Source organism: Myotis daubentonii, chromosome 3 (genome assembly GCF_963259705.1).
Source record: "Myotis daubentonii chromosome 3, mMyoDau2.1, whole genome shotgun sequence".
NCBI classification, from domain to species: Eukaryota; Metazoa; Chordata; class Mammalia; order Chiroptera; family Vespertilionidae; genus Myotis; species Myotis daubentonii.
Genome location: NC_081842.1, coordinates 2541885 through 2825001, shown reverse-complemented (window position 1 = coordinate 2825001; position 283117 = coordinate 2541885). Strand labels below are relative to the sequence as shown.

The window sequence follows — 283117 nt, the reverse complement described above, 5'->3', positions numbered from 1 at the left end:
CTGACATTCTTACTGGAGTTCTCATCGCCCACCCTCGGCCCTGCCTTTGCCTCATCTGGAGCTTCTTGGTTTTCCAGAGGGTTCTCCTCCTCGTCCCCTCGCTGACTCATCGTCCTTGGCTCCACTCTCGCACGCTCGTGCTCCCCGGGGCCCTCCCCCGAGCTCTTCAGTCTCCAGTCTAGACACTGGGAGGGAAGCGCTCCTTCCCGGAGCCATGGCCTCACGTCCATGCGATGACTCACGGGCTCTTTCCCAGCCTCTGCTGCCTGGGGCTCCAGACCTTTGCTTCCGCCTCTCACTTGACCTTCCCCCATGAAGGAGCGTCTCACCTGAGTAAGACATTTGAGAGGGGCCTTGGATTCTTTCCTTTCTCTCTTTTCCAAATTCAAAGGACTCACAGATCTTTATCTTCCTTCCGTGTGTCATTTCCTGAATCATGCTTCCAATGCCTGCCTCTGATCTTGCTATTCCCGGCTTAACGTTGTTAATGGGTTTCCATGACCGGTTGGGAAATCCAAGTTCGGTCTCCACGGCATGCTACCTTTCCAGCAATACCTTTCCCCACTCCCCACCCAGAGAGCTCATGTTCCAGCCCCACAGACACCACCTCTGGTTCCCAAAACACATGCTTCTCTCTTCTGATTGTAATGACTCCATCATCAATCTCTTTCCCTCTGTCCCTTCTCTACCTGGCAAAGCTATACTCATCCCTACAAACTAGGTTTCAATGTACCTTCATCCACAGAGCCATCTTCTCCTGGGCCAGAGTCTAGTCCATGATCTGTGGCCCCAGGGCCTTTCACCTGTTGGTCTCTCTTACTCAGGTAAACGCCTATCCTATGGTAACCATATGGGATCATCCTTAGAGCCCGAACTAACCTTGCATTCTTCTTGGCACATCATATGGCTCTGACAACCCTTTGTTGAGTGAAAGAACAATAAACAAACATCTCCTGTGATTATTCCTGATGGAAAGCTCATCTTTTGCTAACATCCCTAACGGTTCGAGAGTGTGGCAAGAAGGCTCAGGAGGGGAGCACAGCAGCGGAGGGTAAAATTTTTTCAATAGGAACCAGATTCAATAGTTGCCCGCTGACTCTGAAACTTTGGAGCTGGTGCTGGAGCAGAAATAAGAAGGCACACATTTTCATAGAACTCTTGTGCCTTAGATCTAAGATAGTTTGGGAGAGAGTTGCGTGAGAGAAAAAAATCGGTGTATCAGTGTCGTGGAGGGTTATTTCAGATTGCATAGCCAGGAAGGAAATGCGGAAGACGCCCCCCCAAGACCAAAATAAGTATGAGGGTGATCAGGACATAAGACACCCAGGACTTTACCAAGACATCGCTCTGGGAAATACAATGATATTGAAATATAGTTATCAAAATAGTTTAAAGTCTAATTGTAAGTAGTAGCAGTTATGCGTCTTTATTAACTCATTAAATAGTGATGCCTACCACTGAAATGAATGACTACCACTTCAGGGTCGTGATGGGCACGCACAACATTTTGCTACATTTGCAACAATACCTATGATTGATTCTGGTGAGAAAGTCAAGAACTTCCAATACTACTGTCATTGGATGTCCATATTTATGATTAAAGAAGATACTTCATTTGAGTTAAAAGTTAGTAAAACTAAAGATGTACTTTGTCCTAACCCAGTTCACAAAAATCCTAACGACGGAAGAACCCCTGAGATGCATGAAGACGAGTATGCCTCTACTCCTTACGGATAAGCAATCCTTAGAGAAGCCACCTTTGAGGGACATCAGGACATGTCTGTTGGGCTCTTGAATTCTCAAACCAACCAGCACTGATTCCCGGAGGCAAGCAGGTCCACCGCCGAGGATGAGAAAGCTGCAGGGTCTGACCCTCACACCATCCCCGTTCACTTTGCCCACCTGGTTTGTGTAGAGGAAGGCGGAGGTTGGAGCACCACAGTGGGTCATCCTAAGCATAACCAGGTGGTGACTCCCAGGTCAGCTGCTACACCCAATGCGGTTTCACTGCTCGAGCAAATTAACGCCTGTCCTGGGACCTGGGTGCAGCTGTCCATGTGGCCAACGCTTGACCTTGAAATTCGCTGGTAAAGACCTCAGTGGCATGGCAGCTGCCTGGCCCTGTGTCAGCAGATGGGTTGTAGGGATCCTGGTCACTTTCCCTTCTACGTGGTATCATCCTGGTCCATACGTTGGCGACATTATGCGGATAGGACCTAGTGAGCAAATCCTTCAGACTTAGTGGTTGGATTCTGGTGTCGGTGGCGGGAAATCAATCCAACAACCTTCTCGGTGGCGTGTCTAGGACAGGGGCGCAGAGCGTGTGGAGGTGCCGTCCATGGGGAAGGATGAGGTGTTGCCTCTGGTCCCTCTGCGACCACAGAGAAGCACAGTGTCAAGAACCAATTCACTGATTCTCTCTTAATCTTTAATATGCTCCGGTCATCCCCCTGTTTCTAATTTCAGTCACCGCACGTTTCAGTTCTAACACGTCCCCTTGTTTATCCTGACAGTCCCCAGCTGTGCATCAGACTTGTCCACCTTGACCGTGAAGCGTCGTTGTTTCAGATTCTGCTGGCGGTGACTCTGATATCTACAGCCCCACGGGGTCTGCTTCTGTTGTTTTGCTGTTGTCTGACGGCCCGGCCCGCCTGTGTGAGGCACATTGTGACATTCCCTTAGGGTTGCGTCTAGAGGTGATTTCCTGCTGTCCGCGGCCAGGAGTGCCTGCATTCTAGGCTCAACTCAAGAACTGAGAGGATCCTAAGACAGGCTGTTCTACTTCCCTGCCTCTCCCCTCGCCTGGAGTTAGAGGACTTATCCGTCTCAACCCTAAACTGGGGAGGTTTACCAGGACCTGTCTCTTGGGAGTCCTGAACTCCTGTGTTTTCCCCGCTCACCACGTCAGGTTGGCAAAAGCTCTGAATGCCTTTCCAAGTTCTTACCTCCCTCTCCCAGAATCCCATTCACCTGTAGGGTAAAAAGGACCTCCATTGCTGGGATGACCTCTCTGTGTTTCTATGCTCTCCTACCTCTGGGTCCTACATCCCTACACAGACTTCACTTGCTTCAACTGGATGGGCAGACGGCTGTGTGTGTGTGTGTGTGTGTTACATAACTTCCTACTTGTCTTTAGCAGAGAGTTGGTCCAAATGATTTGGATTGCTTTCTCCTCTATTTTGGGAAGTAAAAGTCTGGAATCTATTTTTCAAAAGCATGGTGTGTTGTTGCTTTTTTAATTATTATTATGAAAAGACATCCAGGGATATAATATTTTTAATTTCAGTATTCTCAAACTTATTTTACTACCGATTTCTTTGTTTTCACCAAGCAGCCCATGGAACAAATGTTCTTCAGGCATCTCAGCTTACAAAAGCTTAGATTTCAAAAAGCTGTCCTTAAGAACCTTGCCTGTAAGTTCAAAGGCATGTTAAACAAGGAGCCATTGTACTCGCATTTATGCAAAGCTAAGTTGCCAGAGAAGAACTGTTGGATGATTTTGTTGTGACTCATCCCACCCCATGTAACAACTGTCATTTCTTCACCACTTTCTTTTTTAAAAAATTATTTCCACTTTCATTGTCCTTATAATCATACACAGGGAGCATGGATTGGTCAAGGGGCCACGTTGGGACAGGTATGTAATGACATTTGCAAATATGTTTTTTTTAAATAGGTATACATTCATAGGAAGTTATAAAAATGACACCTACATTCCATGGGTGTCCTTTGCCCAGCTCTCCCCAGTGGTGACATCTTATGCAACCAAAGTACAATATCAAGACCCGGAAGTTCCTGTTGGCATGACACTACTTCATAGCCTACAAACCTGTTTCCCTGCGCCCATGCGTGTGCACGCGTGTGTAATTCTATGCAACTTTATCTACGATTAGATTCATGTAACTGCCAACACAACCAAGATACAGAGCTGCCTATCACCATGAAGGAGCTTGCTCACACTCCTCTCATATCTTCACCACCACCACCACCACCACCCCTTGGCCCCCCAGCAACCGCCAGTCTGTCCTCAATCTCTGTAATGTTGTCCTTTCGAATGTTATGTAAACAGAATCAACCAGAGTGTAACTTCTAGAGGCTCCTTTCTTTACTGAGCTCAATGGCCTTGAGGGGCCCATCCAGTTCCGGCTTGCTTACTTGACCCAACTCCTTGGAAGATGCCATTTTCCTGCTTCCTTTTTTTTTTTTTAACACAATGGGAAACTAAGACACAGCGAAGACAGGAAACTCTCTAAAATCATGAATAAAAGTAATGACAGCTTTCTTGACCTTCTTTTTCAATGACTTACCGCAGACTCTGTTTCCCCTAAAACCACTCCTGCTTTCTTTCTGACTAGTTTGGAACAATAGGTCAGCCGAAGGTCATGGCTCATAAACACAACCCACATATTGAATCAGAAATTTGTTCTATGAACATCAAATGCTCCACTTTGCCTGCGGCAACTATTACATTATTCCGCTTAGTAAGAGCTACCGAGCGGGCAACTTGGAAATCATACACACACTTACTGTTCAAAGAATGTCTAGCTCTGAATGGAATTTCTAAACGCTTGGCCCAAGAGTTATCACTTCAGAAGCAAGAGATGAACGCACTGACTGTGTCTACGAGTGACATTTCCTAGTTCTTTTCTTTATCTTCTCTCACCTTCGGGGGTTTGTCTAGAGGTCACCAGGTTTCCAGTAAACCAAATGCGTATGCAGTGGTTTTCCACAGCGGCGGGCAATGTTCCTGGGGGGGGCAGGAATATTTCATGAAGCCCCAGGGCAGACATTATAACCATCTGAGACTTGTATGATCCCATAATCACTCTTGAAGAATCTTTGGAAAGAAAGGACTGAGGAGAGAGAGGCCTGGCATATCTCTGGAATCATGTTTTCTTGAGTGACCTCCCAGAGCCACCCAGTGTCGATCAAGGAAGCCTAACCCTCCACTCTTTACCCTCTGTGGACTGTCCTTCCGAGAGGTCCAGGAGAGACCCGGGGACCAGGAGGCCCCTGTAGGCTCCACTCGAGTGCTGGTTCGTCTGGACCAAGTGCAGAGACAGGTGGGATGGGTAGAATTCAGGAACAAGAAGGGACAGGCATCATTGTGCACTGTCTTACATGTCTGGCTCCCTTAACCAAGCATCCCACTGGCATCAGGTTGTTTGAGAGCGTATGGAACTCTCTTCTTGGCATAACCAATGCACCAAAGGAATTTTAACCCAGGGAACCACACTCAGGCTCTTCAAAACATTACTCTCTCGGGCGCATTCTCTCCCAAACCACCTTAACATCCGCCTTCAGAGATGTGTTGGGTTCTGAGGCTGGGGCCCTGGTTCACTTAGCGATCTCCTCAGTAGATACCAGGGCTGGCCTTGTATTTGGGGAATTAGGCCACATCATTTATTTGCTGCTTCTGCAATAATAGGTTGACTCTCCATCTGGAGCTCATTCCTTCTGACGTTTCTTCATCATAACTGGATTTTTAACACTTTGGCTCAAGGAGATGTACCTTGTAAGGTCTTCTGTGGTATTTAGACACGATAAACAATATAGCGACTGAGAACGTGTCTGGAGGTTGAAAAGTGCTGATCTAAACAGAGGCCGACGCTGAAGACCTCACAGCAGTGCTTAGTGGTGGGTCTTCCCTTCGGATGAGGGAGACTGCCTTCTAATTTCTGGAGCAAAGAGAGTCATCAGCTACCGGGAAAGGGAGGTCTTGCCCAACCCTACCCTCTGCAGTGTGGAGAACTGAGACCATCACAGATGTGGAAAATTTGAGTTGCAAAAACTAGCCTGGAAATGCTGGATATTGAAGACAATGTGCCCTTGGCGAAAGGCAACACCCTTTTTCTAGGAAAAGCGCTTAAACGAGCCTCATAAAAAAAAAAATACACAATCATGCTGCGTGCATTGGGCATCACATACCTCTTAACAAATAACACTTGGCTGCGTTAACTGTAAAGGCCTCAGTTGTGCAAATGTTCTCTTTTTGTGCCAGCAATGCTGTAAGAAGGAAAAGTAAAGGGTTTGTCCTGCTTAAAAATAGATAGTTATTGGATATTTCTTGCTACATTAAAAATAAAGTATGGTTTCAAACTGTAAGAAAAAAAAAATTTCCGCCAAATAAGAAACTCATGGGTCTAAAAAAAAAAAAATAAGGGGAAGATTAACAGCTTTTTCCTCACACTCTAGTGTAGGGGCCACCCACCCAGTTTGGGGGTCCTGCACCCTTCACATTCAAGGTAGATCAAAGAGCGTGAAAACCAAAAGCTGACAATCAAGGGGTATTTTTATAAAGCAAGAGGGGGAAAATCACTTTACAGTTTCCAGCACACACGCAGGGGAAAGCTATGATTTTCAAAGAAACCGTATTACGTGCATATATTACTTCTCACTTTGTACGTGGCTTAAAGGCCAGAGAGCTCTGTGGCCATGTGTGGGAGGGAATTTGCATGGGAAACGCACATCTTCAAGAATCTATTGGTGAAGTTTGTAACGTGTAGACCTTCACTGAGTTCTCCACGGCGGCAACGTCCCTGCAGGTGAATCCCTGCTGTTGTTCTTTACACTCTCTGGCCATCGTGGACGTCAGAAAGACCACCAGCCTACATGCAAGGTGCTGCCTTAAAAGACCATCAACAATGAGTCTCTTTTGCAAAAACCCCACCCATCTAACAATGCAATCATTTTTATCAACTTTTCCCTTGGAATATGCCTTCCAAAGATGAGACTGTCCTGACTTGCAGAAACAATCAACAATCTTGAGAGATTAAGACAAATGGCTGCAGGCTTCTTTTAATTTTCTGCACACCCTCTGTGAGAATAAAGGAATCACTATCCTTAAATAACTGTGGGATTACATCACTGATCAACTATGTCCCTGGTGGATTAGAACGCACGGCGAGACACGGTGTGTGAAAGGAATTGCTTTTCGGTAAAACCCCTCGGCAATTAAAGGTTCCAGACAAAGAGCCTTCTTCTCATCCCCTGCCCATCCCAGCCCACTCTCCGCCCGCCCTCCCCGCCTTGGGAAAGACCAGCGGGTTTGGGGGAGGGAGCAGGGCCTCCATAGCCCTGGTTACAGTTTCTCTCTCTCTCGGGCTTATCATGAAAATACTATGAGTTGTGGGCTGGACGTGGTTTTGGAGAAAGTGTTTTCAGGTATCACACATGTTGACTGTTTTGAGAAAAACTTACCACATTGACTTGAAACTTCATTCATGCAGCATGTTTTTCTTCTTTGCTGTTTTATGGTGAGTTTGGGTGCACCCTGGAGACACTTCTGGGGGGGGGGGGGCGGGTTCTGTGTTGAGAACACTGCCGGGTCCCCGTTAATCAGCAGAGAGGCCAGGTGGTTAAAGGTGTGTCCTGCCCAGGGGACAGGCTTCCCCGGGGTCAGAGTTGAAGGTTGGGAGTCCAGGCAGCTCTTCTCTGGATAGTGAAACCTGTGCACCAACCAACCAATAGGGTTCTTTAAGACTTCCTTTGAACAGAAGATTTTCTTTAAAATTGTGCTTCTGAGCTAATTTATGACATGTGCGCTTTGGGAGACTTGGTGAGTATTTGCACACCCACATGCGTTCACCCTCCTATTGACTGGCCTGGGGATGATCATAACAAGGATGATGAGACTGTGGTCATAGAGTGGAAACTGTCCTTCCCTCTGGTCCCGAATCTCTAGGGTTCGGCTCACGTTCTGGGACTGACGTTCTACAGAAACACTTTGTTTACAATCGTTGACTCCCGATAGATGGTTTTCCACCTTGGCTGCCGTTGTAAGCACCTGGGGAGATGTCGAAACTCTGGACACTCAGGACACGTGCCCAACCATGGAAACCAGAATACCTAGGGGGGACCCGGGCACCCCCATTTTTCATTTCCCTGGTGATTGCCATGTGCAGCCAAGCCCAGGCCATTGATCTGCATGGCTGCTATGCTTTCAGATGTGCCCGCCGGTATCTCTCATCACTTGCCAGGATGCGGCCTGGGCATCTGGATCTTGTACGACTGGGTTGGGTCCTGAGAATCTTTGCGATTTAGCGAGCATTTCAACAATTCTTACTTTTAGGCATTTTGGGACACCGAGCTACCCAAGGGTTCTTCTAACCTGACATTGAGTGATCCTAATAGTCTCTCTGGATGGGCTTCTCGCAGATATGTCATCCTGAAGCTGAAGTTACAGTGACAGTTTCAGTCATACCCTCCTCACCTTAACACCGCGACTCTTGTCCGGTTTCCTAAACACAACCATGGATTATTAAAACTGTGGGACATTGCGGAATGTCTGTTCCAAACTCCCGGAAAAAAAAAGATGGAAGGGTGGTGCACAGTCACACAGCTAGTGAGTAGCAAAGCCAGAGAGAGGACTCAGGCACCCAGGCCTGTAATCCAACCCCACTCCTACGGCGTGCCTCAGTCTCTCCCTCTGTGAAATGGGTCTCTCTCCGCCTTCCTGTGAGGAGTGTTCTGAAAACAGGTGAGGTAACGTCTGCGAGGCTTATGAGCGACTTCGGTAGAAAGCGCCGTGATGAGGCAATCTTCATATTATCTCTGTCAGATACGCATATGCTGTTAACTATCTAGCATCGTCGCTTTAATGTTAAGTACATATTAAAACCATCCCAATGCTCAACAATTAAGGGCGGTTAGGTGAAGTTCATACAGTTTATCCCGGGTTGTGGGCCTGTGGTTAGCTTTTCTCTTCTTCATACATGTCTACAGTTTGGCGTTTTCTATGGTGAGGGTGTGTGGCTTTCATAGTCAGGAAAGAAGTGTTACTTTGAAGGGCTCTTCTTCACCCAAGAACTTGGTCCTCTGCAAGATCAGAGGGCAATGCGAGGGGCAGCCGGGATAAAACGGATCTTCCTCGTGGGGAAAGTTGCATCTGTGGAAATGCGTGGCAGTTACACACCGGCCCCCTGTGGGGCGGAAGCAGCCAGGCAGCCCCCAGGTCTGTGTCTACATGACATCAGGAGCTGCTTGGGTCGGTTTCTTCCTTTTTATTTTTTTCCCACTCTATTGGCCAATGTTAGAGTAGTGTGAACAGAGATCTGATCATCTAGGCGAGCATAGAACTCCATTTGGGGCATCGCATGGCTGAGAATGTGCTAGAAATATTCTCGGGCCCCGTGTGTGCCTGTAAACCGGGAACAGCACGCCTGGGGACGCCGCCCTCCGCGCCCTGTGCTGGGGCAGACCTGGCGGGCGGGCGGAACCCCGTGTCCCCTCCCCAGGGTGTGTTCCCCGCCCCGACCCAGAGCCCGGTTCAGCAGGGGGGCTGAGTTTTAATATATATGCAAAGCACGATCCTGGGCTGGGCCTGGCCCGGCATCACCCAGCGCGATTTCATCTCGTTTCCAAGCCCCGAGTGCCAGGCCGGGCATTGTCCCGGGACCCGCGTGGCGGGCCGCCCACGCAGGAAATGGCTGGGAACAGGGGGTCGGAGCTGCGGCTCCTGTCTGGCCCTGCCGGGAAGGCTCGTGGGCGACTGAGTCACTGAGGGATGAGGAGCCGGAACAAAAGGCTCTCAGATAAGCCCTGAGTCAGGACAGAGAAAGGCAAGGTGTAGCGGTGGCGTCTGGGCGCAGCTGTGCATCCAGTGACGACCAGCCTCCTTCCGTGGGAACAGTGCCCCTTGGTTGGGGTGCCCCGTAGCTCCCCCAGCACCTGGTGGCAGCGTGAGGGAAAGAGCAGGTGAGGGAGGGCCCGTCACACCTCGGGCTCTGATGACTGTGACTCAGACAACTCCGGGGATCCTTCCCTTTCCACAGACACCCACCCCCACCCCCTGCCCACAGACACCCACCCTCACCCCCTGCCCACACACACCCACCCCCACTCCCTGCCCACAGACACCCACCCCCACCCCCTGCCCACACACACCCACCCTCACTCCCCGCCCACAGACACCCACCCCCACCCCCTGCCCACAGATACCCACCCCACCCCCTGCCCACACACACCCACCCTCACTCCCCGCCCACAGACACCCACCCCCACCCCCTGCCCACAGATACCCACCCCACCCCCTGCCCACACACACCCACCCTCACTCCCTGCCCCCACACACCCAACCCCACCCCCTGCCCACAGACACCCACCCTCACCCCCTGCCCACAGACACCCTCACTCCCTGCCCACACACACCCACCCCCACTCCCTGCCCACAGACACCCACCCCCACCCCCTGCCCACACACACCCACCCTCACTCCCTGCCCACACACACCCAACCCCACCCCCTGCCCACAGACACCCACCCTTACCCCCTGCAAACAGACACCCACCCCCACTCCCCGCCCACAGACACTCACCCTCACTCCCTGCCCACAGACAGCAGCTCCAGGGCTGGGAGGGAGGGACACACAGACAATAGCTCCAGGGCTGAGGGAGGGCAGGGCCCGGTGCAGGTTGGTGTGGCTCAGTGCCCACACCTGCTCCTATGGCTGGTCTGAGGCCGCGAGGCCATGTGACCCTGTCCGGCAGGACATTCCAAAGGCTTAGGGATCCCTTCCTGCTTGCTCCTGGGGTGACTTTAAATTCTTGGCTAGACCGTGGTTAGACACAGACTCTATTCCTCCCAGGGTGGGGTTCAGGGGGACTGCTCTGCCAGCCCAGCTCTGGGAGCAGGTTCCCCCAGGCAGACCCTCAGGACAGGAAGGGAGAGGGCCACTGTCCTCTGCTCTGCTCACAGGAGCTGCTGTGTTCAGGGACCAGGTCAGGCTCAGCCCCAGAGGAGTCCGGAGGCCAGGTCAGCGGGTGGCGTGTGGGCAGGGGGACGCGGGCCTGGGGGAGTGGACAGACCGCGGCCTGCAAGAGCCAGGCCTCAAGAACCCGCCCGCATTCCCAGCCGCTGCCCCCACACCCAGGTGTCCGAGGACAGGGTCCTCCCAGGGCTCACACTGGGGGCGGGGAGGGGAGCTCTTCCTCTTCCTTGTGATTTTGTTTTTATGCCAAAATACAGCACATGTGACCGTCCTCGGAAGCTGCCTTTGGCGACCAGGTCACCCAGGAGTGGCCGGAGCTGCGGACAGCAGGGACCGCCCTCCTCCCCTGGGCCCGCACCGGCCTGCTCCCGCTCTGCGAGCCCACACGGGCCTCGCGTATCTGCCTAGTTTCTGAGATTTCACCACCAGACCGGTGTCCGCGTTTCCGCTGGGCATGCAGACATTCGGTGAGCATTTGGGATATTTTTACAGCGTAGACAGGAATCTCGGCGAGGGAAGACGCTGCCTCTCCCAGCTGTGCCTTAATGTGAGTCTTCGGTCCCCCCTGCACGCCCCCCCCCACACACACATTTTTTATGCAGAATAGGCTTTGGGGGAAGGGATAACTTTAAAAGGCAAAAAAGAAAAGAACAGGAAAGAAACCAGGAAATTTGTGTCATCATTTACACCCAATTGGAACTCCTCCACGGCTCTGCAGGATTCTAAAAGATTCACGTGCATGGTAAGCAATGAGTAGTATTTTTAAAAAACATGTTTTTATTGGTTTTAGAGAGGAAGGGAGAGGGAGAGAGTGAGTCAGAAACATCAATGAGCCCTAACCGGTTTGGCTCAGTGGATAGAGCGTTGGCCTGCGGACTGAAAGGTCCCAGGTTCGATTCCGGTCAAGGGCATGTACCTGGGTTGCGGGCACATCCCCAGTAGAAGGTGTGCAGGAAGGAGCTGATCCATGTTTCTCTCTCATCGATGTTTCTAACTCTCTCTCCTTCTCCCTCCCTCTCTGTAAAAAATCAATAAAATATATATATTTTTTAAAAGAAACATCAACGATGAGAGAGAATCACTGATTGGCTGCCTCCTGCACACCCCCTACTGGGGATGGAGCCCGAAACCCAGGCATGTGCCCTGACTGGGAATTGAACTGTGACCTCCTGGTTCATAGGTTGACGCTCAACCACTGAGCCACACTGGCTGGGCTGAATGGTACTTTTCTTACTGTGAACAACACACCTTCAGGCGGGAATAGAGTTCACATTATCAAAATGATCCCCACAGGTCCGTGCAGCCCACGGGGAGGGAAAATGTGTTTCTGATCTTGAGTTCCGACCCATCATTTGAAATTCATTTTCTCTGACTTTTCCATAAGCCACGCCAAAGAAAATAAAGGGGCCGGCCCTTGCCCAGTCCCACGCCCCACCACCCCCCCGCCCGCCCTCCACCACCTGCCCTCCACCGCCTGCCGGGGCCCACCGGCTTCCCCACATCGCCAGGTGGCAGCTCCAGTCCTGGGGATCCCGGCGAAGGCCCAGCCGTTGCCCAAGGCCTGTTTCTCATCGACATGAGCAGCCATTAGCCGCCCCCCCCCCCCCGCCCCTGCCGCCCCCTCTGTGCTCCACATGCCTGAGGGCCCTTCTCCGACTCTGTTTCGTGTTCTGCTTCATCGCACGTTTTCTCTTCACTTCAAAGGTTGCTCTCTGCTGGGTAACTGCGCCCAGCTTCGGGCGTAAAAATATGAGCCTTTATCCTAACCGGGAACTCACCTCCCAGATCTGCGTGGGAACCAAAAGGCATGAAGCCCTCGATAATGGAGTGAAATAAAATAAAACTTTCATGAGCCCTTGGATGAAAAAAGCGCTCTCTTTAACTTAGAAGAGTCCAGATGTGGCCCCTTCCTTCGATGGTGACTAACTCCTACGCCCTGACCCGAGCCTCGGCCGGCCCTGGCGCGGAGAGCTAGCTGCAGCCTGGCCGCAGGGCGCAGTGGCTGAGCGTCGACCTGGGAACCAGGAGGTCAGGGTTCGATTCCCAGTCAAGGGCACAGGCCTGGGTTGCAGGCTCGACCCCCAGTGGGGGGCCGTGCAGGAGGCAGCCGGTCCATGATTCTCTCTCATCATTGATGTTTCTCTCTCTCTCCCTCTCCCTTCCTCTCTGAAATAAAGAAAGATATATTTAAAAACAAAAACAAAAGAGCTGGCCATGAGCTCTCGCTTCTGTGTCCGACCTGGCTCCGCCCACGGTGTCCCTGTGCGCCCAGGCTCATAAGGGCACAGGAGCGTCATGCGCAGTGTCAGCCTTTGGAGAAGGCTGTGAGGGACGGGCTGAAGGGGGCGTCTCTCCAACAGCCTGTCCCGTAATGGGGTTCAGCCTTCCTCCAGCACACGCCACCAGACGCTTCCACTCTTGTTCTCTCTGTTTTCATCGGGGGGTGCGGCACCTGGGATTCGGCATGAATTTTAAATATCTGAAGGCAGTGCTAGAAGCTCAAGCCAGCAGCCCCAGCGCCTCGGGGCCCTCAGAGGACTGTTGCTTCCGTCGAGGTGGGCTCTGGTACCGGTAGTCACTGGTCTTTTTTAAAAAAATATATTTTTATTGATTTCTGAGAGGAAGGGAGAGGGAGAGAGAGATAGAAGCATCAATGGTGAGAGAGAATCATGGACCGGCCGCCTCCTGCATGCCCCACACTGGGGATCGAGCCCGCAACCCAGGCATGTGCCCTTGACCGGAATCGAACCCGGGACCCTGCAGTCCGCAGGCTGATGCTCTGTCCACTGAGCCAAACCGGCGAGGGCAGTAGCTGGTCTTTCCTGAGTGTTGACCCACGCCAGGCTCTGCGCAGAGGGTCTTGTGTGCCGGGATACTGAGCCCCCAAGGACGCTCTCAGGGCGGATGGAAGACTGTAGCACTGAGACGGGTTGAAGAACCTGCCGGAGTCCCCAGGGCCAGTGCCACAGGCCAGGCACCTGCACCCAAGTCCATGACCTTCATTCCCCCAACCTGGCCCCGTGTGGCCAGGACTAGTGCCTGCTCACCACAGCACACTCAGACACGCAGGCATAGCCGCGCCTTCTCAGTGCCTCCCTCAGGATCATCCTCTCTGTTCTAAGGGCACAGCCTTCTCCCGCTCCCACTTCGCCCTCAGCCCTCGGTGAGGGGCCCCTTGCTTGGGCGAGGGTTCATCCTTGCTTTTCACAGCAGATGTTCTGTGGGTACCTGCCTCCGTTTGGTGCTCTCTGCTGGGGGCCCAGCGTGGGGATTAGACCCGAGTTCCCAGTGGGAGCCCCCACAGCTGCCATCTCTCTCCAGGACTTCAGCTGCTGCCTGTGGGAGCCGGCCGCCCTTTCGCTCAGGGTGATTTTTGTCTTTTAGTTGCAATTCCAGTTTGGTCCTGGGCGTGTGTCTGTGTAGCATCCCCTGACTCCGCCACCATTTTTAATCTTGGCGATGGCTTTTCTCCTGGGGATCATCCTTGTAAAAGGATTTGACCCCCAACGGTTTCTCCCAGAGCCCCATCCACGTGGTGGGGGACGCTCCACGGCGATGCATATGTATAGGCAGGTGTTATCGATAATCCTCATGTTATTACGAGAGCAAAACTGTGCCAGGTGCCTGCCCTCAGGCCACGCTTTACGCTCCCCGCTTCCCCCGCCCCCCGCCCCCCAGGAAACTTCAACCTTCACCCGGATCTCCTGGCCTCGGGCCACGGAGGAGAGGAGGCTTCGGGAAGGTGGGGCGACTGGAGAGAGCCCGTCCCAGCAGGAACTGATGGCGGCACTGTGTCCGTGGAGCACTGCTCCGGCCACCTGCCCCCCCCACACCGCCCCCTCCCCCCGCGTGTGCTGTCGGCCTCCCGGGACGATGCTGGGCTGAAGGGACTTCACACCAGAAGGATTTGGGTTGAACGTTAGGCCAGGGGGCGAGTGACCCCCGAGACCCACTCAGTCCTGGCCTGGGAGCTTGAGACGTCTCCAGGTCGGAAACATCCCAGAGGATGAAGTTTGGTTTCATATCACACACACACACAGACACACACACACACACTCACACATGCATGCACATGCACGCGCACACACATGTGCACGCACATGCACACACGGACGCACATGCACTCACAGGCACATGCACTCACAGGCACATGCACTCACACACACATGCACGCACACGCACATGCATGCACTCACACACATGCACTCACATGCACTCACACACACATGCGTGCACGCACACACTCACGCCCCACCGAGTAGCCATTGATGGAGTCAAGGCTTTCCCACGTGGAGCTGAGCCGTGTCCGCAGCTGCCCGTTGCACGGCGCTCCGAGGATGTATGCCCACGGCTTTAATGAAATCTTTATTCTGTGATCCGAGACTGTGTTCCTGCATTACAGGCCAGCGTGATGAAAAGAGCCAGGCGTTTAATGAAGTGCAAACTTCATCTCACTTAAGGAAAGCCACGCTTCGCCCCCGAGGGAAAACCAGACGGAAAACGAGGCTTTTTCAAGGAAGTTATTTGTTTTTGCTTAACATTCTGGATGGCAGGAGGAGGCTGTGTCGTTTTCACACACAGACGTTGTGTCATTTTCACGGGCACGTGGCGATGATGCGCAGACTCCATGGCCCCGGGCCCGCTTCCCGGCCGGGCAGCTCCTCATTTCATGAGACGTGTCAGAAGCTGCTTAGGAAGCGGGAGGCAGGCGTGAAGAACGGGAGGGCCCCCCCCACCCCCCGGGGCTGGTGTCGGAGATAAAACACCTATTACACGCTCAGACCCACCACAGCTCTAGCTCAAGGTCTTTCATCTTAAGTTTGCTGCTGAGCTGCTGCTAAAATTCCATTTGTTTTCCAAACATTCTGCCTGAAATCATTTATTTCGTTTTCACTGTGGTAAATGCATGACGTAAAATGTACCCTTTGACCCTGTGTACGTGTGCAGTTAAGTGGCATTGAGTCCAGTCACCTTTCTTCAGAGCAAAGGTTCAGCTAAGCATTAAGAAAGGATAGTAAGCCGGCTGGTGTGGCTCAGTGGTTGAGCGTCAACCTATGAAGCAGGAGGTCACTGTTCGATTCCTAGTCAGGGCACCTGCCGGGGTTGTAAGCTCGATCCCCAGTGTGGGGTGTGCAGGAGGCAGCTGACTGATTCTCATCATTGATGTTTCTATCTCTCTCTCTCCCTCTCCCTTCTTCTCTGAAATCAATAAAAATATATTTGCAGAAAGAAAGTAAATTAAGGAAGAAAATAGGCATCGTGTGGATACTCTAGGGAATCTGGTCACATCTTTGCCCGAGGTAACCCATGGGAGGGAGTTCTGATAACATAATTGATTCTTGCTTGGCTTTGGTCATTCAAAATGCTAAGAGAATTAGCAACAGCATCCAGATGAGAAACTCTGAAAAGAGGAGTTGAGGAACGCTGGGGGGCTCAGGGTCTTCTCACCGTAGAATTTTGAACCCTGTATCCCCCGTTTCTGCCCCTGGGGACCTGGCGCAGGTCGCAGCACAGTCATCGGCTGTGTCAGAGGCCGGCTCGCAGGGCCGCGCCCCTGGATGGCCAGCATGGATGTGGGGGTGACAGTGGGGGCACAGAATGTGTTCAAAAACCAACTGTCCATTTAAACTGAAGTCAATCAAAATATAGGATGGACTCTTGCCAGGGCCCGAAGTTCACCATTTCCTGTGAGCTAGCCCCTCATGCCAACCGCCCACCGTTTCTGGAAGTAACTGTGCGCTCTGCTTCCACCGCCCGTTCCACCCGCCGTGGTGTGAACAGCGCCTTTTGCCATCCTCACGCTTCGCAGGAGGCGCCAGGCTGCTCGCCCTTCCCCTCTGCCCGCTGCCTGCAGGCAGGAGCGCCCTGCCCACACTCCTGGTGACATCAGGAGGGAGAGACTGTGGGCCAGTCCTGACCTGCGGGCCTGGGGAGAACCACAGTGCGGGTTCTTGCGCACTGGGGTGAGGAGAGCTGGTGGCGGAGGTAAGCTGTGCGGCCAGGGCCGCGTCGGAGGCTATGAACAGGGCCTGGAAAAGGGGACCTGAGAGTCCCTCTGGGCCTTCCCCAAGAGCAGCTAGGAAGGGAGATCGCCTGGGGGTGTCGGGGTGGAGGTCAGTATTCAGAAGCCTCACCCCAGGCCTGAGCAACAGCAGCTGGGAGGTGAGGGCTGGCTGACACCGGGTGCAGGGTGGCCGTGGCTCCCATATTCGGTGTGTAAGGGACGCTGCGAGGCGTCCTGTGGCCCTGCAGGCAGGAAGGCCCGTGGTCCTGTAGGCAGGAAGGCCAGGAGCAGATGTCTCTGGGGTGGGAACCCTGGCGGGGAAGGCGAGGAGGAGGAAGCAGCAGCGGCGAGATCAAGGCCTGCCGCTGACACTAATTGGTTGTGGAGGGTTGAACAAGGACATAAATCCAGTGGCTCTCAGCTCCCCATAAAACGCGGTGTGGGCGTCGCAGGTCGACTCCCCGGAGAGCGCTGCGACGTAAATCACAGAGAAGCTGGCACAGCGAACGTGTTAGCTGTAACCTCACAGCCTTCCCTCCCAAAGTTCCCTCCCCGAGGCCGCAGGATGAGCCGGCCGGGTCCCCGGGTGACACCCGGGCTGTCCCTCCACCACGCGCTCATGCGCGTTCCGGGCGCTGTGTGGGCCTCCGGGGGGATAAGCGCTTGCTCGCAGCTCTTACTATCCAGGGCGCTCGCTGCCCATTCCCTGACCCAGCTTCATTTTCCAGACGCCAGCTTAACCCACCCAGAGTCAGGGTGCGGTCACACACAACCCGTGGCCGTGCCCACGTCGCCCACCCCACGGGCCTCGCTTCTTTGTAAGAAGCAGAATCAGCAGAGCGAGTGGGGGAGCGTCCCGTCCCGCGTGGAGGAGGAAGTGTTTCTCATCTGCCGGCAGGGCGGCAGTGGGGAACGTGTGAACGCTGCACACCGTGCAACAGAGCCGTCCCCCGTGTGCTCACCGCCCGCAGACCTTGGGAAGCCAAGCCTCCCGCGCCCGCCTCTTTATTTTGTTCCCTGGCTGTAGGGACCGGCTGCGTCATGGGCCCCAGGGGGTGGGGGTGCGCCTGGGAGCACCACGGTGAGGCCCATACTGCTCGCAGCCTCGCAGGGGCTGACGGAGCGCACGCCCTCTGACATGCATCCCTCTCTGACCTGCACTTTGGGAACAACGCGCTTTTTTGTGTGTTTTTTTAAAATATATATACTTGTATTGATTTCAGAGAGGAAGGGAGACGGGGAGAGAGATAGAAACATCAATGATTAGAGAGAATCATCTATCAGCTGCCTCCTGCACACCCCCCACTGGGGATCGAGCCTGCAACCCGGATATGTGCCCTGACTGGGAATCAAACCGTGACCTCCTGGTTCAGAGGTCGATGCTCAACCACTGAGCCACACCAGCCGGGCTGGGGTCATGTGATAGACAGGGTTTTCATATTTTCCGTTTTGGGTGATATACACCGTGACCGGCCTTGCATGTTATTAGAAATAGAGGCACCGCACCAACACTCACCACGGTTGCATGACCATCAGCCCCAGGCCTGGGGCCCGCAGCCGTGGCTCCCCGCTATGGGGTGGTCCCCGAGACCCCACCCTCCTCTCCTCCCTCCTGTCCCGAGGCAGGTCCCTGAGCAGCTGAAACGCTCTTACACGCACATTTCCCACCTTGGCCTGGATGGTTTCAGCCCGATAAACACCTAAGAAGTACAACAACAGGGTAAGAGACAATGGGGGCTTTGAGACAGGCTGCCAGGTCACCTTCCAGAAGGTTCCAGCAGCCGGCGACCGAGCAGCAGCCCACGGGCCCCTCCCCACCGCGGGCAGGGAACGCCTGTCTCTGCATAAAGCCGCTCCCTGGAGCTGTGCATTTCTCAGTTTGGTGCCAATGAGGGGTGCCAATACTCAGGTGTTTTCTGAGAGAGCCGTGCCTGCCTTCGTACTGTGGTTTCTGGCAGCGATGACCGTCTTTTCAGCCAAATTGGGCTAAAGAAGCAGCAGCAAGACACGCCGATAAGGAAAGCACTGCTCTCGTGTTCCCCAACGACGTCTGGTGCCCCGGGCCGGCCGGGCTCTCTGGGTGTAAGGTCCAGGCAGCTCCCTCGCTGTGGCCATCGCATGTGTAACCGGAGGACAGCCAGGGGCCCGCTGCCTGGCACTATGGAGCCCACTCAGCAGAGATGGGGTTGAATCCTGTGAGCGTCGATTCCAATCCTGCGGGCAGCGTGGGAGAGCCGCGGGTCAGCCACGGAAATCTGCACGCCCCCATGAGCCGCTGCTTCTACTGGTCCCAGGACAGAGCCCACCTCTGTGGGAACGGTGACGAGTGACTCTCCACTCCATCGGTGAGCCATCGCGGGGCACCGAGCACAGGTCCCCTTGGCCGCTCGCTGTGCCGGGCCTGTTGGTCGCTGGAGACTCACAGAGACCGTGGGGTGGAGACTCTCCCCAGGACGGAACCACACGGTGGGGTTTGCATTCTGGTGGAAACCAAGAGCCCAGTAGGCGAGCTGGAACCTCCCGGGCAATGTGCGGGTTCTTTCTGGACGGCACCAGGGCCATGGCACGCTGACACTCCACAGGGGCGAGGCGGAGAGTGAGGATGCAGCAGGCTCCATGCCCTCCAGCTTCTTGATCCCCCAGCAGCCCCCTGGCAGCCTAATGCACCTCTGAAAGGTCACTGGGGTTTCTCCAAAATCTTGGCGTGGCGCTTGCCTGGCCAACTGGGCAGGGCTGTGGCATGCAGACGTGGCCTGGAGAGCTGCTGCCCGCAGTCCCACACCTGCCTGTCTCTGAGAGACTCCCCCTGGCAGGGATTCGGGGCTGAGGACACTCCTGGTGAGAACCCACCAGGGGAGCAGCGAAAGCCTGTGAGCGGCACCGACAACAGCGCTTCTCTCAGAAGCCCACCCACCGCGCTCGCTCCCGGCGGCGGGGTCTTATCTTGTGCCCGCCAAGTGCCCCCACTTATCTCCCAGCGTCACCCCGAGGCCCACGGTGAGGTCCAGGTCAGCACAGCGCCAGCAGGTGAAGACCTTGCTCTCCTGTATCCACTCGCAGCAGAACCCACTGGCCACTGGCAGCCGTAGGAGAAGCGCCTACCCGACCCGCCAGCTCCCCCACTTCCATTCCGCCCTCCAGCGTCTCACAGAGCAGAGGGCCCCGCGGCAGGAGACGTGAGGATGTGAAACGAGTTACTCAACACCCTCTAGACATCGGGATCGAGTACGATCTGAATAGTCCCTCTGTCCGTGGTCCAGACGGTTTTCCCAGAACCACGGACACTTTTGATCAAATGGTGTCCCAGTCAACCAGGCAGATCCCATTGATTGACCCTGCAGGGTGAGGCAGGAGTGGAGCTGCAGGATCCAGTCAAAGGGCTGGGGCTGAGCCAAGGGAAATAGCAACTGCACAGACACACACACAGACACACACTCTCAGGTGTGTGTTTCTACACAGGTCACAGGACATGCATGTACGATCTGGGAAGACATGTGTGCAGGAAGCCTCGTTTATCTGGCTAAGAGCGCTGGCTCTGAGGAAGTGTGGGATCTCACACTAAGTTCCCCCTCTGCTCCTGGGTCTCCCCGTCTGCACAAGGAGGTGATAGCAGCACGAGCCTCCGTGCTCTGGAGGAGAGAATGGGCTGCGTGTGCAGAGGACTCAGGGAGAGCCCGGCCCAGCCACTGCAAGTAAGTGCACGTCACATGCAACAGAAGGCCCCTCTATTCCGTGCGACCTCTGTGTGTCTGCCTGGGCAGCCATGGGTCCAGCTCACTCGGGAGTTCTGCAACTGAAGGCCAAGAGAGAGGGGGGATGGATGGCGGCGAGTGACCAGTAGTCTTTGTCATGCCTGTATCACATGGATTATTTTTGTTTTTGGTGTGAATATTTGATTAATATTTCTATCCCTCACTGGACAGCAGGCTCCCTGGGGCCAGGGACAGTCTGAGGTTGCTTCATAATTTTCTCCCCGACATAGAGCATGCTGGTGGCACATAATACGTGCTTAATAAACATGTGTTGAGTGAATGGTACCTGATGCTACTCCTAGTGCGCATACTGCCATTATTGTCAGAGCAGAATTTGGTTTTCTGAATCATAGATGATTACACCAAACGAGGGAGGGGTTCTTGCCTAGAAATGGTATCTCGTGAAGATAAGCCTAAAAAGCTGAAATAAGAAAAATAATAATAAACAACTTTGTTCTGAAAAAATATAGAATGAACTAGAGTTAAGTTAAAATTCAAAAATAATCAAGGCTTTATTCTACAAAAAGTGTAAAGTCCACTAAGTCCTGGGAAAATGTATGTAGAAAACAGAGAAAGCGCTAGCAGGCAGTGCCAAGTGATTCACAGCCGGGAATAGCTCTCAGGGAGCCTGCAGTCTGTGCTCTGCCTGGGAGCAAGTTGGTGGGTATAAAATACAGCGAGCAAACAGTCAATCAATGTCGGTGTCAGTACGGAAGGTCAGCACAGCTGCTCGCCATTGCCATGGTTAAGGAGGGGCTCTTGATTGGTTCAGACACCAAGGTCTAGGAAGGGTCAGGTTCAGGAGCTAAGCTGCTCAAAGCCGTGCACACCTGAGTGACATCGGGGCATGGAGATGGAGGCCTGCAGGAGCGTCTGGGTGCAGATGAAAGGGAAGAGGCAGCGCAGAATGTGCGGGGGACCACCCATCCAGACGGAGGGAGCGGTGATGTCTTCCAGGCACGGATCAAACAGCAGCGCAGATGCCAGGGGCAAGCCGGGCGATGGCAGAGGGAGGGGGCGGCTGGGGGAGGCCCCAGGGACATCTGCTGGAAATTGACTTCAGCCAAAAGAGGAAGCAACAGGACTGCTGCTCCGGATCTATTCTGGCCAACAAGGAAGTGGCCGGGTCCCTGGAAACAAAACGGCCAGTTGCCCCGGGGGCTGGGCAGCCGGGCCGGCGTGGCTGGCTGCTGCCAGCAGGTGCCTGCTTCCCAGAGGCGGCATTCGGGCCGTTGAGAGCAAGGACCAGTGGAACTTGAAGACTCGAGAAGGAAGCAGCAGGTTGACTCAGGAGGAAGAGAGAGTCCTTGTTAGTAGCATAATCCCAACTGGGTAGAAAATGGGGAAGTACCTAAAGAAGTGGCCAAACAGGAAATTCTCTATGAAGTCTGATGGAAAAACACTTACACACACACACACACACACACACACACACACACACACACACACACACACTGAAGGAAGATGAACATAAACGAAAGTAAGAAATGGTATCAGGAAGCCTTGTGCTTGGAAGAGGTTTGAAAAATAGGTTAAGGCCTGCCCAGCCAGCATGGCTCAGTGGCCGACCTATGAACCAGGGAGGTCATGGTTCGATTCCTGGTCAGGGCACATGCCCAGGTTGCAGGCTTGATCCCCAGAGTGGGGCGTGAGGGAGGCAGCCGATCCATGAGTCTCTCTCACCATTGATGTTTCTATCTCTCCCTCGCTCTCCCTTCCTCTCTGAAATCAATTTAAAAAAAGAAAGGAAAGTATGTTAAGGCCTAACATGAAAGTCAGAAAAAAGAAAAGGACAGGATGGACCTCCTGTAAGGGCAGCTGCTGTATAATCTACACGAGCGAAGGGGTGAAAACTCAACTCCGTGCGATCACACGGGGACTTACAGACTGTCTTCTCTGTGAGACACACCCGTGCCTGCTCCCCAGGAACCCAGAGACGAAGAGCAGACACCAGGAGCTGAACTGGCCTCGGGACGGTCATGTCCATAGCGTCTGCGCCCTTACCGACGGGAGCGCCAGGCAGGGCCCACCCCACCGGGAAAGCAGGTGGAGGGAAAAGCAGGTGGAGCAGGTGTTGAAGGCGCTGGCAGGGCCAGGGCTTGGGGAAAGCTAACACTTGGGGACGTGGAGGAGGAGGGACCTTAGAGGACAGTGAGAGGAAGCGGCCAGAAGCGGGGGGACAACCGGGAGTCCATCTGGGAGGAGAGACTTCCAGCAGCAGGACCCCGTGAGGCGGAGGCCATGAGACAGACATGCTGAGGGGAGGCCCTGGGGGCTTGGGGCCGGGAGGCCGAGTGTGGGACAGAAACCAGGCCCGCGGAAGGCCTGTGACGCGAGGGAGGGGCCATTCTTTCCAAAGGCTTGCCTCCCTGTGACGGGCCGAAGGAGAAGGCGTCCGCCCGCGGCGGGAGATGGGAGGCAGAGGGTGAACGTTGTGTTCTGTTCTTCGTTTTCATTGTGTGTGTTTGAGACGAGGGGGGTATTTCAGCAAAGCTACACGCTTGGCGGAAGGAGAGGGTGGAACTAAAGCTGCTGGGAATGCAGATAGCAGGGAGGTGATTGATAGGAGAGACCTGGAGGAAGCAGATAGGGGCCGGGGGTTGGGGGCCGCGTGAGGACACTGACTGAGAAGTGGCCGTCAGCATCCCACGGAGGTTCCGGGCCCTGCAAGCAGGTCACTCGCAGTTAGTGCTGGGGCTCCGTGGCCTCCGTGTCTCGGTTAATGAGGAAGAGACGTCGTCCCCTCCGAGGGAGAAGAGCGGTCACCCCGGGGGCACGGAGGCTGCGGAGAAACAGCTGCTCAGGGCGCGGAGGAGGCGGCTGTCGGGGAATCTGTAGCGAGTTGGGGAGATGGCGTTCCCAGCTCATGCCGAGGCTTTGGCTGTGCAGGACACCAGGCCACACGGTATCCGGGTGTCCCCGCAGTCCGCGTGCAGAAAGAGTGGGTGGTGGCAGGGGTCCCAGGCTGGGCTTTGCGGGGTGAGTGTGCTGGGGGGTAGGAAGGGCCGGGAAGGGACGGTGTGGACCAAAGAGGGACATAAGTGACGGGTTTGGGATCCAGGCTACCCAGTGCTGAAGTGAGGCTCGCGAGGAATCAAGAACAAGCAGACCCTCCGAGAGACGGCAGAGCTGTGCGAGCCCACAGGGGAGCGAGAGCAGGAATGCACCGTGGCGTGGGCAGAGGAGGACGCCCGGGTGTAGGTTTCCACAGAGAGGAGAATCGCAGGTGACACCAGGGTGCAGTGGCCCGGGGTGTGTCTGGAGGGGCAGACATTGATGGGGTTGAGGATGATGCGAAAAGAGCGTTGGATGGGAATGTTTCGTCTTTTAACAGCACTCTCTGTGGGCTTGCTCTTTCGGGGGAATGACTTACGCACGCGCCTGTGCTGAGGGCGAACACCTGGAAGGGAGGGTGAGGATCCAGCGTGCAGGGCGACGGTTGAGGGAACAAGTTCTCAAGAACGTGAGGGCAAGGGCACAGGGGGGACTGGCCACGGAGCAGGGATGGAATCTGGGTCTGGTTTGCCACAGGAGCGAAGGGTCAGGGGGCCCAGAGAGAACGGACATGACTGTGAAGAGGAGAGCCCGGCTAGAGAAGAAGAGCGCTAACCAAGGTGCGTCCTGGTGGGCTGACAGGAAACAGGAGCCAAAGGCCCAGAGGGACGAGGGACGTCAGGACACGGCGAGGGGGAGGGGAACACGCTGGGGCGTGTGATGGGGGGGACGGGGCTCAGCGGACTCGGTGAGGACGCCTGGGCGTTGGCATTCAGTGGAAGCATCTGTGAGTCAACACTGAGATGAAGTGGCTGTGATAGGAGGCGACCTCAGTACACTGGAGCTGAGACATGGCAAGCATCTCTCTCCTCCTCAGCAAAGCAACCCTGAGGCGGGTGGGCGTGGAGGCAGCTCATTCCACTGAGAGTCCATCCTCAGCTCCGCCCAGTGCACACGGGAGTTCTAGGCACATCCCCTCCGCCTCCTGCATGGACCACTGGCCGCTCACATGTCCTCAGCCTCCTGCATAAACCACTGGCCGCTCACCTCTTCTCAGCCTCCTGCATAGACCACTGGCCGCTCACATCCCCTCCGCCTCCTGCATAGACCACTGGCCGCTCACATCCCCTCTGCCTCCTGCATAGACCACTGGCCGCTCACATCCCCTCTGCCTCCTGCATAGACCACTGGCCACTCACATGTCCTCCGCCTCCTGCATAGACCACTGGCCACTCACATGTCCTCCGCCTCCTGCATGGACCACTGGCCGCTCACATGTCCTCAGCCTCCTGCATAGACCACTGGCCGCTCACCTCTCCTCCGCCTCCTGCATAAACCACTGGCCGCTCACCTCTCCTCCGCCTCCTGCATAGACCACTGGCCGCTCACCTCTCCTCCGCCTTCTGCATAAACCACTGGCCGCTCACATCCCCTCTGCCTCCTGCATAGACCACTGGCCGCTCACCTCTTCTCAGCCTCCTGCATAGACCACTGGCCGCTCACATCCCCTCTGCCTCCTGCATAAACCACTGGCCGCTCACCTCTCCTCCGCCTTCTGCATAGACCACTGGCCGCTCACATCCCCTCTGCCTCCTGCATAAACCACTGGCCGCTCACCTCTTCTCAGCCTCCTGCATAGACCACTGGCCGCTCACATCCCCTCTGCCTCCTGCATAAACCACTGGCCGCTCACCTCTCCTCCGCCTCCTGCATAGACCACTGGCCGCTCACATCCCCTCTGCCTCCTGCATAGACCACTGGCCGCTCACCTCTTCTCAGCCTCCTGCATAGACCACTGGCCGCTCACATGTCCTCCGCCTCCTGCATAGACCACTGGCCGCTCATATCCCCTCCGCCTCCTGCATAGACCACTGGCCGCTCATATCCCCTCCGCCTCCTGCATAGACCACTGGCCGCTCACATCCCCTCCGCCTCCTGCATAGACCACTGGCCGCTCACATCCCCTCTGCCTCCTGCATAGACCACTGGCCACTCACATCTCCTCCACCTCCTGCATAGACCACTGGCCGCTCACATCCCCTCAGCCTCCTGCATAGACCACTGGCCGCTCACCTCTTCTCAGCCTCCTGCATAGACCACTGGCCGCTCACATGTCCTCCGCCTCCTGCATAGACCACTGGCCGCTCACATCCCCTCTGCCTCCTGCATAGACCACTGGCCACTCACATCTCCTCCACCTCCTGCATAGACCACTGGCCGCTCACATCCCCTCAGCCTCCTGCATAGACCACTGGCCGCTCACATCTCCTCCGCCTTCTGCATAGACCACTGGCCACTCACATCCCCTCTGCCTCCTGCATAGACCACTGGCCGCTCACCTCTCCTCCGCCTCCTGCATAGACCACTGGCCGCTCACATCCCCTCTGCCTCCTGCATAGACCACTGGCCACTCACATCCCCTCTGCCTCCTGCATAGACCACTGGCCGCTCACCTCTCCTCCGCCTCCTGCATAGACCACTGGCCGCTCACATCCCCTCTGCCTCCTGCATAGACCACTGGCCATGCACATCCCCTCCGCCTCCTGCATAGACCACTGGCCATTCGGGCCTGCACATCAGTTCTGCTCTGCTCTGTGCACTGTCCACTGCACCTGCTTCTTGGGAACATGCTGTGTTGGGGGGAAGGAGGAGCTGATCCCCGTCATCGTTGGTCTCAGGGTTTGAGACCTCTGGGGTTAACGGGCCTAAATAGACATTGTCCTCAGAGTGGGCTGTAGGGATGGATGATTTAACCCTGAAATCGAGCTGTTTCACAGCCCTGGGACGGGAGGCTAATACGCATGCCTGGTCATCACAGCGAACTCAGATCCTGGACCACTTGCTCTAGAACAATCCCACAGGAGACCTAGAAAGTGTAATGAGGGCAGTTTTTTTTTTACTAATTCAATCCACAGATATTGGCTCCAGTGCCATGTCTTCCTTTATGCCATGTCGTGGAGTCCAACTTTTACATTCTTACTTTTAAGAGGTTTATTTGCTACCAGAGCAAGGTATCGATGGGAGAATACGCCAGTGATAATCTTGTTTGTCTCTAAATCCTCATATATTATAGTTGAACCTGCAAAGGCCAGGCTGAGTCTGTAGGCCCATGATAGGCACTGTGACGGCTGTCACAGCACAGGTGTCATAAAGATTGAGGGCATCCAGCCCCCTTTCTCCCGCCCTCCTCCCTGGCTGAGTGGTCACTGTGGTGCTGGCAGAAACCACAGTCCCCAGAGACCAAACGTCACCCTGAGGACTGGAGTTAAAACCCACCATGAGGGTCACTCGGCCTCAGCTACAGACACAGCCACTTAGGAATTAGCTCAAATGAGATAGATGACAGATAGATAGATAGATAGATAGATAGATAGATAGATAGATAGATAGATGATAGATAGATGATAGATAGATAGTAGATGATAGATAGATAGATGATACATAGATAGATGATAGACAAATAGATGATAGGTTGATAGATTAACAGATAGAAGATAGATGATAGATGAGTAAATATATATTAGTAGATGGACAGACAGACGTATGGACAGAGAGATGAATGTAGCCATCAGGAGAGGATTGACGGCAAAGAGCCGGGGGGAGAAGGACAATGGCCTCTGGTGAGAATGTTCTGGAACTAGCTTGCAGTGCTGGTTTCACAGTGGTTTGGCAAAACTCTTTAAAGTGTACATCTAAAAATGGTGAATTTTTTGCATTTAAAAACATACCTTAATAAACCTGACTTTAATGAATGAGAAACATCGGACCAGAGGCAGGGCGGCCAGCGGGGAGGAGCTGGAGGGAGAGCGGGTAGAGAGGGAAGGGTTGGGTGGGGAGAGGCCTGCTGAAGAAAAGGAACCCGGCCGAGACCAGCTTCCTGGAAGGCAGCGTGGAGGATTATAAACAGAGAGGGACGGGGTGGCAAAACGCACAGCTGGTCGTCACGGCGAACTCAGAGCAGCCTCTTTGTAGACGCAGATGCCAGGGAGCAGGAAGGCTCCGGTGAGTCTGACATGAGAAAGGAGGCAGGCCGGTGCAGATCTCTCGCTCACTCACCTGTGTGCCCCTCCACGTGCTCCCCTGTGCATGCACACGCACGCACGCCTTCATGTTTCTCCTGTGCTGAGCATGGAGCATGGCCAGGGCATATGGGAGACTGGGAGCCGAACCCCCTCTGGGAGCAGAGTCCGGGCTCAGAGCCCCAGCTCAGCCTGGGCCTGGATGGTTCCATGTTTACCCAAGAGTTATTCCCTCCCCATTTCCTTTTTCCCAAAATACTCAATAAAGATGTCTTCCACCCCAGGAATGGAGGCCCCTCCCCCTGAATTTAGGCTGAGTCCTGATTGGCCTGAGCAGCCATGGAAGTCCAAGCCCCCGCCCCCATGATCAGCCAGAGCTGGGACCCTTCTCTGTTCTCCACCCTGCAGCAGAAAGGGCAGCTCCCTGAAGACCTCGCGTTCTGCCCCCAAAGACAGCGTCTCGCAGAGGAGGCCGTGGCCAGGCGCTTCCTTCCTGCGTGGGGACCGGGGCAGCCACGCCAGCCACCTGATGACCATGAGGTCACCAGTCTGGCCAACTCAACCAAGAGCCCAGAGAAGGGAGAAGAGCCTGGGTCCCTGAGGACCTGAGCCATCTGCTTCACCGCAGGCGAAACCATCCACAGCCAAACATTGCAGAAGGTGGTCACGTGACTGTACGGCCTCAGCCATGTTCACGGCTGTCTGTTCTGTGGCATCGTAACTGGTACAAGCCATGTGGCTCCGGCAAAGGAGGTTTCCAAGGTTGAGGTCTCAGTGAGGGCTCAGATTGAGAGCCTAGCATGGCCCACGTGGGTGTAAAAGCAGCCCTCACCCCGAAACCTCATCAAAGAGGGGAGAGGATAGGAACTTGCAAAAATGTGGAGAAAGGAAAGACCCTCATGGGCCCCAGGGAAAGCGTCCAATCCTGAGACAGGAGCCAGTGGGAAGCGGGAGGTGTCAGAAAGAGGGCACAGGTCATCCTAGTCTCTGAGCACGTGGACGGCAATGAGAACCGGACCTTTGGGAGACGAAGGACCCACTGGGGAAGGAGAGGGGATGGGGAAGGGAGGCCCAACTGGTCAGTCTTTTTGCCAGTCATTGGGAATGGACTCAAAGTATCAAAATGCACCAGAGAGTCCCCACCAGTTCATCATCTAGTCACCAAGGCCGTGGGCGCCAGGGGTGGTGATGGGCAGTCATGGCCTTCCCTTTCCCACAAGCGGGGACAGAGATGGAGAAACGGGGCCTGAGGAGCCCAGGTCTGTGCCAGGACATGAGTCAGGGTCCTCAGAGAGCAGCCACGGGGTCAGCAGCCGAGCGTCTGGAGGGCTTGGATTTTGATGCAGAGTTGAAGTTTCCTTCCCGTGACCCATCTCTGCCTGCTCCCAGGAAACAAAACAGTTTCTCGCTGCAACCCTGAGAGTAATTTCCCAGAAAACCGGAACCAGAGGGAGGCAGGGAGATGGGAGATTGCACATTTTGGGCTGATAAACAGCGGAACCTTTTAAGAAACAGGTGTGGCATCTGAGGCTGCGTTTTCAGTGTCTTGTTCTATATCGTGTTCATGTTCTGGTTTTTTTTTTTTTTTTTTTCATCAATACAAACTGTGGTCCAGCGACTGTCCTTTCCCTGTTTCTTGGCTGATGGTGGGGGATGGACACCCGGGCCAGTCTTGTCTCGGGCCAGCTCTCCGCCGGCACCACTCAGCCCTGTCCTGTGACACACTGGCCCTTCCCTCAGGGCTGGTCCCCTCCAGGGCTGACCTGAGGCTGGTGACTCCATGTTCTGAACCCAAATCAAGGCAGAGAGGAATTTGGTGGGCAAACACCGGCACCCATCAAAGTCGCTACAGTCACCCTGGCCCTGGCGGTCCTGGGCCAGGTGTGTGACGCTGAGCGAGGTTCCCGCCCTCGCCCTCTTCTCAGGTTCCCAGGTCGGAATGGAAGAGTCATTCCTTCCCGCCTGCTTCACAGCGTTATTTCGGGGATGAATCAACCATAAGGTGCCTCTATTTCTTTCTTTTTTTTTTTTAATGAAGAGGGTGCACATTAAAGAGACACTCGGTGCTTTGAGCGCTGTTCTAGGATTGTACATGATTCTTACTATGGTATTACACAGTGCAGAAATACACTGAAAACATTTTTCCATAAATTGAGTCCATTGTTCTCATAAAAAATAATTTTTATTTAAAGCCCCAAACATATCTTTTCTAATCCTGTATTTCTTATCCAAGAAAGAGCCAAATCTAAATAAGATCGCAGCACTTTTGCTGTTGTACAGCTTTCCGAGTTACTGCTGGCCTGTCGTCAGCCCCCTCACAGAGGACAGTTAAACAAGCTCCGGAGCTTGGCTAGTTGCACTGGGACTGGGGTTCCCGCTCCGTGTCCAGCATCGTCGGGCCCTTTAGCGGGGACGGCGCTCTTCCACAGCCGCTGCACGGCCCTCGGGCGCGTGGCCTTGGTGAAGGAACACCTTCACTGACGTCGGACACACATTCTGACTGTGACTGTAACACTTGATGCAACCACCGTGCGAATCAGGGAATGGCACCCCAGAACCCCCTGGGCCCCTCCCAGCCACCTCCCCCGCCCCCCAAAGATAACAGCTCCCTGACTCCCCGCACTGCGAGTCGCCCGCCTGTTGTGGAATTTGTGTGAATGGAGTCACAGAGCTTGTGCTTTTCATCCTGTGGCTGCGTCTTCCTCCTGGTATCCGGTCCGTGAGCTTCATGAGTGCGTGCAGTCGCCCGCGTGTTCGTTTCCTGCGGAGCAGCACCCCGTGGCCCGAATACACGGCTCATGCACCCTCTGGTGAGGGACGTTTGGGGCGCTTAGGAAGCGTGTTGCTCTGAATGTCCTTACACGTGACATTCGCCGTGTGTCTCTGCAGTTCAGTTCTGTATGAACTGAGCCCACTTTCTCGTCAAAGGCTATGTGGATGTTTCTTCAGTAATTAGCCCCAAGCATTTTCCCAAAGGGACAGCACTCAGTTCCGGTCCCACCAGCAGTGGGGGACAGTGGCCGCTCCAACGGCTCCTCCTCCTCGGCGGCACCTGGCACTGGACATCATTTATTTGCTTAATTTTATTATTTTATTATTATTTTTTATAGTTCTTTTTTCTTAATCCTCATTCGAGGAGACTTTTCCATTTATCTTTTAAAGAAAGTGGAAGAGAGAGGGAAAGACAGAGAGAAATACTGATGTGAGAGAAACACAACGATTGGTTGCCTCCTGCACAAGCCCTGACCAGGGCCTGGCCTGGGGAGGAGCCTGCAACCAAGGTACATGTCCTTGACCGGAATCGAACCCAGGACCCTTCAGTTTGCAGGCCGACACTCTGTCCACTGAGCCACACCGGCCAGAGCTGCTTAGTCTCAGTCCCTCTGGGGGATGAGTGGTGCTGTTCCCTTCTTGTTTTCATTCCCGTTTGCCTGGCTTCACTAAGGTGGCGCATTTTTGCTTATGCTTTTTGGCCAATGAGAGAAATTCTTTATTTAAGTGTTTGTTCACATTTTTTTGCCCAATATTCATTTTGGTTGTCTGCCTTTTTAAAAACAGTTGACTTGTAAGAGTCTCTTACCTAATATACACATTACAAACACCTACTCCCACTGCCTGGCCTGCTCTTTCACCCACTCAATGGTGTCCTGTGAACAACGGAACTTCTTCACTGTAATGCCCTCCAGGTCATCAGCTGTTTCCTGGCTAATGCTTTGTATGTCCTAGGTAAGAAGTCTTTGCATAAATCTTAAGGTGATAAAAATATTACCTTATGCTGACCCCAAGCGCTTTACAATCTAACCTTTCTCATCTAGACCTACAGCCCACCTGTGGTTAAGCTGTGTGTGTGGAGTGAGGTAGGGATTGAAATAAATTTTTTTAATACGAATATCTTTATAGATATTTTAAAGACCTCCCTTTTCCCACTGAATGCGGTTGGCTTCCTCCTCCTCCTCCTCCTTCTCCTCCTCCTCCTCCTCCTCCTCCTCCTCCTCCTCCTCCTCCTCCTCCTCCTTCTTCTTCTTCTTCTTCTTCTTCTTCTTCTTCTTCTTCTTCTTCTTTCTTCTTCTTCTTCTCACCTAAAGATATGTTTCTATTGATTTTAGAGAGAGAGAAAAGGAGAGAGACAATAAAGGAACTTTTTCATTAAAAATCCTCTTTTCCCCTTTATAATAGCCAGCCAGAAAGGATTTGGAAAAACCTCTTGAAAATACCCAATTTCACAGCAGAAGTCCATGACGCTAGTAGAACACGGACACGTGTCAGACATAAAATGTGCTCTGTGTTTTAAGTTCTCCCACATATTGAACCAGGAGTTCTTAAATGATCATAAACGTGGTAGTCATTACCGCTGGTTTCAGAGTATTCTAATTCTGCCCCCGTGTGGGCACGTCCCCCTTCTGGAGGACTGCCCGCTGCTCCCCTGGGGTGGGGTCTGACTCGCTCTGGCCAATGTGCTGTGAGTGTAAGTAAACTGTGTGGCTTTCTGGCTGGAGCATTCCCTGGCCCCGCTGAGACCTCCAGGCCACATGTCTTGGCCACAGTGAGCATAGATGCCCCAGGCAGTGCTGTGTCCCAGGGTGACAATGATGACAGAGAACAAGGCCCTGCCCAGGGATCAGGGGCTAATCGCCTAAGCAAGAAGTCAACCCTGTTTTAAGCCACCGAGATTGCGGAACTGTTTGTTACCGCGACATAAGCCAGCCTATGCTGATGGATCATTAAGGAATATCTACAGTCCCATTTCACTGATAAAATTCAACAAGACTCAAAAGCCCCTATGAACACGGAGAATGTCCTATTTGTTTCTCTTGGCCTTTTACCTGGAATGGCTTAACTAAACTGACTCACACAGGAGATGTCTGGAGAGTGTTTAAATGGCTGGGTGAGTGGCCAGGTGAATCCCTGAGGATGGGTGGGTATACATAAGAGATGGGAAGGCAGGCTGCGATGACCTCCTGGGTTTGGAAGAAGATGACTATGGATTCAGATCCCGGTTCTGTCACCGTCTGTGTGACCCTGAGCGAGGATCTGAGTTTCCCTAAGGCTCTTCTTCCTGAACAGGAACCTGAGGAAACTAATACCAACCTCCAGGGGTTGCTATGACAATTAAGTGAGGTAACATCCTCTGTCATCTCAAAAATGGCTGCTCTCATTATTATTCTCTCTCAAAAATTAGTGGGAAGAAAGAACACTGTAGCAAGCACCATAGCGGGGGGCGGAGGGGGGGTGTATGTTACTATTTCAGCAGTCACTCTCATTCTGTCCAGTTTTACTTCAAAGCCAAAGAATACAAATCTGAAGAATAAAGAAAACCTAGATTCCAGGAAAAGAAATCAAAAGTAAGACAACCGAATCCATTCATCCAGTCAAGGAGCCATGGAATTAAACTCTGAGGTGTTGGCATGTGTATGCGTGTATTAGATGCATGTGAGATGTATGTGAAATGTGAGATTTGTGATGCATAGGTGAGTGGATGGACCAATTGAGAGTAGCTACACATTAAACATAAGAGCCACACTCAAAATCGGCCACGTTCTCTCGAATAGGGTCACCTCGGGGCAAGTGAGAGGGGCTTCTGGGAGGCAGTGCTTGTGACTTGGACATGGAGTCTCAATAACAGGAAAGACTTGCCCAGCCAGTGTGCTCAGTGGTTGAGGGTCGACCTATGCACCAGGAGGTCACGGTTCGATTCCCAGTCAGAGCACATGCCCAGTGGGGGGCGTGCAGGAGGCAGCCAATCAGTGATTCTCTCTCCTCACTGATGTTTCTCTCTCTCCCTCTCCCTCTCCCTCTCCCTCTCCTTCTGAAATCAATAAAAACATAAAAAATAAATGAAAGGAAAGACTCAGGGCCTGGAAGAGTGCACCTCAGTTACACATGCCAGTGACGACCTGGAACTTTTAAAGATTCATCTCAAAGACACCATGATATAAGCAAGTATTCCCGACCACTAATGATAGCTAAGTTTCTCAGAAAAACTCCTTCTTGGTTCATGCAGCCTTTACATCCAAAGGCGTGACTGGGCCGGACACCCACGATGGTGCGGCACAGGTGGCTTCCTCCGGGGGCACGGCCGGGGCTGCGCCTGGTCCTCCCGTGGCCCCGCATGGCGGCTCGGTCTGGAACCTTATCAGTTTCTCTCTAGATCATTCTCTCTTCATCTTCTCCCCACCACACACACACACACACACACACACACACACGTCTCCCGTGATGAGGGCCTACGGAAGTAATAAGAGGAAGAGACAGAGGCTCGAGCCCACGCAGCTGGCATGGATGCTTCTGGAAGTCACGTGCCCGCACGTTGTCAAGGCCCCTTTGAAGCTTGGGGAGCAAGGAATGGAAACAGCAGACGCACATTCTTCTTTATTGTACAAATTTGTGGTTTCCAGTCTACACTTTGCAAAATATGATTTTCCTTTTTCAGATTTAAAAAAAGGCTAAAAAGACCTTTAACTCCCAGAGGCATCACTGAGCCACATCTTGATGATTTAAGTGTAAATGGACCAGAAACATATGGGTTCCATTCGCACGCGTTGAAAGTGAGGGGGAGCGTCTGGCAAACCTGTTTCTGCTTTGGTGGGAGCCGGAGCTTGGGCGGCGCAGGCAGGACGTGGGCCCCCACTGCCAAGTGCGCCGCCTTCCTCTCGCCGCCGCCAAGGGGTTTTCTTCTCCTCAAAGGCGCCGCGCCACGCGTGTGCTCTTCACACTACATGCAAAGACTCCTTCCACCCCCCTCGCCTCCCCCCTTCCCCCCCCACCCCACCCCCCTCCACCCACCACCACGGTTCCTCTGAGCTCCAGGCCTGGCGCTAGGGAAGTAACCTAATGGGAATGACATAGCGTTTGAGAAAACCGACCATCGATTTCGCGTTCTCTTCAGTTCAGAGAGGTTGCGCAGCGTTCAATTCCACTTCCCTCCGATTTCAGTCGCCCCCCCCCCCCCGCCTCCCCCCAGGCCAGGGGCTGCGGAAGAGCGTACTCGGGAAGCTGTCAGTATCTGGGGAGGGGTCGGGGGGAGGTCCTCCCCAGGGTGTGGCCCGTGCCGCCAACATTGAAGGATGGAGGACGGTATACATCGACATCAGCATCTACCTCTCTTCCCATTGGGCAATAAATTCACTCACAAGACCTGGTTTCGGGAAAGAAAAGAAACAAAACACCCGCCTCCGATTTAGACAGGAGATGTTTGAGGAAGACCCTACCTCACTCTCCTCACAAGAGGCGAGGGTGTGCGGCGGAGAGGCTGGTAGAAAGCTGATCAGAGACGCCAACCGACCTGCCAGGCTGTGGAACCCATCCCCACGGGAGGTGAATATGGAAGTGTGTGTCTATCCACTCGGGCCCAACAGCAATCTATACGCACAGATGCTGTCTCAGTCCACTTATACTCCTGCAGCTACTCCGTGCGAACCTCCCCGTCTCTACCCTAGTTCTGGCCATTGTCATGTCTGATGGGGACCCTTCGACTGTCCGGCCCGACCTCCACTCTCCATTCACCTGCACACAGGGAGCAGCCAGAGCCATCTTCCCCAAAGGTGAGTCTGACCACACCACGCCCTTCAGTGGCTCAGAATCTCAGAGACAGCTTGTCAGCCGGCGTAACCCCAGCAGTTCTTTGGCTCTGAGCTGTCCCTTCCTACTCAGCTCTTCACCCAGGATCTTTCCAAAGTCTAAACCCAAGAGCTCTTGACTCTTTCTTGGGGACATGTCAACACCCAGCTTCCTTCACAGTAGATGGTGGCCCTGAGCTGACCCCCAGAGCCTGCGAGTGGACCTTCCTGGGAACAAGGCTCGTCGTAGATGTAATTAAGTTAAGGGCCTCCACATAAGATCGTCCTGGATTATCCACATGAGCTCTGCCTCTACTGACAAGTGTCCTCGTCAGAGACAGAGGAGGAGGAGGGTGTGTGAAGATGGAGGCAGAGATGGAGGGATGCGGCCACAAGCCAAGGAATGGCGGGAGCCACCAGAAGCTGGAAGAGGCAGGAAGGGTTCTGCCCCAGAAACTTCAGAGGGAGCTTGTGTTTTCCACCAGCCAGTTCATGGTGACTTGTTAGAGTGGCCCCAGGACACGGACACACCCACCGATTGCCTTTCCCTTGGGGAAATGCTGGGAGCCAGTCAACCAGGCTGGACAGGAATTTGCTGGAAGCCCCTCAACCAGGCTGGACAGGCACCCCAGCAGGACCCCCACCCTGATCTGGGACATCCTTCAGGGCAAACCAGCCAGCCCCCACCCGTGCACCAGGCCTCTATCCTGCCGGGAGCCGGTCCATCCTTGCTGTTTTAAGGGACCTGGCATATATGGCATACTGTTCTTAATATGTTTGCTCCCCTTAGCGCTGTGTGTTTTAACCAAGGTCACCTCTCCGAGAAAGGTTGTTTCCCCAGGTAGGGATTTTTCCCTGAAGTCAGGGAGGGGATAAAACCCCTCAACTAAGTGCCAGGCGGGTAATTAATCCCTTTAACTACGAACAATCATGCTTAAACTACATAATCTTTTCTCCCTGGAATGGAGATAAGAAACGCCCTAACCTTTGTAATAGAGATTGATAGGATTGAATCAACTGGTATAAATACAGTTGTAACAAGACAGAAACACTCAGAACTTAGAACAGAATCAAGAAGACAGAGCCTACACGGAGCCTAGAGACAGAAGAACTTCGCTGGAGAGAGCATGCCAGAGGATCCTGGAGAGGGACTGGCCTCGGAGCCTAGAGACAGAGCCTAGCGGGAGAACATGGCAAGGGATCCTGGACTGAACCTGACTACAGAGATTGGCAGGAGAACCTGACTGGAACCTGGACACTGAACCTGACTGGAGAGCCTGGACAGAACCTGGCTGGAGAACCTAGCGAGGGAACATGGCTACAGAACCTCGCTGGAGATTCGAAGCAGAACCTCTCTGGAGCTCCAGACCAGAACTTGGCTGGAGATCCTGGCTAGAGATCCTGGCTAGGCTGCTGATCAACTGAACACTGTCTCCGTGTCCTTCCTTCTTCGCCGACTCCGTCTACGCCTTTGGGGACCCCTGGACCAGCTGGGGTCGGACCCCAGCAGGGAAACCCTTTTGTCGTTGAGGTGCGAAGTGTAGGCATGAGCTCATCATGAAGTTCCTCTGACGTGATGTATCTTCCAGGAATCTTTTCCACTCCCCTCTGGGACAAGGCTCTTGGAACTCAGAACGTCAGTGAGAACCTAGCTGCCTACGCCGGAGGGGGCTGAGGGCAGAGCGAGAACATGCTCCACCAGGGTCAGCGTTTTCAAGTGATCCCCGCCCCCCGAAAACTGTAAGCACATCTTCTGAAATTGTCCTGAATTCTCACTTAGAGGGAAACACGCAGTCCAGCAGACACGCCGCTTAGGGATTCATCCCGGAGCTGCCTCCTTACAGACGGAAACCCTGCCTCCCTCGTGCCTGCATTTGCTTCTCATAAGCATACAGCCGTCTTTGCTAGATTTTTCCTAAGGTGTGAATTCGACTCTCGGTGACCGAACAGCTCCTATTAACCGGGAGGTAATCTCTGGAGGGACCTTTCTTCAGCCCAGAGGTTCTTCCTGATCATCGCTTCTCATCTCTTCCTGTCCTTGTCTCCAGGCCCCTCTGCTGCTTCCGTGGGCTCTCCTCGCTGCCTTTTCCCGGGAACAGAGAACTGACCCCACGCAGAAACCTCAGGCTCTGAATGATGCGCTCGCCGAGGGCCTTGCCTCGGAATAAAATAGCAAATGCGGTATCACGGCCATTGCACCCTGGTTTGAGCGCAAGCGTAGCCTTCAGGGAGACCTGGGTCTGAATCCCAACTTTGCTTTAACAAGTGTGTGACATGGGGCCGCAGTGTCCTTATCTGTGAAATGGAAGGAACATCTGCCTTAAAGGCAGTCATGGGGGTAGAAGATCTGTGATAGGGAAAGCAGTTAGCGCTGACTGTGTCACCTTTTCTCCGTTCACCATTTCTCATTCACTCCTGAATGGATCCATGAGGGAACGCAATATAGCCATTGAAAATAATGCTTTGTAAGAGTGTTTAATAACGAGCAAAAGGCCCGTGTCATATTATTAAGTGAAAAAGATTGTTAAGCAGCATGCATGCTATGACCTCAATTTAGGTAAGAAAATATACAAGAATCTATACAAATCTGTACATAAAAATGTATGAAAAAAAACAGAAGGATACATACTGAAACTTCCATGGAGGTTATCTTTAATTGGTGGTATTTTAAAATAATATTAGTAACTTAGTCATAAATATTTTCTTTCCCCCCCATACTTTTCAAATTCTCTATGTAATCCACTTCTAATCAGAAAAAATATTTGCCATGGGTAAGTGACTTGCCTGCCTTCGTATTGGCAAATCAGGGTTCATAAGATCAAAGGAGAAATACACATTAAAGGGCCTTGTACGCCACAGAGATCTCAGGGTAGGAAATCGGTGTTTGCTTTGCTGTCCGGCTACTGCTCAGCGGGGGGAACTGGTGTTGGGCTGAAAGGATAGGTTGGTCACAAGGTAAAGCTCAGGTGCTCCACACGCAGGCTTGCTGTGTCCGCGAGACGCCCGCGGAGGTGCTGCCCGCGGGAGGTGGTCACTACGGCAGCCGGGCTGGCTCTGCGGGTAGGTGTCCCACGTGGTTTTACACTTGCCTGTGCTCAGAAGGGGTTCACACTATGTTGTCACTATTTTGAAATTCTTTTTAAAAAAATATTTGTATTGATTTCAGAGAGGAAGGGAGGGGGAGAGAGAATGATGAATGATGAGAGAGAAGCATCGATCAGCTGCCTCCTGCACGCCCTACACTGGGGATCGAGCCTGCAACCCGGGCATGAGCCCTGACCGGGAATCGAACCCTGACCTCCTGGTTCATAGGTCGATGATCAACCACTGAGCCACACCAGCTGGGTTATTTTGAAATTGTTTTTTTTATATATATATTTTATTGATTTTTTACAGAGAAGAAGGGAGAGGGATAGAAAGTTAGAAACATTGATGAGAGAGATTGATCAGCTGCCTCCTGCACCCCCCCTACTGGGGATGTGCCCGCAACCAAGGTACATGCCCTTGACCGGAATTGAACCTGGGACCCTTCAGTCTGCAGGCCGACGCTCTATCCACTGAGCCAAACCGGTTTGGCATGAAATTCTTTTTTTTAAATATATTTTATTAGTTTTTTTATAGAGAGGAAGGGAGAAGGATAGAGGATTAGAAACATTGATGAGAGAGAAACATCGATCAGCTGCCTCCTGCACACTCCCTACTGGGGATGTGCCCACAACCAAGGCACATGCCCTTGACCGGAATCGAACCGGGGACCCTTGAGTCCGCAGGCTGACGCTCTATCCACTGAGCCATGCCAGCGGGCTATTTTGAAATTCTTAATACGTTTTGAACGAGAGACCCACCTCTTGGCTTTGCACTGGCCTTGCAAATAGCGCAGCCTGGAATGCAGGTGCCTGCAGGGGCCTTGCGTGCAGTTAAGGAAACGGGCCGCTCTACAGGAAGAAGGACAGATGGCGAGTAAGAGGAAGGAAGCGCGCCCTCGCTGAGCCTGGAAGAAGCTACAGGCAGAAACGGGGAAAGCGGAACCTCGGGGAACGGCCCCGAGGGCCCAACAGCTGGTAGCCTTTGTGCAACTTACCGTCTGCTGCCCAGCAAACGGGCTCACTGAACTCTGAGTGGCGGGCTCTCCCCTCTCCGGTCACATCACACATTTGAGAATTTCTTCGCCCTTGAGATAGATAAGGCTCTGAAATGGAAGAGACACCTGTAAAAACAGAAAATGCCCCTTCTAAAACACATCCACCTAGGAAGGGAAATAGGAGCTAAAAAGACACCACAGTTCTGCTCTGTGGGATCCCTGTCCGCCACAGAAAGCCCCACGCGATCTATTCATCCCGAGGTAAAGGCCTGGGGGGTGTAGGGCTTGGCTGCACGCCCTGGCTGCGCGCTGACTCCTTCAGAAGGCTGAGGTCACGGAGCTGGACCTGGAGGCTGGGGATCCCGATTGGCTGTGGCCGCTTCCTCACAACCGCTCTGATTGGCTGTTTTGAAATTGTATGTAGCATCCTGCTCGGGTGATGTCATCTGAACTGGCTGGGGGGAAGTTGATTGGCACCAGTTTCTGAATTCATCAGTTCCTCTTTGTGAAGCAACAGACTTCATGCCACAGAATGGACGGGCTGAGTTTGACATCGGGGCGGCCACCCCAAGCATTGCTCAGACCATCTGTGTTTTTGTGCCAAAGAGTCTTCTGGTAGCACCTCCCCAGCATTACCAGTATCCTTTCATCGTAGTGGTTAGTTGTTAACGACAGAGAGATAATGCAGAGCTCGGGCAGCCTCCGGCCACGCCTGCACTGTCCGTCCACAGCTGCAGATGGGAGCTTACAAGAATAAGCGGGAGGCCCGTTGGTGACTCCGTGGTCACCCTTGCCCCTTGCTCCCCACGGAACATAGAGCTGTGTCCATACCAGACAGAGGAGCTTCACATTCTGATTGTTACTCGGAGTTCATACTACAACTGCTCATTGCATGCGCTGCTTCAGGGCACAAGTAGACCTCTGCTCCCTTGTAGGTGAAGTCCGTCAAGCAATTTTCCCCCTCTTTTCTAATTGTAATTTTTTAAAATCTTTATTGTTGAAAGTATTGCATAGGTCCTCCTCCCTCTTCCCTCCCCCGCCCTGTCTTTTTAGCCAGCCCCTGCCCTCAGGCCACTCTGGAGGCACCCTGCGGCCACCTGCATTCCTGGTTGGATTTCCCCACCACCCCATTGTCCGCGTCCATGGTTACGCACACATGCATACAAGTGCTTTGGTTGATCTCTTCCCACCCCCACCTCCCGTGCCCACCGTCCCTCTGAGATTCGACAGTCTGTTCCATGCTTCTGTCTCTGGATCTGTTTTGTTCATCGGTTTCTTTTGTTCATTAGATTCCACATAGGAGTGAGATCATGTGATACTTGTCTTTCTCTGTCTGGCCTATTTCATGCAGCATAATGCTCTCCAAGTCCCTCCATGCTGTTCAATGGGTAAGAGGTCCTTCCTTTTACTGCTGCGTAGTATTCCATGGTGTAAGTGTCCCACAGCTTTTTGTTCCCCACTGTCAAGCAACTTTTCACCCTTAACAGGAAGCGCTCAGAATCTCCAAGGTTGGAATTCTAAGAGCCCTGAACGGGTCACTGATTCCTACAGCTGAGGACCGCAGAACAAGCAGTGTTTCCACCTAGGAGGGGTTGCCAGCCTCTAACTGCGATCACAATTTTCTTAAAACCAGATCTAGGCACGTTCCGAAATGTCACCTCCATAAAAAGGAAGCTGGCTTTGGATTTATCGATGGTGGTTGATTTTTGTTTCCCTTGCTGGTTACCAGGTGACAGAAGCCCAGGGTGGCTGGGGCGTCCGCCTGTACTGCCCAGGCCTCCCTAAGAGGCGGGGCGGGGCGGGGCGGGGCGGGGCGAGGAGCCCGTTCCGATGCCCGCTGCGCTGCTGAAGAAGACGGGACGCAGTGCTGTCCGCGGGCAGCACAGACTTCAAAGGTAAACCCGGCCGCCTCCCTGGCAGCACTCCCAGTGAACTCACGTCCGGCTGCTGCCGAAACAGACCCGCACGAACAGGGGCTTCAAGCAACACAGACTTATCCCCTTGTGTTCCTGCCGCCCAGAAGCGAGGCTCCCGGGCCAACACCGGGGGTGGGCAGGCTGGTCTCCGTTCGGAGGCTCGGCGTCGCCACCTGCACTCCCGGCTGGGGTCAGGGTCTCTTCCTCCGTCTTCAGAGCCAGCGATGGCCTGGCCAGTCTTTCTCACATCACATCGCCCGACAGGGATGTTCTGCCTCCATATCACGCACTTTCAAGGATGCTCATGATTACTTTGGGCCGACTCGTGTGTCCCAGGGCAATCTCCCATCGCAAGACCCTTAACTCAGCCACAGCGTGAGCACCCTTCGCCTGGAAGGTGACACACTGGGAGGTTCGGGGACTGGACTGTGGGCGTCTTCCTTCAGGCTCACTTCGCCCTGCTTGTTAGAGAGACCGGCATCGGACTGCTCACCTGACCTCGCCACGGCATGTTGGCCCGCTGAGCCCCGTGAACGAGGAGCCAGGAGGCGAAGGTCATTCCGTCTGGAGTCTGCTGTGGAAATATCGGCGAGAACTCCGCCTGTTTTGTTTTTTATTTTCTTTTTTTTAAAATGCTCACCTGAGGATATTTTTCCGTTGATCTTTTGGAGTGAATGTGAGAGAGAGGGAAAGACAGAGAGAAACATCGACGTGAGAGACACACATCCATTGGTTGCCTCCTGCACCAGCCCCGACCAGGGCCCGGGCCGGAGAGGAGCCTGCAACCAAGGTACATGCCCTTGACTGGAATCGAACCCAGGGCCCTTTGGTCCATAGGCCAATGCTCTATCTACTGAGCCAAACCGGCCAGGGCTGAACTCGGCCTATCTTAATGAGAAAACAATGTTAAAGAAATTACCTCAGTTCACTCCTTAAAGCTTCTTATATTTATTCAAGAAAAGTCCCTTCCCTATTCCAGAATTCCAATTAAACCCCAGAAAGGTGATGATCAGGGGCCAAGGAACTTGGGGTTTTGTATCCACGGAGGCTCTGAACCCTCACGCCTGCGCCTGGGTCTGTGTGACGAAGCCGAGAGCTGACCAGAAATGGGCAAAGCCAGCCTGTGGCTTATGCCAAGTGAACGCACCAAAGCCGAGGCCTTTCCTAAGACTAGTGACAGCTTTAACACAGACATCTGAGCTCAGGAGGCACCCAGGAGGCACCCAGGAGCCCCACCGAGGCCCGTCTGTGCACGGCCTCAGGGCCACGAGGGAAATGGCGCTGTCTGCCTGTCGTGGAAACAGGATGTCGAGATCCCAGCGCCGACCCAGAGCCCGGGCCAGGCCAGACATGAAAGCGGGAGCGGCTCCCTCCGCACGGATTTCTGGGACCGGCTCCTGCTCCGCCTGACAGAGTCACGCACAGGCTGGCCCGCGCCCACGCTGCTCCCAGCGGAGGCGGCTGCTTTGAACGTTCCGCAGGCTGCAGCCTCCTCCGTGGACCTCAGCCACGAGCGGGACTGGGAGCAATTACCCCGAGGCCCGTGTCCTCCGCGGGGCCTCCCCAGCTACTGCCCCGGGAAGCGGGGGAAGGAGCGGCCGCCCCACGCCCACTGCTTTTCCTTCCAGGCCGCGGGACCGTTTCAACTGATTCTGATTACCCTGGCGCCAAATAAACGAAAACATTGCAGAGACATATAATCATCCATCACTGCGAAGAGAGGAGACATGTTTCATGTTCGCTGTGTTTATAAATACACTTAATGAGAACAGGAAGGTGCCGGCCTGGCCTTCCTCCCCTCCAGGACGGCCGCTGAGCCCCTCGGCCCTGCGCCAGGTCACCCCGGGCCCCGCCACCCCCTCGGGCATCGGGCATCGGGCATCGCACCCTGATGTGGCTCACAGGGAGTCAGGGGCCAGGGCCTGTCCCTCCGCGGCCCCGGGAGAGGGACGGGAAGCCAGGGAGAGGTAAGCGGCTCGTGCATGGGGAAGGCAAAGCCAGCTGTTTCCCCATCTGGCTGAAGGCAGCCCACGGGAACGGAGCAGCACCAGTGCCAAGGAATTAGCGATTGTGTGCACAGAGTAAGCCAGCCGCCCCTGGGGCCTGGTTTTAAGTGAATGGCAGGTTGAGCTTCATACAGCATGTAGGTCGCGTCGATGCCAGGAGGAGGGGCGTCTATGTCATCAGTTTGCACATTCGCTCTACAACGTGCAGGCTGCCACCTAAGGAAATGTCGGTTCAGGATGTGCAGACAGTGGTACATCTTTAGGAGAATTCCATCGGAAGCCGCAATGCTCTCTAACCCCTCTCTCCTCCTGACTGGGTCTTCAGTGGGTCCCACGTGCTCTCGGCATCCCAAACACCTCTGAAGCCATGCCTGTTGGAGCTCTGTGAGGGTGGCAACATGTGGGCCGTCCCTACACACATTCAGTGCGTTCTGTCCCGGTCTGTAAATGTCACTCTGATGATGTGTTAAATATTTGCATCCCCCTTTGACTCATCAGCAGGGCCAGGCCCCTGGGGTATATGAGAGACTCCTTACAAGTCATTTATGCAAAACATATCTCCATGTTAATGACCAGGGTGCACAAGAGGGGGAGACCCAGCCATCCCAACACCACACAGGGCCCTGTTCCCAGCACCATCTGAGACTTGTCGCTCAACAAGTGGGATCATCCCCAGAAGCAGTAAGAGGGCAGGCCCCACCCACTCTGTTCTCACAAAATTTGCAAGAAGAAGTCGTAACGTTACTTATTTTAAGGACATGTCAGTCCTTCAGGCAGAAACAAATGTGGAAGTTGGGAGCTCTGTGTCCCACCCTCATTTGGGGCGGAGCCACCAGAGCGGGGACAAGCGCGCTCCTCTGGAAGGTGAGCGTCTGGGTGGTGAGTGTCCGGGTGGCGTGTGCAGCTCCCTGCATGTGGAGCGGGTTCCTTGACTCCTGGGAACAAGGCAGGACCCTGTGGCTCTCAGGGTGCATCCCATCCCGTCTGGGAGTGAAGGGAGGAAGGCGTTGTTTATAGGATTGATTGGCACATCTCCCTGTGCTGTTCAGATCTGCCTTTCCTGGAGCGGCAGGAGGCTGTCTGAGCTCCGGTGCAAAGCCCGCAAGGCCGGTGCGCACACGCATTGAGATTTATCCTTCGGAAAGCGAGTCGGTGTGTATGTCCCGCTGGGTTCTCGCAAGAACCTTGGGAAGGTGAGGAACGGTGACTAGGGGCGTGACATGACATGTTGGTGGTCAAGTAGCGATGGAAAGGCGAGGGACCCCTGAACCAGCTGCTGCACCCTGTATCCTCCTGCCTATGAAAGCACTTGTCAATCACCTTTATTCATCGGTGGCAGGTGGTTTCAAAAGTGGCCCCAGTTCTTCAGGCCTCCTGCAGACCCATCCTCTATCACATGACTTTGCAATCCTCCATCAAGAGATGCAGTCCGCCAGGCTGGCGTGGCTCAGTGGTTGAGCATTGACCTATGAACCAGGAGGTCACAGTTCAATTCCTGGTCAGGGCACATACCTGGCTTGCTTCCCTAGTAGGGGGTGTACAGGAGGCAACCGATCAATGATTCCCTATTATCATTGATGTTTCTTATCTCTCTTTCCTTATCCCTTCCTCTGAAATCAATATATATATATTTTTTTATTTTTTATTTTTTTTTTTAAAAAGAGAGATGCAGTCCACTTCCCCACCCCTTGATTCAGGGCTGGCCTTGTGACTTGCGTTGGCCAGTAGAATGCAGCAGAAATGACAATGGCCATTCCAAACTTTGACCTGGAGAGATGCCGCACATATATCTGTTTACTCTCGCTGTCACCGCCACACTCAAAAGAACCTGCCTGGGCTGGCATCCTGAGGATGAGACCACAGGGAAGATAGCCCACAGTCCCGGCAAAGGCTGTCCTAGACTAGCCGACTGCAAACATATGAGAGAGGCCAGCCAAGATCAGCAGAGCTGCCCACCCAGCCGACCACTGACAGAAGGTTGAGATGTGAACCTCTACTTGTCCGTGTCTACGTGACAAACGGGGTTTATTTTAGAGTTCAGGTCTATTACAGGATGTCAGCACTTACTGAAAATGGAGTCGATACAGAAGCTGTGTGATGGACTGGGATCCTGGAAAATGATAGCCTGCTCAGGTTTAAGGAATTCCACCCCTGACTCCGGGACCCAGTGCATATATAACTCACGTGCAAATGGATGACAGCGAAGAAAAAGCAGGAGACTGAACCCATCATCTAGAATGTTCTGGCCAGACACTAATGTAAATCAGAACTATGTGTGCAGTGTTTATTACCTAGATGTATTTTGGAAAGAAAACAGAAAAAAAAAAAGTTATATTCCTTTCCAACAAAAGAATGGGGTGTCAAAATAACGAGGTGTCATTTTGGTTACTCTAGATATCTGGCCAAATGGGAAAGGCTACTGAGGGGTAAGTAGCCAATGAGAGGTAACCAACATTATTAAGGAAATGGAGGAGACATTTGGTGAGAGATTAATTTAATTAAATGCACATATTTAGCCTAGAAAGCTAAGGAGGGAGGGATGTCATTTCCTTTTTTAACCCTTTCAAGGCTATGAATTAGGGCAACCACTACGTCAATTCCAATTCATAAAGTATTGAGGCCTGGGTAGAACCAGAGCCCAAGATCACCTTGACCAGCATATAGGAAATGTCCAGAAGTCTCTATGCCTTACAACAACTCTTCACTCTTTCTCAGGGACAGGGCCCTTGTCCTTCATGCCTGTCTCAGCACCTGCTCCCCAGCCCCCGCCCGGAAAGACACCGGGTACCCTGAAGTGAATAAGAAATAGAATGGCAAACTTACATGAATGCATGGGTGGTAAGTCCATAGCCATTTAGTCAGGAAACACAGGTTGTTTCCAATACAATCCTTGCTTGTCAGTACACAAAACATATCCTCGCGCTATAATAACCAATTAATGAGCAAAAAAACTTGCAAACAGCAGTCATGATGTCGGAGAAACAATGAGTTAGGTGGCTATGGGTGGGAGCCCATGTGTGAGTCAGGATGGGCTGGTGGTGACCGCAAACTGCCCCCACGTCAGTGGTTCACCACCACAGAGGTCATTTCAGCCTGTGTTGCTCGCCACGCACTGGCCACGTCCACTCTGACCTGCTGGAAAGCCATCTCAGCCAAGACCCCACCGGCCTCCTGGCAGCAGGAACCAGGAAAGAGGGGCATGTGGGGGTGAGGCGAGGGCAGAGAGCATTCTGGACGATCATGCAGTCCCCCCCCCACCACCCCACCCGATCATTCTGGTTGCTAACTTGGTGATAGTAAAAGTGCTTTCTGCACGTTTCAATAGACGGCCCGTGTCATTGATGCCATTCTGATCATTTTTAAAGAATTGCTTAAAGGCCCGGCTGGAGTGGCTCAGTGGTTGAGCATCGACCTAAGAACCAGGAGGTCACGGTTCCATTCCAGGTCAGGGCACGTGCCTGGGTTGCGGGCTCCATCTCCAGCAGGAGACATGCAGGAGGCAGCTGATCCATGATTCTCTCTCATCACCGGTGTTTCTATCTCTCTCTTCCTCTCCTTTTCTCTCTGAAATCAATAAAAATAAAATTTTTTAAAAAAGAATTGCTGAAAGGAAGAAATGCGTTTGACACTTTGGGAGCACACTACAACGTGACAAATAAAAACAATGTCTTAAGCCACTCACTCTCTTGGGAGGGAGCGTGGACATGAAATTGCACCTTCCAGTCTTCCCCGATTGGCTGGAAAGGCAGTGTTTCCCTTCTCCGTCATGGATGGAGAAGATCCCCCAAGGGCACATTAACTCAGCTAACCAGCGACACGCGGCCACCATTAGGTAAGAGCTAACGTGGACTTAGTGTGCGCCAGCAGGTTTTCTGAGAGCTTTCTGGGCATTCGCCAAGTCAGTCCTCGCAGCCACGCTCTTAGTGAGAAATGCGATTATCGCCATTTCACAACAACGGTGGGAAAGGAAGGCCTGATCCCCATTTCCCGGTGAGGAAACAGAGGCCCAGGACAGTTAGATCGCTGGCCCACGTCCAGGTAACGAGTTAGTGGCTGAGCTGAGATTCAGACTCAGGGGATGTCACACCCTGTTCCCGCCCGCCCGCCCCGAGCTGAAATGGACAGGGGCTTTGTCTATTTCACGCAGGGAAGTGGTGCCGGATACATAGGCCGTGCTCTAAGGTACGGATGGAGGTGTTTTCAAACATCTCTCCCTCCCCTGCCCCCTCAGCCTCCACTGTTTAAGGTCCCTTTGAGATTTTTCTGCCAAAGCCATATATGGGGCAGGGGGGCGCGGGCGGGGGGAGAGATCTGCTTTTCCTTTTAACAATTGCACAACTAAGTGTTTCATAGATGACAAACCGGGGCAGCCCTGCCTCCTTCCCTTTGTTAAACAGTTTCCCCGGCCTCGTGCGTGATCTGGCCCGGTTGTTCCCTCAAAATAAGTCAGGAGGGAAACTTCCCGAATGCCCACCTGGCAGGACTGAACTCAGCTGTCCTGGAACGGAAGTGGGAGAGGGGCCGGCACTCAGCCCAGAGGGAGCCCGGGAGGGAGCCCACTGCTGAAGGCCGGCACCAGGAGGCCAGGCGGGAGCCGCAGCCCGGTCTCAGTGGGGGTGCGGGGGTGGGGTGGGGGTCGTTGATGGAGCGGTGCCGCCTGCCCTGCCCGAGGTGGCGGGTAATTGAGGGGTTCATTGTGCGCCTTTGGTGTCTCAGGTGTATTTCCTAAACCAACACAAAGAGAAGGTGAGGGCCAGCACATGGAGGTGTTTGTTTCCAGCTCCGGCCAATTGCTGGGGCCCTGAAACAAAAGTGCGTGCAGATGCGCGGTGCGCGGGTGGGAGGCGGACTCCGAAGGAAACCCAAACCTCTCCTTACAGGCCCCGCCCCGCTCCCAGCTGTCGCCCATGTCCACTCGGCATGGCTGCCACCTGGCACTTCGCAGGCCGGTTTCTCGCTGGCAAGGAGCAGAGGAGGACAAGACGGCAGCGAGGCGCGCCGGACGAGACAGCAGGTGAGTCCAGGAGGGAAAACGAGGTACAGGGTCCCTCTGGCCATTGTCTCACTGCTGGATGGGCCACTGCAAGGTGAGCCCGTTACACCCCCAGGGCCTTGAACGGGCTAAAGAAAAGGGGGGGGAGGGTAACGCAGGCCAGCTTGCACTGAGCCCATGGCCTCCTCCGCTGTCGCCTCTGTACTAAACTTCACCCCAAAGCTTCTGCCCCTGAGTGATGTGTGGACACGCGTGTATCTCCCAGCTGGGCACCCAACCAGGACGGCCGGCTGAAATACGGGACACCCAGTGCAATCTGAATTTCCATTAAACAGTGAATAATTCGTTAGTGTAATCTCTCCCACGCAGGAGTTGGGGCAGACTAAATCCGTATTCATTTCTTTCTCTAAAGTTCAAAGGTAACAGTGCATCCTCTTCTGTTGCGTTTTGCTAAGTCTGGCATCCCTACCCTCCTGGCATCACAGACGTGTGTCCCTGGTAGAGATAAACTTGAACTTGAGAGTAAGCGATGGGTCAACAATATGCGAGCCCATTAGGTGAGTCAGGCTGGAGATACAGTGAAATCACCAAGTTATTCCAAGCGTTTCCTGTCCCCCCTGAAAGAGGGGAGGAGCTCAGGCTCATTTAATCCTCAGGTGATATGAATAATGGAGAAAATTCTGGAGGTAAAAGCTGCGCATTTTATAGGTGAAAGGTTGTGGACCTAAAAGAACTCCGCCGACCTCTCACCACCTGAGGAAGCAGGGCCAGGTTGTCCAGGGCAGCGCTGACCCGGAGGCAGCACAGGGCAGGGGACAGCGTTGTCAACACCGACTCATACCTCCATCTCTGATTTTGAGTTTCCATTGGTGCCTCTGAAAAGGGCACCCCGGGGGGCATGCCAGGCCAAGAGGGGTAAGACCATTTCATCAGCATGGTTTCCTGGTTTTATCTGGTGACCTGGGAGCCAGAGGCCAGAATGGCTGTTGGTGAACGTTTGAGTAGCTCCAGCCTGAGGAGCTCCAGCCTGAGGAGCTCCAGCCTGAGTAGCTCCAGCCTGAGGAGCTCCAGCCTGAGTAGCTCCAGCCTGAGTAGCTCCAGCCTGAGTAGCTCCAGCCTGAGGAGCTGCAGCCTGAGGAGCTCCAGCCTGAGGAGCTCCAGCCTGAGTAGCTCCAGCCTGAGGAGCTGCAGCCTGAGGAGCTCCAGCCTGAGGAGCTCCAGCCTGAGGAGCTGCAGCCTGAGTAGCTCCAGCCTGAGTAGCTCCAGCCTGAGTAGATCCAGCCTGAGGAGCTCCAGCCTGAGTAGATCCAAGGAAGAGACAGCAGGAATCCAGCATGATTGGCAGCAGAGTGATAGTCAGGCATCGAATGAGATAACCTCTGCACAGTAAGAGGCAGCAGAAACAGGGTTAATCATCTGATTTAGCATCAGATTAGCGATCTTCTCCGGGTCTGCCTTTGTGTGGTCGACCAGCTATAGGTGCGTGGAGCACGGGGAGGCCGTGTTCGGGCTTGCCCGTACATTGGTACCAAGTGAGGGCAGAGCATAAAGTGAAGTCAGTACCCTGGACTTGCACACGCACGTGTGTGTGTGTGTGTGTGTGTGTGTGTGTGTGTGTGTCTGTATGTCTGCCTGTCTGAGTGTCTGAGTGTGTGGGTGTATATAGTTTTTGAAGTGAAATGTAATACAAGCTCATTTTTTTCTGCTGGAAAAAAAGTATCTTACTAAGTTTCATTTTTGTCAAATCATTAAGCTACAACTCTAGATACTTCTAGAGCAAAAGGTATGGCCATGTGAAGTGAGGTTAGAGTCAGGACCTCTCTGAAGAACCATCTATCTGGGCTTTCCGATGGCATTGGGGTTCATAATCATGTCTCAAGCCCGCCCTCAGAACCTCACAACTGTGTGGAATGCAGCAACAGAGAGCACCATCCTTCTTTTCCGTCATCTCCCTCTGTTCTGTCGCCGCAGATGCTCTGCAAATGTTTTTTGAATTTCATTGAAACAGAGGAAGCCATGTGACCAGCTTAGGTCCATGTGGACAAGCATGTCCACGTCATCATCAACTTCACATGAACTTCCTACTCAGGCAGAGGAGCCGCGTGTCTGCACAGCAGCAAATTGGCCGTCACTCTTGTGTTTAGTCTGTGGAGGCGTCGTGAGGGAACAGATCTCAAGTGGCTCTTTCTTGTCAAGTCTGCTGACCTTCCCATGGTCTTGGTTTCTTTTGTCTGTCTTTTCAGCATCAAACCCTTTCACTCCATCCCTGGAAACGCCTTCCTCCTCTCGTGGCACCTGCTTCCTTTTTCTTTATGCTGCTTCTCTCCTCATCTGCCCTGGCTCTGTCTCCCCCCCCCCCCCACACACACACACACCCTCTCTGCATTCCAGTCAGCTCACCATGGGTGCTTTGTACATCTCTGTCTCTTCCCCAACAAAAATGACTGTCAGGACAAGGTGGTGTTACAAACTACCCCAAAACTCTACGGCTCAAAACAGCCACCAGTGACGACTGCTCAGACCTCATGGGACCTGGGCAGTGCTGCTGATCATGGCTGCAATTGGCTGGTTGGTTCTTCTGGGTTAGGCTAGAGCCCACCTAAGTGTCCAATGGTCACCTGGCTCCTGGCTGACCTAGAGGGTCTCGGCTGGAATGACTGGCTCCCGTCCAGGTATCCCTGCTTCCAGGACATCAGCGCACGCACATTCAAATGAGCAAGCACTTTTCCAAGCCTCCTCTTTCATCAAGTTCATTACCATCCCATTGGCCAATGCATTTCACAAGGCTGAGCTCAGGGTCAGATTGGGAGGGGACCACAGTTAAAGGGAAAAGGATATGGCTACAGGAGGTGTGAAAGGAGGCTGCCCATGGAGTCAACCTATCACAGTCCCATTGCCCTCCATTCCTACTGCCCATATCCATAGTCAAAGTGCTTCTTATCCCACAGCCTAAGAATTTCAGACTCTGATTCCCTAGCTGTTTATTCTAATAAATCAGTATCTATCCAGCCATCCACTCATCCAGCCATCCACTCATCCATCCATCCATCCACTCATCCATCCATCCATCCATCCACTCATCCATCCATCCATCCATCCATCCACTCATCCATACAGCCACTCATCCATCCATCCATCCATCCACTCATCCATCCATCCACTCATCCATCCATCCATCCATCCACTCATCCATCCATCCATCCATCCATCTATCCACTCATCCATCCATCCATCCATCCATCCATCCATCCACTCATCCATACAGCCACTCATCCATACAGCCACTCATCCATCTATTAATTCCTCCATCCATCCACTCATTCATCCATCTATCCATTAATTCATTCAAAAAATTTCTATATACTGAGCATAGTGATAGGTGCTGGAGATCTAATAATGTCCAAAATGGCCAGAACTCTGTTCTCAAGAGTTCACACACAGATGAACAAGATAGTTATAACCGGTTCAATTTCCCTAAACTCCAATTTCCTTCCATCACATTCCTACCCTAAAGCTTCCGAAGGCTCCCAGGTGAACAGAATGAAACAAACTCCTCATCCTGGTCTTTAAGGTTCTCCTTTATTGGCCCAGGATTTCCCTTTCCAAATGGGTCCTTCTCTTGTCTCCCTTCTCTTCTCTCCCCACCAGGCTGGGCTCCTCACTGTCTCCCAGCAGGCTGAGCTTTTTCCTGGTCTGCCCGTGGCCTCAGAGATCTGCCCCCCTCTACTGCTCTCCCTGGCCTTTGATCTGTCGAAGATGTATGTGTCTAATGCCAACAGAACAAGATGTGTGTCTGTGAAGGTCCAGCTCAGAACTCCCCTGCTCCATGGCCAAAGGCTTTCAGCCGCACAGTTCCCCCCTGACTCAGACAGCAGCCTCTGCCCAGCCTGGGGCTTGTATGCAGTTTGGTGAACCATGTCCAGGGCTGGGACTAGGGCAAGGCGAGTGAGACACCTGGGAACACTGTTTCAGCAAGCACGCCTCTTAGGGGTGTACAAGTTGAGGGTTGGCAAGAGAGTCGATGCTCCCTTAAAGTTTGCATCTTTAAGCCTCAGACATGTCTTCCCACTTCCAACCCTGGGCATTCCTGTTGTTGTTGTTGTGTGTGTGTGTGTGTGTGTGTGTGTGTGTGTGTGTGTGTGTGTGTGTGTTTAATCTATTTATTTTTTAAATTTCTTTTTAAAAAAATATATTTTTATTGACTTCAGAGAGGAAGGGAGAGGGAGAGATAGAAACATCAATGATGAGAATCACTGATTGGCTGCCTCCTGCACACTCCACCCTCGGGATTGAGCCTGCAACCGTGGCATGTGCCCTGACCAGGAATCAAGCTGTGACCTCCTGGTTCATAGGTCAACACTCACCCACTGAGCCAGCCGGCCGGGCTGCTATTCATTTCTTACATGAATGGTTCAGAAGCCCATGAGCCTTCTTCTGAGCTGCACTCATCTGTCCAGCCTAAGATTAGGAGGTAACTACTCAGGGAAGTAACTGCAGTGCAGGGGGAGTGGGCTGTTCCTGATACTTGGTAACGCCGAGGGGAAAGATCAGAAGAGACAAAAGTGCAAAGATAACGGCGGATTGGATATTCCTGCCAAAGATGAAGACAAGTGAATTCTCATCGTGATAATGGAAGAACGGAAGGACAGCAACACCACCATGATGGAGAGCGTCTTTGGCAGGCACGCGGCACTGTGTGGAGGAGGAGAAGAAGAAACGGGGAGGAGGGGGAGGAGGAGGAGGAGGGGAAGGAGGAGGAGAGCCCGGTGGGGAGTGGGGGAGACCTACATGTGAGTTCACAGGGTGCACACATGGATGAAGGGGCCCTGAGACCTGAGTTTCTTAGTGAGGACAAAGCTGGACATATGTGTACATACATGAATGGCCATGACCATGACCAAGGTCAGTGAGTAAAGAGAAAGGAGCCCCACGGATCATGGAAAATCGGTATTTTAAAAGGAGGAGGAATTGACAAGTGAGACCAGTCAACAGAACAGGATGGATTCCTATTCAAAGCAAAAGGCATGGCAGGAAGAGGTTAAAGGCCCCCCACAACATTTGGTAAAGTGCGTGTCCACTGGATTCCTTCCCACGGACAATGGATCCCTGAAGGCAGAATAAGCAAGAGACTCGGGGAGCTCAGGATGCTTTCTGAGTCCAGGATGATTTGGGCATAATTTCAGGCCTTTGGACAGTCACTAATTTGGTTTTCTGATTCCCCCTCCCCCACTAACATCACTCAGAGACGAAGGTCTCAAGTCTCAGTTCACACCGTGCGGTCCTTCAGTCTCCCTTTGCAACATGAATCAGAGAATCGTAAAGGAGGGTGGTAAAATTGGAGCAAGCGCAGGGAAACCAACTAAGAATAATGCCTCCCCAATAATCAGAAGGCAACCCACACTCATGCGCCCCAAGACCAGGTCCTGGTCCTCTGAGGACAGCCAGCCAGGTGAGCCTCTTCCTCTCTGCCTCCCGGTCGCGTTCCCTCGTGGTGGAAGGAGTGCATCCCTGATGTAATCCTGCGGGGGTGGAGGACCCTCCTCCCCTCTCCTCCCAGAAACACAGCGGCTTCTGAACTGGCCACCGGAGGGAGGGACGGGGGTCAAGGAGGAGCAAACTCAAGCACACGCCCCACAATTTTAAGCGGGAGACTTTGGTTTCGCAGTAGAGTTGATGTTTTTAATTGAGACATTTGTGAGGCTCTGGAAGAATGGGCAGCCTGCCTCGGGGGCGGAGGGGGGGCTGAATGGCATTCTTGCAAAAGAACATCTGATTCACAAATGAAGTGGGGAGCACTCAGGGGGTCTTCAGCATCGACGGCAGAGGCTGTCTCAATGCGTTCGGACCTGGACTCTGATGGCGGGTCCTGGTGCCGTGTGTGTGTGTGTGTGTGTGTGTGTGTGTGTGTCCCCAGCGCATGCAAGTGTTAAAATCCACACGTGTGAGTTTCCATATGGAAGCAGCAGCCACTGGTCTCTCACTGGTTCCATTCACAGCCACTTTGCATAGTGCAGAGTCCTGGTCTTCACGGCCCTGGTAAGAAAGGTAGCATTATGCTTCGGTCATGAATGGCTACATGGGCACCTCTGCATTTGCCTACCGCCGGGAAGAGAAGTAGCCATGGCAACCAAGTCCGAAGTCCCTGCAGCGGGCGCTTTGCTCAGCGGGGGGACACGCACTGTTCGCCGGGTGCACGGAATGACTGAATCTGGCGCGATCTCACCCACACGGGTCTGGCCGCCCCAACTCTGAGTAACTCTACTCTCCTCGCTTCCCTGCGCCTTCCCTGCCTGGATCTCCTGCTAAAATTAGCCTCAGGCTGGAGGAGCTGGCTGGAAAGTTCAGTACCAACTCGGAATGTTTTCCGTCCTTTGGCCCAACCCCGCATGCTAGACATCTCTCACATTCAAAGAGAGTTTGTTTGAGGTTCTCGCTTTTACCCCTGGTTTCAAATGGCACCGGGGGCAGAAGAGCCAACATTCTGAAGGAGAAACGGTTCCAAACAGGACCCGTGGCCCGAGGCCCAACGCAGGCGGGAGGGATCCAGCCGCCTCCGGACGAAGTAGCCGGGCTCCCGGTCCTGTGTAAGCGGGGCCTCCGGGCCCTGGAGGGGGCGGCTCTCAGAGTGGACAGGTAAGGCGGGGCCCCTCCCTCCCGGGCAAGGCACAGGGCGTGGCATCTGCGAGGTGGTGGCCTGAGAGTAAGGCAGGTACCCACGGGGGAGGCCAGCCCAGGGCCGGGCCACCGAGGCCCCTGGAAACGCCCCCGGGGGCACGTGTTGTGCACCTGGAAGAACCGCAGGGTCCATGTGTCCCCAAACTGCAAACTGGGTGGAAACTGAGACTCGGGTGCCCCTCAAGGACAAACACCTTCCGTGTGTCCATGTGCCACCAGCCTGGCAGGTGGAGCGCACCGGGGCCTCCCTACATGGGTGGCAGACCTCAGACTGTGAACGTGACCCAGACCCCGCACTTGAGATGCGAATGTGGAGTGGCCACGGGGAAAGCTCTACCTGGGAGCCCGTGAGCCACGCCTCTCGTGGATTTCTGCATCTGGAAACATCCAGGCCTCACAGAATCCTGCCCAAATCTGTGATGGTGTCGACGGTAAAAATAAAGCTGTAAGAGTCATGCCAAGGCCGCAAGGCAGAAAGTTAGACCTTTGAGTGGGACGGTCTGGAGGCTGTGGGAAGTGACCCCAGCATATTCCGTGCCCAGTCCCTGCTCGTGCGAGGCCCTCCGCGATGCCTCTCAGAACCTGCTGTGCAGAGGGTCCCCGGGACCCATGGAAATGGATTCCAGTAGGACTGCAGCCCAGGATTCTGATTCTCAGAGGCCCCCTGGTCGTGCCCCCGCTGCGGCCCGCGGGCCACCCTGAGCAGCGGGTGGCGGAAACCCCTCTGCCTGCAATAGTGACCACCCAACAGGTTGCCGTGCGGTTGGACGGCCTGCGTGGGACGCGTTGCTGTCTTCCTTCTTTTCAATCCGACTTCCCCGCAGAGCCATGCGTCTCCTTCCGGGGAGGGTACGGGAAAGTGCCGGGCGCTCGTCCGGCTGCAAGTTCTCGTGGTGACTTCCATGTGGATCATACTTTTGCTGGAGGAGCCTGTGCCTCGGAGGGAGGCGCCCCCTGCAGACGCCACCTCGGGCTCCATGAGGGAGGCCTCGCCGCGGGGTCCGCGCAGCTCTGTCACTTAACCCGAGACCAGGCTCTCGCAGGTCCGGTCCGGGAGGCCCAGCTGTCAGGCCTGGTGTAAGCTCACCCCCGAGGCCCTGGTCACCACCACACAGAAGGCTCCTCCTCGATCTCCGTGGGGCACGAGGATATAGGAGAGTGAAAACGTGTGCTCTGGAGAGAGATCGGGCAGCAGCGTCCTCCTGGGGTTTGAGACCACGCCAGTGTTTTGGGGCGTCTCTTTGGGGTCCACTTTCTGGCCAGAGACTCTGCTTTGCAGTAGACACGCTCAGAGACACGGACAGTGATCTGGACGGAAGACGCCCGGCAGACGATGCATCCATCAGACCAGAGTGCACACCGCAGCCACACTCTCAGCCCAGGCGATGCAACCGCGGGTCTCACTACCTTCGTGGTACTTTCAGAGAGCCAGCGAGAGTGACACCTGAACACCCCCCCCCCAAGTGATATGTGGGGGCTGCGGCCGATCTGAGTGAGGCTGAGCACTTCGATCAATGCCCGGGCAGAGCCCCCGTGGCCACAGCCGCTCGGGGACAGCTCCCCAGGCGCAGCCCAGGCTGAGTCACTTGCAGGAAGTAGGGCAGAGGGCGTGGGTCGCTGCCCAGACCTAAGGAATCCCAACCAGCCCGGCGAAGCCAGCGCACAGCACTCCTCCGGCGGCTCGCGGGTGACTTAGGTGTCTCTGCATCTCAGGCTCCTAAGGAAGTGGGAGGGCCAAGTTCACCGGCACTGGCTGCGCCTTTACTCGCTGTCCTGACTTGGAGGAGGCCCAGCAAAGCTGCCAGTGTCGCCTCCCAGCAGGGACGCTGCGGTGGCTGGTGGCCAGCGGGCTGCAGGCCTGCACACTCTGCCCCCTGCTGCCCCAGCCCTGACTGGCACACAGGACCAATGGCAGTGTCAGGCAAGGCCTCCGCAGGCCCAGCCGCCTTTACACTTGACTGCGAGCCACTCAGCCAGCAGAGCAGCCGGGAGCTCGGCCGGGAGCTGACACATCCACCTGGGGCACCTGGACACTGGAGGCCAAAGCATCAGGGTTTTGAAAATGAACCATCCGTGGTTCGTCTGCATCGCCACCGCCTCCCTCTGTCACTCCTGAGCCGGAGCTGACGCTGCGCGGCAGCCGCTTGTCACAGCGCTCGGCTCCGGGCCCTCCCCGGGCACCGTGGGAGCCGGAGAGCAGGGCCGGCAGCGCGGAGCACGGAGCATGCGTGGCGTTCGGGTGTCAATAAACTTCATAACACACACACACACACACACACACGTGACTGTGCGCGTACATGTGAATACGGCGTCCACACTGGGCACGCTCGCTCTGCACCCATCCGGAGTGCGCAGGCGCGAGTTTCAATTCCTGCTTTAGTCACAACAGGCCTAAGGCACAATCCCGCCTGTGCCCTCGCAAACGCCATTGCCATTGGCCCTCACACGTTATCACCGTGGGTGAGGGTGGGACGGGGCGGAGAGTCAACACTCAGGGGTATTCCGGCCGGCCCAAGGCCTCTGCTGGCATCGCAGACCTGCTGGCGCCGGGGCTGGCACTTGGGGACCTGGGGGCTCACAGTTCCTCGGGGGGGAGGGGCTTCTGTGTGCAGAGCCGCATGGAGGGTGCGCGTGGGGCCCCGCAAGCCTCCGTGGTTCATCGCGGAAGGACTCTTCCTTGCTCTGGGAACTCAAGGAGAAACTATCGTATCTGCTAGCAGGGAGCCCAGCGGGCAGGACAAGGAAGAGAGTGTGTGCCCAGCACTCCGGCCCACATGCCAATTCTCCCGTCCTCCGCCCCTCGAGCAGGCCTGGCTCCCTCCCGGGCCAAGGACCAGCCTCAGACTGTCAGTTGGCCGGGGAGGTGGCCTCTGGGGCAGCCTCTGGGTCCCCTCTATCGTGCGGGGTCCCCGTAGCTCTCCTCTCGGCAGGGTTGATAGCAGGGCGAGTGTCCCCTCCAGGTGTGGGTTAGCCTGCGGGTTCCGGTCACACAGGAAGCAAGGCAGCGACTCTCACAGCTAAAAGCAAAACACAAGTTTACAGGCAGCCCTGCTTTCGCCCAAAATGCAAAACTTCTCTTTTCTGCCCTTCCCTGTAGCTTCCTGAGTGTGTGTGTGTGTGTGTGTATCTGCCCTTCCCTGTAGCTTCCTGAGTGTGTGTGTGTATGTGCATGTGTGTGTGCATGTGCGTGTGAGACTGTGTGTGAGAGTGTGTGTGTGTGTGTGTGTGTGTGTGTGTGTGTCTGCCCTTCCCTGTAGCTTTCTGAGTGTGTTTGTGTGTGTGTGAGTCTGCCCTTCCCTGTAGCTTCATGAGTGTGTGTGTGTATGTGCATGTGTGTGTGCATGTGCGTGTGAGAGTGTGTGTGTGTGTGTGTGTGTGTGTCTGCCCTTCCCTGTAGCTTTCTGAGTGTGTTTGTGTGTGTGTGAGTCTGCCCTTCCCTGTAGCTTCATGAGTGTGTGTGTGTGTATGTGCATGTGCATGTGAGAGTGTATGTGTGTGTGTAGGAGAGTATCTCTTCACTGAAAAGATGTCCATGTAGGAGCACTAAAACCACAGAATTTTTTTGGTATTAGACGAGTGTTTTCATCACAAAATGGAAACGCTTTCCCTTTTGCCGGCTCTAAAACACTGGGAGTCAGGGGTCAGACTCTCACCAAAACATTTCCTTTCACTTTCCCCCCTTTACAGTTTTGCTGATGCTGGTACAGTCTTTCCCAAGGGCCGGGGACCCCGGAGCCGGTGCCCAGCATCTTGTATGATGGCACCACGTCCCGCCTGCCCGCAGCCGGTGCCAGGGCGGAGTTCCTAGTGAATAAGCAGCAATGACACCCTCATCCAAGCAGCCAGAGCTTCCAAACCACACACAGCAGCAGGCCCGCGGCCGCACTCAGCAGCGACCCCGGTATAACAAGGGCCTGAGTCACGTTGCAGCCAGTCGCTGTCTTGCAACGTCTCTGGGGCTGTTTTCTTGCACAGCCCGGGGGTGGGGGGCAGGTGGAGGGGAGGAAGGGCATGGCTCAGAAAGTGTAAAAAAAAAAAATTTGACATCATGGAAGTCACGTGATTGGCAAGGACCAATGACGAGGCGCCGGGGAAAGGGGAACAGTTAAATTTGTCATTTGGGTTGTGTGAAAACTTCCCTGGGCCCCAACAACAACCACAGAACCACAAGTGGGGCGGCTGGCAGAGTCAGCGGGCGACGCGGGCGCAGTGGTCAGCGGCAGGAGGAATCACACAGCTGCAAACCACAGGGTTTCGCAGGGCGGCGAGCATCCCCAAGCCACAGCCGAGCACCGCTTTTTTTTTTTTAATCTTTAACAATTTGAATATTTGTTTTGCAAAGGTACATTGTTCCTAGGGCTCGGGGAGCCCCAGGGGTGTCGAAGGGGAAAGAAAGGAAAGAGATGTGGGGAGCCGCGGGGGGTGAGGCAGCAGCAATGACCTTCCGTGGTTTGCTCCCAAGGTGAACGCCGCCCTCGGACCCCACCTGCCGAAGAGGGTGCGAGGAGGAGCAGCCATGGCCTCGGAGAGCCTGTTTGAGTCATTTCCTTCGTACCCGCAGTGCTTCATGCGCGGTGAGTACACGCCGGTCCTCTCACTCAGCTCCGCCTGCGGGGCTGTCACGCGGAGCCGAGGCCGCGGTGCCGTCGGTCCGGAGGGAGGAAGGCAAACGCAGGCTTGTGGTTACAAGGCTATTGGGTTACCGGCTCCTGGACGGCAGCTCTGCAGAGACGTCTGAGCGAACAGGGAGGCCGTTGGCGTGTGGTCGGTGCCTGGGAACGTTGGCAAGGGGGGAGCTGGAGCTGCTCCTGGTGAAAGTCTGGAGGTGGCACAGCTCCCAGGAGGCTCTCTGGGTTTTGTGTCGCCGTCCCTCACCCCGGTGGCAGGGGCTGACTATCTGGAACTCTGTGTGCTCCGTGGCCCGCGCTCCAGCCTGCACAGCTGGCCAGGAGGCTGAGCCAGTGCCGGGGCCGGGGCTGGGGCAGGGGCAGGGGCAGGGGCAGGGGCAGAGCAGGGCAGGGCAGGCTCCCAGACATGCCCTGGCCCCGCCGGGTCCTCGGGGGCAGCGGCCGCTCTGGGCCGGGAGGCAGAGTGCAGCGGGGCGCTCCCCGGGTGAGAGCCGGCTGAGGTCTGCTGTGTGGTGCCTTGTGGTCTCGATGCGGAGGCAGCGGCGTCGTTCAGAGAGAGAGGAAGCCGGCTGTCAGGTACGGAGCCTCTCGCGAAGAGCATAACGAGGTTTCCTCAGCTAAGCGTGTGGCACTTGGGTCATGAGATGGCAGGCGGCCTGCTGGTGTGGAAGCCCTGACTGTGTTCCTGCCCCGGCCTCGTGAGGGGCAGAGCAGGGGAGGTGAGCTGTGAGGGTGTGAGGGTGTGAGGGTGTGAGGGTGTGAGTGTGTGTGCGTGTTTCTGCTCATCGGTGTCTCTTTGGTGGAGAAAGAGGACCGTGCGGAGACCAGCACAAACCAGGAAACTGCGTCCAAGGCTGGCAGTGTGTGGCGGGCACCCACTGGGGCCAGCGCCCGCCCCGCGTGGCTGGCGGCTGGGCTGGCAGAGCCGGGGTGGGGCGGGTGGGTCTGGGGGAATTCGCTATCTGGTAAAAAACTCTGGCACGCACCCCGGTGGTATCTGTGACTCATTATTGATTCATGCGGCCCAGGGAGCTGGAATGCGGAGGGTTCTAGCCACTTTGTCACAACAAACGCTGTTGTGAATGCCGTGGGGCTTTGTGGCTCTGGGTCCCTGAAATTCGAGTGCTGGGCGCAGGGGTGTGCGTGCACGTGTGTTGGGGGCGGGGAGAGCAGCTCAGGGAGAAGGAGAGGAAAGCAAGTCATTAACCGACTCAAAGCTTCAAATTAAAGGGTTTCCAGGCTCCTTTCCTGGCAGCTGCGGACGCTTGAGTGAAGTTGAATCACGCGCTGCGTGTGAGTCACAGACGCCGCTCGCTGCGGTGAGAAGCTGCGAACTGTCTCCCCCCGGCGCCCCCCCGCCCCCCCGGCATTTCCTCTGGGTCTCAAATAAGCCCAGGAAGCACTATGTGCAGAGTAACCGTAAGGAGACCCTCCTGCCTTCCTTGCTCTCCGTCCCGCTCTGCGTGGCAGTCGCTTCTCACTCCTTCGGCTGGGAAGGCGGAATCGCGAACTGGAACAGGGTGCTGGTTGGCAGGTTGGGTTTCGGTGTGGGGTGCCGCCTGCCTGTGCCCTCACCGGGCAGGCAGTCCCGATAGCCAGGGCCCCGGTGACCCGCACAGACACCAGGAAAGAGAAGACACTGCCCCGACACAGCCTCTCCGTCCTGCGGCCCGTGCACAGTCGCCCGCCCACCCCGGCTGGGAGCCAGGGATCAGGAGCCCTCCAGGGGCAGATCGGGGAGGGGGGCCTGGGACCCCCCACAAGGCTCAGAAGGGCTCCTGAGGAAAGGGGTTTGCGGGGTCCCTCTCAGGAGAGGAATGCGGGCCTCAGTCTCTGGCTCGAGAATATGGTCTGGAGGGTCGTGTCAGAGAGCACGAGTGGACTCCCCGCGGGCCGTTTCCCTGTACATTCCTCAGGTGACGCACTGACATGGCGGCGGCTTCCACTGCCGGGTTAGCGCCCTCCCCGAGCTGGAGAGGTGGCCCATGTCCGCATGGGTGCCCTTTGGGCATTGCCTTAGCACCCGAGGCCAGCACAGGCCCCACCCTCTACCTGGTTCTCGCTCCGAGTCCGAGTCCTTAGCCCTGTGTCCCAGCCCGGCTGTTGGGGGGCCAGGCCTGTGCCCTTTCTCACTGCCTGTAATGTGTAGCGTGTTCCCTCCCAGCTGTGGCCACGTGCCAGAGGGGAAACTCCACAGTTCCCCCCGGGGGGGCGCTCTCTTGGTCCATGCAGTTCTCACAGAAGGAAACCCATCCTCCCTTTTGGCAAGATACCCACATGGCAACTGGGGAGAAAGAGAGGCACGGGCCACACAAAACATCGCTCCCTTCTCCGGGCGGGTCCGGGCGGCCGGCGTGAAGGACACGTGTGGTCTTGCACAGGGCACAGCACACACCACACACCACACACCGCACGGCACATACTCACTGGCCGCGGCGAGGACAGGCCAAACCAAAACCCCCAGGAATCATCATGCAGGCTGTGCCCCATGAAATTCTCACAGGACCCCCCACTCTGCTCCCCATGCCAGGTGCACCATGGCGCCCCAAAGACCGCGGGGGGTGCAGGGGAGGTAGAGAGGGAAGCAGCAGCACTGCGAGCTTTTGCACGAAGCCTCAGGTAGCCCGGGGCTTAGAAGTGGCTTAGTGGTCTGTGCGCAGCCTGCATGCCACCTGACTCAGTTCCTAGAACCACGTCCCCAGTGCAGCTCAGAGGGCCGCCGTCTCCCCGAGGCGTCTCAGGAGGACGGATGCCTCCGGGGGGGTGTGTGACGGCTTCCCTGAAAGACCCGTGCACCCCTGTTTCCAGAAATACATTCACAAAGGCAGGCTGGCTCCAGAGGACGCGAAGGCACAGGCAGGCGTGGATGCCCGCGGCTGCGCCCGGTGGAGTCCATAGTATTTCCTACCCCACTGGACACAGGCCGCAGGCGGCGGCTTCAGCAGCAGGAACGTGTTGGCTCATGATTCCGGAGGCCGGGTATCTCCAGAAGAGCCGGACACGGGGCCCTGGTTACAGTGAGGCTCAGAGGCCTGAGAGTGGGACTCCCTCGGAGGCCTCTCCCCCCGCCCCCCCTCGCTCCCCCTGGCCTTCCCTCCGAGTCTGGGTCCTACTCCCTTCTCAGAAGGACACCTGTCGTGTTGGACCAGGGCCCACACTAAAGACTATTTAATCGTAACGACCTCAGTGAAAACCCAGATAAGGCCACATTCTGAAACACTAGGAGCTAGGAGACTCCACGTGGGAATTTAGGGGCACACCCAGGTCAGTCCACAGGGGCTGTCTCAGCAAGGCCCCTCCCCCCCTCCACCTCCCCCAGGCCTCCCCTGGGCGTCTTCCTGGGTGCTGGGTGCTGGGTGCTGGGTGTGGAGGAGTCAGCCCCGCCCCCGTGCCAGATGGAGCCCTGCGTTCTGAAACTGCCCACACGTTCTCAAACTGCAGGGAGGGTGTTAAGCATCTATCTGAGCTCACATCTGCCAAGCCGCACCTTCACACACACAGGAGCCTTTGAAAATGACAAAGCAGTTTAGAAACGCTTAGATCCTAACAGCAACACTGGCCCCCAAAGAGGCCACCCTGGGCGCCACTTCCTCCGGGAGACAGTCCCTGCCCAGCAGAACCCTCCCAGGATGCACTGTGCCCGGGGCGGGGAGAGGGCGGCGGCTGCAGGAGGCCTGGCACCTGTTCCCACGTCCAGGGCAGCACGGGGGCAGCGGGGGCAGCAGCTGGCCGGGAGCTGGGGGCCAGACGCCCCAAAGAGGCTTGGGGAGCACATGAGTCACGGAGGCCCCTCTGTCCTCAAGAACAGTCTGAGACGTGTGCCCCGAAAAGGCCTGCCCGTGGCTGAGAAGGAGAGGCTGGGTCCTGCGCTGGGCAGGGGAGGGTCCGGCCGCTGGCCTGGCAGAGACTTGCACAGGGAGCCAGGGCTGGGCCAGGGTCCATCAGAGTGGGGAGCACTGGTTTCGTAAGAGCAGCCACGACTGGCGAAGGGCTGGCAGCCGTCAGCGTGGGGAGGCCTTCTCTCTCTCGCCTCTTCTGGCTTTAGTCACAGAGCACACAGCAACTTCCCTCGGGGCCTCGGTTTCCCCGTCTGCAGGACCTGCCATTAAAGTAGCCGCGTGGACAACTGAATAGCCTGTGCGTGTAAATGCCCCGCCCAGTCGTGAAAATGGGGCAGTGAGTCTTCGCTGTGGCTGTGGATGGGCGCTGCCTGAGAGGGCGCCGGGCAAACGCTGCCCTGCAGGGCCCCGGGGAGGCCCCTGGACAGGGGGACACGGGTCTGCAGGCGATGGTGTGGAGGCCCCTGGACACAGGACATGGGTCAGCAGGCGATGGTGTGGAGGCCCCTGGACAGGGGGACACGGGTCAGCAGGCGATGGTGTGGAGGCCCCAGGACAGGGGGACACGGGTCGGGCAGGCGATGGTGTGGAGGCCCCTGGACACGGGACATGGGTCGGCAGGTGATGGTGTGGAGGCCCCTGGACAGGGGGACATGGGTCAGCAGGCGATGGTGTGGAGGCCCCTGGACATGGGACACGGGTCGGGCAGGCGTTGGTGTGAAGGCCCCTGGACAGGGGGACATGGGTCGGCAGGTGATGGTGTGGAGGCCCTAGGACAGGGGGACATGGGTCGGGCAGGCGTTGGTGTGAAGGCCCCTGGATATGGGACATGGGTCTGCAGGCGATGGTGTGGAGGCCCCTGGACAGGGGGACATGGGTCTGCAGGCGATGGTGTGGAGGCCCCTGGACAGGGGGACACGGGTCAGGCAGGTGATGGTGTGGAGGCCCCAGGACAGGGGGACACGGGTTGGGCAGGCGATGGTGTGGAGGCCCCTGGACAGGGGGGACACAGGTCAGCAGGCGATGGTGTGGAGGCCCCTGGACACGGGACATGGGTCTGCAGGCGATGGTGTGGAGGCGACACCAGAGGAGAGGAGGGCGGTCCTGGGGGGAAGGGGGGACAGCCCAGGCAAAGGTGGAGCAGCAGGGACCCGGCAGGTACGAGAGTCAGTGAGTTATCCACCCACCGATGGCTCTTTCCGCCTCGTGTCGCCCTTGCTGTCCTCCTAAGTGTCTGTGAAGAAGCCAGAAAGAGAGAGGCCGCCGTGACTCAGCGAGTCCAGCGTCCACATGTGGGGGCTCCCGGGGCACGCCGCACAGAAACCGGCACAGACGTGCCCCATCGAGGCGTGTGCGGCTCTCGTCCCCGAAGGCCCTTCGTGGTGGGCGTGCCATTGCGCCCGTCGAGCCATTGCAGGTTCTCAGGGCGCTGGGAACGGCCGGTCTCCGTGCTTCTTGCGCCGTCTCAGACCTTCGGGGCCGGGGCTGCCGGGTGGGAGGGCCGGGCTCCTCGGGTCGCGGCCTGTGACCAGATGAGTCATTCGCGTCTTCGTGTCTTGTCTACAGATGTGCTTGCCCGGGGGACGGGTCCTGCTCCAGGACCGCCTCAGGCAGGTGCCCTGACACACCGTGTGTCCTCGTCCAACCCCAGGCAACGCTGGCTCCCGGGCGCCCCGCCCTGCTCTGGGGGCCCATCCCGCGTTAGCCTTTTGCTGAGTTAAATAAGCCGCGGGCGGCGTGTCCTTCCTGGCCTGGTTCCTGGGCACGGAGCGCGCTCGCTAAGAGCCTGCAGCCCCTGAACGGGATCCGGAAGGTGCTGGAGGAGGACATTGCGGGAGAGGACCTGGCGGGAGGGGACCCTGAGCACAAAAAAATCCAGACCTCACGCCGCCGTGCTGTGCTGGGAGCATGCATGGACAGGCTTGCGGGGTGCCCAGACTTCCCTCCGTGAGACGGACATGCTCACGCTCTCTGTCCCTTTCGAATCTCTCCCCCTCCCCCTCGCCCTGGCAATGCTCAGTGACGCTGGAGAGGGAAGGCAGCCGAGGGGGAGAAAGAGGCCATGCAGCTGAAAGATGCGCTTTGATGGAGTTGGAAGCGCTGGGGGTTGGCCAGAGGGATTGTCTGGTGCACAGACAGGAGAGTCTGGCCGCGGTGGGCACAGGTCTGTGTGGGGGCAGGCGGGTCTCGGTAAGCAGAGCGGCGCTGGTATGGGGGGCACGGGCTCCAGTGTGGCTCCAGGGGCTGTGCCTGTGGCGAGGTGGCCCGCGGCTCAGCTCTGGCCGCCAGGAAGGGGACGGGAGGCCTCAGTGCTGCTCCTGAGGGGACCCTGTCACCGGACAGGGGACAGGACCCCTCTCTGCAGCCTCCCCGTGCCGTGTCTGCCAGGCCAGAGCCATGGCACAGGGCCGCTGGCAGGAGGAGGAGTGGAGGGAGCGGAGGAAGGAGGTGGGAATGGACCTGCAGCATCTGTGACCGCAAAGCCCGCTCCGCAAACCCGCGTCCCGGGTTGTCCCTCTCATCCGTGTTGAGTGTCAGCCATGCTGTGACAGCACACGCAGCAGCCCTGAGGTTCTCCTTCAACCCTGCCTGGAAGTCGCGGTGGGAGCTGGAGGGGGAGGGGGACATTTATTCTTGATTTACTGAAAGCGGCGGGAGACGGGGCAGGGCGGGGACCTGCCCTCAAGGTCACACATTATTCAGAGTCAAAGCCCAGGTTCAGTGTGATGCTCTCCTGGGAGGAAGAAAAGCAGCCGTGCCAGCAGGAGTGTCACCTACGGACCCGCACCTGGCGGCGGGCTCCCGTCTCTCAGAAACTAGCAATTGTTTCCTTTCTCTTCTTCCTCACCCTTCAATTCTCAACACCCTCTGGCCCCACACCTTGAAGCTGTGTTTAAGGAGAATCCTTTCCAAAGTTTCTGGAGCCACACTTTCTGCCCAGTGGCCTCCGTGAATTTACCTGCAACTGTCTTATCTCGGGTACAAACCCGGCAATCAGATGGGGCCCTCTCCGCGAGATGAAACGCTTCCAGGCCTTGCATTTCTGCGAGTTACCCATGATCTCTGCTTCGTAATTACTGGCCCCGCCAACTTTCTGAGCCCGGATGCCAGTGTCTCTCCCTGAGAGGCAAGGCCTCGTGAAAAAGAGAAGGGAAAAAAACCAACCAGTTATTGTGTTTTTCTCTGGAAGAAGAAAGAGTGTAAAATGTTCACCTTGCTTTGCGGCAACATCGGTGCTCACGGAGAGAGCCGTGGATTTTGTAGGTGACCCGACCTCCCAGTTCGTGATCCTGTGTGTCTATTTTTATTTAATTATTTTAAATATATTTTTATTGATTTCAGAGAGGAAGGGAGAGGGGGGCGAGAGATAGAAACATCCATGATGAGAGAGAATCATGGACCGGCTGCCTCCTGCACGCCCCCTACCAGGGCCTGAGCCCACAACTCAGGCATGTGCCCTGACCAGGAATCGAACCTGGGACCCTTCCGTCCCCAGGCTGACGCTCTATCCACTGAGCCAAACTGGCTAGGCCCTGTGTGTCTACTTTTAGATGAACCTCTTCTGAACCTGTGAGCTCCCCCAGAAGTGGTAGGAGCCCAGCGGGGCAGACGGAAATCTCAGACGGCCAGTGGGCTTGTTCAGCAGCTGGGGCTGATACGCCTCTGTGTCCATGGCCACGCGGGGGCCACGGGTCCTACAGCAAGGACGCACCTTGTCAGGCCTCCAGACCAAGCGCATGGGAGAGAGAGACTCTCCGGGACCCTCTGCAGGGTCCGCCCCGCCCTCGTGGCCGTCAGCGTTGCCTCCCGGTCTGTCCAATGTCCTCGTGCAGGAAGTCTAGGGCCCTGAAAGGAGCCTTCGGGGGGCCCTGCTGGAGAACGGAGTGTGATGTGAGCCACGGATCCGGCTCAGCCTGGGAGAACCCTCACAGCTCTCCTGCTCCTGAGACTGTGTAGGTTTCAGGCTTTCCTTCTGTGGATCCTAAAGAAAGATCTGGAAAACGCTGCAGCAGTCAGCTTCCAGACAGGGCTGTGTTATGAGTGCACACAGCGGCCGGGACGGTGAGCGGGCCGCATGCGACCCCCGGGCCCGGCCGCCTGCGTGAGGGTAGGAAGGGCGGTGGCTCCCTCCTCAGTGTGGGAGCGCCTTCTGCTTCTAAGCCAAGCCATGCCGCGCGCCCAGCCTCCACGCTCCTCGTGTGTGATCCGCACGGAAACGCCCCAAAGGCCTGAGGTTCCCTGGGAGGCACAGGTGGGGGCGCTTTTCCGGCAGCAGCTTTAGTGCCGGCCACAGGCTGCGCTCTTTGTGGCCCGGCTTCTGTGCGCCCTTGAGCTCTGGCACCGGCCCCTCGTGCCACCACCTGCAGCTGCCTCCGCATCCGCTCGCCGTGACAGCCCGTCACTATACCATCTGGAAGCGTGTCAGGTCCACGGCCCGGCGAGGGTCCGGGACCACAGGAAGGGAAGCCGCCTCCACATCCTCAGGAGGGTTATTCCCTCTCGCCTCCGCCTTCCAGGGGCTGGTGTGTGGCACGGCGGGAGAGGCGGGGGGGACACGCCATAGGGGCTGACGGGCGGAACAGCCCCCCTCCCTGCCACTGTATCATTGACCCAGTGGGTGTGAAGATCAGACACGATGACTCAGTCCTCGGGGAGAGGGACAGTGATTAAACCGCCTTAAACAAATACCAGCGCGGTGAGGGGTGTGCTCGTAGGCAGGAGGCCCGGTGCCGACAATGGGCAGTCTGTTCACCTGCCCATCACCCTACACATTCCTTCGCATGCACACAGAAAAACGCCAGGCCTCCCCTAGGCTTCCCCCGAGGTTGTGTTCCAAACAAAGGGATGATTGTATCGAAGAGGCGGGTGAATCTCTTTAAATAACAAATGAGCTATGAGACGTCGTCCCATGTCGTGCTAAGTTATCCATGTGGGTGTGTCTTCTATCTATAGTGGCATTGGTAGTTTTATATGGTGTGGGTGGCATTTGAAACCATGTAATTTTATGAAGATGTATATTACATTATACTAGTGGCCCAGTGCACGGATTCGTGCACATTGAAAGGAAATTAATTAGAAGAAAGATTCGTGCGGTAATTACGTTACTGCAAAAAATTACACGTCAAAGTAGTATATATAATATAGTATTATATAATCAAAAAAAAGCGAGGGCTTTATCTGTTTTGTGCGTGCATGAGTCAACGTTTATTTTTAAAATGCCAGTGCGGTCATATGTACCGGCTGGTCAGATGGTTGGACGGTCGGACGGATGGACGTACGGCTGGTCACTTAGCCTCTTATTTATATAGTTACATAGGATTTTTCTGCGGGTTTTGCCTGGAGTGATCAGGGCACCAGAGATGTCCCCTTGTCCAAGGTCCCACAGCTGGGCAGCACCAGAATCAGAACCAGAAACTGGGTGGGCTCCACTCCTGCCCCCTGGGTTGGCAGACACTGACTCAGGTGGCTGATGCCGCTTGGGTGGCTAAATAACTAGCAGATGCCTCGTGTGACTCCTCTAGTTTCCTTGCCCTGGTCACTGCACAGGCCTCACAGGCACACCCTTCCTCTGAGGCCACGCCGTCCGCGGAGTCCCAGGCTCAGGCAGCCTTGGGGGAGGCAGTGGCTGCCAGGAGGGCCCCACCCCTGCACTCAGGTGTCTGTCTCCCGTCAGCCCGGCTGCCCTCACTGGCGCCCAGCAGGGCCCGCACACCCGTAGGCGACTTCATGGTTAACCAGGTTGGCTTTGGGAGCATCTTCAGGGAAATCTGAGCGACCGACAGGAAGAGCAGCAAATGCGCTTGTTCACGTGAAAGGTGCCGAGGCGGCTCGGCCACGGGCTCGGCCCCGGCCTCAGAGGGGCCGTCCACACTGGCCCGGGCCTGACTCTGGAGGCGCCAGCGGCCTCCGGTCCCCACCGTCTGTGTCGTCCCTCCCGCCACAGCAGAGATGTCCCCTGAGGGACCCTCACCAGCTCCAGAGCAGCCACAGGGGACTCTCCTGAGGTGCATGGTGCTGACACTGGCAGGACGCTGGCTGGGGGTTGGAGGGGAACCTTTGCCAAGCCTTTCCTCCCAGCCCCTGGTCTGAGCCCTCAGCGGGGAGAGGAGGCTGAGGCTACGTGCATCTCCCCAAAAGGCCTGGGTGAGGCTGTCAGGCCAGGTGAGGCTGAGCCCGCACTGCATGGCCTGGAGAGGCAGCGCCTCCTTAAACATCCTGTCCCGGTGCCCCACTTGCCCCATCATGGTCCCGTCTGGGACCCACAAACAGAGGGGCTCTCAGATGATCCCACACTGATCAGGGCTTCACACCCACATCCACCCTCAGGGTGTCCCCAGGAGCCAACACTGTGACCCCCTGACCCCGGCCACCCTCAGGGCGTCCCCAGGAGCCAGCACTGTGACCCCCTGACCCCAGCCACCCTCAGGGCGTCCTCAGGAGCCAGCACTGTGACCCCCTGACCCCGGCCACCCTCAGGGCATCTGCATTATCACAGAAAGTTCCTTCCCTTTCTCCTTGGGCTCCACATGGCAAAAGGCACAGTCATTCATTACATTTCCCCCAAAGCCAGCTCACAGCCCCTGGGTCCCTACTCACAGCTGGGGCTCCCCCTCACAGCCAGGGAGCCCCCCTCACAGCCAGCGGTCCCCACTCACAACCAGGGGGTCCCTCTCACAGCCAGGGGTCCCCACTCACAGCCAGGGGTCCCTCTCACAGCCAGGGGTCCCCACTCACAGCCAGGGGTCCCCACTCACAGCCAGGGGGTCCCTCTCACAGCCAGGGGTCCCCACTCACAGCCAGGGGGTCCCTCTCACAGCCAGGGGTCCCCACTCACAGCCAGGGGTCCCCACTCACAGCCAGGGGGTCCCTCTCACAGCCAGGGGTCCCCACTCACAGCCAGGGGGTCCCTCTCACAGCCAGGGGGTCCCTCTCACAGCCAGGGGTCCCCACTCACAGCCAGGGGTCCCCACTCACAGCCAGGGGGTCCCTCTCACAGCCAGGGGTCCCCACTCACAGCCAGGGGTCCCCACTCACAGCCAGCGGTCCCCACTCACAGCCAGGGGGTCCCTCTCACAGCCAGGGGTCCCGCTCAGGGAGAAGACAAGGGGCCCTCAGCCTCTAGTGCTGCTGAGCAAGCATCCTAATGGGAACAGATTAAAAGGCGCTGAGCTGATGGTGCTCCCAATAGAATAATAATGAATGAACCGCTCCTTTGGGAGGTGATGGGGGGCCCGGAGGAGCTGCTTTCCTCACTCAGAGGCGGGTCCCACAGGGAGGGAAATGCCGCCGTGGCCTTCGAGGTGATATTTTGGGAACCATTGTGACTCAAAACACCCTTTTCATGCTTAGGGTCCAACCCGTCATTTCCACAGAAGCAGGGGGCGTTGTTTCACTCCCCTCATCTCTCTGCTCCACGTTTCAATAAGGGCCACGCAGTCTGAAGGAGCAGAGGTTTGAGGGGAGCCCTTGGTGCCCATCCCCACAGACAGGCCTGGACCACATTGTCATCTGGGCCCTGTGAGGGGCTCTTGACCAAGTCAACCCCAGTGAGGGGGAGGGAGGCTCAATGGCGTCAGGAGCACTCGTTCTTGTTGGAAGGATCCTGGTTGGCAGTAAAGTTGGGCGAGGACTGAGTTACTTGGTTGCTCATAAATAATGACAAGGACGGCGAACATTCGCCAAGTGCTAACTGTACCTCAGGCACGTCATCTCCTTTATCTCTCATCACCAAAAGCCTTAGGATGCCCGGCTGGCATGGCTCAGGGTTTGAGCATCGACCTATGAACCAGGAGGTCAGGGTTCAATTCCTGGTCAGGGCACATGCCTTGATTATGGGCTCAATCCCCAGTGTAGGGCGTGCAGGAGGCAGCCGATCAATGATTCTCTCTCGTCGTTGATGTTTCTGTTTCTCTCCCTCTCCCTTCCTCTATGAAATCAATAAATATATCTATAATAATAAAAGTATAATATGCTAATTAGACCAGGTGGCCGAATGACCTTCTGGACGACATTCCGGACTACATTCTGGACAAAGCTGGGGCTACAAGGGCTGAGCCCCTTGCACAAATTTCATGCACCGGGCCTCCAGTATATATATATTTACAAAGCCTTATGAAAAGCACAGCTCAATCCACACTCAATAAAAGTAAGAAAGGAACAAAGATGAGTTAAGAAAGCACCCAGGCCCACAGGTTGTAGCAGGCAGAACCCAGCAAGAGTCCTGATTCCATCCCTGGCACAGCGGCCAGGGCAGTGGTGGGCACAGCCCATATGGCCAGCTCTGCCCTGCCTGCAGTTGCCCTGGGCAGACCACCACCTCCTCCTCGGCACAGGTGCTATGAGGATGCTCGCCTCCCAGATCACCGTGAGGTCCAGGTTAGGACACAAGATGCTGCCTGACACCCGGTAACCTGCTGTTTGATGTCACCTGTTGTCATGCCTCTTCCTTCCACCTGATCCGCCTTTTCTCCTGAGCGACTGTTCTGGAAGTTTCCATGTCCTCTTGCATGCTACTGCAAACCAAGTCTGCAAGTGCAGCCCATTGTCACTCACGTGACCACACCTGGGCATGTATGCATCCTTGTGGATTAGATCCTGTGCTGTGGGCAGCAGGTGGCAGTGGGTGAAATGTGGGGTCTCACTCTGGTGCATGTGTCCTTGCACCACGTTGTCCAATCCCTGTGACGTGGCAGGGCCAGGCCTGGGATCCTTCAGCGCTGATGTTCTGTGTGAAGGTGTCCTGCAGGCTGAGAACTTGTCCCCCAGTAACTCTCCGCAGCATTTCCCAGCCGCGGCACTGTTGACCTTGGAGACTGGGTCATCCTGTGGAGGGGACTGCCCTGTGTGTTCTAGGATGTGTAGCAGCACCACCTCCCCAAACATGTCTCCAGACATTGCCACGTGTCCCCTCGGGGGACACGTCACCCCTGTTTGAGAACCGCTATTCCAGAGACCGTAGGAGCCAATGCGCTAATATTGGTCCCCTTTCTTCATGGGCCGAGGGAATAAAGAGCTGGTGATGTTGACCCTCTTCCTGCTTGCATCTCTCACACCTGGCTTGACCTTCTCTGTCACCCCAGTCCCTTTGTAGTGGTCTGAGGTGTCCACAAAAATGACAGTCCGTGAGCAGGGGCCTTGGGACTGGGACAATCAGCCACTAGCCCCATAGTGAAGAGCGGGAAAGAAAAGGCATCCACGATGCGTCCGCTGAGGGAAAACCAGGAAGAACTGATGCCCGGGGGTTACTTCCTGGAGGAAACCAGGCCTGTGGACTTGACCTCCGTCGTTTTTCTAGGGCACGGGAGGGAAAATGAGGCACTCCTGGGACAACGCCTGCAGGTCGCTTTGGTGAAGGTACCCACTGGTCACAATTCAGAAGAAAGCGGTGGGTCCCTAGAGAATGACGAGCAAGCGCTGCTGGAATGTCAGGTTTTATTGAACAAGCGCCCTTATGTAGCATTCACCGTGGGCGGGGCCCTGTTGATGTGCCTTATAGATAGGAACTGTGTCAGCGTTGTCACCTGTAAGTGGGGACGATTGGTCTCCTCGTTTTGCACATGGGTGGCTGGGGCTCATCCAATATCACACCGCTGGCAGTGCCAGGGCTGAATTCATCGCTAGCCCGGCTTTGCAGCTTGAGGGCTTAGCCACAAAACCGCGCACACTCTCAAGAGATGGTCTTCCAGAGAGCATGTGACCTGGGCACTCATGTCCTTTGGAATAAATTCTAAGCAAGTTCTTAGTCCATAAGGACAGTGTCGTGGGAAGCAGGACCATGACTTGATGATGGCAGAGCCCTCAGCTCCTTGGAGACGGTGTTGGAGAACACAGTGCCCTTATTCTGACCTGGCTGAGCCTGTTTGAGTAACTCCTCACTTTTATGGCGGGGCTGTCAGCATGGCTCTGAGGAAGATTCTTGAAATCTAGAAGAGAGGGAATAAAGAAAAACCAGATAGTGATAGATTCAAGGGCCTGCAGAGCATGGAGGAGTTAATAAAAAATGTGGGCCATCTACATGCTATCTGCAAATCCCCTCTGGGAGGGTGCTTCTCCATGCTCTGCACAATTTCCATGGCTCCCAGGATGTCTGGCAGCCAGATCATTACAGTCACCCAGTGGGCTGTTGTTCAGTGGAGGGGAGTCACTATGCCGGCTCTAAGGGCTGGGACATGTACCTGCACGGGGTGCTGAGGGAGCAGAGAGCAGGCCACCCCAGGACCCCTTCACAGGCATGGATGGGCACAGTGTTCGCTCCCTGAGCAGCGGGGTCCAGAGGGATACTCTGGTGACCAAGTCTTCCAGGATGCCCATAGGGAGCTCATGCAAAAAGCCACGTTCTAGTTCTGGATCATTTATTCAATTCATATATCAACTTGGCACTTAAGAAAATGTAATTCAGGGTTTTCTGTGTATAAGTATATTCTCCCGGAGACTGAATTCTTTGAGAGACATGTTCATGTCTCATTTTTCTCTTCATTCACAATACCTGGCAGGGTATTAGCACTCAACAAATGTTGGATGAATGGATGATGGTTGGATGGATGGATGTTTGGATAGATGGATGGATGGATGGATGGATGGATGATGGATGGTTGGTTGGTTGGATGGATGGATGGATGGATGGATGTTTGAATGAATGAATGGATGTATGATGGATGGTTGGATGGATGGATGGATGGATGATAGATGGTTGGATGAATGGATAGATGTATGATGGATGGTTGGATGGATGTTTGGATAGATGGATGGATGAATGGATGATGGATGGATAGATGGATGGATGGATGGATGGATGAATGGATGATGGATGGATGGATGGATGGATGGATGGATGGATGAATGGATGATGGATGGATGGATGGATGAATGGATGATGGATGGATAGATGGATGGATGGATGGATGAATGGATGATGGATGGATAGATGGATGGATGGATGGATGATGGATGGTTGGTTGGTTGGATGGATGGATGGATGGATGGATGGATGTTTGGATGGATGGATGGATAGAGGGAGGGAGGATGGATGGATGGATGGATGGATGTTTGAATGAATGGATGGATGTATGATGGATGGTTGGATGGATGGATGGATGGATGGATGATAGATGGTTGGATGAATGGATAGATGTATGATGGATGGTTGGATGGATGTTTGGATAGATGGATGGATGAATGGATGATGGATGGATAGATGGATGGATGGATGGATGAATGGATGATGGATGGATAGATGGATGGATGGATGGATGAATGGATGATGGATGGATAGATGGATGGATGGATGGATGATGGATGGTTGGATGGACAGGTGAATAGGTAGAGGCATGGAGCTCCAGCAGCCTTGTGCTTGCTACTGAGGTAGAAATCCCAGTGGTTAACAACAGAAGAGGGCACAGTGGTCTCTCCACCCACAGAACCATGGCAGGGATCAAGTAACCCGACTTGGTTGCCCCTTAACGCCTGTGCTCAGCTACGAGCAGGAAGAAGTGTGTGGGGCTATTAGGGCAAAGCAGAGCAGGAGGCACCGGGCTGGTTCCACTTCTGTCCAAAGAGTGTCAGCTGCAAATCCTGTGGGTGCCCCTTGTGGGAGGCGGGGCACGTATGCAAGAAGCATGTGAGAAACACACAGTCAAAGACTCCTTCCTGTTCCTGAGATGTCGGTTTGTGCTTAAAGTACATGCCTGTGTGGAAAAATAAACATCTGTGACTGAGCGTTCACAGTCACAGGCCCGACAGGACGTCCAGTCGTTTCCCACACCGTTGCCTCCAAGATGTCAAACAAAGAACAGAAAGGAGGCCCTCTGTCCCCTGTGTTCCCTCACAGAGGCCCCTTCTGGTGGGAAAACCTCACCTTTACTTCCTGTTCCAAAAGGAAATTCGTGGAGAAACAGAAGAGTTTTGGTAAATAACTGACAGTGGACGCGTCATTAAGTTCTCGGTCTTGCTTGTCTCGATGGAATCTCTCAGGACGCTGAGTGGGCATGTGGCCTGTCCCACCCAATGCCCAGCCCACTGTGCCCGGCGCCCTCTCCATTTGTGCCCAGCGTTCTATACCTCTCAGTTGAGGGGCACAGTCTCTTCAGTGGCCTGCTGGGCAGGCGATGTTGCATATGTGTGCTCCCGGCCCATCCCGAGACCGTCAGCATCTGTGGGACAACGGTAGAGCCTGATGTTCTAACCACCCCCGATCACTCCCTCCAAAGCCCCTGTCCCCCTGAGTCCCCCTCGGCCAGGCCTGGGCCTCAGTCGCCTGAAAGCACCCACCTTGCCCACAGGCAGAGAAGGCAGGCTTCAGATTCGCTCCGTAGAGAAATGTCCCTCAGTAGGTCCTTTGTCCCAGTAAAGGCCTCCTTATCTGTGCAAACTTCATACTTTTTCTTAGGATTTGGCCTCTTCATCCCATGGTCTGCTTAGTCAGCCTCCTGTCTCATTTACTTACATCGAGGTGGGGACTTCTTGCTGGAGTAGACCTTTCCCGCGACCTTTTCCATCTTCTCCTCCATACTTATCACCTCCCAATCGCGCAGCTCGGGGTTCTTGCCTGGAAGGACGGGGTGAGAGGTGAGGGGTAACTTTGCCCACCGGGCACCTTGGCAAGGTCTAGAGACACCTTTCGTTGTCTGTGGGAGCGGGTAGGAAAGGTGCCCTGCTTCTAGGGCGGAGGCCAAGGAAGCTACTGAACACCCCGGTGCAGGGACAGCAAAGAGGCGTTGGGGCCCCCATGTGGGTAGAGACGAGGCTGAGAAATCCACGCCCGGGGCCCTGGCTGCAGAGGCGTGCTGCTGCCCTGTCTTCCCTCTTGATGGTTTGCTTTCTGGGAAATGCAACCCTCCCCATCCCTGACGCGGAAGTCACTGACCTGTGTTCGGAGCAGGCACCTGCCGCAGGGTAGGGGAGACCCTGGGTCTTGGAAACCACGCTGGTGGTGGCCGCGGTGGCCCCGGGGCCCCTCCGAGCCCATCACGGCCCTGTGTCTATTGCAGGCACTTTGCTCTTACAGAAGAGGCCCTAGCCTCTGCACTCTGTGGAGGGCGAAGGTGCTGCCCCTTAAGCAGACGGCGAGAAGCCTATAGTAAGGGCTTTGAGAATCAGAGGAAAAGGAAGAGGCGGTTAGAGGACAAGGGAACCCAGCACAGAAAGGCAAGGCTGCAGGGAGCATTGAGAGACACCAGCTCGGAGGCTGGAGAGAGGAGATACGGGGAAGGAATCCTGGGAGCAGAGTCGGGGCCACCGAGCTGGTGAGGAGGTGACCCCCATGGGGTCATGCCTGAAGCCCAAGAAGGAAGGTGTTCCCACAGAGGCCAGAAGCTCCCCTTAGGAGAGAAGCTAGGGCCCAGCCACTGTGGCTCAGTGGTTGAGCGTTGGCCCGAGAAGCAAGAGGTCGCTGGTTCGATACCAGGTCAGAGCACAGGCCCAGGTTGCAGGCTTGATCCCCAGTGTGGGGTGTGCAGGAGGCAGCCAATCAACGATTCTCTCTCATTGATATTTCAGTCTCTCTATCCCTCTCCCTTCTTCTCTCTCTAAAAATCAATAAAAACATTAACAAAAAAAGAGAGAGGAGCTGAGGGTTGGGGGCAGCAGGTGAGCCAGTGGGCATGTGGTTGGACGGCAGTGAAAGGGGCTGAAGCAAGGAATAGCCTGAAACACCCGGAAGCTTTCTCCAGGAAACACCCCTGAGCTGAGTGGCAGGAAACCCTGTGTTACGAGCACCTCCTGTGTGCCAGGTCCTCCCCGGCTCTCCATACATCACCCCACTCACCCCTGCCGGTGCCTTATGAGGTGACATTGTCACGCTGACCTTGAAAGTGAAACCATGGGGGCTCCGAGTGTCGACAGCAAAAACAAGAACTCTGAAGCTTAGCGTGAAAACCCAGGTCGCATGGCCCACAGTCCTGGCTGTGTGGGGATAAAACCCAGCGCTGTTGACAGCCTCCCGCTAAATCGTTACGCACGCCCCTGCTTTTAACCTGAATCTGTACCACCGAAGCGACCTCCAGCTTCAGCTTGGAGGTGGGCGTCAGGGTTGACCACCAGGGCAAGGAGGAGGCGGGGTGGGGCAGAGCGGCGGTGGGGAGGGGCTATCGAGAGCTCCATCCTCGGGGGAGGGGAGTGAAAAGCTGACCTATGTCCTTGGGGTCACAGATCTGAGCGCCTAGATTGCAAGCGGAATGGAGCATGTGTCCAACAAAATGAATTCCTTCCCCCAGTCAGACAGCAGACAGATGAGCCGGGTCCGTACACACCTTCCCACTTCCTCTGAGTCTGGCATAAGCTTCTCAGCAGATCCTCAGCCCTCTCACCCCCACGCCGTTGCCCCTCCCAGCGCCTTCGGATCCTAGAACTACCTTATGTCTGGTCACCCCGGGAGCCATGCCTGCAGGGACCCAGCCGTAAGTGAATGCCTGGTTGGCGTGTGCAGGGCCCGGTGTGAGGCCAGGGCCTGGGACACAGAGATCCCGTGGCAGGAACTGCCCTCGGGGAGCTGACCTCCGTGGGAAGGAGGCAAAGCTCACAGATGAGGACCCGCCGGTGCACGAAGGGAGAATTGAAAAGTGAAATGCGGGAGCCATCCCGGACCCGGACAGGGGCCGATGGCTGAGCGGGAAGCGGTGGTCTCAGGAGGGCTCAGGGGGACGAGCCCTTCCATTCGGGCTGGGGAGATGCAGGAGATGCGCGAGCCAGGCAGCCAGCGGGCTGGGGGCTGGGGCGGGGTGCTCGTGGGCACGAAGATGGCACCTCCGCTCCCGAGGGAGCCGCAACGTGGAAGCCAGACCTGGGAAGTGGCCACAGGAAGGCCGGACTGAAGGTGCCACAGACAGGTCCTCACCGTGGCGGCCATGACAAGCCCCGGAGCCTGTGCTGAAATGCAGGCCCTGGGTCCTGAAGACGGCGAGAGGCCGGGGCCACAACGGCGCCCTCCTGGCCCCTGACCCCCTTCGTCCTTTGCAAATTGCTCTGCGACGGGAAGGCTGGCTGGTTGGTGTGAAGCCAAAAGGAAACCTTCATGAAATGCCAGGGTGAGGGGAAGGTTAGCAGAACCATCTCTCCGGCCGCCGCTGCCCCTCCTCGGCGGGACCTGGATCCTCTCGTGACTCACCCACAGGCTGCACGCTTCCCAGGCCAGGCTGTCAGAGCACAGCTCAGACCTGCTGCTAATGGTGGGGCTCGGACACCCCTGGGGTCCAGGCAGGGCCATGCGCACCGGAGGTCAGTCTGAGGTCACGCTGGGCCTCGAACCCTCAAATCCAGGCGGGAACTCGGACCGCGAGGTGCACGTGTTCAGCAGGAGACACCCTGACTGGCTTGGGGTTCTGAGTGTTGTTATGTGTTTCGCACATCTCAGCCTCCCCCACCCTCTCCAGGCTCAGAACCTGAGTCCCTGGAGGTGCTCCCAGTTGGGATATTTAAACCCTTAGCGCGTCTGACCTTGCCTGCCCTCCGGAGCAAGACGGGTTTCCTTGTCCGTGAGCGAGGCGGCTGGTGCAGAACGGCGCCCCGGGAATACACACGCTGGGGAGCTGCTGCTCCCATTGGGGTTCGCTGGGATGTGGAACCCTCTGCCTGTGGCTTGTAGCCTCGACGAGAGCTCTCAACAGGAAGTTGATGGGTGCCTGGCCGGTGTGGCTCAGTGGTTGAGCATCAACCTGTGAACCAGGAGGTCGCAGTTCGATTCCAGGTCAGGGCACATGTGGGCTCGATGCCCAGTGTGGGACATGCAGGAGGATGCCAATCCATGGTTCTCTCTCATCATTGATGTTTATCTCTCCCTCTCCCTTCGTCTCTGAAATCAATAAAAACATATTTTTTAAAAGAGAAATTTATGGAGAACGGTCAGACAGGGGTCTCCCACAGCCTTGCCCTCAAAGTGTGGCTTGGGGCAGCAGCTGCACGACCCTGGACCTTGTAGGAGTGTGAGCCTCAGGCCCAGCCCACAGCTGGGACATTTTCACACAAGCCCTTGGCGTTTGCACGCTTATTAAAGTTTGGGGCTCATCGTCCTCAGTATGCACCCTGCCCCCACGATTTGGGCCCGTCTGCCGGGAGGCTTGCGGAGATGGGGCGATGGAGTCAGTTGGCTGCAGGGGTGAGTGGGGGCCCCATCTCGCCCCCTCCTGCCTCCTGCCCCTCTTGCTGCTTTCCCAGCGGCCGCACCTGCAGGCTGGTTGCTTTTCTGGAAAGCCTCTAGCAACACCCCCACAGCAGCCCCCTCCCCCCTGCCGCTGGGGTGGGGCTCACTACCTCTTTTCTCTCTAAGAGCCTAGATGCTGACAGCCGCAGATGGAGGCATCCTGTTTGTCGAAAAATAAACCGGCAGTTGAAGCCGGGTTGCGAGAGCGAGAAAACCACAGGCCTGTGCGCCGCTGATAACACGCGGGCGGCAGCTTTTGCAGAAGTTCCGTCGTCGCTGCAGCGCCCGCTCCCGGCCCGCGCCACCGCCTCCTTTCCTGTCTCTGCAGCCTGCCCCCCCATTCCACCCCTCCCCGGTTCTGGCTGTTGCTTTCTGCGTGCACCTCTCCTTCAGTTGCTTCACCCCTTTTTTTTCTAAAGGATCCCCTCGCTGCTCCGCCTGGAGGGGCGGACTGAGGACTCCTCCCCGGCTGATACACGAGGGTACGGGACTGAAATTACAGCCATTGTGAAAATGACACAGTTTTAAGAGAAGCCGGAATCGCTTTTCTCTTCTGCAGTACGGAATGCTTTGACCTGGATTTAAAAAAATAACAAAAAAGAAGAAAGGGAAGAAAGAAAAAAAGAAAGAAAGAAAGAAAGAAAGAAAGAAAGAAAGAAAGAAAGAAAGAAAGAAAGAAAGAAAGAAAGAAAGAAAGAAAGAAAGAAAGAAAGAAAGAAAGAAAGAAAGAAAGAAAGAAAGAAGAGAGAGAGAAGGAAAGAAAGAAAGAAAGAAAGAAAGAAAGAAAGAAAGAAAGAAAGAAAGAAAGAAAGAAAGAAAGAAAGAAAGAAAGAAAGAAGAGAGAGAGAAGGAAAGAAAGAAAGAAAGAAAGAAAGAAAGAAAGAAAGAAAGAAAGAAAGAAAGAAAGAAAGAAAGAAAGAGCAACCCAGCTGAGACCTGTCACGCGCAGATCTTGTGTGAAAGGCACCCCGAACCCCGGCATCCAGCTTGCGTTCTGTCCTGGAGCGAGCTGACCTGGCCCGGTTCCATGCGGTGAAGAGCTCATCACCAGCCTTCCCCTTTTGGGGGATATTAAAAGCTCTTTCCCCATCTGCCTGTTATCAGATAAGCAAAGCAGATGAGGAGTCCGTGGGTAACCACAGGTGCAACCACAGTATTAGCTGGAAACCAAGCGACTTGACCTCCGAGGCAAAGGCTGTAATTGAGAATTAACCTGAAAATCATTTCACACAGGCTGTGGAACACCATGTTCTCAAACAGGAGCATAGAAAGAACAACCGGAGAGGGAGGGAGGGGGGACGGGGGGGGGGGGAGAGAGAGAGAGAGAGAGAGAGAGAGAGAGAGAGAGAGAGAACATCTGTAGCCACAGAAAGTGGACCCCATTGGGGTTGATGAGAGCCCACGGGGCGGGACCAGACCCGGATCCGATCTTGCTGGGGCCTCTTAGCTGCCGGCCTAAAGCTCTCTTCCTGCACGTTCATGGTTGCTTCTCTGATTCTTTGTCCAAAAACATGGAACCGAAAGAGACCACGTGCATTCCTCAGTCTCCCTGTGAGAGGCATGGCTACCCGGGGTGAATAAGAAGTGGCCTTCGGGCTAAGCATTTCCAGGGAGCCATGGTTTCAAACTCGCTGGCTCTCCCGTCAGCAGTTCCTCGGGGAGCATCGCTCCTCGCCCTCCCTACCTGCGAGCCCTTTCCTTTCTCCTGCATCTCATGCAGCCGCTCGCTGAGCTGCCCTGTCCCCCTGGTTGAACTGCTTGGCGCTGGATCCCAGTAAAGGGAGTCCCGTGCCTTGGGGCTGATCCAGGTACAGACTTTGATGATGAAGAGGCCACCTTTGTCATGCAATAAAGGAGTGGAAACCCCAGGCAGAGGATGGTAATGCCTTGGGGAGTGGGAGCGGGAGACCGGGCGCCCTGAGCCAGGTATGACGCCAGGTCAGTCTAATGCGGACGTCGCTGTCCCTTGAGGCTGGTGTTGGCCCGGGAGGCCGGGGGAGGGAGGACGCTGGCCATGAAGGGCCTTGAATGTGTTTAGGAGGAACTTTCTTTCCTGGGCAGTGACCCAAATCGAGGCATCATTATTTTCATTATCTACTTTGCAGACCTCATTGAAATGTCCTTCATGGACCTCTTCCTCATTTAAGCGTTATCATAAACAAATGAATAAGGAGGTGATGGCAAGAAAACCATCGCCTGGCTTGTAACGCTGTGCTCTGGGTTCACACGTCTGTGATGGCGGTGGCCTGCAGAGCCTGCCGCCACAGGCCGCTCCCTGACTGCTTTCAGCGTTTTGGGGGCCGCTCTTTTGAAGCGACTCCCTGACTTGGGGGTCACGCCTCCTTGCTGCCCGGGACAGGGATCGCCAGCTTCATCAGCCTCCTCCTAGATCTCTCCGTCTCTGTCTCAGGGGGCTTCTGGCTGTTTCTAAAATTGCACCCATTGCCGGCGTTCCAGACACTGTGAACATTCTGGGGAACATGTGCTCCGTTCTTCTCTTTCAAAAAGGAATCCCAGCCGGAGGCTGAGGGTTCAGCGCCACTGGGATACAGCGGGAAGCGGCAGCCGCCGTGGAAGGGAGCAAGGCCTGTGACGGCTACAGGGGGTGGAAGAAGTCAGCTGCAGCCACGGCCACACGCGGCTCAAAAGGAAACAAAAGACGGCCAGCCTGGCGCACTCACGTAATAGCTTTAGCGAAAGTCAGAGCGCCAGTGGGAACGTAACTACACGGCTGACCTCGCGGTTTGAAGCGTTAAAAGAATAAGACGCAGAGCGTGAGCTCAGGTTCTGGGAAGGTTTGGGAAGCGCTGCTGGGGTCCAGCCCCAGCACGTCCAGGGGTCCCCAAAGGTGTGGACGGAGTCGGCGAAGAAGGAATGGCACGGAGACAGCGTTCAGTTGATTAGCAGCCTAGCCAGGATCTCTAGCCAGGATCTCTAGCCAAGTTCTGGTCAGGATCTCCAGCAAAGTTCTGGTTAGGATCTCCAGCCAGGTTCTGTGTCCACGTTCTCTTGCTAGGTTCTCCAGCCAGGTTCTCCAGGTTCTCCAGCCAGGTTCTGTAGCCATGTTCCCTCGCTAGGTTCTCCAGCCAGGTTCAGTCACCAGGTTCTAGTCAGGTTCTCTTGCCGTGTTCTATCCAGGTTCTGTAGCCAGGTTCTGTCTCTAGGTTCTTCAGCCAGGTTCTCTCGCTAGGTTCTGTCTCTAGGTTCTGTCTCCAGTTTCTGTCCAGGATCTTTTGCCATGTTCTCTCCAGCGAAGTTCTTCTGTCTCTAGGTTCTGTGTTTAGGTTCTGTGTCTAGGTTCTGTCTAGGTTCTGTCTAGGTTCTGTAGAGCTGTTGTCTTGTTACATCTGTATTTATACCAGTTGATTCCAGTCCTATCAATCTCTATTCCAAAGGTTAGGGCGTTTCTTATCTCCATTCCAGGGAGTAAAGATTATGTAGCTTAAGCATGATTGTTCATAGTTAAAGTGATTAATTACCCGCCTGGCACTTAGTTAAGGGGTTTTATTCCCTCCCTAACTTCAGGGGAAAATCCCTACCTGGGGAAACAACCTTTCTCAGAGGGGTGACCTTGGTTAAAACACAGTGCCAAGAAGGTGAGCATACATATTAAGAACAGTATGCCATATATGCCAGGTCCCTTGAAACAGCAAGGATGGACCGGCTCCCGGCAAAGTGCTGGGGCCAGCTTGGCGCAGACCTGCCCCCGTGATGAGCAGCAGGCAGAGGAAGGCCGTGTGGCCTGGCAGGTGCTGGCCTGGCTGCTGGGACAGGGTCCCGGTTCCAGGGCCCCAGTGAGAAGCGGGCTCCCTCTCCAGAAGTCGGGCAGGGCAGCGCGCAGCCTCACGTCCACAGGGAACTGGCCTCCTCCACCCGATGGGCTGCGCCGCACACACCCAGCCCACAGGCCGCCTCCACCAGGCCCGCGGGAGGCGAGGTGATGGGGGGAAGGTCTGCTTCCTCAGAGGAGCAGGCGGAGGTTTGCCCGCAGCTCTCCTGCTCCCAGCCCCCGGGCCAGGGCCTGACCTCACGTGGACGCCCAGCTGTCAGAGAGGCTGGGCGATGGGCCTGCTGTGTGCAGCCCAGTGCAAGCGGAGTGTGCATACTTACTGGCTATTTAAAACTATTTATGTTTATAGTGAATATATTAACAGCCATTCACATTTAGTATAAATATACATAAAGTTATAAATGATATGTAAACTATATTATAGTATCTATAATAATTTAATATGTAAATATAAAAATAGTTTAATATTAAATCATATTAATATATAAAATAGAATTAATCCATACTAATATAATAGAAATATATTCATCCACAAGATAAAATATATTAACATGCCTAATTACATTATCTATTTGTCTTACATAAATATGTAAATTTATATAAAATAAATATATTTATTTTATTTATTTCTGTAAAATAAATAAAATAAAAGTATAAAATTATATAAATATATTTCTATATTAGGTGATAACATGTTATATTAGCATATACTAATGCATTGTATTACTATATTAATATATTATTTTATATGTGACAATATCTCCATTGTAATGTATAATGTGTTAATATATGCTAATGTGATATGTGTAAAAACACAGTTAGCATATCTCTATGTTAGACTTTGTATGTAGAATCTGTATGTAACAGGAGCAGCCTGGACAGCAGGCTCCAGGGACGCTGTCCGACTCCCCCCGCCCAGTTGCGTGCACCCCAGCAGTCACCCTGCGACCCGGTGCTGGGGACCCCTGAGCCCCCCGTTCCCCACACCAGCTCCAGGCTCATGTCTATGGGACGCACTGCACCTGGGCACGGCGGGAGGGCCGTGGGGCTGGGCACAGGCACGGGCAGGACGCCGCTCTGGGCAGGCCCTCAGCTCAGCTGGGAACCGGGGTGCGATGCCCCCTGCTTCTGCTTCAGCTGCCCCTCAGCAGCCTGGGAGGCCAGAGAGGGACAGGAGGAGGGACACCCGCCCCTGCCCTCCAGCAGGGACACGCGCTGCCAAGCGTTCACTCTCGTGTCAGCTCCCGGAGTCGGTGGTTCCTTCTAGGAGCTTTGCACGCTGGTCCTTCCACAGCCCCATCCACCTGCAGTTACACCGACGCGTAATTGCACACCTTACAGCCCAGGGACCCAGGACTGGCAGCTGCCGGCCCGATCGTGCCGCCACCGTCCCGGCCATCAGCGGGAGGCGCCTGTCTCTTCACGGGGCAAACGCGGGGTCAGGGGCGCTGCTGTGGTCGGGACTCGACCCACCCACAGTGACTGCGTGCCTTAGTGGCAGATATGATCATTAACCCCATTTTGCAGATGAGCAAACTGAGGTACAGATTGGTGCCCAGGGTCTCGAATCCAACTCAGTGCCCCAAGCTCCCCTAGAGTGACTTCCCGGGAGCCGCAGGGGCCAGCGGGGAGGGAGGCTGAGAGTGAATCCTGGCCTCTAAGTGGAGTCCCCTACAGACCTCCACCCCCCTCCCCTTCCTCCCTCCCCCCACACCCCCCCCCACCTTGCCTGAGCAGCAGAGATGGGGTGGGTGCTCTTCTGAGGCTGAGAAACAGAACAAGGAAGGAGTGGCCTCCCCCCACCTCCCCAAGGCCACCCACAGAGACGGGGCCAGACCCTCCGTGAGGCTCCGCAGAGCAGAATGCCCTTCGAGAAGCTGCAGTTAGGTTCTATTTCTGGAAAGTGAGTCGTGTGTTGAGGGCATTGAAATTTAAGGGATTCGCCGGCTCAATGAACTCAGTGGCCTGTTAGTTTTAGTAACTTATGAATCAAGGCGTCCACCAACCCCCGGCCTCGAGGCAGGGCCCCAGTCCTGGCTCAATTCTGCCCCCGGGAGGGGTCACGGGCAGGAGGAGGTCAGGGCAGCGGCGCTGACACTCCCAGCTTCCCCTTCCCGCCCCCCAGCCCACAGCCTGAGAAAGCACCGGCCTTGAGCCTGCCCATGGGGGAACTGCGCTGTGCAGCCCACCCCTCGGGGCCCCTTGCCTGTGACTCCCTGCTCTCGCCTCCGCGGGAACCCCGGGGCCCCACGCTGGCTCCGCCTTCTCCATAGAGAACGCGGAGCCTCCCTCAGACAGTGGGGTTCGTTCCATTGTTCGTGAGGTGCCACTTTCTAGATGTGGGCAAACCACCCCGAACAGCCACCTCTGTGCTTCTCACCGCGCCTGTGCGGCCAGCAGGCACCCGTGCCCCGTGGGCTAGACACGCGTGCCAGCCGGTCCTCCCGGGCTCCCGGGCTCCCGGGGGCGCTTCTGGGAGGAAGTGATGACAGCTCTCCATAGAGAAGGCACATGTACGCCATATATATACTGAGTTCAGGGAAGACGGGAGGGGGAGAGGGAGATGGGAACATCAGTGACGAGAGAGAATCATGGATTGGCTGCCTCCTGCACGCCCCCCACTGGGGATCGAGCCTGCAACCGGGCACGGGTCATGGGTCAACGCTCAACCACTGAGCCCCGCTGGCTGGGCGGCTATTTCTATTTTCGCAAAACGTGTAACTTCTAATGATCCAGAGATCGTTGCTTTCCACTCTTCCTTGGCCTTGTGTACACATCGGATCGCTTGGGGGAGAACAGGGCTCGCTCCGTCGTTTCTCACGTTTGAAAAGTCTGAACTCGGGGAACCGGAGGCAGCCCTGCCGGCTGAGACTGGGTGGCCCGCCGTCTGCCGCACGGCTCCCTAGTTTGTCACGAAATGCCGTCTTCCCGATGGGCGCCCTCCGCTAGAACATTCTGGATCAGCAGGAAGCTGGCCTGGGATCAGCCGATGGGCCGCACAGGCGTCCCCCGGGCCAGGCCAGAGCGAGCTGGCCCTGGTTCTGGGGATGGTCAGCTGCGACAGGGCTGGGTTCCCGGTGCCCAGGCAGAGGGGCTGTCGGGGTGTCACCCTGTCTCCTGGGAGGTCGCTGAGAACAGGCTTTCACTCCTTTCTCTGAGGCCCGGAGGATGGGGGTGCAGGGTGCCCCCGGGTCTCGGAACTTCCCTGCGCTTGCTTCCTGCCGTTCCAGAACGTTCCCCCAGGCGGTCATACCGCTGGTACGTTCACCAAGAACGTCGGGGCTTGTGAGGACATACCCTGCATCCTTCTGCTTTCCTGGGCATGAGCATTGTATCCCCACGTGTTGCAAAGTTCTCTGGGCATCGCCACCATTATACCAGACCTTTTATAGACACAAAGAGGGCTATGGAGCTTCTCCCCCCCTCCCCCCGTTGTGGGGGACAAAAGACGCATGTGGGATAGTTGGCAGCATTCCAGAAGTGCAGGCAGCCATGCTAGGGCAGTTAAGGACTAGCGGTCAGGTGACCTACTGGACCCAGTAACGGGCTCTGAAATGACCACACGGGCCCGCAGTCCGTGGGCCGCAGGACTGAGACTGCCCGTGTCCCCTGGCAGAAGGCAGCGCCTTTCTAACCTCGAGGGCGGCACACGGGTGGGGGTGAGGGCAGGTGGCCCGCTCACAAGTGCTAGGAAACTCACCGTGGGGTTTCCATGGAGGAGTCACCTGCCCACCAGGGGTGCCTGCTGACCACAGAGGCCGGAAGAAGCTGGGGCACCTATTGAGCACCTGCTGTATGCCGAGCCCTGGACCAGCGGAGAGTTCTACTGCATCATCTCCCATTAGCTTCGCAGGGGCCTACGGGGGAGGCCCCGTCCCATTAGCCTCCCAGGGGCCTATGGGGGAGCGCTGCCCCATTTTAGGGAAGACAGAACCGAGGTTCCGAGAGGCGAACAGCGGCCCAAGGTCAGGGGATAGGTAGCAGCAGACAGGGCTGGGGCTCGGTCTGGGGGACTCCGACACCCGAGCTGTCTGTTTCCTCCACCCGTGCAGCCAGCGGCCCCTAGAGAACCATTGCGCGCAGTAGGTCAGCTTTGTGGGGAGCTGCCTGACTCGCAGAGCGCTCGGCGCGGAGGAGGCCAGCTTCAGAGCTGCCCCGCAGCCTGGGCCTGGACTCAGCCATGGCGCTGGCAGCGTCTTGCCCTGGGGCAGAGATCAGGGCCGCGGGCACCCTGGAAACCACCTGTTTGCGACGCTGCCCGGGACTGGCCTCGCAACAGTAGAGGTCAGTAGAGGTCACTGTCACCGCACAGTCCTCGCCCAGGGGGCACGGGGCCTTGTCTGCACGGGTCCCTACGCCCGGCGTGGGGTGTGGCCGCGGGTGAAGTGGGGCGGGAGCGACCTTGCAAGCTGCACGCAGCTGCTTGGAAACAGCTTCCCCCTAAGAGCACGGGTGAGGCGGTGTTAGGAGCCCGGGAGAGCTTTCCGCTAAAATCAGGTTATAGTGGGAATTAGGGTGACGGGGGCCGCCCCCATCCTCCCGACTACAGAGAACTGCAGAGCCGGGTCCTCAGGTGAAAGCACTGCGAGGAGGAAGAAGAGGAGGAGGAGGAGGAGGAGGAGGAGGAGGAGGAGGAGGAGGAGGAGGAGGAGGAGGGAGGCCATGCCCCACCCCAAAAGGGCCATTGAAATAGGCAGAGACGCCCCCCTCCCCTTCTGCTCCCCTCCCCCCTCCCCTCTCTTCTCCTGCTCATCCCCCCCTCCCCTCTCTTCTCCTGCTCATCTCCCTCTCCCCTCTCTTCTCTAGTGTCTCCCCAGCTGGGCCCTCTGAGGGCAGGCTTCCCAGGCCTCCCAAAGGAAGCCACACCCCAGAACAGAAGGGCCTGCTGCCCTCCCCAGGCCCAGTCAGGAGGTCTTGTCGCCCAAATAACAGGGCAGGTTGCGACAAGCCGTGTGCACACAGGGACATTTTCTCACTCGGCGCGGCCCCTTTGAACAGCGCTCATTCCACCCAGTGATGAAATCTGTGTGGCAGAGGGAAGCACACTCATGGTGGTTTTGCATTTAATCTGGTCCTTCCCCTGCGGAGCTGGGTGGGTCCGGCCGGGTAAGTCCCTCACCTTCCAGGGCGCAGCCTCAGCTGCGGCGTAAGGGGACGCCCCAGAGTGGCCTTTGCATGGTCTCTAGAACAGGCTCTTTCTGCTGCCCGTGAAGCCCCCTCTCTGAGCGTCACAAGTACCTTAAAGAGCCATTTTAGTACCTTAAAGGCACTGAGAAGGTCTGCAGTAATAAACATCCTATTCTTGTTTAACTGCTCCTCAAACTACTTAGCAAGCCCTCCTCTTTTATTTTATTACTAGAGGCCCGATGCATGAAATTCGCTGCAGCTTCATCCGGAAGGTCGCCCGGAAGGACATCCAGTCTAATTAGCATATTATGATTTTATTATTATAGCTCTTTAGTAACACTTATTAATATCTTATGACACACACAGGTTGGGATTTGCTGAGCAGATACAGGAAGGGAGGTCTGTTTACGATCTTGGCATTTGGAAATGAATCTCTATTGAGTGCCCTCAGTGAGGTGGGGAGGACACCTCCTTTCCAAAAGGGACTGACTTTTCAAAGTTCCTTCCGCTCCTTTGGCTCTGAGAATGGGTGATGCAAGGAACTGCACAAAAGGGAGCAGAACGGAGGCATCCCGGCCTGAGCTCCTGTGGTCTGGCTTCTCACTGTACCAGTGAGGGGGCAGCCGGCCTGCCTGTGAGCAGGAGCCTTGGGGTGCCAAGCAGGGGCACCTGAGGCATGACTCTCCCAGGCCTTTGCACACGGGGGAGCTAGCCTGGCCCACTTGGCCCACCGAGACCCGGTGATCATGGGCTCGCCAGCTGCCGGGGCCCACCCGCCCTGACCCGCAGCTCCCCCTCCCCTGCCCTCCCTGAGACGGCTTGGGGACCCCAGCTGCAATCTCACCAGCAGCTCGAGTGGAACCCGTTCACCTCCAAGGCAGCGGGCGGGAGGACAATGGCACTCAGGCTCCTGGAAAGGAGGCCTGATCCCCAGTTTCCTCATCAGCGTGAAACCTGCATTAAACAGAGAGTTCGGGAAGAGAAGGGTCGGGAGGGAGGGGATTATATGATTGCTTGAACTTGGCCACAGAGCGCCTCTGTCTCTCCCATAGACTCACTATCTCTCTAAAGTCGTTAACTTCACTTTTCTGCCTAAATAATTACACAACACGGTTGTGGTTGGGGACGATCATTTTTAAAATCTGTATCTTTGCTTCTGTGTATGGCCATGTCATGTTTGACCTTCCCGGCAACTCTCTGAGGGTGAACTGAGCAAAGACGATGAACCCCTTTGACTCAGTGGGTGTGACATGTGCCGAGTATTGATCCCGAGCCAGAGGGAAAGCCGTCTGATTCCCAATCGCGTCCCTATGGCCCCCCTACCCCCCCAGAAGGGTTACCTCCATGTGATTCAGTCCCCGCTGGAGCCGCAGGGACCGGGGTGGACTGAGTCTGTCTCACCCTCAGCGAGAAAGCCGCTCAGACAGCAGATGAAACTGTCCGTTTCCCTCGAAAATACCAGCGATTCAAGCTCAGCCCTCTCCGCTCACCAGCACACGGCTGATGTTTAACGCTCGCTTCTTTCTTTCTCATTGCAAATATTTAAATTTGAGAAATCAGAGGAGCATGAATAAGAAGTTGGCACCATCCTTAATTCTACCGGCCCAGCCTGTTGTTGGCATGGAGGTGTCTTTTCTCCATACTCTTCAAATCCATTTTCATGGACATCCACTTTGAAGTATGGTTTTATAAACTACCTTTCATCTCTGAAAAAAAACATCGGAGCACTTCCGTGCCATTAAGAATTATTCCAAATGTTATTTTAATTGTTGCCCAGCTTTTCATAAGGCAGCGATGTAGTCAGCCCAGCGTCCTCGGGAATCTAGGTTTTCCCCAGCGTTTCACTGTGATGGCCACTGCGGAAGGCGCACATCTGAGCATCGTCTATGGGTTCACTTCTAATGACTCCTTTAGGGTAAATTCCTGGGCATGGAAATGCCAGGGCAGAGGCCACGGCATTTGTGAGTTTTGATCCTGGCCCAGTGCCCTCTGGGAAGGCGGTGCCAGTTGGCATGCCAGCCGCAGTGGTGTGCAGGTGGCTGTCCACCCCCCCCCCCCCCCACACACACACACACACCGGCCCTAAACCATCCCTGGCCACTAGGTTTGCTTTGTCTGATCTTTTTATTATTATAACTCACCTCCAATTGGGGGTGAGGGTGTTTCATAAACTCGCTTCTGGTCCTCCCCTCTCGTTGGAGCTTCTCGGAGCAGCTTTTCCTGGGGCCGCTCCCTCCTGCGTGTGGACCTGGGACGAGGTGTGTAACGGGCCCCACAGTGTGTGAGTCGTGTCCAGACGAGGCTTTTTAACACGCAAGTGCAAGCTCCGGAGAGGAGCTGCCTCGGCCTGGCTCTCTGTTCTGCGAAGCAGAGGCGGAGTTTCACCTTCCCCTGCGGACCTCCATGCGGTTCCCTGACCTACCTTCCACGCCCGGGTGGATGGGAAGGCAGGGCCTTTGTGAAGAAGGGAGCTGGTGTGGACCTGGGGTGACCACCGGGATCCCGTGTTTACACACATGCTCTTCTGTGGGCAGGTTTGCCTTGGGCAGGCACGGCAAGACTGCATCTTCCCTAGAGGGAGGCCTCCCACGGCCTCCCAGGGGGAAGGTTCACAATGACAACAACAAAACCAGTGAGGGCATTGAATCTTAAGTCTCCGCCTTCGGTGTGTGTGTACGCGCGCGCGTGTGTGTGTTCGCTTCCTTCGGTGCGTCCCCGCTCAGACCCCAGGCTCCGCTGGCATGACTTTGAAAATTAGCCCCGTGTTATGGATCCAGTTGGGGAGTTTGCACAGCAGCCCCTGGGCAAATCTGGCTCTCCATCTGCTTTTGTAAATAAAGTTTTATTGAAACAAATGTACTCATTGCCTAGGGTGGCTTTCTTGCTATGGCAGTGGGGTTGCGTAGTCCTGATAGAGACCCCATCCACAAAACCGGGGATATTCATTGTCTGACGCTTGACCAGAGAAGCGCACTGGCCCTGGTTGATGTCCTACTGTGTGGTACGCCCAGGGTTTCCCCGGACCTGCCTCCTTCATTCCTCTGCCCTGTGAGGGGCCAGGCCTTAGTACTCATCTCAGTGTACAGGTGGGTGAATAAGTCTCGTCAAGGTCAGAGTCGTGTGTCCAAGGTCATGCTGAGTGACTGTGAGGAGGAGCTGAACAGCTGCCATCATTTTTCCCTTCTTAGGGTCTTCCCAGCTAGTGCCTGTCAGTGGCTCCCACATTCCCCTCCCAGGCTCTCCCCTGGGTGAGCGGGTGCTGTGATGGGGTGATGATACCCAGGTGCTGCCCAGCCTGCGTCTTGTGTACAGACATGACACAGGGAGACTGGCATCTCACTCGTCCGGTGCTCGGTGCGTGGAGAGCTGACACCCCGCAGTCACTCTCCCTTCGGGGGTTCCGAAGCCTGAAACATCTTCAGAAACACCCGCGAGGCCTCCTCTGGAAGCCTCGTCATTTATGGGGCCCTGAAATGCAGCGTGGGAGGCCCTTCTGAATCCTGTGGACCTTGTAACGTCCCTTAAAAGTCACTAAAACAAGCCCCTGCTGCCATTTTATTAACTTGCCACTTGGTTTGCTCTCCAAGTCGCAGAAAAGGAAACAGAAGGTGGATATGGGAGCGTTCGGAACCCTGGTCACTGGGAGCCTCCTGGGAATTTCATTACTTACATGAAAATAGGGCTCTTGGGGGCACAGCACAGAGACCCCCACACAAATCACAGGCGAACACGCCAACCAGTCATGCTAAGCCTCGCTATTAAATTTGAACCTCGTGTTAGACACGGGGGATTAGGCTAACGATCACATTTACGTTAGCAAACTATTAAAAAATCCTAATTCAGAGTTTGTTCCTGACCAGCTACCTCCTTAATCCCGCAGCACCTGCCGGGAGACATCCAATCGCCTGCCCCGAGGCCCAAGAGGCGCAACAAAAGAGCTGGGCCGGGTGACTCACGTTACAGGCCAGCTGCGCTCCAGAATCCGTTAAGCTCAGGGTCCAGATCTCCTTTTGTGGCTTTTCACAGACTTTATTTGAACAGAGAAATTACAACAGCCTTGCCCACATAAAAGCCGAGGCAAGAAGTGGGTTGGGTGGAGAGGGTGCCCAGAATCTGACTCCACTCTCAGACAGAACGGCGAGGGCGGTCGCCAGCTTTCTCTTTTGTTCCACGGTAATCGATGCAGACTGCTTCCCTCCGCCTCTGCGGGGATGCCATGTGTCCGTGGGCCTTTCCGCTGGACAGCCGGCCGAGGGTTCCCCCAGGCAGCGGTGATCGGGGGGATGAAGCCTCAACACCCCTCTTTCTCAGCTTCCTTTGGCCAAAGCCAAGCTGTTTGGGGTTCTTCTCTTCCCTTTCGGCCCAGGGGGGATCCCCCTTCTCCCGGCACGTGGTCCTAGTCTCTGCCCATGAGCAGCAGCATGTGGTCCAGACTAGATAAATCGGTTTACCCCAGAGGACAGCGCCCGGGCCAGTGGCGGCTGTCTTGGTGCCCGGAGCTGGGAGGGAGGGGACGTTTAGCAGGGAAGTGGCCAGGGTCAGTGAGTCACAGGTGCCATGGCCATGGACGGGAGAAGGCCCAAGAAGGTGGGGGATGTCAGTCATTCCTGAACCACAGTAGCCTGAGGTCATTTTTCGTGTAGGACACGCTGTGTGTATGTCTGTGTGTGTGTTTGTGTGCCTGTGTGTGTATCTGTGTGCATGTGTATCTGTGTGTGTGTATCTAGGTGTGCGTGTGTGTGTGTGTATCTCTGTGTGTGTATGTGTGTCTGCACGTGTGTATGTGTGTGTGTGTGTGTGCACACGTGCTCCCTGCTCAGGATGGTGTGCTGGCCATCTTTCCATCTGTCCATGCACTGACTCATTTAACAGACTTTTATTGGGCGTCCCTCTCCCCCGTGAAGTACCCCAGAGCTGGGGAGAAAGGAACCCACGATGCGCGCAGATGGAAACGTTCTCACACAGAGGCTGTGCCTCCGTCACGTGTGCAGCAGGGACGTGCTGGGTGATTGCGTCATTGGGTCTCGGGCCTCTGCTTATTTCAACGCTGAGAAGGAAAAGATGCTGAAAAGCAGATGAATGGACAGATTACGTTCCTGGCAGTGGTTACCCGGGGGTTCTGGGCATTGTCAAAAAATCATTTTCCTAAAGTTTATGGAGCAGTAAGGCCTTGCCATGGGTCTGGATGTGGGGGTGGGGCTGGGAACCAGACCTGCGATGTGGTTGTCCTGTGCCCTGAAGCCAGAGCTGAAGCAGACGCCGGCCTAATGCGCCCAGCACACAAGCCATCGCCGCTGCAGTGCTGCCAGCGCAGGACCCCTCCCCCCACCCAGGCAACTCCGCGTGAACATGCAGGGGCGTTCACTCGGAACGTTCTGACGAGGGTGTGGTTTGTGTGTCGCGTCAGCATCAGCCGATAGGACTGAAGATTGGGAGCCGTGTACACTCGTGTGCTCACTCATTGCACACGAGGAAACTGAAGCATAGACATGCTAAGCTATCACCCGGCCAGCATGGCTCAGTGGTTGAGCGTCAACCTATGAACCAGGAGATCACGCTTCCATTCCCTGTCAGGGCACAGGCCCGGGTGGTGGGCTCTATCCCCAGTGGGGGGCATGCAGGAGGCAGCCGATCCATGATTCTCTCTCATTATTGATGTTTCCATCTCTCTCCCCTCTCCCTTCCTCTCTGAAATCAATCAAAATTCAAAAAAAAAAGGAATGGCAAGCTATTTGGCCGAGACCCACATGTAGTTGGTGTCAACATTTTAACAAACCAGGAAAATGAGAACCTAGAGACCGTCATCCTGGAAGCATTCAACGTGCTTTGTCTTTTCTCCCTCGGTGAGCTGCGTTCCTCTAAGTCAGGAGTGTGCTGTGTCCCTCCTTCAGATGCTGGCTGAGCCAGGGATCCAGAGCCGGGTCATGCACTGTGAATGGTGAGGTGTCCGTGGCGACCGGCTGGCCTGGCCTGGTGGAGCACGGATATCTCGGTCCCCCTGACTGTCCCTGGCACCCGGCCAGGCACTTGGTAGGCTCCTGTGTGCGTGGGCCACGTCCCGGGACAGCAGGAGGTGTAATCAACATGTAAATGGCGTTGGCGAGTGTGGCGTTGTCTCTGAAGAATCAGACCAGGCCTCACGGTCTTGGCCTCAAGAACATCGCGGTGAACCGCCCGCGGCTGGTTTGTGCAAAATGCTGCTCCTCCCCGCGGCTGGCCCACCGGGCGCAGGGAAGACAGGGGGTGGGACTCACTCCCGTCTCCAAACCACGCAGCCCTTCACGGCCCGTGTGGGCCTTCACACGTGTGGCTGGGGGAGAAGCGTGTCCTCATGTCAGCTTTCCCCGGCGACCGTGTGATTTCCAGCATAAACGCATCATGGAAATCCATGGCCCGCGGCCGCAGAGCTGCACAGGGTTGAAGGACGTGGCGGTCCCACCCCCCACATGGATCGCATTTCCCTTCAAAGCGGCCCCGCATTCTTTAGGCCGACGGGGAGACCACCGATAATTGCCTGTAATTCAACCCGCACACGACCGCTCTGAGAGCAGGCGTCGGCCTCCCCATTACAGCCGGGGCCTCGAGCTTTTCTGTTGGATTTTCCTTTTCCCTCTATCCCCCCCCCCCCCCGGGATGGGAGCTCTTTCCTGGGTGTTCTGTCTGACATCCTAACGTCCGTGTAATGTCATCTTCCTCCAGGGCTGTCCACCGGCCTCGCTGGCCACCGGGGTCAGTGTGGTGGGAGCGGCCGCGCCCTCGGGCCCCTGTCTGCCCGTGAGGGTGGGAGGGAGCTGTGGGCAGTGGGTGGACAGCCTGGAGCACCCCTAGGCTTGCTGCCACTGACGTTTGATCTTGATGTGAAACATTACATATATTTTATTGATTTCAGAGAGGAAGGGAGAGGAAGAAAGACAGAGAGGGATCAGTGATGAGAAAATCATGGATCAGCTGCCTCCTGCACGCCCCACACTGGGGATGGGGCCCGCAACCCGGGCATGTGCCCTGACTGGGAATCAAACTGTGACCTCCTGGTTCCTAGGTCAATGCTCAACCACGGAGCCACGCAGCCGGGCGGAAATACTCTTGAAATGCCCACAAAGTCTGCCTTGAAGACGTGCACAACGTAATTTTTTTCCTTTTCTTCTTAAACGCATCCTTCGTCGGCCCCTCTTCATCCCCCTCACGGAATTCTCCCGGGAGCCTGGGCAGCAATCCCTCTTTCAAACAGGACGAGTTCCCATCTGACGCTGACGCCTCTCCCCCGCGTGCACTGAGCACCTGTCCAATGAGGGCTGGCAACTGGGCCCGTTGTCATGGGGGAGGGAGGGGTGGGACAGAAGTGACGAAATCACCTAAATGTGAAGGAAGTCCACCCCTGGGTGGGGAGGACAAGCTGACATGCGTGATACGGACCAGAACCAACCTGTGAACATGCTCCCGTGGCGCCGTGAACACGCTCCCGGCGTGGGAGGGTAGGCCCATAGGTCCGCTGGGGCTGGGAGGGGTGGGCCGTGTGTGGAGAGAGCAGATTGTGGCTGCACCCTGGAATGACTCCGAATTCCCCAACTGGATCCATAACACGGGGCTGGATTCTAAAGGGCGTTTTCAAACTGGGACATGAACTAGCTTGGATGGTGAAATGCCCTCCCCAGCGTGGCCTGGAGCGCGTGTGGCGTGGGGGACAGAGAGGCCGGAGGGTCCGCATGGAGCACGTGAAATAATAGATATTAGAGAAGAAAAGTGCTGGAGGCGGGTGCTGGTCTCAAGAAGAGAGAAGAGCCCGGCCGGGGTCGCTCGGGGGTTAGAGTGACGGCCCTCAGACTTCAGAAGGGTCTCGGGTTCGATTCCGGCCAAGGGCACGTACCTCGGTTGCAGGCTCCATCCCTGGTCCCGGTTGAGCGCTGGTGGGAGGCAACCCATCCGCGTGTCTCTCTCACATCGATGTTTCTCTCTCTGTCTCTCCCCTCCCTTCCATCCTCTCTAAAATAATTCAGTGGAAAAAATATATCCTTGGGGGAAGGTTCACAATGACAACAACAAAACCAGTGAGGGCATTTAATTTTAAGTCTCCGCCTTCAGGGTGTGTGTGTGTGTGTGTGTGTGTGTGTGTGTGTGTGTTCGCTTCCTTCGGTGCGTCCCCGCTCAGACCCCAGGCTCCGCTGGCATCGGCTGCTGGAGCCACATTGTGGCTCCTGGACACGCAGAGACCAGACTATGAGCCACGAGGTGGGGGGGGGGGCGGCCTCCTGAGGGCCTTGCCTGGGAGGCTGAAGACCGGGCTGGGCCTGCCAGGGGCGACATGAGAAGCGTCCCCATCGTCGGAGGCCCTGGGAGGCTTCCCAGTAGGGAAGATGCCGATCCTGTAAAACACAGTCCCAGGCCTCCCGCGGGGCTGGGGGTGGGGGAACCAGAGCCACACGTTCCAGTTGAGCAGGGAGTGACTGTCACCATGGGAGGCCATGGGGCAGTGCTGCCGGGCAGCGACAAAAGCACACAGTAGGGTCACCCACTCAGGGACGGGCCTGCAACTCAAAGCCAGCTGCAGAGGCATGAGGGGTAGGCGGTCCCCACTGCAGCCACAGGCCAGGCTCTTCCTCCTGTGTAGCATCCGTAGCAGGGGAGGGGGCCCAGCGGGGGAGGGGGCCCAGCGGGGGAGGGGACCCAGTAAGGGAGGAAGCCCAGTAAGGGAGGGGGCCCAGCGGGGGAGGGGGCTGAGTGGGGGGAAGGGACCCAGTAAGGGAGGGAGCCCAGTAAGGGAGGGAGCCCAGCAGGGGAGGGGGCCCAGCAGGAGGGGGCCCAGCTGGCAAGCCGAGGGTGTATTTGGAGTCCCACCACCGGGTGCTGAGCAGCAAGAAGGAAGTGAAGCTGGGATGATAGCGTCCTTTATGGGGACATCAGGTGCCAGGGGCGAAGGCGGGCCTGTGGAGACTGCTGGTGAGCAGAGAGTGAGTCTGCGAGGTTCAGAGAGCTCGCCTCCCTGCCCCAAGTCCCCCCGCAGGACAGGGACTCAGAGCAGGTCAGGCTGCCCTTGGCCCCAGGCCTCAGGGTCTGAGCCACGTGGATAATTCGGTCCCCGTTTGGGCTTCTGGACCCTTGTTTTCTAGAATTGTTTGATGGATAAAACTCTGAGGCAGCCAAAGACGTTGTGGCCTCAATGGAGTGGTCCCAGCGTGGGGGTGACAGGCGTGGGGGCGACAGGCCCCAGTTTAGACACGTCGTCCGGGCTGCGAGAGGCGGCGTGGACAGCTGGAACCCATATCCCCAGGTCTCCTCCTTTGTCCATTTCCCGGAGGCCACCACATAGCACATCTCACACGTTCACTTTCCCAGCAGCCAAGGGCAGGGAAACGGGTTTCTCCTTTAAAGAAACCTCACCCCGGTGGGATTAGCGAGTGTCTATGGGTTATTTTGAGAAAATGGTGAATAAATCAATCAATGAGGAGTTGGAGGTACAACCTGTGCGCTGCCCAAAGCGTGTGTGGAAAGACAATCCCAGCCCGTGCTCGCTTCATTTCCACGGATTTGGCTTAGAGGGTTAGACGCTGTCCCGCTGGACGGCGACAGCGCGCCTCGGCCCCACTAGCCTCCCAGTCTGCGGGTGGGGTGTGTTCGTGTTTCATCACGGGGGGCTGCAGCCTCCACAGCATCCTGAGGGCGTCGCTGCCCGGAGAATGGAAATGCAGGCTGCAGCCGGAGAGGGCCCCCCACCCCCAGTGCTGTCTGAACTGTCCCTGGGTTCCCGGGGCAGTGATGTCATCGGGAGCGCTCCCAGATCCACTTAAAATAAGACATAGATGAGTCATCTCCCCCAACGACAGCGTTTCTCCTTGTTCGCTCATCATCATCAAAGTGAGCGTCATGTGTGAAGCATGTGGAAGTGTAATCGGGTTGGAGCGTGGTGGCGTCTACACGGCCTGCCTGTCCCACGGTGGGACTCTCCCATTACCGTTCGCCCCTTTACTCACTCCATCCCGACCCCTTTTTTCCTATCAGATGTCTGCTGGCCCCCGCGGTGGCAGCGAGATTTGCACCGACCCAGCCAATGTCAAGCTCCTGGCAGCCACACACAGTCATAACTGCATCTCCACTCACGCGGGTCCTCTGCCATTGAAGATTAAGATGGATTAAGATGCTCTGATGGCTTTTTCAGGCTGGGAAGTGATTTTAAGTGTCTTGGGGTGCAAGGAGCAGTACATTGGAAAGAGAGTCGATGATTTGAAAATCGCCCGCAGTGCACACGATATTCAGAAAGGCGGGGGTGTATGAACTCACCACTTCTTGGCGTGTATCATGGAGCTGCATTGCTATCACACCGGCATGTTTCAGGGTAATAATAGTGAGTTCTGTCAGGAAAGCATGAGACAAAAATTGTATTAGTAGCCACTTGTCAGTATTGTTTCATTACAAAACAACAGATGTAAATGCACTTATTTTTCCTATGTAAAATTTTACACTTATTCTTGCACTCAATCAATTTCTCTCTTGAGTGCCTACCACATGCCTGACATGTTCTATATCAGGGGTGGGCAAACTTTTTGACTCGAGGGCCACAATGGGTTCTTAAACTGGACCGGAGGCCCAGAACAAAAACATGGATGGAGTGTTTGTGTGAACTAATAGAAATTCAAAGTAAACATCATTACATAAAAGGGTATGCTCTTTTATTTCAATAGTTTTATTCATTTCAATCGGGCCGGATCTGGCCCGTGGGCCGTAGTTTGCCCACGGCTGTTCTAGATGCTTAAAATATAACCGTGAACAAATGGACAAAAATCCCCGACCTCATAAAATTTATATTCAGAAGTGGAAGTCGAAAAATAAATGAGTAGAATATACAGAGCAGGCAGGTGATACAAAGGGCAATGGAGAAAAACAAGATGAACGAGAGGCTCCTGGGAGCGAGGTGGTGGTGAGGGGGGCCACCCCGAAAGGATGACAGGTGACACCTGACTGAGAGGGTGACATGTGACTGGGAAGGGGATGTCCTTTCCTGCAGGAGGTGAGTCAGGGGACCACGTGACGCTCTAGGACAAGAGCGTGCAAGGCCGGAGAGACAGCAGGTGCGAAGGCTAGTTGGGATTTTAGGTTGGACTTTTTCTATTTTGGTAAAGAATCAGGCTTGGATTTTACTAGGGATTGCACTGAATCCGTAGCTTGCTTTGGTTACAATCATCACCTGACCAGTTTGGGGTCTTCTAGTTCATGAACGTGGAATATCTTTCCATTTACCTCCGTCTCTTTCATTTCTTTTTAATAATAGTTTGTTGTTTCCAGTGAACAGGCCTGGTTTCCTTGGTTAAATTTATTTCTAAGTATTTTGTTCCTTATGATGCTATTGTAAATGCAGTTGGTTTTTAATACTCGTTTTGGGTTGTTCATTGCACGTGTATAGAAACACAACTGATTTCTGTGTGCTGGCTGTTATATCTGCAACTTTGCTAAATCCATTTCTTAGATTTCACCGTTTTGGGGACTCTTCAGGGTTTTCCACATATAAGATCACGTCATCTACGAACGAAGATAATTTTACATCTTTCTTTCCCTTTCTGATGCCATCTATTTCTTTTTCTGGCCTAGTTGCTCTGACTAGAACCTCCAGGACTGTGTCACACTGAACGGCAAAACCGGCTTCCTAGCTGGTTCCTGCTCTTAGAGGGAAGGCACTTCATCTTTGACCACTGAGTGTGCTGTGGGCTGTGTGTTTTATACGTGGCCTTTATCATGTTGAAGACATTCCCTCTGTTCTGAGTTTATTGAGCGTTTGTTTGGGGTGATGAAAGCATTTTGGCAATAGATAGTGATGATGGTCACACAACAACCATTGTCAATGTAATTCATGCCACTGAATCGTACATTTAAAAATGGTTGAGCCCTGGCCGGTTTGGCTCAGTAGTTAGAGTGTTGGCCTGAAGGGTGATAGGTTCAATTCCAGCTCAAGGGCACATCCTTTCATTGCAGGTTCAATCCCCAGCCCTGAGCATAGTTACTGCTATTTTTAGAAGTGCAAAGAGCAAGACCCATTCAACCCTGAGAACATGTGTAGACTGACTATGTTTTTGCCTCACAGAACCTGACACACAGTAGGTGTGCGGCAAATGTCTGCTGGTTGGCTGCTAGACGCTAGTTTCCAGTGAAAGTTGTGGGATTTGAAAAAATCTGTAGACTAGAGTTTACTTTTTTGGAATTGCTGCTGGCCCTACCCTGAGCAATACAACCCTCCGACGGCCTTCAGCCTAGTGTGAGGTGTTCCGGTGTCTGATGCTGCTGGCTCTAACTCTGGAGACCATGGGCTTTCATTACAATTAAAGACTCACTTGTGTCGGAGGCGAACGCTTTAAGTGTGGCTCCAACGTCCTTGGTGAGAACCTGGCCTCGTTCCGCCCCGGGCAGATGCAGCCCCCCTGGGCACAGCCAGCTCCAAGTGTCCCTCGGCGTTCGTCAGCCGGGCTTCGACTCTCCCTGTTGGATGAACAAGGGTGAGTTCTCCAGAACGTTCCGTCTGATTAGATGGCGCCCTTTTAAAAAGGGACAAGACCGGGATCTGCATGGCCTCAGGCCAGTGATGGTGAACCTTTTGAGCTCGGCGCGTCAGCATTTTGAAAAACCCTAACTTAACTCTGGTGCCGAGTCACATATAGAAATTTTTTGATATTTGCAACCATAGTAAAACAAAGATTTATATTTTTGATATTTATTTTATATATTTAAATGCCATTTAACAAAGAAAAATCAACCCAAAAAATGAGTTCGCGTGTCACCTCTGACACGCGTGTCATAGGTTCGCCATCACTGCCTTAGGCTAAATGGAGAGGAGCCGCGGGAGAGAAGACAGGCCGGTCACTCCCTCTTCATGTGCCTCCCACGGGGCGAGGGCTGGCCACGTGTGGTCACAGATCTCAGCCTGAAGCAGCCTCCCTTTCATCTAGCCCCCACATGTGGAACTCGGGACTGTGTGTGTGTTTTTAATACTCCTCTCTCTTCCAGGGAGTTCGGAACACACGTGTTCTTTTTAACTCCCACCAGACCCTGCGATCTGCGAGCCAGAGAGACCGTTCTGGAAGCTGGGGAAGGTTGGGGAGGCTGTTGTGCAATCGCCTGACTCGGGAAGCGCAGGTCTCCCAGGCGGCCCCCCACCCCGCGCCCCCCTCACATGGCAGAGCTCAAAGGCCTCGCCGGGTCTTGGTTGTGTTGCCATCGAACACAGATAGTAACACTTGCAGAACAGACACTGGAGGGGATGCGCCGTGTGATCCCAGAGAGCAGCAGCCTGTGAACATATGCCGCGGAGTTCCTCGGGCCGGCCCGAAGCAGCCGAGCCCCGCAGCCTCCTGGCTCCGGCTCCGTCTCCATCTCCGTCTCCGGGGCCAGCTGGCAGGAGATGAAGGGCCGCTCTGCCCGGCTGTGGTCCTGGCTCGCTCACAGGCCCGAACTCCAGGGCCCCGAGGCCTGACAGCCACTGTAAGTCACCGGTCCAACCCATGATGGGCTGCGCGCCCCCACCTGCCGCCTCGGGCCCGTCCGCTCCCTCTCCCTCTGTGGGGCGGCAGGCGAGGCGGCCCCTCCAAGGCCACGGTTTTGCTCTGGACACAGATTTCTTGGTTGTGCTTCACGAGTGGCTAGTGAGAGGGACAAGAGGCTGTGGTTTGTCTTGGTCTTGAGGGAAGAGAGGTTGACAAGAGGAGCTGACCATTGGGCTCACGGGGACCCGGCTCCGTCTTCCAACTTGAGGTTCATGGCGCCCAAAGCCAAAGCCAGTCCTTGGAGGAGGAGGGCCGAGGGGGGCGGCGGGCGGGGCGGGGCAGGTGGCCAGGAACTGCCCTTATCTCTGAGAGTCACATGGTGCTGACTGGACACTGTGTGGTCCTCCGGGGGAAGCCGCACGGCACATTCTCTGGGACCTGGGGCTGGTCTCGCCCCGACTCGGGTCCCTTTCCTAAGCCCCCTGCTCCTTCTCCCCGCCCGGCTTGCTTCCCTCCATATTTTCTAGAGAGGAAATCAGGGCGGCAGAGATATTCAGGGGCAGGGACGTAACCCTTTCCTGAGGACGCCACGCTTAGGAGAAAAACAGAAGAGAGCACAGCCCTCGCCCCCGAGCGTAAATCTCGAGTGGCAGGCGAGCAGATACCGGCTGGGCAGGGCGGGTGGAGCGGGAGATAAGGGGGAGGCGGGGGTGTCCCGCAGGTGGCCACGCGCTCGGGCTCAGTGCGGGGCTGGCCCTGCCCCTGCCCCCTTCCTTCCCACGTGCAGCCCAAATGCACGGAGACCAAATGAAGGCCGGATGGCAGGCCCGTCCCTGGCTGAGGGGGAGAGCGGGCCTGGTCCCTGATTATGAAAACCATCTTGGAGAGCCCAGAGGAAGCACAGGGCCGGCTGCTCCCCATCTGCCCTGAGCCCCCAAAGCAGGAGGAAGCGGATTTGAATATCAGCAAGAGCTCAGGACAGACGGAGGGGAGAGTCTGCAGGCGGAGACGTTCCTGCCTGTTGCGTGAGCCCTTCCCTTTGCAGGTCTCAGCAGAAGTCAGGGTGTAGCATCGATCCAAGCCCACGATCAGCAAGACCCTCCCCGGCGGGGGCGAGACTCCCTCACCGTCTAATTTTAGCAATTCCTCCAGGCAGAGGGAGGGTCCCCCCTTCCGTGGGCTACCCGCCCCCCCTTCCCTGAGCTATCTGCTCTTCCACACACCATCTCCTCCAGCTTCCTTTGATGTGTTCGAGGCGGGGGGGGGGGGGGCAGAGGGGGGCGCGATGCCGCGGACTCAAGGCCAGATAGGCCGCAGGAAGAGACACGCCTGGCACCGTCGCTATCTCCCACCGCAGTGAGGCAATGAGGGGCCTATTTTTTTTTAATGGTGAAGTTGCGGCGCTTTGTCTGAAATTAACCGTGGGCCGCGGGGTTCATTCCGTCTCAGCGACCGTTGTTATGCCCGTCGCTGTCCGGTACCTTCTCTCTCTTTGCAGGGGAGGGTGTTCCAACCGGGGCTTTATTTTGACTCATTTAAAGATTTCATTCATATTCCCAGCTCACGATAAATGAGCGCCATTTCAGTCTGTCACGGAAAGGCAGCCGGTGGCCGAAAGCCACGGGAATGTGTTTCTCATTGGGGAAACGACAAGTTAGTCATTTTCTTTTCCCAAGTAGATTTCTTCGGCTTGATGAAGGGAATTTAAAATAAAAAAGAAGAAGAGGGAAACCATAAGCTCCAAGTTAGCTTTTCATCTCAGAAGCCAGGCCTATGGAAGGTGTGGCAATGCCGCCGGGTTTCTGGGAATTGTTTGGATGGCGTCTGTGTCCTATTGCTCAAGGCGTGAAGGCTCTGGTTGCGATCGCTGGGTGTGTGTTTTGGCCTCACTGTGCGAAGAAAAGTGGTCGACTCGGGGGAAATTGCACCGCAGACGTGCCCACGTTTCCAGATAATTTACAGCCCTTCCTGGGGCCTGGCCTCTGGGGCGCTCCCAGGAGGGGACTGTGGAGAGAGCTCCGCCCCACGTGGTAGAAAGCTCCCGGCCCCCGCCCCATGGCCCCACCGCGGCCCGTTCCATTCTCCCACACGCCTGGGGGCCGCTGCAGACCTCCGGGGTTCAAGGACAAGGTTAGAAACAAACCCGCAGCCTTAACTCACTCTCAATGTTCAAAATCCTGCAGAGCAGGCCTGCGCTGAAGGCGGGCAGGGCCTGCTGACGGGCGGGAAGGATAGGAGAAGTCCCGGGCACACAGGCGTAGCTGCGCCCGCGCACCCATGTCCCCTGTCCGCACGGACAGTGTAACTTACAGCACGTGCACAGGGAAATCTCAGATTATCCTCCAGAAACTGACAGCCTCTACTCCAAGTCGGTCAAGGCTCCGAGAAGGGCAGTAATTTTTTTTCCAAGTAGGAAAAAATCATGGTTTCCATGTATTACTCACTCCATCATTTTTAGTTACCAACCCAGCGAGAAGTTAGTTCCCGGGTCAGTGAATCGCCCCCTTTGTGGTCAGGGCAGGAAGGCTCGGACCAGCTCTTCTGGGAAGGGTGGGGCTCGGCGTGGGGGGTCTGTGGGGACCCGCTGGCCCGCGCCCCACCCCCCACCTCCCCGGCTGTGTTTCCCAGCATCGCGCACGTTGCTTCGTCCCTGCTGTTGGCTCCAGCTACCGGTCAAGTTTTCTTTGGAGCCCGGGGGGCCCGGGTGCCACGCTGTGCTGACTCACGCTTGCCGGGACTTCCTGCCGGGTTCACGGCTCGTCTGGGGCCACTGGCCTCCGCTCGGGGTGTCGCAATTCCCCTCAGGAAACCAACCCAACCGCCCGCATGTGGCTGAGGTCTGAGGGGCAGGAGGATGGGCTGCCCAGGCTCTGCCTCAGTGGGAGCTGGTGCGATTTAGTTCCTTTTCGTGGCTCTGTCCCTTCTCCGGTGGCACTGATGTAGCTGACACCCAGACGGTGTGCGTGTGAGGTGCCCGCGTCATAACACGCTCGCCTCTTCTGTCAATGATGGCCGGCGAGTGCAGCCAGCACCCACCCTCCGGGAGACACAGAGAGTGCCAGGGCCGGTTGTTTTATTTTTTTTTAACATATTTTTATTGATTTCAGAGAGGAAGGGAGGGGGAGAGAGAGATAGAAACATCCATGATGAGAGAGAATCATTGATCGGCTGCCTCCTACACGCCTCCTACTGGGGATGGAGCCCGCAACCCGGGCCTGTGCTCTGACCGGAATCGAACCTGGGACCCTTCAGTGCCCAGGCGGGTGCTCTGTCCACTGAGCCCAGCCAGCCAGGGCCAGGGCTGGTGTGGATCAGCCTGCATCATGCCAGTTTCTCTACGAGCACAAAACGTCAGTGTGTGTGTGTGAGCGTCGCTGCAAAGCCCTTCGTGGCGGGAAGGCCACGGATCGTCCACGCTGGCCGGCACCCTGGGTGAAATGGCTTATCCTTCCCCCAGGCTGGGAGTGTCTGCGGAGGCGATTATTGATCTTTTAAGAAAACACTGACTGGCGCGGCCACGTGGACCTCCCTCCTTGGGGTCGCGCCGGAACCGCGAGAGGGCCCCGTGGTGGTCAGCGGGAGCTCCGCGTGGATTCGGGTGGAATTGGCCTCACGGGGCCAGGCAGGAGCAGGGTGGGGCCCAGCCTGGCCAGAAAGGTGAAGGCAGAGGCACACATCCCGTCACGGGGAGGGTCAGCCGCGGGGAGCGGGGGGGGGGGAGGGGGGGGAGGTAGGGGCGTGTGCAGGACGGGTCAGGAAGGCACCTGCAGGCAGGATGGCGCGCCCACGCGAGAACGTGCTGGTGTCCAGTGAGAGGGCAGCCAGGGGAGGCCTGGCAGCCACGGAGGCCCTGGGCACTCCTGGCTCTCGCTGCCCTGGTCTGCGTAAGGTGCTCTCACAGAAGCACCGCAGACGGCAGCTTGTGAACCGCAGCGCTCAGGTCTCCGTCCTGGGCGGGGAAGGGCAAGGTCCAGGCGCTGGCTGGGTCGGTTCTGAAGGAAGTGGGAGCGCCAAGGCGGTGCCTCGGCTGGGCTTTCGAGCGTCGATGGCGCTGTGGCTCGTGGAGAAACGCCTGGGCCAGGCCTGGCTCTCCTCGGTCACTTGCTAAGTGTCCCTGTCTCGCTAGTCGTCACCGAAACCCTGCCACGGGCGGGCGAAGGAGCCTCCGTGGGCTCGCTCGGCAGTGATTCACGGGCCAGAGCCCGACTGTCTGACCTGGAAACCGCACAGTGGGGAGCCTAGAAACCGGCCGCGTAGTCAAAACAATGGTCCTGGCTCAGCCTCGGGCGCAGTTCAAAGGAACCAAGACCTACGTCAGAGCGTCCTCACGGCCAGGGCGTCCACAGAGGTGCCTCCCGGCACGCAGCCCTCCGGGCGCAGCTCCCCAGACCCTACAGCATGCGTGTTCTGGGCCAGAGCAGGGACAGCACCTCCTGCCGGGCGGGAGGGCTGGGGGGTCAGGTCGGGGCTGTGCTGGTGTCCTGGGGTGCCCCAGCGAATGGCCGCAGGGGGTGCTTTAAACAGCAAAGGTGAAGGGTGTCACAGGCTAGAGTCAGCGGTTCTCAACCTGTGGGTCGAGACCCCTTTGGCGGTCGAATGACCCTTTCACAGGGGTCACCTAAGACCATCGGAAAACACATCTATAATTACATACTGTTTTTGTGATTCATCACTATGCTTTCATTATGTTCAATTTGTAACAATGAAATTGGGGGTCACCACATGAGGATCTGTATTAAAGGGTCGCGGCATCAGGAGGTTGAGAGCCACTGGGCTAGAGGCTCACAGTCCAAATCAGGGTGTGGGCAGGGCCGCACCCTCCTGGGCCCCCGGGAAGAAGCTCCTGGCTTCAGCAGCTCCGGCCACGCTGACTGCCCTTGGGGTGCAGCTGCATCCCCCTTTTGTCCGCCTGTCCCCGTGTGGCCTTCTCCTGTGGATCCGTGTCTCCTCGTCCTCCCAGGAGACCAGTCCATATGTGGAGCCCACCCTCCCCTGGTCGCCCCGTTTTAACCTAAACTCGTCAGAGCCCTCCTTTCCACACAGGGTCGCATCCCTGGCTCGGAGCGGCCTGCCGGCTCAGGGACACTCTGGGACCGCGGCTCCGTGGCTGTCCCCATCCAGCGCCCCAGCCCCTCAGTGGGGTTGGTGAGGCCTGTCCGTGACTGTGGAGCCGCCACCACGGACTGAAGTCTCGGTGACAGTGTGGACTCGACCTTTCAACTTCTGTGTTGGAGGAAACAGGGTGCCGGCCTGTGACCTATGCCAGGCAGGGTGGGTGGGGTCTGTGACCTGTGCCTGGGCGGGGTGGGTGGGGCCTGTGACCTGCACCCGGGCAGGGGTGGGTGGGGCTTGTGACCTGTACCTGGGCGGGGTGGGTGGGGCCTGTGACCTGCACCAGGGCAGGGGTGGTTGGGGCCTGTGACCTGTACCTGGGCAGGGTGGGGGGGGCCTGTGACCTGTACCTGGGCAGGGTGGGGGGGGCCTGTGACCTGTACCTGGGCAGGGTGGGGGGGGCCTGTGACCTGTACCTGGGCAGGGTGGGTGGGGCCTGTGACCTGCACCAGGGCAGGGGTGTTTGGGGCCTGTGACCTGCACCCGGGCAGGGGTGGGTGGGGCTTGTGACCTGTACCTGGGCAGGGTGGGGGGGGCCTGTGACCTGTACCTGGGCAGGGTGGGGGGGGCCTGTGACCTGTACCTGGGCAGGGTGGGGGGGGCCTGTGACCTGGGCCTGGGCAGGGTGGGTGGGGCCTGTGACCTGCACCCGGGCAGGGGTGGTTGGGGCCTGTGACCTGTACCTGGGCAGGGTGGGGGGGGCCTGTGACCTGGGCCTGGGCAGGGTGGGTGGGGCCTGTGACCTGGGCCTGGGCAGGGTGGGTGGGGCCTGTGACCTGGGCCTGGGCAGGGTGGGTGGGGCCTGTGACCTGCACCCGGGCAGAGTGGGGGAGGGGGCCTGGGTGTGGATGGGGAACTGGGAGGTCTCCATGCGCAGCGCCCAGGACGCAGCCATCGCCCAAAGGTCTGGAGCAGAGGGACGCCCGGAGACCCGCTCCCAGCAGCGTCTCTCACGCCCGGGCACATCCCCTGCGCGTGTGCGAAGGTGCCGAGCACTGAGAGCACCTGGGGGCTCCCTCCTTCCTGTGACCGGCTGAGCCTCTCCCTGGAGCGTGGCGTTGGCTCCCCTCCCTTCAGAGGCTGTGGTTCCCGTGCGCCCCCAGCTGTGGCAGCTCTTCACTCCTCCGATCCTTCTCGCTCCCCCTGCTCTGGGTCTCCCTCCAGCTGCTGGGCATCCTCTTGTCTTAAAATGCCCTTCTTTTTCTTTTCCTTTTTTAAAAATATAGTTTTATTGATTTCAGAGAGTAAGGGAGAGGGAGAGAGAGACAGAAACATCCATGATGAGAGAGAATCATTGATCAGCTGCCCCACACTGGGAATCGCACCTGCAACCGGGGCACGAGCCCTGACAGGGAATTGAACCATGACCTCCTGGTTCCTAGGTCGGCGCTCAGCCGCTGAGCCACGCTGCCGGGGAAAATGCCCTTCTTTCTATTCCGCCACCCCTACCAACGATCACCTAACCTCTCCTTTACGTGTTAGACCATCCGAGCAGGGTGCAAACCCCCCTCCTGCACAGCGTACCCAAGCGTTGTAACCGCTGCGAAGGTCTCCTCCACTGACGAGTTACAGTGTGATGCTGGGACCCCTCCCTTTCTCCTGCTCCCCTGGGGACAGGCTGGTGCACAAGGGCATCCTAAGACTGAGCCACTGGGTTAATCTATCTGATACTCCAGGGCCTACAGTCTAGGTTATGTCTTCCTTTGAGCCTGGCCAGTGTGGCTCAGTGGTTGAGTGTCGACCTATGAACCAGGTGGTCACAGTTCGATTCCTGGTCAGGGCACATGCCAGGGTTGTGGGCTCGATCCCCAGTAGAGGGCGTGCAGGAAGCAGCTGATCAACGATTCTTTCTCATCATTGATGTTTCTCTCTCTCTCCCTTCCTCTCTGAAATCAATAAAATTATTTTAAAATGGCCCCACCTCTGGCTCTGTGTTTGCCCACTGCAGTCATGTGTTGTCTGTGTTAGTATCACTACTCTTTCCACAGTTCCTGCTGTGTCGGCTCTCTTTTCCCCGACCCCAAATGTGTCCCAGACTCGGTCCTCAGCTCTCCTCTCTCCGGTCCTTTTCCCCTGGGACACTGCCCACTCTGCCTTCGCCACCACGGCCCCTGACCGCCCAGGCGGCCCTCCAGCCCAGGGAGCCCCTCTCTGAGCCCTGAGCACACCCATCAGGCTGTTACCCCAGGAACCTTGAGAGAACTGTGTCCCCAATTGAATTTGTCGTCTTCTCAGACTTTCCAACTTCCTATTCCAGGCCGAGGCACCACCAGCCCCCGAATTGCCAGGGAGTGGAGTTTGATCCCCCACCTTCACCACCACCCCAACCAACTTCTACCTACCCCACCTCTGGCTGTCCACCACCCAGCTGGTGTAGGCCCGGCACACAGGGGAGATGGCACACAGGGGAGATGGCGGGAGTGAGGCCAGATGGTGGAGAGATTACATTCTCACCATTTACTGTAATTAGCGTGTTTATGCCCAGAAGGCACGTGGCCTACTAGCAGGTGTTGGGCAAATAAAGAATCTTTCATGTTGATAGCAACTCATCAAAAAGTAAACGCTATTTACTAGCAGTAGTAGTACATGCCTCTTAGCACGTACTTTTATTGGTCGCAGTAGTGCATTTAAGTCGCTCTCATTCTACCCTATCAGTAAGTCTGTCGAACGTTTTGGAGGAAAAACGGCCATTGTTTCTGGAAGGAATGACTCATTCGGTGTTTTGGCTTAGCTCGCCCCGTGACTCACCGTCTCTGGGCTTCTATGGCCTGACCTCGCTAGGAGCCGTGTTGAGAGACTAGACCAGACGCCTGGGTGCGATGTGGGGTGTCTGACAAGGCCTCATCCTCCTAAAGTGCCACCTCCGGCGCCTGCTGGGTGGCAGCCCGGGCGAGTAGGGACCTTGGCAGCCTGGTGGGCACCTCGGCTGGAGAAGTGCAGGGGCCGTGGACCTGAGACGGGTGGCGCTCCCCAGGCTCACTGGCGCGGCGGTCCGGTGACTTCCCTACCATCCCCGGCTTCAATCCGGTCCCAGCACCTCTGGTTCTGAGACCTGAGGGGGTGGCTGAGCTTCCCTGAGCTCATTTCTTAGTTTTAAATCTGAGATAACAATACCACATTTTTCCTGAGGCTAGATTTTTATTTTATTTTATTTTATTTTATTTGCCATAAAGAAAAAAATTGACAACTAGGCTAAGAGTCTAGTGGACGGTAGTTTTCCCAGTCTCTCTCTCTATCTCTTTCTCTCCTCCCCCTCCATCTCTCCCTCTCTCTCTCTCTCTCTCTCTCTCTCTCTCTCTCTCTCTCACAGGCACATATGCACACACACATCTCCAAAACTGAGCCTCGTAAGAGCTACACCTCCATCAGCAGCAAGCCTCCTTCCTTTTACCCAGCATCTGGTCTCCATGGTAGTGCCATGAGCAGGCTGGATTTAAAAGTCTGCCCCTAGGGGAGTTCTCGCTTCCTATGTGGCCAAGGAGGCTGTTTCAATCCTTGAGGGGGAGGGGCGGCAATGTGCAGTTCTGAGGACTCGAGGAGGTGAGCACCGATATGGTGATAAAGGAAGTGGAACCAGACGCCAACAATGGCCGGATGGAGCGCAGCACCTTGTGTGTGTGTGGCTGCCTTCAGCCGGCACACACCCACCCGTGTGCCAGCTCCCTGGCACACAGGGCACTGCAGCCTTGCTGTCTGCTGCATGTTCCACGGCTGTTCCAGGACCCATCCTTCCAGGCTTCTGTGCAAGAAGTAAACTTGAGATGGGCTCCCACCACGCTGATGGCAACGAACCACAGATCCCCCAACGCAGGTCTCGGGACCGTTCTGCCGCTAAGGAAGCAGACACAGATGCTGACACGTAAAGCCAGATGAGGACGGTGAGCGGAAATGGGGAAAAAAAAAAAAAAAAAAACTCACCATTTGGTGGTTCGGAACGTCTGAATGTTCAAACCCAATGGGTCGAATGAGTTCTCACAGAAAATCCCCTGTGAAAAATCAGTTCTTAACATCCCAGAAAGCAAATCCTCCTGAAATCCATGGCTCATAGGGATCCAAGGATGTGAAAGATCTCGTCACTCTGAAATCCCTCAGCCACGCAATGACAGGTATCAAACTCACAACGGAATCTGTTTTCGACTCTCAAATAAGCTCCCAGGAAAACACCAGTCCTTTCCTGGGTGGGCGGAGCGACCACGTGGAATCTGATCGTTGGCGGTGCCGGGGTCAAGGGCTCCATGTCTTTATTGGGTCCTTGTTTATGGTTTCACAGGAAGTTAGACTAGACCTGGTAGAGACTCCCCACCGACGTTCCGTGGGAAATCAGAGGGTGGTAGCCTGGCTCCGTTCTCCTCAACAGCACACGCGTGTCATTTCGCCACCATCGGATGGAATGTGTGGCCCGGGGGTGTGGCCAGAGCTGGGACCACAGAGGGAGCGAGTGCCTCTTCCCGTTTATATTTCCACATCAGACTGGGGGAGCGGTCAGGGGTTCCGGCCTCACTCCCCAAGGAGCGTTAGCAAAGCCAGCCTCCCGTCCCGAGATGCCAGCGGCCCTCGCCCTTAACCAGGCCTGGCCACAGCCCTCGCTGGCCTCCCTCGCTGCGCCCGCAGCCTCTCAATCACGTTAACGTTCTGCTGAGGCAGCGCCTGTACAGCCACCGGCTTGGTGGGAAGTTTCCGCCAACTCCTCTCTGTCGGTGACCTCATTGTAGCCGCTCCTCCCGTAGAAACGCTCACTGTTAACCTCGGGCTATTTCTGGGCACAGCTGGACAAAACACACGGCCTCTGGGCGTCCGATCCAGGCCTGTGTCTCATTTTCCATCTCTTCTCATCCATGTTTCCATGTAGGTTTTATCTGCTCCCCGTAAACCGCCCAAAGCAAATTATTTCTCCCCGGTCTTTGGACAGGGCCGCTCGCTGGTGCGGAACCCACGCCCAGCGCTCTGCCTGGTCCCGAGGTTCTGGGAGGGAAACCCAGCCCACCCCTCCCCCCCCCCCATGGGAAAGCAGCGCCTCAGGGAGCGCGGAGGTGGCTGTGGAAGAGACCACTCAGCAGACCGGAGACCCACAGGCAGAGGTTTCAGCCAGGCCTGATGTTCACGCCGACGTCCACCCTTCCTGCCTGTGCGATGGATGGAGGAAGCGGCGCTGAGCAAAGTGTGAGGCCGGACACAAGGGGACACGTTGAATATCGTTGTTCCCGTTGTGGGCTGATTCTTTTTTATCTTTTAAATTGTGGGCCCTTTGCCCTGGCTGGTGTACTGGTTGCTCAGTGGTTAGAGCATGGGCCTGCACACCAGAGGGCTGCGGGTTCGATTCTTGGTCAAGGGCATGTACCTAGGTGGCAGGTTACATCTCCGGCCCTAGTTGGGGCACGTGCAGGAGGCAGCCAATCAATGTGTCTCTCACATCAATATTTCTCTCTCTCTTTCTCTCTCTCTCTGTCAAGTTTCTTCCCCCCACCTCTCTTCCACTCGATGGGAAAAAATACCCTAGGGTGAGGATTAATGGGGGGAAATGTGGGCTATTTAAGTGCCACCTTCTTACTTGGAATCGTATACTCACCCCTGGTGTCTTCACAGGCAGAGCCCCTCCCAGGCTTTGTGTGGCTGCGGACACGCCTGCTGTGCGTGGGTGCCCATGCTGGCCCGGCGTGTGCCCGCTGTCCCAGCAGCTTCATACCGACAGCGTCTCCATCCCGGCTACCAGTGGCCTATTGGTGCGATCACTTCCTGGCTGCGACTTCCCCTCGGTGTTTACCCGATGCTTTCATTTAACTGTGGTTCTCAACCTTCTGGCCCTTTAAATACAGGTCCTCATGTGGTGACCCAATCATAAAATTATTTTCTTTTTTTTTTTTTAAATATATTTTATTGATTTTTACAGAGAAGAAGGGAGAGGGATAGAGAGTTAGAAACATCGATGAGACAGAAACATCGATCAGCTGCCTCCTGCACACCCCCCAGTGGGGATGTGCCGGCAACCAAGGTACATGCCCTTGACCGGAATCGAACCTGGGACCCTTGAGTCCGCAGGCCGACGCTCTATCCACTGAGCCAAACCGGTTCGGCCATAAAATTATTTTCGTTGCTACTTCATAACTGTCATGTTGCTACTGTTCTTAATCGTAATGTAAATATCTGATTTGCAGGATGGTCTTAGGCGACCCCTGTGAAAGGGTCGTTCGACCGCCAGAGGGGTCTCGACCCACAGGTTGAGAACCACTGATTTAGAAGGAAAGCAACTGGCAATGGCTTCAGGGACCTTGGTCCATGGGGGGGGACCGAGACCCGAGGGGGTGCGAGGACCTGCCCCTCATGACCAAGGCAGGAGCAGAGCCATAACAGCAGGTCCGCCTCTTCTGAGTTCCTCACGTAGATGGACTCATTTGCCCCCCAGGACCCCTGCTGCCTGCGGAGTGGGCGTTACTATCCCTCCTCTAGCAGGCGGCTGCCCCCTCCCCCGCTCGGGCCAGGCGCGAGCGAGGGCAGAGCTGTGCTTGGGGTCGGGGACCCGCTTCCAGTCTCCGTGAGCTCCGCGTGTCACCCTCTCCGAAGAACCAGCGCTCTGACGCCGGGTCCTAGCCTCGCTCTGTGTTGTGCTGCTTTTGAATCAAACTGCAAAGAGCTCGTTAGTGAAAATGTAGCCCGACTTCCCGAAGCTGCTCCCTGTGGAGCTCTGAGCATCACCGAGTGCGACCAGACGCACGTGAAGGGTATAGGAGGCTGAGAGACAAAGGTGGCCTAGACCCGCTGGATAACATGTGTTCTCAGGGAGGAGCGTCAGTATACTGGCCAACACACACAGCACGCGAGCAGCCCTAGGGAGCAAGGCCGTGATACCTGCTCGGGGCAGTGCTGTGGGTGGATGGGTCAGGGGCTGCCCGAGGGGGACCGTGAGGCCCAAATCCCATCGCGCTGTGCGATTCCCTCTGTGGCACGCCTGGTATCCCCGTGGGAAGTTTTCTTACTAAATATTGCCTGACGGTGATTATGAGGGGTTGTGTCTGAGTTGCCAACCTATGGGGGGAAAAAATGCATTCGCCATAAAAACTGTGGCTTACAGGGGAAATGTAAGGGTTTGTAGCATGTAGAGTGTGGGGCATACGTTTAAGAGCAAAGCCAAATCCAGGGAGAATCTTTCTCTCATTCAGGAGCTGTGTGGGTCACAGGTGATGTCCAGAACTTGGGTCTGGGAACACAGGCGACGTACTTGACCTTCACAGCTCCCAAATGACCTTCACAGCCCCCGAGCAGCTGTGCATGGCCGGGACCTTCAGTGCTCGGAGCGCATTGGCAATAGGGGGCGTCACTGTGAATCTTGCTCTCCAGCTCAGGGAGAGGGCCTGTCTGCTGAGAGTGACAGGAGCCCCCTGCCCAGGACAAGCAAAGGTGGTGCTTTGTCTGGGAACTCTGGCAGGGAGACGCCACAGGCACCTAAAAACCCCTCTTTTTCCCGGCCAGCGTGGCCCAGTGGTTTCGCGTCGGCCTATGGACCAAGGAAGTCACGGTTCAATTCCCGGTCCGGGCACATGCCTGGGTTGCGGGCTCCATCCCCAGTGGGGGGCGTGCGGGAGGCAGCCGATCCATGGTTTTCTCTCATCATTGATGTTTCTGATTCTCTCCCTCTCCCTTCCTCTCTGAAGTCCATAAAAATATATTTTAAAATTTAAAATAAGCCAGCCCTCTCTGCAGCCAGGTGGCCCGGTAAGACAGGCCTGAGGATGGAGTCAGGAGCCGCGGCGCGCGGAGGTCTGTGCTGCAGCCGCGGGCTTGCTCAGCACAACGGGCCAAACATCAGACGCCCGCTTCCCGCTACAGCTGTTCATTAGCATGGAATGTCCTCGCCGCGCGGCTCGCAAAACCAGCGCCAAATGTTGAAAAGTTTAGTGCTTTTTAACCAGAAAACATGCAGCTATGAAATATGGGAAGCTGTGGTAGACAAGTGAAAAAAAACCTTTCCGAAAAAGTCATGCTCTCCCAGTGACATCTTGTTATTCCAGTAAAAATAGACGCCTTACATTCCACCTTTTCTTCACGTGGGAAAGTGCAAGTCACATCAAAACGAGGCTTTCTGTCATATTCGCTCTCGAGGAGGGTGCGCAGGGGAGAAACAGTCCTACCTTTTCTTTTGTGTCATTTCATTGATTTCCCCGGAGAGGACCACCCGGTTGTGAGTTCTGGAGAAAGGTAACCGGAAGCAGCCCTTGTGGTCACAGTGGAAGGGCCGTTGATTGCAGAGTGTTGCTCACTGGGCACAGGGCATTCTGTTCAGGAGACACTGGCCGCTTCCCGCGGGCACGTTGGCCGCAGTGAACACCGGGAGTCAGCGCATAAGCAGTCGCGTCCCTCCAGGTCCCAGGAGGAGGGTGTTGGGGCACAGATGGGACAACTTTCAAGCCTCCCCATGCACCCCTAGCACAGGTGTGTGGACACGTGACAGTCAGGCCTCCCCATGCACCCCCTGCACAGGTGTGTGGACACGTGCCAGTCAGGCCTCCCCATGTACCCGCTGCACAGGTGTGTGGACACGTGACAGTCAGGCCTCCCCATGTACCCCCTGCACAGGTGTGTGGACACGTGACAGTCAGGCCTCCCCGTGCACCCCCTGCACAGGTGGAGAGACATGTGACAGTCAGGCCTCCCCATGCACCCCCTGCACAGGTGTGTGGACACGTGCCAGTCAGGCCTCCCCATGTACCCGCTGCACAGGTGAAGAGACACATGACAGTCCAGCGTGCTTCCAAATCCCAACATCTTTGCAGGAGCGACCTCTAAGGTGCGCGGGAAATATGACAGGCCAGTCCAGTGCAGACCCCTGGCTGTCCCACTCCGTGGGCGTGAGTTTCAACGACAGCATGGAGGTGCCACAATCAATCACCCAGCTCAGCCAAAGCCGGGCGGTCACAGCGCCAGACATAGGACCCCATCGAGCTGGAGTTCGACTGATAGGACGGGGTCTGGGGACGATTTGACCAAAGTCCGATTTTATAAAATTATCGAACTGCCCAGTGCAGCAGCTCCCCCTTCTCCGGGGGGAAAGATCCCCGGGAAACACCTAACACCGAGGCTAGCGCCGAACCCCACCTGCGCCCTGGCTCTCCCTGTCCACAGCCAGGATGGAGCCCAGGCAGAGGGCAGGGCGGACAGAGGGATGATTCACGCCCCGGGGAGACGGAGCGGGACGGCAAGGGATGTCATCAGACTACTCAGAACAGCCAGCAATTTTAAATGTATGCATTGTTTCCTTCTGGAATTTTCCATTTAATATTTTTGGGCCGTGGTTGACCACGGGTGACTGGAACCATGAAAACTGAAGCCTGGGATGAGGGGAAACTGCTGCCCTGAAGTCTACAGCCCCAGCTCCAGGCCCAACCTCACCCTCCAGGGTCGTTTCTGGAAGCTTTTGAGAGAAACGCGTGTTCCCCTCCCGTGAAAGGCCGTTGAGGAATAGCAACGCTCCCGGCCTTTCCTGTCGCGCTGGCCCGAGCGTCATTCCTGGGAGTGACGCCCGGTTCATCTGAGGGGACGGCGGGCGATTCAGCACCGCACAGACCACTCTGATTTTTCTAATTTTTCATTTCTAAAGGTGAAACGGATGATTCCGATTTTAAAAATCATGGGTTCTTCGAATAATAGCCGTGTTCAATTTAAAACAAACAACAACACAGAAACTATAAGCTCAACCACTCTGATCTTTTTAAAAAATATATATTTTATTGATTTTTTACAGAGAGGAAAGGAGAGGGATAGAGAGTTAGAAACATCAATGAGAGAAACATCGATTCAGCTGCCTCCTACACACCCCCTAATGGGGATGTGCCCGCAACCAAGGTACATGCCCTTGACCGGAATCGAACCTGGGACCCTTCAGTCCGAGGCCGATGCTCTACTCACTGAGCCAAACCTGTTAGGGCTGCTCTGATCTTTTAAACGATCACGTTTGCTTTTTTTAAAATATTAGTTGAGATTTCTCCAAGGGCTATCCATCTATGAACGCGACCTGGGTGAGGGTGGGCTGGGTGGGGTCGATGGGGGGACAGGGGACACATGTAATACTGTCAACAGTGAAGATTGAAATAAATACATGAGCGCCACCTGTGCAAGGAGGCAGGTGGGGAGGCCTGGCGACGCTCAGGCTTCAGGGGTACCTCACCGATGCCGGCCACTCACGCTGTGCTCTGTGGGACCCGCATACAGCATGTTGTTGTTGACTGCCCTGCTGCCATCACCTGGCAGAACGCACAATAAGGAAGTGAAAATAATTTCCCAGGAAGAGCTGCCAGCCCGAGGGAAGTATAACCAACCAGCCTGTGGCTGGCCATCGCTCTCCCGTGACCCTCCCCAGAGTTCTCTGGGCTCCAACCTGCAGCTCGCCTTTCCGGGGGCGCCTCTGCCCGCTGCCGGCCTGTTGGGCTTGGCGGTTCTGTCCGTCCCCCTGCCTGTGAGGCAGACTCCCAGAGCTCCCGTTGTGTCCCTCAGAGCCCCTCACAGGGCGAGCTCCGGTCTGTGTCATGTATTCCCAATGGAGGTGCTACTGTGCCTAAGGGACAGAAATGGGCCGTAGATATCACACTGGCTTGTGAACCCGCAAAACGCAACCCCACCTATCAAGCCTTACTCCTCACTATTTCCTCTCTCCCATTAGGGAGCGTTTAAGTTACATTCCTCCTGGGTGGGGGGAGGGGTCATTATAACAATAAAGTAAGATTCCGTGTATTCGTAGAAATGTTTAAATTTGGGGGAGTAGGCATTGGACAGTACATTCATGCAAGACGTGTGCTCACACATGCTAACTTCAAATTTCAAGCGAGAACTTGGTGTTAGTCTGTAATTTCAAGCAGATCTGATTGTTGAGCTTATATTGTATAAGCTCAATATTGTATTTTGTATATGATTAGCTTTTCTTCGGTGATTTCTTTTTATCCAAAGACCAGTTACTGCTTTTCTTTTCTTTTTTTTTTTCCTTGTCTGAATTTTCATGGAGACTTGAGTAACTTTCCAAGGTAAAGCCTAGGCTTTTGCCTGCATTTGGCCCTGATTTTGTCAACTGTCAACTCAAAAACGCTCCCTGGCTCCTCTCTCCAGGGAGAACACAACTCCCTGGCCAGACAGGGGAGACCCGCTGAGATGTAGTACCAGCCTCTCCTTCCAAAGCCGTTTTTCTCAAATCCTTTTCTATGGCCTCAGCCCAACCAATAAACTCTCACTGCAACCACCCTTTCCCCACCAAGACTCTTCCTCCTTCCTTCCCACCAACCCCGTGCCCGCCCGCCCCACAGAGGTGCCAGTGCCGCTGTGCCCGTCCTACTCGCCAACTGGACAGCCCGGTGGTGTCAGCCCTTCCCACCGCAGAGCGGGGTCTGGGGGTATATCGTGGCTCCTTCTCCAAGTTAAAAGCTCTTGAAGGGCAGAAGGTGGTCTGGTTTCGAGGCAACTAGAACTAGAACTAGAACTAGAAATCATGTTAAATAAATCCACACACATGGAATGTCACAGTCGGTTCCTTCAAATGTTTGCCCCAACATTTCCATGGCTGACCTGGAAAAACAGATCTGTGAATGGGTCTATTCGAAAAAATCAGTAGAACTGGCTCTCCTGTGTCAGTATGGGGTTCACATGTCTGCCCCTTGGGAGGAAATCCCAGAGAAATGTTGAGTGTGAGGGGATCCTTTCCAGAAGGGACGCTGAGAGGACACAGGAGCTGACGACCCGAGCGGCAGGGCCCTGGCTACGCTAACACTGTCCTCATCCGTGCCCACTGCAGGCCACCTTCACTGTACTCCTCCTCCCCCTTCATCTGGACCCCAGATTTCAGGACTGGGAAACAGAGCCACGTGGAACGTGAGACGTGAAACAAGACCCAGCCAGACCCAGTGGGCTCCCTCCGCTCTGGCTTCAGTCAAAGCGTGGCTGAACCACAAAGCTTCACCTGGTTTTGAGTACAAACCACACCGAACCACCATTTTTTTTCATGGTTTCGGTTTGAAAATGGGGTTTCATGCAAAGCGTGCCCTAGTTTCATAAGACTGCCTCGGCAGACACGGCCCGCCTCCAGCAACGGGGCCGCGGCCTCCTCCACGCCAGGCAGCCAGCGTGGAGGGGCGGCTGCTGGTCCTGCCCCAGAAGGACCAGGTTTGGAGAAATCTTGTCCATGTGATCACTGTGATGACGGAGAACCGTCAGGCGCACCAACAAGAAATGCCACCAATTAGGTCACCTCTTCACACTTGGCTTTTGCAAAAACTGAGATGAGCAGTTTTGAAAGGAATGACTCAGGAAGGAGCGGGAGGGCCTCATGCTCTGTGTGTGGAGGCGAAGGCGAGGCTGGAGCAACGCTTAGGATGACCTGGGCCAACATGTCCCGCTCACTGGCAAACCTGAGATCCTCAAGGCAAAGTGAGCTGCCTGCGACATGGCGCGAAGCCACTCCACGCTCCCCCCTGGACGGAGATTAGAATCCTTCTCAGAAGCTGGGCCGGGTGAGCCCCGAGCCTGGGGGCCACGGCACCTGGAGACAGAGGCCGATGTGGAGACGCTCCAAGCTCCATTTCCATGACATCGAGGGAAGCCACCCTGTCTTCTTGGTAAATTAACTAGCATTTGGCATTTATACGGGGGCTATAATAATAAACACAAAGAAGAATGGATCGAATCCGCCATAAAACATTTATTACACCGATGCATACAAAACTGTAAAGGTTAGTAAGAAAGAAAACCCATGGCTTCTGAACAATAGCGTATGTCTGGGTGATGCTGTAAAAGTAACCCACACAAACCTCCCCCACGTGGCCACACTGGGTTTCCCAAAGCGCCCCCATGAGGTGTTAGCGCGGGCCTCGGGGAGATGACGTGACTGACATGTCCAGTCCAGGTCTGGCAGCCAGTGAGCTGCACGGATTCAACTTTCCCTCAGTGATCTCCACCACAGACAACCGTATCTCCTGTGCGGAATCACTGACAGCCAGGGAGACCGCGGTGCACCGACCGTTACAATCTAACGTCCCAGGAGCTGGGGTGGGAATACGTCCAAGGAGTTCAGGGCAGAACGGAAAGGTTTCCGCAGCCACGTCCTCCTCCGTACGACTAGAATACAGGCCTATGAGCGAAGAGACCGCCGCTGGGAGCGGAACCTGCGGAAAGAGCCTATGACGCGGTGCCACCCATTAAGCTCGGGAACCCTCCCCCGTGATGGGCTCCGTTTGGGAAACGCTGGGTTTCAGGGCCCCGTGGAATATACAGGCACAGCTCTCAGGGCCTCCCGAAACTTAGCTCTAGACGTTCCCGGGGAAGTTCTGGGCTAGAGACATGGCTGTGGGGGTCACTGACGTAAAGGTATTAAGTCCGTGCTGTCCCCCAGGGCAGGCTGCTGAGGGGGAAGAGGGCCAATGGATCATCGGGGTCTTCGCCCCACTGGTCCTGTCCCCGCAACTAGACAACACGGGGCCATGATGGAGAGCAGGCCTCACGAACGATGGCTGTGGGAAGGGCCACCCCACCCCCTGCAGAACAGATGCAAAACCCCACAGCACGTTCCTTCCAGTAGGAAGCCGCTGCTCACCCGTCCGCTACGGGGTAGTTCGTAGGAAATAAACCCAACGTGTACACGTTTCATCGGCACCAACGACCGGTCAGAGGCGGTCATTTATTTTAGGAGAGAATTCACGATGGGCTTCTGTCAAACAGCAAATGTCTTCAGCGATGGTGACGCCTGACTCACTTCCCCGACCGCCCGGCGAGGCTGTCACGTCCCCACACTTGGGGGAGGCGCAGGTGTGCTTTCAGTTACTCTGTTTGTTCACTTTTTAGGGCAACGCGGACGATACATCTCTTTGGGGTAATGAGCAAGTGGATCAATGCGCCGGCAGATAGAATCAATTTTCACTTCCAGAGGCTCTATGGCACGGCGCCTGGTGAAAACTTCTGTTTACTTCACTGCCGTGGAATTGGAAGGTGTTTTGCTATAGAATATTGATGGGGAGGCAGAAACCAAGCAGACGTTTCCCTCGATGAGCAGTATTAATTCCAGGCCCCATGGGTCACTACCAGGCTGTGTAGGTCAATATTTCATAAGTCACTTGGAAGGTGGGCCAATAGGCAATGAGGTTTCCAGTTTTTCTGGTGAAAATGAGCTTGCCCGGGTGCCATGCTGTGGAATGAATTACAGGAAGATCTGGGTCGTGGACATAGAAATGCCACGTGAGCGTAAGCGTTGGGCTGTTGTTGTGTTTCGGCGAAATTCTTGTAAACTAGATTCAGCAAGTTGTGTTCTCTGAGGGGTCAGTGACAGCCAACCCCATGAAGCATCATTAGCCCTGTCGGGAGAGTGTTCCTCCAGGGGCGACGGCAGCGAGACAGGCGGCCCCATCCCGGCCACAGAAACCCTTGACGAGGCGCTGGCGAACCACACTCGATGGTGTTGTGCTTGTTCTGTGAAATATGTGGTGTTTGAGGTTGGATTGTTGCAACTCATGGGCTCATCGAAGAATCTTTTCTCCCTCTACTGACCTGTTTCCTACCTTCTGGTGTGGTTATGCTTGCATCTCCCTCTTCCACTCAGTGGAGGCAAGACGTGCGCCTTCCCTTTGAAAAAGACCGAGTCATAGTATGGACCCCATGCTTAGCGGGCGGTGGGCGGACAGGTGGAGAAGCAGATGAGTGGATGGATGGGTGGGTGGGTGGATGGATGGATAGATGGATGGATGATGAATGGGTGGTAGGTGGAAGGAAGCAGAACAAAAATTTTTAATGTGCCTAGAAAGTAATTGAAGTAATCTAAAAATTAGGTGTTTTCTTTTTTTAAAGTTTTTAAATTGCTTTTTAGAGAGAGGGGAAGGAAAAGGGACAGGAAGGTAGAAACATCAATGACGAGAGAGAAATTGATGATAATTGGCTGCCTCCTGCAAGCCCTCTACTTGGGATCGAGCCCACAACCCGGACATGTGCCCTGACCAGGAATCGAACCCGGACCTCCTGGTTCATGGGTGTTGATGGGACGACACTCAACCACTGAGCCCCACCGGCGGACTATTAGGTATTTTCTTAAATTGAGGTGAAGGAAGGATCCTTTTCAACTGTAGGGATTACAAGGAAAGGATAAAATTAACAACGTTCCCCGTGCTTAGCTTTTCCTGGATTCTCCTTGTCGATCTGTTGTCTAGAAATTAATGAAGAAAGGAAGGTCAAGTTGCCGCCACATCTCGTAAGGTCAGAGTGGAGGTTGGAACCTCCTGTGTGTTCCGTGCACCTTTCCTGCTCAGAGATGCGGGCGCGGCCTGGATCGCTTCCGCGCTCACGGGAGGCGAACACGATGCTGACCAGTGAGTCTGGGCCGTAACGAACACCGCGTGTGTCTGTGGGCACAGGCGTGTCCTTCAGCGGCTCCCAGCCTCGGTTTCCTCATGGGTACAGCCGGCTTAAACACGGAACGCCCGCCTCGCCTCATGGGATGATGAAGGGCAGAGGGGCGAATGAATGTATGGAAAACCCTCCGTTTAGCAGCAGCTGCTAAGAGGCCGAGCCACTACGGACACGCAGCGTGGCCTAAGCCCTGAGGCTTTTTTAAACTCTGTTTTGAAATGACTTGAACATACAGGAAAGTTGCAGCGTCACACGGAGGACTTCTGTACCCTCTCCACCCAGATTGCCCAACCGCCCGCCTCTGGCTGCCTGAGCGCCCGTCCTTTGCCGTGTGCAGCGGGCCGATACCTGTGAAACGCGGGCGGGAGGGTGGGTGCTGCCCTCGCCCGGGCACTGGGGGACCGAGTGAGTTTGCAGATGTAACAAGTAAGACACGGAAATGAAGAGCTGTAGCAACGCTGCAGCAGGACCCCGGGGAACTTAGGACCAGAGCGGGAGCCTCTGTGTCGGCCTCTGGAACAAAGGGTCCCGGGTTCGATTCCAGTCAAGGGCACATACCTCAGTGGCAGGCTCCTCCCCGGCCCGGACCCTGGTCCGGGCTAGTGCAGGAGAAAACCAATCGATGTGTCTCTCTCACATCGATGTTTCTCTCCGTCTTTCCCTCTCTCTTCCGCTCTCTCTAAAAATCAATGGAAAAATATCCTCAGGTGAGGATTTAAAAAAAAACAGAAGGGGGCTTCTCCTGGAGGCAGGGGGCGGGGAGGCCGCGGAGGGAGCCTCCGGGTCAGTGTTTCACGCCAGCCAGGGGGTCAGAAAGGGACACTGACTCCGGTCCCACACCTTGCCCCCCCCCCCCAGGAAAGGGCTGAACTGGAGCACCTCCATAGCCTGTTGGCTGATTTCCGGCTGTGCCCAACCTGATTCCAGTGTCACTGCCGGCGTGGAGGTCGGTCACCCGCGGTGTTTCCAAACCTCCTGTTGGGGCCAGAGCGTCCTCGGCCTTGAGTCCTCGCAAACCCCGGGCCCGGAGTGGGAGTCCCCGTCTCGCGGGCTGGTCCGATTCTCGGGAGACAGGGACCCTCCGGGCATCGATTCATCCAGCGGCACAAGGCCCAGCTGTGTCCAGGGCGTGAGGACGCTCAGGTGCATGGGGAGCTCACAGAGCCATGCCCTCATGGCAGAGGGCTCTTCAGCACGCCCCTGGGGAGGCACGCCATGCCAGCCGGAGCTGCATCTGCGGGCCAGGCCCCGGCGCATGGAGAACACGCCCGGCCCCACGCCACATCCCCGTCCCGGGACAGAGCCGCTCCACGCCTGTGAACAGCTCTGCAGCGCGGACAACACGCCCGGCGAGGATGGGTTCTGCCGAGCACGCGTGGCACCAGCCTTCGTCCTCCTTTCCATCCCCATTCCGCGTGCGACGTGCTCTCGGAAAGCCGCGATGAGACCTCTCGGTCCTTCTCTCTGTAGCCGATAAAGCGCCGTGAATGCTGGCCGCCCCGCAGGCTCCCGTGGAGGCTGCTGCGCTCTGCTCCCTGCGCCGCATGCGGCCTGGCCGGCGGCGTGGCCCTGGCGCAGGAGCAGGAGCGCTGAGCGGGCTCATCTGGCCGCCTGGCAGCAGTACAAAGCGCTCTCGCCTTTGATCTCCCATCTTAAACTCAAACGCAGCATCTGATAATGGAGGCGGCGGGAGAAGAGGCCGGGCAGTAAAGTTCTCTTCATTTCCTCCTGCTCTTCCTGCACCTTTCATCTTCTCCCCCTGCCCTCTCCGCTACCCTCCCTCTCCTCTGCGTTTCCTTCTCAGCCGCTGAGATAGAGCTGGATGGACTGGAAGGGGGTGGGCTTCCTTCCAGCGGAGACCTGTTGGGGGGTGGGTCTCCCCTCTCCTCCGCCAGCGCCCGGGTGGACAGCAGCCCTTCGCTCCATCAGCCGCAGTGCAGGGCCAGGGTCAGCGCTCGGGGAAGGCGCGGGGCAGGGACGGGCGTCTTGCTCGGAAGCAGGCGGCCTCTCCAGACGCGGGTGTGTAATAGAGGAGGAATTCAGCGTCTCTCCGGTTCCAGCAGTAGGCAGACGGGGGCTCGGACTTCAAAGGGCACGGAGATAAATGAAAGGGGAGACAGCGATCCACCCGAACGGTCCAATGCGGACTCCCTGCGCACGGTTTCCACACGGGGAACGAGGATGCTGGTTTCGCCACGCGGGGCCCCTTGCAGAGTCACTCCTGTCGTGACTGAGTCGTTGGGGCGGGACGGGAACCCAGCCTCGCTAAGGAGGGCGCTGGCTCAAAAGTCAGCGTCACCTCTGCAGGCCACAAGGGCACTCACTCTCCCCAGTGAGTCACTGCCGGCCTCCGCCGGCCAGGCCAGTCCATCGCTCATCCACTCCGACGCAGACAGACACCAGGACGCTGTCCCAGAGCCAACCGCCTCCTGGGGACATTCTGGACCCCAGAAAGGCTGTAGGGGGTCCCAGGGGTGGGGCCCGGGGGACCTCAGATGCTGGGAATGCTGACCAGTATTATTCCCAGAGGTCTAGGCGCTGGGGAAGGCGGGTTTGGGGCAGGTATGACATCCGCAGACTCTCGTGAGTTCAGCCCTCGCACCTGCGTTTCGGAGGCATCAGGATGGATTCTGAGCTGCAATGACAAAGGCTGTTTTTCTGAAAGCGCGATTATGTAACACGGGGGTGCAAGTCTGTCTGCAGGAGGCTGCCTGGGACAGCCTGGGCTGTGGGCACACGGTTCCGTCCTCAACGTGCAGCCCTGCAGCCGGTCGCATATTTAAGGCCCCTGGGGCCTGAGGGGCCTGAGCTACTGTCCATTAGCCACCCCACTGTCACCGCTCTCCACGCCTTGTCATCGCACTTAACGGGCCCGACCATGCGTCACTTCTCACCACGGAGTTAGCCCTTTTCCACGTGATGCCGGAGTGACTCTTGCACGCCTTGCACACACCTACGGGGGCTGATCTGTGGTAGTACTGGTCCCCGCGCAGAGGCTCTGGAGTGGGGTTCAGCTCCCCCGCTGACGCTGCACCCACACGTTTATTCCCGTGACTGGCCAGCTGCCATGCGGGTGAGGGGCCACTGATTTCCCTCCAGCCCCACCCAGGTGCAGCGGGAAGACAGAACAATTCAAAAGGCATGTTGTGAACTTGGTTTACTTATACCCGGAGACTTCTTTCCATGACTGGAGAAATCAGATAATAGTCTGGATATTTTTTTATTAAATATATTTTTATTGATTTCAGAGAGGGAGGGAGAGGGAGAGAGAGAAACATCAATGATGAGAGAGAATCATGGACCGGCTGCCTCCTGCACCCCCCACACTGGGGATCGAGCCCACAACCTGGGCCTGTGCCCTGACCGGGAATCAAACCATGACCTCCTGGTTCATAGGTCGACGTTCAACCACAGAGCCACACGAGCCACGCCAGCCACACCAGCCAGGCAGGATAATTTTTTTAATGCGCCCTCACAGGCTCCTGTCCGTCATTTTTTCACTCACCCAGCACGTTGGAGTGACGGGGGGTGGGTTACGCTGTCATAGCTCCCTTGTGTGCAGCCCCCACCACCAGGAAGTGAACATGGAAAACGCTGAGGTGGAAATTGGCTTAGAAATGACATTCCCTCCATCCCTCTAGGGCCCAGGCCGCCATCACCACAATGTCGGCGGAAAGCAGAAACACATGGAAGGGCAGCGACATTGAATTCCCTTGGCCGCAACCCCGTGCTGGCTGGTGCTCTGACCCTTGGGGAGAAGTGGCTGTCGGTGGCTGGGGGTGAAGCCCGCTGTGGACATATGTGAGGCTGCGCATCCAGCCGCTGGGTGGGGTGGGGGGTGGGGGGGCTTCCTCCGGAGGGCAGGACGGTGGGACCGAAACCCCCGCTCCTCCCTCCGTGCGCTGGCATGTGGCTTCGGGTGTGTTGCCTCGACCCTACGTCCACTCCCTGAGACCCAGCAGAGGCGGCGGGTATCAGCGCATAAAACATCCCAGGTGATTTTACCATCGTTTCCTGGCTGGTCTGTACCGCTTCCTGGAAACTGGGAGATGAAGTGAGGTCTAGGGGTGCAGTGTGGGCTAGACACTCAGATCTGTGTGCCGCTGTGTGCTGTGTCCATGAGTGTGTGTGCGTGTGTGAGCACAGGCGTGTGTGTGCATGTGTGGTGTACATGCATGTGAGTATGTGAGTGTGTGTGTCCGTGTCTCTGTGTGTGTGTGTCTGCGAGTGTGTCAGTGTGAGTGTGAGTGTGAGTGTGTCAGTGTGAGTGTGAGTGTGAGTGCGAGTGTGTCAGTGTGAGTGTGAGTGTGTCAGTGTGAGTGTGAGTGTCTCTGTGTGTGTGTCTGCGAGTGTGTCAGTGTGAGTGTGAGTGTGTCTCTGTGTGTGTGTGTGTCAGTGTGAGTGTGAGTGTGTCTCTGTGTGTGTGTGTGTCTGTGTGAGTGTGAGTGTGTCTCTGTGTGTGTGTGTCTGCGAGTGTGTCAGTGTGAGTGTGAGTGCGAGTGTGTCAGTGTGAGTGTGAGTGCGAGTGTGTCAGTGTGAGTGCGAGTGTGTCAGTGTGAGTGCGAGTGTGTCAGTGTGAGTGTGAGTGTGTCAGTGTGAGTGTGTCAGTGTGAGTGCGAGTGTGTCAGTGTGAGTGTGAGTGTGAGTGTGAGTGTGTCAGTGTGAGTGCGAGTGTGTCAGTGTGAGTGTGAGTGTGAGTGTGAGTGTGTCAGTGTGAGTGCGAGTGTGTCAGTGTGAGTGTGAGTGTGTGAGTGTGAGTGTGAGTGTGCACGTAGGGAAATCTGGGGCCGCTGCCCCTCGCGCCCTCGGAAGCCAGAACTGACCTCAGACACTTGCATTCACTCCCCAGACGAGGACGCTGAGGCCAGAGAGGGGCCTGCCCACGGCCTGACCTGTGCAGGTGCTGGGCCAGGAGGCAGAACCCTCCCCCGCCTCCCTCCTCTGGGCTTTTCCTGTCTCTCTGCTGGCCTCTCCACGGCCGGAGGTGGTGGCTCACCCCCGCCTGCACCAGCACCGGTCTTCAGCTGTGAGCCAGAGCGGTCTGTGCCCTCAGGAGCGCGACCCTCCCCGTCGGCCAGGCCTCCACACAGGCCTCCTCCGCCCCCAGGTGCTCCTGCTGGAGGCGGGGGTCCCGGGTCAGCTGTGAGTTCACCGCTTCTTCCCTGGCCCCAGGGCAGCATGGACCCCCGCAGACGCCGGACGCGCTGGTCAGCTCAGTGGGCAGGGCCAGGACCTGCACGAGTGACTGGCGTCCGGGTCCCCCACTTACTCGTGCGCATAGACATGCTCCTTTATTAGAAATGGAGGGAGCGGCCCCAGAATGGTTCAGAGCCTGAGTGCGCCCGACGGGCAGGCTCCGTGCCCTCGTCACGGGGAGACGCAGGCCCAGAGAGCCCCTCGGACCTCCCTCCCAGGCCATCCGCCCCCAGTCAGCAGGGGCGCTGCGCTCCTGTTCTACTGTCGGTGACAGAAACAGCAGCCGATGCTGTCCCACCGGCCCGCGGCCCACGTCCACGTCTCTGCCATCACCCCTCCTCGCCCTGGCACGCATGGGGGTCCGCAGCCGGCAGCACGCGCCCCCCCACCCCGGGGAAACGCTAGGCCATCCCCTGTGTCCCCGTCTTGGGCCTGTCCCTGAGGCGGATGGCCGGCTGGCATCGCAGCAAACGGAATAGTGGATTTTTAACCACATGGGGTGGGGGGGAAGGAGGGGGGCCTTAGGGGCCATCTGGGTGCCGCCAGCTCAGGGTGTGAGGACACTGATGAGGCCCAGGACCATACCGACACGGAGCCAGCCCCTGGCCGGGCTGGGTGAGCTGCCACACTCTCTTCTAGAAGTTTCCTCCTCATTCAGTAGCTCTGGCTCTTACACCAGCGCCGCCTGTCTGCTGGGAAGCCGTGGACACGCACAATGCTGGGGCGTCGGGGGTGTCGCCCATGCAGGTGCTTAGAGAGCATTCCGTCCTTGTCACCTATGGGCAGGTGCCCGAGATCCAAGGCCTGGGGACATGGCTGTGCCCGGCGGGACCGCAGCCTAACGGGCAGTGGCAGGCTGTGCAACGGAGCCCGAGGCCGGCACTGCTGTGCGCATCGCCCTCCCCTGTGCTGTGGGCTCTTGGGGACGGCAGGTCAGCGGTGCATTTTGACTGGCAAAGCCCGAGAACCTATAGTAGTGTCCCCACCGCGCGGCTCCGCAGGTGGTGGGGGAGCAGCCACGTAGGCGGGGGAGTAGCCACGTAGGCAGGGAGCAGCCACGTAGGTGGGGGAGCAGACACGTAGGCAGGGGAGCGGCCCATAGACGGGAGGTGAAGGCGCGGGTCGGTTCACTCCTTCGCTTCTCGGTGGAAACGCGGCTCTTGGCGCCGTGGCTTGTGCTGTGTTGGTGGCCGCAGTGGCAGGCGGGAGTCTGCGGAGGTGGACAGGGCTGTGGCGCCCACCCCCGCCCGGGGGCCACGTGGTCAGAGCCCTCCGGCTTCACTGTTTGAACCCGAGCCTGGCCTCGGAGAGCGGGGTGAGGGGCAGGGGAACCGGCACGCCAGCAGTGACACTGGCCCTCCCGCTGGGGCCGTGCACACACAGTGACTGTCCCCGTCACGGCCGACAAGGCTGCGGTCTTACCCGTCAGAAAGCCTCCCGTGCCAGCCCCGTCGTTGCTCACATCAGGGTCCAGCACTGGGTTCACCCCCCGCCCCCCCCCCCAAGAAAGAACAAATGCAAAAGTGCCTCTATTGCTGTTTTCATCTGGAAACACGGGATTTGTTACAAGTGCCCTGTTCCGTGCGGGCTGTCCATGGACTTCGCTGCTGTGCTCCGGCTGCATATGTAGGAGGGGAAACAATCATTCAAACTCAAAAAGAAATTGAGCCAAACTCTCCCTGACCGTTGACCGGGTTGGCGTGCCGTCGGCTCTTGCCTGTCGGGGAGCAGCCGCGCTCCCACTCGCTCCTCGAGCAACTACGTGGCCAGAGAACAGCGTCCGCCTCTGACCGCGACAAGAGAAGCCACACGGCTGCCGGCACCCCCGCCGCCCGGCGCTGTCCATCCCCAGCTGCGTGCGCGGCCCCACCAAGGCTCACACATCCTCCCTCCTCCCCCCGAAGTCTTCGGGGACCTGCCCGTGGGAGGGCGGCCTCCTCCCGCATCTGTTCTCAGTTGTTACGTTGTTGCCAAACGGGCTCCACATCACAGCCATTTGCCTCGCTCCCCCACTTAAGTCAAATCCGGTTCTATCCAGAGCGATACGCCTGCGAAATTGCAAACCTTCACAGGTTTCCTGGGTGATCCGCCTCACCCCACGGGTTCTCGAAGGATAAAAGCCATCGCCCCCCTTCACTGAGCGCTTCCCAGGTGCCAGCTGCGACTGCCCCCGCTGGCTCCTCTTATCTCCTCGAACCCTTTGAAAACAGTCCTCCTCACACTGTGGTGCCTGTAGAAACCAGCTGGGGGCGTACGTCGCACACGTGCCTCCGCGCCTCCATGCACCCCATAAACCTCTGGGTTTGGTGGGGTCTGGAGGGCCCTCGGTGATTCTCAATGTACCAGGAGGGAGGCACTTCTGACACGCGGTCTGTGAGGCCACCCCGTAGGAAACAGGACGCTGGGAGGTGGGTGCCACTCTTCTGCCCACGTGTGGTCAGGCCACGCCGTGGGAATGTGCACAGCCTCGTTCTGATCCTCAGCACCTCAACCAAGGGGAAGGCTCTGTGGGGAGGGCGGCCACAGACCGGCCGGAGGGTGACAGGCGCACGGGGTGATGCGTGGGAGAGGGGGCGGCACACTTGTGAGCAAATTGTACGTCTGATACTGTCTGTGCTGACAGGCCTGTTCCCAGTGAAAGGGTTTCTGTACCTGCACTCATTATTAACCTTGGATACCCAAAAGGCCATTTGCAAAGTAACACTGGGGACACACGGTCACACCCAAATGTAGCGCATCCTTGGCCAGGCTCCTGGAGCCAGCCTTGGGCATTGTGCCAGTTCCCCCGTGAGTCAGGGGCCACCTGCTACACTAACAGCTCATTGGAGGGCAAGCACTCCCTCTGGACGGCGCACCCTGCTCTTGATGTCATTCGCTATGAGCTGATGGATGAGCACTAGCCAGAGAACGTATTGCAGGTGGAGGTTTATTCTCAAAATGCTCACTGAGCCATCACTGGAAAGAAAGTGATTCTCGCCCGGCCGGCGTGGCTCTGTGGTTGAGCGTCGACCTATGGACCAGGAGGCCACAGTTCGATTCCTGGTCAAGGGCACAGGCCTGGGTTGTGGGCTCGATCCTCAGTGTGGGGTGTGCAGGAGGCAGCCGGTCCGTGATTCTCTCTCATCGTGGATGTTTCTATCTGTCTCACCCTCTCCCTTTCTCTCTAACATCAATTAAAGTCTATTTTAAACAAAGAAGGAAAGGAGGTCATTCTCTTTCCTCCCGCCCCCCTCCCCCCCGGTTGGGACAGTTGGGGAGTTCCCGAGTCACGTGACACAGACGCCCTCTCCCAGGCCTGACCTTCGGCGGCAGGTGCCGTCTGACCAAGAGGAGACGACAGCCTGGCCTCTCTCCCCATGTCACCCACTTGAACGTGACGATCAGGTTTGCCACGTGACGTTCATGGGAGGAAGCCCTCCTGTGAGACCAAACACCAGGCAGGGCAAGATCTAGGCCCTGTTGCATGTGCTGACATGCTGTGCACCCCAATACTAGCCAGTGCCGGCATGCTGTGCACCCCAATACCAGCCAGTGCCGGCATGCTGTGCACCCCAATATTAGCCAGCGCCGGCATGCTGTGCACCCCAATACCAGCCAGTGCTGGCATGCTGTGCACCCCAATACCAGCCAGTGCCGGCATGCTGTGCACCCCAATACTAGCCAGTCCAGGAGAACACTACCCATTCCACCCCGCCCCTGCGTCACTCTCAGGGAAACTGGGGAAGATGCGTGAGGTGATCTCAATCAACACGGTTTTACCTGGATTCTATGTAATTCAGGGAAACTCTTTGTTCAAAGAAACTGAGAATCTCACAGAATAAGAGCCTTGTTGGGGCAGGTGTAGTAAGCACATAAAATCATTTCTTAAATCTCCTTCTTTTCTTCCTATGTTATTTTTTTAAAAGGAAAAGGATTTGGGGAAAGAGAACGGGAATTATATAGGCCAGTGCTCTGCTTAGGCACCCGCCCCCTCCCCCGCCTCCCCCACTCCCTCCCCCACCGCCTCCCCACCGCCCCACTGCGGGGCTTTGAGAGGAAATGTTTGCCCAGCCGTGGTGACGTCTGTGTGAGGGGGTTGGGAGGTCAGGTTTCTCCCAGGCACCCAGGCCCCTGTCCACGCCCAGGTCAGTCAGCCTGTGAACTTACCTGGGGGCTTCAGAACGAGCCCGGAGGCACATTCCCAGCGTCTGAGCCTCGATGGAGGGGAGCGTCAGCATGAGTAACCTGCCAAGGTCATGGGCCCGACAACTGGCCGCACACGGGCGGCTCCCGTCCTCCTCCCAGCGCCAGGGCTGCCTGCGATGGGCTCGGCAGGAGGATTGGGGTCAGGGAGCCACGGGAAAGCGGGCAGCTTGGGCAGCATGTCCCCCAGATGCTATCGGGGACGTGTTTACACTACAAGCCCCCGCGCTGTGGCTCCCGTGCGCTGGCCGGGCCTGAACGCCCCAGCGGTTCCTGCTGGAGCCCCGATGGGGCGTCTGGTCAGCGCAGGGTGGGGGGGGGGGGCGGGAAGGGGGGGGGAGGTGGGGGAGGAGGGGGATGGTGTGCCTCCAGAGTCTCTGCTGGCTTTAGTGTCTACGCAGGTTTTTGTGTTTTTCCACCCAGTGTGAGAAAAGTGGTCATGAAACCAAAAGCAGTAGAACAGTCAGAGCGAAATCAGCCTGTCTGCACTCACATGTGCAGCTGTCTTCCTCAGATCTGGCCTGGGCACACGTGACCGTCCCCTGCGGGCCTTCTCCACCCCGCTTCCCACAAACCCCCACTCCCGGAGGCACACCCCCACTCCCGGAGGCACACCCCCACTCCCGGAGGCACACCCCCATTCCAAGAGGCATACCCTCATTCCCGGAGGCACACCCCCATTCCAAGAGGCATACCCTCATTCCCGGAGGCACACCCCCATTCCCAGAGGCACACCCCCACTCTCAGAGGCACACCACCGCCAACCCAGACATAGGGAAGTGGGTGACAGGCTGAGCAGACTTACTGGGTCTCTGGACCCAGGTCAGAGGGCGCCTACTAGCCGGGCAGGACCGTGGGGTGCGCCCTGGCTGTGCCCGTTGGGTCGGGGGCCAGGAGGGGCTCGTGCCTCCACCCTGAGTCACGGTTTCTCGCCCGCCCCCCCCCACACACACACACACCTGCTGCCTGGCCGTGTTACTCCGACAGCACGGAGCTGAGCCTGTACGGTTGGGGATGTGCGATTTGCTACCTGGGTCCACGCAGCCCCACGCGTGCAGGGCGCATGGCACGCACAGAGGGGCGCTGTGTCGCCTCAGCCTGGGAAGGATGCATTAACCCACGGGTGGGCCTCACCACTCGGCCTTAAACCCTGCTCACCCTCCCCGGGTCGGGGCTGCCCCGCAGTCACCCTGTGGCCAGGCCGGCATCCAGTGCCCCTGTGTTCATCACATCCCACTCCCACTGGGACGCATGAGCACCATCCAGAGAAGCTCCAGTGCAGCAGTGCCTGCCCTGGGAGCAGGCAGGAGAGCGGCCCCGAGGCGTCCAGGGAGTGGTGTCCAGTGACTGAAACGGCACAGTGGCCGCCGCAGTGAGAACATCTGCCAACATCTGCAGGCACATGTCTGTGTAGCCTTGCCAGACACCGGGGATTTTCACAGGAGTGTGGAGAGCGAGTCCAAAGAGCCAGCTTCTAAATCTTAGCAAAGTGCCGTGTAACCAGCCCGTGGACCGTCACCCAGCGTCATCGCTGAGCCAGCGCCGGGCCAGAGCCCCGTCCTGACCCTGGGACAGAGCCCGCCCCACAGAAGCGGGGCCTGAGGAAAGATTCCTGACCACCCCCCCGCCCCCTTCTCTGGTTTCTGAATCTCACTGATACAACCCTGGCCTGTGCGGCGGGATGGGGGAGGCACGGGGCTCAGGACACGGTAGGTGCTTTTCCATCATTGTCCTCTCGTTCTCCGTGCGGAGCGGCCGTGTTGGCGGGGCACGCGTCCCTCTGAGCGCAGGCCTGGGGCCCGGGGGTACGGAGGCCCCGCCGCCTAGGCCGCGAGCTGGTAGGCTTTGACTGGCTGCATGCGTCTCTCGTCAAATAGTCCTCGGAACTTCAGAAAAAGGAAAAGAGAGAGAAATAGAAATCTTCGTCTCGAGCTAAACATCAAACAATAAAATGATTCTTCTCCCGGCCACTAAGAGAGTCCAGGCATTTGTCGTTCCAATCTCCGGCTTCGGGAAAACGACCCTCAGCTAGAGTGGGGTGGACAGAGCTGCCGTGTGTCCCGCGGCCTGGAGGCCAGCTCTTCAGTGAGAGCCTGAGCGTGTCACACCGGGAAAGACAGGCGTCTGAAAGCCAGGTCGGCGGTGAGGTTACGACTCACCAAGCAAGGCCTGCTCTTCACGCCCCTCTGTAAGGAAGTCCTGGTGCCTCACATTCGGCTCTTCATAGGGTGGGTTGGCTTGGGCACGGGCCTGCACCCAGAGGGAACAGTAGAGAGCGGTGCTGTTCTTTGAAGTATATTGTATTGATCTCATAGAGGAAGGGAGAGGGAGAGAGAGAGAAACATCCATGATGAGAGAGAATCGTGGACCAGCTGCCTCCTGCACGCCCCACACTGGGGATCGAGCCGCAACCTGGGGATGTGCCTTGAAGTTCAGAGCTCTGACATGGCAGGTGCATGTTGGCTTGCCGGACGAATCCGCTCTTATCTGTCCTCTGCCACGAACGTGCATCCTTGCTGACTGTCACACAGGACCACCGTGTCCATCTCCAAGGGAAGAGCTCACGGTCTGTCTGGCAATAGATGCGGCCGTCGATGAACAGCACAGAAGCAAACGTGCTATTGACAACGGGCGAGCCAACAGTCTGGCTTCTGCCACCAAAGTCCTATTTGCTCATTTCCTGCCGTCTGCAGAAGCAGCTGTTAGAATGAGAAGGTGGACCTGTTGAACCCAAGGATTAAATTATGGTTCTTGAGTTCTTTGTTCCCTGAGATAAAATGTTTTAAAGGAGCCCCACCCTGGGGTCCATTAGCAGGCTCTGGCATAGAGAGCACCTGTGAGTTCCATTAGCCACTTACTTTTCTAAAAGCTTCATTGATTAGCCATTGATTTGTTTATAAGTTTCATGCATAAAACTTTTGTGGGGAAAAAAGTTTAAAATGTGAAATTTGCATGGAAACCGAGTCTAGGAAAATAGTGGTAAATATGAGTTTTCTTTAAAATGGTTTTTGCTAGTGGAAGACTTAACGTTTCTTGGGTTCCAACATTTAGCCAGATAAGCAACAAAGATTACACTATTGTCACAACTAGAGGCCCGGTGCACGAATTCGTGCATGGGTGGGGTCCCTCGGCCTGGCCAGCGATTGAGGCTGATTGGAGCCAATCAGGGCCACCTCGTGCAGTCCCAATTGGGGCCAATGTGGGCCTGCCAGCAGGGGGCAGGGACAATGGAAGGTTGGCTGTGGGAGCGCGCTCCTGCGTTGAGCGTCTTTCCCCTCGTAGTCAGTGCATGTCATATCTACCAGCCAGTCGTCCAGTTTTAAAGGTCATTTAGGCTTTTATATATGTAGATGTTCTCAGGAGCCATCTGACTAAAAGTTTTCATCAGAAGCTTGTTCCTTTCTGCTGCTCCATGTGCAAGCCAAGACACGATGAAGGGTCACAACAGGTGATAATGTCAAACTCCAGAAAGTGTTGAGAAAAGAACAGCATTTGTTATTGATATTTTAATGAAAGGCCCAGTTTCTAGCCTTTAAAGTTATCATTAGTTCATAATTGCTTTTTTAAAATATGTTGTTAATGACTTCAGAGAGAGAGAGAAACATCAGTGATGAGAGAGAATCATGGATCGGCTGCCGTTTGCACACCCCCAACTGCAGCTCAAGCCCACAACCTGGGCATGTGCCCTGACCGGGAATCAAACCGTCACCTCCTGGTTCGTGGGTCTTCACTCCACACTGAGCCATGCCTGCCGGGCTATAATTGCTTTTTTTAAAATTAAGACTTTACTGTTTTAGAACCATTTAGGTTCACAGCAAAACTGAGGGGAAGTGGCAGCTATTCCCCTGTCCCCCGAAACGCCCTCCCCTGCCCCCTTTCAACATCCCCACAGAGTGGTGCCACTGTTACAGCTGGTGAACCTGCCCCCATACATCCGAAGACCACCGTGTACGTGGCGGCTCACTTTTGGTGTTGCGCACGTTATGTCTTTGGGCAAGTGTGTGATGACATGTATCCATTATGGCCTCACACAGTGTCTCCCTTCACTGCCCTAAGGTCCTCTGTGCTCTGCCTACCATCCGTCTTTTCTGCCCCCAACCCTAGCAACCCTTGATCTTCTCACTGTCTCCATAGTTTTGCCTTTTCCGGTAAGTCATGTAGCTGGGATCGTACCGTGTGTAGGAAACGCTGAGACTGGTGTCTTTCGCGTCATGCTATGCGTGTAAGGCTCCTCCCCCATGCCTTTTTGAGGCTTGGTAGCTCAATTCTTCTTCGCGATGAGTGGCATTCCATCGCCTGGTGGACCACGTTTGATTCTTCACCAACTGAAGGACATCTTGGTTGCTTCCGAGTCTGGGCAGTTATAATAAAGCTGCTACGAACATTCGTGTGTTCGTAACATAGGCTTTTCTGTGAACGTATGTTTGCCATTCCTGTGGACATATACCAAGGCGTGAGGTCACTGGATCACATGGCAAGAGCCGTTTTAATTTTGTGAAGAACTGCCAAACTGTCTTTCCAAGTGGCTGCAGCGTGTTGCCTTCCCGCCATCCGAGACTGAGGGTCCCTGTTGCTCTAGGTCCTCGTCAGCACTTGGTGTTGTCAGGGCCCCCATTGTGGCCTTTCTCAGAGGTGCCAGGTGCTATCTCGTGGCTCCAATTTGCATTTCCCTGGTGACCTGTGATGTACAGAGCCTGTTCAGAAGCCTATTTGCCACGTGTCTCTCTGCTTTGGTGAGGTGTCTCTTAAGCTCTTCGGTTCACTCTTAACCCGGCTGTTTCTTTGCGAGCGCTTTATCTCCCTTGGATGACAGTCCTTCGTCTCATGTACCTTTTGCGAAGAGTTTCTCCCAGTCCGCGGCTTGCTTCCTCGTTGTCTTGACATTGTCTTTCACAGCACAGACGCTTTTAATTTTAATAAAGTCCAGCTGGTCCGTTTCCTGGTTCGTGCCTGCGCCTTGGTGTTGGTTCTGAAAGGCCGTCTCCGTACCAAGGCCGGCGGCTTTATGTCCGCTGTTATCTCCCAGGAGGGCCAGGGCTTTGCATTTCCATTTAGGTCTGTGGCCCGATGTGAGCTCGTGTGTGTAGGGCGTGAGGTCCGTGTCCAGATGCCCTGTTTTGCATGCCCATGTCCAGCTGTGCCAGCACCGCTGGTGAATCCACCCTTATTTTTAAACAATGTGGGCTCAGCATTTTGGCAGATGTGGCCTGTGGCAGGTCAGAAAGAGCCCCCATAGCAGAAAGCATTTAGTTCCAAGAAAAAAAAGAAGAAGAGCGAATGCAGAGCTGGAAAAAAAAAACAGAGAGGAACTCGAAATGCACACGGCTGGTCTGCACCGGACGCTGCCAGAGCTGCCGCACTAGAGGGTCAGCTAAGCTCCAGGGAGGGCGACATCGCCTCTGCTGCTCAACCTGATGAGAACTAATTTGTTCCCATTGGAAGCCTGATAGTTTAGTTACATGTGCAGTTCTGAGAGAGGGTCTACTTACCTTTGGTTTTATAAGAGATTTGCTCCTCAGTGAAAGAAGGAAAGTATAACAAGTTTATTTCTCCTGGAAACATAATTGGCACAAGACTACTTGAAAAAAAATCACCTGTGATCATGCAAGCATTTCACATCTCAATCTCCCCCTGGTCATGTTGGGTCTTTTCACTGTGGATATCAATAACTCACGGTTTATTAATTGCGACGATTAATCAGAATGTAAGCCTTGGAAGCTGTAAGTTAGCACCTGTGTTATGAATGCAGGGGCACCTGTACAATAAAAGTCCTCAAAAGCTTGCATAGGAAAGTTTGGCATCTTTGGGAAGAATCGGGTTTAAAAGAGATTGGCCCTGGCTGGTGTGGCTCAGTTGGTTGGTTGGGCGCCCTGAAAAGTGACAGGTTCAAGTCCCAGTGGTCAGGGCACATGCCCAGGCTGTGGGCTCAGCCCCCAATAGGATTCTCTCTCATCACTGATGTTTCTCTCTGTCCCTCTCCCTCTCCCTTCCTCTCTGAAATCTTTTTTTTTTTTTTAAGTAAACTTGCATTCCCATTTCTTTGGAACATGGAAGTCTCTTGCATTACTATTAAATCTGTGAACCAAAGAGAAAGCAATCTTAGGAACAGGAACTCAACCTCACCTGGTATTTTCTGTTGAGAAACTGGGAAAATGGGGGTGCATGGCAAGATGGCTGACACAGAGGGGACCCCCAGGCCCGGGAGCAGAAGCACTGTTTTCTTTTGTGTGTGTGTGTGTGTGTGTGTGTGTGTGTGTGTGTGTGTTTTTACCTGAACCTGCATCGCTTCTTGGAACAAAGTGTGACACAATAGAGGAACCCCAAGACCTATACCGAGCCTCCAAACACTTTTGATTCAACTTTCTGGATCTTTTCCAAAGACAGAATTCCATGTGTGACCTCAAATAAGAAGGGACTGGTAGTGCGGCCTTCTCCCAAGATGCTGGGCGGTTATTTCATTTATTGTTCATTTATTTAGTATGTTATCTATATTATAAAAACCCAGTGGCCGTAACGCTGGAACGCCGGAATGACCAAGCGACCGGTCATCAGGACGTGGCGGTGGCAGGAGGGAGTCTGGATCTCGGGCAATTCCGCGTGCTGAGTCTCTAGTTTACTTAAAATCAATTCGTGCTTTTCTTTATTAGTATCAAGGAGATAAAATGTGGGAACAGGGATGAAAGCAGACCTCGCCGACTCAGCCATTGCGATGATTTCAGACGCTCTACCCGGAGCCTTCTCGGGTCGCCCGTGGGGCCCCAGCTCTAACAATAGAATATTGTCGTGTTTTTGGCAAGGGCCGCAAGGTTACAATGGCACGCTACCAGGTTCATCTGTGTTTTGAAAATATTACAGTAACAACAACAGCAGTAATAATAAGTGGAATTGTTGGAGCACTAAGAAAAGACCGCATTCACGAGGGACGGTTGCGTTAGTCAGCCCGGCAGGATAAACGATAACCTGGCCTTTGATTCCGCGCGTCTTTATTGGGTGACGGAGATTGGACCCATCTGTGCCTAATCCGTCTTGCTCGGGGCTCGGCCCTCTGTCTGCTCCGAGGGAGGCGGCCGGCACACCTAGGCCGGCGGCACAATGGGCGCCTTTGTCTCTCCCTGTGCCTTTGTCTCTCTCAAATACTCTTCTTGCAGCCAGAGAATCACTTTTAGGTTTTAAATCAAATTAACCTCTTTTCCCACTGCACGGCCATAGATAGTAGTCTGGATAGGGAGAAAAAAAATAGTCTTTTCCACTTGCAAGTCTTTCCATAGAAATTACATCAGAAGGGCCCAGGCCAGCATGGCTCAGTGGTTGAGCATCGACCTATGAACCAGGAGGTCAGCGTTCGATTCTGGTCAGGACACATGCCCGGGTTGTGGGCTTGATCCCCGTGTGGGACGTGCAGGAGGCAGCCAGTCACTGATTCTCTCATCGCTGATGTTTCTATCTCTCTTTCCCTCTCCCTTCCTCTCTGAAATCAATAAAAATCGCCTTTTTAAAAAATAAAATACAGCAGATGGTACGGCTCTGCTCAAGCCAGGGAGTGATGCAAGAGCCTGGAGCCAGGCGTGTGCTCCCGGCCCACTGGCCGCTGTCAGCACGCAGACCACGCGGAGGCCGCAGCCCGCAGGCCGGCCCTGTGCGCAGCGGGCTGCCAGCATTTCCTGCCACGCAGAGATTTTCCCCTCCGTCCACTCCGGCGTGGGGTCCTCGGGCCCCCCCTCCGGACAATCAGAGAGAGGAAACGGCGCACCTGGACCGGCCTGTGCGTGTGTGCAGTTGCCAGCTTTTTATCGCCCGTGCGTGTCCCGTGTCCATCCTGTTTCCACTCAACTCCGCAAACATCTGTTGCACAGGAGACGGGGCAGCTACCAAAAACTACTGTTAGATTTCTCGCCAGCAAGCCGCATCCTCAATGTGGTTTCTGTTTTCTCCTTGAAGCAGTGAACTATGTTTTATTCTTTCTTCTATAAAAGCTAAATTTAGCCAAGTTTTCTACTAATTTAAAACATTTTCTGGAAATGACAGAATGCTATTGTTTAAAACAACAGAGAGGCTGAAATCTAAACAGTTATCAAAGGGACAGAAGGGGAAGTGCCTGGGCAGTCGGGTCCGTGGTCTCGGGTTTTATTTGCTGCCCGTGGGCAGGCCGCGGGGGGTTGTAAATCGGTGCAGGGTGGGCGCTCACTGGTACCTCCCCCTCCAGGAGGGGGCTTCCTCCAGGGGGCCTCCCGGCTTTCCCACCCAGCGTGTTAGGCTCTTGTTCGCATGGACCAGGAGTGAACCGGGAAGCCCCCACGTCGCGGGCTGTGGTTACGCAGAGCTGCGTGTTCTGTGTAGACTTTGGCAAGCACACTGCATGTGCCAGCGATGAGCCATGCTGCTGTTTACGGGGTGTCATGTCTGCCTGCTCAGTTTTCTTCAAAGCCTTCCGCGTGGGGAGGGAGTCTGTCGCCGCACTGGGGAGCTGTGTCCCAGCGGCCCTCTGGGTACTGGGCCAGATGTTGTGCATCTGGAGACATTTGGCTGCTATGGGCAGGGAGTGCGGGTGGCACCCAGTAGACAGAGGCTGGGGTGCTGCCCTACACCCCACAATACACCGAGCAGACTCCACAGCGAAGACTCACCCAGCCAACACGTCAACAGTTTCATGGCTAAGAAACCCTGCTGTCGGGGGAAAGCCCCAGGAGCCTAACTTCAGGATTCGATCCCGAATTGCTGACACGTGCGGCGCTTTAGTCAAATGCACGAGGAGCGGTCCTGGGGGAAGCTTCACACACAGGCAAGCAGCGGCAGCTCCCGGGGCCGCTGGGAAGGCAGGGTGCCGTGCTGATGGGGGCTTAGCAGTAAAAGCACGTGGCGGGCGGCACCAGGGCCGCAGAAAGGACAGTGCATTCCTAAGTCAACAGGTAACACCAGGCAGTTACCCCACCCTGTGGGCTCAGTAACCTCCTTCCGGGGCCGGCGTTGACCTTTGGGCAGTTTTCCGGTTTTCCGGGGAGTCGGCCCAAACCTGAGGCTGAGAGAGAGTAGACAGTCCTGGGGGGTTAAACAGCGAGCCCCGTGTTCCCCACACGCCTTTGCTGCTGCGGCCATATTGCACCCCTGAGTTAGTTCCGTTGCACCTGCTGTAACCAGTTTACAGAAGCCTCTCAGCGTGTTCACATATCGTCCGCCGCACCCGTCCTGTTATTACCACCAACACCAACGTCCCTGCACCCAGAGTGCTGCTCAGAGCGCTCAAGGCCATTGTGAGCCATGATTTCATTCCTCGCCTCACACGACGGATGCTCGTGAAGACTTACCTGAGAAACAGAGGAACTAAGAAGCCAAGTGCTTAGTGCAAGGCCATATGACGTTTGACTATCGGAGTCAGGATTTAAACCGAGGGCTCAACCCAACTCCATCCTGGTTAGAATCACCAACGACGTGACCCTGGGGAGGAGGTCCTGGTGGAGGGAGGAGAACCCATTGGGTCGGATCCATTCGTAGTTCTCAAGAGCACGTCATGACGTCAGTTAACAGATGGGCGGCACATTAGCTTAATTACAGAAGTATATTTTGGTTTCACTTCTAATCCTCTTTATTAATTTCATTCTTTTTGGAAAAAAATTACTGGTTAAACTTTGCACACAATGCAATGTACAGATGTTGTAGTATAATATTATACACATGAAACAAACCTAAACTTATTAACCAGTGTCAACCCCATAAATTTAATAAAAAAAAATAAATCTTCAAGTCATTTGTTTAAGAATCCATTAAATAGGAAGAGATCATATTTTAGATCATCAGATGGCAAGTGAAGACAGGATCAAGAGTGTGGAAGAGAGAGAGGCAGTGAGAGAGAGAGAGAGAGAAGGAAAAGCTCCTAACCATCTGCATGGATGTTGGCAAGTCATCTGAACTCTCCACGGCTCGCGTTCTGATTCTAGGGACTGGAAACACAGTCCTCTCCCCGATGCTGAGTTGTTGCGCAGGTTGAATGCCATGTTGCATCACAAGCAAATCCTCTAATGGAGTCCTCAGCACATGTCATTGTGTTAGCAGGTCAAGACCACAGCATGGTGTCCTCGAGGAGCACGTGGGACCAGCAACAGAGAAAGTGTTGTGTAGGGAGTGGTTGTTGGGAGGAAGCAATCTACAACCAATGATGGGGACATCTTCTCTCCAGAGGCTAGCAGCCCCCAAAGTCAGAACGGCGAGGCTAAAACTTGTCCTCTTCTCTTCAAAACACTCCTCCTCCTGACTCCCATTCGGCCATCCATTCATTCATCCACTCATTCATCTATACTATTCATTAGCTGCTTGTATAGTCTCTGTGGTACATGAAGCATTCTATTTGTAAACAGATAAAAAGTAAATAAAACTCTCCATAAATCAGCCATCCACGGAAATCTCGTAGTTGTCACTGGCTCCGGGGCAGGTCTAATGTTTTTTTTAGCTCTGCCCTGTCTTGTCTCTTGTTTGGACTTCTGTTTCTTCGGTTACCCGCCCTGTTTGGATTTATCTTACACACATGGCCAAGCTGGTTTCCTAAAAGTTCAAGTCTGACCAGACTTCCATCACGCTCAGCACTCCTCGGGGACTCTCCACGCCTAAGGAGGGAGCACAAATTTCAACACGAGCCCCAACTTCTCCCCCCCCCCCATCCCCTCCAAACGTTCAGTTCTCTAGTCCGGAGATTGGAAATGCCAGGTGTGTATGCAGCCACCTCTTTCTCCCTTGCCCACTGCAGACATCAGTAATTGATCCCAGCACCCCTCCCTCCTGGCCCAGTTGCCGCCTCAGAATCTTCCAGGCAGTACCAGTCTATCGGAGTGGAGGCTTCCCTTGAGCCCTCGTGGGCCTTCCCTCCTCTGGTCAACTTGTCAGAAGAAAAGGCACCTGAATCTAACTTGGGTTCAGGCTATGTGGCTGCTGCTTCCCGTTGTTTTTAAAGACATGAGGAGCAACCTGTCTTCCAATGTAAACAGTCCCTAGCAGACAAAGACTCTTCCAGACACTCAGAACAACAATCATGTCATTGACGTCGTTTTAGAAGAGTGAGTCACCTGTGGACACAGGTGTGCAGAGACCACGACCACAAACCATTTCAAAACCCTCTCTGTCCCTTCAGGGGCTTCTGGGCTCTGACAACCACAAAGAAAGAACAGCTCTGGGGAGATCAGGTGATGGTTATACCGGGCAGCAGAGTCCACCTGGTTCCAACCCAAAGCGACAGGGCGTTGACGGAGATGGACTCCTCCCTCCGGTTCCGACAGCCTTACCCGTGGCCCTGAGCGGCCTGCTGGGCTCACAGGGCTGTGGATGTGAACGCCTGGCGGGTCTAGCCCTGAGCGCTCCCAGGCAAACACGGCCACTGCCCTCCCAACAGCAAAGGAAGAGACGGGGTGACGTTAGATCTGAGCACCTGCCTTAGGGATGAGCACGCTTATCCTGAGAGAGCGGAGAGGTTTGTCTTCGTCTCCCTGTGCGTCTGCTACAGTGATTAATACCGAAAAGGGGTCACCCGGACACTTCTCACAAAGGGACCCCAGAGCGGCCTAGAGAGAGACTTCACGGCTGCACGGGCAATCCTGGGCCCCGGGCCCATTGGCACATCCGGGGGGACCCCTGGGAACCACCCACAGCCTGGGCTCGGGAAAGCACATCAGATTCCTTCTCCTGAGGAGGGTGCAGCCTTGGCCAGAAACGTGTCAATGACTTTTAATTAGCCTTCTAGTTGTCACGTGCCCCAGTCAGAGCTGGTGTCACGATGGAGAAGCTACGGCAAAGGGCCAGCCCTGAGCCTGCGGGAGAGGCCGGGAGAGGTGACGGCAGTGCCCAGCGCGCCTCGCACACAGCCCCGGGCCGCTCCTACCTGGTGCCGGTCAGTCCCAGTGGCTGGGATTTTCTCCGCAAGGAGCTGACGGCCTCGGGGCACATGCTTCTCCGTCTGACTGACCGATGGCAAAAGCGCCACCTCCATGCGGAGAGCGATGCCGCCTGCGTGTGCCCTGTGCCCGGGAGAGAAGCCCTGCCCAGTCTCCCGCCCTCGGGCATCAGTGAAACGCCCCTGAGAGGCCGCTCCGCGCCTTCCCGGAGATGCTCCCCAGCGGCCCGCGGCCTGCTGTCCTAGGACGCCCCGAGCCTGAGGAAGCCCCAGTGTTTGCTGGGGATCCCGTCGCTGGCAGATTCCATCGACCACGGAGACAGCGCCGCTGGCTCTTCCTGTTGGGCACACGAGATATTTGCCTTTTTTTAAAAAAATACATCTTGTAGCTCAGCCGGCGTGGCTCCGTGGTTGAGCATCAACCTGTGAACCAGGAGGTGAAGGTTCCATTCCCAGTCAGGGCACCTGCCCCAGTGGAGGTCTCCATCCCCAGTCGGAGGCATGCAAGAGGCAGCCAACAGATGATACAGATGATTCTCTCTCCTCATTGATGTTTCTCTCTCTCTCTGCCTCTCTGAAATCAATAACGATATATCTAAAAATAATTTTTTAAAATACAACTTGTAGTCTTAAAGAAATGAGTGTGCATTTCCCCAAAACTGGAAAATCCAACCAAGCTGAAAGCAGATCACAATGACTCCGTGTCATCTAGAGCAGTGGTCGGCAAACCGCGGCTCGCGAGCCACATGTGGCTCTTTGGCCCCTTGAGTGTGGCTCTTCCACAAAATACCACGTGCGGGCGCACACGTACAGTGCGAAGTTGACTTAAAACTTTAAGTAAAGTTTATTAAGTGAATTTTAGGGAATGTTGTGGAGTGAAAGAAGATGTAGTGTTGAGGATGGAGAAAGGTATGTTGAGATGGGTTGGACATAAAGAGAGGATGGGCGAAAGGAGATAGACGAAACAAGTATACAAGATGAGTGTGGATGGGAGAGTTGGAAGGGGTCGACCTCAGCGAACGTACCTCCATCAGAGTGAGGACGTTTTTGGCAAAGGCCAGCTTAGGAGGACCCTAATTAAGTTAATAACAATGTACCTACCTATATAGTTTAAGTTTAAAAAATGTGGCTCTCAAAAGAATTTTCAATCGTTGTACTGCTGATATTTGGCTCTGTTGACTAATGAGTTTGCCGACCACTGGTCCAGAGCCGATTCCGTCAGCCACTGTGCACAGTCCTGCTCTTGTTGTGGCTTTTAGTGGCCACGGAAGGGGATGGTTGGGTGCAGAGAGTGCCGCCTTTCCACAGCACCTGGGACACGGAGGAGAGCCGCCGGCTCCGGCCTGGGGGGGACAGGTGACCCAGCCTTCTGCCTGCTGTAAACCCCACCGCACCTCACCCTCCCGTCTCAGTCGGCCAGTCCACATGTAAGCATTCCCTGGGCACCGCTCTGAACACGCCCCACCATGCTCACACCGCCTCCTCCCTCGCTCCCTCAGAAACGCGATGTTTCAGCCAGGATATTCGTGTCCCCGGCCCGTGACAATGTCCCCCAAGCCACGCGGCTTGACACGCCAGCCGTGGGTTGTCTCACAGAGGCAGGCGGAGGGAGCGAGACCTCGGCCAGGAACCGGGACGGGAGCAGCGCTTGGCCCCGTGGCCGGGCTGCGCTGTTGGGGAGGACATCTCCCTGCGTGGGGCGGGGGGGGGGGTGGTCACAGATGCTTGAGCCGGGACCCCTGGAGGCACGGGAGTGTGGGCGGCCACGGGCTCAGCTTTGCACACGAGCGAGCGAGCTCTCTGAATTCCCACGGGACAGCGAGGCTTTCTAAAGTTAACCCTGGGCTGTGGGGCTTGGGGTTTGGGGTTTTCAGTAACCGCTATAATTAGAGTTTCCTTTGAGATCAAGCGCTGACTCTAGAAACGGGCCGGGTTGGTGACATCACGACTTAAAAATGCAGGTAACGGACACCCAGGGCGAGCTGGTCACACTCGGCTCCTCACGGGGCGGCCGCGAGCTGCAAAGGAGGGGAAACCGGGAGCTAGCGGGCAGCGGTGTAAATATAGACGTTCTGCCTCGCCGGTGCCGAGGGGGCCGGGCCAGCAGCCCCCGGAGCCCGACGGCTTCCCTCTTCTGGGCGCCCTGAGCTGCGGCCACCTGTGCCTGCAGCCACCTGTGACCGCGGCCAAGGCAGTAACAGCCTCCGAGAGGGGCTCCGGGTCCTCGCGAGGGGCTAGAGAGAGAGCGCGGCCCTTAGGGGCTGACACACAGGCAGGACATCGATAATGACCATCTGGCCCTGGCCGGTTTGGCTCAGTGGATAGAGCGTCAGCCTGCGGACTGAAGGGTTTGGGGCACATGCCCAGGTGGTGGGTTCCATCCCCAGTGTGGGGCATGCAGGAGGCAGCCGATTGATGACTCTCTCATCACTGATGTTTCTACCTCTCTCTCCCTCTCCCTTCCTCTCTGAAATCAACAAAAATATTTTTAAAAAAATAAAGGGTAAAAAGTATACAAGGAAAACGAAGGAAGATGAGTTATCCTGCCACAGGTTTTTAAAAGGGGTGAGTCATGGCTGGGTCGATCACCTTGTTAATAGCTGCTTATGTCAAAGCGTGGATGAGAATGGTGAGCTGTGTGCACGCGTGCTCACAGCCGTGTGGTCACAGCAGCCGAGGGTGGAAGCAGCCAGGTGTCCATCGGTGGACGTGGAGACACACAAGGTGGAATGTTACGCAGCCCCAGAAAGAAAGAGGTTCTGACATGAGGGTGAGCCTTGCAGACATTATCTGAGCGAAGCGAGCCCATCACAGAGGCCCAGTCATGTCCGGCTCCGTTCCTATGAGGTTCCCGGGGGAGGCAGACTCAGAGGCAGCACCAGGGATGGTAGTATCTGGGGCTTGGAGGACGGAGGACGGAGGAGTCAGTGTTCAATGGGGACAGAGTTCCAATCTGGGAGGATGAGCAATCTGTGGAGATGAATGGTAGTGATAGCTACACAGTGTGAATGGGCTGAACCCCATAGAAAGTCCACTTAAAAATGCTTAAAGTGGTATATTTTATGTTGTGTATATTTTATCACAATAAAAAATAGGGGGCTCCAGCCGGTTTGGCTCAGTGGATAGAGCGTCAGCCTGCAGACCAAAGGGTCCGGGTTCGATTCCAGTCAAGGGCTCATACCTCAGTTGCAGGCTCCTCCCCAGCCTGGGCGCTGGTCGGGGCTCGTGCAGGAGGCACCCATTGATGTGTTTCTCTTCCATCGATGTTTCTCTCTGACCGTCCCTCTTTCTTCCACTCTCTCTAAAAGTCAGTGGGGAGATATCCTTGGGTGAGGATTTTTAAAAATGATAATAAATAAAATAAAATAAAAAATAGGGGGAAAGCATGTTTAAGGAGCTCCGTTTCTGCAAAGGGGTATTTGGACACGCGTGTGACCTGCTGTGTGGACATGTATGTAAATGCTCTGGCTGCCCTTCCCCCCACTGAGCCTCAGAGCCTGGGTTTTAATGTGAAGGTTTGGGAGGAAAACGGGGGAGCGCTTCACCCCGCAGGTTCAGACCCTCTCCAGAGCCCCGGGGGGAGGGGACGCCAGGGGCCCCAGGACAGCAATGTGTCCACCTGGAACAAGAGGAGCCAGGAGGACTCGCTGCTGTTCAGTTCGGTCTGAAGTGGGTACATTTCTCGGTGTGTTTCCGGCTGAAAGCTGTGCCCTCGTCCGTGGGACCGGGAGCCTCGAGGGCTTCCATTCTTGCTTCATCTCTTTGGCCAGAAGCCGGCGCCACCGTGATGGCATCGCGAGGGGCAGGGGGTGGGACCTATGGAAGGCTTTGCTGGGGATTAGCCACACTCACAGTAGCAGAGGTTTATGAAAAGGGCGGGTGGTGAGGCCATAAAAGGTGCTAAGATGCTGAAACCTACCCTGGAAAGCAGCAGAGAATCATTGAACTCAGTAAAATCGCGTGAAGGCGACGCCCCACAGGCGGCCAGGCCGTCGGTCTCCGGCGGGGCCACTGTGCTCTGTCCACACGTCCGTCCAGCACGGGACGCGAATTCCGTCCAATCCCCCACCCGCCTGCGCGCCCGGCTGCCGGAGGAAGAGGTCGGCTGCTCTGTTCACGTTCTTGTTCAAACTCCTACCCTGCTGCCGGGCGGGATCGCGGCCGAGTCACAGCGACGCGTGCATGAGCCAGTGCCCAGGGCGGCGCTTCAGGTGCGTTTCAGAAACGAAGCGCTGGCGCAGAGGCGCAGGTTCCCTCCGCAGCGTGGCTCAGGCTCAGAGGTCGCGTCTGACAGTCTTTCCGAGAGGTCTGCAGAGCTTGGTGAGGGCAGAGACCTGCGTCTGAGAATACCCGCTACCCGGCGTCAGTTTCCCACCCCCGCCAGCCCCTGGCTCGTTCTGCGAGGAGACCCCGGGGGAGAGGAAGTATTTTTACCTCCGTGCTAACTCGGTGAATCGTTTTCCCCGGAAGCGTCAGGCCCCCTGGGCACCAGCCCGAGGGGTGGTGAAGAACCACCCAGCCGCGCGGGGGGCCACCGGCTCGCTGAAGCGCGGGCCCGGCCAGTCCGGCTGGGGCCCACGGACGGCTCCCCTGCAGCGCCGGCCACGTGGAGCCGCAGGCGGCAGCTCGGGAGGTCAACACCCCGCAGGTTCCTTCCCTGGTCTCCACGTCGCCCGCCTCTTAGCCGAGCCGATCTGTCTGAGTCCTCACTGTCGCTAGATCCCTGGCTCCTTCTCGCGACAGTCCCCTCTGTCCGTGGTCATCTTTACAAAGCCTGGGCCTGCGCATTCACCCAAGGGATTAGGTCTGGAGTTGAGCGTGGGCATCCAGGAGGCTGGTGAAGAGCACGTGCTCTGGAGCCACTGTCCCGGCCCAAACTCCCGCCTGCGGGGCTGGGTGGCATCAGGCAAGCCCACCGGCAGCTCTGTGCCTCAGTTCCCTCCTCTGTGCTGCGTGGACGATACTAACTGCACTGCTGTGAGAGGGCTGACATGTTACCTTACAGTGGAGCCACATATCACAGCGGGGTCTGGCCTGCACTAAGCATTACAGTGTGTCTCATAACTGTAATTTTACGTAGATATTTCATGTAATGTATTAAGTTTGTGGAGCTTTAAGTGCAGCCCTCGTGACTATAAAGCCATCCTCATAAAGAATAAAATCAGGCCCTGGCTGGATTGGCTCAGTGGATAGAGCGTCATCGGCCTGCAGACTGAAGGGTCCCGGGTTCGATTCCAGTCAAGGGCACATGCCCAGGTTGTGGCCTCGATCCCCAGGAGGCAGCCAATCAATGATTCTCTCTCATCATTGATGTTTCCATCTCTCTCTCCCTCTCCCTTCCTTTCTAAAATCAATAAAAATATATTTAAAAAATAATAAAAGCGGGACATGCAGAAGTGAGCTCCATATATGAAGTAAGGAAATCTAAAAAAACAACCTGATGAGGAATAAAATAAAAGCATCTGATGCATGTAGATGCTATCCAGGACTCTGGCGGCTGGGGTCAAACGTCAAGCTGGCAGTGCTGGCGACTGGTCGGATGTTTCCAACTCACAGGCCAGAGGGCAGGTGTCATCAGCCTCTGCTGAGAGGTCTCCCCACAAGGCAGCCTCGCTCCAGTCTCACCTCCATCGCCACAGTCATCGCGTCACCTCCACCTGCGTGTTTGGTGGCCCGAGCGCCGGCTCTCCTCTGTGCAGTTGCTAAGGGCCGGGGCCGTCCCTCCATCACATCCTGTCCGGGTGGGTCTCCTTCGTGGAAGGCAGAATTCACACGTTGAGGATTGCTTCCAGAGCGTTGTCGCATGCACTACCTCCCCAGCAGCAGAAGTCACCCCGTCCCCCGCCCCTGAGACACTAGCCTCCAGCCCCTGAAACACAGCTCTGCGTCTGACAGGGTCCTGTGTCTGTTACTCAACACGGAGCAGCCACTGGCGGTTCCTCTCCCATTTGTGTCAGAGAATCCATCAGCAAAATCCTGAGACTCCTTCCACCGTTAGAGCGCCACCTGGTACATGGTGCAACGCCCCCCCCCCACCCCCCCACCCCCCCACCCCCCGACAGAAACCTCTTCTACTCTTATGGAATCTGCCTGGGGTCTCTTGTCACCGTACTCTTATTTATTTACTAGGAGCCCAGCGGGTGAAATTGCATGGCCCCACCCACCCATGCGCACAGCCCCGCCCACCCACACACACAGCCCCGCCCACCCGCACAGGTCATTATGGCGTTAGAGCCACAGGCCTTTTATAATATAGATTTTTAAACTGTGGAGGGAAGAGCTTTATTTTATTACTTTGTTGTTGTTGTTGTTAATCCTCACCTGAGGATATTTTCCCATTGCTTCTTAGAGAGACTGGAAAGGAGGGGGAAGAACAGAGAAACATTGATGTAAGAAAGACACATTGATGGGTTGCCTTCTGCACGAGCCCCAACCAGGGACCAGGCCAGGGAGGAGCCTGCAACCGAAGTACGTGCCCTTGACTGGAATCGAACCCGGGACCCTTCGGTCCGTAGGCCGACGCTCTATCCACAGAGCCCACCGGCCAGGGCTCTTGTCACCACCCCTTTAAAGAGGAGGGAAGAGACCCCACACCTCAGGCAGGACAGGAGCTTCCACTGCCCAGACTAAGAATGTGAGGACCTCAGACCCCAGGACACCTCTCCCCCCTTTTCACAGCGTTAGCTCTGCTTCTGGCATCAGCACAGGAACACGGGCCGAGGAAAATGGAACTTGCGGGTGTGCGCGTTAGAAGAGCCGTGTGAAACGGGTCACCCAAACAATATTGATCTCCTGCGCTTGTGTGTCTAGTCCGACAACACCTTCCCCTCGGCCAAGAAACAACAGACATGGCGACAGACACGATGCAAACAGGGAGCCTGCGAGCCTCCGCAGGGGCGCTCGCATCTGCACAGGAGGCTTCTCTGCTGCTCTGAAGACCGGTTTCTGCTCTGCGCTCCCCGCACAGCCATCCGCGCGCTCCCAGCAGGTGCCCCCAGCACGGGCCGCGCCGCCTCTGCCCACGTGGGCCGGGCTGGGCAAGGAGGGGGGGTGGTCCCTCAAACACCCACCAAAGGAATTCGAGGTCCATTCGCAGCGGGACCAGACCTGTGATGAGCTGGGCTTCACCTGGGAGGGGTCCTCCGTCGCTTCCTCCTCTCACTGCGTTCACTCCCTTCTCTCCACGTGGTCCTTCCTTCTTCTGTTAATATTTCCTCCCGTGGGGCTAAGTCAGAACTTAAGATGTTCTCCAGTTGGCAGACAGGAAATGGCACCCTATGGGAAGTATCTTCATAGTCTTTCTCCTGCTACTTTACCGTAGAAAAGAGTTCAAGTCCTATTGATGGGGCAGCAGGGAGCTAAGAGTAGACTAACAGGGCATCTCGTCTAATCCTCACACGGAGCTGAGAGGAGTAGCCCCTGTCTGTAACTCAGGACACAGAGTCATCGGCCGGCCAGGGGTGGCCACTGTCAGTTAGCCAGGCTCCGCTCTCAGCATGTCAAGTTCAAGCGGGCTCACTCGGTCATCCCGCGTCCCAGCTGTGCGCCCAGACCTCTGTGCTGAAGACCGGAGCCCGTCCAATCAGTGGCCGCTTTCCTGATCAGTTGCCCATCAATCCAGAGACAGACAGAAGGAGTGGGGCCCAGGCAGTTCAAAGGGCCAGCGTGACTGTAGCCCAAAGCCAGACGGCAGGGCGGGCTCAGACCGGCTTCCCCGGGCCGCGCTCCAGAGCCAGATAGAGTCCCTCGTCCGTCTCAGGCGCCGCCCCACCTGTGCGGGACTCCAAACACACCACGGAGGACACAGACGGGAGCGTGTGCTCTGGCCGCCACACACAGAAGAGGGGCTGGGTTCCCAGGGCAGCCGCTTCCTTCCAGACTCACCTACCCACCCTCGAGGGGAAGAGAGAGGCTGGGGACCACCTCCCCACACCCCCACCCCACATGGCGGCAGCGGCCAGAGCGGGAAGACACGCTGCTCCCTGGGAGCACTCTCCATGGGGCTCTGTAGCGTGCGCACAGTAGGTGGTCAGACCTGCACGGCCGCTTCCTGGCAGGTGTGATGCCCTAAATATCACACCATCCTCGTGGCTGAATGTGGACCCAGGGATCCTGACAGAGGCCAGAATGTGGGGGAGCCCTCGCTCCCAGGGCCTTGCGGACTCCCTGCTGGGCCCAGGGCCAGCACAGCATGGTCTGTCTTCAGTCCCGTTAATAGCACCTGTGCTGTGGACAGACACTGCCCATGGGTGATCCTCCAACACGGCAGCGATGAGCGGATCTCGCAGACTCAGGGACAAAACAAAGAGGCAGCCAGGAGGAGACAGCCAGGAGGAGACAGCGTGGCACAGAGGTGGCCTGTTTTCCTCCAGGGTCCCTAGCAAACCACGCTTGCATGGCTCCTCCTGCAGAGAGAGAGAGAGAGAGAGAGCCCCCGCCTGGCCTGGAGACTTCCCATCCTGTGTGGCGCGAGCGTGTGGAGTAGCTGAAGGTTACTCTGTGCCTCCTGAATGCTCGTCTCTGAGCAGCTACACACACTTGACGGCGTTTCCCCGCGGGCAGGCCTGGAGGCCGGGTGGTCTCGCTTTGGGGACAGCACCCCCCTAAGTCTCTCCCCGCGGAGGCGTATTTGTTGTCTCCGAAGCTCAACTCCGCTCCGAAGTGAAGCCATAGCGCCCCCCAGTCCAATCCGGGGCCTAAACACCGCTGTGTCCCCGTCATACACGGCGGACTCTGTCAGGAAATCAATTAATTACTTTCAAGAAGCAGTTAGGAGGATCCTGACAAAGCTGCCGGGTGAATTATTAAAGAACCACGCCGGGCCCACGCCCACCTGCGCCGAGCCCTGGGCCGCGGGGGGACAGGGGAGAAGGTGGAAATGGGCATTTGGCCCCGAACTGGATCCTCACGGAAAATACCACAAAGCCGAAGGCACCGAAATAAAGAGAGGCAGTGAGGAGGCTTAGGATTGGGGCGGCGGAAGCAGGGCCAGGCCACCTGCTCAGGGCCAGCCCCCCGCAGCCTGCCCGGTGCCCCGCGTGCGCGCCCGTCGCTCAGACACGGGCCCTGGGAAACCCTCCCCTCCGAGCGCTCTGCTCACCTGAGGGTGGGCGGCCGCCCTCAGCCCCACCGCTGTCTCCTTCCCTGAGCCCCGCTCACCCCGAGGGAGCTCAGGCCAGGCCGGGGCTCCTCCTGCACCTGTCAGCCTGCCTGCCTCCAGCCCAAGCTAGGCCACGTGGGCCACGGGAACGGGGGGGGGGGGGGGGACGGCGCCCGTCCTCCCCCCACCCCAACACCCTGTCTGCTTCTGCTCAGGGCCAGGCACACTCACCCGTACACGGCTGTGTATCTGGGACCAGCCATGAGACGGGCCTGGCTTCAGACCCGGGGCGGCGTGGTCCCCATGCACAGAGAAGCACATCCCCCTGGACTGGGCTGTGAGCTGCGGGGGGGTGGGGGGGGCGCTGAGGCCTCACAGGCGGGCCCTCCTTGCTGTGTGTCTTTGGCCAGAAATGTGTGCCCTGTGAGGGAGAAAAGCCATCCGTTGGCCCAGCCAGCGTGTCCGGGATGGAGTGAGATGACGGGCCCTGCCCGCTGGCCTCCTGGGTATCTCTGGGCCCACGATTCTGAGCGGCTCCTGAGGTGCTGACCGCGTCCACTCCCATGGCCGGCAAGGCCCTTAGAGTCCAGACAGAGAGAGGGTCCCCGCCTTCCAGGCTTTGCTGGGACCCAGTGGTTCAGAGTAATGTGTGCCCTGGCTGGTTTGGCTCAGAGCGTAGAGCGTTGCCCTGTGGACTGAGGGTCCCAGGTTCGATTCCTGGTCAGGGCACAGGCCCGGGGTGCGGGCTCGATCCTCAGTGTGGGGCGTGCAGGAGGCAGCCACTCCATGGTTCCCTCTCATCATTGATGTTTCTCTCTCCCCCTCTCCCTTCCTCTCTGAAAACAATACAAAAAAAAATTTTTTTTAAAGGCAGCTGCCTCTGTGCTCAGAGGGCGGAGCACCAGTGTCTTCCCGGCCCCGGCACCCACCTTCCGGCCGGTTTGCACAGGCGGAGGGCAGCGCTGACAGGGAAACGCGGGACATGGGAAGGGGGGGACAACGCTGCGAGCCTATCCGCTGAGATCCACGTGGTTCCACCTGCTTCACACACAAAGGAGAGAGAAATGCTAGCCAGCCGCCACTCCTCTCAGGGGACCACGCCGTCCCTGAGCGGGCCCCTCAGGGAGAGCACAGCAGGGTCCCGCCCGCGCCCTGCGGCCCCCTGACCGCGGCAGCATTGGGAGGAGGACGAGGACAGAGTCGTGTGGGGTCCCCGCAGCGCGTCCTGTGAGCGGGGCCCCGGCGTGGGTCTCTCGTGCAATCAATGTCACGCGAGCCGGCCCGCGGCATTCTGCTCTCCCAGGAGCCAGATTCAATTGGTGGGAAAACAAAAGGCATAAAATAGTTGCATCGGGTGATCCTAAAGGTAACCAACAAGGTTCTACCTCCTGTGCCCAGCACCACGCGTGTTTGCACACACGCCCCTCGGAAAAGAAAGAACGATGATAGCAAAAGGAGCCCCTTCCTCTTTCTTTGAAGTTAAGATAAGCCTTCGTGTGCCCGCCCGCGAACCTTTGGGGGAATTCTGTGTCCATGCAAAAGAAGTTCATCTGACAACGGCCTTTGGGTGATCAAACGCGTCTGATAACGCACACACGGAAGACTTGAGCAACGGAGAGCCGCCCTCGGGAAGGCGGGCCCGGGGGGGAGCAGCCCCGGGGCTGAGAGATAGCGGCCGAGCGGGCCTTTATCTGGGCCGCACCAGAGTGGAGATTGCGCTGGGAGCCTCCGCCAGCGCAGCCCAGGAAACACCTTGCGGGGCTGATGCAAGAGCTGCCATCGGCGGTGACGGTTGACAGTGTTACAACACAGCATTGAGCAAGGCCTGCTGTACCCTGCGCGTCTGTATTTACACCACTGCCCCCCCTCGCCCCCCAGAGACAGCGAGGATGCTCGGGGCCCCCTCCATCCGGCCCCCCGAGAGACAGCACGGACGCTGGGGGTGGCATTTTTGCTCTCCCTTCCTTTCCATGTGGACCAGGGGTCCTCAAACTACGGCCCGCGGGCCACATGCAAATACAAATATTGTATTTGTTCCCGTTTTGTTTTTTTACTTCAAAATAAGATATGTGCAGTGTGCATAGGAATTTGTTCATAGTTTTTTTTTTTAACTGTAGTCTGGCCCTCCAACGGTCTGAGGGACAGTGAACTGGCCCCCTGTTTAAAAAGTTTGAGGACCCCTGATGTAGACCCTTAGAGAGAGGAGAGACAGTCTGCCTCCTCCTCCCCCCTGCACTCCTCTGCCGGTTGGCACTGCGGTTGGCACTGCCGGCAGGAGAGGCGCGGGGGGCACTCTTGGCAGAGTATTGCTTCTGGGGACTTTCGGGGCGTCTCTCCTGGGAGATTTATTACTCGTCTCCCGAGACCTCCTCGCGGGCTGGAGTTTAATTTATGTGATTGTGATCAGGAAGCCACTTGGAAGGGGAAGAAATCAACTTAGCTTTTCGCCAATTGTAAGTTTTCTGTGAACAGATGTTGCAAGCCCCTCCCTCTTTTTTTAAAGAAGTGACGTGTGGCTGCTGCGGAGAGGCAGGTGTGGGGTGACGGGCACCGATGAGCAGGGCGGGGGCCCCAGATCAGCCGCTGCTCCGGGGCCTGGGAGAAGCACCCCTCGCGGGGCCTCTCCTCTCGGTGGAAGTGAGCGGATTGCAGAACACGCTCGCCGCGCCCTTTCGCCCACAGATGGACTTGCTGCTGTTCCGCGGGAGGGCGGCCTCCAAGACAGTGTCCCCCCGATTCGTCCTAGGTCCCCTCGGCCTGGATGCTTCACTCTCCCGAGGGCCCCTGCCGTGGACTGGGTCTGGATGTAACCCTTTGACGGGGCAGGGCTCTGGGCTTGGCCAGTGAGGAAGCTGAGGCAAGAGGCAAGGGAAGTTAGGGGCCTGCAGAGAGAGAGTCACAGAGACTCGCCCCGACTCACAGATACAATGAGTGGGGGGGGGTGTCATTTTAGGCCAGAGGCTTCCGGCTGCGTGCAGGACCAGGGGCGGGACCCCTTCCAGAAGCCCCGTGGCTCTGTCATCCTGGGAAACATGGGGTCCCATCTATCCTCTTCAGCTTCTCTTGGGCCATTTCCTCTCTCTGTGCTGCCACCGTGCCTACCCTTATGCTTTGTGATCTCCCGCCAAGGAGTGGCTGCCACCTGGGCCTGCAAGCCCTGCAGGCGCCTCCCTGCGTTTCTCTACGTCAGGGGTGGAGAGGTGCCTCTGGGCCCCCGGGAGAGTGCCACTCGGGGTTCTCCGCTGTGGCTGTCTCGCTCTGGGAAGGCCCCCCACCCCGAGTCTGCACACGAAGGAAGCGCCGTCCTTGCAGTCACCCTTCCTCCCGGCTCCAAGTGCACCATCAAGTCCTGATGAATAATGAATCCAGATGACTTCACCCAGGCACCTCCTGGCACCGCGCGCCCCATAACGTCAGCGGAACCGAGCTGCTCCCTAAAAACAGCGCGTGGGCTCTAAATACAGGGCTCTAATGCATTTCCCACTTAAACCAGAGGCCACGGGCTCAAGCCCAAGTGGGCGCCGCTCCTTAAGTACCATTCTGGAAAGCAGCTGAAATATTCATCCCCTCCGCGTCCCGGGGCCCTGAAGCAGCGCGTGTCCTTGCGGGGGCACCTGGAGCAGCCCGCTCCGCCCGCGAGCTGGGGAGGGCCTGCCTGGCCCCCACGGTCCCTGATCACAGGCGTGTCTGTGGCTTCTTGAGAGAACTGTGAGGACAACACAGCTCAGAGGCTGACTCCCTGTGCACCTGGCCGCGTGGCTGCTGGCACTGCCCCCTCTCCTTGTGACCAACCGCACGTGGCTTAACTTCTTTAACCCTAAGGGGGCAATGGCTCCAGACGTAGCAGAATGACCTAGGACAGTGGTCGGCAAACTCATTAGTCAACAGAGCCAAATATCAACAGTGCAACAATTGAAATTTCTTTTGAGAGCCAAATTTTTTTAAAAATTTGGTACATTGTTATTAACTTAATTAGGGTCCTCCTAAGCTGGCCTTTGCTAAAAACGTCCTCAATCTGATTGAGGCACGTTCACGGAGGTCGACCCCTTCCAACTCTCCCATCCACACTCGTCTTGTATTCTTGTTTCGTCTATCTCCTTTCGTTCATCCTCTCTATATGTCCAAACCATCTCACATACCTTTCTCCATCCTCGACACTACATCTTCTTTCACTCCACAACGTTCCCTAAAATTCACTTAATAAACTTCACTTAAAGTTTTAAGTCAACTTCGCACTGTACGTGTGCGCCCGCACGTGGTATTTTGTGGAAGAGCCACACTCCAGGGACCAAAGAGCCACATGTGGCTCGCGAGCCGCGGTTTGCCGACCACTGCCCTAGGGGCTGGAATGAGACATGCAGGGAAAGCCCTCTCCTCTCTCCCTGGAGCCCCCAAGGAGCTCAGGAAATGTCGGAGACCCGTCGCCTCTGTCCACTACCATTTGCTCCATCATCTGCCCAGGCACCTGAGTTGGTGAAGGCACCGGGCGGGCGGGCAGGAGACGGAAGCGTGTGGTGCCGCCGGGCCTCAGGGCTCAGGGCCGGTTTAAGCCGAGGTGACGGCGTGCGGCACGCGGCATGCATCGGACAATCGCCTGTCCCCCCACTCTGGCTCATTTAAGAAAAAATCCTCCTCTGTGCAGCTGCCTGACTAAGAGACGTGGCCTTCGGCCGGCTGCTTCCTCGTTTTCAATAATCTCGGGTGGTCTCTGCCCATTGCCGTCTTTGCACACAGAGTGCACATTGGAAATCAGCTGAGAGAGGGTCTTTCTCTCCAGGTGTTTCGTTTAAGTTTGTGAAGTCATGTTTCAGTTCCCTCTCCTCCTTCCCGGAAGAGGTGGACTCCCCTGGATCGGTGTCTGCAGTCATTCAGAGACAGGCAGCAGCGCCTGCTCTACCTGGTGGAGAACGGATCTCAAAGGCAGCCTTTTTCTAAGCAGGTCCAGCGCCATCATATCCGAATGTCTCCATCAGGCTTGGCCGTTGTTCGACTGAGAAAGAAACAAAGATGATTCAAAAGACGTCTCCACAGACGTGCTCCCCTTTCCGTGTCAGGGCCTTATTCGTGGAGACGTGCTTATCACCAGACACCTCTCCTATGACGTTACTCATGTCACCTGAATCGTAGCCGCTACGAGGCAGATCCTAGGAGTCTCGGGAAACTTCACGTGGTGGCTGAGTGCGCTGGCACTTCCCCTGCGGCTGGCTCTCGGAGCGATCGTCTTATTGCGCACCACAGCATGAACTCCTACGGCTTCTGTGCGGAATGGCCATCCCAGGGCCTCCCAGGAAGGCAGGGGAGTGAGCGTCTCAGCCCGTTACTTCCTAGAAATGGGAAATGTTCGCGTCTGAAGGCAGCGGGATTCACGTGGAAGGATGTGTCTTGTCTGAGCGCCTGCAGACACTCGAAGACCAACATTGGGCGACTCATTATTAAATCGATCCACGTGGCTATCCCAGCAATCCCTTCACAGATAGCTCCACAGCTTGCTCTTGATGGTCGAGTAGATTTTCCACGTCCAAGACAGATGGGTGATGCGGCACCCAAGATTCATCTCAAGCCTTTACGCTTCCTTTCTAGAGAGTTCCGCGATAGTTGGGGGAAATTTCTCTGCAATCGGGTAGGGGATCACAAATAGGAAATTTTTTTATTTCTGGGGGTTGGGGGCAGCATCTATTTGAGGTACCGACAGTTGTAAGAATAAAGAGCCTTATAACTGCTTATTCTAAAGATAAACTGATTACACTATGTGCGATTGACATCCATTGATTTCTTAAATTATTATGACTTTATCATGCAATCCATAGTGAGCCCTCACGATTGTGCTGACATGGACAAAGCAATCAGTGCAAAGGCCGCCTGTGCACCCCTTTCGGTGCTTGTGGTGATAGAACGTGGGGGACATGCGTGCCCCCTAGTTTCTCTCTAACCTCAGTCTTATGTGAACCTTGGACAGAAACATAAAGCCTTGCTCTGCGGTCTCCCCTGGGTGATGTCTTCAGAGCCCCTGGGACCCGCTCCAGACCTTCAGCGGAAGCTGCCTCCCTGACTGGAGCTATGGCTGCTAGCGAACGGGCGGTGGCTAGCAGATTGATATATTGATGGGTTTCTGAAAAATCTGTGTTACCTTTCAAAATCGGCCTATGGCTAGGAATTGCTCTTTGAGGATGAGTATCATTTACCCCTTTGCAATTCTGCTTTGAAATCAGGACCGATGAGAAATGAATCTCTGCTCCCCACTAGCCCACGCTGTTCGTATGAATTCCATAGGGAACTAGCTTTGCCGGAAAAGAAAGGGATGCGAGATGCTCGGCGACATCCTCTCAGGCCTCGAGGAGACCGTGCGCTGTGCGTAGGCCGGGCCCTCGGGGCTGGCGACCCCGACGTGGCCCGGGCAGTGCCAGGGGCTGGCTTGTGGCTCGTCCGTGGCTGTGACCGGCATTGGTGGCGCTGACAGTGGCTAGCTGGCCTTTGCAGTCCCGTGGTTGCTGTGCGTGTCCTTCTGCCTCTGAGTCAGTCAGGTGATGCTGTGAGCTCTGCTTCGGGTCGGCTCAGAGGGCGCACAGGGGCCCCGCGGGGTGTGCTGCTCAGAGGCCTTCGCTGTCAGCCGGTGGGACCCAGGGCGGGGCGCTGGCGGAGTGCCAGCAACAGCGCTCTTCGGGGTGAGCTGTCCTGAGCGGTCACGCCAGGGCTGCCTGTCCGTCACAGTAGCCACCGGCGGCAGGCGACTCTTGAGGACCTGGGGTGTGGCTATGTGGACTTGCGACGCGCTGTAAATGTAAAATACACATAGGATTTTGAAGACGTACAATAAAAAAAAGAACGTAAAATATCTCAATAATTTTATATTGATCATATGCACAAATGGGAATGTGTGGGATATATTGGGTTAAACTGATGGAAATACATGATAAGACTTAATTTCACTCATGTCTCTGTACTGTTTGAATGTGGCTGCTAGCAATGGAAAATGGACGCATACGGCTCGCATCACCCTTCCACGGGCCAGCGCTGCTCTAGGAGGAGGCAGCCCGCCTGGCTAAGGGCACGGGCCGCGAGCGGTGAGGGGACCTGACGGGTGCGTGTGGTGCTGTGAGGGCTCCCCAAGGGCTCCGCCCGCTGCTCACACCCGGTGCCACCGGCCTGCGTGGGCGTGGCCACCTGCTGAGTCCCAGGCCCAGGGGTTAGGACGGAAGATCCTGGGGTCCTTTTCAGGGTTCTGCGCGACACCTGGTTTCTGTTCCAAAACCTATGATCAAGGCCAGCGATGGCGAACCTTCTGAGCTCGGCGTGTCAGCATTTTGAAAAACCCTAACTTAACTCTGGTGCCATGTCACATTTAGACATTTTTTTATATTTGCAACCATAGTAAAACAAAGACTTATATTTCTGATATTTATTTTATATATTTAAATGCCATTTAACAAAGAAAAATCAACCAAAACAATGAGTTTGCGTGTCACCTCTGACACGCGTGTCATAGGTTCGCCATCACTGGTTTAGGGCCACGCAGGGGCATGGAGAGCATGAGGAAAAACGGAGACAGTTGGTCCAGGAGAGGAAACTTCACCCAGGGCAGAGGATCCGACCCCCTCCAAGATGGGGAGCGGGAGAGCAGCCCTTAATCCTGCCGACGGTGCTAAGGAGCCTGGCCTGGATTGGGGCGCGGAGGAAAGCTCAGATCAGACCAGATCTGTCGACCGAGGGGCGGGTGACTCACCTGAAAGTGCCCAGGGGATTCATGGCGGCCTCTGAGGAGACTGGGAGCTTGTGAGAGCCTGAGCCAGCACGGTGGCCATAGGGATGGGAGGGTGATGGATTGTCACCAAGGAAGACGCTGAAGGAAGGACTTGGCAACAGGCTGGATGAGGTCATAAATGAACCCATGGATCCCAGTCTGAGAACAGAGAGTCATGGGGAGGGCAAGCTGGTCTGAGATGGGGGCCGATGGGTTCGATGGTCAGTGAGATGTGCATGACGAGTGTTCATTTCCTCACGGGTCTTCCATCGGAAACACACACTCGCATCTCAGTGTTGGGCTTCCACCCCTGCAATGGCTCCCCTTCCCCGCCCTCCCTCCGGCACCTCCCTCAGGTCCCTCCATCCCACCCACGTTCCCACCCTCCGCTCCACGGACTCGCTGCTGGAACAGGCTCCCACGGCTCCCCTGCAGGCAGCGTCGCTCAGTCCTCACCCTCACGGCCTTTGAGACACGCCTTTCCCCTCAAAGCTCCCACCTGCCTTTGGTGTTGAAGACCCTCTCTCCCCTCCTGACACCCCTTAAGCTGGGTGATCTGAGATGGTCAGTGCTCTCCTATCCGCGGCACACTCCCCAGACAACCTATCTGAGGAGCTCAGCCGCCCCAGACCTCTGCCCGGAGCTCCTGCCTGTCCCACCCGCACCTACAGTTCTGCTGTGTGAATCCCAGCTGGACCCTGATGTCCTCCTCCACACCCGTCCTCTGCGGGTCTTCACTGCCTTCGCTGGCACCTGGCACAAGGCGGGTACTCATCTCTCTTCTTCGCCTCCCCCCTCTCCCATCTGCATGTTTCCACCTGTATAGATGGTCACGATGCTTGTCTGACCCCTGTGGGGGCTCTGTCGCCCCCGATTCATACACACACACACACACACACACACACACACACACACCCCTGGAAGATTCCTTTTCCTAAGGTGTGAGCCACGCCCCGCCCCGATTTCACGGCTCTGGGCGAACCCATTGCCTCCTGTGGGTGTGCACACGTCTTCGGGCTGTGTCAGCTGCACGTGGCCTGTGCGTGTCCAGGTCTGCCCGCACTGTGTCGGCTGTGAGCTGCCACGCCCAGCCGGTCCCAAACCCACGCTCCAACTATCCCAGCACTGGCCTGGCGAGTGAGGTTTCACAAGTTCACGACTTTCTCATGCTGATCCTCCTGCCTGGATTCCTTCTCTTCCAGCTCCTCCCACGTCTCTAGACCCTTCCTGCAACCCTCCCAACCACCTGGTAAAAACCTACCCAACCTCCAACAGGCAAATCAAACATCACCTGGATTAGGAAGGTATCTTTCCTGAGCCCCCCAGGCGGGGCCCTCCCCACCCTCCCTCCCGTGTCTCCTTTCACCACCTCCCGGCCCCTGCACATGCCCAGCAGCAGCCTGACACTCCCTGTTCTACAGTATCGGTCCTTAGCTACCCAGGAGCCTCGCACCCTGCCTGGTACACAGGGAGCCTTGGAGGGATGCTGACGGGAGGAAAATGAAACGCTTCCTATCTGGGAATGCCCTCCAGGTGCCATTTGAAAAAACAGTGGAAGCAGGAAAGGAATAGGAATCCATTTAACATTTATTACCAATTCAAAGCCTCTATGCAAATGGACCTTGACGTGCTCCTCAAACTCTGTGGCTGGCCAGGAGTCACTTCAGGATAGGCCTCCTGAAGCCTTGAGATTTGCATGGCGAGGAATTTCAGGAATACTTTCCAGTGGAGACCGTGAGACGGAGAGGAGAAAAGTAAAAGATGAGATCAGAGTCTCACTTCTCAGAACCTGACAAAGGCTGCCCATAGGAACACATAGTTGTGGTCAGAAAAAAACATAGCTCATCATGCATACAGACCCATATGTGGATAAGCGTGCGTATGTGTGTGCATGTGTGGGGGCGTGTGTGTGTGTGTGTGTGTGTGTGCATAGAGATCAAGAGTGAAGCGAGCTTGTCAAGTTTCCTAAACTCTCCACGTAGGAGGTTCCTGGTCTGCAAATGGAGACGGACATGGTATTGCCGTGAGGATTAACGCCGGCGAGGGAAACAGACACACTTGGCCATGGCCTGCAATATTAGTGGCATAGAAGGAGGGAGGGGGGAGGGAGGGGGGAGGGAGGGAGGAGGGAGAGGGGAGGGAGGGGGGAGGGATTAGGTCTCTGCAGGACCAGCCACCACATGCAGCGCCCACAGTCACCAGCACACGGGCCTCTCCCCTCTTAGAATTCAGGTTTCAGTACCTTTACCACCTGTACCTGCTCCTTGGACACGTCCCTTCCAATCTGCACAGGGGCGGCTTCCCTTGGGGACACCTGGCCCCTCCCCTGCCCCCCCCCACCACAGCTAGGGGCACTGGGCAAAGCAAGCAAGCTTTCCACATCTCCCCACGGCTGCCTCGTTGTTCAGGTTTAGGAAGAGAACCCTGGCTTTCCTCTCAGAAACCCTGAAACAGTGGGCGCCCGAGGGAACACTTGTCACCCGCGCCCCCTGCGCCCAGCCTTGGACATGGAGAGGCAGCCCAGGGTCCGTCCCCAACCCCCCACCCCCCACCTCCCAGGTGGTCGGTCTGCTGGTCTCTTTGTCACACATCCAGCGCCTGGTCAGTCTGACTGGCAGGGTCCTGCCCGGAGCCGCGCCTGCGAACAGCCAGCTTGCCGACTTGGGGCACTTTGTCACCTTTACCCCCCACCCCCCCACCCCCGCCCCAACCATCATCAGCGCAAATGCTGCTGCCCGGCCCTGATGCTGGGCTTTCTGAAACGTCTTTATGGAGCCGTTCTAGGCACACGCACGCCGCAGTCTGGTGTGGCAGGCGCTTCTCTGAGACTCGCCGTGTTCAGCTCCTTTCATCTTTCACGGTGGGGCGGCCCGGCAGAACCCTTCATTATTTTAGTTGCTTTTTTTTTTCCTTTCTACTTTGGCAAAAATAGAAGGCCCAGGAGCTGCAGGTCTTGTTCTCCTGCCTCCTTAAACAGCGTCTGGAATAATGACCTCCTTTCTGCGTTTTAAGGGTTTTTAAAGCTACAGGAGACTAATATTGTGGGGTTGAAAGCTTCAGGTCGGCCATGTTCGAGATGCTCAGAGTCTAGGGCCTTGAGAAACGGCATTTCCTGCAGGGTTGTGGCCAAAATGCTGACTGTTCTCGCCACGGAAAGCTGGTGGCGTAGCTTCGCACTCAGAGCACCGTGTGTGGGTGTCACCCAAAAGGGAGGACCCGCGTCCTGGCCTGTCCTCCCTGGGCTGCGCTATCGCCCTGCCCAGTGAGGGGCCCCCATGTGGAAGTTACCGTGGGGCACCGTGTTCAGTGATAATGGATAGCATCTGCTATTTTAAGAATGCGAGGTTTTGACACAAATAACCTGCCCTCCTCTCAAAGGGAAAGAGAGGAAAGCGAGCAGGAAGGAATATTTCAAAATCCTGTCCTTGGGAGAAAACGATCAGAATGGTTAGCCATCGGTGCATTTCTCTCCTGAGGAGTATTCCCAATTGTTCCTTTTCATCGCTTTAAAACATGTGTATTTTTACTTCCTGCATCGAAGCCCCGGCCCCCTGACAGATGGTTGCGTGCTTTTGCGTAACTTCACGCGGCGCGCCGAGCCAGCCTGCGCCCTCCCAGTGGGTCTGTGATGTCCGTTAAATAAACCTCGGTGGTTCCGTGAGCGATAGAGGCAGCGTGAGCAGCGGCGGCAAACGGGTCGGAGGCACAGGAACCCGGAGCATCTGTAACAGTTCGTTTCTCATTTGCCGATTCCCTGTGTTAAGCTCTGTTTGTGCCAACGCTGGACAACGTGCCGTAAAAAATCTCCAGTGCTCAGAAGTGTAAGAGCCAATACGCTGGCGAAAACAGTGGAGGGGGTTTAGTTTTTCTCCTTGCCTTGCCTGCAATTAGAATGAAATGCGTCAACCATCGGTCAGTTTGGTGTTTGCTGTCAGTAGAGTCATACAACTATTTTTCCTCTTCTCCTCTCTGTTCTTCCAGAATGTGCACACGGAATGAATCCATCTAGAGACTTTCACGGTATGTTAGATTCCCCATTATATTTTTATAAAATATGCATTCACATATATATGCATATGTATGACTTTTATGCATATATCCTGTAAGTGATGTATGATATAAATCAACCAAATAATTAAGGCTTTTTTTTTTTTTTGCTGATTCAAAAATACTTAAAAGCTATTCTCTGCATTGTAAACGTCAAGCCCTATAAAATGTCCCCATGAAAACTTAAATGACACCCTCCGTGCGTGCGGCAGCTCTACCCCAGTGCATTCCACCGGGATAGGCGGCTCTCCCTGACTCTGCAGAAGGAGTTTACTGCCTTGGTTATGGGAGCGGCAATGCCTCACTTTTATGGGGGCAAAGTGTTTACTCAGCACCCCCTAACTTGGCAGAAGATGGGGTTTGAAATGTTCTCCATCTTGCCACCTGTGAGCTGCACAACCGAGGTGTGAAGTTAAAGTGAAATAGTCACACGTCAACCACGGTTCCCCACGGGCCCCACGGAGACCCGCACTGGGCGGACTAAGGATTAGATTTCAAAAGGGAAACTCCTCAAGCCCCTACAGAGGGAGAGCTGTTCCATTAAAGCCCCGGCTGGGACCCGGCTGGCGCAGATGGGGGTGATCTGTGTGCACGCCGGCAAGTCCCGCTCCTCCGAAGGTCCCTTCCCCGGACATGGTACCAACTGCAGGAACTGGGTCAGAACCGCTAGCAAAAAACACTCTGGATTTTATTTTCCCTTCAACGGCACTGAAAACAGAAATAACTCAGGAATATCCCATTTTTAGAAGTGTCATTTTAGGAAGATTTTGCTCACCGGGGGGATTTTGCACTTAAGGGAATGCTTAAGATTCTAATCCCAACTTTCTGCATATTTTATTTTTGACAGGGTTTTGAAAGGGGGAAAAAATGTAAAATATTTAGATATTTTCTGAGACCACCTCTAGTGACAGATTTCCCTAAAGCTGAAGAAGAAAAGACGGCCCTGTTTTCCAGGGAAAGGGTTATTTTTCCTTTCAACTAACTAAGCGCTACGTTTAAAACTCACGGGGAAAACCTACATCCCAGTGCAAGGATGAGCCTTGCTGAAATTTCCGCGGGGAGCCAAGCGGGAAAAGCCTGGCATAGGCATCTGCCCTACAGAGCGCTCAGTTCTACTTTGCTTTGTGGCAAGGGGTCAGGGCTACCCCAGGGGGCGCGGGGAGGGGGGCGGGACTGTGGCCAGGGCCCTCTCCCTTCTCCCAGAGGCGGAGGGGAAAGTCTCTCTCACCGCTGACCTGAGCCGCCTGGTAGGAAAGAGTTCATTCGGTGCAGGAACTTCATGAGCTGCGTGAAAAGCCCTTCGCACTGGGGTGCGGGCCCCCCTGCGCCGAGTCCCCCGCGCCTGCCTCCCACTCACTCGGGTGCCTCGCTGCTGCGGAAGGCGCCGCGGGGGTGGGTTTCTGGTTCGCAGGTGTGGGAACCCCAAGTGCTGGCCAGATTAGGAATAAACCAGCAGGACTGTCCTGCTATCACCATCCTCCTGGGCGTGCGAACCGGGGTGCGCTGGTTGCGATGCTCAGCGGGGCGTCTTGAAAGGCTGCAAGGGGAGCATCTATGGGTGAACCGCTCTCCGGACTAAGCTGGGAACTTGACTCCCGCCGGGAGGCCTGGTGGGGGGGGGGGCGGGGAGCCCGACCCGAAGCCCCTCACGGGGTTTAGGGTTTCAAACCGCCCCAGCCCGGGAGGAGCCCCCTCTGACCTTCCAGAGGCGCGGGTACCCCAATCTGCGCTCTCCCCTCCGCTGGGCCCATGTTTGCCTGAGCCGCCCCGCGCCCCCGGAGGCCCCTGGGGATGTAGCAGAGGCCCCCGGAGCGCCCGGTGGCTCCTGGGCGAATGCACGCGCCCGGACAGCAGCGCTTCTCACTCCCGAGTCCTCCAGGGCGGGCAGCGGTCGGTCCGGGCAGGGGCGCCTGCGCTTTGGGACTGCGCGGTATTTGGGATCCCTTGGCCCACGCAGAGGGTGGGCGTTTGGGGAGGGGGGGCTCTATTCATGAAGTGGGGCTTCTTAAAAAAAAAAAAAGACAAGCGAGGTTTCTATCTCAGACCCCAGGCCAGTGAAACCATCAAAACGCAGCGGATGCGGGCGTCCCCGACTTCCCGCAGGAGCAGGGCCGGCCCGCCTGGGAGAAGCGTGGGAGGCAGGTTTCTGGGGACCCCGCGCACGGACGGTCTGGGGCGGCCGACCGCGGTGTCCGGTAAAGGGGCTTTGGGAAGAGACCCCGACGCGGGCCAGTCGGGACCCCGTGTCCCCCGGTTCCCGCGCCATCAGCTCCGCTGCTGGGCAGCTGGGGCGGGACGCGGCCGCGCGGGCTAGCTCCCTGGGCTGTTTCCTGTCGATTCCCCCCAAAACTTAAGTTCTTCCAAGAGCGGCCCAAAGGCCGAGAGGGCCGGCAGAACCCGGCGCCTTCGGGGCATTCTGGGTGCAGTGCGGCTGCTGGGCGTCCAGGGCGGCGAGCGAGGGCCGCTGCTGCCCCCTGGCGTCCGCGCGGCCGCGGCGTCGTCCTCCAGCCGCTCCGCCCGAGGCGCCTCGCGGGTCCTGGGACCCGGGCAGCAGCCTGGGACCCTCCATGGCCCTCGCCTCTGACAGGCAGGCCCGCTGGCAGAGCCTGATGGGAGTGCGGGCCGGCAGCCCCCCGACCGCGCATCTGCCGGGTGAGGGGGGGCGAGGGGGGACCCGCAGGGGGCGGGGGGGCCCCCATCTCGAGGGAGTTGAAGTTGAGGGCTCCGAGGGGCAGCTAGGGACGGGCGCCGGGTGCGCCCTACCTGGAGGTGAGGGACCCCGCAGGGGAGGGAGGGACCCTCAGTGCGGGGGACAATGCACCGGGGCGGGTCCCCCTAAACTATGCACAAATGCCCGCGGCGCCGGGCCCAGCGGGAAGTTCCCGCCCGCGCGCAAAGCTGGGGTGGGTTCGGCACCCGGGCCGCGCGCGCAGGGGCGGGGGGAGTAGCCGGGCCGTTTCCGGGGAGCCGCGGGTGGGTTTGGGGCTCCGGCGACCCCGGCCCAGCGCGAGGTTTAGCGCCGCCCTCGGGGCAGCCGCGCTCCGAGGACGGGGGGGGGGGGGGGGGGGGGGGCGCGAACCCGGCGGGTGCTTGCAACTTTCTTTCCAGTCGCAAGTTCTTTGGGGTCTTGTCTGACTGGGAAAGCCCTTTGCTGGCCGCTAAGCACACGGCCGGAGCGAGGCGCGCTGCGTAATTAAGCCGCAGCCCAGAGGCGGCGAAAACACCAATTAAAGAAAACAAGCCAAGAGTGGAAACTACTAACACAAGACCCGTGTTGTGGCCACCGAGAACCCTCTGGCTTCATTAGGACTCAGTGCCACTCCGCAGCCGCTGCCAACCCGCCCTCGGCCTCCCAGTCCCCTCGTGGTCGAGTCGCACCCACTCCGGGGAAGCGGGGGCCCGGGTGTGGCCGCCCGCGGAGGAGCTGGGGCTGCTCTCCGATCCCGGGAGCCTCGCGGCGGCCGCGAAGGCCGCTGTCTCTCCGGGGTGCGCGGGGCGTCTCCCTCCTGCTGGTCTCCTCCTGCCGCTCCGTGTGCAACTCGCAGCCCGAGTCCTCCCGGCCGGCCGTCCTCCTCTTCCTCCATCCACCTCCTCGGTGCCCGGGCCGCGGCGGCCAGCCGCGCCGCTGGGCACTGCAGGCCCAGGGCCCCAGGCCGCGCGCACCGGTGCGTGTGTGCACAGCCGCGGAGCGGGGCGGGGCCTCGGGGAGCGTGTGAGCCGGTGCGTGTGTGTGCGCGGACGCGGGTGCGTGGGGAGCGCGGGGCGGCCGCCGACTCCCCGCCCCGGTGCGTACAGTAGCGCGCGGCGGCGGCGGGGGCGCGCGGGCCAATTCCAGGAGCCCTGGGCGGGGAGCCGCGCCCTGGCTGATACCGGAAAGGCCTGCGATTGGCCCGCGGCCGCCCCTATGCAAACGAGCTGAGGGAATGGAATTCCTCGGGCCGGGCTTACAGTAAAAGCACGTTCATTTCCAGGCACTCTCATTCATAGAGCCAGCGGGCGCGGGCGCGGGCGCGGCGGGACGGTCGGCACGGGCGCCCCGCGGCCGGACCAGCAGGCAGCACGCAGCCCGGCCCTGGCCGGCAGGCACCCTTCCCCGGACTCCGGGGGACGCGAGAAGAAAGTCAACCTTCGCTGCTTCTCCTTGACCTGCGCTGGAGCTTCGATTTTTTATTTTTTTCCCCCTTTCGTTCTTACTTTTGAATGAACTGGTTTCTTGGCTGGATGGTTCCACTTCTTTCCTGGCTGTGAACTTTTCCCGGTTGTTTTCCTTTGACAACTGCAGGAGAAAGTGCGCTGTGTCGCGAGGCGAGCTGCGAAGTTGCCTGTGCGTGGCAGTGTGCGTGGGAGTGTGTGCGTGGGTAACTCGAGCGGCCACCCGTCCGTGTCGATCTGCGCTGCGGCGCCCCCTCCCCCGGAGGCCCGCTCCACCTGCTGCGGTTACACGGTGGTTGTGGGTACCGCGGGGCCCGGCAGTTCGCAGGCGGGCGCCGGGGAGGCCCTGGAGGAAGATCCGCTCCCTGCCGCCTCCCGCCGGGGCTGACTCACAGCCGGAGCCCTGCAGACAGCGGCTGGCTCCGGGAGTGCATGTCTGCGTGCGTGTGACTCCGCTGCTGTTCGACTCCCACCAAACCACGGGATCAGCCACAAACTTAACCAACATCCCCAAACCCGAGTTCTCAGATGTGGAGAGCTGTTTCCCTGTGTGTCATCAACGTGGATTTTTTTTTTTTAAGATCAGCTTTTCTTTGAAAAGCTGAATTTTCGGAACTGAGCATTCTGCCAGAACTTATTGAGAGACCATGACAAGTATTTCTACCCGGCCCTTCTCCAACTACTGAAGCTGATTTTCAAGGCTACTTTAAAAAAAAAAAACGGCAGCGGACATTAATGGATTTCTGTTGTGTTTAAATTCTCTACAGATTGTCTTGTAAATATTTTATGAAGTAGAGCATATGTATATATATTTATATGTGTGTGTGTATATATGCACATACATTAGTAGCGCGACCTTCGGAAGTCGCAGCTCTTGCGTTGGAGGACCGAGGCCAGTTTTGCATGATAAAAGCGGCGATGTTTATGGAAGACGACCCTGTATTTTCTGTTGTGTTGGGACGTTAGACAAAACTCACCTGGGAAAACTGACAGGCGGTTAACTACTGGAACTTCCAAACTGTGCGGTTGCCGGTCCTTTTTCTCTCCGCAGACATGTTGTAGGGAGTGTATGGGGATTTTGCCCCCGGAAACTTTTGTGACAGCCAAAGACTGAGCTGAAATTCTCAAAGCAAGACTCGGACGAAGACTGTCCGGTCCCCCTTGGCATTTGGGTTTGGATTCTGGTCTCCCACTTTTAAAGCGCTCAGCAGCCGGATGCTGGGAGCCCTGCCCGCCCGGGTCTGAGGCCCGTGGGCAAAACCAGAACTTGCCCCTCCTGGACAGTTCGTCACTTAAGTCAGCCCCCGCCCCCCGCCCCTGCGGCAGTCCAGGCCCCTGAACTTGTATGTTGGTCTCCCGGGAGCTGCTGGCTGAAGATCCGAGCCCCCGCCGCCCTCTGCTAGGAGCTGTTTGCAGGGCCCTAACTCAATCGGCTTGTTGTGATGCGTATCCCCGTAGATGCCAGCACGAGCCGCCGCTTCACGCCGCCGTCCACCGCGCTGAGCCCGGGCAAGATGAGCGAGGCGCTGCCGCTGGGCGCCCCGGACGCCGGCGCCGCCCTGGCCGGCAAGCTGAGGAGCGGCGACCGCAGCATGGTGGAGGTGCTGGCCGACCACCCGGGCGAGCTGGTGCGCACCGACAGCCCCAACTTCCTCTGCTCCGTGCTGCCCACGCACTGGCGCTGCAACAAGACCCTGCCCATCGCTTTCAAGGTATGCGGCCTGGAGCGGGTGGCGGGAGCACGGGCGGGCGGAGGCCGGCAGAGGCCGAGGCGGACCCGGAGGCCAGCAGCCAGGCGGGCGCATCGGACCCCTAGTCCGTCCCCCAGCGCGGGAGCCAGCCGGGGGATGCTGCGTTTCCGTGGCGACCCTCCAAGGGACCCGCCTCGGCCCACCCCGGCTGCCTCTGGGGAGGGCTGCAAAAATCCGAAGCCCCCAGACCTTCCCCGGAGGGCGGTGGGGACCTCCCTAGCGGGTCTTTAGCTTTGATACAAAGTAGCAAAAGTCAGAACCCACTGGCCGAGGCGGCCCGGCCGGGGCGAGGCTGGTTGGTCCCAGGCTTCCCTCCCCCCGGCTTAACCCCCAAACCCTCCTGCCTGTTCTCCATGGAGCAGGGGGAATGGGTCCCTGAAGACACACTGACCCAGAGAACTGTCAGGGCTCCCCACCCCCTCGAACATCCCTGTAGCAATTAGCATGTCCAAAGTCCACCAGCGGGCAGTTAAGTTTGCGAAAGTTTTTGAAGTTTTTGCAAGCCTCCAGCCTGCTCCTGCCAGAAGCCTCAAGGAGCGAATCCAGTTTCTTTTCCTGGAACCGTCCCGAGCGGCGTTATCTCTCAGCTCACCTAGCTTAAGCCCAGCCCCGGGCAGCGGAAGGCAGTCAGGGAATCGGGGTCTAATCCGCCCGCGTTCCTGTTTGCGGACCAGGCACCTTCAGCTGAGCAGCCCCAGCCCCAGATCCTGCCCTTGCTTTGAGCTGCTTTTAAAAACCTTGGCCTTCGGTGGGGACATATAAACAACCCCGGAGTTTTTAAACAACCACTCCACCGCTCTGGCAGCGGCCTCCGGAATTTAATTGCGGCCTTGGGGATTCTGTTCTTCTGTCCTGGGTGGGTCTCAGCAGGGTCAGCTTTTCAGTGCAATCATTCCAATCACTTCCTGTTCATTTTAAGGGCGAAGGCAGGCAGGTGGAAAAAAAAAAGAAAGAAAGAAAAAAAAGCTGTAAAGAGCAGCTACTCTTTTTTTTTTAATCTGATTAAATTATTGTCCCCTTTAAGGGGAAATGAATTTACTATCAGCTTTCCATGGTTCCAGGGCTTGTGGGATCTCGATCTAGTTACAAGGAAGGGTGTTCACTCTTTTGCAAAGTGCTGTCGGAGTTCTCTATTTTTAAGCTTTATGCACCTTCCAGACTTCGATTCTGATTCTAAAGCAAAACAAAATGTGCTGTTGGCTGTGCCTCTAGCTTGCAGCCTGCCCTCTGTCTCCTGAAGGAGAGAGTTTCTGAGGGGTGTGGGCCAGCCTGGCCTCTTCCCCACCCCACCTCCCTTTATCTGGATTTGCTCAGGAGCCCATTCCCATGTAAAATCGCCTAATCCCTTCCCATCCGGAGCCTCGCTCCCAGAGAGGACCAAGTCCCCTGTGAGAGGGACCTGAAGTCCCCGGCCCTGGGTGTCCCTCGGATAAGAGCGGAGGGATGGAGCCAGGCCAGCGAGCAGCCTGGGCACTCCCCCGCGCCCCACACGCAGGGGTCCGTGGCTTCCCTTGGGGTGAGTCAGGGTCGCTTCTGAATCTCCCTGCTCTGCCAGGACCACCACCACCACCCCCACCCCCACCCCCCCGCCCAGAACTAGGTGATGACTAGACACTCTGCAGGACTTGGAGCCTGTAGTTTCTCAAGCCACCACGTGGACGTAGTCCTTTCCTTCTGAAAGAAGGAAAAAATCAGATAGATTGCTTCATGAGCTTCCAGGGGTTGTTTTTTGTGTTTGTTTGTTTGTTTGTTTATTTAGCAGAAACCTTACTCACCACAGAGGTTTCCTTTGGAAAATGACTTTTGACTGCTCTTTTTTCATCCAAGTTGCTGTACTGAGTGAGGGTGGGTGGGCGACTACAAGATCTAGGCAGGGAGCTCTGGGAACGATCCCCCCTGCGTCCTGAGAGCACTTGGGGGAAAGGACAGCAGAGAAGTCGGGCCCCTTCCTGCGGGAACCTGCTCAGCCCAGAGCTGGAGGAGCCAGAGGCTCTCAGGAGGGAGCAGTGGGGGGGGGGGGGGCGGGTGAAAGGCAGCTCAGCCCATAGGCCAGGGCGCGGTGTGCACGTCCCGGGCTCCATCCGCACCACCCACCCACCACCTCCCAGGCTGCTTCCCCAGAAATCGTTCCTGTACAATTTGGGCTGTACGTAAGCCTCAGACAATCCCTCTAATAAGTTAATCAGGAAAGAATTACGCTGTTCCCTGTAATAAGGGGGGGGGAATGTGAACCGGTGAGCAAGCCTGGCGATATTGACGAAAAGAGCGGCTAAGCCATTCTTCCAGAGTCTTCTGAAGCCCTCGGCTTTAATCTTTGAAACTAAAGGGAGATTAAAATGATGGATTTCCCTTAAAATAGATGAAAATCATCCCAGTTGCTTATCCGGGACCCCATCATGGGCCCCCCCTGCCCCCACGGAACCCCTCCCTTGTTTAGGGTCGGAGAGCAGTATAGTGGACTATTGAGAAAACCTTGCCTCTGCTAGTCACCCCTTCTGTACAGGGGCAGCCTGGAGAGCTGTTGGCGAGGCGCCGGGCACGCTTTGTACGAGGGTAACATTACAGTCCGTTTAGGCCCCGCTGCACCGAGTCCGAAGGCACAGCACAGACACGCCTTCCGCCAGCTCAGAGGCCTTGGTGCTGGTGGAGTCTTCTTTCCATAAGAAAGAAACTGGTCATGCCTCCGTGGGTGCGACCGCCGTCCTGAGCTTGGCAGTAGATGTCATCGCGGCTGGATTGCAGGTTCCACTTCAGAGCCTTCTCTGAAACGCTAGGAAATGAGGGCTTTGAAATAAATGAGTTGTAACTGCAAGTTCAGCCTAATTCGAGCCGTGAGCAGCCGGGCCAAGAGCAGTGTGGGTCGGTCGCTGGGTAAAGGGTGGATATTTTGCCCAACTTCCTGATACTTTCAAAGCAGAGAAGTAAAACAAAATACGAGATACCCTTTGGCCAACAAGTCCCTTCTTGCCTGTTTGGTCTGCGCTAGAATGAAAATGTTTGTGCTTCCTCGTCTATTGTGTACCGCTCTCCATTCCCGTCGCTTTGTTTTTCTGTTTAAAGTTAGATTTTTTTTTTTAATATTCCCTCTATATTTGCTTATCAATGATAAAATCTTTCAAAGCAGCAGGCGTGTTAGTTTTAAATTGAACAAAAAATTTACCTAGTCTGAGGGCGTTTGTTGATCATGAGATGCTATACATTATCTAAATGAATATGATTTTCCTGGATTTAATAGTCTCTTCCTTCCCCACATGGAAAAACACATCCCTCCAAGATCAATAAAAGGCCACGTAAGTGATCTTGGAGCCCCCAATTCTCTTTGATTCCTGCTGCATTTTTTTAAAACCAGAAGGGTAGGAGTTAAACTCCTAATTTTTTTGTCTCCAATCCCAACCTCCACCATCTTTCCTTAGTTGGCCGCCATGGTCCCCTTGCTCTGTTTGTTCTACTTGGCACCACCTCCTGAAGCCAGGCAGTTACTGCCGAGGGCGGCGTGGACGGTGAGCGAGGCCTCGGCCAGAGCACTGTGCAGGGAGCAGGCGGGAGGCGGGAGGCTTGCCGCAGGTTTGGGGAGTTGGAAAGCAGTTGTTTATCTCCCCCTCTTCACGGAGCCTGCCCTGAGCATGAGTGGCTCGGCCGGAAAGCCATGTGGTGGATCCCGCCCCCATGTGCTCCCTGGATGTTGCATTAAAATCGAGGAGCCGGGTCACCACAGGGAGAGGGGGATGAGAAAGTAAAAATGCGTGTTCAAGGAGACATTTCGACACTCTGAGCTAATTTCACACGGGGAACTGAAAACGGCGAGAAAGAAAAAGAAGTGGAAACATGTTTAAGAGCCTGAAATTTTTAAGTGAAGAACAAAGCAAGCACATTTCGTGGGCATCGAAAAAATAGCAGCAAGAACTAAATAACCGATCGGGGAGATTGATTTCAATGATGTTTTTTGAAACAAAAGGGAGTTGTTATATTACTGCTCTTAATTAAATGGCAACACACACACTTATAATGGGAACTAAATGCCTAATTAGAGGGTGCCTGGGGAACAAATAGCTGTGTGTTTAAACCTCCGGTGTAGGAAACATGGCCACCAATTGCATGGAAAGGATGGGAAAGGATGGGAAAGAAAGATAAGGAGCCAGACCTCAGGTGACTGCGAGTGGGATGAGTAGGTGAGGAGGTGCCCACCTCCCGCGTGAGGGCTGCTGCTTGGGGGGCCCCCCGCCCCGCCCAGCACGGGGTTCATTCTCCATCGTGCTCCCAAGAACCCGAGAGCTGGAGCATCTTGGGGAATGAGAACACTGGCGGACCCCGGGGGAGTATGACCACTGAGCGGGCCACGGAGACGGGACTTTGAGAAACGTGGCTTTGCTGTCGGGCGAGCGAGCCAATGGCGCCTTCCTTACAGACGGGAAAGGAGGCTGCACGGGAAGGTGTTGGCCAAAATGACCCAGCAATTCTCAGGGGAAAACCGGGAGGTGGGAACAGGAGAGGTGGGCGCTACCGAATGCTCGACTGCCAGGACTGGAAAACAAAAACAGCCAAACTGTGTCTATAACTGGGATGGACGCCACAGATTCCACTAGAGAGAGAGAGAGAGAGAGAGAACCAGGGTAGAGCCCAGAAATGGCAGGAACAGGGAAAGCTCAGGCCTTTGGGTGTGAAACTCTGAGGTCACTGGAGAAACAGCAACAGTGGCAGTGCAGCTGTGGTAAAGGTCCAGGCCAGCAAGACTGTGTCCAGAGGGTCAAGCGATGACCCAGACATGGACACTCCTCCGCAGGCCCCTTCCTGCTGCCCTCCTTGGGCCATTTTCCTTTGAAATGACCGCTCTCTTGTTACCTGAGCTTCAACACGATGTGTCTGCCCGCTTTCTTCAGTAGCCCCGATAGGAAATCCATTTCCGGTCAATGACATGAAAGGGATTCCTCCTTGGGGTCGGCCGGGGGGAGGACCCTCAGGCACCTGTGCGGGCGGAGTGAGGCCGCCTCAGAGACTCAAAGCTCACACCGGCGACGGCCCCCTCCTGAGGTCGCAGGGGCGCCGGACAGCGGGCCTCCCCCCGGAGGCTGAGGTTTGGTCTCAGCCATAGCAAAGGGCACGTCTCAGGGGTTGCCTGGCGTGCCCCAGCTCGCCGCTCATGGAAATCAGGAGTGTAGACGTGAGCAGGGGTTTCCAAGGTGCACTGCAGGGGGCAGCTTCGGTCACTCGGGAATCCTCCGCTCTCGGTTCTAAGGGTCAGATTTAATTTTAGGGAAATGAGTTTAGACACTACAAGTCAATTGGCCCGCGCAGGCCGGCCAGCGAGGCCTGGACAAGTGGAAGGAAGATGGGCTAGGTTGTAAACTTCCAGAAACAAGACCTCCTAGTGTTCAGACTTGGAGAGCTGAGAGCGCTGCGTGTTCAGGAGAAGGCATGGCTTGGCCAGGTCCTTGCTGAAGGCAGTCTTGCCCCAGCCGAGCGCCCTGACCCTACGTCAGTTTCTTAGGATTTGGAGATTTATATTTAGCCACGCGTAACGGGTTTAAACACAGAGCTTCCCGCCACTAACTTTTCTGTCGTTTTGCTTAATTTAGGATTGCTATTCGTGTGCAAGCTAGCAAGGGTCACGTAACATGCATTTATTTGTGCAGTTTTTCCGTAAATAACATCACGGTTTAGGACACTCCTGATGTTTGCATTTGCCCCTTGACTGGCGTGTAGGTGGTGGCTCTCGGGGACGTTCCGGACGGGACGCTGGTCACCGTGATGGCCGGCAATGACGAGAACTACTCAGCCGAACTGAGAAACGCCACCGCGGCCATGAAGAACCAAGTCGCGAGATTCAATGACCTCAGGTTTGTCGGCCGGAGTGGAAGAGGTAGGTAGCTGAACTTGAATCACAAACTATTTACATGGCAACCGACCCAAATTTCAAAACCTCTAGATATTTCTGTGGTGGGATTCCCTAGAAACACAGTCTTTCTTGTTATTATTGCTACATCGAGCCTCTAAAAATATTAATTTAGAATTTAACATTTTTAACAGAATCTAGTTTTACATTATTGCTTTCTGATTGGCAGCATGTAAAACATGAGTTTTGGATTTCGAGGAAACCCCTCAGTTCTTTATGAAAGTGTAAAAATATAAAACTAGGGTTATTCAACGGGGGTTCTGTCTTTGATGATTATCAGAAATCTCTATAATGGGAGCCCTTAACTTGGTACCCGTGTGCTCCCTGTGGCAGGTGATGGGGTTTCAGGTGACCACATCTAATAATTTTAAGGGAGGGGCCGTGCATGATTATTGAAATGCGGCCTCAGGTAAGCTTGCCCTTTTATGGTAAAATGCGAAGAAATGGCGGTTGGTAAGCTTGACAGAATATGACTTCCTAGTCCATGGAATGTGGGTGCCTTGCTCTCGCTTGAAGGGTTTGGCCCAGCTCACATGTCCGGGACTGACCATAGGAAAGACTGGATGATGCAGGAGAACCGTTGGGTCCGGGCAGTTCTGTGTGTGGTGTTATTTATATGAGAGCAGGAAGAGGAGTGGCTGTTGGCTCGTTGCAATCTCTTTTACTTTCAAATATTGTGTTTTCTCTGTATTGTAAGAACCCACGTCACACTTATAAATAGCAGTAAGCACTAGAAGTTTAATTGACAGAGGCGGGATCATTTGTTTTGAAAATCTAATTTTTATAATAGAAAAAAATATCATTTTGAGTATAGTAAAAAGACAAGGTAAACACCCAGATAACAGTAGATGATTGTTGTGCTAAAAAAGTAAAGGTACAACCAATGGACATTTAAACAAGGGTCATCATTACTCTTTATGAAGGCATTCAAAAATCTAAGGAAATCTGTGTTCTTAGGGGTTTTGATTAGTTTGGAGAAGGGAAGATGGTGAAGGGAGGGGTGTTTGGCTATTGTTTTCAAAATAGAATCATAGTGAGGGTAATTTAAAAAACATAACATGATTGAAAATCTATGTTCATCGCCCTAACTATGTTAATAATAGGACAATGCAAAGAAAATTATATCCACTGATTGGAAGCATGAGGGATGCTATCAGGTAAACCAGCATAAGTCATTAAATGGGTTCACTTGTTCTATTAAAAGTCCCCGCCTCTCAGTAAATGGAACTCACATTATGATTCAGAGATGTGTGTTTAGAAAACATCTTGAGGGCTTCGGATGAGTAGCTGGCAGAGTGGGTGCGAAGCCAATAAAAACCAAGGCCCCACCTCCTGGTCCGTGCCGACCAGCCCGGCTCTAGCAATCTCCGCTCCGTTCTTGTGGGTTTCCACTCTTAGGACTTCATAGCTGGGTAACCTTTGGTGGCCTTTCCAGAGAAAGTGATATTAGCATCACGTGCCTCTGTGTGGCTCCGTGTGGCTCTGTGTGTCAGGTTTGGGTGATAAAAAGTCATGGAAACGATTCAGTGGCCAACGCCAGCGACATTTTTCCACAAGAAGCTCCGTGGTGGCTTTGTGGCCACGCACAGCCGGTGGGTGGATGAGAAAGAATGAGAGTTGGAGAGCAGCCTGCTTCCTTTTCTGGCGTTGGGGGCTGGTCTCTCGTCTCGTTGGCCATTTCTGGTTGGAGTGGGTGACTAATAGGTGCTTGTGTTTACCTGGGGAGCCGGGAGCTGTTTCCCCAAGGCGTGGATTGTTTGCAGTCGGCTGCCCGGTCCATGCCAGTGTGCCCTTGAGTTTGCATAAAAGCCGGAGTAACATAGCTACAACCCAGGCTGGGCTGTCTCTGGTCACCTGGAATGAGACGATGAATTGAAGCGCCGTGAGTGGGCAGGATCTGTGTTGCACGGTGTCTGCTTCCCGTGAGTGATAGTCAGGAATCCAAACCACAGGAGCCCTAATTGAACGTCTGGCCCCGTTAAGGTTACCCTGTGTGCTGTTGGGCTTGAGTAATTTTTTTTTTTTTTTTTTTTGGTCAGTGCTACCAGACAAAATTGAGCTGTCAGAAGGCCCTGTTTGTCCCAGAATTTCTCTCCACAGTCGTAAAATGCAGCTCGATTTTATTCTTTCAGGCGTGAGTGTCGACTCAACGTCTGCCAGATTTTTTTTTTTTTTTTGTAATTTGCTTCCCATTATGAAGAGAGCAGATGATTCTCTCTCATTTGGACAATTAGCCTCAATCTTCCACAGGGAACCGTGCCCTTTAAAAGTTTCATTACGTTTATTTTTTGTAAGTGATCTTAAGATGATTTTTCTGTTTTTCAAAATGTGCCTATAAACATGTCATTGGCATGGACACACCCCACAGGGGCCAAGGAGGCCCGGGCTGTTGGCTCATCCAGACATTTCCGTGCAGTTTCGCACTCTGTCCCCAGGCAGCGTCCGGCATCTCCACGGGGCCTGGGGCTCAGCTCCCAGTGAGGGGAGAGCGAGGAGCTCCCTTCTCATTACCTGCTGCCGTCCGGGGAGCTTGTGGAGCCTCGGAGAAGCTGCCGGAGGCCGAACATGGAGGGGTTTTTGTGGTTTTCTGTGCTTTTTTTCTGTTCTGCAAAACTGATCTGTCTGGGCGCTGGCTGAGGTCCAGGTGCGCAGCTCTAACCTCAAGTTCAGCCTGCAACCGGGAGAACCTGCCCGTCCGGCTCTCACGGCCTCGGCCTGGCTGACTACCCTGTCCCCTAACGTCCATGGATGAGGGCTTGGGCGCCCCCACCTTCCTCCTTCCCTGCCGCCCCTCCGTGTGCTCCGTGTCAGTGGCACATCTTGCTCGGGTGTATGCGGCCTGGGCGTTTCCTGGCGCTCACAGGGAGGTCCCACGGAGGGGGACGGTTCCCTGGCGAAGATGAGGCGGCAGCTCCAGGAGCGGAGAGGTGGCTGCTCAGAGCGCTCACACTCACCGGCTCGCCCTGGGACGCCCCCGCCCCCAGAAAATGGGCGTTCGGAGTCGAAAGGACTCCCGATGGCAGAGCTGATTAGCAGTTTACACCAGCAGTTCGGCAGTTGAGGCAGGAGCTACGGGTGTCTGCAGGTGTAAGCGGGGCATCGCGGCTGCAGCGACAGACACTGCAGACGGTTTGGCCGGGAGAGCCAGGAATGCTTCCGGCCCAGCCAGTCCTTCACCCCTCACTCGGGGCCCCAGCTCTGGTTCATTCACTGAGAACCGAGCAGGAGGTCTACCAGGGAAGAGGGTCCGTGCAGATCCTCCTACCTCCCTAAGGATGCGACTTCTCATCTGTCGGGAACATAAGTCCCCTGGAGGCCCTCTCCCAAGGCGTCCTGTGCAAAGTCAGTTTCTGGGTCCGCCGGAGCTAATGCCGGAGCTTCCGGGGACCCATGGGCCCCCCAAGCCAAGAACCTGTGGATTCAGACCTTCACCTGGGCCGTGGGGGGCCCGCCCCGTTCTGCGCTGCGCGCTGTAGACAACTGGGGGCGCACCCGTCAGTGAACGAGAGAGACGCACCCCCCTGGCACCCGTGCTGCCGGCCGCTGTCTGCATGTTGCCAGGCCTGGTGTGCGTGCAGGACAGCAGGTTCCCTCAGGCTGAGCTGCAGACCCCGAGCTCTCAGTGTGCCTGCCGTGGCCCCTCGCGCAGGAAAAGGGCCCATCCCGCCACGGGGAGGGCGCCCCTCGCACAGCTCCGGCCCGGCCTCAGAGTCGCCCTGTGGGTGCACAGCAGCCCGGCGAGGCCGCGTGTCTGTGCCCAGGGGACGGACTTCCGGGCGGGTCTGGGGGTGTGCTGACCTCCCTGGCCACCTTCATCTCCCCCACTTTCAAAACAGTCCCCCCTCCCGGCGCCCTTATAACAGGAGGCTCCTTCGTCACATTCTTACTGGGGACGTCTTCCCAGACGTAACATTTGCCCGCACCGTCGGGCTGTTGCATATATGGGGGATGTTTCTGACTCGGAGGTTGTTTCACATGATTGGGGGGACGGTGCCGGGCGGGGGCGGGGGGGGGGCGGGCTGCCTGTCAGGTGAGGCAGAAGCTGTGGTGGAAGGAAGAGGTGCGCTCAGCACAGGGGTTCCGGGCGGACAGAGCCTGTCTTCACGGAGCGCTTGTTGCTGAGAAACGGCCCGAATCCCGGTGGCCTCGTGGGACCGGAGTCAGTCTCTGCTCCACACAGACGGACTCCCGCAGCGGGGCAGCCCGGATGGCGGCGAGGGTGGCGCCGGAGGTGGGAGCTGGCGGTCAGCTCCCCGCCGCAGTCCAGGACCAGGCATGAGCTGTATTAAAATCAGCTCTCCTATCCCCCCCCCTTTTTTTGTCTGTGATTGATGTGCCCTTTACAATAAATACTACGCAGACCCCGACGCCTGTTCCGGGACGTCAGTGTGGGCAGATACGGATGGAAAGGCCCATCGGGGGTACGTGCACCTCGGGCAGCCGCAGGTCGAAGGCTGAGCTCCGAGATGGAGTTCATCTCTCAGATCAGGTTTCTCCCTCTGTTTTACGTTTCCCAATAAAACAGTAACAACACTTTCTTACCGTCGGTTGGCTCCACCCCTGCCCCCCTCCAGGAGCGCCCCTGCCCCCGGAGGCCCTGGCAGGGGTGGGAGAGGGCAGCTGGCAGCCTGCTGGGGCCTGGCGCCCTGCCGCACGCTCCCGTCATGTCCCTCGCTGACTTTATGGGGTGTCGGGATGGCCGAGGCTGTCAGACTGCTTTTTGAAATTGAGGTTATGAGGGTGAACAATGTTTGCGGGTCCGTGGGCAGAAGCTGGACTTCCCCCCCCCCCGCCACCCCTCCCTTGCCCGCAGGCTGGCGATGGCCGGGGACGGAGGCTGTCGGTCAGAGCGCGCCTCGGAGAGAACGAGGGCTGAGTGATTTCAGGGCTTCCTGTTTCGGCAGCGAGCGAGCATCACAGACATAAACAGAGATCCGGCCAGCGGCCGCAGGCTGCCCGGCTTCCATAAATCAGCGTGTATGGCCTTTCCGTGCCGCTTGGCGAGGGCCGGCCGGGGCGGAGAAGGCTGCTCATGGAAGAACGTATTCTGTGTTTCTTTTTTCATATTTTTAAAGAAAAATGACTTGTTGAAAAGAGAGATGGTGTCCTGTCTGGGGGCTTTTTTTTTTCTGCTGATGATCGTGAGCAAGCTCAGTGCCCTGAGGGCGTGTCTGTGCTCGCCGTGGGCTGTGGGCCGGCCGTGAGGAGGGGCTGCGTGCTGTGAAGGAGCTGTCGGGCGTCTCGCCGGTGGGCTGCGTGTGTGCGTGTCTCCACTGAGATGACTTTGGAGCAGAGTGTCTTTGAGGACGGAGTCCACGCTAATAACATCATCCCGTCTGAAGCCCAAAGAAAGCAATTAACAGAAGCTAGTGAGCGAGCAGCACAGCCTTAATGAGCGGCCTGTGAACACTTTCCAATTCGCAGGTTTTGCCCTGGCCGGTTTGGCTCCGTGGATAGAGCTTCAGCCTACGGACTGAAGGGTCCTGGGTTTGATTCCGGTCAAGGGCACATGCCCGGGTAGCAGGATCAATCCCCAGTAGGGGGCGTGCAGGAGGCAGCTGATCAGTGATTCTCATCCTTGATGCTTCTCTCTCTCTCTCCCCCTCCCTTCCTCTCCGAAATCAATAAAAATATATTTTTAAAAATACGCAGGTTTCATGAGCTGGCCCATGGGGAGCAGATCACTGCTCAAGGCTTTTGTGTTTGTCAACGTGCGTTCACGGCTTCGGGCAGCGCCTGTGCCCCGTGGGTCCAGAGCTGAGCCCCGAGTTCAGCAGAGCTCGGTTCAGCGTCTGGGTCGGTGTGGAGAACGGGGTGATCGCGGGTTCCTTCAGCACTGAGACGGCGCCCCAGCATGGGGCCAGGCTTCTATGAGCCCATATGGGGTGGGCGGGCACCCCACTTAGGAATTCCGTTTCAGGTCACTGAGCTTTCTCAGCGAGGGCGTCAGGGAGCTGGGGACCCTCCATCACCCAGTGACCCCCGGGCCTCTCGGAGCCGGCCTCCTGCGCTGCCGCCGGTGCTGGGCTCTGCTTCCTGGGGAGCAGGCCTTCCGCTAGGAGCCACTTAAGCTGCGCTTCTCCCAGAGAAGATGGTAGTGAATTTCCTGTGTATTTTGCAACTTAGAGTAATGCCTGCTTTTACCCTGAGACCAAGGCTGTCATTAGGGACGTGTGGGCGTCCAGACCGGAGAGCCCTCTTACCTGCCCCCCACCCCTGGTCCCGGACACTCCGGCCCGTTAATGGGAGGCCGGCCGGTGGGTGGAGCGTGGCCCACTGAGTCTCCTTGTGCGGCAAAGGCGCCTTCCCCGGGCTCAGGCACCGCAGCGCCCAGCGATGGGCGTGTGAGCAGGGACCTGGGGGCTCAGCTCGGCCCACAGCGGGCTGGGTGGAAGGGGAAGCTGCAGTTTGCTCAAGGCATTCGTTTTGGGGTTTTAACTGATGTTTCTCCTGCATTCTGTTTGAGACCACTGTACCTAGTACAGGCAGATCTATCATCTCTTTATCGCCTACTTATCTATCATCTACCTACCTATCTATCATCTATCTATTTATCATCTACCTACCTATCTATCTATCACCTATCATCTAGCCACCTATCTATCACCTGTCTATTATCTACTTGTCTATCTATGACAACTAATGAGGACGGTCTACCCCCAGGGCTCTGTCTGCCTCCCTGAGTGGAGTGCCCGGTACCTACCTGACCACGTCTTTCCGATGGTCCACCTTCCTCATCCTGTTTGAAAGCTCCGGGCAGGTGTAGCCAGGGTCTCCTGTATCCGTCTGCCTGTTATTGTTGACTGTCCAAGCGCAGGCGGCACTCCGTGTTCTATTCGTGTCTGGTGTGTGGCATCCTCTTCAATTCTGACGGGGGGAGTGGGGGGTGAGGAGTGAGAGCAGAGGTGGGGGTCTCACTCAGCGGCTCCCCCCAGGGGACACTGGGCATGTCTGCGGGCAGTTTGGGTGTCACAGCTGGGGTGTGGGCAGAGGCCAGGGGTGCTGCTCGACATCCCACAAGGCACGGGGCAGCCCCCCCACAGACACCCACCCGAGCCCAAATGCCAGTCCTGTGGCGCCCACAGGCACGTCGCACAGGGGCAGGTCCAGGGGACCCTCCGAGGCGAGGCCCGTGCCCGCCTGGCCTCCCCATGCTCAGCGCCTGTCCCTCCCCCGCCCAAAGCTTCTGACCCAGGAGCACGGAGGACTGTGTCCCTCGACCTGCAAAAGACTAAAAGCCAGGCCCTGCTGGGCGTTGCTGACGGACACCTGGCAGCCCGGGAAAGGGCTGGAACAAAAACGGGACGCAGGGGAGGAGAGGAGCGGAGACGCCGGGGCTGCGGGCCGCGGGCACACACAGGCCGGCTCTCCCTCTCCTGGAGGCCCCGCCGGCCCCGCACGTCGTGCTGCCCTCACCGTGCTCCACGCTGAGATTCGGGGAAGGCGCCCGCGGAGAGTCTGAGATCCCCCTGCCCCGAGGCGGGGCCGCTGCGGGCGGCTCCCTGGGCAGGTCCTCGGGCAGCCGCCTCTGCGTGGCCACCCCACCTGCCTCCTGGCTTCCGGAAGCCCCACGGGAGAGCCCCGGCTCCCAGCCTCGGTCCACAGAGGCGGTGACGCAGCCCCAAGCACCGCGGCGAAGACAAGACGATGAGCCCAGACGCCCCTCAGGCGGACGCCCGGGAATCTTCAGACACAAGACCCGCTCTGGCCTGGCACACTCCCACGTGGTTCATCGGGGCCTGGACCAGCGCCTGGCACAGGCCCTGCCTGGGAAAGCGAGCGCTGGTTGTATCAGCGGGCCGCGTGGTACCGCCGCCTGCCCGTTTCCTCTGCCCTCGCCATTCTCGCTGCAGAAGGAAGAACACCGGGGGGCAGGCAGCTCTTCCTCCCAAGTCTTGACATACACGTCATCTAGCAACATTCACCCTGGCTGCCTTCCGAGGCACGTGGGAAAGCACGGTCACACCCATTGCACAGATGGGCAGACTGAGGCCAGCGCATGGAGTGAATCCTGCAAGCATGCCCACTTCTCCTTCCAAAGACCCGCAGGTTCGTCACGAACAGATGTGTGTTTCTTTGTTGTTATTACAAATCAGCGAAATATCCACGGGGACACGATGGCTTTGCTGTGATGTGGGCCCAGGCCCTGGACGGAGCGCTCGGGAACAGTGCAGCCGGGTCCCTGTCCAAGGAGCATCCAGGGGCGTCAGTGCTGTGTCTGTGGCCAAAGAAACAAAAGCAGAAACGGGCACGATGCTCGCTTTCAGTTTCTGCAAACGCGGAGACACCGCCTTCAGATGGCCTCGGGGATGCCGGCATGTCCTGGCCACGGTCCAGGGCCAGCTGCCCTGGCACCGCTCCCCCTCCCCCAAGCGTGGGGGGAGCCCGCGATTCCGGCGGGAAGAATGCGGGGCTGCCGGGTGCCTGGCTGTGGGGGCCCCTGGGCCTCCTGTGAAAGCGCAGCGTTTGGTGTTGAGTACGAGCGGGAAGCGGGGCACGTAGGAATCACACGCATCTGCGTGCCAGGAGCGCTTGGACACGAGAGTCGGACGGGCTACGCGGGGAGGGCTTTTCCCATGAACAGCGGTGCTTCCGATTACGGCGCAGATTTGATGTCGCCTCCTCCGTCGCCCACCTGCAACCTCAGGGCCCGCCCGCCGCCGCGCATAACCCTTTCCCACCCAAGGGCTCCGGGCAGAGGAGCGGGAGCGGGGTGCTGCTGTCCGTGGCGCTGCTGTCGGTCTGGGGCTCACGGAGCTTCCCGGCGTGTGCTCTGCCGAGTCAGGGCCACCGAGCAGACCTTCCAGAGCACCGCCCACGTGCGTCTCACCCCAGGCACCCACATGGCGCCCCCAGCCCCAGGGTCAGGCAGCCTCGAGCTCCGACAGGTCAAGTCACCTGCCCAGGGACGCGTCGCCGGCTGGGAAAGCTGGAGCTTCGGGTTTCCTGTTGCTTGCTCCTCCTTGGTAAGGATTTGGCATGGTGTGTCCAGTGTCCAGTGAGAGTGCCCAAACACAGCAGGAACTTCATAAATATTCACAGGCAAACACGGGAACCATCGTTCCGGACGGTCACGCGATGGAGCGGGCCTTCCCCGTGCTGGTGCGTGAGCTTCACGGCTCCAACCCCTTTCCCGTCAGGAGGGGGAGTGTCCGTGGTGATTCCGTGGCGGCTGTGGCCTGTCTCCAGAGGGCGTTTCATGAGGGCGTTTCGTTCCTTCATCCACCAGCTCATTGATTCATCATCAGACCTGCACAAGCACCGACTGTGTGCCAGGCACTGAGCTCGCTGCGGGCGCAGAGCTCAGCCATAGCAAAGCCACGGCCTCGGGCCGGAGAGGGGCTGGCAGCGAAGCAGCATCAGGCGCGGGGATAGGCGTGACCTCGTGGAGAGGGAAGGGGTCTCTCTGGGCAGGGGTCATCTCGGCTGAGACATTTTGGGGTGATGAGGAGGCCGCCCAGGTGGGGCCATCAAGATGAGTGTCCAAGAGGAGAAGGCAGAATGGGGGTGGGGGCTGCACACCCGCCTGTGGGAGAGGCATTGGAGGCCCCCACGCCCCTGACGAGCCTGCTCTAGTCCCCGTGAGACGGAGAGCTGCCAGCAGGCGCTAAGGAGGGAACTGACCCGGTGGAGAAGATACCTGGATGCCCAGCTGGTGTGGCTCAGTGCTTGAGCGCTGACCTATGAACCAGGAGGTCAGGGTTCGATTCCCGGTCAGGGCACAAGCCTGGGTTGTGGGCTCGATCCCCAGTGTGGGGCGTGCAGGAGGCAGCCAGTCAATGATTCTCTCTCGTCATTGATGTTTCTCTCTCTCTCCCGCTCCCTTCTCTGAAATCAATAATAATATATTTTTTTTTAAAAAGAAAAGCAAAAGATACTTGGATCGCAGACTGGAGGTGGGAAGTGCGTCTGGGGGCGCCTAGGGGCTCGGAGACCAGTCTGGACCGAGAGCGCCCATTGCTCCTGTTGGGCAGCCTCAGACGGGGGCCCAACTGGCACCCCCACACCCGTAAATGTCCCTGCGCCTGGGAGTCAGGCCCCACAGGTCCCGCCGAGCACGCCCAGCTTTGCCTGAGCTTCCCTCTTCTTCCCGCTCTGCCCTGCACCCGCCTGCCCTCCCAGCTCCCCGCACCGCCACCGCCACCGCCACCGGGGCGGGAAGCTGGTGAGTGGGCCTGGGCCCCGAGCTGCTACCCTTCTCAGTGTCCATCCTTCGGTGTCTGCCACAGGCTCCGTGCTGCTGGGCTGTGTGTCTGGAGCGCTGGGCTGCAGGCACAGCAGGGTCAGGGTGAGGACGGGGTCAGCCCTGGGAGGTGCCTGGACGCCCGTCTGGGCGCACCACCCAGGAAGCACAGTGCCACGGGGCGTGGGCTCGGCCTGAAGAGGTGGTGAGTTCACAGTCTTGGGGGTGTTTGCACTTAAAGGATTAAAATGTGGTTCCTCACCCAAGACACTCAGACCTGTGATACCAAACAAAATAGGAAGACATGACAGGAACCATGAATCTGGAGAAAGGAAGTGAGAGTCGCAGGAAGCACGGAGCTCGGGGCTCAGCGCATGGCCCGCCGTCACCCCTCTGGCAGGCCGGCCCCACCTGAGCGGAGCAGGGAGAGCCGCGCCTTCAGGGGGAAATCAGCCGTTAGGAGCCGTCCACTGGGGGTTGACAGAATAGCTCGTGGATCCATGTAACTGTCCCCTGGCCGCGGATCAGAAGGTGCAGAGAATAAAATGCTATCCCGCCCTCAGACATCTCACCTTTACGGACCGTCTCCGAGAACACGCTCGCATGTCTCTGGTTCTCTCTGAGGAAAACGGCAATTTTCCAACCAACCCATCCTTCCAAACAAACGCTGTGTTATGGAGACGGAGGTGTGTATGTTCAGCACCGGGCACCCGGTGGGCTCGTGGGGGCCATCCCTGCGCCCGTGGCTTGGGCCTCCCTCCTGTCTGCCTCTGCCCGTGCGGACGCGGGTGGATAGAGCGTCTGCAAACACACGCGTGGATTAACTTCAATGCAGAGAACCCAGGAAATCCGTGCAACCGGCAGGATCCGTACCCCATTCAGAAACCCCCAGGTGACTAGTGACAGAGCTCCCCCCTCCAACATCGCGGGGAGTGCTGGGTAAGGACATGGAGGGGGGCAGACGCATGACTGTGGGCGGTCAGGCTGTTCCGGTGGAAAAGCGAGAACTATACATTAAAAGCATTTCGTGAAAAATACCCCAAGTTCAGCTTTCTCCCGGAAGCGGAGGGCACACTGAGGTTAATACTGGTTATCCGTGATCAGAGTGAGACCCGGCGCCATGTGTCAGAACAGGCGGGATCTCCCTGCGGCGTTTCCGGAACCGCGAAGAGCAACCTCAGCCGCCCCTGCTGTCCTGGGCTCTGCAAAGCTGCCATTCTTTCTGACTTTCCTTCCTCGCAGTCTTGGGGTTTCCACAGCCTTCCTGCAGGGGGCGCGAGGGAGGGCAGCGCTGAGATTGGGGTTCACCAGCTGCGAGTCCCCTGGGCCGTTGGTCCCCGTGAGGACAGCCTTCCCTCGCGTGACCACGGGCAAGTTTCACATCCCACGGAAACTGCCCGAAAAGGAGGAGGTGGCTAGGACCCAGACCGGCCCCAAGGAGGGTGACAGAAGCCACCCAGTGGCTCTGGGGCGGCCCAGGTGATGGGCAGGCCTGGATCCAGGTGGGGGAGGTGGGGGGAACGCGGGGGGGGGGAGACAATGGCAGAGGATGGAGTGAGAGGGCGGCCCAGGTGATGGGCGGGCCTGGATCCAGGCCAGGGAGAGGGGGGGGACGGGGGTGGGGGGGAGACAATGGCAGAGGATGGAGTGAGAGGGCGGCCCCTCGGACGCACTGGTGAGGAGGGTGAGGCCACGGTGGGCGCAGTCGCCTACCTGTCATTGAGCTCCTGAGCAAGAAATGAACTGACGGCGCCTTCTTTTTTTTTTTCTTTTTCTTTTCAATCTTCACTTGAGGATATTTTTTTTCTCAATTTTTTAAAAATATATTTTTACAGAGAGGAAGGGGAAGGGATAGAGAGCTAGAAACATCGATGAGAGAGAAACATCAATCAGCTGCCTCCTGCACACTCCCTACTGGGGATGTGCCTGTAACCCAGGTACATGCCCCTGACCGGAATCGAACCCGGGACCCTTCAGTCCGCAGGCTGACGCTCTATCCACTGAGCCAAACCGGTTAGGGCTTTTCCTCGATTTTTAGAGAGAGTAGAAGGGAGGGAAAGACAGAGAGAACCATCCATGTGAGAGAGACACATCGATCGGTTGCCTCCTACAGGAGCCCCAACCAGGGCCCAGGCCGGGGAGGAGCCTGCAACCGAGGTACATGCCCCTGATGGGAATCGAACCCAGGACCCTTCAGTCCACAGGCCGTTCTATCCACTGAGCCACACCGGCCAGGGCTGGAGTGGCCGTCTTCCCTTCCAATCCTCTCGCCTCCCTCGGCCCTTGGGGACCAGGGAGCACGTTTGCCACCGTCCTGAGGTCCAGCCACTGAGGCCCAGCCAGGCGGGGAAGTGGCTGTATGCGGCCACAGTGGCTGCAGGAGGTCATGGCCCCAGGGCCTTGGAGTTGTGGGGCAGCCAGCGTCCGGGAACGTTCGCGGGGACCTTCCCCACGGAATAAACCGTCGGTATTCCGCCCCGGCGTCTGCGTGCCCACACGGCACTGAGGGGGTGACACATGTCCCGTGGGGAGCGTGGGCCTGGCTGGCTCAGAAAGCCCGGCAGCCAGTCACAGCTGTGCCTTGCAAAGGTCGCCAGCGGGCGGGGCAGGAGCGAACTTGAACTTCAAGGTCAGTAGACAGCATGGTTTTCCTGGCGGGTCTTGGGCTCCGTCCCGCCGCCCTGCAGAGCCCTGACGCACACCTCGCCCCCGACCCCAGCCCCTCCACACGGGACCGCCCGCAGCCGTGGGCTGGCGGGATCATGTTGCTCTGTCTTTGGTGGTCATTAAATTGATATTGCTGTTCAGGGTTCCATTGAACTTGCACAACACTGAGAGGGAAGGACTCCCCATTTCACAGATGACAGAGCCGAGGGCCCAGAGAGGTTAAGCAGCCTGCCCAAGGCCACACAGCTGGCTCGCTCACAGCCCCGGCCTTCCTCCAGGCAGTGACAGAGCCGGCTCCTGCTCCCGCTGCCTCAGGTCACAGTCATGACGCCGTCTCCCCGCCGTCTCCTCCCCCTCTTACTCAGGCCTCCTGTGTGTGCTGCTCGGTATATTCCTCCGGGAACCCCACTGCCCTGGCCGAGGGTGAGAGGGGGGTCCCGTGGCCCCCTTCCTGGCTCCCTCGTCTGGGAATGCCCACGCAGGGCGCCTGCGACCCCAAGGCCTGCGACCCGCAGCGTGGCCCCGGGAGCTGAGCCTTGCAGCAGCAGCTCAGGGTCACCCGTGCTCCAGCCTCGGCCTCTGCTCCTCTCCTGAGGCCAAAGCCACGGCCAGGGGATCCCTGAGTCTCTCCTGCAGGGACTCACGTTCACTCTCTCCCACTGTCTCCCGCCCCTGCAGAGCCCATGGCGGGGGGAGGGGGCCTCGGGGGGGAGGGCAGGGGTGTCACAGATCTGCTCCCCGTCCCCTGCCCTGGCTTCTTCCCGGCCTGGCTACGGCTGCCTGAGAAAAACACTTGAGCGCCGTTCACACTCCACACCCACGCACTTCAAATACCAGGCCCATAGGTCACAGGATGAGGGAATCTGGCGCACACATGCGCTCCGGGCCACAGCCACCGTCTGTCTGCAGGTGCCGGCCAAGGCGTGCGTGTCTGTGACGGCGGGCGGGCGGGGTGGGGCGGGGAGAACGCGGGCCCTGGTCCCGGAGCCACGGCGTGGGTCGGTGCGCCCTCGGCTGACTGTCCCGATTGTCCGTTTCGGAAGAAGATGGGGAGAGGAGGCAGCTTTCCCGAAGTGGAAAAGGGTCGCCACCCCTGTGACCCCGTGTCGCCAGTCGGCACCTCCGTCTGGGAGGCCACAGGCCGGCGGGCGTCCGGTGGAGCTGTCAGCAGGAGCCCGCGGGAGGGGTGCCCGGGGCTGCGCCACCTCTCGGACCCTGTCCCAGGCCCAGGCGCCCCACCCAGTCGCTTCTGCCGGGCAGGCCTTTCCTGCGCCTGCACATGAAACGATGGGCATCGGGAATAGAGCTGTAATTGTGAGCGACGAGGCCGCAAGTACTCGCGTTGGTTGAATGTCACTCGCAGTGAAGTCGGCCGGTCTGTGGCTCACCAGAGGCGCCGGCTCCGGCTCCGGAGGCCGCTCTTCTGACCTAGAATCCGGGCCTGCGGTTACTGTCGGCAGCCGTTTGGGCGCATGGGGTTTGGAGAGAGAAGAGCGGGAGGAGGCCACGGGTGATGGAGGCAGAGGCTGGACCCACGCTCTGGAGGCCAAGCCACGTCAGGGCTGCCAGCGGCCACCAGACGCCGGGCAAGGCCAGGCCGGCAGGTGCTTCGGAGGCTCCCAGGAGGCACGGCTCTGCCGCACCTTGATCTTGGACGCCTGGCCTCAGACCGAGATGCATTCCCGGCATCTGGGCCGCCGGTTTGGGGCCGTTTGCTGCAGCAGGCCTGGGAGACAGCGGCATCGTCACGGACTCAGGGCTGAGGTTGCAGGCGGCGGAGGCACACAGGGCACGCACCCACCTGCACGGGAGACGGGCACCCAGGGCCGCACCTGGAGGGCGGAGGCACAGTCGGTCGGGACAGGGTGTGTCTCCCGGAGCTGGAGGTCTGGAGAGGCACCCATTTGTGCACAAGCTCAGGTCTCCTGACGCCCCTGAAGAAAGAGCCCCCCACCCCTGCCCCTGTCACACACACCTGCTGTCACTGGGCAGTGCCACTCTGCACTGCTGTGACTCCAGGTCCTGTCTTTTTCATTTCACACTCACATTCACACACTCACACACACTCACACACACACTCACACACATACACACACACGCACGCACACACTCACACACACACACTCACACATATACACACTCACATTCACACACACACTCACACTCACTCACACTCACACACTCATACACACATACACATGCATACACACATGCACATTCACACACACCCTCATATTCACATATGCACACGCACACCTCTTTGACACACACACACATTCTCACACATACACACACACTCATACTCACACATGCACATTCACACACACACTCACACACACACTCATACACACACTCACACACTCACACACACACTCATACACATGCACACGCACACCCCTTTGACAGCCATGCACCGGATACAGCTTTAGTGTTTTACTCATATTCACTCATTTCACCTCCCCCCAGTTCTACCCTCCACCTTCCTGTGAGGGGGCCCTGGGGGTGTAGAATAGGACACCCCCTCCGGCCTGTACAGCCACAACCCCATTCAGTCCGACATCCTAATGGATCACAGGGACGACGTCACAGCCGCAGAGCAAGCTGGTCATCGAGATGCACACCTGGGATGGGTGACGGCGCCGCCTTCGCCGCCAGGGAGACTGAGGCGGGGCAGTGGCAGGAGGCCTGGCGGTGGCAGGAAGCCTGGCGGGGTGGAGTGGCGGAGGGAGAAAGGCCCAGAGCAGAAGCGCCCGCTGTGGCTTCCGAGAGGCACTGGGAGGAGGGGTTCTGGCTGCGGGAGGGGTGGTCGTGAGAAGACCAGGCTGTGGGATCCGTCTGGATGCTGGAGGCAGTAACTGGTGGTGGACGGAGAGGGACAGACCGGCCGAGATGCCCAGAGGGCACGGGGGCTGGGCTGCACCCAGGGCGGCAGCTGCCTTTGCTCCTCTGACTGGTTCTTCGAAAGCCACACACCGAGAGCGAGATGGCAGCCGCTCTGGGCGCAGCCTCCACCGCGGGCCCCCCACTGGGCTCCTTCCGTCCCTCCACGCAGCTCCGCGCTGGGGAAGAAACCAACCCGGGCCGTCGCCTGGTGCCACCCATCGGAAGGGTGTCCTGAGGACAGCGAGTGCCTGCGGCCATGGGTCCTCGGGCTCCCAGTAGGGAAGGCGGCTGATGGGGAGGGAGCGGGGGTGCTGGCCTCAGGGTGCCTCCCGGGCTCTGGCCCTCCGTGACCCCGCGCCCCGCCTGCCAGACAGGCCAGCCCTGACCTTGGCTCTCGTCGGCTTTAAATAGACGGAGCACTAGCCCGTGGCTGGGTGGGGTTTTGCACGATCATCACCGGCTGCCGTGGCCAACGATCCTTCCATGGGCGTGTCCTGGGCCTTTTCTGTCAGGCGGCGGAGCAGCGAGGGCACTGCTCTCTCTCACTCGGGGAGGAAGACGGTTTGGGTTTGAAGTGTTTGGGGAGCAGGAGGGGGAATAGGTGGCATGTTTTGTCTTCATTTCTTTTGGTTCCGTTTCATGCCACACGATTAAGGAGAAAGTCTGTCATGTGGGTGTTCCTAGGAGGCCTGACCATCACGCTTAGTCAAACCGTAGGGTCCGGGTGTGGGAAACAGAGAAAAAGAAGTAATAACAGTGAGTGCGGCACACTCAGTGTGGATGGTTTGACTCATAGTAACTCCACCAGGTACCTGCGTACCCATCTCCCAGGTGGGGGCACTGAGGCTCCCAGTGAAGTGACGTGTCCGGAGGGAAATGTATGGCATAGACTTGTTTCCGGAACCTACTGCGTCTCCCCCGTCTGTCCGCTGCATTTCCGTAGCCCGAGTGTTGACTATACGTGATGTTTGGCCAATTCCATGAGCGCCTCTAACAACATCCAGCATTGAAACATAAGATTTAAGACCAACCAGCATTGAGTATTTCTGAAATACAGAGAATCTGTTAATTTAGCCTGTCCTCAGTCTTAGGGGTTCCATCTCTCCGAACCCTAGAGGTACAGGCAGCCCTAGAGTTGAAGGCAGATTGGGGGTCTTTTCCCCGCGTTTGCCCTGAGTTTATAAAAAGGGGAGGCGGGGGTGGGGAAGGAGTGGGTAGCTGGCCACCCCATCCCACATCCCCTGGAAAGAAAACAGACCCGATCTCTCTCCTTCCTGTGTTGCTCATGGGGGATTAAGCGCTGCCTCTGTGCGAAGTGTTGCAGCGTTTGCGCTGTCACTGTATGCTGTGCCCCACTGTCACCATAGGGAGCGGCTCAGACCTTAAGCAAAGCCCCACTCCAGGGCGGGGGGAGAAAGCCGTGGCGGCGCTGAAGCCGTGCACCTTGGGGTTCGGGGCGGTACGTCCGCGGTCCGTCCCGCGGCAGGTGCGTGCCGGCCGCCGCTCATCCTCCTGCTCTTCTGTCCGCAGGGAAGAGCTTCACGCTGACGATCACCGTCTTCACAAACCCGCCGCAGGTCGCCACTTACCACCGCGCCATCAAGATCACCGTGGATGGGCCCCGGGAACCCCGAAGTAAGTGGGCCCCTCGGGGCTGGCACGCCCACCGGCGGGCACGCTCGGGCGCCAGGGACCGTGTCCTCGAGTCCTTGGGTCCCACTGGCGTCGCTCAGATGTGGCCACAGCCTCTGCCAGCGGGGATGCGTGCCGGGCCCCTGCAGGGGGAGGAGTTGTACTCTGACGCTGTCTCTCTCCGAGGCAGCCTCTGAGCTCTCTCTGAAACGTCCTCAGAGGGCAGAGGGGGCGAGGCCGACTCACGCGCATGTCAGAACCATGTCGGGCTGCGGGAGAGGAAGCACGAGTCCCTCAGTACATGGAGTCCAGCAGGATTAGAGACAAACAGTGAATGGACGTGGGCAGGCACAGGGGCGGCCGAGAAAAGGCCTGGGGTCAGAGTGGACCACAAGGGCCTGATCCCATCCGAGCTGGCTTTGTATTCGTTTGTGAAGGCTGGAGATGGGAACCATGAAAATGACCGTTTTCTTTGGGTGGCACAGATGGAAATCTTATTACAGGATTGTTTAAAATAGAGAAAGGGAGGGTAGGAGGATGCTTTGGGGTTGGGGAGGGGGGAAACCGGTAAATATAGAAAGATGGCACCGAAAAAAACAGCTCCTATGAGGAGAGATTTTAAAAGGAGTGGGTTGTTTAGTCTGCAGAGGGATGTCTTGCTGGTGACTTAATGACTATCTTGGGGTAAACACGGGAGTAACACTCTTTTCCAAGCCGCACCCTTCCCGGGTGGAGGCCCGGCTCCCCGTCCAGATCTGTGGCGCTGCCTGGGGCCCCGCCCAGTCCGGGTGCCTCACAGTATCGGGGTCCCCGGTGGAAACTCATCTCTCTGCTCAGGGGGGACATTCAGCACCAGGGCTTCCTGGTCCTGGAGGCTGAGCTGCAGGGAGGCTGGGCTCTGAGGCACGGAGATAAGGAGCCTGAGCTCTGGGGACAAACCGGGGGGGTGCTGGTCCAGGCACTTACACCGCCAGCAGGTCACGGAGCCCCCCGACCCTCGGGTTCCTGTCTGCAGAACAGGGATTCTACTGAGCGCTGTTGTGTGAGACTGAACGGGGTCGTGAGCGCCTGGCAGGGAAGGAACGGGGCGGGGGGGTCAGGGAGCCCTGGAGAGCCCCCCACCCGCCTGCATCTCCCTGGCGTCGCTCCGGCCGGGCCCTCTAAGGACTTCCGTTGTGGGGGAGCCGTGAGGCCGCCCTGGGTGTGGCTCCCTGCGTGTCACCCTTGCTCAGAGCACCTGTGGCCGTCTGTCCCGTGGTCCCGGCCACAGCCTCCTAGCCGGCTGTTCCCCTGCTAGAACCATCCAGGGCCTGCCTCAGCTTCCCCGGTGCCCAGAGTGGGAAGAGCCCCTCAGAAAACGGCCCCCACCAGGACGGCCCCCGGGACACGGTGTTCGTCCACGGCCCTGTCGGTTCCACGTGCCACCCTCCCGGGCTCCCTCCCATCTGAGCTTCTCTCCCCGGCAGCTTTCTCTGGCCCCGCCCAGACCCAGGAAACCGGGCTCGGTGACATCCTATTCCAATTCCGGTGTGAAAAGCAGGGACCGCCAGTGACCCCCCAACCCCGGGGCGCCCGGGGGCACGGGAGGGTTCCCAAGTGGGAATGGCGAAGCCAGGATGAGCAGTGACCTGCTTTACACGGAGCGGGACGGGGGCTCTCCCGGACCAGAGAGGAGCCGGCCTACCTGACAGCAAGGCGGGGGCGGTGGGGGGGGGGGTGCAGAGGGCCCGGGGGCAGAGGGAGGGGAGGACTGGACACTGAGGGGGATGCGCTCCTAGGGGGGCTCACTCGGGGGCTGTCGAGTCTCTCTCTACGGGCGGACGGAAGTGATCAGCCCAGTGGCGGCCTGCCTGGAGGAGGGAGCTCACACCATGTGGCCCCTCGACAGACCCCGCCCTCTGCCCTCCTGCCCGTCACCAAGGGCAGGGTGCCCCTCGCCAGTGTCTGCTGTCACCCCCAAGGCCCTGAGAGGTGGTTGGAGCCGGACGGTGCGGGGCCTCCTCAGAGCCCGCCGCGGGGGAAGCGGGGGGTGGTGGCCGGGGTCTGCCGTCCACTCGCCTGCCCTGGCCTCTCCCTCCAGGAGCAGCCAGTGTGGCCGAGGGCGCGGGGCTGGCCGAAGGGGCCCCCGGAGAGGCGCCTGTGTGTGGCGTCTTTCCTGGAAGTGAAAGTTAAATGAGCACGTATGTGCCGGACATAAAGAGGTGCTCTCCGTGCAGGGACACAGCCTCAGTTTCCCCAGCGGTTCTGGGAAAAGGCAGAGGCAGCCCGGGACCGGACGCTGCTGTCCTCTCAGCTGTGAGCGGGGCCGTGGCTGCTCGTCGCGTGCGGTTTTCCTGCTGTGTCTGCCCGCCTCGGGTCCGGTGGGAACGTCTTCCTTTTGATGAAGCTCTGCTCACCGCTATTTTTTTTTTTTAAGAGAAAGTTAACAAGTTTTGCAGCTTTATTGGGATGTCAGCGACATGGTGTGTAGTTTAAAGTCTCCTAAAGGATCCGCGTACACGTTTATGTTGTGACATGCTTATCACAGGAAGTCGGTCAGCACAGCATCGCCTCACACAGCTCAGTGAGTGTGTATGTGCGCGCGTGTGTGTGCATGCACGTGTGTATGTGTGCATGTGTGGGTGTGTGCACGTGTGCATGTATGTGTGCATGTGTGTACGAGTGTGTGTGCATCCACGTGTGTGTGTGTGTGCATGTGTGTGTGGTGAGAGCTCTCAGAGCTACTCTTTGGCAGCTGTCACGTATACACTGAACACACGCTGTTCACTAGAGTCACGTCCGTACATCACAGCCCAGGGCTTAGTCCTCTTCTAACCGGAAGTGTGTACCCTGTGACCAATTTCACTCATTTCCGCCCCCCGCCCTCCCCTGGCAGCCCCGGTCTTCCCTGTGCCTCCGAGCTCCGTTCTCCAGGTTCCGCAGTGAGGCCACACAGCGCTGCTCTGCCTGTCGGACCATCTCACTCAGCACAATGCCCTCGAGGGCCATCCGTGTCCTGGCAAATAGCAGGATTCCCTTCTTTCTCCTGGCTGAGTAATACCCCACTGTGTGCGATACACACACTCACACACTCACACATATACGCACACACCCATACACACTCACATATACACATTCACACGCACACTCACACACACACACACTCTCACACATATACTCACACACCCATACACACTCACATATACACATTCACACACACACTCACACACACACACACACACACACATATACTCACACATCCATACACACTCACATATACACATTCACACACACACTCACACATACACCCACACACACACACAAACATACACTCATACACTCACACACACACATACACTCACACACACACTCAAACACTCATACACACACTCACTCATACTCACACTCACACACTCATACACACACTCACACACACACATACACTCACACACTCATACACACACTCATATACACACACACTCACACATACACACACACATACACACACACACTCACACATACACACACTCACACACACATACTCATACACTCACACACTCACACACATACACTCTCACACACATACACACACACACACACTCATCACTGCCTTTTCTTCATCCATCCACCCATCTGCCCATCCACCCATCGATAGGCACGTAGGTTGTTCTGTGTCTGGGACATTGTGGCTGATTCACAGTCACCTCGGATGTGGTGCTGAAAGGTCCCTGCATGTAGATCAGGAGGCCCGGACAGCGTCACGTCTATGATTACAAGACCCCCAATGTCCTTCTCATTATGGTGCTGGGGGTTCTGGGTAATTCTTGTAGAATGGCCTGGCACGGCCAAGTCAAATAGTTTTTTGGTGTGTGTGTTTTTTTTTTTTTTTAGTATTTTTTTTTATTGATTTCAGAGAGGAAGGGAGAGGGAGAGAGAGAGAGAGAAACATCAATGATGAGAGAGAATCATGGATCGGCTGCCTCCTGCACATCCCCCACTGAGGATCGAGCCCGCAACCTGGGCATGTGCCCTGACCGGGAATTGACCTGTGACCTCCTGGTTCATAGGTCAACGCTCAACCACTGAGCCACGCCGGCCGGGCTTACGTCTTACATTTGTAGGACCTGATTAAAACCTCCGGCTTGGTCCGTGCGTCTGTCATTCAGTCCGTGTGCCTGTAGTGCGTCGTGTTGACGGGCAGATGCCCCGCGAGAGGACTTGAACGTGCGCCTCCGCTCGGTCCTGGGCCGGAGGGTGTTTTGCTGGGCAGAGGGTGGGGAGAGCGAGCCGTGGGCGCCTCTCTGACCCCGTGGCGGGGGCTGGGGGGCGTCCCCGTGCTGTGGGGTGTAGACGGTCACGCTGATGTCATGAGCCGTCACCTGTCTAGCCAGGAGTCTGTTACATCTGGAACACTGAGTAACCCAATTAAAAACGGAAAAGGTTAATAAAACAAACATTGGCCATTTCTGGGGTGACGTCTGCCCTGGGGTGGAAGGAGTCGGTCACAGCCACGGCGCTGGGAGCCCGGGGCCGGGTAACGGCTGGGGCTCTGGGATATGCTGTTTCCCGCGGCCCTGCTGTTAGGCCAGCCAACGTTGTTTTTAAATAGGGAGTTACAGTCCAGATCATTCGCCTGAAGGCCTGGTGCCCGTCACTCACTCGCTTTGCGAAGGGCTGCGTTGAGATTCAGCAGCAGCGAAGCCATTTTCTTCTACGCTTCTGAGCGCAAATAGCAAGCCCATCGTGGATGCACGGAGGGGACACGGGACCTGTATAAGGTAGAGGGCAAGTTTGTCTCAACTGAAGACACGTATCCCAGTTATTTTCACCAAGTTATTTTCTCTTAATCATGAAAACTCCTGATAATAATGGCAGCCCCCGTGCTGTTTGCCCAGCACCGCTCACCGCGCTGGCACAGGCGCTGATGCAGTCTTCGCCAGAGCAGGCGGGGGAGGCTGAGCCAGGGGGATGGAGGCCCTCGCCAAGGTCACGGGGTCAGGCAGCGGCACTGCCAGGGCAGCCGGACGCGGGACCCGCAGGCGCCGTCTGCCTTTGGGAACCGCACCAGCTACTCCCTGAGCTACCGGATTGAACTTTGTTTCAGAAATGTCTGATGCGGAGAGTTTGTCAATACGGTTCTGCTTCAAGTACCGTTTCCTCGGAGAAAGCAGAGCTCGCAGCCTTGGCAGCGGTCGCGTTTGTGCTGACGGGAAGGGATCGCGTGTTCCCTGGGGCAGCAGGCAGCCACGCTGTCACACGTTCGATGCGGTTCCGTGTCTGTCCCTGCGGGGTCCACGTGGGGGGCCGGGCATCCATGGGGACCTGAGGGGGGTGCATAGCACACACCCCTTCACCCCTTCCGCCCGTGCCGGCTGCAGGAGTCGTGCGACAGGTGGCCACCAGGTGAGCAGTCCAGGCCCCTTTGGCGAGTCTCCACGGAGGCCGTGCGAGGGATGTTTGTGTCAGGTGTTCCTGAACGGCCAACGGAAGGCCAGGCGACTTCATGGGTCTGTAATCTTGGATTTAACTATCGGTCATTGTCACTTTGCTTGAAGTGTATCTTTTTTTTAAACATATTTTTATTGATTTCAGAGAGGAAGGGAGAGGGAGAGAGAGAGAAAAAAAAACATCAGTGATGAGAGAGACTCATTGATTGGCTGCCTCCTGCACGCCCAACACTGGGGATCAAGCCCACAACCCGGGGATGTGCCCTCACGGGGAATCGAACCATGACCTCCTGGTTCATAGGTCGATGCTCAACCACCCAGTGCCACACCACCCAGTGCCATACCACCGAGAGCCACATCACCCAGTGCCACACCACCGAGAGCCACACCACCCAGTGCCACACCACCGAGAGCCACACCACCCAGTGCCACACCACCGAGAGCCATACCACCCAGTGCCACACCACCGAGAGCCATACCACCCAGTGCCACACCACCGAGAGCCACACCACCCAGTGCCACACCACCGAGAGCCACACCACCCAGTGCCACACCACCGAGAGCCATACCACCCAGTGCCACACCACCGAGAGCCATACCACCCAGTGCCACACCACCCAGTGCCACAGCAACGAGTGCAACACCACTGAGAGCCACACCACCGAGAGCCATACCACCCAGTGCCACACCACCGAGAGCCACACCACCCAGTGCCACACTGCCCAGTGTCACACCACCAAGAGCCACACCACCCAGTGCCACACCACCCAGTGCCACACCGCCCAGTGCCACACCACCCAGTGCCACACCACCGAGAGCCACACCGCTCAGTGCCACACCGCCCAGTGCCACACCACCCAGTGTCACACCACCCAGTGCCACACCACCCAGTGCCACACCGCCCAGTGCCACCCCACTGAGGTAGAGAACTAAGTTCTCTATCACAGCCCTTGCGACAACTTACTGTATGAAGGGCTAAAGGAAAAACTCCTGTCTGCATTTAGGCTTTTCGTTTCTCAATTTTGAAACATGTGAAAGGTCTCTGGGCCCTGAACTGGGTCGTGGGTTTCATGCCGGCACCTTGGCCAGGGGTGTGCACGCAGGCAGTCAGTGCTCTCACCCCTTTCCTCTGCGGTCAAACTCGGCAATGGAGCCAGGTCGCCTCTCGCGAGTTCCCACTCGAAGGGGAACAAGAAACGTCAGAAAAACCCTCGGCTCCCACCCACAGGGCCTGGGAGGCCGGGCTCCGCGGCCTCGCCTTCCTAGCGCATTAGCCTGTCCACGCCACCCCGGCCGGACTGGAGGAGTCACTTGCTTCACTGCCAGTGTTTAAAGGGCTTTTGTCGTTTGCTTTTTAAGTTACCTGGCTCTGAGTAGCGCACTCAATTTCCTGCATCCATGGCTCCTGGCCATCCACTCGTAATCTCAGGGGTTGGGGTCCGCATTGGGGCACCTGCTAACTGTGTGGGTGACCCACCCGGGGGTGCGGGCCTGGCTGTGCCTCCACAGGGATGGTGGCTGTCGTGCGGGGTGGGAGGCTGAGTGGGGCCCCCCGTGGATGGTGGGAACCACGCCTGGGACACAGGAGCCTTGGGGAGCTGGGCAGAGGCCCGAAACTCTTGGCCATAAGGCAACGCTAAAGAGAGAAGATTTGTGAAGCCGAAGCTTAAAAATTCATGAAGCTGCATAACATAGCCTTTTAGATGTTTGTTTAAACATTTATGTATTTTGATTTTTTCCAGTTTCTTTTGTATTTAGCCCCAGTTCAGTGGTGCAGTTTCTTTTCCGGGGGTCCCTTGTGTGCCCATGGCCTGGCCTCCCAACGGTGAAGGTGACCCGGGGGAGGGGGCGGGGGCGGGGTTCTGTGTGAGCAGCGTTGGATGCCGGTGGTACTTGCCATCCACCAAGTAGGCCTTTTCCAAAATATGCATGTGGCTGAGGGTGAGGCGCTTCCACAAGTTCTAGAACACAGACACAAGACGGACACAAGACGTGCCGCTCTCCTGGGGTTCAGACGAGGGCAGCTCACCTGCGTGGGCCAGGGGAGCCGGGACCGCCAGCCACCGCCAGGCTTTGCAGCTTAGAGAGGCGCTCGGCCGCCCTCGGGGTTCCTGAAGCCACGTGCCCGCAGCTGCTCAGGGTGGGTTTCTGGTTGGTTGGTTGGTTGGCTGGGGTTTTTGTTTGTTTTTTGCACATGTGGGGGTGTCTGTTTGGGAGCCCCTTCTCCTTGCCCCTCACAGACACTCGGTGGCCCGGGGATCACTGCACAGCGTTGGGGATCCTTCATGCCGGCGCTGCTCCCGTGGTCGGCGACCCCCAACCCCACCTGTGGCCTGAGAGCAGCCCCCTCCCCACCGTGGTTGGGGAGCAGCTAAGTGAGGCCCACGCTGCCATCTGGTTGCGTTAGGGGAGCAGTTAAGCGCGGCCTTGGGGGCCTGGCAGCTGCAGGAACAGGGGCCTGCTTCCACGCGCAGCTCCACGCGAGTGGGCGCCCACGGCTGGGCGGATGCCGGGTGGATCACTGACGGCGCCTGGCAGCCCTGGCACTTCACAGCGCCGGCCTCCGGCAAGGGGCGGACTCAGGACTGTGCCCACACGTGAGCACTGACATCTCTCACTTTGAAAAACGACAAAAACCTTCCTGGGATTTCACCAGAGGCTTCGGTTCTTCCCTGTGCAGCCGAGTCGCTGAGAGAACTGCATCGGGGAGGCCCACTCGCGGAGCACGGTGGCGGGGGCCGTTTAAATCCCTGCAGGAGAAGCTCCGGCTCCGATGCTGAGCTCGTGGGCGCGAGCTGCACACGCGTGTTCCCGCCCCGCGTGTTCCCGCCCCGCGTGTTCCCGCCCCGAGTGTTCCCGCCCCGCGTGTTCCCGCCCCGCATCTCCTGCTGCGCAGTTTGCTTCCCAGGTTGGCTTTGCTGCCGCGAGGGGTTGGCAGTAAAGAGGCGGCAATTGGGCGGAACCTGAGCGACCAGCACCGAGGGCGACGCGGGCGCGGCCGGATGTGAAGTGGCTTTTCGCAGCGCGGCTGAGCCTGGTTTTATTTCCGTCCGTCCCAGGTCCGCCTGGGCCTGTGGTGCTCCTAGGAAAGGACACTCTCGCCGGTCGGTTGGCTCTTGGTTAGAGCATCGGCCCTCGGACAGAAGGGTCGTGGGTTCGATTCCCAGTCAAGTGCACGTCCCCATTAGGGACGAGTGTGGGAGGCAACCGACCCATCTCTCTCCCATCGACGTGTCTCTTCCCCCCCGCCCCCTCGCTTCTCCCTTCTTTTCACTCTCTCTAGAAATCAATGGAAAAACATACCCTCGGGCAGCGGTTCTCAACCTTCCTGATGCCGCGACCCTTTAGTACAGTTCCTCATGTTGCGGTGACCCCCAACCATAAGATTATTTTCGTGGCTACTTCATCACTGTAATGTTGCTACTGTTATGAATCGTCGTGTAAATATCTGATATGCAGGATGTATTTTCATTGTCATAAATTGAACATAATGAAAGCACAGTGATGAATCACAAAAACAATATGTAATTATATATGTGTTTTCCGATGGTCTTAGGCGACCCCTGTGAAAGGGTCGTCCGACCCCCAAAGGGGCCGTGACCCACAGGTTGAGAACCGCTGCCCTAGGGTGAGGATTAAAAATCATTCACTCCAGCCAGCAGCTACACATTCTGGAGGCACATTTATAATCGAAGGACAAGGTAAAAAGAAATTTAAGTTCCGAAAGCAACGTTTTTTTCTGTTTGCCTTTTTCTGTTTTAAGGAGTGCAATCGGGTGGGTCTGCTTGCTCCCTCCACCCCGTTGGCAGGGGAATGGCCAGGCCTGGGTTTTACTCCCGTGACTTACGTAGACGCAGGGCCCCGGAGAGCAGGTATCGGCGTAAACGGAGGCTGCCAGTGAAGGCGTCCTGTTCTGGACCAAATGCCGATCACCTGAGGCGATGTTTGTTGGTTTGGTTTGGTCTGGTCTGGTCTGGTTTGTCTGGTTTGGTTTGGTTTGGTTTGGTTCCCCGTGGCTTGGGGGTGATCTGTCCTCTGGTTGTGGATAGAAAGTCAATATCTGAAATAAGTAAGATCCTCCGTGCTCAGTACATGGATGGTCCTTTTTGGATTTGCCCCTGACATCACCTTGTTTTTGTTGGACTTGACGGTGGTTTTATGATCTTTCTAACTCACCCATCTTGAAGAGCTGAAGAGTAAGCATAGTGACATGGTGGCGGTCATTTCCGATATCGCCAGCAGGGCGGAGCCCCAGTTCCAGACACGAGGCAGGGCCTGGGCCTGAGGCCGCGAGGCCGTGTTTGGAGCCGGACCAGCCAGCCAGCCCCTGCTTCTCCCTGCCTGCGTGTCCATGTCCCTGTCTGCAGTGTGGGCTTGGGGATGCCTCCCTCAGGGGGGATGAGGACTGAATGCGATAGCCTGAGAGGCAACCTGGCGGGGGCGGGGGGGGGGGGGGCGCTGGCGGGAAGCTGGCTGCTGGATTCAGCCTTCCTCTCTTCCGTGACCAGAGCAGCGCCCCCAGCTCAGCGTCCTCGGGTAAAACCAGGAAGATGCACCCTTACTGGGGAGCGGCTGGTGCAGGCAGCATGAAGGGCCATGGCGCCTGACACACAGGGGCCCTCACACATCAGCTGCTGGGAAAGCACATGCCCGGGACCAGGCCGGCCCCCCCTCCCGCATCCTCCCCTTCCCCCCCGCAGGCCGGCCCTCCCCCAGGAAACTCCTGGGACTCTGCCCAGGTGGGGGCCAGAGAGCTGCCGGTGCCAACTTTAAAAAACCCTGGGCTCAGAATACAATACAATAAGGGCTTGTTTCTCTCCTTTCCTTCCACCCTCCCAGTTCTTAAACCCAAATACTGAAGCACCGAGCCGAGAACTCATTCCTCGCTGGGGCCCTGCTTCCTTGCAGAAAGGTGTTCTTTCAAACAAAGGTTTCTGTCCAAATGTAGTTAGTTGTGTCTTAGCCGAGCGTTCGCACTCTTGCTGCTGTGGGACCTGGCAAGGCTCTTAGCATCTAGAAGCTTCCACCGCGCCATCCGCAAGGGCGGGGTGGTGATCCGAGCTGTGCCTGTGCAGGGAGTTGTTTGAAGGAACTGAGGTCATCCACAGGGGTGGGCCATAGTCGGCTATGGTCGCGTCACAATAACACAATAATTGATAAATAATAATAGAAAAATAAACTATGTTCCCCATAGTCACAATAGTAAACCCACTTGTGCCACCCTGTAGACGGTCTGCCCATTAGATAATAGCTATGTAATTAGATGATAGGAAAATAATGGAAACATTTATTATTGGATGTGTCATATGAAAATCTGAGGGGTCTCAAATAAAATGTTATGGGTTTCTCGGAGGCAGATTTCATCTCATTGTGGCTGCTGGGGTTGATGAGAAGAAAATGGTAGAAAAAGAAATGAAGGCATCCGGTCAACCCCCAGCTACCCGAGCTTTTGCCGTCTCCCCTTTGCCTTAGGAGAGCTTGGCCTTGGCGTCTTCTTTCCCTCCCGCTGCGCCCGCTCAGACAGAGGGAGGCAGGGAGCAGCGTGGACAGCGGGAAGAGCCGCGTCCTCTTTTCGCACGATTTCTCTTCCCAAACCAAATGCCATCTCGTCTGCGTGACTCTGATCCCGTTTTCTTTCCGTGAGAGGTTCGCGCAGCATGGAACGTCTTGGGGCCGCCTGCTTCGTGCGTCTTTACTCGCTTTGTTTTCCGCCCGTGGCTTTTACATATGCTGCTGGCCTGAGATTTCTGGGTTAGATGTCGGGGTGAAATGGGACACCCCTGGGCCTCGGTGCCAGGTTCCCAGGGCTCCCGAGGCAGCCAGTGCAGCTGCTGGGGGTGACGGTGCCCGAGGCCCTGAGGCCCTGAGGCCGCGCCGGGCAGACGCGGACACCGGGGAGCAGGTCTGAGGAACCCTGCCACGTCCTGGGTGATTCAGCGTCTGAAAATAAACAGGAGCCAGGCCGGGAGGAGGAACTGGAAAAGGCTGAAATTTGAGTCTCGGGGGCTGGGCTCACAGGCCGCTCTGTGAACTGGAAAGAATCCTGAGCCTTGGGCTAGGGTGCGGCCACAGTGGAGGGCCAGCGGCCTGGGAACCCGGGTTCTGGCCCAGGCTGGCTCTCTGAGGCCCAGTGGCCCTCGGCCCTTCTCAGAACCTGTTTCCCCATCTGCAGAATGAGGGGGGGGGGGGCGGGGGGGATTTGATGATTTCACGACCCTTTTCAGCTTCTAACAGTGGGACTTGGTGTCTATGGGAGCGACTGCCGGTTCCCACATCATTCGCTCACCTGGCCAAGGAGGAGCCAGAGCCCGGGGCCTGGAACCACTGCCAGCCCGGGGAGACGGAGATCCGGGACTGGGGGGCGGGGGGGGGGCAGCCAGGGAAGAGGTGGGCAGGGGGTGCATCTGCTCGCTCCCCAAGCCGGCCAGAGAGAGAAATGCAGGTCCCCTCCAGAGGGCCAGGCCGTGCGTGGGGGGATCGCCACGAGGCTGCCCGTGGCGCTGGCGCCTTTAAAAACGGAAGCCGCCCTTAGAGCCGCACGGTGCTCGGCCGTGCAGGCCCCGGAGGCCCGGGCTGATGGCTCAGCCAGCGGGGAGGGGTGGCGTGGGCCTGCCTCCCGCCGCCCTCCTGGGCCTCCTCGGTCCGGGGCCGCCGCGGTACCTGCCCGCTATCTCCCCATCTCGCCGCAAGCAGCTCTGGTTGACCACACCACTTCCCTATTGAAAGTTAATACCTGCCGTTTGACTCACTGCGCTCGGGCCTGCGCCAAGGGAAACACGGGAGAATAACCAGCTTGTGCGGCCTCGGGAGGCCCCGGCCGCTGGCAGACCTGCACAGTAGCCTGACTGTGTCTCGCGGCTGCAGGCTGCAGAGAAAAGGGAGGAAGCAGAAGTGGTTAAAAGGGGGGGTGGGGGCAGGGGCCAGAGCCGGGCAGGGCGTGGGGGGGCAGGGGCCAGAGCCGGGCAGGGCGTGGGGGGCCCTTGGGCCTGGCAGAGGCTCCGTCATCTTCAAGCCGCGACCTGGGCTCTCGGAGCTGAGATGCGGCTTTCACACACCAGGTGCCCACAGAGGAGGGCTGTTCACGGAGCGAAAAGGAGAGCGTTCGAGTGCACGGCACCCCCTGGAAAGGCGGCCCCTGCGCTTCCCTGGCGGGGAGGAGCGGGGTGCTGGGCCCAGGCAGGGTCCCTGCGGAGGGCGAGGGCAGGGCTGTCCCTTCCCCACGTGGAGAGGTTGGGACAGGACGGTGGCCGGGCTGGCCAGGGAAGTGTGGGCAGCCTCCTCGTCCTTCTGCCCTCGCTGGCTCAGGGGTCACCAGGGTGAGCGGGCACCTGAGTCTGAGGCTAAATAGCACTTTCCCCGCTAGGCACCCCCCCTCCCCAGCCCGGCAGGTGGTGGCTCCTGTTCTCATCACCCGCCATGGCCTTTAGGAGTCCCGAGAGGAGAGCCACTCGCCAAGGGCAGGGACCTGGGGACAAGGCTCCCCCCGCCCCCCAGAGGCTCTTTCAGAGGTGGGTGCTGACCACAGGGGCCGGGGGTCAGCCTGGCGAGGAGGCAAAGAGCATTCTCTGGACGGCGTGCGGTGGGGGCGTGTAGTGGGGGGTGTGCGATGGGGACGTGTGATGGGGACGTGCGGTGGGGGTGTGCGGTGGGGACGTGCGATGGGGACGTGCGGTGGACGGCGTGCGGTGGGAACGTGCGGTGGGGGCGTGTAGTGGGGGCATGCAGTGGGGCGTGTAGTGGGGGTGTGCGGTGGGGGCGTGTGTTGGGAACGTGCGGTGGGCGTGTAGTGGGGGTGGGAGGTGGGGACGTGCGGTGGGCGTGTAGTGGGGGTGTGCGATGGGGACGTGCTGTGGTGGTGTGAGGCAGGGCCACGGTCTGTTAGAAACAACCCCCGGCTGCCGTTGGCTTCCAGACACGTCGGTATTCAGGGGCAGAGTTCTCGGGGTGCCGGTCCCTTCGCACCGGCGGGGCCCGCTCGGCCGTCTCACAGGCCTGGGCTGGCTTTCTGCTCCCACAGGCCTGCCCGGCATCCAGCTGGCACCCGTGACACCAGAGAGCGTGGGAACCAGAGGCCCCGGCCCTGCTGCCAGGACAGGCACTGGGCAGGCTCCTAGGGACGGGCAGGGCTCTTCTGACCTCTGTCAGCAGGGGCAGAGGTCACTCAGGTCAGCCGAGGTCAGCCGAGGTGCTCAGGGATGAGACGTGCCCAGGAAAGGGGACTCGTTCACTCGCTCGCGCCCTCCTTTGCTCATCCGCGCATCCGCCCTGTTGCGGCACCGCCACCGGCCTGGAAGGGACTCTCAGTTTCCCGGCCTGTCTGAGCCCGCCCTGCGCCTCGGCCAGGAATGCGTGGCATGTGCCCTGCGCGGGCGGGCGGGCGAGGGGAGACCCGCAGGGGTCAGGCCTGTGCCGGCAGCAGGAGGCCTGGGTGCAGCCTGGGGGCTCGGGGTCATTCTCTCCTTTTCCTCAGCACTTGCCCTGGGGCCCGACCGGAGCTCAGCTGACCAACCAGCTGACCGACCGACCAGCAGTTCAACCAACAGCAGGGTGGTGGCTGCCGATGGGGGTGGAGCGGGGGGGCCTGCTGTGAGGGGACAGGAGCTCTGGCTCTGGGTGGCGGGCACACGGGGCCGTATACAGATCCTGTAACATGGAAACCCACACATGAAACCTGCATGAACATGTTGAGCAGTGTCACCCCAACCAATTTTATAAATAAATTTAAAAAAAACAAGTAAGTATCCCTAGCCGGTTTGGCTCAGTGGATAGAGCGTCGGCCTGTGGACTGAAGTGTCCCGGGTTCGATTCTGGTCAGGGGCGTGTACCTTGGTTGCGGGCATATCCCCAGTAGGAGATGTGCAGGAGGCAGCTGATCGATGCTTCTCTCCCATCGATGTTTCTAACTGTCTATCCCTCTCCCTTCCTCTCTGTAAAAATCAATAAAATATATTTAAAAAAAATAAGTAAATAAATGAATGAATAAATAAATAAAAAGCAGGTCAGCATCCCCAGGCCACACTCTCCACCTCCTCCAAAACCCACCCTTGGAAGTCACCCTCCATCAACCCCTCCTGCTGTCCATCCCTCTGTCCGTCCCTCTGCCCGTCCCTCCGTCCGTCCCTCTGTCCACCCCTCCGTCCATCCCTCCGTGGGGACAGGAGGTACCGGGAAGTCAATGCACAGTGCCCGCCGCTACCACTCTCGGCTACTCTTTCATTTGCTCTCCCGCAGGGATTTCCCCACAGTCCCTTCCCAGGGAGGGCGATGGTCGCGGGAACTGGAGGCCGGGAGAGGAGAAACAGCCTTGAACTTGGGAGCCGTCTGCACCAGAGGGCCACCCAGCGGTTCTCACCCTCAGCGGCAATTACCCGTTTAGTCAGGGCACCAACAGGCGGTCACCAGGGCGACCGTGACACCGGTTCGTCTCTGGCTTCAGGGAGCTTCGGCTCAGGGAGCGCACGTGCGTGAGTGAAAGGCTCCGCTGTCCGTGACTGCGGCATGAGCTGCCGGAGCTCAGTTTTGCTTCTGTTTTTGTCCCTGAGCTTTGGGGACGTGGTTCGGGGAGGGCAGGGCCCGGGGCAGCCCTGGAGTCCGTGTGAGCGGAGGACTGGCCCTGGTCCAGCGGGCTTTCCTCACAACATGGCTGTGGCCTTCTCCACCTCCCCTTCCTGCGTGTCCAGCAGTGGCCGTAGCCCGTGGCCGAGGACGCTGTGGTCATGCCTGTGTGTTTCGCAGACTCCAGACAATTCATGAAACTCCGTATGTTTGGTTACCGGTTCTTTTTTTCCCCTCTATAAGTGGTTTTTCTGAGTCTTGTCATTTCATTTTAGCCGAAACCTTTCACTCACACTTCTTTTGCCCTGAACGCGGTCTCCTCTCTTGCGGTCTGATGAGGACAGGGGGGTGGCACCAGTCACCGCGGACCTGAGCACCCCCTGCGTCAGTCTTGGTTGTTCCGTCTCCGCTGAGTGAGCCTGTTTTGTGGCAGGTGCTCTTACGGGTGCTAGGGACCCAGCTGTGAAAAGGGAGACAGGATCCCACCCTCCTGGGGCTCACAGTCCACGGGGCACAGACAGACCAGAAGTAACGTCAATTAGTGCTACGCAGGAAACCGGAGCAAAGGGGATCGGGCAGCTTGGGGACGGTGTGCCACTTGGAATAGGAGTCAAGTCTCATCAGGGACAAGATGACATGTAGGCAAAGGCGTGAAGGGTAGAAGGACCCGGTATCCGAGGAGAGATTATTCGGGGCCAACAGCACGTGCAAAGGCCCTGAGGCAGGCGTGCAGCAGCAACAGCAACCAGACGTGTGGCTGGAGCGGGGTGGGGAACGCCTACCATCTGCCTTCTGGTTTCAAGGAGGGGATCCACCTTAGAAACAGGCTCAGCCAAAGGCCAGCCTGACCTCTAAAACGTGCCCTTCATGCCTCGTGAGGGGCCACTGCTGGCCGAGGTTTGGGGGGACTCGGGATGGGGAAGCCCCGTGTACAGGCAGACTTGGCGGTCACATGGTGGCCTGTCGCCACCTGCCAGAGGAGCCAAAGCTCATCCCAGCCCTGGTGTGCCTGGTCCTCAGGGGTGAAGCTTCGTGTCTAAGATCCCCAAGTGGAAGCACGCCGCCTGGAAGGAGCGCATCCCAGTGGGTTCACCCACCGCTCACTGACTTACCTGCCTGTGGGAGGCGGGCGGGCATGAGCGCAGGGACAGTGCCCTGCACAGGCGCGTGGGTGGGGCTGAAGTTCACGGGTGGGTGATGGGGACCTCCTGCTTGCGGTCCTCTGGCCGATGATGGGAGGGGCCGTTATTTTCTAACCGGTAAGAGGAGCCGGGACATGCGCCCTGGGTTAGGTTCGGCAGCGTGGCTTTCTCTCCGCTGCTGCCCCGACAGCTGCCCAGCTGGTCTGCAGGAGCGCGAAGGGCCGCTCGGCCTGGACGCCGCCACGAGAGGCAGTGGGAGGGGGCACACGCAGAAGGGCTGTCCCAGTCGCTCAGGCAGCAGGTCTGCTCAGGGCAGGCTTGGGGGGGGGGGGGAGGAGCAGCTACAGGATCCCCGTGTCCCAGGCCACGAGTGACTGTCTAAAGGGAAGAGCAGGAGCGGGAGAGGGTGCCCTCGGTGCACTGGGGGGAGGCCTGGCCCACAGCAGGGGGTCACCAGCGGGGAGGGGGGAGGGTGCCCTCAGGGTGCACTGGGGGGAGGCCTGGCCCGCAGCAGGGGGTCACCAGCGGGGAGGGGGGAGGGTGCTCTCAGGGTGCACTGGGGGGGCATCTCCGCCCGCAGCAGGGGGTCACCAGCGGGGAGGGGGGAGAAGGTGCTCTCAGGGTGCACTGGGGGGGGGCATCTCCGCCCGCAGCAGGGGGTCACCAGCGGGGAGGGGAGAGGGTGCTCTCAGGGTGCACTGGGGGGCGTCCCCACCCACAGCAGGGGGTCACCAGGGGGGAGGGGGGGAGGGTGCTCTCAGGGTGCACTGGGGGTGTCCCGGCCCGCAGCAGGGGGTCACCAGCGGGGAGGGGGGCGGGTGGAGTCCAGGAGCTGAAGACCTGGTGGGATCAGGCCGATGGGGCTTGGGACTGGCTCCCAAAGGCCAGGCATTTGCCTGAAAAAAGGAAGGAAAAACAGAAAGAGAGAAAGAGAGGAAGGAAGAAGAAGGGAGGGAGGGAGGGAGGGAGGAAGGGGAAGGGAGGGAGGGAGGGAGGGAGGGAGCTTTGAGAGCCTAATGCTGTATGACGCTGTCCTGTCCGAGAAGCCTGTGCTGAGAGTCGTCCGGTGGAACCAGCCGAGTGGCTGATCGGCGGGTGCAGTTGTGCGATGCGTAGAGGAACCCCGTAGCCCCTAACCCCAGGCTGCCAGATAAGGAGGCTACGGATGGAGAGACTCGCCCTGTCCACAGGAGGTTTAGAAACAGAGAGTCAACCTCCAGGCAGACAGCCCAGCTCCCCGGGGCCTCAGCGTGCACCCCCATCCTGGTGGGCTCAGAGGCCTCCCCCTGAGAATCCCGGGTTCACCTGAGAGCTCAGCCTGAGCGTTGTGACTGCGACTCCCAGACCCTCGCAGTGAGGGTGGGAACGACAGTCCCTGCCCGGCCTGACCTTGGCGTTCTCAGTGGCCAGCGTGCATCGAAGGATCCGGAAATTAGGAGAAAGACCAGGTGTCATCACCACACGCTCAGCCCCCGGTGCCGTGGGCCTGGGTCTGGGCACAGTGCTGGTGTATTTGGTGCTTTCGTTTCCACCCCAGAGCAAATGAGAAGCACGTTGAAGGTGCAGGGCCATGGGGAGGAGTGGCCCCCGCACTCCCAGCTCCCAGGATGCTCCTGGGCCAGCGCAGCCCCTGCCCCTGAGCAGAATCCAAATTCTGGGCCGCTCCCCGCAACTGCCACTCAGCAGGGGGACTCAGCTGGCTGCCCTCGCAGTGGGCTCTGGCTCCTGTCCTCTGAGCAGGGGGACAGAGCGGGACCTGGGGGCGGGGAGCGCCCGATGTCCCTGCGCCTGCTATGCACCACCGTGGGCCTCTCCCTCTGTGCACTCGGGGTTCGCAGAATTCGGGGTGTCTACGTGCGCTGAGCATGCGGTGGGAGAAGGTGAGGGAGAGGGTGTTTTCAGACCTGCCCTCTTTCTCGGTGGCTGGGTGACAGCGGGTAAATGCCATAACTTCTCGGCACTGCACCTCCCACCCGTGCGTTCAAACAGAAGGCTGACTTCTGGCCCTTCCCCCACCCCGCCCCCCCACCCCGTCCTGAAGAACCCCAACCTCGTGCTGTGCTCTTGGCTTAAAGATATGGGAAGAGACTGGGGAGGGAAGTTAAGCTCCTTACGTTTACAGCACGTTGGGTGATATGTAAACATGTATAGATCATGTGTGTCCTGCTAACATCCTCATTATAGCCTTCATGCTGCGTTATATGTGAAGGTGTAACATACCCACCGCATATCACACGGGACAGGAGGGCCCGCTGGGCCTGGCCAGGGGACTGAGCTGAAGTGACGTGTTTGTGTTTGGTTTCTTGGTGGCGCCTGGTCCCCAAGCGTGCGGCTGCGGCGGGCACAATGCATGGCCTTCCTTCAAAACGCCGCGTGCCATGTATTCAGCACACACGTGCCCGGGGCCACCCCTGGACCCCGACACGGGTTCTTCAACAACACCCCTGGGCGCCCGAGGACAGGTTCATGGGAACTGGCACCAAACCTGCTGCAAAGCTCTGTGCCTCCGCTACCAGCTGGCATTCTTTCTGAGGCAGAATCCTCCCGATCCTGGTGCCGGCCCTCTGCCCCCTGACCCCCAGGCCCTCTGCCCCCTGCCCCCAGGCCCTCTGTCCCCCTGACCCCCAGGCCCTCTGTCCCCCTGACCCCCAGGCCCTCTGCCCCCTGCCCCCAGGCCCTCTGTCCCCCTGACCCCCAGGCCCTCTGTCCCCCTGACCCCCAGGCCCTCTGTCCCCCTGACCCCCAGGCCCTCTGCCCCCTGCCCCCAGGCCCTCTGTCCCCCTGACCCCCAGGCCCTCTGTCCCCCTGACCCCCAGGCCCTCTGCCCCCCTGACCCCCAGGCCCTCTGCCCCCTGCCCCCAGGCCCTCTGCCCCCCTGACCCCCAGGCCCTCTGCCCCCTGCTCCCAGGCCCTCTGTCCCCCTGACCCCCAGGCCCTCTGTCCCCCTGACCCCCAGGCCCTCTGCCCCCTGCCCCCAGGCCCTCTGCCCCCTGCCCCCAGGCCCTCTGTCCCCCTGACCCCCAGGCCCTCTGCCCCCTGCCCCCAGGCCCTCTGCCCCCTGCCCCCAGGCCCTCTGTCCCCCTGACCCCCAGGCCCTCTGTCCCCCTGACCCCCAGGCCCTCTGCCCCCTGCCCCCAGGCCCTCTGTCCCCCTGACCCCCAGGCCCTCTGCCCCCTGACCCCCAGGCCCTCTGCCCCCCTGACCCCCAGGCCCTCTGTCCCCCTGACCCCCAGGCCCTCTGTCCCCCTGCCCCCAGGCCCTATGCCCCCTGCCCCCCATGTCCCCCTGACCCCCAGGCCCTCTGTCCCCCTGCCCCCAGGCCCTATGCCCCCTGCCCCCAGGCCCTCTGGCCCCCTGACCCCCAGGCCCTCTGGCCCCCTGGCCCCCAGGCCCTCTGCCCCCTGACCCCCAGGCCCTCTGCCCCCTGCCCGCCCATGCCCCTCTGACCCCCCCTGCCCCCTGCCCCCCTTCTTTTCTCCCTGACCCCCAGGCAGCCCTCTGCCCCCCCTTGACCCCTGGTGGCCCTCTGTCCCCCCTGACCCCTCAGGCATCAGGTCCCGCTCCGGGTTTGAAAGGGCCAGATTGTGATGCTCCGAGCAGCCCTGGAGCTGGAACTGTCGGTTTTTCTGAAGAAAATGTTAGATTCTCCAGGGGGATCATCAGGGAGCCAAGAATGTGTTGGGAAGATAAGGGGAGGGAGGAGTCAGGGAACTCCAGAGATGCTGAATGACTCCGTCCGCGATTGACTGGAATAGAACGTTCCAGAAAGACATTTCTGTGCTTCAGAGGGGATGACGGGTTGTTCCGGGACCCGGCCCCACAGCCGTTCGCCCGCCAGGCCAGGGCCTAAAATACCCGCTGGTCAGGCCTCGCCCACGTGGGCCGGGCTGGGTGGCTCGGCTGTTGGTGTGGGGCGGGCGCTGTGGGCTGGGGGCTGAATCAGCGTCCGGATTTGCCTGGTGACACGTGAAGAGGGAGCGTCCGCGGGAGCCGCACAAACGCTGTGCTGGCGTGTCTTCCCTCCTCCAGGCGGGCCGGGGCAGGGCAGTCGCCGCAGAGAGTGGGCCTTTCTCGGCTCTGGAATCTGAGCCGCGGCAGCTGTGCCCAGGGGCCGGGCGGCGGGCGGAAGCGAGGCCGCGGGCATTCGGGACCATTACACCAGCCGTGAAACGTTTTCTCAAATTGATCTCAGAGGGGAGGGGAGCGGGAGAGCGAGATAGAAGCATCCATGATGAGAGAGGACCATGGATCGGCTGCCCCCTGCACGCCCCTCACTGGGGACTGGGCCCACAACCCGGGCCTGTGCCCTTGACCGGAATTGAACCCGGGACCCTTCAGTCCACCGCAGGCTGACGCTCTATCCACTGAGCCACACCAACTAGGGCGCCACGAAATTTAACTTAGTAATTTTAGCGATCGGGAGCCAGGCTGAAATGCCCTTCTCTCCCCATCCCCTCATCTTCTCCCCACACACACACCCCCTGCCTCTCCCGGCTGGGCCACGGGGCGTGCGGGCTCAGGGACCCCCTTCTCACCGAGGATCGGGCAGGTGAACGAGAACGTGGGTGTGGCCACAAGCAAGCTGCTCCTTCGGGCTTCTCTTCAGGCCACTGGACAGCCACGGGCGGTGAAACCAACCAGCAGCGAGTCTGTGGGAACCACAGGGCCGGGGCGTACATGGAGCATCGTCGGCCTCCAGGCCCGAGTCTCCACTTTAACGCATTTTGAGGGGCCTCTGGAGGGAACAGGAGGTCCCACCCTCCTGGCCTGGCCTGCGTGAGTGGCCTCTGCTCCCTGCGTCCTGGGGGCAGTGATTTAGACCAGGGGCCAGCAAGGACGCGCACTGTCCCTACCGACACTGAGGGCCACCCCCCCTGGGGTTCCTGGGTCCCCTGGGAAGCTGGTCCCGGCTGCCGGTGGCACCTCTGGGCTCCAGGGCCCGGCCTGGGGGAGTGCTGGGCTGGCGCAGGCCCCAGCCGCACCTTCCGGTAGGTTCCTTCTGGGAGCCGCACCTGGGCAGCGGCTTCGGGAAGGAAAGGTTCCCAGGAGGCTGGCGAGGAGGGAGAGTGAGGGGGGCTGCGGGGCGGTGCCCTTACCAGGAAGCCTGGCCACCCGGGCTGGGGTTCGCCACACCCCGCTTCCTGTTCAAGGGGCGTGCCCGGGCTCCAGGGCATCCACTGCTGCTGAAAAGCCGGTGGGTGGTGCGCAGTGAGGAGCCGCTGAGTTCACGCCCCAGGAGGCACCGCTGCCGCCGCCATCACTGAGCCCCAGCACGTGGCCCAGAGCCAGCAATCACTGTGCCTCCCTCCTGCCCTCACCGCCACCGCCTGCCCTGAGGCCCCTTCCCCTCCCTGCGGAGACAGGGGGTCCAGGCCGTGGAGCCCAGGCCGGGGGAGCGCCTAGTGGCCGCGTGACAGAGGGGGCCCCAGGCTGCTGTGGGGACAGTGTTCCCAAATTGCCCCACGGGGGTGAGGGGAGAGGGAGGGGAAGGACAAGAAAACCCCCAACTTCAGAAGATCCACAATACATGTTCTGATCTCTTCCCTCCCTCCTTCCCTGCCTCCCCCCCCCCCCCATAATAGGACATCGTCAGAAACTAGACGATCAGACCAAGCCGGGGAGCTTGTCCTTTTCCGAGCGGCTCAGTGAACTGGAGCAGCTGCGGCGCACGGCCATGCGGGTCAGCCCACACCACCCCGCCCCCACACCCAACCCGCGCGCCTCCTTGAGCCACTCCACTGCCTTTAACCCTCAGCCTCAGAGTCAGATGCAGGGTAAGTACCTGGGCCGCCCCTGCCCACCTCGCCCCCGGCAGCACCCGGCCCCACCCGTCCTGGCTTCGCTTCTGTGCTCAGAGGGTCCGCAGGCCAGCAGCCCGGGCGCTGGTTGGACACGCGGTCCCGGACTGCCCAGGCCTGTGGAGTCCGACGACATGGTCACAAGGCCCCAGGTCGAGGGCACTGCTCCCTGGGATGTGGACTGTGGAGAGACACGTGCAGGTGATGCTAGTTTGATTAGCGGTGCCGTTTCCTTACCTGCCCCTTAGGCTGGAAGACACACGCATGTGCACACACATCCACACACATGCGCACACGCACGCACACACACCAAGCCCGGTGCAGGCCAGGCTGTCTCAAGTGCTTACTGTCTCCAGCGTCCGTTGGGGGCTTGTTTCCGAGATCCGCTCTTCGGAAAATGTAAATAAATAGGAGGACTGTTCGGATGCCGTCACGGCAGAGGTGTTATTTGCAATCAGTAAATTTGCAATCAATAAAGCAGGCAGGTTGCCCGCACCCCGCAGGGCTAGTGAGCTGGCAATGGCAACAGCACCGGAACACAATTGCCCAGCGCCCACCGTGCCAAGTGAGATAGCGCACCCAGCTCGCTGACGCTGCGGGACCGCTGACGTCAGCGAGTGTTTGCCCTGCGATACCGTTTCCCGGGCGGAGCAGGCCGCGTGCAGACGAGTGGCCCAGGGAGAGCCCTTCCCAGCGTGCAGGCTGGTCCGCCGGTAAGGGAGAGAGGCCGCGCCTGCGGGGAGGGCTGCGACCGGTCTGGATGGCAGCTCGTCCTCCTGCAGCAGAGCCACTTCCCGGCGTCGCCTCTGTGTCGGTCGCGCGGTGGGATGTGGGGGGACCTGAGACCTGCAGGGTTTTCGGGGTGATGCTCTTCCTTTCGGGGTTAGCACGTGCACTCCCAGGAGGCGTGCGGCCGTTGTGCACAGAGCCAGATTGGGGGGGCGGGGGGGGGCTCTCACACTTGTGTCTCCGAGGAGGCTCTTTCCTTTGAGTGTCAAATTCCCAGACGTTTCCCGGAAGTGACCGTGCTCAGGGCTGCTGGGTGGCCTGTCTGTCCAGCAGCCCCTTGTGGACAGACAGAAACCGCAAGCGTGACTCTGCGGGGCCGCCTCGGCCACAGGTGTGTCCCAGGCGTGTTTCGGAAGCGGCCCCTGGTGCCGTGGCTTTCCCGGTGCTTCCTAGTGATGGACACCCGTCCAAAATGTGCATCTCGATTTCTTCCAACGCCAGGACGCGGTGCATTCGGTGGACGGCTCGTCCAGGCCGAGAGGATGGGTTCGTGGGAAATGATACTTTCCTTCCAAGTAGCATGACCTTCTCGGGGCGACGCCTGGGTCTGCATTTAGGGCCATTTAAACCCGCCCCTGTCCTCCTCGGGACGCCCTGTGTCACCTCGTCGTCTTATCTCTCGTGGCATCGCTGGCCACGTGCACCGCGAGGCTGATCCACGGGGTTGGCCTTCCCTGCTGACCCTGCCAGCGTTTTTAAAGGCAACGGGATTCAGCCACGGGGGCGAGCAGACATTGTCCCCACGCAGCCAGCGTTGCTGACAGGATTGTGGCGAGGAGCGACCCTATCTGACTTCCCTCCCCACCAGACGGGCCCTTTGACCAGAAAGGAAAGGAGACGGGTGAGTCCCTGCTCTGGGCACCGGCGCTGCCAGCAGCAGCCCTGCGGACGGGCTGTCGTCGGCTCCCGGACCCTAACCCGTCCTTGTTCCTTCGAAAAGCTTTCTCACTTCAGCAGCGTCTGAGCACTAGGAACGCGCTGCTGGCGGCCCACGGGCGCAGCGCTCCTCTGCAGGTGCAACTAGATCGCCGATGCGCTTTCTGTCCGAATGATGCTTAGCCACCCAGCTGCACGGGCCTGTAGGGACAGCGTCTAAAACGAAGAGCCCCTGGAATCTCCCTGAGACGCCTTTCCTTCCTGTTGTGTTTTCTATAAGAAGGTGCTTTTATGCCCCGAGGCCCCTGGGGCTTCCCCCCTGAATCAGGGCGTTGACGGGGTCCTCATAGTAGCGTCTCTTTCCAGACCTCCGTTCTGCTCTCAGCAGGTGGGAGAGGGTTCTTTTCCCGGCTCAGCCCCCGGGCGTCTGTACTGTTTCAGAAGATCCTTTACGTGAAAATCGGCGTGGGTCGTGGCTCTCCCTGACCTGGCCGCAGTGGTCGGGGCAGCCGGGTGTGGCCGTGACTGTCTACACGTACGTGTTTCCGGCACGTGGACGTGTCAGCTGTGGGGGCGCAAAGAGGTCATGGGTTGACGAGAGGCTGGGGACCCCGGCTCTGCTGGGACTTCGCTGAGATGGGCACCCTGTCCCTTGGACTCTGTCGGTAGAAAGTCTCTCGGAGACACAACGACGCCGAGATTTAAAGGGTGTCCCAAAATTCACGCAAGAAGTAATTTTGATAGAAAATACAGGCTTATAATTAAAAATTGTAAATTTTTTATTGATTCCTAAAGTATACAGTCTAGGGTTATGTATGGAATAGCACATTGGGTAAATGGCCTCCATGGCTTTGCTGGCACAGACACAAAGCCGTGGTCTTCATTGGTCTTCATTGTCCCTGCTCCTGGGCCATCATTGGTACTTGGTCATGCTTATCAAATTGAAGTGATTGACATCAAAGGGCAGCAGATATTAGAATCTGATTCAATAAACCAAGTAAAATGAGGCTTTTATTTATTTTTGTTGTTGTTAATGCTCACGCAAAATTCAAATCTTGCGTGAATTTTGGGACACCCTTTATCTAGAATCGACGTGGCTGAGAATCACTCAGAGCAGACACCTCGGGCCATCGGAGCGAGGTGCAGGAGGAGGGGCCGGGTGCCTGCCGCCAAACCACCGTGTGTGCCATGAGGCGGGGACTATGAAAGGGCTGAGGTTACGTTCGGCTTCCTCGGTTACCGGGTCTGACCTTGACCTCTCGGACGGCCGTGCTGCCACGGCGGCGCGTTCATGCGCGTCAGGATGGTCCGTGAGCTTCAGAGCTCGTAGGCAGCCGCGGGAAGGGAAGGGAAGGGACGCCCTTTTCAAGGCTGAGATGGGGCAGGTCCTGGGAAGATAAGGCACTGCGTCCGACGTCCAGCACACACAGCCCCTCGCGCCCCCCAAGGCGGCTCCAGGCAGCCCAAATGGGTGACTAAGAATTCGACTCGGGGATCCACCCTGGGGCTGCGTAACCCCCTCCTGTCGGGAAACGGGGATGGGACAGACCTGCAGGGGCAGACGGTCAAAACCACAGAACCAAGAGGCTGCGAATGTTCCCGTGTGTGTTGCCCAAAGCCCCACAGCACGGGTCTGGCTCTCTCATTGGCCCGTTGGGACGCATCCCCCGGGTCGGGCTTTCTGTCCATCGCGCCATCCTCGCCACAGCCCGCGGTGTGGTTGGCAGACAGGCCATCGGAACTTGAGGTTAACCACTGCCCAATGTCTCCAGGACCTTACGCCCAGACCTTCCTGGCGACAGGCCGGTCCCAACGGGCTGGCGGGTCCCCCTGGGCTCACACGTCAGGATCCAGGACGGACGAGACGCAGGGCCGGCCCGTGTCCAGGCGCGTCCCGTGGACAGCGGCGGTGGGTGAGCGGCCGGGCTGCCGGTCCGTCTCGAGGTCCTGCAGTGAGTGTGTTCTGTGATCATTAGACGTCACGGTGCTCATCATGACTGTGGGGCCGGGCTCCGGGCGGACACGCAATAAATGTCCCCTCTGGGCCCTGAGCGTTTGTTCCCAGAGGCGGCGAGAAAAGCAAACGTAACTCACTCCCCGCAGGAGCCACGGAAGGAGGAGAGGGGCGGGCGAGGCACAGGCCGAGTGTGCACCGTGTCGGGGGGCCCGCCCGGCCTCCCACATGGGCGGGCCTCCCTCGGGGGCCATCGGACCAGAGCCTCCTTTACCCCCTAAACCCCCCAACCCGGGCAGCATCGCTCGGCCTGGGGGCTCTGGGAGTCCCAGGGGCGGGCGGGACCCTGCCTTTCCAGCCATTGCCCGATACTCAGTCTCCCCAGGGACTTCTGTTTGGGCAGTGATTCTCCCCAAAAGGGAAAGTTACTTTGAAGACACCGTGTCCTTTGTGAGCTCTGTGAGGTGGGGGTCGACTTTGTGCCTCAGCCACACGGGGCTGCGCGTATCACCTGCGTCTGCTGGGTCCACCTGAGGAAGTAGGGCTTCCCCTCTCCCACAGGAGGAGCCACCAAACCCTTCCAGGCTTGGCAGGGAAACATCAAACTGCATGGCACCCCTTCTCTTCCTCCTCCTCCTCCTCCTCCCTCTCCTCTTTCCCCTCCCCCTCTTCCTCCTCCCCCTCCTCCTCCTCCTCCCCCTCCTCCTCCCCCTCCCCCTCTTCCTCCTCACTCTCTCTCTCTTTCTCTCTCCCCTCTCCTTCCCTTCCCCTTTCTCTCTCCCTCCCCGCCCCCCAGCAATTCTAAAAGTTCAAAAGCAAACCGGGGTGGGGACTGCTGGTTGCCGCGGAAGCAGAGGCTGTCACCCTGTAACCCAGCACATGACCCCTCACACATACTCTATGGGTGGCCATTTAGCGGTGACCCAGAGTCAAGTCTTCCGAGTGCCAGGAATCAACCTCTGAGACGGGCTGTAAACAGGCCAAGTGGACGATGTAAAAAATAACTCTTACCTGGGGGTGGCAAGTTCAAGGGCCTTTCAAGGTCAGCATCAGAATCTCACCCTAAAAGCAAGCCTGAGCCAGGTGTGTTCCCATGAATAAATGAAGGTACATCAATGCATGTAAGAAGGAGGGAGGGGCAGGGGGAGGAAGAGAAGGAGAAGCAGAGGAAGGGACGCGGAGCGGGGTGGGGGGTAGGCGCCCCCAGGCCACAGCTGGGTCCTGCCCCGCCCCCTCCCAGCAGGCGGGACGGTGCCACTGAGAGGCGAGGACCTCTTGGGGCGGGCCTGCGGCTCCGGTGCCGTGTTCCCTGCCCGTGGCTGGAGCCACATGCACTGCGAGTTCAGGGGACGGTCGGAAAGCTCCTGTGAGTGAACTGCATTGTTGACGTTCAGCAAAGCGGGGAGCGGGGGAGAAAGCTAGGACTGGTTTCCTCCCTTATCCAAGCCCTCAGGCCCTGGCTTCCCCCCTGGCCGTGGCCACTGGCCGCACCGGTGGACACTCCCCACTCGGGGTGGCGGCCGCCCTGGCTCTCACTCTGTGTGTGGACAGGCGTCCTGACCCACACGCAGGCCACGCCCCAGGTGCCATGCCGCCTTTCCAGGCGCCTCACAGCTCGGTCCTTCACACGCGGCCCCTCGTGGAGCCGCCGCCACCAGCCACCGCCCATGCTCCAGGCGCCGTGCAGCACACACGCTTTCCCGTGTTCACGGGGCTCGGACCACACTTCCCACGGCGTTATTGAGGCCGTGGCCTCTTTCCTAATTAAAGAAAGGAGGACTCCCTTGGGGGCGTGATCTCCATGATAAAATATCCCTGCTGTGGGTTTCATGCCTTCTGAGCTTCTCCGACTCTTGTGATCCACAGGCCAGGGCCGTGCACACACACGCACATGCACATACACACAGGGACACACATGCACACGCTGATAAAATATCCCTGCTGTGGGTTTCATGCCTTCTGAGCTTCTCCGACTCTTGTGATCCATAGGCCAGGGCCGTGCACACACACGCACATGCACATACACACAGGGACACACATGCACACGCTGATAAAATATCCCTGCTGTGGGTTTCATGCCTTCTGAGCTTCTCCAACTCTTGTGATCCATAGGCCAGGGCCGTGCACACACACGCACATGCACATACACACAGGGACACACAGGCACACGCACATGTTTTGCTCACATGAGTGACTTTTAACAAGGCTGTCGTTGGAGCACTTGCTCGATAAGGATGGTTAAGCAGGAGGAGGGTGACGCTGAGGGACTAAGGGCCTTAAAGGGAGACAGCAGAGCAGAGAGTGAGGCTGAGCATGAGGGCCCACGTCCGACGGACGGCCTTGCTCAAACACCGGCCTCCGCCACCCGCGACGATGGGAAGCTTGCAAGGGACTGAACCTCTCACAGCCTCAGTTTCCTCCTCTGCGAAGTGGGCGGCATTGCATGTAGAGGTCTGGGGCCGGCGGGAAGCGGGAAGCATGCGTGTGGCCGCCAGCCCGTGATCCGTATCGGCTAGACCAAGGGTCGTCGCTTCCTGCGGCTGCCGTGGCGAATGGCACACCCCTGGTGGCTGAGAAACACGGGGAGGCGTTCTCCCGCAGTCCGGAGGCCAGAGGCCCAAAAGCAAGGTGTCAGCAGGGCCGTGCCCCCTGGAGGCCCCGGGGCCGGGACTTCCCGCCTCTTCCCACCTCGGGTGGCCCCGGCGCTTCTCGGCTGTGACCACATCGCTAATCTCTGCCTCCGTCTCCCCAGGGCCCTCGTCTCTGTGTCATCTCCTCCTTTGCCTCGACAAGGACACTTGTCACTGAGCGTAGGCCCCACCCAGACAGGCCAGGGTGATGTCACCAGCTCCTTCGCTTGGTGACATCTGGAAAGACTCTTTTCTCCAAATAAGGTCACACTCGCAGTTCTGTGAGTCACACGGAAACGGATCGTTGGGGGCCACCATCCTACCCACGCCCCCGAAGCAGAAAAAGCGAGGGGGCACCAGGCGAGTTCCGACCCGGCTCCCCCGCCCCTCCCCCGAGCAGACACTCCGGGAGGTAGATGCGCCGATGAGTCAGGCCGGCAGCCGCAGCGTGTCCCTGGCCGTGGCAGCCGGCCACCGGCTGGGACTCAGCATCATGGCCCTTTATTTCCCAGCGGGGGGCCATGTGAGTCTTGCTCCTTGATGAGGTCAGGTGTTCTGTACCTTCTAGAGCAGACACACCCCCAGGGCCCAGCGGTGCTGGAGAAAGGCGAGGGTCGGGGGGCAACGCGGCGAGGGGCTGGAGGCCTGGGTGCCCCCTGCCCTGCCCCGAGAGCTCAGGTGGTCCTGGGTGGCAGTAGCATGAGGACGGGGAGGGCGAGAAGCCCACAGCCATGGGGAGGGGTTCGGGAATGCGCCTCCGCAACGAAGCACATCACTGTGGTTTCAAACACGCTGCCCCCCCTTTTCTGGTGGCTCTAATTTTTCTTCTTAGCCCTCACCTGGGCACTTGCCCAGCTCTACCTGTTACCACAGTTCTAACCCTAAGAGTAACCTTCACTTCACCTTCACCCTAACCATAGCATTGCCTCGGGGTTCACCTTTAACTTTATACCTAACCCTAATCGCAGCCACAGGCTTAATCCAAGCCTTGTCGTTCACCCCACATTGCCCCAACTCTGTATGTGCCCCAACCATAAAACCAAACCTAGCACCATCCATCACCCTAACCGGACCCTGACCTTAACCCCAGGCCTGGGCACAGTCTGAGAGCGCTTCACCAGCACCTGATCCGTGACCCTGGCCAAGGCGCTGTGCTTAATCCTCGTGTCAGCCTCGCCCTAAGCCTTGCCCCGGCTCTAAGTTTTATTCCAGCCCAAACTAAAATTCTAACCCAAACCCAACCGTAACCCTAAACACAGCCTTGGCTCCAGCTTTAAGGCTTCCTTTATACCGAAGCCTAACCATAGCCCCCGGCTCCATCCTAGCCGTCACCGTGCCCTAGTCTTCCCCGCCCCCCCCCCGCTTGGTACTGCACACCAACCACAACCCCAGTCCTAACCCCACCCCAACCCTCAGGAAAACCCTTAGCGGCTCATTGCAAGGCATTGTGGGCCAGGCACCCCTGGCGAAAGGCTGGTGGTCACTTGGCATAGCTCCTCAGCCCGAACTGACCACCCCCTGCCAGGCCGCCTTTCCCATCCGGGTGTTTAGAAACAGGAACGGAGGCTGCAGGCGGGAGGCAGACCGACGTTTACCAGAGGTTGGTACCCAGAGAGGAAGGGCAGCCCATGCTGAGCGGGAAGCAGGCCCGGGTTCGAGAGCGGCTCGCGCTGCCTGGGGAGGGCGCTTCTGCAAACTGAGGCGGGGCTGCTCATTTGCATTGTGTTTCCTGACACCATGGAACAGGGTGCAGGGCCCTCTCCGTCCCACACGCAGGTACTGCTGAGGAGCTGGAACTGTTTCTGCTTTTCCTCTCTGGCCCTCGGAGGCTGACTTCCTGAGGGCATGGGGGAGGGTGGTTGGGATGGGGGGAGACGGGGCGCCAGCCCCCCTGTCAGGAGCCACCTGGGTGTGCGTGTGTGTTGTGTCTTCCCATTTCAGTCTCAGAGCCTTCGCCCCACACAGCTCTCTCCCGAGGGAACACTGCCTTCCCAGGGGTGGAACAGCCCGATTGTGGTGGAGAGTAAAGACACGGATTGCAAAACGCCTGTAAATAAATCTTTCTTCCCCGGCAAGCCCAGCTCTTTCCATACGCTGTCTTCCGTAATCTCCTTCTGGCAGAACATTGCCTGTTCTGATACCAGAGATCCAGTTACCAGCCACAGTAAATAAAACAAAATAGTAAGATGAAATAGTATAGAACTCTCCCCAAAGACAAACACTGGCCGGCCTGCGGGCTTGGGTCTCTCTGTGAGCGCCGGAGGGCAGGGGAGCGGGAGTGTGGCGCTCCCGTCCAGTTCTTGTTTTATTTTAAGCTCTGGAAAGTGCTCAGGCGGAGTTCACCGGTTCAGGCCCTCCTCAGTGACATGGAAGATGGCATTTATGTTTAAAAGAAATAAGCATTTTCAAGAGAAAACAGAGTCCCCGGATGAGCCATGAGCAGGAGAAGTTGGGCCGAACTGAGTCGTTCCCTCCAGACACGGCTCAGGAGCCACCGTCCTGGGCACCGTGACCTCTCACACCCCCTCAGGGTCATGTTGAGATTAAAACCTTCCAAGTACAGTTTCAAGATTTTACTTTTTTAAATATATTTTTATTGATTCCAGAGAGGAAAGGAAAGGAAAGGGAGAGAGAGAGGGGGGGGGGGGGGAGAGAGAGAGAGAGAGAGAGAGAGAGAGAGAGAGAGAGAGAGAGAAAGAGAAGCATCAATGATGAGAGAGAATCATTGATCAGCCGCCTCCTACATGCCCCACACTGAGGATTGAGCCTGCAACCTGGGCATGTGCCCCGACCAGGAATCAAACCGTGACCTCCTGGTTCATAGGTTGATGCTCAACCCCTGAGCCACACCGATGGGCTGGACAGGTTTTAAAAGGACGAGAGCAAGAAATAGTCCAACCTGCGGCTGCACTTGGCGTTGCAGACCGCGCAAGGGAAGCAAACGGGGTGGTTTTATTATGTCCCTGGGGCCACTGCCCTGCCGTGGCCACTCACGCTCCATTAGTGCCTCTGTGCCCGTCTCAGATGGCGCATGATGGAATGATGGCGTTAGCGGAGCATCTGTGAAAGTCAGCGCGCTCCGGCTGGGCTGGGCATCTCTTCACTAAGTGGCTTATGGGCTCACTCTCCCGTGCGTGGCTGTCAATCGCCCGCTGGGTGAGCCGCTGCAGGGCCAGCGTCTGGGCCGGCTTCCGTGGGCCGTCAGGAGGGCTGGCCTCGTGAGGATGGACCCAGACGGTTCTGGAACGGACAGTGACTCCGCCGGTTTTGAACCTGCAGCGTGTGTTTGGATGGTGTCTCTCCTGGGTTGTTTTGGGAGCAGCTGCTGCAGGGAGATTAGCACAAGGTCATGGCCCAGCTCCCACGGTTACCAAAGGCAATGACAACGTAATGACAGCTCACGTCTGTAGAGCGACCTGCTCTGGGTGCATGTCACCCCCACCACCAGCCCCCGCTCAGGTGCAGGACATGGTCCGGAGGGTCCCAGGCGCTGGGCGGCCCCGTGGCCCGGCTCGGCCCCGTCCGGTGAGCCTGGAGCCCCGGGCCCCGCCTGCCATGGGCGTGCTCAGGCAGGGAGCTCTGAAGCTCGCAGTGTGTGATCCTGGGGAGTCCGTCCGCACCCTCGGGGGACCAGTAGGGATGCCCCGGAGCCCCCACGCGGCCGCCCGGATTAAAAGGCTCTTTTGGGGGGACTGTTTTAACGCCCGCTCGGCCTTCCGGAGCCGTCATCTGGTGGCGAGTGAGAGAAGCCGTTGCCCAGGCGTGGGTCTGTTTAATTTAATGCGATTTCCCACAAATTATACAGCACGACTTTAAAATTGAATTTGGGCAAAATCACAGATGGCCAGTTCAGGTGGAAAGCAGCGGAAACCTCGTTAGGCTGTTTCCGGCATCTTCCGGAGCGCCTCGCCTGAGCCTTTCGCGCCTGTGGGGGCGGGGGCGGGGGCAGGGGGATGCCTTCGAGCGTCTATACCGACGGCTTCCCTCTGAGCTTCCTCCCCGGTCGGCACCTGCTGCCTCTGAGGGAGGCACGAGGCCTGGAGGGGTCAGGGTCGCGCGATGCCAGCCCCTCTGTTCCCCCCCCCCGCCCCCCGCCGTCTGTCAGTCCGGGAGGCTATTCCTCCCACTGAGCACGAGGAGGGGCTCGGGGACAGGCGGCCCCAGGACCGTGTGCGTGGGGGCAGAGTCTGCATCCACAGCTGATGCTGAGCTCCACCTGCGGGATGTGGCCTGGCCTGGGACCCACGCTGGGCTGGCTGCTCCTGGCCACGGGGCCTCGAGGGGGCTCATGCATTCTCTGCGGGCGTGTCCGTCCCCCCCCCCCCCCGCCCACCCGCAGAAGGGACGTGGGAGTAACAGCGCCTCACACGGGAGAGCCGTGAGGACTGAGTGGGTCCACGGGCAGAACCCGGGTGCCTGGCGCAGGGTCCCCCGTGCGTGTCACTCTCCCCGCCTCATGGGCTCGTGGCCAGCAGAGAGGCGTGTTCCCGTCGGGCATTCGAGTCGTGGGTGATGCGCTTTCCGTGCTAAACCAATGGCCGGCATTATTCCTTCTCGTGTTATCGCTCCTGTAGTGCCCTTCGCTGGGGGCATTGGTGTGTCCCTGGGGGGTGCCCATCGGTGCTGTCCTGTGGGCTCAGGTGCTCTGAGATGAGCCCCCTCAGGGCCTCCCTCCCCAGGAGGGATGCCGGCACCAGAGGGGCTGGGGGGGGAGAAGAAGGGGACAGGGCGTTCAGTTCTACAGGAGCTCCCAGGGCCAGTGCGGCACAAGGTCAAAGGGGAACAGGACACTGGTGAACTTGAAAGGCACCTTCAATGTCTTTGCTCAAAGCCTTTCATTGATTCAGGAGACGCGGACGCCCAGTGGGAAAGGCAGCCCTGCCCGCCAGGTCCCGGGACTCCTGGCCCCTGCTCCGTCCTTGGCCAGCCCCCCTGCCTCCGCCTCGGAGGGGCCCCGGTGTGGTCTCTGCCACCAGAGCGGAACCCTCACCGGACCTTCAGCGGTGCCCTGGCAGGTGTGGCCTCCTGGAGGAGATGAGAGGGTTGGGTCCTGCGTCGTGGCTTCATGTGTGTCCAGTTGAAACGTTCGATTCCCCCAGGAGGGGGTTTCAATAGGGCAGGAGTAGGACCCCCTCCCATGCACCCCGTGCTCTCACTCCCGCCCAGCGCCCAGCCCAGCTCCCTGGTGCGAGCAGACAGCAGGGGGGCTGACCGGCACTCCCGCCACGGGGCCCGCGTGGGCAGCTGTCAGAGATGAGCGCTGGCCGGGTCCCTGACTTGCACAAATCGCACATTTTCCAAGAATGTCATGGTCAGCTTCTTCGGCTTCTTTTTTAATATTTATTTTTTTATTGATTTCAGAGAGGAAGGGGGAGGGAGAGAGAGAGAAACATCAATGATGAGAGAGAATCATGGATCGGCTGCCTCCTGCACGCCCCACACTGGGGATGGAGCCCACAGCCCACAGCCCGGGCCTGTGCCCTGACCGGGAACAACCCGTGACCTCCTGGTTCCTAGGTGGACGCTCACCCGCTGAGGGCACCAGGGCTTTGCTGGCATTTTTAAAGAACCACCCACAGGAGGGTTTCTTTGAACCGAGTTTCACCTTCCTGTGGGACTTTAAGGTCATGCCTCCCTGTGCTGATTCTGCCCCTGAGCCAGACAGGCCGTGAGAGCCTGCTCTGCATGGGCTGGGGGCAAACAGGTGCCAGTATGCGGGCAGGCCGGTAGGGGGCAGGCTGGCGGGGGGCGGGGGCTGGGGCTGAGTGACAGGCTTCTCGTCCCAGTTCAGGGCGCTTCTGCCAACGTCACCCCTTTACTCCCTGAACAGCTGAGCGCTCAGAGCCAGGGTGCCAGGCCAGAGACAGGCGTCCCGCGTGCCGTGCCCTGTGCAGGATGCAGGTCAGGGTCCTGAAGGCAGGGCCAGAGCCACCCGGACAGTCCCCGGCCCCCCCCCCCCCCAGCAGAGACCCAGGCCCACCCCCGTCTGAGGCCCAGCCCCGCGGGCGGCTCAGGGTCTCCTCTCCAGGTGGAACGAAGGTCAGAGGACATCAGGAGAAATGGGGAGGGACTAGCGTGTGGCCCTATCGTCCCCATCGGTGCCTCCCGCCCGTGCGGCTCGGACATGTCCCGGCCGCATCCCGGTCTTGCCTCAGCGGCCTGAGGACCCGGGTTCCAGGCGCAGATAAGAGAGGAAGCCGGAGCGGGGAGGCAGCGCCTGGCCTTTTCTTGCTCGAAGACACAGACCCCCTGAGACGCGGAGAATGCGTGTGTCGCAAGCTGTTCCCCGAGGGCAGCCATTTCCCTGAGTCAGGCTTTGAACTTCTGACCAGGGTGACCAGTGAATCACAGAAAGCTGGGCCAGCGTGATGGCCAGCCCCCGCATCTGTTAGACAAGGAGCTGGAAGCCCAGAGGGGTTCGGAGCTGGCCAGGGGTCACCCAGCCTGCCCGCCAGCTCCCGGTGCCCAGCCGTCCTCCCCGAGGGACGCGCTCCCCATCCCTGGTCCCTGGCCCTGAACCGTCCCAGCCGTCCCTTCAAAACAGCACTGCTGGGCGAGGGGGGCGGGGCGGCTGGAACAAGACAGGGCAAACCCCAGGGAGGCTCTGCCTGCCCCACCGTTTTCTCATGGTTTTATTACCAAAAAAAAGCCTCAAGAACCCAAACAGGCCGCGTCTGCGTGCAGACAGGCTGCAGGCATCGCCCCAGGAGCGGCCGGCGGCCGGGCCATCCCCTGATTTACGTTGTGTGGGTTCAGCCTTCGGTTGTTGAGACTCGGTGGCTGCAGGGGTATGAGAGGCGGGAGCGTGTTTGCGGCTCCCAGCGCTGGCTCCGGAGCCGAGCTTGGCCGGGACTCAAGTCCAATCTCACACCTGCCCCAGACAATGAGGGCCTTGTTCACACATCTCAGGCGGCGGCTGGGAGGGGCGGGAGGAGCGGGGAGATGCGGGGAGGCTGGGCAACACGGGGTCGCGCCTCCCTCGCCCTCGCCTCTCCTTCCCTCTCCTCCCTGCCCGCCCGCCCCCCCCCCCCCATTTTGTAAACATTTCCTTGTTTTTGGAAATTAAAACACAAACAATGCCCACAGTCCTCTCTCATGAAGGAGGATTTCCTCCTACTGACAAGAGCTGGAGGCTGTGGAGTAACCCCAGCCATGCTCGGTTGGGAGGGGGTGTGGGCAGGGGTGCCCCCCCACCCCCAGCGCTGAAACCTGAGCTGCCCCCATGGACCGTCTATTGGCAAAAGCTTTTCTCTTCCTGGTTCTCCTCCCCTGGCTGGCGTGTCAGGGGCGGGAGCAGGAAGCAGAGGGCACTGTGTCCTCCCTGGTGAAGCAGGGCCCCTCTATCCCCCCTCCTTCTACCCCCCTTCAGCCTCCTGGCCCTCCTCAGCCACGCAGGACGGAGCCGGCCGCCAGCGCTGAGGCGGCCGGAACCTTTGCTCCAACGACCGTGACCTGAGGCAGCCCTGGACACGACCCCTCTGGGTCCCGCTGGGCACCCCTCGCGGCTCCTGACCTTGGAGCTCAGTGTTGGGTCAGAGGCGCCCTGAGGTGTGTGCTGCACCAGTGTCCTAGGCTCCTGGGGCCCAGGGACGATGCCCCTCGGTGCTGTGTGTGCCATCAGCCAAACCCCGGAGAGGGCTGCCTCCCGCCCGCCCTGGGAGCCCAGCCCCTGCCACATCCTCCGCGTCTCCATCTGGCTCCAGAGTGACAGGCTCTCCTGGGAGGCCATGCGGCAGGACCTCTCTCCCAGCCCGGCCCACGCCCAGCTGCCCACCCCCCTCAGGCCCAGCTCTGCTGCCCTGCCCGCCGCTGCCGCCATGGGGGCCCTCGCTTCCCGCCCCAGCGATGCCCGGTCTGCCCGCCAGAGCCCAGCTGGGGCGGGAGCGGGGTGGTCCCCCAGGTGACAGCAAGGCCCTTGCCCTTCCACTTTGTGACAAAGAGGAAAATGGAATATCTCTGTGCTTCTTTCTATGTAAAAATGTTTTATTGATTTCAGAGAGGGAGGGAGAGAGAGAGAGAGAGAGAAACATCAATGGTGAGAGAGAATCACTGATCGGCTGCCTCCTGCTCGCCCCCCACTGGGGATTGAGCCAGCAACCCAGGCATGTGCCCTTGACCAGGAATCAAACCGTGACCTCCTGGTTCACAGGTCAACCCTCAACCACTGAGCCCGCCGGCCGGGCTCTCTGTGCTTATGACCATATGACCCGTTGCCTTCTTCAGCCTCTGTTGACTAAAGCGGGTGAGCTTCCTTTCCTGTTGCTATTTGCCCGCCCCCCCCCCCCCCCCGCGCCGCCCAGGCCAAACTCTCCTGTCACTTCTCTCCTGCCACCTGCCTCGCTCCCAGCTCAGCTGCCCTCCAGACACCTGGCCCTGGTTCTACACAGTCATTTAGAGATTTGGTTGTATAACACCCCCTGTCACCCCACACACACCTCCCTGCTCTCCCCGGACCCCAGGTCCTGTCCCCTCCTGCCATGTCCAGGTGGCTTCCTGTGTTGCCTCTTCTTTCAAAGCTTGCCTAGATGCTTCTTGGTTCCAGAACTTTCCAAACCCATCCCTCCCAGGTCACTCTTTCTGCTGCTAGGCCTCCCACGCTCCCACCCTAATCACAGCCTCTCTCCCAAACCGGCCCCTTGGCCTGGCCTCCGGGCCCAACACTGGAACATTTCGCGGCCGCCACCCCCGGGGCTCCCCGCCCTGTCCCTCACTCCTCGGCGGGTGGACTCCCGTTCCAACCCCCTGTGTCCCTGTGTCCCTGCCGGCCCCTCTGCGGCTCCATCTCCTCTTCCCCAGTTCCTCCGAGCCTCTTTTGTTCCCGTCGAGGGGACAGGACTTGGATGTGTTGTTGAGACTGGTTTGCTGGTTTGTTTGGTTTTTTTAAAAAAAACAACAGACGACCGGAAGTTCCTGTTTGCCGGGAAGGCGATGCCTTTCCAAAGGCTTGCAGAGCCGGGCAGCTAGCGCCGACTCCCCGCTGCCTTCTGTCGGGGTGTCCACGGGGCAAACCATAAAAGCCTGAGCCAGTGAGCGCGCCAGGCGCAGAGGGAGCTGGTATAATGGGCTTTTGTTGGTACTTGCACGTTCTTGTCGGGAGACAGCAGAGACCCTGGGGTGCCGCGGACAGGAGCCGATGTTATCGCCCTGAAGTCTGCCTGGTCCCGAGGCAGGCGAGGCCGGATCCTGGCCTGAGACGCAACGGGGCCTGGAGCCTTCCGTCAGCAGCCGGTGCCCCAGGGCTCAGAGCCTCCAAAGTCTGCCTGGTAATTGCTTCTCATCCCCCCACCCCCCTCCCTGGCCAGCCCAGCCATGGCCCTCACCTGGGGCCAGAGCGCGGGACAGGGGAGCTGGACAGCTCACGCGTGGTTCCAGTGATGAGAGGAGCAGGCAGGGCACTTTCCATAAAAGCGTTTACAACGAGCAGCTTGGCAGTTTCAGGCCATTAGACAGAGGACGGGGCCAGGGTGGCACTGTGACCTCCAGCCACTTCCCTGTTTCTGGGAGCCTGACTGCCCCCCCAGGAGCACCCCCAAACACAGAGCAGGAGGCGGGAAATGACCACCTCCCTTCCTCCCTCATCCTGGGAGGCGAGGGATTCTCAGCGACAGACACCAGCGTGTGCTTGAGGTTTGGGGCTGTGCGGGCCTGTCTTCAGGGGGACGGGGACAGCATGGTGAGGACGTCCCAGGGAGCCCCCCAGGCTCAGGGTCGCCGGCCTGCGGGCAGGACCAGGTGCCCGCCCCAGCGTCCGTCGGGCACTGGGCTCGGTGGTGACTGCTTTTCTCCCTGGAGGTTTAGACCCGTCTTTTCATCTCGTCAGCGTGTGGTCACCAGATCAAGGGAGAAATGGCTTCCGTCGTCCTGTAAAAACAGCACCTTACAGAGGACCCGGAGGCCTGTCCCCGCCTTCCCTGGGGACAGCGGTCCCCTCACTGGCCACCGCGGGCTCCGCCCGGGACGGCTGGCCCGGCGTCCGAGGGGCTCTCTCGCCCTCGTGCAGGGGAGGCTGGGTGAAACCCTAGACGTGTTGACAGCGATTTGCATCATCATCTGGTTACAGGTGACTCACGCCCGGGAAGCTCAGGGCGGCAAGCCCCGGCCTGCCCCTTCCCGGGTGGCAGAGCCAACGGTCAGCTCGGGGGGACGCGTCGGGGCCACACCTGCGGTTCACCCAGGGCCTGGCGTGCTGGGTGCCGGGCCCTGAGAAAGCCATCGTTGCGCCCCCCCCCCCCCCGCTCCCAGCATAGGGACGGGGCGCTCCAGCCACCCTGGCTCCCAGGGCCCAGAGGCGCCCCCACACCCAGGTCCTGTTTCTGATCTGTTGGCTGCCCCGCCGGCCGCTGCACTCACTTTCCTGAGTCTGGGGGCCGCTCTGAAAGCCGCACCTGGGGCTGTCCTCGGGGTCTGACCTGGTGACTGAGGCCGCGTGCCTGCCCACTGGGCCGGGCTCCCAGGGCGCCGCTGACTGTGGGGAATTGTGCTCTGCTGTGGGCCGTCCCGGGCACCGTGAGGTGTCTCACAGCTCCCTGGCCTCCGCCCACCAGATGCCAGCAGCCCCCCCGCCGACCCCAAACTGGACAACCCAACATGTCTCCAGACCTTGTCCGGTGCCCCCGTTTAGACCCGTCTGGGGAACCCACAGGACTTAGTCAATCCACACGGAACCTCGGCGCACCGCCCCCACCCCCACCCCCCCACCCCCCGTGGGCATCACCGGTGTCTCTGGCCTCTGCGGGCCCCTCGCGTCCTGTCCTCCGTCGGTCAGCCCTCTGGCTGAGCCCGAGTTTCAGGTCACCTGCCACCCCAAACTCTCCTCCTCGTGTGCGAAGGAAGGCCTCCATCCCGGCCCGGTCCCTGCGACCTCCTGCCTCCCCAGAAAGCCTCCCTTGACCTTGAAAGCAGCGCGTCTCCGGGGGGAGCCTCCGCCGCTGAGCGTGTCATCTTTCTGGGTGACCTCGTCCGGTCCAGTGGGGGGGGGGTCTGAAACGCCGTTGCTTCTCCTCAGTCAGTAACAAAGCTGTGGGTCTGGACCATCCGTGGCCTGCTTCCTACCAAGAGTGTGCGACTGTGTGAGTGTGTGTGAGTGCGTGTGGGTATGAGTGTGAGTGTGTGTATGTGAGTGCATGTGAGTATGAGTGTGAGTGTGTGTATGTGAGTGAGTGTGGGTATGAGTGTATGTGTATGGGAGTGCGTGTGGGTATGAGTGTGTGTATGTGAGTGAGTGTGGGTATGAGTGTGTGTATGTGAGTGAGTGTGGGTATGAGTGTGTGTGTATGTGAGTGTGCGTGTGCATGAGTGTGTGTGTGTGCGTGTGTGCATGTGCATGAGTGTGAGTGTGTGTATGTGAGTGTGTGGGGGTATGAGTGTGTGTGTATGTGAGTGCGTGTGGGTATGAGTGTGTGTGTGTGTGAGTGCGTGTGGGTATGAGTGTGTGTGTATGTGAGTGAGTGTGGGTATGAGTGTGAGTGTGTGTATGTGTGAGTGTGGGTATGAGTGTGAGTGTGTGTATGTGAGTGCGTGTGGGTATGAGTGTGTGTGTATGTGAGTGTGGGTATGAGTGTGAGTGTGTGTATGTGAGTGCGTGTGGGTATGAGTGTGTGTGTATGTGAGTGAGTGTGGGTATGAGTGTGAGTGTGTGTATGTGAGTGCGTGTGGGTATGAGTGTGTGTGTATGTGAGTGAGTGTGGGTATGAGTGTGTGTGTGTATGTGTGTGCGTGTGCATGAGTATGAGTGTGTGTATGTGAGTGTGTGTGGGTATGAGTGTGTGTGTGCGTGAGTGTGCGGTTCTTCAGTTGAGGTCAGTGTTGGGTGGAAGGGTTCCGGCAGCCTTGCCGTTGCCTCTGGGGAGCAGAGTCGGGGCGCCCGGAGGTGAAGCTGCTTACTAGCGGGTGCGCCTTGTTCCGAGCAGTAGGACGAGCTTATAAGCGCGCGGCGCTGCTCCTCAAAGGCCCCTTCCTGCCCAGCGGCCCTGCGGCCTGTGACCAATCCGGGCCGGCCGGGGGTCACGCCAAGGTCGGCTCTGGGGTGTGCGATGGCCGCAGACCGCGGGGACCCATTCCTCCTGCGTGGCCCTCACGTGCGGGTGGGAGACCCCGGAGGGACCGGGCAGGGGGCGTCGGAGGACGCAGACACTGGCATCGGCGCCCTGGCTCGCAAGCCAAAGAAATCGGTTTTTCCAGCGAACCCCAAGCCGGCGCAGGGACCTGCCCCGGAGGAGGACCAGGGGGCCCCGCCTTCCTCACTCTCTTCTCCCGTGGGAAAGCCAAGTCACTTAGCGATTTTCAAAAAACGACGAGAGGTCAGAGGGAGCCCGTCCACGGGGCCCTTGACGAGCAAGACTCGGCTTTCGGTCTCCGTGCTCGGCCCGCGGTGAGGCCCGCCCACGTGGCCGCCATGCAGCCGCCTGTGCCGGGTGCCGAGCGGCCGACGGCCGGGTCCTCGCTGTGGAGGAGGCCGCCGCCCGGGGAGGAGGGCTGCTGTGGCCCCAGCCGTGGGGCGCCGCACGCGTGGGTGGGGAAGCCGCACTTTCCCGGTGAGGCCTGGGGACACGGGCACCCTGGACCTCGCTGGCTACGGAGGGCTCCCTCCTCCCCACGTGGAGCCGTCCCCACGGGGGCGGGGGGAAGTCTCTGCCGGCAGCCCAGCTCGGCTCTGGGGACGCGGATCTGTCTTTGAAGCGGGAGAGAAGCCGGGCGCCAGGGGCAGGGACTGCACCAGCAGCGAGGGAGCTCAGGGTCAGCTCAGCCCCCAGGGCCTCCTCACAGGTGGGGAAACTGAGTCTCAGGGGGCATTGTCCCTGCCTCAGCACACAGTGAGTGAGGGGCGGGCGGGGCGCAGTCCCAGCCTCGCAGACCTCAGGCCTGTCTTTTCTGTGCCCTTGCTCAGGCCTTTCTGCTCCCCGAGGAGCAACCCTGAGACGGGGCTCCCCGGTCCTCAGGGGTTTGGGGCTCACACCGACCACAGCAGAGTGGGGGCTCCCACACCCTCCCCTGCACATCTGATCGGACTGTGTCGCAGCCTGTTCCCCGTTCCTGTGGGACCCTGGCCTTGCAGAAGCGAAGGCGCAGAGAGTCTACGGAAGATGTGTCCATGGGAGGGAGGGGGGGGTGTTTAACCTCGTGCAGGGCCATCATCTGTCTGCAGGAGGACAGAGCAGAGACCACTGGTCCCTCTGTCCCCGGGGCCATGTCCCTCCACCCTGCGAACGGCAGCCCGTCTCTCTGCCTCAGGACACCGGGACACCGTGCCCGCAGGGCACCCGGGCATTACCCAAACCCCGTCTCTCTGGCCGCCGCGGCCTCTCCCAGCCTCTCCCCTGCGCCCACTGATTGGAGCCCAGAGTCTCTCCAGACGGCCTGGCTGGGGGAGGCCGGTGGTGCGGGCGGACGTTCCCCTGGGAACCGTCTGGCACAGCTAATGAGCAAGGGCGCGCTGCATTTATGGGGCGCCTTTCATCTGTGGCTCTCCGAGGGCTCGCAGGCACTAATTAGCACGCACACCTGTGAGGCAGGTGAGCCTGCCGCGTCCATGTTCAGAGAAGAGGAGAGGGCAGAGCGGCTGGAGAGGAAAGGGACTGCGGTGCGCGCCTGGCGGGGGCGGCCCCCTGCGAGCCACCCCCGCGCCTGACCGCAAAGCCACGGAGCCTCCCAGGCCCACGCGGAATTCGGGTCCCAGAGGCAGGGCGTGATGCCGAGACCGCCCCGTTCCTCCTCTTCCGTCCCCGTGGCAGGCAGGGGGCGGCTGTGAGGACAGGTCCCTCACACCCCGGAGGCCCCCGAGGCCGGCGCCCCGGGCAGGGCTCTGCCCCGGCTTGGCGCTGGATGCCTCCCTGCAGAGTAATTGCCGGAACAATGAGTGCGCCCGGCTGGCCGTGCATGACTAACCCAGATGTCTGCAGCCAGCGGAGACAAGCGCTTGGCAAATACCAGCGTCTTTCACAACCTCTCCTCTTCCAGGACTCGGACCTGGTGGGAACTGACTCACATTACCATGGGACTGCACTGATAGCAGCCTGTGCTACCTGGCGCACCCCCCTCCCAGCACCCCCCCCTCCGGTGGCTGCACTTTTGCTGCAGGGGCCAGAGGGGGGATCAGGGCTTCAGGAAAACAGTGGGGCTTTCAGGGTCGTCCCCGTTCACAGCAGAGAATGACCCGACGCCTGGCCTCGAAGCCGATCTCGCACCGTCCTGGGGTGGCAGCGAGGCATGGGCGCCCCTTGTGTTTGCAGGGAGCTGCCATTCCTCCCGGGGTCCCTGCGGGAGATGCCGGCCACCCCTGGGGCTCGCCCTGACACATCGCCCCGGACTGACTCACATCCCCGAGGCCTGAGTCACATCCTGTTGTGCGTCCCGAGGCCTCCGGGAGGGCATGACAGCAGCTGCCCATGACTGAGGTGGCCCTGGAGGACACCCTGGGAGCGGCCCTGCCCACTCCAAGCCGAGGAGGGAGGGGGTGCGGGAGAAGTCCAGGGCGGCCCTGGTGGTTTATATGTTCACCAACCAGGCTTGGCTCCGTCAGAAACAGACACGCGGGCCCGGTGGCAGACGTAACTGTCTGGTCTGTGTTCTCACATGGCTCTGAAAGGCGCCTGGAAGGCGTGTTAAAGATGCCAGCTAAAGAGCCAAAGAGCCCGGCCGGCGTGGCTCCGGGGTTGAGCGTCGACCTAGGAACCAGGAGGTCATGGTTCAAGTCCCGGTCAGGGCACATGCCGGGGTTGGGCTCGATCCCCAGTGTGGGGCTTGCAGGAAGTGGCCGATCAATGACTCTCTCTCATTGATGTTTCTGTTTCTCTCTCCCCTTCTCCCTTCCTCTCTGAAATCAATAAGAAAATACATATTTATAAGGAAAAAACGAAAAAGAAAGGGCCTGCTCACTGTAACAACCACGTCCAAGCCACAGACCCCCACCCACCTTGCCCTGGCCCAGGCTGAGGGGGCGGTGTCCCAGCTCGGGTGGTGCTGGGGGGCCCAGGTTGGGAGGGTGGTAGTCGCGCCACCCTCAGTGGAGTCAGGAGTCCCGGGTCCCCCTCTCCTGTGGCCGGAGGGAGCTCGCGGACAAAGGAGAGCGTCTTAAGCTTTTCAAACAACAGCTTTCGGGTTTCATCGGTTTTGTCACTTTTGTGTTCTAGTTCAGTGGTTTCTACCCTCGTGTTTATTATTTCTTTTCTTCTAGTTGCCTTAGGCTTATTTTGCTCTTTTTCCCTCCGGTTTCCTAAGGTAGAAGCGTAGGTTATTGATTCTGGATCATTCTCCTTGTCTGTTGTATGCACTCAGTGCTACCAGTTTCCCTCTGAGCGCCGCCTTCCCCGCATCCCGCAGATTTTGACGCGCTGGATTTTCGTTGCGTTCCGCATATCTTTTAATTTCTCTTTGGGCTTCTTCTCGAACGCTGGGCTTACTTAGAAGTGTGTTGGGGAAGCACCAGTTACTTGCATGTTCTCTGGCTTTGTTTCTATTGCTGATTTCTCAGTTTCAACCCAGCTGGCCGGAGAACCTACTTTGCACCGCGTCCACTCTTTTCAGTGTGTCAAGGTGTGTTTTATGGCCCAGAATGGGGCCTGTCTTGGTGAGTGTTCCCTGCGAGCTCGAGAAGAAGGTGTACTCTGCTTTGTTGGGTGGAATGGTTGGTAGGACTGTTCGGGTCATCTCTGCCCGAATTTTCTGCCTGCTAGGCGGCCAGTGACTGAGAGGGTGCTGAACTCTTCATCGGTCACAGTGACTGTGCTTGTCCACTTTTCCTCGTAGGTCTCAACGTTGTTGCCGCCTGTGTTCTAAACGTTGTTTCACACTCTGTTGCTAGGTTTAAAGATGATTGTGTCTTCTTAAAGAATTGACTCCTTTATCATCATGTATTTCCCCTCTTTGTCCCTGACATTGTCCCTTCTTCTGAGTCGGTTTTATATAAAATGAACGTAGCTACGCCGGCTTGCTTTTGGTTAGTGTTCGCATGGTCTGTCCTCCCCCACCCCTTGTCTCTTAGCCTGAGTCTTTATATTTAACCTGGGTTCCTTGTAGACAACACATAGTTGTCTTATTTTTCATTCGCTCTGATAATCTCTCTTCTTTCATTGGTCATTTAGGCCATTCATAGTTAAGGTTAAGATTACTTAGACGGTTCTATTAACATCTACCGTGCTTGTTGACTGTTTTATATTTCTTGCATCTGATTCCCCCCCCCCCTCTTTTTCTTCATTCTCTGGTTTTAACAGCATTTTATGTGATTTCATTTTATCTCCCCTCTTAGCATGTCAGTTATACTTTTTAAAAGTTTTAGTGGTTGCCCTGGAGTTGCAAAACACATGTATGACAACTCTTAAAAGTCACACCACACCACCTCTCCCTTTCCATTTCTGTATTTCATTTCACTTACCCGTATGTTGTCATTACCCAGTACGCTATTACTATTGTCATGTTCAACAGAAAATTATCTTTTGGATCAATTAAGAATAGGAAAATAAGACTTTCTTTTCCTTCATTTATTCTTTCTTTACATCGATCTGAGTTTGTGACCCCTGTTATATTTCTTCCTCTGAGGAACTTATTTTAATATGTCTGCTGGATGAATTGTCTGAGCTTTTGTGTGTCAAAGAATGTCTTTATTTCTCCGGTACCTTTGAAGGTTTATTTTGCTGAATAGACAATACTAGGTTGGTGGCTTAGGTGGGTGGGGTTTTTTTTCTTTCAGCGCTTTAAATATTTCCCGCCTCTCTTTTTGCCTTCCTGGTTTCTGAAGAGGAGTCTGCAGTAATCCTCCTCTTGTTACTCTCTACGTAACGTGCCCCCTCCCCGCTCACTTCTGGCTTCTTCAAGCTTCTCTCTTTGTCTTCAAGTTTTCTGCAGTTTCAACACACTAGGCCAAAATGTAGATTATTTGGTGTCTAGCTTGCTTGATGTTCTGTGAGCTTCCTGGGTCTGTGGTTTGGTGTCTGTCATTAATTTTGTAAAATTCTTGGCCAATAATACTTCAAATATTTCTCCCATTCTGTTTTCTCTTTCTTTTCCTTTCGTGATTTCCACTTTGCATGTGTTACACCTTTTGAAATTGTCCCCAAAGTCATAGGTCTTCTTCTACTCCCCGTTTTCTTCTCTTTACCTTTCTGTTGGTAAGTTTCTGTTGGCATATTTCAAGCTCAATGATTTTCCCCTCAGCATGTCCAGCTATTGATGACCCCACCAAAGGCATTTCTCGTTTCTGTTACAGTGTTTTCATTTCTAGAATTTACTTTTTAGTCTTAGAGTTTCCGTCTCTCTTCCTACGCTATTCATATTTTCTTGCATGCTGTCATCTTTTTCTACTGGAGTCCTTACCATATTAATCTTGGTTAAATTCCCTGTCTGGTAATTCCAAAGTCTATGTCATCTTTGAGTCTAGTTCTGATGCCTGTTTTGTCCCTTCATACTGTTTTCTCTGGCCTTACGGTTCCTGATTTGAAAGCTGGACCTGATGTATCGGGCACACAGGACTTCCGTGTGAGACCCGCTGTTCAAGCCGCCAGGAGCTGGGCTGTGTGCTGGCTGCTGTAGCTGGGTGTCAGAAGCTTCCAATTCCTCTGACGTCCCTGTGTCTGTCTCCTTCATTGTCCGTGGGCTTCCCTGCGGACTCTTCCTTAAACAGTCCTGTAGCTCTGCTGGCTGTAACCCACTGTTATGCTGGATCCGTGAGAGCTGGGGACTTCCTGGATGAAAAACCCAGGAAAGCATCCCTACACGCTCCCCATGTGCACACACACACACACACACACACACACGCACATGACTACAGGCCCCGACTACACTCAGCCTCCCACGATTTGTCTGAATTACCATTCAGGTGTCCGTCCCTCCGGGTTGATGGCCGGCGACCTCTGCCCCCAGGAGGCAGGCACCCGGTGGCTCAGGATTCCCCTGCCTCTCGAGATGCCAGGGTGGCAGTTTGCCCTGTGACCTCCGTTCTCTGACAGGCCCACGGAGAGTCGTGGATCCTCACTTTATTCTGCTCTTTCCTTATTGCGAAGAGGGGAGTGATGACTCCCAGCTCTTCACATATCGGGCCTGAACAAGGAGGCAGCAGAGCAGTTGACAAGAGCCGTTGGACGGGCTCATTTTTAGCGCTGGAGACTTCGTGACATTGTGTCGTCCACAGCTAAAGCCCTCTAGTTTCTTCCTACCGATGCGGGCCATGGATACCTCTGAGCTCAGCCCTAGCCTCACCCCACCTTACTCCTATCTCTCACCCCCCTCCGCCCCCGTTTTGACCTCATTTCCACTGGGAGGAAGTGGGGATCATGGCGTGGAGAGGGAGCTCTGTTCTGCCGATTATTTGGGCATCAAAAAGCTGAAATAACTGTCACAAAGCAGCCTGTGAAGCAGCTGCACTGACACCGCGTGCCCTAGAAAAAGCAGATGCAGGAGACTCGCTTAAGCTCCCAAGTCCCGCGGTGTTTCATGGGAACATGGATCCTCACCTTCTCTATCCTCACCCCAAGCCTCCAGGTTTCCTGGATCTTCACCATAATCTCCTGAGTGTCGGTCAGTGGACAGTTAGTGCTGCCTGAGCCCTGTCCCGGAGCGGGGCTGGGGCCTCACGCACAAACATCGGCAAGTCCCTAGCCGTGGGTTCCTTCCTTCCCATCACATCCTAACTCAAGAATTAGACTCACTGTGAGTTTACTGTGGCCCCAAACGGCCATGCTTGCTTCCTACGCCTCATCTCCCTTATCTCACTATTACCCTTGGAAGTAGGAGACTGTGTAAGGGAGAAACAGGTGACCCTCCCAAGGTCATAACTGGTGTACGGTGAAGGCCGGGCTCAAGGGGAAATCTTTGTGTGGCTTCCATGAGATGCTTTCCTTAATTTGCTCCTCTCAGGAGAAGGCCTTAAGCATGCAGCAAATACCGCTGGGGCTCTTATCTCTGACGTGGGAACAGCTGTTTGCAAGTCCAGGGGAAGCAGATAACCCAGCAGCTCTCCTGGGTACAGCCTGCAGGTCCCCCACCAGCCACCACTCCTGGAGGCAGGACCTGTGTCCGTTCACCACAGAGTCCCCACGTCAGTACCCCTAGTGGAGCAAAATGTTTGTTGGCAACATGAAGGAATGAGGAAGTGAATCACTTCATGACCCTATGAATGAATGAATGAATGAATGAATGAATGAAGCAACTCTCGGCATGATGCATTAATGCGATAGGAAGCAGCCTTTCCAAGCATCCGACGGCCCGGACATGGTCACTAAGATCAGTCTGTGAGCTCCGGTGGGACAGGGACCCTATAGGTCCTGCTCACTAGGCTGTGCCCAGGGAGTTAGCACGTGCCCAGCGCAGAGCAAATCTTCAATGCACTTTGGTCCAGCTGAGGGTGGTCTTATGAGAGGCGGTCCCTCGGGGACAGGCAGCCCTGCTCTCGGAGAATGACTGACAGGCTCTCTCCCTCGGCCTGGGGTTCTTTCCTGGGCGCCCCCGTCTCACCCCTGCCTCCTCCCGCTTCCCAGAGCGCACACGGTTATGATCACAGCGCCACCGCGCACCACACCTCCCCCTGCTCCTCCCCTAAATCCTAGCACAGGTGAGAGTAAGAAAGTGAGGCCCGGCCGTGTGGCTCAGTGGCTGAGCATTGACCTGTGAACCAGGAGGTCATGGTTCAATTCCCGGTCAAGGGCACATGCCCGGGTTTCGGGCTCAATCCCCGGTTGGGGGCGTGCAGGAGGCAGACAATCAATGATTCTCTGTCATCATTGATGTTTCTCACTCTTTCTCTCCCTCTCCCTTCCTCTCTGGAGTCAATAAATACATATATATACACACACATATACATATATATTTTGCTCACTAAAAAATAATCTTTATTGTTGAAAGTATTACATATGTCCCCTGTATTTCCCCATTGGCCCGCTCTAGCCTGTCCCCACCTCCGACCCCAGGCCCTCACCACCCTCTTGTCTGTGTCCATGGGGGATGCACATATGCAGACAAGTTCTTTGGTTGAACTCTTCCCATACACCTACCCACCCTCCCTTGCTCTGAGGTTCATCACTCTGTTCCATGCTGCTATGTCTCTGGACCTATTTTGTTCATCAGTTTATTTTGTTTCTTAGATTCCACATATGAGATCATGTGATACTTGCCTTCCTCTGACTGATAAAAATATATCTTTAAAAAGTAAAGACTGTGTGAGCAGGTGGCCCGGGGTCACCACACGGCACTTCCCCCGGCGCTCAGCCCGGGTCCGGGCGGCCCACAGCACTGCCATGTCTACACGTGCGTTCACGTGTCCGTGTCGGCCCCATCCGAGCAGGGAGGTACCTGAGTCATGAACTCACATTCCCCATATTCTCGGCCCTTCGTTTTCTGTTTTCATTTTGGTTTCGGCTTTTTATTAACAATAACGTAGAAGAAGGAAACGCCCACACGGATGTGAGCAGCTCGCCACCACCACCTTCTGGCCCCCCCGGGCGGTGAAGCCGACGCCGCGGCCACAGGGGCGGGCACGGATCCCGGGAGGGGTCCCGTGGGTGCTCAGTGCTGTCTCCCCTCTGACACGGGGGTGGGGGCTGAGTTGGGGTGAGAAGGGAGAAGACGTTGAACCTGAAACCCTGTGTTCAGAAAAATCATAGAACGTAAACGTTAATCATAAAGATCGTTTTCCCAAAGCGTATTGTTAAGAGGCTGCGAAACATGGGCAAGGCTCGCGGCTTAATTACGAGTTCAGAAGAGCCTCGCGCGTCGCTCCCGCTCCAGGAAAACATGACGGAGCACGCACCCCGGCTTGTACGTGTGCTTGCCGCGGCTCAGACACGGGCTGGTGCTGGGCTGTCTGCCCCGGCCTGCGCTGCCGCCGCAATCCGCGGCCTGGGGGCTTAGTGACGATTACAAAACGCCTTTTGTTCGCCTGGTAAGTGATTCAGATATCTGAGCGCTGCCGAGCCACTCGGCGAGGGTGGTAGCGAGGACACATGCCATCTCACGGGAGAGCTGAGTCTGCGTCCCCCCTCACCCCCCACCCCCCGGGAGCAGAATGCGTGGAGCGCGTGGGAACCCTGGGCAGCAGCCTGCTGGGCGCCGTTTGCTGTCGGTGGCTGGGAAAGCTGTGAGCTGCGAGGCTGTCTGACATCTTTGGTTGCCCGTGTAGTCTCCCCTGAGTTTCAAATGGGTCTCTCTCTCTCTCACTCCTTGCAGCTCCTCGAATTCTCTGAAATTCAGCAGCCCATGAAAACCCGTCTTTACAATTAGATTCAAAGATTCTCAGTTAAGATAGCTGCCCAGGTTTTTCAAACTTAATAATTCAGTGATTTAAGAAAAGAAAACATGCCCTGGCCGGTGTTGCTCAGTGGATAGAGCGTCGGCCAGTGGACTGAAGGGTCCCGGGTTCGATTCCAGTCAAGGGCAGGTACCTTGGATACAGGCTCCTCCCCATCCCGGGCCCTGGTCAGAGCCTGTGCAGGAGGCAACCCATCGATGTGTTTCTCCCACATCAGTGTTTCTCTCTGTCTTTCCCTCTCTCTAAAAATCAATGGAAAAATATCCTCAGTTGAGGACAAAAATAAAAGAAGATAGAAAAAAATGGACCCGTCGGAGGGAAGGGTGGGGGGCTACTGGGAGAAGAATGGGAAGGAAGACTGGGTGGGGCTCCAGGTGCCTGGTGCGCTGCCCACGAGACAACGTTGGGGAGCTGAGCAGAGGGGCCCCTTTCTGGGAGCCGGGCGCCCCTTGGAGCAGGTGGGGACATGGCGTCGCCGGGGGAATAACGCACGTCTACGTCCGGCGCAGACAGCACTCACACCTACTCTTTTCCTGGGCGGCTTGCTCTCTAGAGTGACGCCCAGCGTGCAGAGCCCCGGCTGGGGGGGGGCCGCAGGGGGCGTAGTCTGCTGTGCCCTCTGTCCACAGAGAAGGTGGGACACAGAGAACGTTCGCGTTTGACCTAAAGAAAAGTAAAGCCGGCTTCTGGTGGGGCAACGTCCAGCCTGCATTTTCTTACGTATTTTGCCCAAAAATAGAGGGTTTTTTTTTTCTCCTCCTTTTTTTTATATATATTTTATTGATTTTTTACAGACAAGAAGGGAGAGGGATAGATAGTTAGAAACATCGATGAGAGAGAAACATCGATCAGCTGCCTCCTGCACACCTCCCACTGGGGATGTGCCCGCAACCCAGGTACATGCCCTTGACCGGAATCGAACCCGGGACCCTTGAGTCCGCAGGCCGACGCGCTATCCACTGAGCCGAACCGGTTAGGGCTTTTCTCCTCCTTTTCACCTGCAAACAGCATGATGCTTTTGAGAACAGACTCCTGGGAACGCCGGAGTCCAGTTTCCAAAATCCTTTTCACCCAAACCTTCCGAAGCCGACTCTGGTCTCGTCACCTTCCTGGGCCTCTTTCCGGGCAGCCTAGAAGGTTCTTGCCCCCGCTCTTCCCCGGGAGAGGCAGGACCCCTCGGCGTCGGGTGACGGAGCCAGCTCCGGGCTGGGTTTGCGAGCGCCATCGGGCCGCAGGGCCAGCTGCCCGGCCGGGCCTGCTTTCCCATCGGCCTTGGCAGAAAAGTCCCCTAAACAGAAGGCATTTCAGGCCCTGTGGAGTCGTTCTGCCGAAGGTACAAAAAGAAAAACAAAACACTTTACGTTCTTTCTTGCTCGCTAAGTACAGACAGGTGGGCACTGAGTTGGGAAACGTTTCGGATGGTGGTCATGTGATTATTGGTGACGCTGAAATGTCTGCACAGTCACTACGAGCAGCTCGGCAGTTTGACCGTTAACACTCCACCTGGCCCGGCCGGCGGGGCTCAGTGGCTGAGCGTCCACCTGGGAACCAGGAGGTCACAGTTCGATTCCCGGTCAAGGACACAGGCCCGGGTTGCAGGCTCAATCTCCAGTGGGGGACGTGCAGGAGGCAGCCGATCGATGATTCTCTCTCATCATTGATGTTTCTGTCTCTGCCTCCCTCTCTCTTCCTCCCTGGAACCAATAAAAACATATTTACAAAAAAAAAAAAAAAAACACTCCACCAGGAAATCTTCCTCATCATTATCCTCATCTCTATATATAAAAGTGTAAGCGACCGTCCGACCACTCGACCGTCCAACCAGTAGCTATGACACACAATGACCACCAGGGGGCAGATGCTCAACACAGGAGCTGCTGAGCTGCAGTGACTTGGCAGCTGCGGTTCTCAGGTGACACACCCAGAACCAGAGAGGAGGGAGCCTGATTCCGGGGTGTGTTACCCTAGAACCACCCTCTCACAATCGGGGACCCCTCAGGGGATGTCGGAGAGCTGGTTTCGGCCTGATCCCCGCAGGCCAGGCCGAGGGACCCCACCAGTGCACAAATCCGTGCACTGGTCCTCTAGTGATGAAATAAAGCCTGTGGAGGGAGTTAGTAGAACCAAACATCAACTACATTTCAGTATTTTGGGGGGAGAAAGGGCCAAACGAAAGCAAATACTTGGACTTAAGTGAGCTTACAGGACACTGGCAGAGAGGCCACACACGTGTGACATATTGAGACAAAGGAAACTGGTTTCTTATTAAAAGACTTTTTTTTAATCCCTCCCACTCTTACCTGTCACTGACCTCCCGGTTCTCCGCAGACACCAGGCAGATCCAGCCCTCCCCGCCCTGGTCCTACGACCAGTCCTACCAGTACCTGGGCTCGATCGCCTCTCCCTCCGTGCACCCAGCGACGCCCATCTCGCCGGGCCGGGCCAGCGGCATGACGACCCTCTCCGCGGAGATCTCCAGCCGGCTCTCAAGTAAGCGGCCCAGAGACACCCTCTGAAAGCGAGGGAGGTCGCGGAGTGGGAGGTCGCGGAGTGGGAGGTCACGGAGTGGGAGGTCACGGAGTGGGAGGTCACGGAGTGGGAGGTCGCGGAGTGGGAGGTCACGGGACCCAAGGAGATGCGTGGAGCGGGTGGTGTCACTTTTCATGGGCTCAGATGTGGGTTAAAGACGGGGCTGTCCAGACAGTTGGGGTTGCGTGGGGTTCACCAGGTGCTTTAGCCTCTTCTCAGAGCTTCTCAACGGGGGCGCCGATGGCCTTGGGGACCAGGCAGCTCTTGGTTGGGGGGCCATCCGTGAAACGCAGGTGCTTAGCAGCACCTCTGGCCTCTGGGTTCCAGTAGCCCCCCCTCTCCATGGGGACAACCACAGAATGTCCCCGGACCTGGCCGGATGTCCCCACACCAGCCCCAGGTGAGAACAGGGCCTTCGCGTTCCTCGGGAGCTGGCGTGCCGTAGGGAAGCCACCGACCTGTCCAGTTTTCACCTGGTTCCGGCCATGGGTGCCAACATCTTCCTGGCACCCGCGGGCTCCGGCCGGTAGGAAGCAGCGCAGGCATGAGGACGGCTGCTCGGCTTGTGGTTTAGAAGGCCCATTCCGAGGCCCTTGTCAAGTCTCGCTGATTCTGCTCGGGGCGCTGCTCTGCCTGTGGGCTGGCCGTGGCCTGCTTCCGAAACGACGCCTGCTCTCCTGGGCAAGGGTACTGTTTGGGGTCTGTCCCTGGGAATTCATTACGCCTTTTGACCTGGTCGGCATCTTATAGTCCAAGGACCGTAGGGGCCAAGAGCTCCAACTGACCGTGATCAAACATAAGGGTAATTTTTTTAAAAAAAAATGGGTACTGTGAGCACCCCCAAACCCAGCTTCAGGCACCCCCGGGTATGGAAGGATACATCATGGCCTGAGGGTGTGCAGTGGGCACAAACCAGGTCCCATTTCTGCACCCGGATGGCCCTTTGCTGACGCGGAGGGAGGACCAGTGAGAATCGCAGAGAGCAGCATAGGAGATGCTTTTCACTAGCAGATCTCCCCCTCGAGCAGGGCTGAGCCTGGCCTGAAAGTGTGGTCCTGTGCTGGGGCCGGGGCTGGGGGGGGCGGGGGGGATACAGAAGTGGCCACTTGGCCCCAGCTTTAGAGCCCAGCCCTGCCCCGGCCTGCCTTTCCCTTTCGCCCCGCCCCCAGCTCTGCGCTGTCCTGCCCCCGAGCCCCAGCCCCAGCCCCACCTGGGCTGCCTTCTGCACGGGACTTGCACTCTGTCTGCCTCTCTCTCTCCTCTGCAGACAGACTCCACACCTTGTCTGAGAAGAGTTGTCATCCAGAGGTTTTCTTTGCTTTTTTTCCTTCAGCTTTTTTTAAAAGAAGTTAATGTTTAGCTGCCAACCCGGGCGACAGACGGCATGCATTTTTCTGAGTCATGAGAAAGCTCCCTTGAAGGCAGCCATTATCTGCTCAGGCTGCTTAATCCTGTGGGGCAGGGGGCGGGGCCTGGCGTGGGGCCGCTTTCATCCCCGAAAACTGCGGGATGAGAACTCGAGCTGTCACGGCAAATGTTTAGCCCCATCAGTGGGGCAACATTTCCAACGAAAGTACCTGCCCCTCCTAATCCCCAGATTTCCTGCTCCTTCAAAGCGCCTGTGCTCACAGGGTCTGCCCCTCCGCCCAAGCTGGAGTTCACTAGGGGGCACCAGGCCAGCCAGAGGGCAAGTGAGCTGCCCCCACGCCCCAGGGGTGTAACTGGTGAGGCCTGGTAGGTGGTATCAAACTGGACATCAAAATGAAAACAAACATTTGAATAGATCATTTGAATCTGAGCATAGCTAAAGGGCCCAAGTTGTTGGGGGTTTTTTTATTTATATTTTTTAACCCTCACCCAAGGATATTTTTCCATTGATTTTAGAGAGAGTGGAAGAGAGAGGGAACGACAGAGAGAAACATCGATGTGAGAGACACACATGGATTGGTTGCCTCCTGCCAGAGCCCCGACCAGGGCCCGGGCTTTCAAACAAACACCCAAACAAACAAAGGGGTGTTTGGTTGAAGAGCCTACAACCGAGGTACGTGACCTGGACCGGAATCGAACCCGGAACCCTTCGGTCCGCAGGCCAATGCTCTATCCACTGAGCCAAACCGGCGAGGGCCTAAGTTGTTTTCTCATCCGTTGTAACGGGGATGGTGACGCTGTTATTGTGTAGACAGGAGGAGACTCGCGGGCAGTATTTAAGGTCATTCAGATATTCTGCCCACGAGTGCAACCCTGTTTCCCCTGACGGCTGAGGCCACAGCATCATTCCGTTCCGACGTCCGTGACAAACGCCCGACTCACTCGGGATTCCAGTAACTGGGCACCATCCCCGGGCACCGGGCAGCCGTTGGAACAACTGACCGAGCGTGTCCAGACGCCGCCGTGGACAGGGTGACCTTTCATTCATTTCCCAGTGGGCTCACCTTTGCGTCTCAGGGCAAGTGAAGCAAGAGGAGGAGTGGGCGGGTCCCGTGTTTGTGTCCGGAGGATTGCGTCAGATGAAAACAAACGGATTGTATGTGCCTCCTGCCTCAGCTTCTCCCCGGACTCCGTAAATCTTACTGGCAGGATGGAGTCAGGCTTCCTGTTAACCCTTGAACATGTCACAGCTCCGTGGGAGCAAAAGCAAGTGGCACCCAGCTTGCTCACACGTGGCCCCGGGAGCGGCAGGACCAGCCCTGAGGAATGAGGTGCGGCCTGGCCTGGGGACAAGCCGGAGCGGCCGCCCGGGGAGCGCTGTCCGCTGATGGCGTTTCCCTGCCCACACGTCTGACGCGCTCAGGAAAGATTGACAGGGGTGTTTGTTTGGAAGCCAGACTCCTGCTTTCCCCACTAGCACAGAGATTCCCGCACATCTCGCTTGTTTCTAGAAACTTCAATTACCTCTCTGATGAGGAGGATGGCCCCTCTTCACATTCACCCCAAGTTTACAGAGGAGGTCATTTTCTAAAAATGTGTTAGGGCAATAAAAAAAAAATCACTAGAGGGCGGGAGGAGGGAGGAGGGAAAGCAGGAGGGAGAGAGAGAGGAGGGAGAGAGTGAGGCAGACACTAGCTCTCCCTGCTGGAATAATAGGCTTGAAATATGAGGAAGTTGACCAAGGGCCCAGGCCGTCCACAAACAGATTAATCCCCCTCCCTCCCCCTCCCCCTCCCCCTCCCCCCCAGCTCTCCTCCCCCCCATAGCTCTCCTCCCCCCCCCAGCTCTCCTCCCCCCCCCCCCCCCCCAGCTCTCCTCCCAGAACCAGCTCTGCTCCTTCACGTTCTCCATCGGCCTGGACACAAGGGGGCACGGGGCCACCTGTCATCCTGGGCTTGGAGTCATTTTGTTGTTGGTTTGAGGACGTGCACGTTTTAAAACATTTCATTCGTGCCTCCACTCTGTTTGGTTGCTGTCTTTGGGGTTTGCTGATGTAAAGACTGTAGTCCTGGCCTTGTCATTTCGTGGATAATTCTGAGAGAGAGAAACTACCCCAGGGCACCATCCTGCATATACAGTGTTGGTTCTCAGAGGGGAGTGGGGAGCTGCCCCCCCGCCCCTACCCCCGGGACATTGACAGTATCTGGAGACGTTGGTTGTCACAATGCTGGGAGTGGGGACGCTGCTGGTGTCTGGTGGGCAAAGGCCAGGGATGCAGCCAGACACCCTACAAGGCAGGCTCCGGACAGCCCTTCACATCCCCACAGAGAACTGTCTGGCCCGAGAGAGGGCCCCAGTGCCACCTTTGAGAAGCTCTGACACAGGGAACCCTCCCTGGCACCCAAGGGCAGCCTGTGGGTGAGAGGTGCAGGGGGATGCCATGCCGGGGAGTCAAAGCCAGTCCCTGAAGCTGGAAGGCATAATTCTAGCACGATGAGTTTTAGAGACGAAGCTTTGCCGTCCTGGTAAAAGGTCGGCATGGGGAACATGCAGTCGCTAAATCAAGCCCTGCAGCCACTCGTGGTAACAAACCATGGAGGCGTGATGGTGAACGCCAGGTGGACCAGGCTGAGCCCTTTCTAAGAATGTGGGGCGAGTCCGAGGTCGAGGTGGGGAGAGCGGTAGTGCTGGTATCCACTCCGTCACTCCTATGCTATGCATGCGTTAACTCACAGGAAGTTGCCAATTTTGAACTGTTTGAGGCCTAACAAAATGGCAATTTCCTATGATTCAACCTAAATACTATGTCTAATGTATTGTAATATTATACATTAGTATTGTTATGATACTATATCATATTATGCATGATATAGTCTATTGATATGAATTTATTAATGTGTCCATTTTATTTCTAATTATTATATAGTGTTACATTGTGTTATCAATTATAATTATATTAATGTCAGAGACTAAATTTATATTAATATTGGTGCATTAGTGTATTGATTATCTAGAAGATTGGCCAGCTTTTTTCTGTAAAGAGCCAGAAACTAAATATTTTAGTATTTCAGGGCCCTGCGGTCTAAGTCGTGACCCTCAACGCTGCAGCGGCAGCTCAAACGCAGGCAGAGACAACGCATAAAGGAATGAGGCTGATGCCAATAAAGCTTTATGCACTGACCCTGAAATTTGAATCTCACATAAATTTCATTACAGGACACAGTCTTCCTTTGACTTCTTTTTCAGCCACTTAAAAATATAATAATGCGCATTCTTAGCTTGTGGGACACGGAAACGCACGGCTGGATTTGACCCCTGGGCTGCAGGTTGCCAGCCCGGGATGACACCAGTCATTGTATCTGTACTGCACACACCTACGTCATGTCTGTACTCCACATACTGTACCCATATTAGATCTCTATTGTTATGCTACGTGATAGCATATTATATTCGCGTTTATGTTACTTGGTAGCATATATTCTCTTCTTTTACTATATATTATCATACTATCTCCCTGGGCAGCAGCATTCTGGGTACTCTCCTAGCTCCCTGGGCAGTAGCATTCCGGGAAGTCCCCATCTCCCAGAGCAGCAGCATGCTGGGTAATTTTTCAGCTTCCTGGACAGCAGCATTCTGGGTAGTCTTCCAGCTTCCTGGGCAGTAGCATTCTGGGTACTCTCCTAGCTTCCTGAGCAGTAATACTCGGGTAGTCTTCCAGCTTCCTGAGCAGCAGCATTCTGGGTAATTTTTCAGCTTCCTGGACAGTAGCATTCTGGGTACTCTCCTAGCTTCCTGAGCAGTAGTACTCTGGGTAGTCTTCCAGCTTCCTGAGCAGCAGCATTCTGGGAAGTCCTCAATTCCTTGGCAATAGTATTCTGCCTAGTGTCCCACCTGCCCCAGCAGCAGCATTCTGGGTTATCCTCCGACTTCCCGGGCAGTAGCATTCTGGGTAGTCCCCCCACCTCCCCCGACAGCAGCATTCTGGGTAGTCCCCCACCTCTCTGGGCAGTGGCATTCTGGGTAGTCCTCCACCTCCCTGTTCAGCGGCATTCTGGGTAGTCCCCCACCTCCCTGGGCAGCGGCATTCTGGGTAATGGTCCTGCAGGGGCTGGCAGCGAGGGCGGGGCCCCTGAGCTCCCCTCTCACCATGATGCTTTCCCGCCCGCAGCGGCCCCCGAGCTGACGGCCTTCGGCGACCCGCGCCAGTTCCCGGCGCTGCCCTCCATCTCGGACCCGCGCATGCACTACCCGGGCGCCTTCACCTACTCCCCGACGCCCGTCACCTCGGGCATCGGCATCGGCATGTCGGCCATGGGCTCGGCCACGCGCTACCACACGTACCTGCCGCCGCCCTACCCGGGCTCCTCGCAGGCGCAGGGCGGCCCCTTCCAGGCGGGCTCGCCCTCCTACCACCTGTACTACGGCGCGTCCGCCGGCTCCTACCAGTTCTCCATGGTGGGCGAGCGCTCGCCGCCGCGCATCCTGCCGCCCTGCACCAACGCGTCCACGGGCGCCGCGCTGCTGCACCCCAGCCTGCCCACGCCCAGCGACGCGGGCGAGGCCGAGGGCAGCCACAGCAACTCGCCCACCATGCCCGCCGCGCGCCTGGAGGAGGCCGTGTGGCGGCCCTACTGAGCCCGCCTCGCCGGGCCGCCGGCACCAGCTGGACCGGCCGGGCCCCCGCGCCCCTGGCACCAGCTGGACCGGCCGGGCCATCGCCATCGCCATCGCGGCCGGCCTCCAGCGCCATGAGAGCCCGCCGTCTGCAGAGTGTGACGGTCCGGCCATGTGGCCCCCGGGAGGCGAACAGGAAGATTCCAGAGGAAAACTGTGAATGCTTCTGAATTAGCAATGCTGTGAATAAAAGAAAGATTTTATACCCTGACTTCACTTTTTAACCAAGTTGTTTATTCCAAAGAGTATGGAAGTTTGGTTCAGGGTTGGGGGATGCAACTCATCCTGTTTGGCATCGAATTGGTATTGTTCATGTTCTTTTCCAGCACCTTATAAATTGCAAAATGCGTATTTGCATTTGAGGTGGTTTTATTTTTATATACATATATATGAAAATTTGAGCTTGCTTCTTTCTCGCTATGACAATTGAAAAAAAATATGATTCCTTTCCTTGTAAGTTTTATTTAACTTTTCTTTTGGACTTTTGTGCAGTTGTGTGTTTGTGTTCTTTTAAGAAACAGCGACAGCTTTGGGTCATTTTCAACTACTGTATTCCCGCGAGGAGTCCCTAGATATTTATGTATCTTGATGTATAGACAGTCACTTATGTGTTGATACTTTTTTATTATTTAAATGTACTTATATTAAGAAGAAGAATATCAAGTACTACATTTTTTTTTGATAGTAGCCAAAGTTAAATGTATCACATTGAAGAAGGCTGGGGGAAAAGGGTGGGTAATGTGATCACTTGGTTATCTACATATTGTTTACATTAAACTTCCTTTAATGTTAATCGAACGAGTTGGTAGCTGATGCAGCAATGTTTTAATAGCCTTTTCAGATCCTGAGGGTCCGTCCAGAGACCCGAGGCAGGGGGTGTCCTGCGGAGCCCTCTGCTGCCTGACTCCCGCCCTGGAAGCAGAGGTCAAGCCTGACTCCAGAGGGCTCGGGAGACGCCAGCGAGGGCCCCTCTGGCCAGGACTTACTGTCGGCCTAGGGATCCGCTCACTGCCTGCCTCTTGGTAATTTCAGAACAAATCCAAAGTCAGCCATGTGGGGGAGCAGTATCCACATGGGAGCCAAATCCGTGAATTCAGGGGTTCCTGCGATGCTGGGTTCTGGGTGGGAAGGAGATCTGCCGAATCCAGAATGTAGTGGCTTTTAGCTTTAAGAAAATGCTCCTCGTTTGCAGTTACCTGCTCGTTTACACAGAACAAAACGTGTGGCTGTTCCCGGAGGCTGGGGGTGGAAGGGACTGGGCCGGGTGCCTTTGCCCGCTGCAGGTCCCCGGCCAGGATGGGCCAGCAGCCGGCCTGCGCGAGCCAGTCTCCCTCCGTCTCTGGAGGGAGCATCAGTCCCAGCTGTGCAGGACCCCACCCCGTGCTGCTCGCTGACCACCCACCTTCGTGTCGCCGTCCCCAGGCCGAGGGAGGGAGGGTGCACTTTGACCTGCGTGTCACCCCTGCTGCCCATGGCTACAAGTCAAGCATAGCCGATGTCACTGTAAACTGATGGCACTGTTTTGACTGGAGGATCCGGTCAGAGCGCATAGATACTCCAGCTCACACACACGAGCTGCTGACTTGGACGTGCGTGCGCTCAAAGTGGCCGGGGGCCGTTTAATGCGCCTCTTCGACTCCTGGGAGCGACTCCGGGTCAGCTCGGAAGAGCGTGAGAGAGCAGGACTTGAGAACAGTGTTTGGTTTTTATTCTGTAAATGTAAGGGTTCGCGGTAGGAAGATCTTCGGCTGCAGGCAGCAAAGACAGCTGAGTTTATTTAAAGCAACTTGTTTTTGAGTTTTCTCCTATATCCAGGGGTGGGGGACGTGGGTTTACAGTTGTGAATATGCAAAACACAGAGTTTATTCTTGTATTGTTATTTATTCATTATTGTATTGTTTGCCATGCGAGCGGCTGTTCCCCGACTGTTGCCCGCCCTGGGTATGCTGTTTTACGCAAACGCAGTAGCACTTTGGTGAGAGGAGAAGAGGATGGAGTCTGTCTTGTGCGGTCAAGGTTCTCTAGAAAAGGGCTAAGCAGAGCTCGGGGAAGCCCCAGGCGAGGTCCATGGTCATTTTAGACATAATCCTCCCTCCGGCATTCATTTTCCTATTTTATTCTAGATTGCTTTATTTTATTTTATTTTATTTGGCAGGAAAATTACCTGCCAGTCCATTTAAAATGTCCATTTCTGAAAAGAACCCTCAGCCCGTTTACCCCACATTGACTTCAAATGTTCTACCCAGCACCTGTGGCCACATCTACCCTGACAAAGTGCTGGGGAAAATGAAGGAAAAAAATTTTTTTGTTGTTCAATTCTGGTCCCTGATGATATTCCAGCTGGAAATCAGCCGAGGGTCCTGCACCAGAAGCAGGTCACCTGTTGCGTGAGCCTTCGGTCTGAGGCCACGCGTGAGCAGGGCTGCTCGCTGTCCCGCAGGCCCCCGGGTTTGGCCATCCGGAGTCCCCTTCCAGCAGATTCGGTGTTTAATTGTTTCAGAAAAAGTGAATCTGAGGTCAGCTGTTTGGGAGATAGAGGGCACAGCTGGTGACTTTCCCTGAGGGACTGCGTCGTCCGGCCGGTACATTAAGGTGGCCTTTCAGCCGGGAGGCCAACAGCCAGTGATGGCAAAGCCGGGTGTCTCCGGGAGCCTTTGGTGCCGGAGAAGAAACACGAGCTAAGCCATCTCTTCATCTTATTTATAATTAAGACATGGACACGTTTCATTGCAGTGTTTTCTTTTTCTCACTATCGATCATACTTACAGTTCTCTCCCTCTTTGCCCCTGTAACATCTCCCACTGTCTCTCTCCCCCTCCCCCCCTCCTTCTGTCTGGGAAATACACCCTGCCCAACACCAGGAGTCCAAACTGGAGCAGCCACGAGTGGGCTTCTTCCTGCTCGGGTGCCCGCGGCCCCGGCCGGAGCCTGCCAGGCCGGGCACAGTCAGAGCTGAAGCTGCCCGGGCTGTGCCCACGGACGGAACGGCTCTCACTGGGCGGGAAACGCATGGTCTCACTCCAAGCCCTGCAGCTCCCATTGCGGGTTTCTGTCCGGACCTGTTTCCATGGGACCTCCTGCCCAGTGACTCTCGGTTTGGGTGGTTTTTCTTTCCGGGGGGTGACACGTTTGGGGTCTGTTACACAGCGAACGTCAGTCTAACCATCGTCTCAGAAAACAGCTGTGACATCTGAACAGATGCCTTCGCGTTCGCCTGCAGGGCACACTGTTGGGCGTTTTCTGCTTGTCTCTCTGGCATTGTCCTCCCCCTTCAGCCAGGTCAGGGCCCGTGAGGCTGGCGGCTGGGTTTCTTTTTCCTTCCGGGAGAGTTGCATCAACCAAGTTCGTTGTATTTATGTCTGTAAATAGGTTTTAAGCTCCATTATAAAATATTGTTAATACGATAACTTTTTTCAATTTTATGTGTGCTTCTAAGGACGTTTTCTTACGTTTGCTCAATACTGTAGACAAAAATGCTTCTTTATCCTTTGTTTATTTTAGACTTTAAAACAAACTACTTTTTATCCACTTTTATAAAGAGCTAATGGCATGGTTGCAAAATTTTTTTAAGTTCACTTTTGTTTGAGGGAAAATGAATGTGCAAAAAAAAAAAAAAAAAAGAACCGTGCGTTCTCTGTGCTGTTCTGGATGTGTAACCATCAATGGAAAAAATAAACTTTCAAATTGAAACGACGGCGGAACGTCTCTTGAAAAAGCGGCCAGCAGGTGCGGTCCTCGCGGCCCATGGCGGCCGCTCCGCGCGGGGCGGGTTCTGCACAGGGGCTCCCGGGGGGACGCGCGGGTCCTCCTCCCGCTGCCCACAGACCCTTCCTGAGGGACTGTCAGTCTCGAGCTGGAAACCAGAGAGGCTGGGAGGCAGCCAGGTCCTCTCCGAGGTGGTTCTAGTGGTGCAGAAGGGCGGGCACTCGGGCCCAGGTTCCTGTGTGATCGGAGTGGCCCCTTCCATCCTCCAGAGCAGCCCTGGTGCCCAGCCTCGTTCCTAGCCTCATGCCCAGCCCTGGACCCAGCCCTCATGCCCAGCCTCATGCCCAGTCCTGGACCCAGTCCTTGTGCCCAACCCTCATGCACAGCCCTGGTGCCCAGCCTCATGCCCAGCCCTCATGCCCAGCCCTGGACCCAGCCCTTGTGCCCAACCCTCATGCACAGCCCTGGTGCCCAGCCTCATGCCCAGCCCTCATGCCCAACCCTCATGCCCAGCCCTGTGCCCAACACTTATGCCCAGCCCTGTGCACAGCCTTATGCCCAGGTCTCATGCCCAGCCCTCATACCCAACCCTCATGCCCAGTCTCGTGCCCAGCCCTCATGCCCAGCCCTGGTGCCCAGCCTCGTGCCCAGCTCGTGCCAAGCCCTCATGCCCAGCCCTCGTGCCCAGCCCTGTGCCCAGCCTCATGCCCAGCTCGTGCCCAGCCCTCGTGCCCAGCCCTCGTGCCCAGCCTATGCAGGGTGTCCCGGTGTCTGGACTGCCGCTGCCCAGGACCCTCGGAGCCTCACTGTCTTTGCCCCACGGAACCTTCTGTGAGCCCCGTGTGATAACTAGTGAATGGCAAGTACACAGTGTGGCAGAACCTAGACCCTATCACAGCGGTTCCGTCTTTCTCTGACGTGCAGGGCTGGGGCCACAGGAAGCCCACGCAACACACAGGACAGGGCCCTGGGGGGCAGCCCCTCCCAGCAGCCGCCTGGCTCTGAGGGCCCTGGCCAAGCGCAGGCCCGGCTCCCGGGCTGCCCCCTGGGTGCTCAGGAGCCCGGAGCAGGCTTCCACGCTTGTCTTCAAAAACAAAAGGAAGAAGGAGAAAGAATTACGTGTGCTTTGCCAACACGACGTGGAAAGGGGATGTGTTCAACCTGCGGCCAGTCACCTGTCGGCTCCCTTCCTGTCAGTCCCGGGAGGCAGCCTGAGCGGTGGTGGGAGCTTTAGGAAGCTCTTTCCGCCCCTCCCCGCCCTGCAAATTCCTGCTAATGTTTCCGCCCCGAGGTCTGTGCCACCCACGTTACCTCCCAGCCAAGAAGCATGGCCCAGCGCTCCTTCCCGTCTGGTCACCGTCGTCTCGCGGTCTTAACTGTGGCCACAGAGGGTGTCAGGAACGGAAGCGAGTGGGATCAAGAGAAACTGGGACGTGGGAAGTGATGGCTACTGAGCGAGGCGGGAGGCGGGGGAGGATCGGTCATCTGCGGTCAGGAAGGAGGCCTTGGGGCGGCCGGGAGCGTGGCCCCAGGGGCCAGACTGCCTCGGGGGCCCAGGATTGTCACACGAGGGAACACGTGAAGCCAGTGCCCTAGTTCTTCTCAGCTGTGAAGTAAGACAGTTTCCAGTGCTGGCACTTAAGTAAGTTCACACATGTCAAACACTTGAGAGCTTGGCACATAACACATGCTCAGTGCATGCTAAGGTGGTGCTACGCATCGAAATGGAAACCCTACCACATGATCTCACATACATGTGGCATCTAATGAACAAAATGATTTCACAGACAAGGTGGAAACAGACTCACAGAGAAAGAGAACAGACGGGTAGCAGTCAGAGGGGAGGGAGTTTGGGGGCTGGATGAAAAAACGTGGAGGGATTAAGCAAAGAACTATATATATCCGGTACACAAAAATCGTGCACAGGAGGGGGCTCCCCTCAGCCCAGCCTGCACCCTCTCCAATCCGGGACCCCTTGGGGGATGTCTGACTGCCGGTTTAGGCACGATCCCGAGGATCAGGCCTAAACTGGCAGTTAGATATCCCTCTCACAATTTAGGACTGCTGGCTCCTAACTGCTCACCTGCCTGCCTGCCTGATCACCCCTAACTGCCCCCCCTGCCAGCCTTATCACCCCCAATTGCCCCCCCCTGCTGGCCTGGTCACCCCTCACTGCCACTGCCTATGGCCTGGTCGCCCCCCAACTGCCCCCCACTGCCAGCCTGGTTGCCCAAGACAGCCTGATGTTCAGTCGTTTAGTCGTCCCTCACTAACCCCCCTGCCGGCCTGGTCACCCCACGCAGCCTGTTTGGTCGTTACTGTTACTGTGACGGCATCCCGGACAATTTGCATATTCCTATATTATTAGTATAGATAACACATAGGCACAGACAACAGTGCAGTAACAGCCAGAGGAAAGGGGTGGGAGAGGAGAGGGCAAAGAGGGGATACATGGGGACGGAAAGAGACTTTGCTGAGGGCAATGGGCGCACGAGGCAGTATGCAGATGAGGTTTTGTTGGGTTGTGCACGTGAAACTTTTATGGTTTTATTAACCAGTGTCACCCCAATAAATGCAATAAAATAATAATGTAAACAACACCCGATAAAAAGCTGAAACGTTCCACTTCTCCCACCCCATGCCTGGCTGGGGCTGTCAGCTGTTTTGTGCTCATCCTTCCAGGCTTTTCCGTACCGACAGTGCACAGACCATGTTTTACCTGCATCCATGCAAAAGGCAGCATTTCTGCTTCCCCATCAGCACTTAGACCTCCTTCAGCCAGCGCACGGCTATGCCACCCCATCTACCGCCCTGTCCTGGCGGGCACCACGCTGCCCTGGTGTCTTGCGTGGGAACAGCCCTCTGAGGCCTTCTGCGTGTGCATGTGCCCTGTGCTAGAACTTTTGTAGACTTGAAGAGAACTGAGGGTTCAGAAAGACTTGATGTTTTGACCATCACTCTTTCAGGAGGTTTTATTGAGGTAGGTTTCTGGGGTCGGCACCTCATGCTGTAGGAAGAGGAAGACTGAGACTCGCCAGGTGGGAGCTAGGTCACCACTGTCTCTGGCGGTTTGGCCAGGCCTTGGTGCGCAGAGGTTCCAGCACCTTCCAAAGCGCTCATGTGTTGCAGAGGAGGAGAGGCGGCCTGCAGAGAAACCACAAGCATGGTAAGTGCTACTGAAGCCAGGCTCCACCGCGGGCTCCGCGGACACCGGCTGGCTGGGGTTGTACACTGGCCCCGGGGACACGGGAAAGCCAAGGTTCGGGGAGCAGGGGTTCACCCGGACTGCTGGGCCCCTGGTGGAGGAGCAGTGACCTGGCCCTGATGCCTGCTTCTAACACCCTCTGTCCTGAAGCTCAGAGCAGCACTCCAGCCACTGTCGACAGAGGAGCTGTCCAAACCCTTGACGGTGGCCTCCCCGGAAGGCCCTTCTTGAAAAGCAGGAGAAATGACTGTGCGAGCGTGGGGGCAAACAGGGGGCAGGTGGGGACAAAAGGGCTTCAGGCACAAGGTCACAGTGAGGTTCCAGGTCAGAGCCACCTCCCGGCACGCCCGAGAGTATCAGACCCCGTGACAGCTGAGTGGCATCAGTCCACCACACCCTCTCACAGTGCTCTTCGTTTATTGGTTTATTTTTAATTCATAAACGTTATTTTATATATAATTATTATTATTATTATTGATTTCAGAGAGGAATGGAGAGGGAGAGAGAGGGAAACATCAATGATAAGAGAATCATTGACTAGCTGCCTCCTGCTCATCCCCTTCTGGGGACCGAGCCTACAACCCAGGCAGGTGCCTTCACCAGAAATGAACCTTGACCTGGTTCACAAGTTGACACTCAACCACTGAGCCACGCCGTCCAGGCCATAAACTTTATTTTTTAGAAGTTTTAGACTTACAGGGAAATGTAGAAAAGAGTCTGGACAGTCACCATCCCCTGGCATCACATGCATCCCAGCATGCGCACCCCAGCACGTGCACCCCAGCACTCAGACCCCAGCACGCTCACCCCAGCACATGCACCCCAGCACTCAGACCCCAGCACTCAGACCCCAGCACATGCACCCCAGCACTCAGACCCCAGCACGCGCACCCCAGCACATGCACCCCAGCACGCGCACCCCAGCACATGCACCCCAGCACTCAGACCCCAGCATGCGCACCCCAGCACTGAGACCCCAGCACATGCACCCCAGCACATGCACCCCAGCACTCAGACCCCAGCACGCGCACCCCAGCACATGCACCCCAGCACTCATACCCCAGCACGTGCACCCCAGCACATGCACCCCGGCACGTGCACCCCAGAGCACGCATCCCTATCATCGATATTTCAAACATCAGGAGGTGCCTTTGCAACCGTGAATGAGCTAATACCAACCCCTTATCGTTCATTAAAGTCCAGAGTCCATTCCGTTATCCTCAGTTTCGCCTCGCCCAGCCCTGGGGCTTCCCGGGGATGGGGGTGCCTCCTCCCTGACCCACAGGAACCGGCTCTGGGCCTGCCTGCTGAGAGGGGAGGAGACGCGGGAATGCGCTCACTTCACCGCCCTGGCGGAGGCCGGTGTGGGCAGACCCAGCCTCGGGAACCACATCCGCATCCCTCCCGTCCCCTCTGCTCCCATGTCCCTGAGGCAGCGCCTGAGGATGGAAGCCTTATGCGTGCAGAGCAGGGTCCTGTGTTACTGGAAATCCCGTGAGCAGGCGCCACTTCCTCGCCTCAGGGACCCCGAGAGGGTCCTGCACGTGAGTGAGCTGGGCGTCTCCCGCCAAACCCGCCTTTCACCTGACAGAGGCGGTGACCAGGCCGCGTCCTCCCCCCAACGGGGGAGGCGGACCCACCATTAGCCGGCACCAGGCAGTGCCCGCAGCTGCCCTGACAGCACCACACGCTGGTGGCTTACCCAACAGAACGGCATCCTCTGTGTGGAGGCCAGAGTTCCAGGTCATGGTGGCAAGGACGGCTCGGTCTGGAGGCTCTGAGGGAGGATCTGCCCAGACCTCTCTGCTTCTGCTCCCCGCCTCCGTCCTGGGGGCTCTCCCCCAGGTCTTCGGTGACAACACCCCCATCCTCGGTGCCCCCCCAGGTCTTCGGTGCCCCTCCCCCGTCCTCGGTGGTCCTCGCTCACAGACACATCACTCCAGGCCCTGCCTCCATCAAGGCGCCCCCTGCCCCCGTGTGTCTCTGTGCCCAAGTCTCCCGCTTCCCTTGCTGAGGGCCACGTGGGGTTGGAAGAAAATCGGGGGAATGGTGAACAGCGTTCAGGAGACGCGGTCACACTGGGTGAGCGTGGGAGGGACACAGGAGATGCTGCGCTGCAGGTTTGTGCTGTTTCTGAGCTCAGGTGCTGAATCCATGCCACGTCACTGATCATTCCTCGGACTCGGTGCAAGTAGGCGGCTAATGAGGTCAAACTCACTTTTGGCTCAATAGCCTTCGCGCTGTTGCGAGATCTCCTTGGACTCTGTGGCCAGACCTGTCCCTGTGGTCGCCATGGAAGTGGGAGGAAGAGTGAGGGGCAGCTGCTGGAACCACCACAGACCTGCATTCCTGGCCTGTGAGCCTTCGTGCACCATGAAGGCTACTTCTTCCCATGACCTGGCCCCTTGGGGTCAGAGGAGGGACAGACACCCACGTGCTGTTGAGGGGGACAGAGTCCATGGGGGTGCAGGTCGCATAGTTATGCGTCTCCTTTGAACGTCTCTTGCCACAGCCCTGACCACGTCCCTGCGCTGTCTGTGAGCCTCTAGCTGCTCCCGGGACAGAGCAGACAAGCAGGCTGCCCACGATGACTCCGGAGGTTACCGGTCACTATGAAGAAGGGGCACAAGCCCGGCCGTGTGGCTCAGGGGTCGAGCGTCGACCTATGAACCAGGAGGTCAAGGTTCAACTCCCGGTCAGGGCACACACCCAGGTTGCGGGCTCAATCCCCAGTGTGGGGCGTGCAGGAGGCAGCCAATCCATGGTTCTCTCATCATTGATGATTCTCTCTCTCTCTCCCTCCCTTTCTCTCTGACATCAATAAAATATATTTTTAAAAGAAGGGGTACAGGCCTGGGTGGCAGGGAGCGGGAGGAGACAGGTGAACCCCTTCACCACGGTAACATAAGGCGGCGGCAGCCACAGGTTTCATTCAGGAGCAAAACACTCTTTCTTTGGGTCCCACTGTCTCTCTTTCTTTACAAATCGTGTCTGTAATGATGGAAAAGCAAGGCTTGAGCAAGACTCCAGTTCACCGGTTACCAGGGAGGGACGAACGCTGGCTTCGCGCCATAAAAAGTTTGTAAAGCGTTGGATGGAATTAGCCTCCTCCCCGGCCTCCCTGGGGTAGAGGCCAAGGCCCGCAGGCCTGAGCGCCGCTGGGTCCCTCCCGACGTTTGAATGCGGGAATAGAGCTCTGCAGGGGCTCTGCCCTGTTCATGAGCCCCTTAAAGATCAAAGCCATTCTCGGCTCTTGGGCTTGTCACTTTAAGACATACTGTACTTTACCATTTATTTCTTTTATAATTTTTTATTGAATTTATTGAAGTGGCACTCGTTAATAAAATTAGATAGGTTTCAGGTGTACAATTCTCTAGTGAGACATCATTGTGCATTGTAAGGTGTGTCCACCACCCCAAGTCGAGTCGCCTTCCATCACCATTTCTCCCCTCGGCACCTCCTCTCCCTCCCCCACCCCCTTCCCCCTGGGAACCACCAGGCTGTTGTCTGTGTCTGTGAGTTTGGGGAGGTTTTTTGCTTCATCCTTTCACCTTTTTCACCCAGCTCCCCAAGCCCCTCCCCTCTGACAGCGGCCAGCCTGTTCTCTGTGAGTCTGTATCTTTTTGTTGTGTTGTCGCTTTATTTTTTTCGTTAAGTTCCACATATATGTGACATCATATGGCACTTGTCTTTCTCTGACTGGCTTATTTCACTTAGCATAATGTTCGCCACACCCATCCATGCTGTTGCAAAAGGTAAGATTTCCTTCTTTTTTCTTTTATGGCCTGCTGGGGTCCAACCCCAGCGGGTCCAGGGGTCCCCAAAGGTGTGGACGGAGTCGGCGAAGAAGGAATGACACGGAGACAGCGTTCAGTTGATCAGCAGCCTTGCCAGGATCTCTAGCCACAATCTCCAGCCAAGTTCTGTGTCCATGTTCTCTTGCTAGGTTCTCCAGCCAGGTTCTCCAGGTTCCCCAGCCAGGTTCTGTAGCCATGTTTCCTCGCTAGGTTCTCCAGCCAGGTTCTGTCTGAGATCTCCAGCCAGGTTCGGTCACCAGGTTCTAGTCAGGTTCTCTTGCCATATTTCTGTAGTCAGGTTCAGTCCAGGATCTTTTGCCATGTTCTCTCCAGCGAAGGTCTTCTGTCTCTAGGTTCTGTGTAGGTTCTGTCTTCTGAGTTCTGACTTCTAAGTTCTGTGTCTTGCTGTCTTGTTACATCTGTATTTATACCAGTTGATTCAATCCTATCAATCTCTATTCCAAAGGTTAGGGCGTTTCTTATCTCCATTCCAGGGAGTAAAGATTATGTAGCTTAAGCATGATTGTTCATAGTTAAGTGATTAATTACCCGCCTGGCACTTAGTTGAGGGGTTTTATTCCCTCCCTAACTTCAGGAGAAAATCCCTACCTGGGGATTCAACCTTTCTTGGAGAGGTGACCTTGGTTAAAACACAGCGCCAAGAAGGTGAGCAAACATATTAAGAACCGTATGCCATATATGCCAGGTCCCTTGAAACAGCAAGGATGGACCGGCTCCCGGCAATGGCCCAGTAGTATGCCATTGTGTAAATGTACCACAGCTTTTTTATCCACTCCTCTACCGATGGGCACCTGGGCGGCTTCCAAATCTTGGCTGTTGTAAATAAGACTGCAATGAACATAGGGGGACATATATTCCTTTAAATCAGTGTTTCTTCGGATATATTCCCAGAAGTGGAATCACTGGCTCGTAAGACAGCTCCAGTTTTAATTTTTTGAGGAAACTCCACGCTGTCTTCCACAGTGGTTGCCCCAGTCTGCATTCCCACCAGCAGTGCATGAGGGCTCCCTTACCTCCACGTGCTCACTAACACTTGCTGTTTGTTGATTTATTGATGGTGGCCACTCTGACGGGTGTGAGGAGATATTTCCTGGTGGTTTTTATTTGCATTTCTCTGGTGATTAGTGACATTAAGCATCTTTTCATGTGTCTGTTGGCCATCTGTGTGTCCTCTTTGGAGAAGTGTCTATTCAGGTCCTTTGCCCATTTTTTAACTGGATGTTTGTTTTTTTGATGTTGAGCTTTATAAGTTCTTTATAAGTTTCCAAGATCAGCTCTTATCAGATGTATCATTGCGAGTGGAAATGGCAGTTCTTTAGAGTGGCCCCTTGGCAGCTCCCGTGCTGTCTTAGCAATGAGTCCTACCGTGTGTGCTAAATGCCTTGAATGGAGCACTCGGCACTATTCCCAGCATTTACAAGGCTCAGCACCTCCCTTTAATGAGGCTGCATTTAAAAGGGTGCAGGTCTGAGCCTCTGCGTGTGTCATTCTGAAGATGCCATGACTCTGATTCACAACTAGTTGGTCATGTTGACAAAAGAAACCATCAGAAAGTCAGGGGAAAGTCAGCGCCCACAGACAGCCTTTCCCGGGTGCTGCCAGAGCTCGAAGAACAAAGAGCGACTCCAAAGTCACGGACAGTCTGGGGCCAGGTCGCGTGGCTCGACAGGCAGGGTGTCCACAGCCTCCCCTGTGGGTTCTGGGAAACACCTTCTGAGTCGCCCTGAGCGCAGATCCGGACCGTGGCCGCTTCCGCACGCCTTCCACAGGCGGGGGTGACTGCGGAACAAGAAAGGGCGCGTGAGCCTGGGGATGAAGAAATAGTGCCAGAAGCTTTGAGTTCAAGTGGATGAGCTTTCTGAAATCAGAAACACAACTCAGGCTTCTCCGGAGCTGGCTCTCAGAAGCATGTCCGGCCGCCCAGCCTGGCGTTAGAAGGAGCCATGCATTTGGAATGTGAAAAGCAGATTTTGAAAGATCTCTGCCCGCAGTGGAGCCGTGTAACACAGCTAACACACACCCCACAGGGAACAACTAAGGAATCATCAAAGCGCGCACGTGTGCGTGTGTGCATGTGTGCGTACATGTGTGTGTGTGCATATGTGTGTGTGCATGTGTGTGTGTGTGTTTGAAGACATATCAAACCAAGGCAGCAGACACCAAAATCCAATGTCCTAGAAAGAAAGGGAAAAGGAAAAGACGTGAGAAGGGGGGTGAGTCTGGCATTGGCACTGATTTTGCTTTTCCCCTCCAGGTAGTTTTTGTTTCTCGAGAATTCTGAGAAGCTAAACTACTTCTGTTAGTCTTACAAAGTACAGGGACAAAAGTCAGGGTGAAGGGCCCTTTAAGGAAGAGAGGTGAGAGAGGCGCTGACAGGTGGCCCAGAATTTCAGCTGAGGTGTGCAAAGAGCTGCACTTGGGATTGCAGCCTCACAAATACGGAGACCCAGACACTAATGCCTCGATACCTGCGTGGATTAAGGTAAATGACTAACGTCTACTGCCTCCCCAAGCATCCAGGGCCTCACGTGATCGCAACCACGTTTATACACAATCCTCCGTGTTCAGCCCAAACTCCCTGAGGCTCCAAAAGGCATGAACAAATAACTGAAAACCTACAGGAAACAAATAAAGGGATAGTCCCACAGACATTATCAGCGATGGACTTGAACTACATCTAATTAATAAATGCAAGAAATGTATATGGCTATATGCAGACCCTCAGTGGACAACATGAAAGCATAAAAAGAAAAAAGAAAATGCTATGATTTAAAACAGCTTGGACTGGAATTAAGAACTTAACTAATATGGGGGGGTGTCCATTGGGGAAAAAGGAGACATATGTAAAACTGTAGACAATAAAAAAAAGAACTTAACTAATAAATGTAACAGTAAATGAGAGACAGCTAAAGAGAGGATTCGTGAATTAAGAGATAGGTCAAAAGAAATAGCCAGGCTGAAATACAGATTTTTTAAAGTAAAAGTACACATGGAGGATAAAAGAAGCCAGCATAACCTTGATACCAAAACCTGAAAAGAACATGGCAAAGAAGAAAAACAAACCAATCGCAGCCATAAGCACAGAGATAAAAGAGAGAATAAAATACGATCAAACTGAATCCTTCAATATAAAAAAAAGATAATACATCAGGTCAAGTTGGGTTTGTTCCAAGAATTCATTGAATGGGTTAACCATTCAATAATCAATCAATCAATTAGAATAGTATAAATTGTGGTCTAGTTATACAATAGGATACTATGCAATAATGAAAATTCATAAAGGACTGCTTTAGCAACATCTTTCTCACAAATGTAAGGTTAAGAAGCTAAACAAACAAACAAAAAACACATACTGTATGAGTCCATGTGCAGAGTTCCAAACAGGAAAACACGGATCTGAGTTTTTAAAGGCCTGGATAGTGATTACCTCGAGGAGGGACGGAGGGCACAGTGACGGGGAGGAGGCACAAGGGGCTTCTTGGGCGCTGATAATGCTGTACCTCTGGGTTCCAGCTCATCAAGCTAAATCACAAGTTGTGATTGGTGCATGTTTATGCATCCACATATCAACACTAATAAAAGACAAACATGCAAATTGACCGTACCTTCGCTACACCCCCAAGCCACGCCTACCAGCCAATCAGAGCAACTATATGCAAATCAACCCAACCAAGATGGCGGCTGGCAGCCACGGAGCTGGAGCAAGCAGGAGGCTTGGTTGCCCCAGTGATGAAGGAAGCCAAACTCCCCACCCGCCCGCCCTGGCTGGCTCTGAGCTCCACTCAAGGCTACAAAGTTTCAAATATAGAAAGTAAATAAATCCCAGAATAAAAGAAAAAAAGGAAAAAAGGAGAGGCTGGGAGCTTCCGTTGCCCAGGGGCTTGGCCAGCCTGAAAACGGCCCTCAGCCCCTCACCCAGGCTGGCCAGGCACCCCAGTGGGGACCCCCACCCTGAAGGGGGTGTGACCAACCTGCAAACACCCATCAGCCCCTCACCCAGGCTGGCCAAACCTCCATGGGGTGAGGGTCCCCACTCGGGGGGTGGGGCTTGACCAGCCTGCAAATAGCCATCAGCCCCTCACCCAGGCTGGCCAGACACCCCAGTGGGGACTCCCACCCTAAAGGGGGTGTGACCGGCCTGCAAATAGCCATCAGCCCCTCACCCAGGAGTTCAGTCCAAAGTATTTGGGTCTCACCCAAGCGGGACCCCCACCCTGATCTGGGACACCTTCAGGGCAAACCAGCCGGCCCCCACCCATGCACCAGGCCTCTATCCTATATAATAAAAGGGTAATATGCAAATTGACCCTAACAGCAGAATGACTGGGAATGACTGGTCACTATGACACACACTGACCACCAGGGGGAAGATGCTCAATGCAGGAGCTGCCCTCTGGTGGTCAGGGTGCTCCCACAGGGGGAGCTCTGCTTAGCCACAAGCCAGGCTGACGGCTGCCAGTACAGCAGTGGTGGTGGGAGCCTCTCCCGCCACCTCAGCAGCACTAAGGATGTCCGACTGCAGCTTAGGCCTGCTCCCCGCTGGCAAGTGGACATCCCCCGAGGGCTGCCGGGCTGCCAGAGGGATGTCTGACTGCCAGCTTGGGCCCGATCTCCCAGGGAGTGGTCCTAAGCCAGCAGGTGGACATCCTCCGAGGGGTCCCAGACTGTAAGAGGGTATAGGCCAGGCTGAGGGACCCCCCCAAGTGCACAAATTTTTGTGCACCAGGCCTCTAGTACTTCAATATAAAAACTAAATAGATTTGAATGTTGGAACTAAGAGTTGACATTTAGACACCCAAGACCCAATCAACCAAGTTATGATAAATCCACGTTGCATAACATTTTACAAAAAAAGTCCATCGCCTCACTTGCTCTTCCCGTCTGTCCCCAGAAGTAGGGTTGGGTGTGTGGGTGGATATTATGATCGTCCCCAGCACACAGATGAAGACACTGAAATATGGAAAAGTTCAGTGACTCAGCCAAGATGACATGGTTCCTACCACCTGCCAAGTCATCTAAAAACAGCAGAGCAGGCCAGGGTACTTCACCACTGGCCTCACTTTCCCGTGGAGTCAAATCCAGCCAAGCTCACTCACCCCCTCAGTGGTTCTCACACCTCCTAGCCCAGCCTGCTCGCAGAAAAGGCCCCAGCCCGGTGCCTGCTGCCCCAGTGTGAGCAGGAATCACTGCGCTGTTGTTTTCTCAGCTGGGATATGCATTTCAAGTTTCCCCTGGAATTACCAGAGGTCGGTCTCTTGTTAAGACACCTTCCGTTAAGTCCCCCATTGGAGACGGTGGCCACAGATAGTCTTGACCTTGAAGGGAAAGGGTGAGCCTCTCTCCCTCCCCTCCAGATCTGACCTCAAACACCCCGGAGACCATGGCCACCCCAATCCATGGTGGGTGACTTCGGCTGCTTTGGTACCTCAGCGGGGGTCCCCAGCCTCATCCCCAATAGGAGGATGCCGACAGATGGTCCCAGGCCAGGGGTACACTAGAAACATCCTTGGCAGCTGCAGAGAAAGGACGTGGACACACACGAAAGGACCAAAGAGGTCATCACTGAGCCCGGCCCTAGCCAGGATCCAGCCAGCTACTCGTGCCAGGCTCTGTGGCAGAGGCAGGGGAGACCATGCCACACGAACCACAGGACACGTGACACGGCGCAGCCAGGGAGCAGCAGTTGCTGCATCCCACCATCCAGACGTGCTCCCTGTGACGTCTGCGACGGCTGAGCCACGTGGGCGCGTTCACCAGCAGAGCCCAGGTGGGTGGCTGCCAACCAACACATACCGACACCTGTGGGGCGAGACCGAGCGATCTGATCAGCGTCTCCGAGGAGCAGGTGGCTCGGTGGGAAACGGGTGGGGGTGAGATCTGAGGAGGCCACCAGGGAAGGAGGTGAAGGGTTTGGAGGTTAACTCAGCAGCCCTCGGCTGTTTCCCTCAGCAGTTAAAGGGTCCGCGTCATGGCTACTGAGAAGTCTCCCGTCTCCAACCCACTGAGAGGGGGACGCGGATCTGGCCGTGCCCGACCGGCCTGCGCAGCACGGGCAGCATCTGCCGATGGGCATATGACTTCAGGGAGGTCCCCGCCCCTCCCGTGGTCTCAGTGCTTCATAAAGGGCTCCGTTGGGTTCAGCAAATATTTCTTGGGAGGGGACTCTCTTCTAGAGACTCAAAACTGTGTGAGCCCCACGCCTGCCCTCGGGGCCTCCTGGGGTGGGGCGGTGGTCGGCACCAGGGCAGGGGCGACAGTGTGGCGGGGACCGTGCCCGAGGTGTCTCCAGGAAGCTCAGGCCCAGCGGAGGGCTGGCCCCCCGGGTGCTCTGCGGGGGAGGGGCCAGGCGTAGGTGCCTGGGGCCTCTGTGAGCACAGTGGGTCTCCATGGAGGACCAGCTCTGAGGAAAGGGCCTTTGCGCTCCCGGGGCCTCGGCCAGGCAGGCTGACCTTCCCCCTTGGGCCCCAGCTGTGCCGAGCTCCTGGGAGCTGCCTCCCGGGCTGCAGAGCAGTCTCCCGCCCCCGCATCCCCTCTCCTGGGTGCCCTGGGCCGCCTGCAGCTGTTCTGCCCTCGGGGAAATGTGCCCACACTCGCCCTGTTCCTCTCCCCCCACCCCCGGGCCAGCCCTGCTGACCATGGCCTTGCAGGGATCCAGCCAGGGCCCGTGTCTACAGCATCACCCTCATCTCATTTGCTTCCCACAGGATGGATGCCCTGTACCCATTTCACAGACGAGACGCAGCAGCACAGACGGGTTCACTGGCCCCAGGCCTCAGGGAAGCTGGAGGCACGGCCAGGACTGGAGTCGGCGCCTCCTCTCCCAGCCAGGGCACTGAGCCCAGCGGGGAAGGTCAACCCACTTGTTTGCTTGACCAACAGGTTGGCCGGTCCAAACATGGCTCCAGCCTCCGGAGCGAGCTCTTCCCACGCCCCAGCCGCCCCACTCATCCCAGGTCCCAGGCCCTCGGCCCCTCCTGGCGGCGGGATCAGATTAGCAGAGCCAGGGCTTCTCAGGGCTGCCCCACTTGGCTCCGGGGCTAATTAGCGCCGTCTGAGCGCCGCGCGGGCCTGCAAGCCGCAGCAAGACACGCGCACGGAGTTCAGTCCAAAGTATTTGCTGTGTTTTTCCCCTCGCTGGGAACCAGTCCCTACCTGTTCCCTGGACCTGAGTGAACGTCTGAGCCGTCTGAGCCGCTGTTCCGGTGCCAAAGGGAGCCGGCCTGTGGTCACAGGGCAGGTGAGCGGGAGGGGCTGGAAGCCCGTGGTGATGACTGATCAGTGCGCGGCCTTGTTTCCCGGCTGCGCGGGGAGCAGCTCACCAGGTGCTGCCTGTCCCGGGGGCCTGCGGGCTCGCCGGGGCCTGGGGCACCAGGGGGTCCATGGGCAGCGGCCGCGGCCAGGAGCGTGGCCTCTTGACCCAGGGCTGTTGGCCCCTCAGAGTCTTAGAAAGAGACTGAGGGACCAGGCGGGCACCTGTCCCAGCCACCCCTGCCGCATGGTCTCTTCCGCCAGCAGTGAAGCTCTCCCTCCAGAGCAGCTGAGCCCGAGCATCGCCTCCACCGCCGGCGGCCCTCACAGCTGGGCCAGGTCTGATGCTCCACCGCGCAGCGGCCCTCACAGCTGGGCCAGGTCGGCAGACCTGTCCTTAGCCAGACAGACCGTGGGTGTGGGTGCGGGTGGGGGTGCAGGTGGGGGTGCGGGTGCAGGTGGGGGTATGGGTGCAGGTGGGGGTGCGGGTGCGGGTGCAGGTGGGGGTATGGGTGCGGGTGGGGGTGCGGGTGCGGGTGCAGGTGGGGGTATGGGTGCGGGTGTGGGTGCGGGTGTGGGTGCGGGTGGGGGTGCGGGTGCGGGTGGGGGTGCGGGTGGGGGTGCGGGTGCGGGTGGGGGTGCGGGTGGGGGTGGGGGTGGGGGTGTGGGTGGGGTGCGGGTGCGGGTGCGGGTGCGGGTGGGGGTGCGGGTGCGGGTGCGGGTGGGGGTGCGGGTGCGGGTGGGGGTGCGGGTGGGGGTGCGGGTGCGGGTGGGGGTGCGGGTGGGGGTGCGGGTGGGGGTGTGGGTGGGGTGAGGGTGCGGGTGCGGGTGCGGGTGCAGGTGGGGGTGCCGGTGCGGAGGGGCAGGAGGGAGGATGCGCTGCAGGCACCTCCACAGCAAGAGGGGACACACCCGCCACAGCTTTCGTGGAGGGAATGTGAGACGTAACATTGTTCATCACTGAGGACTGTTGTTTAAATACAGGTCAATGCGAGAGAAAAGTGGGATTCTTGGGGTGCAGGTCAGTGTTCCCGCCATCCCAAGCACAGGTCAGGAACTGGCCCCGGGGCTCAGCCAGCGACCGGCTCTCCCCCTGAATGCTGCCTCCCTGACCACCTGCTCCCACAGAGGGTCCTGCCGGGCATGAGCCACCTCAGTGAAGACTGGACTTGGTGGCTGTTCCACTCGGAGCCTCTGCTGCCTCCCTGCCGCTGCCTCCCCTGCCACTGCCTCCCCTGCCCGCTGCCTCCCCTGCCCGCTGCCTCCCCTGCCCGCTGCCTCCCTGCCCGCTGCCTCCCCTGCCCGCTGCCTCCCCTGCCGCTGCCTCCCCTGCCCGCTGCCTGCAGCTGGCGTCTGGCTCAGACACAGAGCCCATTGGGAGGCTGGTGCCCCAGGGAGATGGCAGTGTCCCCGTGAGGGCTGTCCCCGGCCTGCAGGGGGCTCAGTGCCTGAGCAGAGGGTGGGCCGGAGGGCAGCAGGGAGGTGCACACCAGGGCCCCCGGCTGCCTGCACACGGGCCCACCCGCACACGGGTCCCACCTGCACAAGGGTCACCCAGCTGCCTGCACATGGGTCCCACCTGTACACAGGTCCCCCCAGCCACCCGCTCATGGGTCCCCCGGCCGCCTGCACACGGATCCCGGCCAGCACCTGCCCCCTCACACTCAAGGAGTGAGTGGCAGGGAGAGGAAGAGGAACTGTGTGGTCCCCGGAAGACATGGCGCTTCTAGAGCTCAGCTGAGAGCCCGCGGGCAGCTCATCCACGCGTGGTCCCCCCTGTGGCCACCCTGCGCAGGTCAGGAGGGCGGGCGGGGCTTCAGCCTCACCTCCAAACAGCAGGGAACTCGCCAAGTCACCAGCCCTCGGAGCGCCTGTCTTTCCAGGAGTAGAAAGTGGGGGGGTCTCCCCAGACTACCATGTTCCTGTGGAACTTCACCAGGCGGATCACTGGGCGGCCAGCACGTGCTGACGCCGGAGGTACAAGGTCATATACACGCGTGAGCGTGTCCTCGGTGATTCTGACAACTAAATACATTTAAGCCCGGCCAGCATGGCTCAGTGGTTGAACATCGACCTATGAACCAGGAGGTTCAATTCCCAATCAGGGCACAGGCCCGGGTTGCAGACTCGATCCCCAGTGTGGGGTGTGCAGGAGGCAGCCGATCCATGATTCTCTCATCATTGATGTTTCTCTCTCTCCCTCTCCCTTCCTCTCTGACATCAATAAAAATATCTTTCAAAAAAATAAAAAGTAAAGACACACTGCTCTGGGCTGTGTGCATGTCTGTGGTAAAGACCCGTGACGCTGGCAGACTCCCTGCTTCCTGAACTCTCCTGCGTCCCCATCGGGGAAGGACGGAGGGTGGGAGGGGCTCCCCTGGTCCTCGCCCACGGCCCCCACTTCTCTTCCTTCCCCGCCGCCCTTCCCACCCCAGCTGCCTCCTGGGCCGCCCAGAGGCTCACCCGAGGCAACATCCGATGGGGAAGCTCTGGAACCGAAGCGTCAATCCACAGTCACGTGTCTCATTGGTCCCCGTGCAGGCGACTGCCTCGTCTCCCCCGCGACCCCACACCCCACAGAGGATGAGAGCTGCAGGCCCGGGCACTGCGGGCACCGGGCACCATGGGCACCAGGCATAGCTGGCACGGTGCTCAGAGCTGCCGCTCAGCTACGTGGCCGACGCCCTCTGCCCTGGACGGGGCCACAAAGCCACCAAGGCTCCCGGTCCCTTTGTCTTGACCAAGTAACGTCTCCAAGGAGCCAGCACCCCCGGGGCCTTGGCCACCACGGGGCCCCCCAGTGACTCAGAGCCCTGAAAGAGGGACCCTAGGGGGACCCCCTCTGCTGGGCTCCGGGGGCAGCCCGTGGCCTGCGGGGAAGGCAGGTTTGCCAGTGGTTTCACCGGGACCCACAGGGCTGGGTGGGCTGTCCGTGTCGCCCGAGGGAACTGTGACTTGAATGACACTCAGACCTCTGATCCAGCCCCTCAGACCAGAAGCAGCAGACCGGCCGTGCACAGGGCTCCCTCGCCTCACAGCCCAGACCCATCAGGTAACTCCCAGGTCTGCTCGGTTCACGGCTCCCACGGCTCCCTCGGCTCCCTGGCTTCCTCCCTCGGAGGAGACCAGCGGGGCTGGGCTTCCCTCCAGGACAAGTGCTTGTGTCCAGGCCAGAAGGCGACCTAAGCCAATCGTCTGTCCCCTCCAGGCAGGTTCCAAAGCGGCCGCAGCCCAGGGCGGCCTAAGGCCCGGCACTGGGGTTGGCTGCCCCCTTGCGGCTGCTCTGAGCACAGCCAGCCAACGGGACACAAACAATGCGCCCGGTAATGGGAGGACAGCAGGCGCTGGGTGAGAGGGAGTGCCCTGCACACCCACCACGTCTAAAGAGAGGAAAATATTAACCCAGAGCCTCACAAGTCCCCCTTCTTAGTCACGGCCGAGACGGACAGTGCTGCTATGGAGGTCATAAGTCAATAGCTTCCGCACGCAGCGAGAGGGCGCTCACACGATGGCCCACACCGGGAGGACGAAAGGAAGAATTGCCCTCCGTATTTATTTTTTTAAAAAATATATTTTATATTGATTTTTTTCAGAGAGGAAGGGAGAGGGATGGAGAGTTAGAAACATCGATGAGAAACATCGATCAGCTGCCTCCTGCACACCCCCTACTGGGGATATGCCCGCAACCCAGGTACATGCCCTTGACCGGAATCGAACCCAGGACCTTTCAGTCCACGACACTCTATCCACTGAGCCAAACCGGTCAGGGCTCAATATTTATTTTTTATTTGGAAGATCCGAAGCGAGAAGGCTGTGAAGAAGTCGAGGTCTGATTATGACTTCAGGCGCCGTGCCCACGGGGTGAATTGCCTGGCGACTTTGTGCAGCGCTGTTGTCTCCCTCTGCCTCCCACGCCGTGGCCCAGCGCGGTGCGAGCCTCAGGACCCGCAGGGAAGAGGAGGCCGCTCCCACAGCGGGGTCCAGTCCTGGGGGCTGCCCAGGCCTCCTCCCCCGCAGACCAGCGAGGCCTTCGCCCTGAGCTTCCTGGGTCTCCGGGGGTGCTGAGCTGTCTGCTCTCAGGACTTAGTGCTCTGGGCTGGCATGGGTAGGGACTTCTTGCTCCAGACAAAAAATTTTTAAACCAATAAGCATACAAATATATATTTTATATTTTTTAATTGATTTCAGAGAGGAAGGGAGAGGGAGAGAGACAGAAACATCCATGATGAGAGAGAATCATTGATCAGCTGCCTCCTGCACACCCCCTACTGGGGATCGAGCCTGCCACCTGGGCACATGCCCTGAGGAGTTGAACCCTGACCTTCTGGTTTGTAGGCCGATGCTCAACCATTGAGCCACACCGGCTGGGCACAAATACGTTTTTAAAAGCACACAACACACACACACAAAGTGTGTGCCCCAAGCTAAACTTTCTTCATTCCAGTTTTACATTCATCGCATTTCCACCCTGGGCAGGCCTGGTGTCATGGGAGGGGGCTGGGCACAGACCTGCAGTGGCTCCCACAGGCAGGGGGAGGTGGTCACAGTCAGCGCTCTTTGGGAAAGTTGGGGTGCAGCCAGGAATGGGTGCGCCAGCCCAGCTCACTGCACCTAGCCCACAGAAGGGGAACAGGTGTAACCCCTCTGCTCGCTCCGTGGTTCCCAGGACGGACCTAGATGTCTCCCAGCTGGGGCTGCGGTGCTGCCTGCTGTGCGAGGTGATGAACCCACGTCCCATAGCCAACTGCGTGGGGCCTCCTTCCCCACAGGAGCCGGACACAGCCAGCGAGGCCTGCGCACCTCCACCCTCCTCCCTGCTGCAACAAGAGAAGGTTTTCCGATGAATACAGTTCTGGCGACTAGATGTATCCTACGGGTCACAATGGGTTACCGTCTCACGTATTCCACCTCAGTAAACACTCTGAAGCTAGAGCCCTAACGCGAGCGTCTGGCCAATCCAGAGGCCTTTGGGGGGCCAGTGGCACCACGCTCTGAACATGACCTGAATGTTCGTGCAGAGATGTGGCTGTCCAGGTACACAGTGACCCAGGCACATGGTGTGACCCAGGTACACGGTGTGACCCAGGTACACAGAGACCCAGGTACACAGTATGACCCAGATACACAGAGACCCAGGTACACAGTGTGACCCAGGTACACAGAGACCCAGGTACACAGAGACCCAGGTACACAGAGACCCAGGTACACAGTGTGACCCAGGTACACAGAGACCCAGGTACACAGAGACCCAGGTACACAGTGTGACCCAGGTACACAGAGACCCAGGTACACGGTATGACCCAGGTACACAGAGAGACCCAGGTACACAGTGTGACCCAGGTACACAGAGACCCAGGTACACAGTGTCACCCAGGTACAGAGTATGACCCAGGTACACAGAGACCCAGGTACACAGTGTGACCCAGGTACACAGAGACCCAGGTACACAGAGACCCAGGTACACAGAGACCCAGGTACACAGTGTGACCCAGGTACACAGAGACCCAGGTACACAGTGTGACCCAGGTACACAGAGACCCAGGTACACGGTATGACCCAGGTACACAGAGAGACCCAGGTACACAGTGTGACCCAGGTACACGGTGTGACCCAGGTACACAGAGAGACCCAGGTACACAGAGACCCAGGTACACAGTGTGACCCAGGTACACAGTGTGACCCAGGTACACAGAGAGACCCAGGTACACAGTGTGACCCAGGTACACAGAGACCCAGGTACACAGTATGACCCAGGTACACAGTGTGACCCAGGTACACAGTGTGACCCAGGTACACAGTATGACCCAGGTACACAGAGACCCAGGTACACGGTATGACCCAGGTACACAGAGAGACCCAGGTACACAGTGTGACCCAGGTACACAGAGACCCAGGTACACAGTGTCACCCAGGTACACAGTATGACCCAGGTACACAGAGACCCAGGTACACAGTGTGACCCAGGTACACAGAGACCCAGGTACACAGAGACCCAGGTACACAGAGACCCAGGTACACAGTGTGACCCAGGTACACAGAGACCCAGGTACACAGAGACCCAGGTACACAGTGTGACCCAGGTACACAGAGAGACCCAGGTATACAGTGTGACCCAGGTACACGGTGTGACCCAGGTACACAGTATGACCCAGGTGCACAGTGTGACCCAGGTACACAGTGTGACCCAGGTACACAGAGAGACCCAGGTACACAGTGTGACCCAGGTACACAGAGAGACCCAGGTACACAGAGAGACCCAGGTACACAGTGTGACCCAGGTACACAGAGAGACCCAGGTACACAGTGTCACCCAGGTACACAGTGTCACCCAGGTAAACAGAGACCCAGGTACACAGTATGACCCAGGTACACAGAGACCCAGGTACACAGTATGACCCAGGTACACAGAGACCCAGGTACACAGTATGACCCAGGTACACAGAGACCCAGGTACACAGTATGACCCAGGTACACAGAGAGACCCAGGTACACAGTGTGACCCAGGTACACAGAGAAACCCAGGTACACAGAGAGACCCAGGTACACGGTGTGACCCAGGTACACAGAGACCCAGGTACACGGTGTGACCCAGGTACACAGAGACCCAGGTACACGGTGTGACCCAGGTACACAGAGAGACCCAGGTACACGGTGTGACCCAGGTACACAGAGAGACCCAGGTACACGGTGTGACCCAGGTACACAGAGACCCAGGTACACAGTATGACCCAGGTACACAGAGAGGCCCAGGTACACAGAGACCCAGGTACACAGTGTCACCCAGGTACACAGTGTCACCCAGGTACACAGTGTCACCCAGGTACACAGAGACCCAGGTACACAGAGACCCAGGTATACAGTATGATCCAGGTACACAGAGAGACCCAGGTACACAGAGGGGCCCACCTCTTTCTGGTGCTTTAAAAACTTTCTTACCAACTGCACCGACATGGATGGACCCGGCGGGGTGTGTGCTAAGTGAAACAAGTCAGACAGAGAAAGACAAATACCTCTGACTTCATGGATGTGTGCCTCTGGAAAGAAACCAAAGCAGATGAACAAACAAAACAAAACAGAAACAGACGCATAGAGACAGAGAACAAACTGATGGTTGCCTGGGGAGCGGGTGGGGGATGGTGAAAGGCGCAGGGGAGTATGAGGTGCAAACCCACAGCCATCAAACAAATGAGCCAGGAGGGGGGCTTACAGAGCAGCGCACAGAGGCAATAATATCACAATCCCTGTGCGTGGCGACGGGCCCTAGCCTCAGCATGGCGATCACACAGTACGGTATACACCTGTGGAGTTACTGTGCTGCAAATATAATATTGCATGCCAGCTATACTTTAATAAAAAAGTTGTTTTTTCAATTAAAGTGATTTTGAAAGTTCGTGGCTCACCGGACCACTGCCACCACAATAAACATTTCCGTGGCGCCGTGAGGTTTTCCCAGTGTTACCTCGTGGAATCACACGGGTGGGGACTGGTTTCTGTAAAGACTGGCGGCCGTGGTAAAGAGCGGCTGGCGATGGAGATGACAAATGGGGACGGCGCCCAGCGGGAAGGCGGAGAGGTGGCCGCTGGATGGAGGGAGGGTCCGGCCACGGTGCGCGGTGCCTGTTTCGGTGTCAGGAGCGACCTGGACGGAGGGGGGCTCCTCTCAGGACCCGGGCCCAGGGGGTCTTCTTGCGGCACCTGGAGCAGAGCTGGCGGCCCCCGTCGCAAACAGCTGTGGAGGGCGGTAGCTTCCCGCACGCGCTGTAGACAGTCAGAGGCTCCCCTCCATCTTCCTAGCGAGGCAGGTGGGGCTCTCAGTGGCGCTGGGGAGAGAAGGGGCGCTCAGAGCCTCCCAGCCAGAGGAGTCGCTCCACTGCCGGTTCCGCTCCCTGACCCGGAGGCCGGTTCCGCTCCCTGACCCGGAGGCCGGTTCCGCTCCCTGACCCGGAGGCGGGTTCCGCTCCCTGACCCGGAGGCGGTTCCACTCCCTGACCCGGAGGCGGTTCCGCTCCCTGACCCAGAGGCCGGTTCCGCTCCCTGACCCGGAGGCCGGTTCCGCTCCCTGACCCGGAGGCGGTTCCGCTCCCTGACCCGGAGGCGGTTTCGGGTTCCGCTCCCTGACCCGGAGGCGGGTTCCGCTCCCTGACCCGGAGGCGGTTCCGCTCCCTGACCCGGAGGCGGGTTCCGCTCCCTGACCCGGAGGCCGGTTCCGCTCCCTGACCCGGAGGCCGGTTCCGCTCCCTGACCCGGAGGCGGCGCTGCCTTCGGAGGCCCAGCCCGGCCACCAGGAAGGAGCCCCCCTCTTCTCCGCTCTCCCCCAGGCGTCCATGCTCAGGCACTTGCCCATCCTCTCTCCCGGCGGGCCCCAGAGCTGCAGGGAAGCCCCCACAGAGGAGCCCGGGACCCGGCCAGGCAGCTCCTGGCACAGGCACTCAGAGCCCCAGTTAGGGACGGTGGGGCGCCCAGGTAGGCAGAAGCTGCAGCCTGAGGACACGCTGATGGGATACAAAACCCAGACGCCAGTGTGGTCTTCCAGAAACATCCACATGGACTCGGCACCCACACGGGCCACATTCACGTGCTTCACTCAAGTAAAGTGAGTCACTTCTGAAATCATTTTAAACAGCTTTTTTAAAAAATATATTTTTATTGATTTCACAGAGGAAGGGAGAGGGAGAGAGAGAGAGAAACATCAATGATGAGAGAGAATCATGGATTGGCTGCATTCTGAACCCCCCACGCCCCTTACTGGGGATCAAGCCCACAGCCCGGGCATGTGCCCTGACCCGGAATCGAACTGCGACCTCCTGGTGCATATAGGTCAGTGCTCAACCCCTGAGCCAGGCCAGCAGGCACTTCTGAAATGACCTTAAAGGGGGGCATGCTTTGTCCCTGACTAACCTCTTCTATCTTAAAAGGTCATCAAAACATTGACTACTGGGCTACTGCTTGTGAGAAGTGTCTGAATTAACCCAGAGTCCCCTGCACCGATTCCTGGGCAACTTAAGCCCCGGCCAGAGGAGGCCGACCTTGACCGTGGCCGGAGCTCATCTCTGCGGGGTTAGAGCAGCCACCGTGGCCTGGTCCTCCTGCCAGCGTCCTGTTGGTGGCTGAGTGTCACAGCACCAGCTCCGCTGTGCATTCCACTTCCTGCCTTCCAAGGGTTTACTGAGACCCTCGGTAAAAATCCAAGCTGAGTGGGGGGATGGGGGGGACATGGGGATAAGGACACATATGTAATAACTTAATCAATAAAAAAAATTTAAAAATATATATCCAAGCTGAGTCCTCTGGCTGCTCCCACCCCTCTCAGGCCCCATGCCCACCCTCGCCCCACCCTGCCCCTCCCAGACCCTCCCTCACTCCTCCCAGGCCCTCCCTCACCCCTCCAAGGCCCCGCCCCACCCCTCTCAGACCCTCCCCGCCCCTCCCAGGCCCTCCCAGGCCCCTAGAGGAGACTCTCAGATGTGTGTGTGTGTGTGTGTGTGTGTGTGTGAGAGAGAGAGAGAGAGAGAGTGTGTATGTGTGTGAGAGAGTGTGAGTGTGTGTGTGCGTGTGTGTGTGAGAGTGTGTGAGTGAGAGTGTGTGTGTGAGAGTGTGTGTGTGTGTGTGTGTGCGAGAGTGAGTGTGTGTGAATGCGTGTGTGTGTGTTTGTGAGTGTTGAGTGTGTGTGAGTGTGAGTGTGTGAGTGTGAGAATGTGTGTGTGAGTTTGTGTGTGTGTGTGTGTGCGTGTGTGTGTGCGAGAGTGAGAGTGTGTGTGAATGTGTGTGTGTGAGAGTTTGTGAGTGTGTTGAGTGTGTGAGAGTGTGTGAGTGTGAGAGTGTGTGTGTGTGTGTGTGTGTGTGAGTTTGTGTGAGTGTGTGTGTGTGTGTGTGTGAGAGAGAGAGAGAGAGAGAGAGAGAGAGAGAGTGTGTGTGTGTGTGTGTGTGTGTGTGTGTGTGGCTTGCCTCACCCCTGCGATCCTGTGCACTGGGCGGGGCGTGCGGGCAGCTGGGCTCGCCTTCCTCCGGGTATGACTTGCTCCACAAGCAGCTTCGGGCACTAAGCTCTCCCCGGTTCTGGGTTCCAGATCCAGTGGCTTTTCTTCATTGTGACGCATGTGCGAGAGCCAGGCCCGGGAGCAGCCTGGGAAGGTGTCCTGCGCAGGTGGCCGAGGCCCCTCTGTGCCCCCAGCTCCAAACGCCGGGCGGACCCCACAGGGCTTCGGGGCGACCTGCAGGGGCTGCAGGGCCGGTGCAGGTGCGGAGGTGGTGGTCCCTGCAAGGTGGCACGTCACACGTCACCTGGGAACCTCTGCCAACCGGGCGTCCACCTGCCCAGAAGCCCAGCGGCACCCTCCCTGCGCGAGTCCCAGTGACATGCGGGTGCTGTGAACCGTCTCCTCAGCTCCCCGGCGGCCGGGCAGGGCACCCCGAGGTCTCAGAGTCAGGCGTGCTGCCTGGTCCTGGGGGGAGGGTCACACCGCTTCTGCAGCCACCCCCCCCCCCCAACGGAGGGCGGGTCTGGGGTCCGGTCCTGAGGCCCGAGCGCCCCGCCCTGGTGGCGACCTGCTCAGGGAGCCGGAGCCGGACATGTGCTCAGGATGAAGACGGAAAGCCTGGCTCTGAGGATCCGCATGGGGCTGAAACCGCACACTCACATCTTATCAGGGAAACACGTTTATCTCGGCCAACATTACCTTTTTTTAAAATATATGTTTGTTTTGACTTCAGAGAGAAGAAGGGAGAGGGAGAATTAGCGGTGGGCTGGGCTGCCTCCTGCTCGCCCCACACTGGGATGGAGCCCGCAGCACTGGCGTGTGCCCTGAGGGGAATCGAACCCTCACCTCCTGGTTCAGACGTCCACGCTCAACCGGAGCAGCGAGTGAGCTAGCGGCTGAGAACAAAGCCAGCAGCTTTGATGCCTGTCTCCCCCTAAAAAAATCATGTTGTTCCCAGAACATAAAAACGCAAGAATAAAAATCGTTTAAAAACACACTTTTTAAATTTAATTTTTTGAAAATAGCGACATTGTGTGATTGAACATCTCTCAGGAGGAGGCGGTCTGGGAAACACCCCACGCGGGACTCGGTCAGCCTCAGCTCTGGGGCGGGGAGCATGTCACAGCTCAGCTGTGTGAGGAGCGTTTGTTATTAAAATCAGAGCATTTTGTGGCTAAAAAGGACACCCGAGACTCCATGGGCCCAGTTCCTCTCTTGGCGATACAAGGCCTGAGGCCTGAGGCCTGTGGTCCGGACCTCGAGAGGTCTGGGCAGGTGACCGCCCATTGGGCCAGGCCTCACCTGGTCACGGGTGCACGAGAGCCCCAGCGCCGCCCTCCTCCTCCCACGGTTACACCCCCCGACGGGGAGGGCCACCTGCAGGTGGCACAGCTTCCGGCTGTGAGAACAGTTCTGGGGGCGGCCAGCCTGTGGGCTCAGGCCGGTCCCATCTGACATGACACACGGAAGAGCAAAACCAGGCGAAAACTGCAGCCCCCGGCAGGGCGGCTTCCACAGCAGCCTGAGCTCACGACGCTCCACGCGACTGTGCGGCTGTCCCCACTTCCCAGGTGAGAAGAGCAAGCCTCAGAAGGACTAACTGATCACTCGGACGTGTGTCTCCAACAGTCCTTCCCTGGGCTAAGTCCACTCTCACCCCACCGGTGCTGGGCGGCGTCCAGAAATCCACCTTGGAGGATTCCGGGTTCCATCCCAGCCCACACTGGGGCTGTGTGCAGCGTGAAGCCCCCCTTTTCTCACTGTCGGGTCTCTTGGGCTGAAGCAAGAAGGGAACCCCTCCCCCAGAGAACCTCTCACAGCTGGAAGGAGGGGGTCCCCCCCCATGTGTGCCTACTTGCCTTCTGCCTGGTGGGTTTTAAGAACCGGGCATTTGTTTCTGAAACCACATGTAGCAAAGACTGATGCCAGCTCAGAGGCCCAGACCATTTCTGCACACCCCCCCCCATGAGAGCAGCTTTGCAGGGGGTGGGGTGGGGGGCGGGGCTCCTGCAGGAACGCCACGAGCTACAGCTGCCTGTGAAAGCGAGGTCCGTGGCAGCAGCACATCCTATATAATAAAAGGCTAATATGCGAAACGACCAGTCGCTATGATGCACACTAACCACCAGGGGGCAGACACTCAACGCAGGAGCTGCCCCCTGACGGTCAGCGCCCCAGAAGCCGGGCTCACAGCTGGCGAGCACAGCAGCAGTGGCGAGAGCCTCTCCCGCCTCCGTGGCATCCTCCGAGGGCTCCTGGACTGCGAGAGGGCACAGGCTGGGCTGAGGGACCCCCCCCCCCAGTGCACGAATTCCGTGCACTGGGCCTCTAGTGTCATAATAAGTGTGCGTAGCGACAAGTGTCCCTAGACGCCCACGTGACCCATCGTGAGGCATGTAAACGTCCCATCGCTGCGTGGTACACGCGAGACTAATGTCATATTGCTTGCCAGTCACACTTGGGTTTGAAAGGTGTTCTTAGACCCCGGAGTCAGCAGGGCCGCTCCGCAGCCACCCGGACGGGACGTCCCAGGCGTCCTTTCAGCCTGAGGCCCTGGGGAAACATCTTGTGGTTCACAGTCAGCTTCGGCTGACTCTCAGCCAAACACGCTCATCTCTGGCGCCGCGCTCGCCCCTGTAAAGAACGCCGTGTCCTTTCCCCCTTTTCCTCCCTCTCAGCGGAGAATGCAAAGCGAAAACAAGCAAATAAATAAGGACATCAGTTCCACCCAAACAGCTTTGTAATTGGTTTAATTTTAAGGCGTGAGGCGTTGATGAGATCACGGTTAACATCTGAAAGTGCCAGGTTAGCAGTAGTGACAGAGGGTAGTCCGTGCACGTGCCCAGTTTGAAGGTGACATCGCAAAGCTCGCCGTACACATCTGGCTCCTAAGCAGCGGCGACGCGTGTACTGGTGACACGTGCAGACGCCGCGACTCTCCTTGGACGTGGCCCGCTGGGTCCCAGAGCGGTGACACCCCATCTGACCTTCCTCCAAACGACCCTCATCGCGCTGACGCGGTCTCTTTCTCTAATGAGCGTTTGAGCGGGAGCCACAGGCCCCGATCCGCTGGCCAGGAGGGTTTCTGAGATGCGTGTCAATGTCAGAGGAAGGCGGGCAGGTAGCACTGAAGCCCTGGGAGGTCTTGTCCTCCCGCCTGGGGCCTGAGCGGAGCCCCACCAGCCCACACCGAGGGCTGCGGGGACGCGGGCGGGGAGCCCCGGCTGCCAGAAAGCTCTGCCTCAGTGGTTTCCACTTCCTCCCAGCCCGACCGGTTACCGGAACCGCCGCCGTCGCCGTGAACTTCACTTCTCTGGGTTTTCCCGTCCTGATCCCGAGATGACATGACAAAGGGCAGAGCAGCGGCGAGAACCAGGCTGGCCCACGGGTCACTGAACAGGGCAGTGCCGGGGCTTAGAGAGCGGCCATGGGCCGGGATCTAGGGCTCGATTCACCTGTAACCCAGGGCAGGGAATTCTCCCCCTGCGGCTGAGGCTGAGAGTCCCCCTGGGGGCAGGTCTCCGTGTGGGGGGAGGGGAGAGAAGGGGGGAAGCAGGGCTGGGATGCAGGCCCTCCTGTTCGCCCGGGCTCCCCTGGGCCCTGAGGCGAGGGCATCACCTCGGCAGACTGGTCCCTGCCGGTCCCTGCGGGTCTGTGGACGCCCCCGCTCTCCACCCTGGAAACCCGGTGGCAAGCACCTCCCTAGCCCTGCATGGCATCACAAGAGGCCCCCTCACCAGCCCTTC

General features: G+C 57.2%; 1 protein-coding gene across 5 annotated transcripts; it reads left to right on the top strand.

Annotated features, from left to right (window-relative positions):
• The first annotated feature begins 58844 nt into the window (after positions 1 to 58844).
• Positions 58845 to 252219, top strand: RUNX1 (RUNX family transcription factor 1). Of its 5 annotated transcripts, XM_059686393.1 has the most exons (9): positions 58850 to 59046; positions 59167 to 59278; positions 164222 to 164260; positions 169898 to 170151; positions 175891 to 176047; positions 193344 to 193448; positions 215151 to 215342; positions 245176 to 245337; positions 250913 to 252219. In XM_059686393.1, exons 2-9 carry the CDS (start codon positions 59221 to 59223, stop codon positions 251377 to 251379), a joined length of 1434 nt encoding a protein of 477 aa, XP_059542376.1. In that variant the 5' UTR covers positions 58850 to 59046; positions 59167 to 59220; the 3' UTR covers positions 251380 to 252219. The 5 variants fall into 5 exon arrangements, with proteins under 5 accessions (XP_059542380.1, XP_059542378.1, XP_059542376.1 ...); XM_059686395.1 differs by lacking the exon at positions 215151 to 215342 and having other exon boundaries at positions 58848 to 59046; XM_059686394.1 differs by lacking the exon at positions 164222 to 164260 and having other exon boundaries at positions 58851 to 59046.
• Positions 252220 to 283117: the final 30898 nt, after the last annotated feature.

Bases quoted from the DNA above. Each gene is read 5' to 3' on its own strand.
- RUNX1 (XM_059686393.1), top strand. From the start codon at position 59,221: ATGGCCTCGGAGAGCCTGTTTGAGTCATTTCCTTCGTACCCGCAGTGC. The intron at 193,449-215,150 runs GTAAGTGGGCCC...CCCCCATAATAG, and splicing joins TGGGCCCCGGGAACCCCGAA to GACATCGTCAGAAACTAGAC. The intron at 245,338-250,912 runs GTAAGCGGCCCA...TCCCGCCCGCAG, and splicing joins GATCTCCAGCCGGCTCTCAA to CGGCCCCCGAGCTGACGGCC.